At 36.8% G+C, this 218,986-nt stretch overlaps 23 protein-coding genes and 2 long non-coding RNA genes across 46 annotated transcripts; 18 read left to right on the forward strand and 7 right to left on the reverse strand.

Moving 5' to 3' along the window:
• Window positions 1-3,895: 3,895 nt before the first annotated feature.
• Window positions 3,896-93,360, reverse strand: LOC149709698 (voltage-gated inwardly rectifying potassium channel KCNH6-like). Of its 8 annotated transcripts, none has more exons than XM_089857493.1 (19): window positions 92,936-93,360; window positions 71,366-71,596; window positions 65,399-65,554; window positions 64,820-64,906; window positions 63,451-63,783; window positions 62,814-62,915; window positions 61,725-61,951; window positions 16,815-17,243; window positions 12,657-13,050; window positions 12,138-12,337; window positions 11,777-12,029; window positions 11,196-11,389; window positions 11,032-11,104; window positions 10,729-10,971; window positions 10,328-10,591; window positions 9,310-9,373; window positions 8,761-9,096; window positions 8,509-8,698; window positions 3,896-8,394 (listed from the first exon to the last, which is right to left on the reverse strand). In XM_089857493.1, exons 1-19 carry the CDS (start codon window positions 93,009-93,011, stop codon window positions 8,068-8,070), a joined length of 4,179 nt encoding a protein of 1,392 aa, XP_089713619.1. In that variant the 5' UTR covers window positions 93,012-93,360; the 3' UTR covers window positions 3,896-8,067. The 8 variants fall into 8 exon arrangements, with proteins under 8 accessions (XP_089713619.1, XP_089713587.1, XP_089713572.1 ...); XM_089857461.1 differs by lacking the exon at window positions 9,310-9,373 and adding an exon at window positions 9,476-9,977 and having other exon boundaries at window positions 10,729-10,968; window positions 92,936-93,358; XM_089857446.1 differs by lacking the exon at window positions 9,310-9,373 and adding an exon at window positions 9,476-9,977 and having other exon boundaries at window positions 92,936-93,358.
• LOC149709699 (uncharacterized) lies at window positions 25,844-27,534 on the forward strand. The gene is made up of 2 exons (XM_089857540.1): window positions 25,844-26,237; window positions 26,903-27,534. Coding segments are annotated over exons 1-2 (510 nt in total). The 5' UTR covers window positions 25,844-26,235; the 3' UTR covers window positions 27,411-27,534.
• LOC149709700 (uncharacterized) lies at window positions 36,561-38,257 on the reverse strand. The gene is made up of 2 exons (XM_089857533.1): window positions 37,858-38,257; window positions 36,561-37,192 (listed from the first exon to the last, which is right to left on the reverse strand). Coding segments are annotated over exons 1-2 (510 nt in total). The 5' UTR covers window positions 37,860-38,257; the 3' UTR covers window positions 36,561-36,684.
• Window positions 93,361-94,886: 1,526 nt separating the features above from the next.
• Window positions 94,887-99,892, forward strand: Abcd3 (ATP binding cassette subfamily D member Pmp70). The gene is made up of 14 exons (XM_089857552.1): window positions 94,887-95,160; window positions 95,739-95,828; window positions 96,924-96,975; window positions 97,073-97,161; window positions 97,237-97,306; window positions 97,377-97,403; window positions 97,471-97,541; window positions 97,620-97,743; window positions 97,821-98,160; window positions 98,236-98,330; window positions 98,395-98,859; window positions 98,943-99,152; window positions 99,226-99,387; window positions 99,456-99,892. The coding sequence occupies exons 1-14, from the start codon at window positions 95,051-95,053 to the stop codon at window positions 99,531-99,533; spliced, it is 1,983 nt and encodes a 660-aa protein (XP_089713678.1). The 5' UTR covers window positions 94,887-95,050; the 3' UTR covers window positions 99,534-99,892.
• Window positions 99,893-100,371: 479 nt separating this feature from the next.
• On the forward strand, window positions 100,372-104,344 carry Calr (calreticulin). The gene is made up of 8 exons (XM_089857561.1): window positions 100,372-100,552; window positions 101,917-102,021; window positions 102,092-102,295; window positions 102,364-102,458; window positions 102,517-102,726; window positions 102,975-103,325; window positions 103,398-103,520; window positions 103,630-104,344. The coding sequence occupies exons 1-8, from the start codon at window positions 100,453-100,455 to the stop codon at window positions 103,669-103,671; spliced, it is 1,230 nt and encodes a 409-aa protein (XP_089713687.1). The 5' UTR covers window positions 100,372-100,452; the 3' UTR covers window positions 103,672-104,344.
• Window positions 104,345-104,846: 502 nt separating this feature from the next.
• Window positions 104,847-158,029, forward strand: Pgant6 (Polypeptide N-Acetylgalactosaminyltransferase 6). 2 transcript variants are annotated; one of them, XM_089857639.1, is made up of 10 exons: window positions 104,847-105,004; window positions 147,837-148,084; window positions 150,663-150,829; window positions 151,962-152,147; window positions 152,902-153,079; window positions 153,349-153,577; window positions 154,200-154,421; window positions 154,634-154,744; window positions 155,043-155,186; window positions 155,723-158,029. In XM_089857639.1, exons 3-10 carry the CDS (start codon window positions 150,676-150,678, stop codon window positions 155,873-155,875), a joined length of 1,377 nt encoding a protein of 458 aa, XP_089713765.1. In that variant the 5' UTR covers window positions 104,847-105,004; window positions 147,837-148,084; window positions 150,663-150,675; the 3' UTR covers window positions 155,876-158,029. The 2 variants fall into 2 exon arrangements, with proteins under 2 accessions (XP_089713765.1, XP_089713757.1); XM_089857631.1 differs by lacking the exon at window positions 104,847-105,004 and adding an exon at window positions 119,024-119,457.
• On the reverse strand, window positions 105,178-108,361 carry LOC149709704 (U3 small nucleolar RNA-associated protein 14 homolog A). The gene is made up of 12 exons (XM_089857611.1): window positions 108,185-108,361; window positions 108,028-108,098; window positions 107,905-107,966; window positions 107,699-107,841; window positions 107,563-107,640; window positions 107,303-107,503; window positions 107,020-107,238; window positions 106,872-106,949; window positions 105,917-106,800; window positions 105,737-105,853; window positions 105,568-105,670; window positions 105,178-105,490 (listed from the first exon to the last, which is right to left on the reverse strand). The coding sequence occupies exons 1-12, from the start codon at window positions 108,251-108,253 to the stop codon at window positions 105,215-105,217; spliced, it is 2,301 nt and encodes a 766-aa protein (XP_089713737.1). The 5' UTR covers window positions 108,254-108,361; the 3' UTR covers window positions 105,178-105,214.
• Window positions 110,802-113,887, forward strand: LOC149709705 (uncharacterized). Its single transcript, XM_089857571.1, has 2 exons — window positions 110,802-110,893; window positions 113,281-113,887. The coding sequence occupies exons 1-2, from the start codon at window positions 110,858-110,860 to the stop codon at window positions 113,554-113,556; spliced, it is 312 nt and encodes a 103-aa protein (XP_089713697.1). The 5' UTR covers window positions 110,802-110,857; the 3' UTR covers window positions 113,557-113,887.
• Window positions 124,428-129,118, forward strand: LOC149709706 (uncharacterized). Of its 5 annotated transcripts, XR_016376117.1 has the most exons (4): window positions 124,428-125,057; window positions 125,122-126,397; window positions 126,459-127,196; window positions 127,277-129,118. It is a non-coding gene; the product is annotated as an uncharacterized LOC149709706 (long non-coding RNA). The 5 variants fall into 5 exon arrangements; XR_016376116.1 differs by having other exon boundaries at window positions 124,429-125,057; window positions 125,122-127,196; XR_016376118.1 differs by having other exon boundaries at window positions 124,431-125,057; window positions 125,122-126,600.
• A 1,276-nt stretch (window positions 158,030-159,305) lies between the features above and the next one.
• On the forward strand, window positions 159,306-164,255 carry Btk (tyrosine-protein kinase Btk29A). Its single transcript, XM_089857624.1, has 14 exons — window positions 159,306-159,456; window positions 159,549-159,894; window positions 159,955-160,050; window positions 160,127-160,208; window positions 160,276-160,604; window positions 160,675-160,739; window positions 160,811-160,876; window positions 160,960-161,088; window positions 161,164-161,363; window positions 162,011-162,182; window positions 162,352-162,440; window positions 162,903-163,220; window positions 163,337-163,494; window positions 163,631-164,255. Exons 2-14 carry the CDS (start codon window positions 159,742-159,744, stop codon window positions 163,700-163,702), a joined length of 1,929 nt encoding a protein of 642 aa, XP_089713750.1. The 5' UTR covers window positions 159,306-159,456; window positions 159,549-159,741; the 3' UTR covers window positions 163,703-164,255.
• On the reverse strand, window positions 164,236-166,796 carry LOC149709708 (polynucleotide 5'-hydroxyl-kinase NOL9). The gene has a single exon (XM_089857602.1). It carries the CDS (start codon window positions 166,713-166,715, stop codon window positions 164,298-164,300), a length of 2,418 nt encoding a protein of 805 aa, XP_089713728.1. The 5' UTR covers window positions 166,716-166,796; the 3' UTR covers window positions 164,236-164,297.
• Window positions 166,797-166,919: 123 nt separating this feature from the next.
• LOC149709709 (uncharacterized) lies at window positions 166,920-170,413 on the forward strand. The gene has a single exon (XM_089857651.1). The coding sequence runs from the start codon at window positions 167,024-167,026 to the stop codon at window positions 170,315-170,317; it is 3,294 nt and encodes a 1,097-aa protein (XP_089713777.1). The 5' UTR covers window positions 166,920-167,023; the 3' UTR covers window positions 170,318-170,413.
• Window positions 170,414-170,606: 193 nt separating this feature from the next.
• On the forward strand, window positions 170,607-173,177 carry LOC149709710 (WD repeat-containing protein WRAP73-like). The gene is made up of 12 exons (XM_089857683.1): window positions 170,607-170,804; window positions 170,905-171,057; window positions 171,117-171,233; window positions 171,304-171,480; window positions 171,551-171,640; window positions 171,706-171,840; window positions 171,909-171,986; window positions 172,064-172,172; window positions 172,232-172,360; window positions 172,429-172,512; window positions 172,833-172,940; window positions 173,012-173,177. The coding sequence occupies exons 1-12, from the start codon at window positions 170,736-170,738 to the stop codon at window positions 173,101-173,103; spliced, it is 1,341 nt and encodes a 446-aa protein (XP_089713809.1). The 5' UTR covers window positions 170,607-170,735; the 3' UTR covers window positions 173,104-173,177.
• A 141-nt stretch (window positions 173,178-173,318) lies between these two features.
• Window positions 173,319-174,788, forward strand: LOC149709711 (lysozyme-like). The gene is made up of 6 exons (XM_089857693.1): window positions 173,319-173,603; window positions 174,058-174,110; window positions 174,173-174,305; window positions 174,367-174,431; window positions 174,513-174,565; window positions 174,634-174,788. Exons 1-6 carry the CDS (start codon window positions 173,552-173,554, stop codon window positions 174,734-174,736), a joined length of 459 nt encoding a protein of 152 aa, XP_089713819.1. The 5' UTR covers window positions 173,319-173,551; the 3' UTR covers window positions 174,737-174,788.
• A 241-nt stretch (window positions 174,789-175,029) lies between these two features.
• On the forward strand, window positions 175,030-177,692 carry LOC149709712 (uncharacterized). Of its 2 annotated transcripts, XM_089857679.1 has the most exons (9): window positions 175,030-175,367; window positions 175,435-175,886; window positions 175,949-176,465; window positions 176,552-176,625; window positions 176,696-176,779; window positions 176,847-176,979; window positions 177,055-177,174; window positions 177,248-177,378; window positions 177,474-177,692. In XM_089857679.1, the coding sequence occupies exons 1-9, from the start codon at window positions 175,283-175,285 to the stop codon at window positions 177,615-177,617; spliced, it is 1,740 nt and encodes a 579-aa protein (XP_089713805.1). In that variant the 5' UTR covers window positions 175,030-175,282; the 3' UTR covers window positions 177,618-177,692. The 2 variants fall into 2 exon arrangements, with proteins under 2 accessions (XP_089713805.1, XP_089713806.1); XM_089857680.1 differs by lacking the exon at window positions 175,030-175,367 and having other exon boundaries at window positions 175,706-175,886; window positions 175,942-176,465.
• LOC149709713 (uncharacterized) lies at window positions 177,473-178,326 on the reverse strand. Its single transcript, XR_016376143.1, has 2 exons — window positions 178,189-178,326; window positions 177,473-178,125 (listed from the first exon to the last, which is right to left on the reverse strand). It is a non-coding gene; the product is annotated as an uncharacterized LOC149709713 (long non-coding RNA).
• Window positions 178,124-182,944, forward strand: LOC149709714 (pleckstrin homology domain-containing family M member 2-like). Its single transcript, XM_089857664.1, has 10 exons — window positions 178,124-178,394; window positions 178,453-178,750; window positions 178,824-178,931; window positions 179,002-179,885; window positions 179,949-180,266; window positions 180,331-180,460; window positions 180,755-180,918; window positions 180,998-181,229; window positions 181,292-181,582; window positions 181,658-182,944. Exons 1-10 carry the CDS (start codon window positions 178,174-178,176, stop codon window positions 181,775-181,777), a joined length of 2,766 nt encoding a protein of 921 aa, XP_089713790.1. The 5' UTR covers window positions 178,124-178,173; the 3' UTR covers window positions 181,778-182,944.
• Window positions 182,945-183,020: 76 nt separating this feature from the next.
• LOC149709715 (ankyrin repeat domain-containing protein 49-like) lies at window positions 183,021-185,030 on the forward strand. The gene is made up of 4 exons (XM_089857684.1): window positions 183,021-183,220; window positions 183,721-184,117; window positions 184,213-184,373; window positions 184,582-185,030. The coding sequence occupies exons 1-4, from the start codon at window positions 183,140-183,142 to the stop codon at window positions 184,915-184,917; spliced, it is 975 nt and encodes a 324-aa protein (XP_089713810.1). The 5' UTR covers window positions 183,021-183,139; the 3' UTR covers window positions 184,918-185,030.
• A 130-nt stretch (window positions 185,031-185,160) lies between these two features.
• LOC149709716 (pyridoxal phosphate phosphatase PHOSPHO2-like) lies at window positions 185,161-187,842 on the forward strand. Of its 2 annotated transcripts, none has more exons than XM_089857686.1 (2): window positions 185,161-185,441; window positions 185,890-187,842. In XM_089857686.1, the coding sequence occupies exon 2, from the start codon at window positions 185,890-185,892 to the stop codon at window positions 186,610-186,612; it is 723 nt and encodes a 240-aa protein (XP_089713812.1). In that variant the 5' UTR covers window positions 185,161-185,441; the 3' UTR covers window positions 186,613-187,842. The 2 variants fall into 2 exon arrangements, with proteins under 2 accessions (XP_089713812.1, XP_089713811.1); XM_089857685.1 differs by lacking the exon at window positions 185,161-185,441 and adding an exon at window positions 185,448-185,695.
• Window positions 187,647-193,762, reverse strand: LOC149709717 (zinc finger MYND domain-containing protein 11-like). Of its 5 annotated transcripts, none has more exons than XM_089857675.1 (11): window positions 193,481-193,761; window positions 192,357-192,650; window positions 192,145-192,291; window positions 191,983-192,069; window positions 191,603-191,647; window positions 191,132-191,315; window positions 190,920-191,056; window positions 190,085-190,849; window positions 189,833-190,021; window positions 189,568-189,753; window positions 187,647-189,466 (listed from the first exon to the last, which is right to left on the reverse strand). In XM_089857675.1, the coding sequence occupies exons 2-11, from the start codon at window positions 192,633-192,635 to the stop codon at window positions 189,344-189,346; spliced, it is 2,142 nt and encodes a 713-aa protein (XP_089713801.1). In that variant the 5' UTR covers window positions 192,636-192,650; window positions 193,481-193,761; the 3' UTR covers window positions 187,647-189,343. The 5 variants fall into 5 exon arrangements, with proteins under 5 accessions (XP_089713801.1, XP_089713797.1, XP_089713803.1 ...); XM_089857671.1 differs by having other exon boundaries at window positions 192,354-192,650; XM_089857677.1 differs by lacking the exon at window positions 191,603-191,647 and having other exon boundaries at window positions 191,974-192,069; window positions 193,481-193,762.
• A 527-nt stretch (window positions 193,763-194,289) lies between these two features.
• Window positions 194,290-198,322, forward strand: LOC149709718 (formimidoyltransferase-cyclodeaminase-like). The gene is made up of 11 exons (XM_089857682.1): window positions 194,290-194,425; window positions 194,505-194,817; window positions 194,893-194,981; window positions 195,041-195,220; window positions 195,293-195,412; window positions 195,488-195,637; window positions 195,713-195,901; window positions 196,510-196,715; window positions 196,770-196,908; window positions 196,978-197,073; window positions 197,164-198,322. The coding sequence occupies exons 1-11, from the start codon at window positions 194,369-194,371 to the stop codon at window positions 197,248-197,250; spliced, it is 1,626 nt and encodes a 541-aa protein (XP_089713808.1). The 5' UTR covers window positions 194,290-194,368; the 3' UTR covers window positions 197,251-198,322.
• A 404-nt stretch (window positions 198,323-198,726) lies between these two features.
• On the forward strand, window positions 198,727-201,440 carry LOC149709719 (formimidoyltransferase-cyclodeaminase-like). The gene is made up of 9 exons (XM_089857681.1): window positions 198,727-199,009; window positions 199,345-199,537; window positions 199,602-200,260; window positions 200,319-200,504; window positions 200,567-200,728; window positions 200,786-200,829; window positions 200,891-201,029; window positions 201,092-201,187; window positions 201,241-201,440. Exons 1-9 carry the CDS (start codon window positions 198,947-198,949, stop codon window positions 201,325-201,327), a joined length of 1,629 nt encoding a protein of 542 aa, XP_089713807.1. The 5' UTR covers window positions 198,727-198,946; the 3' UTR covers window positions 201,328-201,440.
• On the reverse strand, window positions 201,362-203,393 carry LOC149709720 (transmembrane protein 98-like). The gene is made up of 5 exons (XM_089857688.1): window positions 202,712-203,393; window positions 202,317-202,436; window positions 202,032-202,238; window positions 201,841-201,961; window positions 201,362-201,645 (listed from the first exon to the last, which is right to left on the reverse strand). The coding sequence occupies exons 1-5, from the start codon at window positions 202,855-202,857 to the stop codon at window positions 201,502-201,504; spliced, it is 738 nt and encodes a 245-aa protein (XP_089713814.1). The 5' UTR covers window positions 202,858-203,393; the 3' UTR covers window positions 201,362-201,501.
• A 276-nt stretch (window positions 203,394-203,669) lies between these two features.
• LOC149709721 (uncharacterized) lies at window positions 203,670-210,780 on the forward strand. 4 transcript variants are annotated; one of them, XM_089857691.1, is made up of 6 exons: window positions 203,670-204,106; window positions 204,182-204,264; window positions 204,450-204,539; window positions 205,300-205,356; window positions 205,438-205,570; window positions 205,668-205,881. In XM_089857691.1, the coding sequence occupies exons 1-6, from the start codon at window positions 204,094-204,096 to the stop codon at window positions 205,715-205,717; spliced, it is 426 nt and encodes a 141-aa protein (XP_089713817.1). In that variant the 5' UTR covers window positions 203,670-204,093; the 3' UTR covers window positions 205,718-205,881. The 4 variants fall into 4 exon arrangements, with proteins under 4 accessions (XP_089713817.1, XP_089713816.1, XP_089713815.1 ...); XM_089857690.1 differs by having other exon boundaries at window positions 205,438-205,881; XM_089857692.1 differs by lacking the exons at window positions 203,670-204,106; window positions 204,182-204,264; window positions 205,300-205,356; window positions 205,438-205,570; window positions 205,668-205,881 and adding exons at window positions 209,366-209,525; window positions 209,660-209,749; window positions 210,079-210,780 and having other exon boundaries at window positions 204,335-204,539.
• A 678-nt stretch (window positions 210,781-211,458) lies between these two features.
• LOC149709722 (prostatic acid phosphatase-like) lies at window positions 211,459-213,631 on the forward strand. Its single transcript, XM_089860739.1, has 6 exons — window positions 211,459-211,718; window positions 211,781-211,864; window positions 212,208-212,297; window positions 212,767-212,881; window positions 213,329-213,420; window positions 213,491-213,631. The coding sequence occupies exons 1-6, from the start codon at window positions 211,551-211,553 to the stop codon at window positions 213,629-213,631; spliced, it is 690 nt and encodes a 229-aa protein (XP_089716865.1). The 5' UTR covers window positions 211,459-211,550.
• The last annotated feature ends 5,355 nt before the right edge of the window (window positions 213,632-218,986 follow it).

Genomic DNA, 218,986 nt, shown 5'->3' on the forward strand with positions numbered 1-218,986 from the left:
GCCATTTCAACTAATACATCCAACGATGCAAATAAAAAGTCCCTCAACCAATGTGCTCCAAAAAATTCACGCTTATCAAGAAAAAAGCTACAAACACAGCCTTTACCTCCCATAATTCGTCGGTTTCTTCTGTGTTTCATATCGCGTGAAAAAGTAAATGGCTTGCTCAAAGAAAATGGGAAAGTCAAAGCAATGGAACAGGACGTTGAAACCCAGCCGGAAAATGTCCCCGATCAAGTGGTAGACCTCACTTTGACGCAAGACAGTATACAAAAAATTCGAACCTTCGTAACTGATGACGCTTGGCTATTAGTTAACCAAGTCCTGGAGATGAAGAGGAAATCGTGGCTATGTGATTTGTGCCTCAAAGTTTCATCAAAATTAAATATGGTGCAATGTGACACTTGCCAGAAGTGGATACACTGGAAGTGTGCAAATCTGAACCAGGAACCAGAAAGTGAAGCGTGGCATTGCAAAAAATGCACGAGAAACAACTTAACACTTAAGCCTCTTTGAACGTGTATTTTAAGCTATTTTAATAACAATAGAAACAAGCCAAGTTAATTCGACAATTTCTGAAATTTTAAAAATAAAACCCTTATAAAGTTCTTACTAGGCATAAATCATTTACAATTTTCTTTTCACAGTAAAGGAATAGATAACCTTCTAAATTATAAAAGAGCTTTTCCTTTTCATACCCACATCGTATGATGCACATCTACGATGAGGGTCTTAGTTTGACCTACCCTGTTGTTTTTGGCGTAGTGTAAGACTACCGGCTTTGGCAGTATAAAATTTTTGGTTCGTGCATTTAAGGCGAGAGAGAGGATTATGGCATAGGCTTAATTTAAATGGGAGCTTGCAATCCCGCTCCCCTATTTCAACATTCAAAGAAATCGAGTGGTATTTTAAAAGCAAAATAAGTATATACTGACGTTTTTTTTAGAATGGCCTCAAGGCTGTAATTATTACGATCCCAGAAACTACGTGTATTTCTCAGAAATCAAGAAGAATTTTGAAAGCATAAGAAACTATATACTAGCTTGTGTCCCGGGATATTACAATTAAAACAAAGTTATTGAAGTAAGGATTACGGGTAATAATTTCATCGATTGGCTGTTCACTCAGATTTTCTGTACTGGTAAACATTTTAGCACAGTTAAAGATAGCGCATAGTGGGGCTAATCACTCAGATTTTCTGTACGTTACGGGTAATCGTTTTAGCACAGTTAAAGTCAGCGCATCGTGGGGCTACTCACCCACGTTTTCAGTTTGTGTCGCTCTATTACAATTACAACAGAAGTTAGGATTGCGGGTAATCATATTAGCACAGTTAAAGGTAGTGGATCGAGGGGCTATTCACACAAATGTTTTGTACACCTGTTAAGTACTATGGGTACTGTTATGAGCCCAGCCCTTGGGCTATCTTGTTCTCTCATTATTTGTTGTTTCGTCATGCATCGCCGACATGGAACGACTATGAGCTTACGGAAACCTACTATTGCTATTCATCAATTAGCTGACATCTACATAAACTACAACTTTAGTTCGCGCATTTTAAATACAGTTTCTAACATGAAATCGTTTATTTAGATTTAATTATATGCCAGGTTATTATATCATGGCGCAGAAACTACTTGAAGTCCAACCAAACCTAACCTAGACTAATTTCAGCGAATTGATTTTAATAAATTTTCGTATAATTATCTCTATAAATTTGTTTCCATCTGAAAACAGTATATATGCCAGAGCTATAGATTTGACAAACACCCATCCAAATTGTTAACGAGAACGCTAATTATACTTCATTTTTATACTCGAAAACTAATAATGATGTACTTATATACTCGACAACTAACTATAATTTACTTATATACTCGACAACTAATTATAATTTACTTATATACTCGACAACTAATTATAATTTACTTATATACTCTCAACTAATTATAATTTACTTATATACTCTCAACTAATTATAATTTACTAGCTTATATACTCAACAACTAATTATAATTTACTTATATACTCTCAACTAATTATAATTTACTTATATACTCTCAACTAATTATAATTTACTTATATACTCGACAACTAACTATAATTTACTTATATACTCTCAACTAATTATAATTTACTTCTATACTCAACAACTAATTATAATTTACTTATATACTCTCAACTAATTATAATTTACTTATATACTCGACAACTAATAATTATTTACTTATATACTCGACAACTTGAAAGTTGAGGAACAATTTGAAATTTCCAGGCTGACATTCTTTTTTAACATGTTCGCATTTACGTCTATGGGTAAAATACGCATTTTTCGACGCAAATATTTTGCCGCAATCACAAGGTTTTTCAAATTTTGCCTTTTCTGAATCCATTTTATTAATTAATTACAATATCGTACGTTAAAAGACCAAGAATTGACTGTTCACACACGCAATAACGAAAGTACCTTTCAACCAATTTTCCAAAAAGCGCGGGACAATACGACATAAGCAGACGACTAATATGAGGGAAACAGTAATTGGGCGAGAACGAAAGACCTGACTCGTGACACTTACGGGCCTTCTTATTGGCTAATCAACTTTGGTACTGGTCGGATATTTATCCGCTCGTGTTTCAAGTTGATGTCATTGTTTTCGAACTCATTTTAATTTAAATTTAACCAAAATAATTTTATTAAAACCGACTACATCAAGTGATTTATTTATAATTAACGACGGAAGCGATTAATAAAGAAGAAAAAGCCAGTAGGGTAATTTTAAAAAGAAATTACGAAACATTACGCGTTTAAACCAAGGCTTAAAAAATAATTAAATTATTTTAATGTAAATTTTAGCTAAAAACGCTTAAAGTCTTAGATTCAGAGCTAGCGGGCATCGAATCTACAGCCGTAAGTTAATTAAACTCACCCAATAGTCCTTGATTAACGTCTAATTTTACAGAAAGTCTACCAACAACAAAGGAACAGCTACGTCTGTTTCTTAGAAGATCAAATCAAAATTAGATCGGGAGTAAAGAGTAAGCTACCTCAGTCGCTTTTGTCGAAACGGGGACACTATTTTTAGAATTTAAGGTACAATTCTATAATTACCCGCCTTTTAGAGGAGATAAAGGAATTAGAAAAGGACTTGAAATCTACATAATGTCTTCAACTGTCAGTGGATCAAATAGCAACGCGGCTGCAACCAAGAATAAGGTTGATTTGGGTCTTCTGGAAGAGGATGACGAATTCGAGGAATTTCCGGCCGAAGATTGGACTGGAAAGGCTGAAGACGATCAAGAAGTTAATGTCTGGGAAGATAACTGGGATGATGACAATGTAGAGGATGACTTTAGTCTTCAACTGAGGATGGAACTTGAGAAACAAGGCTTCAAAGTTAATGGCCAACCACCCACTGATAATAAAATGCAATGAATTCATTAAACACGTCATTATTTTGCTTATTTGTATCGTGATTTTTCATTAAAAGAAGTGTTTCAAACAATTGAAATTCGTTTTCACTGAAATTTATGCCTATAACCTAAAATAAAGTCTCTCTATAGAAACTGGGGCAAGGGGTGAAAAATTTAATCTATTAAAGGTCAGGCCCCTGCTTAGCAAATCACAGGCATTCCCTCACTAAAAATCGCCGCCATTTTGGCGGAAAGGGGAGGAAATATTTTAGGCCACACCCCCTCTATAAAGATCAAGGAGGGGGGGGGGGGTTCAAAATCTGACAGAAATATGCATGCGCGCTAACTGTGGAACGGCTCAGGTTGGGTGGGACGCCAAAACTGGGGGAGGAATAGTCGGACGCGGTTGTGACTAGGTAAAACGTCACAGGCTTAAATTTGGCAGTGGGCGGCCATATTTGGCACCGCTTTGGTTCTAGGGGCAAATAGCATGGGGTGACGTCACAGTAAGGCTTCTGGTATAGCATTATTGGTCCGACTATTCCTCCCCCATTTTTTGGCGTCCCACCCAACCTGAGCCATTCCACAGTTAGCCCGCCTATTTATCACGGATTTCCCATCATCCCTGTAAAGATCACTAACCAACCGAGAGAAATTTCAAGAGCAAGAAAATTTTTATTACTTCGGCTACGGAGCTGTTTGTTTGTTTCTTTTTTTTTTGTTTAATCATTTTTTTTTGTTGGTGACGCTACACACTAGGTGCTATACACGGCTCTGTCCCAATATAAACAAGTTATTTCTTTGTAAAATATGTAACAATTCATATATAAAAATGGAGTTTTTTTTTGTCATCAGTGGAAACAACTTATTTACACGTAACTATTGATATAAACTGACCCAAGCCAGCAAAATTTGGTTGTTTTTTTTTTTTTAGAGTAGAGTTGAAAGAGGTTATACAGACAAGCGACTAAAATGCGCTTAAGGTAAGTATTTTTTTTTTGTATTCGTTTTTTTTTTCTTTAATTTAATGAAGTAGTTAAAACCTCACGCAGAATTTTAACGTTAAACTGAAAAATGTTTTCCATATTTTTCAGTCAGATAGTGCAGTGATTATTTCTTTTTTTAATTGTGTTTAATTTTTTTGTTGAAATTATTTCTAAAATTTTTTTTTTTTAATTTTTGAAAAAGGTTTTTATTTTTTTTTCTTACTTCATTTTTTTTTAATTAATGTTTTAAATTATTTTTTGATTTTTAGTTTTCCTGTGCCTTTTTTTAATATTTTTTTTTTTGAAAGGCTAAGCGCCATTTTGTTTCAATTTTAATTTTTCAAAAATTAAAAAAAAGATATTTTTTTTTTAGAATTCTCGGCGTATTTTTTCCTACGTGTTAATTATTGTTAATTACTATGTAAATTTTAATAATTAATTACGGTTCAAGCGTTTAAATGAGCTGAAATACTGAGCTTCTTACGGAGAATATTTTTTTTTAAATGCCCGGTAAACTCATAGAATTATTGTGTTTTTTTTCTTTATGTTTTTGGTTTTATTTAATTTTTTGTTTTTTTAATATCCGAGCCTACTAGGTATATTATGATCAATTAAAATTTGTCTGCTAAACTGTACACTGCGACTGGAAAAAACTGCATAACTTTTTTTTCTCAACATTTTTTTTTTTTTTTGGTCTATTTTTTCATTATTTATATATATTTTTATATAAATAAAAAATAGTAGAAAGCGAAGAAGGCATTGTATTGCTTTTTACATAATTAGATTAATTAATTTTTAATTATTAATTAAAAGAAACGATTTTCATGTAGTAATGAGCTTCATTCAGGATTAAAACAAATTTGTTTATAATATTTAATTTTTTTTTTTAAGTTTGGATTTATTTCGTTTTTTTTAATATATATAATTTATGTAGTGTTAACGTCAAGAAGGCATTGATTTAAAAATAAAGAGAAGACAGGAGCTTCAAAATGAGACAAAGATGACGAAGAAAAAATAACGAAGTTACGAATTTAATTTAATTTAATGAAAATTGAAATTAAATTAAATTAATAATAAATTTCTCTTTTGAAGGTTATTAAATAAATTTCCAATATTAAATTAGTTTTACACCAGTATTATTGGTCTAATTTATCGTCTGAGTGACGTCACGCTGGAATAAATCAGCTTATACCGATGATTATATATCTTAAAAAAGAAGTTTATATCGTTTTTCAATTTCTTTAAAAATTAATTCGTAGCTCCATTATTTTTAGCGAGATTTTGGCGAACTGGGTCTCATTTTGTAGCTCGATCAATATTGGTTGATTAAAATAATATTTACCGAACTTATAAAGTGTTTATAAATGGATTTCTTCTCTCAGCTTTTCAAGTTGAATTCCCTTCTTGGCTCGAGCTTGTCATTAAACAATATTTTTTATTATCTTGCATAAAGCTTTACACACCCGGGAAAAGCCGAAAATATTGTTTCATAACACTACGAACACTGTGCGAACGTTTTTAAATTTTCCGTTTTAATATTTACCGCGATTAAGCCTTTGCAAAAATCTTATCTAATTCGTGTAGAAATTTTAAATATTCTAATGTTCTACTAACTAGATTTTTGTTAATTTTCATATTTTCCCTTTCACTTTTCCGGTTCCAATAATCTTTCGTTCGATTATCCCTATTTATATACATATATTTTTATAAGTTTGATTTGTTTGGTTTATTTCTCGAAAAAGGCTTAACGAATTTCCGTACGTACTCGTTGTCACGTGACGTTAATCGCGCGAGACATTTCGCGCGCGTTTTATCTCGTGGTGGTAGACGGCGCATTTTCCCGCCTCTCTGGAGTGGGAGCTAGGCCTAACTCCCAAACAAAAGCGCGGTCTACTTTCTTAAGCCTAAATTGACCTACTGACGAAAAACATCGCGAGTACAGAAACTTATATCACCTGCTTCTTAAATTTTTAAATCCCCTATTAAATGAAAGGGATTATGGGAAGGGGAGGAAGGGAGGCAAAATGTTTTATTTAATATTAAACGTAACAAGGAGGATAAAAATTAAACTTTTTATAACAATTTGAGCCTAAATTTAGCGCGATTCTAATTAATTATCTTTAAAAATCACCGGTTTTTTTTTTATTAAAAAACATTCGATTCTCGATTCGACAATAACGTGACGTAAGTGGGCGGGGGTTAAAGGTTATATTTATTATAAATTAATTATTATTTTTTTTTCCTCATTCCGCTGAAACTTTTAATTTTTTAATTTTAATTATCATTACTTCTTAAACTAAATTTATCACAGACTTAAAAACGGTGCGTTGTTGAACTTGACGAGTTCATATTATATATGCTTAAAACGTTGTGGGCATTATTTTAGTGTTTGTCATATTTTTTTATAATCGTACAAAGAACTTATCGTATCCCTGAGATTAAAATTAAAGTTAACTACCATAAATAATAAAGGATAACTCAGAGATTAAAATTAAAATTAAAGAAATGTATAAAAAATTATATATATTTCTAAATTAATTAACTATAATAAATAATTATTTAAATAAATCATTATTTCTAACGTGTGACTAGAAAATATTTAAAATACTAAAAAAGTTGAGCTAATTCGTTTTTGAAAAATAATTTGTACCATATATATTTATATATATCTACTCGATTTACTTACTTATTTATTTAAGTTAAATTTAACGGAGATTAAACTTAAATAGGGACAATCTACTTAGGCATCAGAATGATGTGCATTTTTTTTTTAATTTTTTTTCTTAGAAATTTATTATAATTATTATTCATTTTAATTTTATTATAAATTTGAGATTAATAGCACCTTGATAAAAGTTAAAAAGGGGCAATTAAAATTACGCAATATCACGCCTTATACTTTCATTTTAAAAATTAACCGCCTAAATTTAAATATACTCTAAATTAAATTAAATTTAATTTAATCTAACTTCCCTTATAATTTGTTTTTTCCTCAATTACGATGTTTTAATTCAATTTAAAATTAAAACCGTATTTACATTTAATTCCCTTTTAAGCGCGTGTAGAAATTAGCGCGATTAATTATTTTCCGAGAGCGTTTAGTTTTGAAAAATTAAATAATTAATTAAATCAAATTAAACGCTCGTCGAAATTATTATCTTTTATCGAATATTAATTAATTATTTATTTATTTTCTTTTTAACTCCTTAGAAAAAGCTTTATATATATATTTTAATTTCTTACGGTAGAGAAGTTGTAAGCGTATCGCTTTGGTTTTTAATTATTTTTTAAATATTTTCATAGAACTTTATTTATTTTTTTATTTTTTGGTTAATTCTTTTACGTAAAAGCGGAAAAGATTTAAATTTTATTTTACGAAGATTATTTTTATATATTTTTTTTTATGTTTTTCCTTCGAGAAGAAATTATGCAAAAACCCATTCACGCAGCCAGTATAAAAATAAATTGCAGAGCCAGCAAAAACTATTATAGTTTTCATAATATCTTATATTTAAATTGTTTGTTTTTTATATTTATTTTTTTTGTATTTATATTATTTTATATAGAAAGACGGGCAAGTAGGGGGTTGAAGGAGACCGGGGGGGGGGTGTATTATCGCCGCCGCTGAAGTCGTATTTTCATTGAAAATGACCATAGTTTTAAATATTATTTACACGTCCGACGATTTCGAGTCTTTCGAAGTACCTCTGACTGAGGATTCCTCCCTAGTTTTACTACTAATTTCACCGCCGGGTTTAGTCGTTTCCGGTGACGTAGGACTGACCAGCGAGGGTTCAAGGGGCGTCAACGACGAAGAAGAGGACAACGGAAGTTGTTGGGTGGCTTCCGTCGGACTGGCCAAGGCGGCCGCGACCGCCGACAGCACCACTGGGTCGAGAGAGGCGCCACCTCCGCTGGACTCGGAGGTAGCGGAAGGCGCGACACCACCACCTCGTTGTGGGAACTGTTTCGTTCTTCCAGTGGCTCTCAAACGAACCTAAAACGGGGACGCCAACGGGAACAGAGAGAGAAAGAGGAAAGAGGGAAGAATAATGACCAACTAGGAGTGTGGTGGACTGGGGGTCTTTTGGTTTCTGCGCCGGGCACGTACCCTGGCAAGATCAGAAGGCTGAGATACGGATCTCGACTGCGTAGTTTGCTCCACGGGCCACTCGGCCACTGGAGTAGGAGGCACGGTTGTGGCGCGCTGAGGCGGTGGCGGCTGCGACGTCATCGTCAGACTTAAAGGAGTTACCACCTTATCGACGTGTTCCAGTTCCAAATTCTCATCGGGGGAACTGCTAACGTCCCTAATTTGTTAGCGTCATTCGGGACGTAACCTAGACTTAAATCGTCCGCTTACCCAGCTCCGAATAAGCTGTCACTAGTGGCTGTGGTGGTCAAGGCGTTGCTTTGAAGGCTGGTGGCCCGTCGGAAGGCTCGGTTTTTCGTTCGGTCGGGTAAAGGGAGTTGCAAGGAATGAGGTCGGGGTGGAATCGTGGCGGGAGCCCCGAAAAGGGTCCCGGGTGTCGTCGGTGACGCGAGATCGGGTGACGTCCGGCTGGTCAGCGCGTTGTTGTCTCGGCTCAAATAGGACGAAGCCGAAACACCCGTGCCGTTCTGGCTCACCAATTGAGAGAGGATTTGCAGAATGCTTTGAATGTCCGAACCCAGTCGAGTTTCGATGTTCTGGATTTGTCTTAATGAGATCCAATCAAAACAACACGTAAATCACGCGTTAAACCTGTTGGGAATCGCTAAACGGGAAATTGAGGAAAGTGACGACGACGCCTCGACAAATCAGAGAGAATAATTACTATAATTCTCTCCGAATAGACTCGAGGTAAAGGAACTTTATCATTTATCGTTACGATGGTTTAGTAAGGAAACAATGTCTTGAGAAAAAACTTACTCTGATAGAATATCGATACGATAATGAACTTCGCTTAAATCGGTGGACGTTATAGACGCGGACACTATTTACAAACAAACAGCGAAGGGGGAGAAAAAAAGAGAGAGGGGAGGGCGGGGAAGAGAGAGAGAAAAAGAGAAAGAAAGAAAGAAGAGTTAAGAATTACCTGCTGAGTCCGTCTATTCTGGCTTCCACGGTAAGGGAGACGGGTCTACCTCCGAGCGGGACAGCGGAGGAGGGATGGTGACCCGAGGTGGCGGCGATGGCGGTGCCAGCGGGTTGGATAAGATAGGGAGGCTGCGGAGGATCTTTTCGTTTCGCGTGCTGGTGCTGGTGTTGATGATGGTGGCGCGGACTCTCGTCGCCGCTCAGACCGGAACTGCAGGACAGAGGAATGGTCATGCTGGAACTAGACTTGGGGACGCTGCTCGAAGTCCTGGGCGCCGAACTACTGGCCGTCGAAGCCAATCTACCCGGACCCGAACGAGATCTCTGCGAGACCGTCTCGGGGTCCGTGGGAGATACGGCCGGACTGCTGACTCCGCCTCGATGATGGCTACTGGAGACGCGAGTGCCGCTCGTCCTTTCCGGCATCGAGGTACTCAATAATCTCATCTTCTCCGATATCACCGGTGAAGATTCTTCAGTCGCCGTTAATCTCCTCGAAACTTCAAGATGCGGTTCGTTGTTTGTTTGTTGTTGTTTGTTATACAATTGTTAGCGGATTTAGGAAAGAGAAATAGAAGCGAAGACAAAAAAGCGAGCGGGGAGATAATCATGTACTAAGGATAATAAAATGATGATGTTCTACAATAGCACATGGGTTCTAATTTACTTAATTTTGAGGTATGTACGAAGCCAGAATTTTACCGAATTAGTTTAGATACGTTTTAAGCAAATGCTTTTTTTATGATCAGAAAGGATTTAAAGGGACCATCGTAAGTTTCTTGGCCCAAGGGACAGTCCCTTTAATTCCAATAGCCACTTAAATAAGTTACGAGTGAAAACTTTGACTCACTGGGTTCGGCGTCGTCTAAAAGTGGCGTTTTCATGTCCCTCTTATCAGATGGTTGCGATAACGATCTGGGCCTGAGTTCAGGTTTGATGGACTCGATGAGTTCGCGCTCGGCGGGCCCTAATTCTCCACCTATGTTTTGTCTCCGGGCTGACTCGCCGTGGCTAGAACCGTCTTCCATACGACTCACCAGACTGGGCGAACGGGAATGCGTCTTGGAGCCGAAGACCACATTGGTCAGGTTGGTCACGCTAGACAGGGCTCCTCCTGCTCGGCCAGTTGGGGTGAAAAAAGAAAAGAAAAGAGCGATGGTAAAATTTTATTGACCGATGATTTAGTAAGGTGTTATCTTCTAAGGAGCGATGAGTTGGCCAGAAAGGGTCAAAAATAGAAGGTGGAATCACCTGCTAACGAATGGAATGTATTGGAGCGTTGTTTTTGTTCGTTAGTCACTCCGAACTCGTAGTTGGCCGGCGTAATATCCCGGCCAGCTTTGTCCGGGGTAAATTCCAATATTCCCGTCCCACTAAACCTTTGATCATCCTCGTCTTCGCTGAAACTGGCCCGAGGAATTAATTCCCCTTGCGATTTACGACTCTTTCGCCGTCTCGGACGAGGATATTGGTAAGCGGTCATCCGAGGATCTTCTGATCCAATTAGAGACTCGTTAGCCGAATTATATAAAAACAGGAAATCTTCCTCGTCACCTTCTTCGGGAGAACTCAGTTGTCTAGCTGGTTTCCCTCTGAAGAGATCCGGATCAACGCCAGCCTGCTCATCCTGCGACAAAGACGAGGGAAAGAATCAAGATTCTAAAACGCGTGGGAGGTGTCACCGGAAAACACCGTAGGGTCATTAGGCCTAATCTTACGTCTCTCAGGTTAAAGGTAATCTCTAGATTGTTGGAGAAAGGCTCGAAGAACTCCGGGTACATGTCGAGCACGTCCAGGACATCTTCCCTTAGAACCTTGTGAAGATCACAGTACGTCAAGGCACGCACGTTGCAAGCGGACTTCCCCACCGTAGGGTACAGACACGGGTTCTCGCCGAAGATATCGTCCTTGCCTATTAACGGCCGTCCGCGTCAAAGTCGCGAAACAACCAGAACAAAGAAAGAAAGAGAAGAGAAAAAAGAGAAAAACCGACACGGAAATATTCCGCGCCGAGTGATTAAAACTCTTCTTGCGAGTTGTCAAAAAATATCGCGTCATACTGTTTACAGTCACGGACAGACAGACCACCCAACAGGTTCAATAGGACACTAAAGGAGAGCCCGAAATTATTTTGACACCTTTCAATGACGGTGCAGGCGTATCCGTTACTCTCTTTAGATTGAGCATCGGTTTCAATCGATGGTCAAACTAAGAAAGCGACGGATCCCTCTCTCGAGAGACAGTTAAATGACGTTTAGGAGACGATTATACGAATAGAAATAGAAAGGCGATTGCGCACCTAATATGGCCATGACGATATCGTCTTTGAGTATCTCTATAGTTCCTCTGGAAATGAAGTAAAGAGCGGTGACGACGTCGCCACGGTGAACGAGGGTATCACCGGGCGGAGCGTGCGTTGTCTTAAACTTCATGGACAGAGCTCGGAGACAGCCGGGACTGGCACCTTTGAAGGCCGGGCAGTTGTTGAGCAAGTTGCGATTCAAATGCAAACAAATATCAGCTTGTAGGCACTCGGGGAAACCTTTCAGCACCTAAAGGCCCACTCGCAAAATGAATCAATGTCGAACGGACTGATGTCGACGGCCAATTAACGAGCCCGACTTAATTGACCCTTAAATCTTATTACGATTATTATATACCATATTCATGTCGATTCCGTTGGTGTAAGTCCAAGCGTGTTGGAAATACTCTTCCAACCGCTGACGTAGAGGGTTTGGGATCTGATGAAAGCGAATGAACTCTTTCACCCTGAGCAACTGAGTGTGGTATCGCGCCGTCCCCGAATACAACCTTTGAATGATTGCCGATACGTTCCCGAAAATGCTAGCGTACATCAGGGCTGCAATTGCCATTCAACCCCGTCGCGTTAATACCGCACCCTTCTTTCAAAATTAGACACGGACAGCCGACCGAAGGGACCCTCTACCACCGAGGGACACTTTCTAGCTCTCAAACTCTTAAATAGTCGCGTATTCCCTTTGAACCAAGCAATCGCCAAGGTTCGCTATACTTGAAAAGCGTAAATTTAGTACGTCGTTTCAAAGACTAAGTGATGGCCAAGGTACGGATTGCCGGGGGATCCCTCGTAGATATATAGAAGGTCCCTCCTCCAGCGGGGGTGTTTTTGGGGTAATATTACGGAAGGGGGGATGACTCACATCCAATCAGCATGATGAGGATGGAGAATATTTTCTCCATGTTGGTGTTAGGGGAAACGTTTCCAAAGCCGACGCTAGTCAGGCTGGAGAAGGTGAAGTAGAGGGCCGTGACGTATTTGGACTTGATGTTGGGTCCCCCGTGCGAATTGTTGTAAAACTGATGAGTGGCGTTGGCCAAATGGTCCAACCAGCCTATCTTGGGATACAAGGTGGGTCGCTCCGCGTTGCCAATGGCATACCAGATGCAAGCCAACCAGTGCGCGACCAGTGCGAAAGTAGCCATGAGGAGAAGCAGCACGGCAGCTCCATACTCTGAATACCTGTCGATTTTACGAGCCACCCTCACCAATCGCAGCAGGCGCGCGGTTTTCAGTAGACCAATCAGTGTCGTCGTCTAAATGAGAAGTGGACAAACCATTTTGTCGCTGCTGAACCTCAACCCCCGCTTCCCTTCCGTAACCTTTAACCTCCTCAAATATCTTAACATCCCGACAAAAACTAACCAAAAATAATTAAAAAATATAAACAAAACCAATAAAAAGCCGCGATAAAATATCTATCTCTCCAAAAACATAAAAAATACCTTCCCACCCGAGACTAATTAATATACGCTTAATTAATTTAATCGCGCGGTGCGGGGGGGATGAAAAGGGGGTTTAATATCAAGTGACGGACGCTCTACTATGGGACGGACGGCGAGCGTTCAAACGGATCTCAACTAATTTCCACTTCGAGATTAAAGATAAAGATCTCTTTAATAAACGAAATCACGACGTCATTTTTCGTTTCAGTTTCAGTTTCGCGGGAGGCCATTTTTAAAAAATTTTGAAATTAATTTTTGGTCATCAGCGTACGTGTTTCGTAGCGAGTTCTAATCTTTAAGCCAAAGCTAGATACTAATTGAGATGATTTTGAAACGCTGTCGACCACGCCCCCTACCATCAAACATTGTCAAACCTACTCTAAAGGAGTCGGGGCTAGAACTTGCTTGGAAATTTTTATTTTTTTTTTTTTTTTGCAAATTTCTTAATTAAAATTACCAACGAATGTTATTTTTTTAAAAACGACAAAACGAAATAACTAAGGAGGTGTGAAACGGAAAATATGGAATAAAGATTAAGAGAAGAGAGAGATTAGAGAGTGGGGATTAGCGTGTTAAGAAAAATTGAAAATTAAAATTAAACGAAAAGGGGCGGGGTTTGGTTGTCCACGTTAAGTTACGTCAGAATTCATTTTTTTTAATTTCTTTTCGACAACAGTTTGATATATATATATATATGGAAACTTCAAACTATACATCAATTTTTCCCTCCAAATTGGTTTTATTCATTTAGTCAAATAAAATTTATATAGCCTTATATCTCAAAAAATTAAACTATTATAATCTAGACAAAATAATTACATACTCTACCTTAATTTTGATTAAAATGGTTTCAGTTTAAAAAATACAAAGTAATTTAAGTAATGCTAGAGAGCTACCTTACAGGGGCAACTACCTTCATGTTAATCCTACGAGCGCCTGTAGAAATGTTTTACCCGCGGTACACCGATGTTCAGGGAGAAGCTACCATACAGGATGAAAACTTCTAAATACGGTTATTTATATCTTACCAAAAATCAAAATAACTATATATTTCCTTAATTAATTCAGCCTAATTATTTGAATTAAATTAAATTTAATTATTCCTTAAAATAAAATCGATAACGCGAATAAAACCAATTTCGATCAGGAATATCACATCTTAATAAATCAACAATATAGTATAATTACGTTTAATAATAGACCGAGATCGCCATTGGTAAATTTAAATCAGGTGAATTCAATTCAATTCAATATGAACCTATTTATCCAAGAAAAATATTTTTGATCTTCACGCTACTTTCAAAGTTTCCATTCTAAAAAATTTAAAACCGAACCAAGGGTAGTTTCGGTCTATTAAAAAAATCAAAATATAGACACGAACTAACAGCACGATTTTACGTGCGGGGATTTTATGGTATGGTAGAAAAATTAACCAAAATAAACTTAAAAACAAAATAAAATAATAATAAAAAATAATAATAAAATTGAAAAATATATATTGATATAATATATAATAGTTGAATTCCCACTATGATAATAAGTACAGGGAGGCTCATAATCAGCTGGCCGCAGAAATTCTATGACACCCAGAGACTATAGGGAGTTGCTCGCGCTGCTCCTCTCGTGACTGCTCCCCCACCCGTCGCCAGTACAACACTGGCTGACTGCCACCAACAACAAAAAAAACAAAACCATAGCTCATATTAATTATATATTCATTTTGTTTTTGTTTTTTTCCTTTCTTACTTTCTTTCTTTTTTGTTTTTTTAAAAGAAAAACACAATGATAGATATATTTATATGTATATATATATAATATAATAGATATCATAGTACACGAGCATGCCACGTGGCAACAAGGACACAATCATAAAGAGATCAGGAGGATAAGACGGGTCTAAGAGATCAGAAAGACAGTTGATTGGATAAGAGGACAGGGGGTTTGAGAGAGAGAGAGAGAAAGAGAGAGAGAGAAGAGAAGAGAGAGTAGGGCATGCTGATGCCGTTCCCGACGACATCACCTGCTAGAACTATTCGTATTACGACAACAGATTAGTCAAGATATCAGTTTTTTTTGTTATACTAATCATCATACATGCCACACCTCAGGAAATTTGCTAATTATCGCAGCCTTTTTAATTAATACTAGGTACATTTAGTTCATTATAGAAATGATTTTTAATTATAAGATTATAAGGGTTTTTCCTACGTTTTATTTCGAAATATCGTAGTCAAACGTTTACCCTTAATCTACACGGACTTAATGTTAAATTTAATTTAATATATTCCAAGGGATTAATAATTAACGGGCGAGAAAAAAGTAAACGTTTGAATTTGATAAAAACGTAGAAAATGGTATTGATTACGTTTTTAGTTTAAAATTCAAATTTTAAACGAAGAGGGGATATTTTTTTTTGGTTCACGTCATCATACGCATTCGTTTAAATATAGACGTATACTTTAATTATAATATTCGATTAAAAATGCGGTTGGTTTTTATAAAATTAAAATCCATTCATGCGACTCCTTTCAAACGAATTAAATTCAGACGTTTCTTTATTTTTTTTTTTCGTTTTTGTTCAACTCAGATTTTGTTTAAAAGGAAAAAAAGGGTTTCGGGGAAATTTTGATTGTTACGAAAAAAAATTGGAAAAGTTTTTGAATTCGAGAATCGAGGGGAGTTAAAATAATTTGGGGGGAGAAAAAAAGTGTTATCGTAGTTTTGCGATCTCGTGAGAATCAAAATAACCAATCAGGTTAAACCAGGGAGGGATCTTTTAAATTTGAATAATCCATTTTGAGTTGGAATTTTGTTTATTTTGATATTAATATATTATTGTAAGGGCTGTAATTTCGTTGAATTAATTCTTAGGAACTGATTCGAACTGGAATTTTATTATATTAAAAATTTATACGGAAAAAATTTAGGTAATTATAAAATGGAATTAAAAAACAGCCATAAGCTCAAGATTTGATACGATTTCAATTCAAAAGATTCGGCACTTGAGCAATTGTTACGTAAAGTCGACGCCCAAGTGCAGGCCAATCAAATATATGACATGCATATTTATAATATTCATAAACAATACAGCTAGATATCAGGATTGTAATTTTAAAAACGTTTGGAGAGATGCGCGTAGCAAAAAATTATCTTTTGAAAAATTTATTTATTGATCTGCCCGGATAAGCTTTATAAAGTCCATTCGAAATCGGTTCAAATAGATTAATTGAAATTGATATAGGCCTTGGGTATTCGTGATTCTCACGGAGCGCAATACAAGGGTCCGGGTATTGGTTGTACGTGTACCTATCCTTCTCAAGGTCTCTTCAGACGATACAACTTTTGACTCAACTATAGATGGGTCAAAAAGTGAGTCAGCAAAAATTGTTCAGTGATAAATTTATAATTTGGTCATTCAACCTGAACAATTCTGTTGAGACGTCCCAACTAGTTGACTAGTGTAAACGAATCAAAAGGTTGTATCGTATGGATGGGCCTTCCGGAGGTTGCGTTGTTGTTGAACCGTGGGGGGGGGAGAGGGGACGTAATAGAGGGTATGATTGGTTGGATCTTACCTCGTCAGTCTCTGATCCAAAGAGTAATAGGTCGAAAGGAATGGCGGCGACGATGTCAATGATGAACCAGCCTCTCAAGTAGTGGACGGCGATTTTGCAAGGATGGCTGACCACCTCGTCATTGGAGTTGACGTAAGTGGTCCGGAAGTTGATGAGGATGTCGATGATGAACATGACGTCGACGATCAAGTCGATGATGACGATGGGGTCGTCTCCGTATTTCGTTTTGCCCCGCTTCCCCTCGGGTTTCTCTTCGTTAAGCAGGAAAGCGGCTACGTAAGGCGTGAAGATGGCCGTGTATATAACCAGCAACAGTATGATCCAATCCCAAACGGCTTTGAAAGGCGAATAGTGCAGGATCGTCCATTTGTGGATACGCGGCTTTTGCAGCTTATATTCCGGCAAGACGTCGGCCCCGAGAGAGAGCACCTACAAAACATTCCCCAAGACACACCCCCACCATTAATTAATTAAAACTAATCAATCGTTAATAATTCGTAATTAAAGCCAAGAATACGCATTGCGAGCCACTCTTCCAACCCGCGTTTAGCCTTTACGTATTTATTAATATTAAGCCAAAATTAATTTAGTTTCGATAGTTAATCCCGAAACAATTTCAAATTCGTCTTAGTGTAAGACGAGCTTCGTAAGCGGCATCCAATCAGAGAAAGGACTAACTGATTTATGGCTCCAACTAATTATAACTAAAGTTTAGTATAACAATGCCGAGAAACTCTATCCAATTAATTCATTCCCGTCGCTACGAGTAATTAATTCCAATTAACGTGATCTTGTCTTAAAGGGAGAGTGAAACGCCGAAACAAATTAATCTTGAAAACGTGTTCAAAATGAACGAAAAATTTTTTACCATAAATAAAAAATTAAAACTCTATTTAACTTTGTTTAAATTAATTAAATAAAACAAAGACTGATACTAAATTAAATAGAGAGTACTCGAAAAACGGGATACATTCCCATTATTAAATATCTTTCGAGCAAATAACGAACGTCTGCGATTTTAAATATTTACCAAACCAAAATAAGTCGGTTGAAAAATATTGTATATTTGAAGAAGAATTTTTCAATCCCCTTATCGTATTGACTGCTTCTCCATTCGATTCCCCGTTCTGCTTAATTTGGCGCTTAGATGAAGGGGGGGGGACAGAAAGGGGGAAAGGTAATTTATATTCAGAAATCGACTCTGAGATCGAATTCACCCCTTTCACTGTTGGATGGGGAGTGTAAAATCAAGATTAGTTTCGATCCTTAATTGATTTTATCCTACGTTTTTGATGAATTATCGCGGTGGTGGTGCTGCTAATTGTAATTCATTAGTGTAAACATCTTAATTAAGATACGATTAAAGGTAATAAGACCCTTAAAGTGTTGGCTTCATTATCTTTAATCGTATGCTTATTACTTTCCCTTATTTATATTTGCATCTGGTAATAATTTGATATCGCTAGCTTAATTTTTGAATTTTTTAAAGAAAAAGATTAATTTAATTTAAAAATATTTAAAACAACTTTGGGTTTTGAATTTTTGGTATCGAGCCATATTTTTATAGCATATTCGCAAGCTTAAAAGGTGTATATTTAGAGTTGTTTTTCTAATGGGGTTTTCGATCATTCTAAGCTTATGAAATATAAAAAAGGAAGGTACAGGTATATGGGGGAAACTCAAACCTAGGGACCAAAGATATTTCGGAAGGAGAGTTTGCTTCTCTAAGATTGACGACGTAATCGATTGGGTTGGCTTCCATTTTTTTTTCCCAACCTGAATTGAGACTAGAGAGGAAAGGCGGGAATACAGTTTTTCCTTAAGGGATTTGAGTTAGGCTTAAAAAACCTTCTAGTTACGAGAAAATAAAAAAGGGGTAGAATTTTGTCGGAGGCTGCTTGGTATCGTCTCCTGTCACTTTCTAACAAAACCCTTTCATTGATAAAGTTCGGAGGAAGAAGCTGAGGAAGATTTCATATCGAGATTATTTTTCTCTCTTTTTTTCGAAGTTAAAAGTCAAGTATAAAGTGTCAAGAAGGGTTATTTACAAGAAGTTAAGATACCGCGCGGCTTTATATAGACCGGTTCAATTCAGTTCTTTTATATTTGTAATTTAAGAAATAAAATACGCGCGTGTACTTCCTCCTCACGTGCGACTGACAGTATTCACTAATCACGTGATTTCTGCAAGCGCGAGAAAATTAGAAAAAAAAAAATAAAATAAAATTCAAAGACAAAGGCTTAACTAAAATTTACGTGTTTACAAAGGAATTAACAATGTCACATTGCGAATTGTTTAAGCCATAGAAAAGTGATTTTAAGGAATTATTCGAACGTATGACGTTCGCTCTATTAGGGGCAAGTATCTTTGGGGAAAATCCAGTCTTAGCTACTGTATAATACACTGGGTTTATTTAAATACATATCCATAAATTTCGTTGGTAAAATTTCCTTCAAGACAATGTCCTCATTAAAAGCCACCGCGAGTACAGACTTCGGAGAGTTTCCAAGATGGCGTATAGGTGTATGCCGCGGTACATCGACCGAGAGTAAACTATATATAAGGAAGACACTAGAGCAACTTCGTCTTCGCATTATTTTCGGTATAGCGCTTTGCTTTTGAAATCTTTATCCGCGTGAAAAAGTCCGTCAAGCGTAAAATTCGAGCGCCAGATTCCGAGAGAGCTCTAGAAATCTTTTCAGGCTCATTTCTAGGGAGACTGTTTTGCCCATTTAAAATTAAAATTCGTTAAAGAATGCACCGAGCAACCCGTGGCAACCAGAGGAGAGTATTTTAATCGCTGCCCAATGGGGACCCCAGAAAAGGGGCCTTCTTTCCCAGGCATTCCATTATAGGCCTATTTTACAAAAGCCTAATTCTACTCCGGAGTAAAGAGTAAATAAATATCACCCTCTTTTCAGGATTTTTTAAAATACAAAGGCTTACGAAACTCTTTGTAAACACGTATACATATTCTCTTTAAGACGCCTAGTCTTCTTAAAGGTCAAAGTTCAGTACGGAGTATATTACACCAACTTGGAAACAAATTAGGTGCTAGTACACGTTCGTTTCGACGTGATGGAATAAATATCAGAGGGTTTAGAGCTAATTAAAGTATTCGTAGTATCTTTTAAAGTTAGGTTAGGTTAAGTCAAGATAGGTTTCGGTTCAATCAGGGGTCAGGTTGGTTGTCTGTCGTCTCCCAGACGACAAGAACACCAAATGTTTTATCCAAAACTTTTCCGATAACAAGGATATCTAAAGAAAAAAATATCCAATGCTATTGAAGAAAAGTAAAGAAATGTCCCAAAATCTCGCAATGAAACGTCGTGGGTGGGAGTTTGGGCTTCCAAACCTATTTAATTCCCCTTCCGGCAAAAAAGGGTTTACAAGCTTCACATACACACCAGTAACTGGGGGAAAAAACGGAAGATGAAGAAAAAAAAGTTGAATCTGTCGCCAGCCAAGAAATGACAAGAAAAAGAAAGAAAATGTAAAAAAATTCTGTGAAGGTAGAATAGAATTTCTTTACATCGTATCTTGGCGTACATACATCTTAGAGATACAAGTAAGAAGAAAAAACTTTATTCCTTGACAACTCCCGTTTGGTAAAAGGTCCTATATCCTAAATTCGACGCAGTTTTTTTTTTCTTCTTTTAAAAAAGAAAAAGCCAAAAATAAAATTTTCAAAAGGTTTTTGACACTTACTCCTCCTTGTACATGTATATTGATACTTGTAATAAAAAATATAGAGATAAATATGTATACGCGTTTATTAAATTAATGAAGAATATTAGGGGAATATCAAAATTTGCCAAGGCTTATTATTATATATATAGTAAACCTTTACTTCATTCACTATCTTATGGCACATATTTCTTTTTTCAATCGAAGTTGACTCTACGCTCAAAGTTTCTTTACGCGCTTCTACAGCGTTAATAACGGTGCAAAGTGAGGTTGGGTAAAGAGACGCGAAAGCATTTTCTTTGAGGAAGAGTTATTGATTGTTTCTTTACGTCTTGTAGTCGAGATAATAAAATATATAATATGGAAGTGTATATAGGAATGGAAGGGTCAGAGCTCTAACTGAGATAGTAGGTACCGTCCCAGATTTATGTTCCTTTTTAACGCACTCTCTTATGGGTCTGTACAGCAAAAAAAAAAAAAACACTAAAAAAACCTACTACATTACCACCAACAGAATCGTAATCGAAAATAAATCAAATTAATGATAAATCACGTGACGTTATTTGATATAAGATATTATTAGCTTTGAGGGGTCCAAGGTTGCTTAAAAGTAAGTAAAAATTTCCCATTGGTTAATAATTACTCCATTGACGTCCAAAACTGATCATTCTTTAACAATATCTTTTAACTCGAAAGCCTTAAAGATTTTGGGGATACTTAACGGTTTTGGTTAATTAATGGACTAGGGAAGGCCCGGTCCATTCGTCAGCGGGATAAATGGAATAACCTGGTTTGTTGGCGCGATAGGTAACGAGCAAGCTGACCTTAACTGGGGCAAATACAATTAAGAGGGTCAAATAAACCCGCGAAAATCTTGTTGAGTCGCGAGCGCTTCAGGGATGGAATGAACGAAAGAATAGAAAAGGAAACACAGTCCGCTAATAAAAAGATCTAACTCTATCTAGCCTAGCGCCTTGGCGATTTGCGAATATATAAGGTAAGCTTACTAGGGCGTTGAGGGAAAATTGCTTTTTGTTCCAGTTAGCCTAGCTTGATAATACGATCAGTGGAACTACTCGATCTAGGACCATGCAGGAGATGAAGCTTGACCGAACCTATCGCCTCGGGAAAGGGGTCAACAATCAGAATGACCCCCCCCCCTGAATCCTCTTATATCGCACCCGACTTACGACCGCACGAGCGAAAAGGGTTTTTGAAGATTGTTTTTCTGGCCTTCTCGCATTAATAACAGATAACTGGGCCTCGGCTCCCCCTTTGAGAATAGAAAGATAGATATGCGTACATAAAGGTATGCTAAAAGGGGACTCCGCGACTCTGCGCTCTGCTTGCATTAAGGCATATCGATTTGTTACATTACAGTTTCAAATGACCCCACCAGTTTAAAATCGATCTATCTTGGTATAAATCGAGTTACAAAATAAATCCAACCCCCGAAACTCCAACTCTCTTGTAATTCTAGAATACGTACAGGGTGTTTCAGTGGTACGAACGCGAGTTTCACCCGTCTTACGGAAACTATAACTGGAAATAATTCTCACTATTCAGTAGTACCTTCCTCACGGTTAGTTTAGGTTTAGTTAAGGTTTAAGTAAGGTTTGGTAGAGTTAACTGACCTACCAATCCAAGCTTATCCAGCGTTAACTCCTTTATCAAACACCCTGTACGAAATTTCGTATGTTTTAAAACAGCATCTCAACCGATAAAAAAGAGATAAATCAAGAGGATTGCGCGGGCAAGCTTTGGTAAACCCATTCTCATTCTTACGTGCTGCAATAGCCTTACGCGGCTTCCGACAGACAGCGAGCCAGCGTGAGAAATTGCTCTTGCTGGAGCAAATTAGTGGAAAATGGCCGAGCGCAGCTATAGCCAAAAGTGCTCTGGCGGCTCTCTCTTAAATGCTGGTATATAACAACTCACGGTATCGGTGTTAGAAAAATGCGGGTTATTTGAACGAGTACGAGACGTTGAAGACCTTCTGACCTTATCATGCCAATCCTTGATGCGCTGATGAACAGCTCGGAACATTTCCAGGGATGCAATGATGACTGGGCTGCAACTACAGCTCTGTGCTCTGATTAACTTTTACACTTGTAGAGCCCAAAAACTCTGTCCACTACAGGTTACTCTCGAAATTGCTCGGACAGAGGACCTCTAAGTCGCCAATAGCGTATCAGTTCGGCGCCAGTTTACCGAAATGGAGGGCAAATGTTCGCGAGTACAACTTGAAGATACCCGAGAAAGCGCGGGGTGTATATGAACAGTGTTACAATTAGGGTAGAATTCAACCGAATTTAAAATCGTTAAATACGATAGAGTCTACACCAACGCACTTAACAAGGTTGAATTCTACTCTAATTACAAATGTTCACTATAATTAATTAAAATACGAGTTGAAATTTTTATCACACCAATTTTAGTTCTGCGCTGCACTGCGGTTTCTTTTCGAAAATTCAAAGAATCAAGTGTTTAGTAGAAGCTACGCGGCGCGAGCTCAACGGTATATTTCTGTTGACGTTGCAGGCGCGACTGTAAGGTGAAAACTAAAGCGTAAATAAAAACAAAACTGGGTAAAAATAAATAAACCAAAAAAAGAAGAAGTTTAAATTGAAGATAACACGAAAATTCCGTCTGGTTTTAGGGATGGCAACGGAAGGGGGTGGAGTAGAGTCAGATTCATCCCGAATTTCTCCGTCGCACTCTGGCTGGGGAGAAGCTCGTCACAAAACGCGCGCTTGATTTTTAAGGTTCCTGAAGATCCCTCGAAATGGAGACCCAACTAGAACCGAGCGTTCAAGCTAAACCTAGAAGAGCTAGAACTTTGCCAGAAGGTAAAGCTCCGGGACAAGAGCTACTAGCGCGCCTGCGTCGAAACGTTTCTGGCAGGAACGGCTGGCTCGAGAGGTTCCTCAATAACATAGAATATATCTAAGTCACCTAGAGATTACGGCGTTTATGGCGTCGTAGTGTCGTCCCTCTCAGTAACTCGGGGGGATAAAATGCGAGAGAGACGGTTGCCATGACAACGAACCATCAATTCCGCTTCTTTTTCTTTAGGGATGAACATTCGGGATGAGACTCTACTACCGTTGTTAAAACCTTAGGTGGGTATTAGAATTGTTGGGAATTATTTCGCGGTCAATTTATACCAGAGATAAAGGCGTAGACAACGCCTTGATCAAACCACGTTCCCCGCCATTTACTACGGTATAATTTTAACGTTAAATAAAAAACTTTTTCTAACAGTTTGTTTTACGTATTATAGGGGAGACGTTTTCACCCTAAGAAGTTACTGGGTAAGAAGTTGGAAATAACGACTATTCCCTAATCCCTACTTCGTTGACGGTATAAACTAAAGTTGAAAAAAGTCATTCTAATTTAAAGTCCGGACGCGTGGGATAAAGAGAGGAAAGGATGTTAGAAGAATTTCAGGTGGAATTCGCAACAGGTGGAAAGGCGGGCTTCGATTATTTCATTGAAATAAAACGCTTAGGGACTAGTCTTATTCGTATTACGAACTCAGGGTTAAATTAAGGACTTCCGTCTCATTGTTTGCGGCTTTCATACTGGTTTCGTATTTTTGTTGAATAGGTTGATTGTTAATGATGAGCCTTTGTGGTCGGGATTTTTTTAGCTTAATTTGCATTAATGGCTAATTTGGTTTAATTAATTAAACAAGCGGCGATTTAAGCTACATTCCAGACAACATTTTGTTGATGAAAGTAATCAACGCTCTTATAGCTTGGTTTGGGGTTAAGGTTTTTTCTTTCTTTTTCTAACGAGTATCCCATTTATCTCTATGGGATGATTAAGCCTTTGCGGGTGGATTAGCTCGAACAGACTCGGTTTATCTTTGTACTTATTTCCTGCTGCAGGGAGCCGAACTGAAGGGTGTGGTACGTCAAAGGCTTAGCTGATATTTATATTAAAAACTATCCCAACCAAAGTTTAAATATACTTTACTAATGAAATATGATCGAGAACAAGCTTTTAAGTACACTTTAAATTGAGTGATTGTTTAACAGAGTCTCTCTAGATTCGAGGCTTAACTTTGTTAAGTAATAACTGTATTTTAAAAACACTTCCAGTTAAATCCTTTCAGGGTATTATAGCCCCAATTGAGCTCTATTGAATAATAGTAAACACTTAATCCTAACTCAATTAGGGACCGAGATAATCAACTTTTAAATAAAACATATCACTATAAATTTAAATATTCACGTATAAAATATGTTAAATTCACACGAAAGCATTTGTTTATCGCGTTGCTATTACAACGGAGGTTGGCCCAAAAAAGCCTCACGCTCGTTTTTCGTGTAAAGGTACAAATATTACTAACAACATGCATGAAAATGCCCATTAAACACGTACATAGAAAAGTGGAATATGAGGCTTTGAGTACAGCGTATCAAGGCCGAAAGATAATAGAGAGTTTAAGAAACTAGCATAGGAATAGAAGAAAAACGTAAAAACGTCTCGCGCACGTGCCCCATATATCGCAGTTGAGTTTATGTAAATTAATTTTCATTAACGCAAAATTAGACTTTAATTTATTTTTCTTAAACTCTCTATTATCACAAGGTTTCCTAGAATAACTCGGGGGATTAAAGAATATAATGTATTCTCTGAGCAGCTTAGAAATTCGAAAGTAAAGACCCAAAACGATATAGAAAATTGGTTGGTACAATTTCCGTTTTCTCTCGATTGTGGTAGCTGAAGAAAATAAAGATGGGAGGATGAAGAGCAATAGGGATTGGAAGAGGATAGTCGAGGGATTGGATAGCTATCAGTTAAAACGGAATCCCCCAGAGGGTATAAAGAATATTTGTGGTATAAGGCGTATAGGTTATTGTGCCGTCCCTCGGGAAGCAGCTGCGTAAGAGGCTCTTCCATCCTCATCCAGATATGATCCTCTTCCTAATTCTAAAGCATCAGTTTTCTTGTAGGATATTTCTATTCTTAAGAACAAACAGCTGCCAGTTCTCAAACAAGTAGCAGCGGGTCTATACTCCCCCCTAATACGTCAAACCATTATCTAAAGACATACTCTGTTGCTCAAGGAGACTCAAACCTAAGATGTTTAGGGCTTCTCAATACATATTTTTCCATTATTTCATTAAAAAATAAAATTACCAAAGCACGGATCTTATAAAGAGAGCTTTTTTGGTAAGTCTGCTATAAATTAAGTGACATTGTTCTTTGGGAAGTCAATTTTGAGTCTCCATTTTGTTTACCACAAGGGACACTGTTTCCAAGTTAAGATTGCAAAGAGTATTTTACGGATGTCCCCTCAAGAAACTGATTAAGACAATAGTAGATAGAAAGTGTTGCTTTGGGGTCATGGCGTCAGCCAGTGCCAGATGGCACATGATCTGGCACCAATAAATATGGCGTCAATGGACGCCCACGGAATTTTTCTTCTTATAGCGCCAGTGAATCAAACATTTTTCCCCCAATATTGTTGCGGCGTACATGACGTGTCGTCCTATGGCGTCAGCCCATGGCGTCAATGTTAGGCTTAAGCGTCATATTCGACAACGTGGTAAATAACCTTTGTCATACACGTGGTTTAACTATAAGAACGTGATTGGTCTAAAAAGAGCGCCATGTTTACATGGTCAGAAAGTCACGTGACATTAAAGTATAAAAGACGAGGACGGTTTAAAGATAAGGCATTCTACATCCTTCCTTGAAGTACCGATCCAGATCCGAAAAATGTAAGTATAAATTTCTTTAAATATAAGTTTACGATAGTTAATTCCTCCCGCATTTATCGATATGGATTTAAGTATGCAACACCCCTTTACCGGACTAGTGGCTGGAGTCACCGGCTGTGGGAAAAGTGTTTTCGTAGGGGAATTAATTAAGCATAAGGACATATGTATTTCGCCCACCCCCGAAAGAATAATTTGGTGTTATACGGAGTATCAGTCGAATCTATACGGTGCTATACTATCCCATACTCCGAGTGTAGAATTTCACGAGGGTTTATTAGATGTTAGCACCCTAGATGCTAGTGTGAGGAACTTCGTTATATTAGACGACTTACTATGTGAAATAGCGAATAATAAGGACGTGACGAATCTTTTCATTAGGGGCTCGCACCATAGGAATGCCTCAGTTTTAATTTTAATGCAGAATCTTTATTATCCTGGGAAGGAAATTCGTACCTTAAACTTAAATGCCCATTACTTGGTTATATTTAAAACACCACGTGATCAATCTGCCATTATCCATCTTGCGAAACAAATTTCGCCGGGAAATAGTAAATACGTGGTAGACTCCTTTAGACAGGCGACTTTGGAACCTTACGGATATCTATTTGTAGACCTTAAGGCTAACACCCTAGATAACCACCGTCTAAGAACAGGTATACTTCCAGGTCAACAAGCAGCACTGTTCATACCGAAATGACGGCCATCCTTGAAGCGAATTTTTTCCGGATTAAGGGACGATGGGTAATCAAGGAGCTGACGATGTACGTGAAGGAGACCGACGTCCACGAAGTCTGGATCTTCCAATCCCCATGCAAGTTCTCAGAGTTATCCGTCAAGGATAAAAGGCAATGCAGGTGGCTCTCAAGGAACACTTGCGATCTAGCATTCGAGGAGGGAGACTACCCATACGAGACGACGCAGGAGGCCGCCGACTATATTCGAGCTAGAGCATCGTCATACGTGACGAAAGGAGCGGAGAAGGCCGAAACCCTATCAAGATTCTTAGGGTGCGAAGTTATCAACGCCGAAGACTACGGTTGCCCGAGATTATCAAGTATCGAGTGCGATACCCCCAGGGCTTGCACTTTTCATAGGGACAGCAACAACTGTACCTTGGTGAAGGCGTCCAAACTAGCGGAATGGCTCCGTCAAAACGAGTCAACGATAATTTAAATTTTTTAAAATATATTGCAAATTGTAACTCATGTCAAAGAAATGCCGCAATTAAATTTGCCAATAAAGAAGCGATTAAATCTATTGTCGAGTGTTGTATAAATATCCTACGGGGCAATGTCCCTCTTTTCTAATTTTTTTTTTTTTTGGTTGGCCTATCTTAAATCTTATAACACCCATAAAATATTAATTTTATTAATTTTTACTATTAAAAACAAAAAAATTCTCTTATCATATTATATTATTATTTGAACTGATAAGGGAAATAAACTCTATGTCCAAAACTTTGTCTCACATTGCCAACAGTAAAGTGAACTTTCGATCTGATAAGAGAACCAATAATGATTTGAAATGATAAAAGCATATGCCTCGATTTATCCATTCTTTCACATACATGTCGAGGAAATGAACAAATATTTGATCTTCCTAAAAGTATGGATTAACAGTAAATAGAAAAGATGGCAATTGTATCTCCTAAACACAAACAAAATCGAATTCAAACCATAGTAAACAATGATAAAAGGGTAAAACTCATTTCAAAATCATCGGTAAATTTCCTCCGAGCTTGAGCAAGCAAAGGTTAAATTGATAAGTGCAGAAGTGAACTAATTTCAGAAATATGGCGGGTAGACTTTCGAACTACCCACGCTTTAGTCCATGCGTTTAATTCATTTCTAAAGTCAACATGATTAGAGAAAACTTTCATATTAGTGTTCAAACCTTCCCTATTATTGTTCATACTTTCCCTATTAATGTTCCCATCCCGATATGAACACCAGATACTAGTGTTGCCGTCCTTAAAACAATGTTTAGATATTAATAAACCTACTTTCTATTGATTAAAGACATTTATTCCGATAGCACCGTATCATAAATATCTTTATCATGTTTATACAATGAGCAAATATCGGATATCATAATAAAGCGGAATAAAATTAAATCAAATACCCCCTATTTTATTTGGTGAATCTATAGAAAAAATATTTGTAGGATAAAGCAAGATACAGATCTTAGATTCTATCCCTAAGCACTTTGTCAAAAGTGTATCGAAATGGGAGAATATGCGATTTAAAGTGTTGTGAACCTACCAAACTACAATAAAAAGTGGTGGAAAATAATTGAAAAGATAAACAAAATACTATTTAAAGTGATGGAGAATGATAGAAAAGATGACGAGAATAATACTGAAAGCTACACTATTTCTGTTCGGTGTTTCACTATTTTTGTTCGGTGTTTCACTATTTCTGTTCGGTGTTTCACTATTTCTGTTCGGTGTTTCACTATTTCTGTTCGGCGTTTCACTATTTCTGTTCGGCGTTTCACTATTTCTGTTCGGCGTTTCACTATTTCTGTTCAGTGTTTCACTATTTCTGTTCAGTGTTTCACTATTTCTGTTCGGTGTTTCACTATTTCTGTTCGGTGTTTCACTATTTCTGTTCGGTGTTTCACTATTTCTGTTCGGTGTTTCACTATTTCTGTTCGGTGTTTCACTATTTCTGTTCGGCGTTTCAGTATTTCTGTTCGGCGTTTCACTATTTCTGTTCGGCGTTTCACTATTTCTGTTCGGCGTTTCACTATTTCTGTTCAGTGTTTCACTATTTCTGTTCGGTGTTTCACTATTTCTGTTCAGAGTTTCACTATTTCTGTTCGGAGTTTCACTATTTCTGTTCAATGTTTCACTATTTCTGTTCGGTGTTTCACTATTTCTGTTCAGAGTTTCACTATTTCTGTTCGGAGTTTCACTATTTCTGTTCAATGTTTCACTATTTATGTTCAGAGTTTCACTATTTCTGTTCAGTGTTTCACTATTTCTGTTCAGTGTTTCACTATTTCTGTTCGGTGTTTCACTATTTCTGTTCGGTGTTTCACTATTTCTGTTCGGTGTTTCACTATTTCTGTTCGGCGTTTCAGTATTTCTGTTCGGCGTTTCACTATTTCTGTTCGGCGTTTCACTATTTCTGTTCGGAGTTTCACTATTTCTGTTCAATGTTTCACTATTTATGTTCAGAGTTTCACTATTTCTGTTCGGCGTTTCAGTATTTCTGTTCGGCGTTTCACTATTTCTGTTCGGCGTTTCACTATTTCTGTTCGGAGTTTCACTATTTCTGTTCAATGTTTCACTATTTATGTTCAGAGTTTCACTATTTCTGTTCAGTGTTTCACTCTTTCTGTTCAAAGTTTCACTCTTTCTGTTCTATGTTTCACTCTTTCTGTTCTATGTTTCACTCTTTCTGTTCTATGTTTCACTCTTTCTGTTCTAGGTTTCACTCTTTCTGTTCCAGGTTTCACTCTTTCTGTTCTAGGTTTCTCTCTTTCTGTTCTATGTTTCACTCTTTCTGTCCTATGTTTCACTCTTTCTGTCCTATGTTTCACTCTTTCTGTTTTATGTTTCACTCTTTCTGTTCTATGTTTCACTCTTTCTGTTCTATGTTTCACTCTTTCTGTTCTATGTTTCACTCTTTCTGTTCTATGTTTCACTCTTTCTTTTCTATGTTTCACTCTTTCTGTTCTATGTTTTACTCTTTCTGTTCTATGTTTCACTTTCTATGTTCTAGGTTTCACTCTTTCTGTTCTAGGTTTCACTCTTTCTGTTCTATGTTTCACTCTTTCTGTTCTAGGTTTCACTCTTTCTGTTCTAGGTTTCACTCTTTCTGTCCTATGTTTCACTCTTTCTGTTCTATGTTTCACTCTTTCTGTTCTATGTTTCACTCGTTCTGTTCTATGTTTCACTCTTTCTGTTCTATTTTTCACTCTTTCTCTTCAAAGTTTCACTCTTCTTGTTCAAAGTTTCACTCTTCCTGTTCTATGTTTCACTCTTTCTGTTCAAAGTTTCACTCTTTCTGTTCAAAGTTTCACTATTTCTGTTCAAAGTTTCGCTATTTATGTTAAAATTTTCACTCTTTCTGTTCAAAGTTTCACCATTTATGTTCAAAGTTTCACTATTTATGTTCAATTTTTCCCTGTTTCTGTTTAGACATTTCTTATTTCTGCTGAAACGTTTTTTTTATTACTGTTCAAACTTTTCCTATTTGTGCTGATACGTTTTTTATTACTTTTCAAACTTTTGTTGTTCCTGCTGAAACGTTTCAAACTTCTTATTTTGTTGCAAGTTTATTTATCCTTTTTCCTCAAGCTTTTCATGTTTCTGTTCTATTTTTTATTATTTCGGCGATTTAATTCCTTTTTCCGAAATTCTACATCGCTTTACTAATTTCTATGGTTTTGAAATCGAATTTCAATGTTCCATAACCAAAATTCCCATGTGATATAAATGTGATGAACACCTTATTACCTAATAATGTATGAATTCCTAGAATATAAACGTCTTACTCTTAATCGGAATACATTAATTTATGATTTAGATAAATTCCTAATCCAACTGCAAAAGTTTATATGGAAAACGAATTTTCAAGGTGAAAGATACGTAGTGTAAAACGGATGATTTCAAAGTTCAGACTAAATAACAGAAAATCAATGAAACACCATCTCCTCATTAACATTAATTTATGTTTTGATATTATTGCAGTTTGGTTTCTAATATGTTTATAGGTATTAACGTTACAGAAAACGTTTTCAAATGACGGAATTCCGATTAAGTTTTCTTCACAAGGAACTAAAAAAGTGGTTGAAAGTGACATGAAGTGTGTATAATTCATTTTAAAGTATCGGCAAAACACTAAAAATTGGTTAAAGTTTCGATAAATGTTTAGTAAACGTTTCGTTATTCGACTTAAATATATCCGATATTGTTAATATATGACTATTATCAAACAGATAATGAAGTTGAATGACGAAAAAGTGCTCGCAAGTGTTGTTAATCTACTAAAATTCGGATGAAACTGACGTGAAATGAAAGCATTCGATTGAAAGCGAAAATACGACTAAGAAAGTGGATCAAAGTTTTGTTAAACTACTAAAATGTAGTTCAAATCACATTCAAAGGAACTAAAAAGCAGTTGAACGTTCATGAAATGACAAAAGTACAATTGTAAGTAATGTGCTTAATATTTTTATAAATTTTGCAAGGATATAAATACTTCTCGCGGATCTCAACAGTGTGTGAAATTTGATAACACGAATGTTACCAGTAATTGGTCCATTAACGTAACAAATGTGGATGATTACCAAGAAATAAACCCATTTGATATCAATCGTGATTTGATACTATCATAACCAAAACTTCGGTTTATCACGACGTTTCGAGGAGACCTTTAGACACTTAATACTAGTCGAAACCCATTGGTGAGAAATTAACAATTGCTAAATTTGTTTGCTATATAAACCAAGGCTTTGAACGCAGAATTTATCCCAGTTTGTTTATTTTATCAGTATAGATCTTCTCAAGACACACTTTCTTATCAGTTTGATAAATGGAAATTTAATTGGTGATAAATTATAAAGTGCAACGCCTAATAGATCCGCATCTCTTTTATCAGTATCATCGTCTTTTCGATCTTACGTTGAAATTTCAAATATCATTTAACCACTTTGGAACAGAAAAACTCCAATGCAAAAACAGATGGACACGCGTATTTTCAGCAGAGAATGATGTACCACAGACGTTGGATGGAAATGTCAAGGCTGCCAATCTCAAGACCTGGAGGGGGAGGGCCGCCACACGCGCGTATTTTTGCTTTCCCCGGCGCGTGTTCTATTAGGCGGCCCCCCCCCCCTCCAGGTCTTGAGATTGGCAGCCTTGACATTTCCATCCAACGTCTGTGGTACATCATTCTCTGCTGAAAATACGCGTGTCCATCTGTTTTTGCATTGGAGTTTTTCTGTTCCAAAGTGGTTAAATGATATTTGAAATTTCAACGTAAGATCGAAAAGACGATGATACTGATAAAAGAGATGCGGATCTATTAGGCGTTGCACTTTATAATTTATCACCAATTAAATTTCCATTTATCAAACTGATAAGAAAGTGTGTCTTGAGAAGATCTATACTGATAAAATAAACAAACTGGGATAAATTCTGCGTTCAAAGCCTTGGTTTATATAGCAAACAAATTTAGCAATTGTTAATTTCTCACCAATGGGTTTCGACTAGTATTAAGTGTCTAAAGGTCTCCTCGAAACGTCGTGATAAACCGAAGTTTTGGTTATGATAGTATCAAATCACGATTGATATCAAATGGGTTTATTTCTTGGTAATCATCCACATTTGTTACGTTAATGGACCAATTACTGGTAACATTCGTGTTATCAAATTTCACACACTGTTGAGATCCGCGAGAAGTATTTATATCCTTGCAAAATTTATAAAAATATTAAGCACATTACTTACAATTGTACTTTTGTCATTTCATGAACGTTCAACTGCTTTTTAGTTCCTTTGAATGTGATTTGAACTACATTTTAGTAGTTTAACAAAACTTTGATCCACTTTCTTAGTCGTATTTTCGCTTTCAATCGAATGCTTTCATTTCACGTCAGTTTCATCCGAATTTTAGTAGATTAACAACACTTGCGAGCACTTTTTCGTCATTCAACTTCATTATCTGTTTGATAATAGTCATATATTAACAATATCGGATATATTTAAGTCGAATAACGAAACGTTTACTAAACATTTATCGAAACTTTAACCAATTTTTAGTGTTTTGCCGATACTTTAAAATGAATTATACACACTTCATGTCACTTTCAACCACTTTTTTAGTTCCTTGTGAAGAAAACTTAATCGGAATTCCGTCATTTGAAAACGTTTTCTGTAACGTTAATACCTATAAACATATTAGAAACCAAACTGCAATAATATCAAAACATAAATTAATGTTAATGAGGAGATGGTGTTTCATTGATTTTCTGTTATTTAGTCTGAACTTTGAAATCATCCGTTTTACACTACGTATCTTTCACCTTGAAAATTCGTTTTCCATATAAACTTTTGCAGTTGGATTAGGAATTTATCTAAATCATAAATTAATGTATTCCGATTAAGAGTAAGACGTTTATATTCTAGGAATTCATACATTATTAGGTAATAAGGTGTTCATCACATTTATATCACATGGGAATTTTGGTTATGGAACATTGAAATTCGATTTCAAAACCATAGAAATTAGTAAAGCGATGTAGAATTTCGGAAAAAGGAATTAAATCGCCGAAATAATAAAAAATAGAACAGAAACATGAAAAGCTTGAGGAAAAAGGATAAATAAACTTGCAACAAAATAAGAAGTTTGAAACGTTTCAGCAGGAACAACAAAAGTTTGAAAAGTAATAAAAAACGTATCAGCACAAATAGGAAAAGTTTGAACAGTAATAAAAAAAACGTTTCAGCAGAAATAAGAAATGTCTAAACAGAAACAGGGAAAAATTGAACATAAATAGTGAAACTTTGAACATAAATGGTGAAACTTTGAACAGAAAGAGTGAAAATTTTAACATAAATAGCGAAACTTTGAACAGAAATAGTGAAACTTTGAACAGAAAGAGTGAAACTTTGAACAGAAAGAGTGAAACATAGAACAGGAAGAGTGAAACTTTGAACAAGAAGAGTGAAACTTTGAAGAGAAAGAGTGAAAAATAGAACAGAAAGAGTGAAACATAGAACAGAACGAGTGAAACATAGAACAGAAAGAGTGAAACATAGAACAGAAAGAGTGAAACATAGGACAGAAAGAGTGAAACCTAGAACAGAAAGAGTGAAACCTAGAACAGAAAGAGTGAAACATAGAACAGAAAGAGTGAAACCTAGAACAGAAAGAGTGAAACCTAGAACATAGAAAGTGAAACATAGAACAGAAAGAGTAAAACATAGAACAGAAAGAGTGAAACATAGAAAAGAAAGAGTGAAACATAGAACAGAAAGAGTGAAACATAGAACAGAAAGAGTGAAACATAGAACAGAAAGAGTGAAACATAGAACAGAAAGAGTGAAACATAAAACAGAAAGAGTGAAACATAGGACAGAAAGAGTGAAACATAGGACAGAAAGAGTGAAACATAGAACAGAAAGAGAGAAACCTAGAACAGAAAGAGTGAAACCTGGAACAGAAAGAGTGAAACCTAGAACAGAAAGAGTGAAACATAGAACAGAAAGAGTGAAACATAGAACAGAAAGAGTGAAACATAGAACAGAAAGAGTGAAACTTTGAACAGAAAGAGTGAAACACTGAACAGAAATAGTGAAACTCTGAACATAAATAGTGAAACATTGAACAGAAATAGTGAAACTCCGAACAGAAATAGTGAAACGCCGAACAGAAATAGTGAAACGCCGAACAGAAATACTGAAACGCCGAACAGAAATAGTGAAACTCTGAACATAAATAGTGAAACATTGAACAGAAATAGTGAAACTCCGAACAGAAATAGTGAAACGCCGAACAGAAATAGTGAAACGCCGAACAGAAATACTGAAACGCCGAACAGAAATAGTGAAACACCGAACAGAAATAGTGAAACACCGAACAGAAATAGTGAAACACCGAACAGAAATAGTGAAACACTGAACAGAAATAGTGAAACACTGAACAGAAATAGTGAAACTCTGAACATAAATAGTGAAACATTGAACAGAAATAGTGAAACTCCGAACAGAAATAGTGAAACTCTGAACAGAAATAGTGAAACACCGAACAGAAATAGTGAAACATTGAACAGAAATAGTGAAACTCCGAACAGAAATAGTGAAACTCTGAACAGAAATAGTGAAACACCGAACAGAAATAGTGAAACACTGAACAGAAATAGTGAAACGCCGAACAGAAATAGTGAAACGCCGAACAGAAATAGTGAAACGCCGAACAGAAATACTGAAACGCCGAACAGAAATAGTGAAACACCGAACAGAAATAGTGAAACACCGAACAGAAATAGTGAAACACCGAACAGAAATAGTGAAACACCGAACAGAAATAGTGAAACACCGAACAGAAATAGTGAAACACTGAACAGAAATAGTGAAACACTGAACAGAAATAGTGAAACGCCGAACAGAAATAGTGAAACGCCGAACAGAAATAGTGAAACGCCGAACAGAAATAGTGAAACACCGAACAGAAATAGTGAAACACCGAACAGAAATAGTGAAACACCGAACAAAAATAGTGAAACACCGAACAGAAATAGTGTAGCTTTCAGTATTATTCTCGTCATCTTTTCTATCATTCTCCATCACTTTAAATAGTATTTTGTTTATCTTTTCAATTATTTTCCACCACTTTTTATTGTAGTTTGGTAGGTTCACAACACTTTAAATCGCATATTCTCCCATTTCGATACACTTTTGACAAAGTGCTTAGGGATAGAATCTAAGATCTGTATCTTGCTTTATCCTACAAATATTTTTTCTATAGATTCACCAAATAAAATAGGGGGTATTTGATTTAATTTTATTCCGCTTTATTATGATATCCGATATTTGCTCATTGTATAAACATGATAAAGATATTTATGATACGGTGCTATCGGAATAAATGTCTTTAATCAATAGAAAGTAGGTTTATTAATATCTAAACATTGTTTTAAGGACGGCAACACTAGTATCTGGTGTTCATATCGGGATGGGAACATTAATAGGGAAAGTATGAACAATAATAGGGAAGGTTTGAACACTAATATGAAAGTTTTCTCTAATCATGTTGACTTTAGAAATGAATTAAACGCATGGACTAAAGCGTGGGTAGTTCGAAAGTCTACCCGCCATATTTCTGAAATTAGTTCACTTCTGCACTTATCAATTTAACCTTTGCTTGCTCAAGCTCGGAGGAAATTTACCGATGATTTTGAAATGAGTTTTACCCTTTTATCATTGTTTACTATGGTTTGAATTCGATTTTGTTTGTGTTTAGGAGATACAATTGCCATCTTTTCTATTTACTGTTAATCCATACTTTTAGGAAGATCAAATATTTGTTCATTTCCTCGACATGTATGTGAAAGAATGGATAAATCGAGGCATATGCTTTTATCATTTCAAATCATTATTGGTTCTCTTATCAGATCGAAAGTTCACTTTACTGTTGGCAATGTGAGACAAAGTTTTGGACATAGAGTTTATTTCCCTTATCAGTTCAAATAATAATATAATATGATAAGAGAATTTTTTTGTTTTTAATAGTAAAAATTAATAAAATTAATATTTTATGGGTGTTATAAGATTTAAGATAGGCCAACCAAAAAAAAAAAAATTAGAAAAGAGGGACATTGCCCCGTAGGATATTTATACAACACTCGACAATAGATTTAATCGCTTCTTTATTGGCAAATTTAATTGCGGCATTTCTTTGACATGAGTTACAATTTGCAATATATTTTAAAAAATTTAAATTATCGTTGACTCGTTTTGACGGAGCCATTCCGCTAGTTTGGACGCCTTCACCAAGGTACAGTTGTTGCTGTCCCTATGAAAAGTGCAAGCCCTGGGGGTATCGCACTCGATACTTGATAATCTCGGGCAACCGTAGTCTTCGGCGTTGATAACTTCGCACCCTAAGAATCTTGATAGGGTTTCGGCCTTCTCCGCTCCTTTCGTCACGTATGACGATGCTCTAGCTCGAATATAGTCGGCGGCCTCCTGCGTCGTCTCGTATGGGTAGTCTCCCTCCTCGAATGCTAGATCGCAAGTGTTCCTTGAGAGCCACCTGCATTGCCTTTTATCCTTGACGGATAACTCTGAGAACTTGCATGGGGATTGGAAGATCCAGACTTCGTGGACGTCGGTCTCCTTCACGTACATCGTCAGCTCCTTGATTACCCATCGTCCCTTAATCCGGAAAAAATTCGCTTCAAGGATGGCCGTCATTTCGGTATGAACAGTGCTGCTTGTTGACCTGGAAGTATACCTGTTCTTAGACGGTGGTTATCTAGGGTGTTAGCCTTAAGGTCTACAAATAGATATCCGTAAGGTTCCAAAGTCGCCTGTCTAAAGGAGTCTACCACGTATTTACTATTTCCCGGCGAAATTTGTTTCGCAAGATGGATAATGGCAGATTGATCACGTGGTGTTTTAAATATAACCAAGTAATGGGCATTTAAGTTTAAGGTACGAATTTCCTTCCCAGGATAATAAAGATTCTGCATTAAAATTAAAACTGAGGCATTCCTATGGTGCGAGCCCCTAATGAAAAGATTCGTCACGTCCTTATTATTCGCTATTTCACATAGTAAGTCGTCTAATATAACGAAGTTCCTCACACTAGCATCTAGGGTGCTAACATCTAATAAACCCTCGTGAAATTCTACACTCGGAGTATGGGATAGTATAGCACCGTATAGATTCGACTGATACTCCGTATAACACCAAATTATTCTTTCGGGGGTGGGCGAAATACATATGTCCTTATGCTTAATTAATTCCCCTACGAAAACACTTTTCCCACAGCCGGTGACTCCAGCCACTAGTCCGGTAAAGGGGTGTTGCATACTTAAATCCATATCGATAAATGCGGGAGGAATTAACTATCGTAAACTTATATTTAAAGAAATTTATACTTACATTTTTCGGATCTGGATCGGTACTTCAAGGAAGGATGTAGAATGCCTTATCTTTAAACCGTCCTCGTCTTTTATACTTTAATGTCACGTGACTTTCTGACCATGTAAACATGGCGCTCTTTTTAGACCAATCACGTTCTTATAGTTAAACCACGTGTATGACAAAGGTTATTTACCACGTTGTCGAATATGACGCTTAAGCCTAACATTGACGCCATGGGCTGACGCCATAGGACGACACGTCATGTACGCCGCAACAATATTGGGGGAAAAATGTTTGATTCACTGGCGCTATAAGAAGAAAAATTCCGTGGGCGTCCATTGACGCCATATTTATTGGTGCCAGATCATGTGCCATCTGGCACTGGCTGACGCCATGACCCCAAAGCAACACTTTCTATCTACTGACAATGATTTCTAATTTAATTAAGGGGTTATCCCTAAAACACCCAATGAAATTCTAACGCGAAAACAGTGACCCTTGTGGCAAAATGGAGATAGAAATTACATTTTCCACTCAAAACTGACTTCCGTCGAAACACAAAATTATATAACCCCGATGACTTTTGCAGATGGCATGCATGGATGAATCAGTAAAAGGGTTTACTTTATACTCCCTTTAAAAGAAGAAAAAAAGGATTTAAGATTGCATGGCGTGGAATAGGTATTTTTAGTCTGAGCTGTTTTCCACTGAAAAACCGCGTAAACCGATTCTTGCCTCTGCACATTGGTTGAAATATATCGGTTTCTGCGGTTTACTAGAAACTTATTTTTTTTCTTTCTTTTGGTTTTCCCTTCCCAGTCGATGGTAAACACGATAAGTTTTCGGGGATAGCTAGCTAGCTAGCTAGCTAGCTAGCTGGCCGAGGGTTAACAGCGTCGATCAATACTTCCGGCACAAGCTGAGGGAAGAGAGAGAGGGGGGAGGGGAGGGGCTTCCTTCCAAGTTCAAATACGTTCCTGGAAGACTCCAATACTTTCTCTAGAAGGGGTGAGGCGAATTCAACTCCATTCAGAACTATTTACGAGGGGATAATAACTAATTTAATTTATTAGAAATAATCAGCTTAAAGGATTAAAATGGTGTTACGGTGGTGGTTTCTAAGAGTGTAATTAAGCTTGAGCCGCCTCTCGAAGATCGATTTCAAATTCATTAAAAACACTTTCCGATGGGTTGAAAACTTCTCTTCAATCGAATCGCATATTTAATCAACGTAGCAAAAATAATTATGTTTTTCTATAGCGAGTGTCCGTCCCCTCGTCTTATATCGAGTGTTTGCTCTCAATTCCCGATTCGAGAATTTTTAATTTAAAAATTAATAGAACGAATAAAGTCGGTCGGGGTCGAAGTTCAAACAAAAAGATGTCAAATCAGCATAACTTCTAAATTAAAGTCAAACAGTACTGATTCAATAGAACCTCTCAAATCAATTAAAATATCTCTTTGATGAATAACAGCCCGAGTTAATAATTCTGGCCGAGATAAGTTAAAATTAATTTGGTTCAAACAACCGGATCAAAGGAGTCTTCAACTTTTTAAATATTTACATAAATAAAACTTTACCAAAATTTAAAGTTCTTAATCTCAACCTTTTCCCAAAAATAAAACACGGACCACTCATTCAATCTAGCTAGGGCCTACGCCGAAAAGAAATCAATTAAACCCCAAGAAGAAGAATACTTGGTTGGTCCTTGGATCCTAAATGAGGTATAGCTTTCGTTAAAGACGGTAGGTAAATGGTAGGAGATTTGAAAAGAGAAGAGAAGGGGGCGTGTTATTAGAGGTCATGGGTGACAATCGATGGATAACAAAGAAGAAGAAGTAGTAGCAAATAGACTAAAGAAAACGGATGGGAAAGAAAAAAGGAATCTCGAGTCGGTCACAAAGACAAATAAAAGAGCTTCTTTAGCCGCCTCCCTCCCTCCCTTCCTACCTCACATCAAACAAGCCGCGTCAAAGAAATACATTCGTCGGAAGAAAGTTAATAAGACAAAAAGCCACCAATGGAAACCGAAGGTGAAAACGCCAGGTACTAAAGAAACACTCCTAGACCCTAATGGACAGATTTAAATTAGTGTGATATTCGTTTATGAATTAACAATTAACGCGTTAGGTTTTACTAATTTGAAAATTACGTAAATTAATTTAGGCTTAAGTTAATACACATTTCCTTTCACCCAGAATTCCTTTCGACCTTATTATTAAATTCGTCTTATCTTAATCTTCATACGATTTAATCACCCTAAATTTTGGCTTGGCATTTTTCACACACACCCAGAATTCCTTTCGACCCGAGGATCATCTTATATAATTAAAACTTAATTAAGCTAATATAATTAATTTCTAAATGGAAATTCAACGTGTAAATAGATAAATATATTTAAAGAAAGAATGGGGTTACGTTAGCTTTGCGTAGTATTAATTCTTTACACTAGAACGGACAAAGAAAGGTATTGTCCGATAGAAGGGGCTGTAGCACCACATACGTCAAAGTAAAGATACCCAACTCCTGTCGCCCCAAGCTCAAAGAAAAAAGTAAAAAAAGAGTCCAGAGTGAAAGATGACCTTTTCCGATAGATTTCTCTGTAGAGTCTAAGCTCGTACTGATCTGAATTTTTTATTTATTTTTTTTTGACTGCTGGGTCCAGTATATTTCGCTTTTTCTTATACTTCTTTTTCCACCGTACATTTTTATGATTATTCCGCAATATACCTTCCCCGCTGCCCCTAAGGGACTTGACGAGGGAATCGTGCAACCGATTGTCCTGTCCTCTAGGACAGAGAGAGAGAGGGAGTAGGGACAGGGGGACAAACTGAACTGATATGTGTATGAAAAATATGGATGCTTTATTCGATTTTATTTGTATACTCGTACTTTTAGCGTGTCCTGCATTGCATTGCATTTGAGGGGCCTTGGTTTTTTAAACCATCTGGGTATTCAATGGGGGGGGGGACACGAGGATCAAGGCGCTCAAACACTATATTGGCCTATTTTTTATTTATAAACGAGCTCAAGATGCGCCGCACTATGGACTGTTTTTAAAAGAAATATAAAACGAAATATTTGGAACGGGAAGATATTGTACGTCTATTGAAATTGAAGTAATACGGGGAAAGGCGGGGATTATGACAAGAGTGAAACGAACTAAGTAACAATAACAACCATAAGTAAGTAAAGACTGTCCTTCTCACGTAAGTAAAAGATAATAAACTTTGAAATACGTTAATTAAGGGGTGCTACTAATTAATAGGAAATGATTTCAACATTTTCCCAATCACAACTACCTTAGAATAATACGGAGAAAAACCCTATCTTAATTTCTTAAGAAAAGTGTCATATTTATGGTTACTAGGCAACTTTTGTTTTAAGGCAAGTGTCGTACGTGTGTACGAAGGGAGATTGAAAATGGTAAAATATTTCAAAAGCAGCTGTCTTTCTCTTTCTCTCTCTTTTTGGAGATCAGTCTGTCGGGACGACGTCATCAATCAATCACTCTGCACCAACCAATTTCTCCTCTTTCTTTACTTTCATAAGCTGGAATTTGCGTGAGCAAAAATTATACCCTCTTCCCCTCGTTCTTCATTGGCTGAAAACTCATTTTACTACTACTACTACTACTACATAATCGAACCATTTATCCTCCCTGTATTTTACTACTACCAATGGAGAGCTCGCGCCGCGTCGATACAAAAAACGGTTCACGAGATGCACGAGCGAATTATTTACTATTTCAAGGTCATTCGAAATTTCTAAAGGGGCAGAAAACTGGTGGCATTGTCCATAAGTACTACGCGATGCAATAAACCTTGATTGTATCTTTGATGTTCCCTTTAAAAAGGATTTCTCACGCGCCTTGAGCTCTCTCTCGTGAATCTGAAGAATTGAAAAGGGAGGGGGGGGGTATAACACGTACATACGTTTACACAGGGATTTTATACGCAATAGTAAATAAATAAGAGAGACTGGCCGGCGCCATGCACCGAGCGCGAGACTACAAACGATTTAAAGCGTCCGATCTATTCTTCGTTCACCCATCAAGAAACAATACAATCAAAGGTACCCAACGGAGAAACTCCTACGAGCTATCTTTCCTTACCCCCACGCCTTTGGATGTATTGTTTTAAAAACGGTGGATGGAATACAGACTCACTCGAGTCTCGTGATATTAAATTCTCCTTTTAAGTCAAGAACAAACCCTTTTCTTGAAGAGAAAACTATAGAGATATATATGGACGTCCCCTTTAGCATTTAATGTTAGAAATACAGAGGATGGCACGGGGGTTCAAATATATTTTTGTTAAAAGTTTTTTGTTAAATTTTTATTTTATTTTTTTTAAAGAAATAGGCTAAACTTCAGTTTTGAGTTACGAATGATATTCCTCGAGTGTACTTAGAAATCTAGTAAGGTTTGAATTGGATTTTCTTTTTATTAATCCCAATTTTTAAAATTGCTATAATAAAAAAACCTAAAAACCTTTCTCGAAAAATTCCGATAAAAAAAACAATTTTTTTTAAACCTAAAAATACTTTTAATTTTCAAAATGTTTTTCAACTAAAGTATACTCGTATATTTTCCGGATTTTTTAAGCCAATTTGTGAAGCCGAAGAACATTTTTTCACAGAAGAATTACCAATTTTCGACCCATTTTTGGTCTTGTACGTTTTCCAAAAAATTAACAAAAAAAAAAAGAATGGGTCAGTGCTTCTATTAATGGACAAGTCGTGAATGGAGTCCACGGGACAGAGAGAAAATGCGGTCTTATTATTTGTATGTCTTATTAATGGGACACGTCCGTCCCCCTAACCGAGTTTTAATAATTATTGTAGGTCCTGTATCTAACATTATACTTACCGCGTTCGAAGTCAATACGGAATAAAATAATGTTAAAAATTCATAATTTGACACGTTTAGCATTCCGTGTTCAACTTCGGAATAAATAACTAATGTTAAAAATTCATAATTTGACACGTTTAGCATTCCGTGTTCAACTTCGGAATAAATAACTAATGTTAAAAATTCATAAATCTCGCGTGATTTGACGCGTTTAGCATTCCGTGTTCAAGTTAAATTAGGATATAGTACAACTAATATTATATTACTACAACCTCAAACGTTCCTCCCTTTTCGTTAATTTGACAAAATTAAAAAAAAGAAAAGGTATGATTCGTGTTTTGAGTTCATTTCGGATATTAAATGAAATTCCCTCAAAAGATTGGCGGGAAAAACGGGCGGGAATTCTAATTTGATCGCAGAGAGAGTAAGGTTTTTTTCCTTTTAATATATATAGGTACCGTCTAAAGGGGTTCGGGAAACGAAAGAAAATACGATTTAACAAGAAATTAATGATTAAATTTAAAATCGAATTAAAGTGGTTCAATCCATAATAATTTTAGTGGAAGAGGCTCATAAGTTCTTTCTATATTATATCTATCATATATTCATTTGTATAACGGTGCAGGCGTATTTGTTAGTGAAATACTAAAACTAATGTATTTTCAATGGCCCCTGGTGGGTAGCTTCTCCCTGAGCATTGGTGTGTAGCGTGTTAAACATTTCTACAGGGGCGTTGGCGTCGGAGGAAAAGGAGGCATCAGAAATCTCGTGTAAATAAAAGTTTTAAATTATCATTCTTAAACATTCAAAGCGGTCGTAAGCGTGAATTGTGGTCGGAACTATACCCCCAAATGATCCAAACAAACACTGAGGTTTTCGCTGTTGCGGAAACGCACTTACGCGATGATGAAAGTCCAGAATCGTGTCCGGGATTTAGTTGGTTTGGATTAAATAGACCGAGTGGGGCAAAGAAAGGCGGTGGTCTGGGACTCGTGGTGGCGGATACTACCCCGTGTCGCCTTGTCCGTTCTTGCGACGAGCACATGTGGGTAGAAGTACGATGCGGTTCGGTTGAGATACTAGTTGGAGTTGTTTACCTAGCGACGGATAAAGAGGACTCTAGTTGGAATGCCAGTATTTTCCAATGTCTCGCGAGGGATTTAGCCCAATTAAATAGCCTTGGTCGAAAACCGGTTTGTATCATGGGAGATTTTAACGCGCACATTCCGGACTTGGATGGTAGAGACAACCAAACGGGTCGCACATTGGTGTCATGGGTCATCGATCACGACCTCACTATCATAAATACTCTGAACGAGGTATGCGTTGGCAGGATCACTTGGTCGGCGCGGGGGCTGGCCACCACCATCGATTATGCCCTTGGCAATGATCAGTTCCTCCAGACCCTCTCGCGCATGGATATTGATGAGGATGGTTTGTTTAGCCTTGGCAGTGACCATAACGCGTTAACATTGACTTTGAATATATCGGGTCGACGAGGCGCATCTGTCGTTCCGGCGCGTTCCAGACCGCGTTGGCGGACTGGTAACCCTGAAACATTGGAGCAGTACAAAACGACGGTCAACGAAGCCTTGAGGGGTACGCCGTCTTTAACGCTAGACGATTTTCAATCTATCTTGCTATCCGCGGCATCAAACACGCTAGGCCAGACTTCGGGTACTGGTGCGCGGGGCCTTCAAAAGCGTTGGTTTGACCACGAAGTCAAGCTGGCCATCCAAAAACGCAAGGAGGCGAACCGTCTCTACCGCAAAGCAGCGCGTGAACGTCGTCACCCTAACAGTCCTTTTTCACCTGAATATGTTAAGGAGCTTTGGGACTCTTACTGCACTCTTAAACGGGAAGTGACGCGGCTTGTTGCGAGTAAAATAGGTGAAGTAAATAGAGCCATAGAACGTGACATTCTGTCTGATAAACGCTTGGCGGGCAAGAAATTTTGGAGGTTATTTAACCCGCCTCCCCCGCCTCAGACCGTGGCGGCTGTAAAGGCGCAGGATGGATCCACAGTTTTGTCGGGTCCGGCTGCCATACGAACGAGGGTCTCAGAGTTCTACCGGACGGAGGAAGCCGCTTTCTTACAGTGCCATGCTTCTCTTTCCGGGCTGGTTGACCGAGTGGGGCTAACTTATAACGGCTCGCTCAATGAGGACGTTGTCATCCAGGAAATTGATACTGCGTTAGCCGCTCTTCCATCGGGTAAAGCCGCGGGTGAGGACGGTATATCTTATGAACTCCTAAAATCTCTTGACGGGTGCTCACGACGGGTGTTATGTGATTTGTTCAGTGGTGTCATACGGCATTCGGCTACCCCAAAGTCATGGGGGCTCACGGACATAAAACTTTTATTTAAAGGTGGAGGAAAAGACGCTGAAAATCTCGCTTCTTTCCGACCAATTGCCCTATCACAGTGCATATCTAAATTATTTGTAGCGATTTTAAAGACTCGCTTAGAACGTTTTGTTGAAGATAATAATATTTTAGGGGAGTTGCAGAACGGGTTCAGGAGGGATAGGAGAGGTGCAGATAGTATTTTTGTAGTGTCTCAGTTGATGGACATTGCCAGAATTGAGCAACGTCCGGTGTTTTTTGCTTTTCTAGACTTACGTAAGGCTTACGACAGCGTCAGCCGGCCGCGTTTGTGGTCGGTTCTAGTGTCCCTGGGAATTCCAGTTCCTTTCGTAACCCTTCTGGCTACACTTTACGAGCACGTGCAGTATCGCTTTTGGTTTGGGGGCGTAGTCACGGACTTCATGCCTAGCAGAGTAGGGTTGAAACAAGGGTGTCCTCTCTCACCGCTTCTTTTTGCTTTGTACCTAGAACCATTGGATAGGGCCCTGCGAACATCAAATTTTGGGTTCCCTCTTCGATACCCTGGCAGCGCAAATCAGGAACTTAGAATACCGGGGGGTTTCTTTGCGGATGATATTTTTGTGACAGCCGAGTCCCGTTTAGGTTTGCAAGCCATTTTAGATATTTGTGGGTCTTATGCAGCCGAGTATGGGTTGGTTTTTAGCTCTGAAAAATGTGTGGTATTCTCAAATCATTTGTCTATGCAGGGTGGGTCAGGTCCCATTTCTCTTCAGGGCAGCGTTTTGTCAGAAGTGTCTGAGGTGACATACCTTGGGGTCAAGCTGACAAATGTGGGAAAGTTTTTCGAGAGCCACGAGCATTTTTTGACGACGAAGGCAAACCGTATGGCGGGCGCTATCAAACATAAGGGTTACCACTCTTATAATAAATATAGCGTAATGAGGACCCTCTGGAAAGCGGTGGCGGTCCCGGCCCTTACCTACGCTAATGAGGTTTTGTGTCTCAGCACTGCTACGCGTCGCAGACTTGATCAGGCCCAATTTTCCGTGGGAAAGGCTGCGTTGGGTGGAAATTTTATGACCTCTTATGGCGCCGTAAAAGGTGAAATGGCCTGGTCTACTTTCGAAGAAAGAGAGGCAAAAAGTAAACTCCGGTATCTGGGTAGGCTTATGTTTATGGCGGAATCGCGCGTTGCACAGCGGGTGTTTATATACGTCCGGGCGATGATCCGCAAGACACCGTGGTTAAAACGCGTAGAGTATTTACACGAGCAATATGGGGCCGGTTTGTCGCGAGGCGCTGTTGACTCCCTACATCTATGGTACAGCCGAGTTGATCAGGCGGTGGCTGAGTCTTCGCAGACACGATGGCGGTTAGAGCTCGCTCGCCATCCGAGCTTGAACCTATACGCTTTAAAGAGTAGCCCGGGCATAGAACCCTTTTATGACAACTCTCGGGCTAGTGGGTTTTTGTTCCTGGCTCGGTCTGGGGCGCTGCCCACAGCCGAACGGTTGTCCAGTATCTTTGGGCATGCAGAGCGTAGTTGCCCGCTCTGTGGAGCGGATAGGGAGGATGTCGCGCATGTAGTGCTAGATTGTCCAGCTTTAAGTACAGAGAGAGAACCGTACAAGACATTTGGGGCTGTTACGCTGGCTGATAGGCTGTCGCTTGGTGCTAATGTAGATGTAGCTGTAGATATTGAAATTGCTGGTATAACCAAATCTCTCTTCGAAAAATGGGCAAATGCTCGCCTCCAGCGCCCCCCTTAACCTGTTCTGTGATTTGGTGGTATTTTGTCGTCATAAAGAGTTATTTTGTTTAGTATACTTTCATAATTTTGTTGTAGTTTATTTAAATTTTTTCCGGACCTGTGAACCCAAATAAGAGGGTTCCTCCCTGTTACAAAAGGGATTGTAATTTTTTCAAGGGTCAATAAATCATTCATTCATTCATAGAGTTAACGTGGGATTGTTTCAGCCTGTAAATTTGCTTCCCCTCAAAGCACAAAAATAAATTTAAAATTAAGTCTAAGAAAAATAAATAAAATATAATACGATAAAAAAACCAGTTATTTTGTGGAAAACAACTCGATTACGAAAGAACGTAAAGTAGGTACATTACAAAAATATTTCCTAACTGTTGTTTTTCTCTTATTTTTTTGCAAAACTACGTCATAGAGGTTCGAGGGAATTTGTTGGTGGGGGTATTTGAAATAGCACGTGCCCTTTCTCTCACGCGATCTCTCTCTCTCTCTCTCCTCCGAAATGGGCTTAAAAATAACCCCGCCCCCCTCTTCCAAGAACTTTAATGAAGAAATTGCATAATTCATCGATATAGTCGGTAAAGAAAATTACCCCCACGCAATTTTTATGTAGGTACAATATTTTCAACCTGGATAATATAATTTAGGGTCTTGAATTTAATTGAGTCTAACTTTAAATAGTTTGTGAAATAAAAACAATTTATTAGTTTAGTTTTATTAGCTATGCCTAAAAGTATCTTAATTTCTAAGCCTAGATGTTTGTATTTCTAAGCCTAAAGTGTCTGAATTTCTAAGCCTAAAGTGTCTGAATTTCTAAGCCTTAAATACTCTAATTTCAAACCCTAAAATATACCAATTTCTAAGCCTAATTTATGCAAATTTCTAACCCTAAATTTCTCAATTTCCAAGCCAAAAATATCCTTATTTCTAAGCTTAAATTTCTCAATTTCCAAGCCTAAAATACCCTTATTTCTAAGCCTAAAATACCCTAATTTTCAATCCTAAAATATCTCTAATTCCAAGTCCAAAATAAATTAATTCTAAAGCCTACGATAAAAAATCCAATTTCAAAATAATAATTTCAAAGTAATTTCGATCCCTCATGGCTCGAATGCGATTACTTTTTTCTTGTACATATTTATCACTAGAATCACTAGAATCGATGCTGTTGTTTGTAGCTCGTAAAAGATGAGCACGGGACTAGTGGTGGAGACAAGCAGTCAGGCGCCACCTCGGAATAAAGTAGAGCGGGCCAGCATTTTTAATTAATTAAATACAAAATTGGTTCGCGCTTTATTTATTCATTTTTATTCGTCCTAGAGAGCGCTGCGCGCCGTGTGTGTAGACGAAATGAGAAATTTGCTCATTTTATAAGTTGCCCTATAAATCTCTCCAGGATCGGGAAAAAAAGCGTATATGACGTTCGCATTACGAGGGTGGTGGGTTTTTACGCTTCTCAAGGGACTTTTATCGAAATGAAAGTTTTCTAGCTTGAACTACCGAGATGGGGTTTTACTTTATTTTTTATTTTTTTTCCTACTCGGAAATAACTCTCGCTATCTATCTGATGTAAAGCGAACTTCCATATTTTTCCCCCAAAATGGATGATAAGTATTTTAGATAACTGTGCACGGGTTTAAGAGAAATACGTTTTGATGGGTTATCCGTATGACGTAATACAGGATTAAGCCAGGGACATTAAGGAGCTGGGCTCAGCTCAGCCAGGGATTTTATCGTCACTTATCATTAACAACCCTATCCTTTACAGCCACGGTGTATTAGTCAATTATTAGTAACTCGTTAAGGTCCTAATTTTACTTAATAACTCCGGTATACGCGTGGTGTTGCAAACTAATATTGAGTCGAAAAATATTTCGTCACAAGAGACGTCGTGTATAGTGTGTTTTACGGAAGATCCCTTAATTAAATTAGCATCGCACCTTCAGTTTATTGCTTAAATTAAGGGGGTCATCCGTAAAATAAAAAATCCAATGTTCGTAACTTGTAAACGGTAACCCAAAAAAAAACTTCAATTGTAAATACAAGTAACCTGTAATCGCTGTGAGTGATTAGCCCCTCGTTAAATTTTAAAGAATTATTGGCGATGAACAAAGCTTCGCAAAACAGATCGTAAACATCAACATTTAAGGATCAAAAACCATCCCCAAAATATTATAACAAATAAACCCCCCATAAATCGAAACGCATATTCTTAACGAAAACGTTATTATCCCATCACGATAACAAACTGCACGGCGATTAGCATTGTTTACGGCGGTAATTATAGAGGGAAAGGGTTGAATGGACGTTACGTTTATCGGCTCAATTATACTGTATATAGGTAAAGATAGAAATGCCTATAGAAAGGACGGGCGCAAGCTGGCATTGATTACCTGAGGCACTACACTGTTATGTCTCCCACGCGAATAAGCGGTGGATCTATATTCGAAATCCTTTAAACTCCCAATCTCGGACCAATTATCGGGGGTATCCAGTTTTAGCGTCACCACCGATTTGCGCGATTTCGTAGTAGCAGTCGTCGGTTCTTGACCACCACCAACACCACCGACACCGGGACCAGCGTTATTATTATTATTCTTGATAGCAGCGGCGACAATTGGCGAGGAAGGCGCGCGAGGCACGATGGGAGACGATCGTCTATTATTATTGTTAAGATTAGACGCCGGTGAATCCAGTAAGGGAGCCGGTAAGATCAAATCGTGTTTCCCCATCTCGGCCAAATGATTTAAGTGTAACTGAACGCCGACGCCTCCGCCTCTGTCCGTTACGTCAGTGTTTTGTCTCTTAGGAAGCGGCGGGAATAGTGTTGTCCTCTCTTCATTCAACGCCAATGTTTGAGGCCGGTACGCCAAATCGCCGCTCATTCTTAAATATATATATTCTAAGAACTAATTAAATATAATTCTAATTAATTTTTCACATTTAAGGCGAATACGGAATCGTGTCTTATTTAATTAGCTAATTAATCATCTTAATCGAGTCCCTAAATCAACGTCGGCTGTAATTAAACGACGATGTTTGTTAGAAATTGAAAATAATTTCTCTGATGAGATGCGGCCGTAATTTTGCGAAACGATTCTAGAGAAGAACTTCTCTCCCATAATTGTTCTTTTAGTATTAATATAATTTGAAGAAGGCTTTGGCAAAAAGGCACTAAATTCATTACGCGGAAATTTTAAATATATATGAATTAAATTAACTATTAACTGATAACTGGGGTATTTAAGCTCGGGTTAGTTATAATTTGAGAAAGGCACCTTTTTAAGTCTTCAAACACGCGGGATGGTACAAAATATTTTAGAGCGTACGTTCCCGGAAAGTTTCGGAGGTCCGTGTGCCCAAACGCGGCGCGAACTGCGAAGGACCAGCTGCACGAGCTCGGTCCGATTGTGGTCGATTTCCTCTGGCCGGGGAGAGTGCAGCGAGATTTTGGGAGCGATATAGTATACTGGTGATTCGGGGCGTTGGCAGCAGCGTACGGTTCTCGGGGTACAAACATACACGCACTCCGTTCCGTGGGCAGCGGTTGCGGAACTCACCGTGGGGACGCTCCCATCGGTGGAGAGCGCCAGCGACGTTGGCGCATGCGTTTCATATACGGTCGATCTTGTACGTACACCGCTCTATACTCATTTCCCTATTGTATATATATTCCCGTTCTGGCCAAAAAGGGTTTCTGAACGAACGGGGGCCGTCCAACGTAAAGGAAAACAAAATTGTGAAACTTTTGTGAATTCAACCAATGAAATTCCCTGACTTTACAAGAGTCCCGGGTAACTCTAGAGTACACCATTAGATAGAGGAGAATCTGCTCTATTTAACCATATATTCGAATCCTCATTATCTATTTCTAGAGCCACAAAATTTAGCTTCTTCAAAGTTGAACCGCATGCATGCACGATTATAGGGTACACTTAACGAACTTTAGGCGAGACCCCTATTTTCTTTGGGATATAAACTGAAATCTACGCCGTTAGGATAGGTTTATGGCCGAGGCGAGTAAGCACATGCAGCCGTCCGTCAAACGCCACCGCCTTTTGAGCGCCAAAGTCCAGTACCCGCCCCCTTCAACTTCCGTATACCACCAACACTCCTTCCATAGCTTCCCGAGTCGAATATATACGTATACGCGGCGTAAAAGGGTTCAAGTGCCTGCCTGTGTACGTGCCATTTTCATAGTCGTCCTCTTTCATTTATATAAATAATTAAACAAGTTAAAAATTTATTTAAAAGTTTCCTAGCTCCCTTTGAGAACTTTAAGGGGGAACCTCCCTTGACTTTTTGAAGCGACCAAAATGGTACACGCGGTCTAACAAAGAAAACGGAAACAGTAATTAAAAGAACTATTATTGAAAACACTAGGCCTAGTTAGAAATGCTAATATACTAACATTTTATAGGCCAAATTTCAACTAGAAGAATTATAGTAAAAATAACCTTAGAAGAAGTAGAATTATCATTGAAATCCAGAGATAATTTCATCCATACTAAGGATGTACACTAATATACCAATATTTTATGGCTAAATAATTAATAATTTCTGTTAACAACTTAAAGAACTAACCTTAGAACGAGTGGAATTTAAATTGAAAAACCATTATCAAACTTTAGCCATTCTTAGAGTGGATTATACTGTAACATTAAAATTTCAAAAATATACCCTTTTATATTACTGTTTTTCCAAGACATTCATTGCCTATAATCGCCTAACAAACAATATATTTCTGTTGTTTCTACCTATATTATTATTTTATATTGAAAAGAGTGTATCCGCACGCTGCTATAGTATCTCAGCCGCATGTCGGGCGGGTGACCCGGGTCAGCACACGCATGCACGCATAATCGTTCTACTAACCTTCCCCTAGCATCGTAACAATAACCCATTAAATATATGTATGTCACTCGATCAATGTTAAGTAAAAAAAAGACTCTCTCTCTCTGGACATAATGGTTGTTATAAAAATGTACTAAAGGTATATAGGAGTTTTCCTTCCATCCAAGGGTGGAGACCCCGCTCCGCTTTCTATGTAGAGTGCATGACCTTAATCTTGGAGCAGAGAGACCACGTGGTGTCCAACGTGAATCAAGGTATGAGATATAATATTAATTTAGTCTCGGATTTAATTGAACTAAATTGGGTGGAATAAGATATGTTGTCACTGGTAACTTAGAAACTGGAGCTTGTCATGTTGTGAGTGAGGTAGGTCATAGATTCAGGGTAAAGCGAAGACGCCTGGTCAAGTGCTGTCAAAGGCTTAGTATGTACAGACTAAATAGGAGCTAGATGGAAGTCCTGCATGCAAAATTAACCACCACCGAGTGTAGGACTTCAATTCTCGCTTCCGTTGTTCTCCATCGAACCAACTAACCTAATCTAACCTAACGGGGCCACCCAGGTCAGGCTGACGTCATAACCCCACAATCCACCAACAAAAATAAAAGGTATATATGAACCATTACGTAACATAGAGTTAATAAAAAACACGATTTGAATTAATAATTGTCCATGATATTAAATCCAAACACCGCGACGTGGTTTCATCAATGTTTTGCAAAAATACAGAGCGGGAGAATGGGGGGGGGTAGGGGTAGAGAGAGGAGGGGGGCAGCGTAGAGGTTGGAGTATTCCGTGTCTTGTCGTCATTATGAAGCCTGGTCCGGTGGACATTATGACGTGACTTTAGGCTTAAGTATATATCACGCATGCACTCATTCTGAAGAAAACTAGGCCACATTGCCCCGGTCGGTTCCCCGCTGGGATAAGTGATCTCGGTATAGGCCCGGAGAATTACCAGGGGGTAACTACGCACGGTTATAATTACGTAAAAGTAACAATTATTAGAGTGCAAGATAAGTGGATAATTAGTCAGCGATTACGTTATCATATACCACGGACGTCCCAGGTCCTATTAACCCCACGACGGGCTTTTTTTGTCAACTAAAAACTTTGGCCAAGTTTCCGCATACATCCGTTTAATGTTAATGCGTAATGCCTGGCGGACGGATACCGTATTATATATGTATATATAAAAATAAGCTCTAGGGAAAATATAGCTTCAAGGATGGTACGTATTTCCTTCTTCCCGGAAACTTAGGAAATATAGTGACTTATTTTCCCATCAAACTAATTAGTTGTCAAGGTTCTATTAATATAATTTGTTTTTTTTTCTTTTCTCTGCTTTTATTTATAACTAGAATGGACACTTCCCATCCATTCTTTAAGCCTTGGTTTTTGAATTTTATTTATAAAATTGGCGCGCTTTAAAAATTACGTCTCGTGCAGGGATTATCACGCGCATTGTGAATAAATTCAATTGAAAACTTTCTTAAGCCTTGGCCTGTGTTTTTGAATATATCGCAATCGCACGCGCGCGCCTTAATAATATCACGTGATCAGTATTAATATAGTTAGTCGGTCTTCGGTAAGAACGCCCTTTCATACGTATGCACAAATTGAATTTGAATTCCCTCGAGCCTGTAAGTTCTCTTTGCCGCGAACACGGGTGTATTGAGAGTGAAACATTTCTACAGGGGCCATAGGATTAACACGGACTAGATTCATCCTAAAAGGCATCTTTGCCTTACACACACACAAAACTAATTCTTCAATTGCATCGCGAGCCCAATTGGAATGAATTAGACCAGCCCATATATTTTATATTCTATCATCTCATACCTTGAATTGGTGGTAGTGGTGGTACTAAAATATATTGAATGTCCAGTTAGTTACTGCCCCACCCTGAAACTTTGTGGGAAATGGTTCATTTGTGTTTTTTTTTCTTCTTTTCCCTACCTAACTGTCTTGTTCGTCTTCCGCTTCAGAAGGGAGTTCACTGGGTCACTCTGTCAATGTGAATAACGAACGAAAAGAGAACTAGGTATTCTCCTTTGAACTTCTACATCACTCACCTAGTAACCCGGCGGTCTATTCCCCTTCTCCTCTCCGCCCTCCCTTGACCACATCTTACAATCAACCCAGCAACCAACCCTGTGTTTAAAGTATCTGGGACAACAATAATCGATTATTTTGTTAAATAAATTATTCCAGCGCTTGAGGTCAAAAGTTATAAATAGTATATATCTATTATTTTCGGTTCTTTAAAATTTAATGGTTAAAGTTGAGCTCGAGTTTTGGGGTTAAATGTGGTTCAGATAGATCTCATTTTCATTCATGACTATTTTGTTTTTAGGAGAATTTATGACCTACCTCACTCACTTCATGACAAACTCTTAGTAACCAGTGACCTTATGAACTTGTATAACTATGGGAGAACATTACACAACTAATATAAAATTCTATGACTTTCAAAATTACAATTCCCTGGGATCGCAATTTAGGCTAATCACATCCTCAAACAATATTATTATTTTTTTTAACTGGACTTCTTTTTAAGCTAGAGTTATAACGTTGACTTTGGCGGCCAAGGCTTAAACTTTTCAACATTTTTCTCCATGCACGACCTCTAGGTCTATATATGGTGCTTCTTTCCATGGAACGAAATAACTTCCGTGAAATTCGGGGTACATATCCATAGCGTGTCGAATAAGGTCAATTTACATATTACATTTTTGAATATTTTTTTTTTTGGCGAAGGGATTTTCAATAACACATCACGTAACGTTATTTTCAAATAGCATATCTAGTAATGACAGTCTATATTAGAATATACGGGGAAGATAACGCGGTGGTGCCTTTACCACCTTTCTGAGGCTTTGACATCTCTCGTAAAGGACCAAAAAAAAAAAACGAAAAAGCATTTCTATAAATGGAAATTCAAACCACGTTTTTCGCGTGATGGTGGTACTTTCTATTATAGCAATGCTGCCAGTTTTTTTCTTCTTTTAGCCAATAAGAAATAACGCGTAGTTCCCTTTAACAAAAAGAAAAAGGAAGACAAGTTTGGACTTGGAAAAGTAACAAAAAATTCATAATAAAAAGAGAAAAAATAAAAACTTGAGTTGGAAATAATTTCCCTAAAACTATTTCCAGCCATACGCCTTATTTCAACGTAAATTTACACCGTATGGGAGGTCGGGTCACGTCCATTTCAATGTAAAATCTACGCTGAAATTAGTATTAACTTTGGTATATTCTTAGATTGAAATTTTCCAAGTCAAGTCTTATCTTTAGGGAGGGTTTTTTTTACTCGTAATCTACTTTTGTGTGTTTTTTTTCTTTCAGTTTTCTTAGGCGTCATAATAGCCTTACGAAGGGGAAATGGGGATGCGGTTGTAAGACGCCATAGTTATTTAGCTACCAATAAATGCGTTCTTTATTAGTATATTTAGTATGGAATTCTCAGAGTGAAACGGGAATGAATTCGCTTCCATTAAAGTTATTACAAACGCAGAGGAAATTATAGGCGATAAAAATCAACTACATTTACCCTACTCGTAGAATTATTTAGAGTGTAACACGGTATTCCCCCTAGGATACCAGCTGTTGACCCTTCAACTTTGGGACCTCGTAACTCGGGTACGGTGGCGAAATCCCTGGAGGATATGATACCCACGAATGACCTCTAACCTACGATACCCACGAATGACCTCTAACCTACGATGTTAAAAACTTGGTCCTATCCCAATTAGAACTAGAGATAATCCACCTTCAAATTCCTAACGCCTACGCCAAATTTAAAAATTCATTTTTGAAACGCCATAACTCTAGTCTAAAGCAACTTCCTGTCAAATCCTTGAAGGATACCATAGCCCAAATTGTCCTATATGAAAGGATACAAAAAACTAAGTTCCATACCAATTAAAACAAGAGATAATGATCTTGAAATAAACTAATGTCTGACAATTAATTCCCCACTAACACCTTAATATTAAAATTAAAACACCGTTCCGTTTAAAACCTCATGAATTTAAAAGTTAAAAAGTTTAACAATACATATCTCTTTAAAGTATAGGCAATTGGAGTGAACAGCCTGGATTTGAAGCCCGGAACTAAGTACGGGTTCTAAATAACAATAAAATAACTTCGTAAATACTCCTCACAACAACCTAAATCTAATCCAAGTCATTTTGCCCATCTGAAGAGATTAGGCGCCTAGTAGCACTTGGCTTTGTAGTAAGTACATTAGCATCGAGTCAAATCCGATCTTTGTTACATTATGCAAATTTTAGTCAAATTCCCTTTTCGCACGCGAAGTTGCGAACAGCAAAATACGCCAGAATATCGTGTACCTACTCAAGGTCAACTAGCAGCCTGTATTGACAAAATGTGTAAATGCGAACTAAGGTTTGCCACGTGGTGGTGTAAATATCAATTAAAAAATGTGAGTATATAGCGGCAATTAGTGATCATTATGACGTGTATTTCAGCTATAGTGTGTGTCAAGCTATAATGATTTTAAAATCTCTCACTTCGCCACCGTTTTTCGACCAAGTAGGTAAAAGTCCGTACAATCCCGAGGCTATCCATCGCAAACGTTGCAACAATGATTTCTCCTGCATTACAATAATGTTCAAACAATTTTAAAATCAAAATAATTAAATATTATTAATTATAATAACAATTTTGCAGGTTAAAATAAAAACTATTAATGACTTATATAGCAGCACCCATAGGGATCAATTTCGAAATAAAGAAGAAAAAAAATTAGGCTAAGTTTAAACTTCGGTAGAATTATCGAATTTCTATTTTTACTCCAGAAAAGGAGGTGTAGCCCCCGTGTTTTAGCGCCTTATCTATATAGAGGTGAAAGCTCAGAGGGATTACAACGAACCATTATTATTAGCCATAATCATAACCCCCAACCCCCCAGCCCCGGGTAGGAAATCATCACAGCGTAAACTTAATACAAAAATATAGTAACTTTATTATTGAATTTCCCCTCCTGTTAACAATAAAATAAATACATACTCCACACTAAATATTACAATTGATCTTGGAGAAATTCCCACGGGAACTATTTTTCATTCAATTTAGGTCTAATATACATAAATTATTACTTTAATTAAACTTTTTTATAGGTTTTAATACTTAATACATTTTGGCACTCTTAGTCGACCTTAATTGGCGGTGGTGTCTAATATCACGTGACCTTTTTGGTTTTGAGCAAAAATTATTTCCTTGAAAATTAAAAAAAAAGAAAGGAGTGGGAAAAAAGGAGGAGATTGGTTGGTGGTGAGGGGAAACGTGATGTTGGCGACAAAGGGGTTAGCGAACGCCAGAAAAGAATCAAACAAAAAGTCAGTTGCCATGGTGACGCCCCGCTCGAAGGGCGCCACCCGTGACAGTTCCCAACAGGAATAAAATTCTTCTATCTTAACCCTTACCTTCCCACCGTCCCCTCCCCCTCCCTCCCTCTTACTCCCTTTTATCATTTAGAGTCAAAAAGGGTTAGGAAAATACGTCGATGCTTTGAAAATGTTGAAACTAAAGTCTTCGGAAAAGAAGCGACTGTATCTAGAGTTTAAAGGATAAGTCTCAGAGAGAGAAAAACCCCGGTAGAATCCAGTATTGAAACAAGATGAATTTAAAAATGGTTTTCTCATAATCCTTTAAACTAAAAAGATTTTCTTTTTCGTACAACGAGACACGAGACTTGTCCTTTAAAGAGTTCATAAGCCAGTTAAGTCATTCCGGTTGAATTCTGTCTGTCCGTACATAGACAGTCTCGGGGTCGAAAGGCATCAAGAAGAACAAGAAGTAGAAGAGAAAGAAGACATTTAGGAAATTGCTTTCTAATAAAATATGGAATCACATATTTCTTTTTTCCTTCCACTCAAAAAGCTTTGAACAATGTTGTCCGTCCAAGTACGTTTTGCTCTAAGCTAAACTGCCTTAAATTAGGCGCATAATTAAAGCCAGTTAGTGGAAGATTTGCATACGCAATCTGGCGCCAAGAAGGTTTTGAGGCTCGAGGGGATAACCACTCGCCAAAGAAATTATATAAGTTCAGGTAAGATAAATGGAAATGACTCGGCGATCTAATTAAAGTCTTTCAAACATCCGAGTAAAGTCCTAATTTAAAAAGATTTCCGTGTTGTTTATCCCCTCGGCGAAGCCTTACTAAACCTCGTAAACAAGTTAAATAAAGCGAATTCAACTCTGAATTATATTTTCTCCACTCATAGAACTAGGTTTTCGTTTCGCATTTCGACACTGTTTTGACCTCTGACCTACAGAACGGATATTCTTCCCATCCAGTTCAATTCCACGCGATCTTTCCAAGAATTCTAGGCAAAGCTTATTCGATTACACCCGCGCTAATCCTAATCCAGTTTCGAGAGAGAAAGAGAGAAACAATTGGGGAAAAGTGCATTAGCCGCAAACGTTTTGCCTGGATGTTTTATTTCATTCAGAAAAACCGTACGGTACAAAGAATATATAAAATTGGCTGGGGGGGTCAGCCTTCACTTAAATGGCGGTGTTTGGCAGCAATGTACACGTTATTGTTTCCGGTACAGTTCACTTCTCCCCCCTCGTCCACTTTTATTGATTCCTTCTAATGGAAGAAAATATCCTGTTTTTCTAACAATTCAAAGGAGAGAGCGGAGAAACCATTTTTTTTTTCAGCCTGATGGTCTAAAGTTAAAGTTTCAGGATGAGAATGTATTTAAGAATAAGGTTATTCCTCAGGGTTCGCTGCTTTTATCACTAGTACATTATCTACTTGAAATCTTCAAATAGATGAAAAACTTGGTATAGTTTTTAAAGAAGTAAAACCTTAATGTGGGTAATTATTTAAATATCTGAAGCTAGGATTTTATTTCTAAAGATAGATTCGTCCATGACCTCAACGTGACCTTAGCTCAGAGGTGGTACGAGGGGATCGAAACCTAATAATAAAGGTCTTTTCAGACGATACAACCTTTTGACTCATTTAGATGAATCACGTTGAATCACTGAACAAATTAAAAACAGATGACTGACCAATTTTTGTTGACCTTAGTTTTTGACCCATTTAGTTGCATCGTCTGAAAAGGCCTTAAGACCACGTGACTAAATTCATACGCGTTATACGGGTTCATTGCGCAATCATTAAATACAACGCAATAGTGGCTATGGGAACTTTATTTTTACGTCCAGTTTCGAGTCCATTCTCGTAAGTGTTTTTCCTCGTTTTCCTGGACGTACCCCTTTGACCAGCACCCCCACAGTCAACTGCCGCCTTAATCTATAGTCTCGAGGTAATCGATGTTGAAGTTTTGCCTTATTCCACTTGGAATGCCATGTCGTAAAAATTGTTTCTCCCAAAGGGGGTTGGTTGCTTGCTTCGGTGCAAAACAAGGACACTCCTACGAGCGTCCCACTGTCGCGAACAAAACTTAAGTTCAGAGTATAGACTGAGCTCTGTTGTTTAGATGGAATTAAGGGATGCAACGCCAAGGAAGGCGGGGGTTTCAAAGGTAACTCATTTATAATTAATTATTTCTCAATGATAGTACTCTTAAATTAAAGTAAATTTAATTACGAATGTTATTACTTAGATGTTGGTTATTATATTTCTTTTTGCGAAAATAATTGTTCATTATTCCAGTAGGAATTAAATAAATTCCTATAAAAGGAAAATAAATTAGTTAGGCCTAAGCCTTTTTTTGGTAATGTTTACTACAAAGGCTTTCGAAAGGTCAAAGTTCAAAATGAGCAGCGTACTATTCGTTAGGCGTATATAATTAATTATATATTTCGGTCAAGGTGTTGGTCAGGAAAAGAAAAAAACTCGCGAGAGTATTTTTCCCATAAATATTGTTTACAAATATGGAAAAGGTCAAAGTTCAATTTATAACGATCCTATCTTAGGGATATATCAGTATAATAAAGTGTGGTAAAAACGCTATAGGTTGTCGACACAAAAAAAGGAAAATTTTTAGCGTGTCAAGGCCGTTCTAAAAAAATTTTAGAGATAGAAACCTGAAATTCCCCAAAACTCACTTCGTAATTTAGGCTAAAATTTAAATTCCACTGCAGGTATATTCATTTTAGAATAATATTTTACAAAGTTGATGACGCTTTACCTCATAAAAGAGGTAAACTGAAAAAAGGAGGTCTAGGTTAGAGAGAGAGAGATAGAGAGGGAGAATGGGAGGGTATTATAAAAAGGCACTCATTTCTAAATCGAATCATTCGCGTCTTAATTGGGGCAAAAGGAAGCGACCCGTGGAAATTCCCGAATAACAGAAAACGACGTTCATTAATTACTTTCGTAGCCCCCCCTCCCCCCATTCCCCAACTATGTATGTATGTATGCACCTTCGCTAGCTCTGCATACCACCTTTTCTTATTTTGTTTTTTTACTTTTTTCTAACTTGAGTGTATGTATATGCAATAGGAGGACGGGGCTAGCGGATCCCTCTCCTCGCTTGTTGGCTAGTTCCTAATGGTGTGCTAGAACTGAATTAACTAATGAGCTTTTCTATATGCCTCTTAATTGGATATAATAGCGGACTAAAGTATTCAAATTAAACGATAACAAAGACTGCTGCCATATCTATAATATATACTAGATAGCATTTTTAACACCGCGAAGGTATACTTATAAAACTAAATATAAAGCGAATAATTAACGCAAATTTTAATTGACATAAGTTAACGACTGAAATTGATGCTATGACGTAGGTTAAATTGTCGTGATTTTTCAAAATGTCTGTTATTATAAAATATATAGCATCTGACAAGGTTATAGTTGTGATAAATATATTCTTGGGCTTATAATGGTACATTACTCGCGGCGCTATACCCCCTCCCGTCTCAAGATCAAAGTCAATCTTAACACGTGACCTAGCGCCAAAGAATATCTATCAAAACATATCCGGTCCAAGAGATTAGAATTCTCGGGCGCTGTTCTTAATTCCGTTTCTGGTCTGGGCACGTACGAGTTAAAACAATCAAAGACCAAAAAAAAAAAATAAGAACTTACGCCAGGCAAAAAACAAAAAAAAATCCCTAACCGCGAAGGCGAGATGGTGTTAGAAGAAGGGCGAGAAAGCAAAAAGGACGTCCTATTCCAAACACGTAGAAATTCGATAAAAAGCTCCTATCTGAAAAGCCCAAAACCCGCATCTATCGCCCCCCTATTTTTCTTTGGTTTTCTCTTAAATTTATTGAATAGTAAAAGAGAGGCAAAAACATCAGTGATCCGTTGCTCATTCCGATTCGAGAGAGAGAGAAAGGGTTGGATCTTAGACAGGGTCGCTTGACATTGAACTCCTTTCGTGGGGAAGGGAGGCATCTAGCTTCCGTATCGCTGACGAGTTACACGCGCATACGCGATAAAAGTCGCGTGCCTAAAGATTTAATCTCTCGAGCCGAGCTCGTGAGCAACCCAACCTTAACAACCACCCGGATAAAATGAAATGGTTTCCATGGCAACGGAAAAACCCCGCTTTAACCCTATCCCATTGATTTTGGAAAGCAACCCTAGCGCCGTCTTTCATCGTATCAGGATTTAAATTAAGACTGAAGATAATTTACATTAAATTATCGTTTAAATTGTATTCTGAATAATGTAAGGATTTAAAATTTATAGCGTTTCTTCTTCAAATATTCAGTAGTAGGTAGATATTGTAGGTATATTAAATCGATAACAAAATTTGGCGGGAGTTTGAAAACTTTTGCAGGGTACGATTCGCGCCGGTTTTTTTTCAAATTTTTTAAGCGTATTTCTAATAATATTTTTAAGTAATATTTAAATGTAAAAATTTGCGTTCATGAGGTGATAATATTAATTTCAAATGGGCTTCTTTCCAAGAAGTATTTCGAGGTATTTTGGGATGGAAGTGGGTCCCAAAAAAGACATACAGGGTGTTTTTAGTAAGCCTACCATAAATTAAAGGGTTTGCTCCACGAGTCAAACTCATAGTGACGCTTTCCACTCAGTTTGACAACACCCTGTACACCCGCAACAAACTCGCCTGAACTAATTTAAAAAAATAATAAAAAGAGAATCGTGCAAGGTGTTTTGACATTACCTGAGCAACTTTTTCGCCGACATGGTGCTTGGTGTGCGATTGCATTTCTTTAAGTAGAAACTTGGATGTGGTCGACGAATGGCTGTTGTCCTTCTGGCGGCCTTGAGCGCCCTCCGCCGTCACGTTACTTAACGACGGAGATTTGCCGTGCAAGTAAGCTCGGTATCTCGACAAATCCGAATCCGAGCAAGCGTTCGGCAAAGACTTGCTCAAATTGTTGGCATTGGCTAAACAATATTCCCACAACAAACGGTATCCATCCGACCAGATAAAGCGAGCCAGAGAGGAGACACCACCACCACGCCACGCGACAAACGACGATGGAAGACGAGTTGGGAATTGAAAACGAGGCGAAATTTCAAAGAGCGAGCGAGAGAGAGAGAAAAGTACAAAAATTGGATTAGACAAAACCCCTCAACTACTGGTCGAGCCAAAAAAGAACTTTCAAAACACACCCCAAGGATTCTAAAGTATAAAGGAATCAAGGTTATTTATTAATAGTTGCTCGAATTCATATTAATATTCTATAATATTTGTAAATCGTTGTTCATTTAGGAAAACACAAATTTCTTGGTAGACCCTAAATTGTTTTCGCCATAGACCATTCAATTAACTACTCAATTATTGGAATAATAAATGCGAAAGGTTTATAGTCGACTCGTTCTGCCTCTAGCGGCGCTTCATGGCGCGAGGGAAATAACCCAAAAAGGCGACCCTTCTCTTTAGAAATTAATGAATTGGTCCATTATCATAATTCTTAAATTTAGAATCCTTGGATTTAATCTCAAACAAATAAACAATATTCAATGAAAGAGATAAAAAATATGAAACTTTTTAAAAGATTTTAGGGTAATAAACAATTTCGTATTATAAATGATCGACAATCTATACGAATGTACGATCTTGCAACGTGCAAGGGAAATGTTATTGGTAGCTGGTAAAAGGTAGTGCGGCCGATAAAGGTTGATTGTTATCGTGGGCTAAATAACGATTGGACGGGGGAGTAACGTAATTGGGGACAGACAGCGTGGTATGTGTGTGTTTATGTCATTAGCGTGGGTGAGGTGAGTTTTGGTCGAGGTGAATTACCTCCGATGTCATCGGCGGCATAAGTTTGAGGTATTGCCATTGCCATGGCTCTTCGGCGTTGCGGTTCGCTGAGCGGCGCCACTTTCGAAGAAGATTGGCTAGCTAGACAATCGAACGCAAGACCACAGAAAAAAACAATCAAAAGGACAACAACCAACAACAGGCATTCAAAGAAAAACCACCACCGTTATCAATTGACCTTTCAACCCCGTATATCCTCGCCCTTCTCATTAGGAGGGGGAGCATTAACTGGACATAGAGCCAAATAAAGATTTAAATAATCAGTAAACTAATTGGAACTTAAAAACTACTTCTCAAAGACACTAATTGGTCAAAAACTACTTAATTTACGTCATGCTTTCCGAGCTTTCGAGACGCAGGATACATTCTCAATTAAATAAATGTATAAATTAATTAATAAAGATTCAATCAAATCCTTGATGAACGCCTAAGGATACGCGAATTATTATCTTTCCAATTGTGTGGTAAATGTTTTTCAAAACCAGGAGGAATTGAGAGTGGTCAAGTATGTTCAATACAATTTCCAAAATAGCTCAACCTTCTTCAAAATCCGTAGACGTTCAGCAAATTTTTCGTAACATTTCAGTTGACCTCTTAGGCAGGGCGGATGACTTACCCATTGATTGAGACTTGATGACCTCCGGTTTAGTTTGATCCTGATAAGGCGGAGGCCAAGTGCAACCTCCCATTTTCTTCATGAGTCCCTCGGTGTCCCTCAACCAGGCAACGTGGTCCCCGATTTCCAAACTCCTGGTTCTCTCGGCGCCAGCGTGTTGTTGCTGCTGTTGCTGTAGTGTCATGGCCGCCGAATGGTAATCGGGAACCGTGGCCAACTCCGTGGAACTCGGTTGGAAAGTCTCCATGGCCATTGATTCGCCCTCGGGACTGGCAACCGACTGCTCTTCGCTACGTCGACCCGGTAACCTCAAACGTAATGTCTTCGTTTGATCTGCGAAAAGAATTTGGAAAAAACGTCGTCGGACACTTAGATAGCTATCAAAATAGGGAGGACTTCGTTTAATGTATTCATAAATAAATAATTAATCGAAATAAGAATTAAAAATACGATGCACTTGCTGCGTAGCTGAAGGCCAAATTAACTTCATGGCTGAGGCGGATTTTAAAGGGGTATTTAAACGGCTTCGTAAAATACCCTTGGCGTTTAAGTACCCTTTTAAGAAATATTTAAAAAAAATCGATCCGAAATTGGATACTTCAAAGAATATTTTTCAAATTTGAAACGAAGCAGCCATAGAAACTCGAGAACCAAGGCTTATGGATTACGAAATGGGCGGGAGAAGAAAAAAAGAATTACATCTTTCTAATTATAGGCTTAAATATGTGGGTCAATGGGTGACGATATTCGCGCCTTTAGGGGTCACGACTCCATTGCGCCAAGTCTGTTTTTAATAATAGAAAAATCAACTTAATTTCTTTCAATTCTTAAGCCAAATTTACTTAAGTTTCCTTAGTTACTTAGCCTAACATAAAAAAAAATAATTTCGTACGCTAAGCCTTTTTCAGGAGAACATTAGGCTTAAGGGGATCGATTTTTTTAAAAATATTAAAAAGCTTTTTGAAGCTTCTATTTATTTTAAATTGAAAAATAAAAATAATCATCTCTTTTTGAAAATTTAATAAAATTCAAAGCAGAGAAAGTAGATAATAAAATAGAATTTTCTACGCGCATTAATTTAGTAAAAAAAACTCGCGTTCTTTGATGTATAATAAAAATGTTTTTTTTCTTACGTATAATTTTTAAAAATAAAATTATTTCTGAAAAATATTATGCAAATCGTGCGTTTCTTTGACAGAAACTAAATTTCGAAGCAATTATTATGAAAAAAACAGGCCAATTTAAAATAAAAAAAGAGAAGCAAAATGCAATTATTCGATAGTACTAAAAGTTGTTATCAAAAAATTTCCAAAAAAAAAAAAAAATTTATTATTATGTTTTTTTTTAATATAGATTTAAATCGTCGGACCTTCTCCATCGATGTTCTGCTCACTTTGTCCGAGTCCCAGTTTAGAATTGGCTATGTATTTTCCTAAGCGCGGAATTTGTTTTAAAACTGCAAGAACAAAAGTTGCCCGAGAAGGGAAAACACACTTTCAAAAATACCACCTACTAAACAAGGAGGCGATTAATTGAGAAATTCGTCAGCGTCGGTAGCGACAATTAATTAATTAGTTTTGTAGCAAGCTTTATTATTAAAATAATTAATTATTAAAATCAATAATGAAAGAAATAAAGCACGCCACAGTTAAATTATGTCGCCACTGACGTTCACGAGAATCTCACAAGACGTTTTCTTTTTTAAATCGTGAAACTAAATCGATAAATAAATCGATACAATATATTCTTTACTAATCTCCGCTAGTCGGAGCGATACAACTAAGCGTCATGACCTAACCGTTAACAATGCACCAATCAATACTTTTTGTTAAATTGTATAAGCCTATATAATAACCGCTTTGGAGCTCGTTTAAAAGAGTTGAAATGGCCGGAAGTACTTGTATACGTTAAATAGACACAGAGAGATTGGAGTGGTGGTGGTACTTACGGTGCTTGGGTGTGGGTAGCGGAGAGACGCGTACGTCTTGTACTTCTTCTCTAAAAGGCGCATCCGTGATATCTTCGAAATTAAGAATGTACATAACAATTTCTCCTTCTTCGTTGCGAATCGGAGCCATCACTTGACTACACAGGAACTTGGTACCTATACAACCAAATAAACAAAACACGAGAATAATTAATTAATAATCAATTACTAACAACAACCTCTCATTGATGTCTACCTCAAAATTAAAAGGTCAAAGGGCATAAACTATATGATCGTAATTAATATAATATCTCGGATTAGTAATTCTGGGCAAAACCCATACTTTAAATAAGTCTGTCTAATTCGAAACTTCGACACCTTTACTTTAAGATTAATCTCCTTACCTTGAATTCCCCCCCCCCTTTAAGCGTCTTTGTAAAAGATACTGGGGGAAAACATAAGAATAAAAATAAGTATCCTTAGAATCCCTAATTAATCTCTCAAAGTCAATTAAGTCAAGTCTTAGTAAAAACAAATTCGAATCGAAATGAAGTCAAGTTAAAGTTTAAAGTTTTCTCGGATTAGTTACCTTTAAGTAAGTAAGTTTAATTCGGAAACTTTAATTCGCCGTTATCCCTTATCTTAAATTTAATCCTCTTACCGCAAATTCCCCTAAAAATTCCACGAAATTCTTCGAAAAACAGAACTTCGACAAAACATAAAAAAATTTATATTGTTTAATCATTTTTGGTTCAGAAATTGTATAATCCCCCCCTCCCAAAGGTACCTAGATGCTAAATTCTTGCTGACCAAAACATCAAAAGTAAAAAAGGGTTAAAACCGTACCCTACCCTATTACGTAACCCAGCTTATTACAAAATAACAAAAATATGCTACACCGGCTACGTTAAAAGAGGATTAAACCAGTTTAGCGAAAGATCAAAGGGTTCGAAATATTCATTAAAATATGAGGTTGTTATCGTTACGAATTTAGGAGGAGGAGGGGGGAAGAACACAACGTTCGAATAGTTCGTAATGAGCTATCGGGGTCTGCCTTTAAACAAATACTCGTACAACTCCGAGGCCCCGCAGCTTGTACTACTTTCAAACTAAGGCCTTATTTAGGCAATAGAAAAATGCTCAGAGCATGGATCTTATATTAAAATGAGGACAGGAAAACGGGACAGAGTGCGGACTATCAAGAACACGATACTGATATGGCCAGTAGAGCCCAAGCACTTTAATTAAATAAACTGGACATTGGCGAGTTTTTAAACTGGTCAAGCCTTACTTCTCAACCTGGTTTAGAAATAATAATTCCTTCTTCACTAGTCCTATTTTGAACTCAAAGTCCGTGATCGGAGAGAGAAGCCTTGTTTTTAAAGAGGTCAATCCCAAAATCCTTGTTCCGCCACCTTCTTCATATGTAATGTCGACGTCACCGCCTCAGTGTGACCTTTTTCTTCTTTAAGCGGGCCGAGGGGCCGGTCACTCAGTGTAATTAATCGGTGTACACGTCTGTACCTTTGACTGTACTAAATTGATTACACCTAATCTTTAAAATCCCTACCCTTAACAGTTCTAAAATGATTACAAGTAATCCGTAATATCGGTGTACAGAAACTTTGACAGTGATTAGCCCCTCGAAGCCGGCTAATCACATTCAAACCCCACCCATGCACCCCCGATCTTCATTTAGTGGAGGAGCAAAAAAAAGCAAGGACTCTCTAGTGAGGAGGCTGCCTTTGGAGCGTATGATCTTTTTTTCACCCACCATTAACTCCAGCACGCTCTCGAAAAACTGAGCTTTCAAATTAATTAGGGATACGCGGCTAAGCTAAGGCTCGGCTCGGGCGATCGCCTAAACAAGATTACTAAGTGATTACTTTAAAAAGATGTTTTTTGAAAGCTGCTTTTACTAATGCCTTAAATGAAAGCTGCTTCTATAGAAGCCGAGATGAGATGAGCTACTCTCGCATCAACAACAAAATAAACAGAACAGATTAAACAAATGAGTTAAAAATTAATTAAGTGCCTGTACGCGTTTTTAAATTCTTCATGGTTTCGCTTTCATCTTAAGGCTTTTATTTTCTATTATTTTTATAGTGGTTTTGTTTTCCCCCATCATACAAGGATGCCACAGATTTTTCATTTATTTGCAAAATTCCCAGACTATTCCGGGTTCTCCCTAAACAATTTTTATCGCGTGTTTTTATTTGTAGAAAGGCATGTGTTGTGGTATGTAAAAATGATGGACTTATAAATAATACCAAACCAATATAAAATTTTCTGACTTTTAAGGTCAATTTTAAGATCCCCTCACTTTAATATAGCCAATTTTAAAATCCCCTCACTTAATATATATCCAATTTTAAAATCCCCTCACTTTATATATATCCAATTTCAAATCCCCTCACTTTATATATATCCAATTTCAAATCCCCTCACTTTAATATAGCCAATTTTAAAATCCCCTCACTTTAATATAGCCAATTTTAAAATCCCCTCACTTTAATATAGCCAATTTTAAAATCCCCTCACTTTAATATAGCCAATTTTAAAATCCCCTCATTTTAATATAGCCAATTTTAAAATCCCCTCATTTTAATATAGCCAATTTTAAAATCCCCTCATTTTAATATAGCCAATTTTAAAATCCCCTCATTTTAATATAGCCAATTTTAAAATCCCCTCATTTTAATATAGCCAATTTTAAAATCCCCTCACTTAATATATATCCAATTTTAAAATCCCCTCACTTAATATATATCCAATTTTAAAATTCCCTCACTTAATATATATCCAATTTTAAAATCCCCTCACTTAATATATATCCAATTTTAAAATCCCCTCACTTAATATATATCCAATTTTAAAATCCCCCCACTTTATACTTATAGACCAATTTTAAAATTCCCTCGACTTAGAGAAAACCGTATATACGTTTTAAAACGATTCAGGGATATCAAACTAAGCCTAGAAATAAAAAAATAAAATAAAAATGGAAGGAATTTCAGCGAAACAAACTCCTTAGGGATCGTTGATTGGAATGATGCCAAATATAGGGCGCATCCCAGCATCCAGCATCCCCATATCTTCCTTTCATCCTCCATCCTCAACTCTCAACTCTCAATTCCATCCGGAAACTCTAAGAGTTTGTTCGGACATTCACTTTCGGAGTTTCCGTCTCGGACTGCACAGTTAGGCGGAGGAGACGGGCTTAAGAGGGGCGAATACTCATTCGCTTCGTCGCTTTTTCAAGAGCGGGTGCTCGCCGAGTGACGGGAAATCCACCCTCTTCATTTTCTACAGCGATAAACTTCAAAAATTTCCCAGCGCTTTCCTATTAATAACGGCCCGAAGAACAAGACTTCCCCGGCATGTTTAAGCTCGACCAATTGATTAATATAAGGAATACACACCTTTAAACGCTTGAAATACACAATCCCTATCTCTACAAGTTATCACAATTTAAATCTTCTACTGATTTCAAGAATTTCAAAAATTAATTCCCTTCATATGACATTTCAAAATTTTCCCTAGCTGATTGTCTAAAATCATTTTTACCTCCCTCTCTCCACCACGGGAACCAATTTTAATTCTTTTTACTTTTATACCAGAGCTTAGACCTATGATTTGTAATATAAATTATTCCACGATTTCCATCCCAGATACTATGGAAACCATGTACGGATACAGCATGGTCAACAAAACAAAGGTAGCAATTTCCGAAAAAACGAATGACGACTTTCGAGGTCAAGCAAATAGTAAAAGCAAAAAACACGGTTTTTAATTTTACACGTAATTTTAATTACGGTAAAATTTAAGAAACGGCACCAAAACCCCTGTCCCTGTCCCTGTCCCTGTCCCTGTCCCTGTCCCGGACGCGTCCGCGAAACGAACGCTTACGATGAGAGAGAGAGGGAAACCGGTCGCGTCCGCGAAACGTACGCTTACGATGAGAGAGAGAGATCGCTAGCGTACGCGGTGGCGATACGAAGCTCCGCGTAGAGAGAGAACTGCCTGCCTGGTATATTAGTGAGAGGGGGAAGAGGGAGAGGGGGCATCCCGCTCGGAGAGAGAGGAAAGAAAGGTAGTTTAAATCTCGCGGGAAACAAGATGATAATTTTCGTGCACTACTGCACTTTGTGCGCGTGATACATCAGAGATTATGCTGGATGGTTAGGTTAGGTTTCGTAAAATAGAGGGGACGCTTTACGGTCATAGTGATTTCTGGTTTAGGGGATGCAGGATTTTGTTTAAATACATTATTTGATTCGTATGGTTTTTAAAAATTATACTTTAGTGGGGTGCACAATTTAGTTTCATTAATATTATTTGAAATGTGACGTTATTAGAAATTAAAGGGATACACGATTGTGTTTCAGAAATGTTTTTAGTTGTACGATTTATTGGAAATCAACTATACGGGGGGTCACGTGAGCCGTGTATTAGTGAGAGGGGGAAGAGGGAGAGGGGGCATCCCGCTCGGAGAGAGAGGAAAGAAAGGTAGTTTAAATCTCGCGGGCTTTTTTGAGTGAAGGGAAACAAGATGATAATTTTCGTGCACTACTGCACTTTGTGCGCGTGATACATCAGAGATTATGCTGGATGGTTAGGTTAGGTTTCGTAAAATAGAGGGGACGCCTTACGGTCATAGTGATTTCTGGTTTAGGGGATCCAGGATTTTGTTTAAATACATTATTTGATTCGTATGGTTTTTAAAAATTATACTTTAGTGGGGTGCACAATTTAGTTTCATTAATATTATTTGAAATGTGACGTTATTAGAAATTAAAGGGATACACGATTGTGTTTCAGAAATGTTTTTAGTTGTCAACTATACGGGGGGTCACGTGAGCCGTGTAAAATTACTATTAAGGCCCAGCCCTTGGGCCATCTTGTTATCTCGGCTAATGATACGAAGCTTCTTCGCTATCGCTACTTAAGTTCGAGTCAAGATAAAAGAAACTTGGAAACAGTGACTCGCCACACTCTTTCTCTAAAATATCGGAAAATACTTTAAAAGTCACGTATAGACTGAAAATAAATAAAAAAAACTGACCTTAAATTATATAGTGTCAGAAACGAAAACACTCTTACGCTTAATTGCTTTTCGTCTCCCGTACAAAGGGAAGATGAAATATATAAAAACCCCGAATGATGAACAACCATGGATCTGAGAGAAATCTGATGGAAATCGGCACGCTGTGGGACGACTCGGGTCTGGTACGACGCTAGAAAATGGGGGAGGAATACACGGAAAAATGGCGGGCGGTCTTCCCGATTCGTCTGACGTAGACCGCCCGCCATTTTTCCGAGTATTCCTCCCCCATTTTCTAGCGTCCCACCGTGCCCGAGTCGTTCCACAGTTAGCGTCCCTCATCAGATTCAACGCCCAGCCCTAATCGCTTCAACTAGAAGACTGAAATTTTACAGGGATGTTACCCTTAAGGAATAGATACAGCTAAGAAAGATTTTCCGAGTCGAATCCGCGGCCATCTTCGAAAATGGCGGACAGAAATGAAAACCAATCTTCCCTATAAAAGGAATAACCGAATCTTCCAAAGTCGGTTGGTTGACCGGGCCTCTTTGGTGCTATATACTACTTCAATTTGAAATGGACGGGTCCGGATTAAACCCCCAAAAAACCTATCAAAAATATATATATAGCCTATAATCCGACTTGTCAAGAAGTTCGATCCTTTCTAATAAGAGTTAAGGATAATCTTTTTCGTTTATCGAACTATAGGACCCCCGAAAAAGTGAAATGGTTCATCCGTATACACTCAGTCGCGTCGCAAAGTCTACCGTTTCTCTTTGGGATAACTATATAGTCCTGGAGAGTCTTGGTCCCTTGGATTCTACGCAAACTTAAGGTACAAACAGAGTACTCTGCATGGTAGTTTCCAAGACGCTAAAGAACTAATTATCGTGGGTGGTATACAGGGTGCATGGGTTCCTGGGTGTAGGGGAATGTTTTCTTACCGTCTTTCTTGTAATAAAGAATTTCTAGTTGTCTCTCTTGGCAATTGGCCAGAGTTTCTTTGATCTGCGCCACGGCTTGTCCGCTGGTAAGAGGACCGTGAAGAAACTCGCATAGAGCGGGCTTCTGCATGAGTTCCGCTCGGGTGTAGCCGACCAACTCGCAAAATCCATCGTTGCAATAGATGATCGGAAAATTCTCCACCTGCGCGTTGGCCACCAGAAAACGGCGGTCTACATCAAAAAGAAAATTAATGCATTTAAATTAATTACATTAACACCGAGTAATCGATTTAATAATTAAAAATAAAGAAAAGTCAAATTTTGATTAGAACTCTACCCGCGCTTCGAAAGATTAATTTAATTTTAAAATAAAGAAATATGGCGTATTAATTAGCATTATTCGCCGTAATTGGTAATTAGTACGGTATAAATTAGAACACGATGATTACTCAAGGCCTTTACTAAATTACAAGTAAAAAAAAATTATATATATTTTTGAAAGAGTTAAGAATTTTTTTATCACCGAAATTCTTTTGTTGGTGTGTATTTTTATCCCATTTCATCCCGAAATGAAATCGAAAAAAATTACTTTTATGGAATTCATCCTCTATAGTTGGATTCAACGGGATAGTTCTACACCATAACCTATACTTTCTATATATATATTTAGTCAACAAGTAAATTAAACTCGCTACGCGTTTATCGTACATTGCAAGTTTAAGATGAGACAGATTTCGTCAAGAAAAAAAAAAAAAGCCTGAAAAAATTGGTATTTGTCAAAAATAGTTCAAAAAATGTATGGTTTTGAAACGAGATGATTGGTATTATCGTAAGTCTATTACATAACCTTCAAAAATATAAGTGAGGCTTTATACGCATTGCGCAACAATACTGAGAAAGTTTCCAATGGCTGTAATAGGCTTATGGTATGGTTATACAGTAGGGAGTATAAAGTTAAAGTCCATTAAAATGAGAAATCGCTTCTGGGAAAAAGTTAGAAAAACGTTTCGAACTATTCTATTGATTCTCAAATTGAAAAGTCAAAACTTTATATAATACTATATCTAGGCCCATAGTAGAAAGAATTCGTTTTGGAGAAGTATAACGCCAAAAATATCTGATATAAAAATGGTTGAATAGAGTTTGAAACCCAATTTAAAATTAGAAAGAAAGAAAAAAACCACCATGGAAAATTGAATTAACTGATATTACTAAGTTTAGGCCTAGTATAAATGTTTTTATATTATAATAGATGAATTAAAATAAACCAATATGACAGTCTTAATTTGAACAAAGCAAGTTAATAAATTAGGTCAAACAAATAACCCGAAACAAACAATTAGGCGAAAGGACCCGAGATCGATATCTCTTGGACTGCTGCGGATATAAGGTTACTGTAGCTGAGTCACCGATACGAGGTGAGCCTAATTTACGTCAACATTCCTACTAAACTCATAGAAGAATTTCGGGTTAAAATCAATTACGCCGACTGTTCCAAATTAGATCTGTTCCAATTAATATAGCCATAAGTTTATAAGATATGTTTAATTATAAGTTTGTAATCTCTGGCAACTTAGAAACTGGAGCTTGTAATTTTGAAGTGAGTGAAGTAGGTCATAGATTCGGGGTAAAGCGAGGGACACCTGGTGAGGCGCTGTCAAATTTCGGCTTAGTAATGCAGACTGAATAGGAACTAGATGGAAGTCCTGCAAAATTAACCACCGAGTGTAGTTAGGACTTTAACTGACTCGCTTAATTGTCGTTCACCCTTGAACTAGCTCGAGCTGTAAGTCTCTCAGTTGCATTACGAAGTGTAGGAAATGTCATACTTATCATTCAACATATCTTATAAACTTAACCATGGAAAACTTTTTAACCTTTGAACTTAATACAAACATTGCAAATAATAATAACAATAATGATATACATCCGACTCTTAATAATTTTAACAAAATCATGGAGCGAAACCAACGAAATCTTTCATCCATTGTAATGTCAAACGAGTCGACTTCAACGCGCTGCCTTAGGTGCACGTAATAACTCAAGCGGGACTCCAGCCAAATGGCAAAAGAAAATGCTTTTTCCCTTATCGATTGAGATACAGAGCGGGGAAGCGGGGCTAAAGGGGGGTGGGTCCCAGATGCCCAAAGGGGTCCAAAATGAGACACGAGACTCGCTCTGTCGCGCCGTTATACTTTATAAGCAGCCCCGTATGTCCCAAGGGCACCCTCATTTAGTTGACTTAAAATATACGGTGCCATACACCATATTTTTAAGGAATTTGCGAATATAACGAGAGTAGACTCGTTAAGCTTAATGTCTTGAGAGATACCGAAAAACGGGTGTACTTTCAGGCAGAATTCGGGGATTGAAAAAAAAAACCGCACTTAATTTGCATATTTAAACCTAATTACCATTTTAATTAAGTTTTAAAATCAATCTTAGATTACAATGGTATTTTCCATGGATGGCAAAATTATTTTCGCGTAGTTCTCGAACTCTGGGATTTAATGAAGATAATTTGTTATAAGAAACCTAAGGGTTCATACAGATTTCCCTGAGTTTTCCAGGTTTTTATCCCATATATTTCCCTGAGTATTCCAGGCTTTTTACCATATATGGGAGTGGTATTTTAAAATTGAAGCAACCCCTTCAGAGCAAACTTACTCAAACCTAGCAAATTTCCCTAAATTCCCTGAATTTTATTATAAATCCCAGAGTTTTCCAGGTTTGTATGAACCCTGGAGCATGAGGAATGAAAATACTTGACGGCAAATAGGCTTAGCAATTTAATTAAAATTAATAGAATTTAGCTTCTCGCATCAAATAAATAAATAAATAAAGCTTTCGTTGCATTAATAACAATGTATATCTTTTTGCCTTTCAGTATAAAGTGGATAAATGTCTGTATACACAATTTGGCTCTCGGCTAACGGCTTATCGCCTGGTCCGGTCCGGTCCGGTAATGCTACTTTTCCCTTATAGAAGGCGAGAATTAAGAAAAGGAACCCTAAACCAAAGACCCGGGGGAAACAGTCTAGCGATTCCGCAACGGCAACGGCAAGAAGACGAACGAAACGGTGGAAGAAAATGGTCGGAGCTGCAATGCGGAAGCAATCAATGTTCTCGCCTGAAACAATGGACTGACGCACCCCAATATCAAGCGTCTTATAAAAACTATCAGATGATCGTTAAACGATTATCTCTAGTATATCAAGGTCTTCCTAAATTTAATTTCAGAACTTAACCTCTATTTAAATATAAACTCGTATGTGGGTTGTAGTTATAAAAATTGTATCTCTCATTGTGGTATATCAAGGTCACTTATAAGAAATTAATTATTCATTCTCAAAGTAATTACTGTTCAAAGGTAGTCATTTCTTCTATTCTGCTTTGCAGTTAGTCCGACTACCTTATCAAAAGCAGAAACCCGACCCCTTCTAGACCCCCCCCCCCAACCAAAAACGATTATGGTATTCTCGCCGTATGGTCATTTACCTCGTGAACATCTACACTGGCAGACTTTAAGTCTACTATTGCAGCATGCAGCTAGGGAGGGAGTCGACGCCTTTCTCCATTTTAAAACCATTATGGCTGCTCGATCTAGACCCGATGAAAATGCGCTTTGGAAATAGTATATATACCTATTCTTTGTAGAAGCGCGTGAACAACGCCTAACCCTAAATACGTGAGACGCGCCTTAATATTACTTTACCGAGGCAATACGCTCCTGGTCTAAATTTCACACAAGGACATAACGATACTTGAAGATCTCTCGCTCGGGCTGCTGAGGATGGTCGATCTGCAGGTAACTAATAAACAGATATGACGTGATAAAAGTCATTAGGGCATTCATGGTCTCGCTTTTTATTATTTTATTTTTTCTTGACAGGTAAGAGGAGGGGAGCTTATAAGGTCACGACAGGAGCTGCAGCAACACGCGTACTTCTAACTTGTATGGTTCTGATATCCGACAACTATTTCGACTTCATACATAATTAAGACTAAATTTCTTCGAATTATACCCAAGTTTTAATCCAAAATCAGAAGCGGATAATAGAAGAAGAATAACTATTTATCGTGTATGTAACCTAGCTCCAAATGTAAAATAAAACGATGTCGGAAGAAACAGTTTACAATTACCCTGGTACACTTCTATCAAAGAGAAGTATTATATACTTCTGCATGGTCAAAACTTAATTTATTTCCAAGATATTTCCAGGCTTATCGTGTCTTAGCTAGCTAGCTTCCTACGAACCCCCCCCCCCAAAAAAAGGCAGTTTAGAAATTGTCGATATTTGAATTATTTAAAAAAGAAAAAAAAATTATGTTATATAATTTTATCTAAACTATATTCACCTTGTCAGCATCTATTATTATACATTGACAACTTTACAACAAACAATGCTAAACGAGACGGTCGACAAAGAAAATTTCCGAGTCCTTTCATCCTCTATTTTGAAATGCAAATAAGTGGGGGGGGGGGGCCTTTGGGGGTGTTGGGCCCGTCCTCGATTTTTGCTTTTTATTGACATTTTTACCTTTATTTTTCTTCATATATATACATACATATACTTTCTTAAACATTTTTCTTTTTACTCAATCGATAAAAATTTTAACCGTTAAATAAATCATATTTTTTTTCCTTTTTCTCTTCCTTAAATCTAGGTTTTTTTTCTTCTAAGTACTTGAAGGAGTTAAAAAAGAAATATAATATTTAAGCTTATCTCTGATAGAGCTTGTTAATGGGTTTTTTATGGTCAAGTATGGTTATATAGGACGACGAAGAAGGCAAAAAATGATCGATTCAAATCCGATGGATTTTATTACGCCATTAGCTTCCCGTTTTTAAAAACGGATACCACGGTGCACCTTCCTAGGCGGCGGAATCAGGGATCGCCTTACTTATCGACTTTTTAATTGGTTAATAATTAATGGAAAAATGTTTCCAGAGAGAGAGAGAGAGAGAGATAATTATTATCTTCGCGTTGGTATAAACACCAGAAGTACCACACATTTTTCATTTAAAATTTGTTTCTCTCCCTAACTCTTGCAGATATTCTCTAACTAATTTTAATGCAGTGGGGTTAAAAATTACAAAAACCATCAACTTATAAACAATATTAAGTCTTACGATACACTGATATGAAATTCCCTAATTGCAAGGACAATTTTAAGCTCCCTAACTTTTACTAGAGAACGTCGTATCCCTCGAATTTAACAATTCCACGAAAATCCTTTGAATCCTTCGCAACCCTAAAAGTCCTCTACACAACACCGCACTAAAAACTTGGTTATACAGCACCCCAATTTTGAAACGTCATAACAATAACAACCCAAGTCTAAAACGAGTCCGTGAAAATCCCTCATAACCCCTAAATATCCTCTACAAAATGATACTTAAAAATTGGATCTATATACTCCAGTCTTAGATAATCCCAAATCTTAGAACCAGAATAAAAAGATGCACACATACGTAGTTACGAATCAATGAAGCTTAAAGACTCTCGAGATTATTTTGTTCTAATTTAAGAACCGAGTAAAATATAGACGGACGGGAAACGAACTGCACGCGGGCTCTTGTAATAACAATTAGGCTTAGCAGACTTCCAATCTTTCCTCGGGATGACGGCCAAGCTAAAAAAATCATGACGCGGGCCAACAAACGAATAACGCTCGCACGCGCCCCGATATCTCAATAGGACTTAAAAACTTTTAAAAATAACTGCAGCGCGGCAAAAGACACGTGTTATTACGGCGGCGCGTTGCGTGATTGCACGCTCTAAGTTTTTGAAGTGTACATACACTTTTCTACTTATTAAAGGATGGCAGCTGGGAGCATCTGGAAAGGATAAAACTCTACACGCTTCATCCCTCGTTAGCCAACCGCGAACCAATGCTACTACCCATATACAAAATTAAACTAAGAGCAAAAAAATATTAACCAACAACAAAGTTAGCAAGTTAGTCCATAAAACCAATGGATACAACCTAAATTTTACAGGGTTCGGACGAATTTTTTATATTGAAAATTCCTGACTTTTCCAGCTTATCCCTGACCATTTAAAGGTGTTTACCAGAGTCCACTTCATAAAGACACCTGGGCATTGCTCAAAGCAATCATGGTTTGATATGTCAAACGAAATCCCTACCATTTTAGGAAGAAACTTTAAATCCCTGACTTTTTCCCTGACCTTTTCCCAAATCCCTGACTTATTATCCAGGTTCCATTCGAACCCTGTAAAATGTTTTGTAACGACAAAGAAATCACTTTATATTTATAAGATACGAGCTTAAAGCACTCTAGAACCCAAAAATCCTCGTAATTTGTAATAGGACAACCTTCTAGCTACAATCAACCGAGCTAACCTCCGCTGTACCACGTGACGAAGCACTCAAGCCCCATTAAATCTCTAAACGAAAATTCGCGCCATTCAAAAAGGAATTCAACGTAAGGTAAGGTAAGGTGTCTTAAGAGTAAGCGGCAGCATCACTTATATACGTTTGCCGATCGAAGCTCGATTGACCTTCGCTAACAATGGAACCCCGACTCTCTTTTCATTAAAAGAAAGAAGCAAAAAAAACCCCTGAATTTCCCTTAAAATGAAAGGACCAAAAAGACGTTACCAAAAACGAAAAGATAAAGGTAAAGAAAATTGCACCAAAAACGGGGTATTTTTCAATGGAGAGGAGTTGCTAGGCCGTGTACTCCTTAAGAGTCTTAGATTGCCTTCAAATTAACTGCCTTTTTTCAACGCGAATTTTTGGAGAAAAATAATGCCCATCAAGTTTCTAAAATGCTATCTATACAAAGAAATCCTTTCACCATCCAAAGAGGTTTAATATAAGAGGAGTAGTAGCTCCCTTAGACCACCAGATAACTTTCTCTTAGTGTCGGATTAAATTGAGAGAAGAAGCAATGACATATATACTTCTACTCCTATAAAATGTTTATTCTTTATGGTATGGTTAGTTCAATAGCCCTTTAACTCAGGCTTAATATTTTTTTCTTTTTTAATGGGTGCTTTAGAAAGAAAAGGTCTTAAGGTCTTCCTCGTTATTTTCTATCGTCTTTTCGTTTCGATGTCAGCTTGAGTCATCCCCGAAGGTATTGATAACGCAGCCCGTTTTAATTGTTTTTGTAATAATGAAGAGATATCAAGGAAAATCTCAAAGGTCAAATAATTATTATATTTTTTCTTTACGATTTTTTTTTTGATAAGAAAGATGATACTTTCGTATAGCTTTTAATTAAAATGTCGCTCTAATTAAAAAAAAAGCTCACGTGCAAATAAAAATTTACTTTTGAGTTTAATCGTAACTCTTATCTATATCTCTAATATGCCTACGTGTCGTAATACTTGAATTTAATTAATGTGGAAATATCCACAGTATAATTACATCTCATGATTAACATATTCGAACTTAGAATATCTAACTAAGATCAATAGGATTTGCTTCCAGCAAGGTATTTAACTGGATAGAATTAGCAATATGTACCCACGTTTGGTAAACACCGCCAATATCTCTGATTGGCTACACTAGTCTCTGTGGGATTCCTTGGGAAGTAAACAAAATATAGGCAAAATCCTTTCAGATATTCCTGATTATTATAGCTTAATTGAAATCCATATCATACAAGTATATTCGGTATTAAGGGAGCTCAGCGATATTTACGAAGCTATACCTTACTTAGGAAATAGATATATGCCTGGCATATTTACGAAATTGAGTTGTATAAATCGCGATAAGCCTAAAAGAGGTTTTTTGGAAAGCGCAAAGGGCCGGTACGAATGACTTTTTCGTGTAAGATTCAGTGAATTGAGAATAAATATAAAGCTCCTAAGCGAATGGACGGGAAGACCATAAGCCCATTTCTCTAACTCGTAAAGAAAAAGAACCCTTTTTGGCGAGAAACCGAGGGGACAGTCACTCTGATCGTTATTGTACACTTAAAACCTTTAAAAACCCTCATATTTACAGTGCTAAAAATGTTTAAACGGTATAACGCGAAATTTCAGAAATTCAGAGTGATTAGCCCCTCGGAAGGAATCTTTCATTGAAAACGAACGAGTTTTCGATGTTACGAAAAGGGAAATGTAATACGTATAACCGTGAGAAATTCATGGGCAAGGTGCAATTTCAGGCAACTATAACTATAGCAAACCTTAACCCGCGGGTACCCAGAATTCCTCGGGACCCATATTTATTTTTACGATATAGCCCATGGCAGAAAAGTGTGTATCCATTAAAGTTACCGAAAATCCTTCTTACCTATAATATAGCAAACAGCAATTACTAACACGAATAACATAGATAAGGGATCTTAAAACTTCGGGGGGTCTTAATTCACTAGATAAATTGCCAGTTGCGGAATTTGCGGGCGGCACGCTGCAATTGTCCTAATGGGAATTACGAGGATGGGATAAATATATTCCTACATCTAAGACTATATAGTCCGAGCTCTCTCTCTACCAAAGGAATTTAGTTTTTGGTGGTGGTCCCCTCCAAAATGCGACAAAACTTGACCTATGGTGAAACCGCGCCGCGCATAACCTAACTCTCCAAGAATAGATATGTATAAGGTGTACAGAGTGTGTACTGTGTGTCACATTCAGGGCGTGCTTTGACGCCTGACTTAAGCGTACCTGACCCATGGGTAGAGAAAGGTTGTAGTTCTGTCTCGCGCTACTATCATACGTAAATGCAAAATAACTGGGGATTTCGGATCGATCGACTCGGAAGAAAGACGAAACCAGCTGACAAAAGAATAAATAAATATTTGTTGACTGATAAAGTTTTCTGTTGACGTTAGATTTGTTGATGCCTCGAAAATCCCTTAACATTTTCTCATTTTTTCTTTTATTGCAAAATTTATATTTTAGAAATAAAAAATTATTAGTATATTGCAATAATCTTTCAGGTAGCTAAATTTGGGATAACTAAAACAGGTCCCAAAGATTAAATAGTTAACGCCTATATACAATATTGATTAGAGTTTAGTACTTCAAATTTATAATACAAGGAAAACTGCAATGCGTAACTTATTAATCTATATATGCACGAAGAGCGTTAGGGACAAAAAACAGCACTTAAAATAAATTAAAAATGTATACGTAAAGTTTCACAATCGGATTGAGATTGAGAGTACAAAGGTTTTTGAATATTTAATGCTAAATAAAATCCAGGGATTTTGAAGTTTTATATCGTTTTTCTAGATCGTTAAAATAGCGAGTTTTGTGTCCTTAATATGTCCTAACTAACTCGTAACCCTTAAATAAAGCGGGGACAAATTGAAGGCAGGCTATCGAATTATATGAGGTCCTTTGCGCAAATTGTTTAGCCTGTGGGTGGAGTTCCTAAACCGCCGCGGCTTATCTCGCTCGTCAATCTGATGGTATCGACTTAATAAATAAATAAATAAATAAATAAATAAATAAGAGAATGGAAGAAAATATGGGAACGATAAAAAATATATCATATTTTCAAATATTCGCGTTTTAAATGCATAAAAAAAAATACGCAAAAATTTCAAGACTACCATAGCAAAATTCAAATACACCTTAATATGCAAAAATTATATTTCCTCATAAAAACCCCAAAAATTTCAAGATTAATATAGCAAAACTCCAAGATACCTTAATTTAAATATTGCAAAAAAAAATTAAAATATATTTTCTTTAAAAAAACAAAATCGTTGCAAGTTCTTACCAATTTTCCTCTTAGGCTTGAGCAGCATATCCTTAAACTTAAAGCGCGCCACAACTAGACGGTATCAGGGTCCCGGAGATCCGACAAAAACGGACCCCGAAACGCGAACGATATAAAAAACAAAAATCCCTAATCAACAAACACCTTAAACAAACCAAATCCTTCCGGATTAAAACCGCGGTCGACACGGAATTCCTAGCCTTTTAACAATAACAATAATTATATAATACTAAAATCTCCACCGAAAAATATTACAAAAAGAGATAGTGGTTGGGGTAGGGGGTGGTTTTGAGAGAAAACTCACCCCCAAACAGTCTCAAATATGTTTCTTAAAAATATATATTACTATATTCGTTACCATCCGAGATAAATGCATTCCCAAAAAAATTTATGGGATGTAGAAATATATCGTTATATTAAATAGAAATATAAATATATAATAATAAAGTTCTAATCGGGGCAAGCCCTTGTAATGCCCGCCGCGCGAGTTGCCATGGCAACCGTAGCTCTTTCTCAATTCTTCCTTCTCCGCGAGCTGAGAGTTAGAGTTAGAAAGAGAGTAGGGTACTCTTTTTAAGCCTTGGCCCGCATCCCCGCGTATAAGGCGAGGCTTAAGTTTCCGATATAAGCGAGCGAGGCACTCTCTGGCCTGACTGTTTCGTTTAGCGCGTGCTCCACGAATGGGGAGCCGAGCCGGCCGCGGCTTTAAGCCTGGAAAACTGGAGTAGGCTCTAGTAGGTCCGCATGAGGGAGGGGATACGCTAGCGATCTCCGCATCCCAAGAATCTCTCGCGGGACAAAACTCCTTAAGAACCCTTCCGAGCTCTCAAACAAAGATGGAAAACACAAATATTTTGGCTCAATGCCCGAGACTATAGCTACACTCGTTAATTACGAAGTTCGGTTTACCCAACCGAGGATAAATACGTAATGTTATACACAAAATTCCTTTATAATTTTGATAAATTAAAGTTTAAGAATGCGCCTGATAAATTAGCTAATCCATAACGAATGATTTTCAAAGATCTCACGCGCATATGACGTTTTAATCCACTCGAATGCCAAAGAAATTATCAAATATATTCAAATTAAATGATTTTTGTAAACCAGAAGTATATAATACTTCTCTTCTATTATCCCCTTCTGGTAAAATTCAGAATTCCATCATTCCAAGCGTTGAATGGTGGCATACTCTAACCCAGCACCCACTCAAAGGCGAAAGATCTTATCCAAAAACTAAGGTTGTAAAATGGTAAAATGCAGAGTTACAATGTTGTGGCTCGGATAAAGGAGAGCCTATTTTACATACATCCCCCTTTTGCAAAAGCCTAAATCGCCTTCCGTTTGAGTTAACCCTCGTATTCTCCGTGTGCAACTAGACGGAAAGCGAGTTACCCCCGTCACTCCATCCATGCTCCTTTCTAAAGGGTTCTTCTATATGTCCTTTGCAATATAATAATTAGAGTCAGAAAGTCGAGACGTCGAGATCAAGCCGCGCGACGACGCGTATATTCGGTACTCGGCAAATAGCCGTGGTCTCGGGTGAATGTTTGCCTAATCTCGAGTATAGTTTGGTATGCACGGTTGTTACTATGTCTCTGAAAGGTGCGTGGATTACTAATCAACAACAACAACGCTTATCGAATCAGTATATTAACTTCGCAACAAAATTTACTATGGTGCATGGTAATAATTTAGAATGCTCGTCAGACAAAAACATTTGCTGAATACCAAGTAGAGGGGATTGTTTACTGTCTTTGAAAGCATACCCGCCGAATTTAAGTCATTTAAAATTACGCTGGACAACGAATATTTGCCAGATTCCAAGTTTAGGTGGGACCGGTTCGCCGAATTAAAATAATTTAATACCGACATTATGTTGCCTAAATAATTTCGCACGCTCGTTACATCACGAAGGCCAATCAATAATCGGGTACTCGTAAAAGAGCGAATATACGAGCAACATGCACCGCGCCTTTATAAAGACTGAAAAATAAATAAAAGCTTGATGTATCGCCTTAAGGAATTTGACACTTTTCTTGAAATTATACAAAGAAGGAAAAATGGACCAACACAAGAATTCTTCAATTAGTCAACTCTGATATTCGCCCCCGTAGACTCGATAGCTGGGATGAAAAATTAAAGAAGGCGAATTATATCCGTGAATAATTTGTCCCGGAGAAGTAATTTTGAGGTTTAAAATAAGCAATTAATCAAACGGGAAATTATTATTTCAATTTTGATAAATTTGAATAAAAATGAAATAAATTTTAACGAGTAATATTTGTTTAGCTAATTAATATTTCCGGAACTTTCATATTTATTTATTTATTTATTTCGATTTCAAAGGGTAATATTTGAAATTAAATTTTATTATATTTAGTTTAATTTAATTAAAAAAGAAATAAATAGTTAATAAAATAAATTTTAAAATACCGACGGATAAGCTCTTATATCGAAGAATAGGGTCATAGTTGAAAAGGTCAAACTATACGCCCGAAATTAATTATTTAAATTAAATATTTAAAACGAAAAATCCCCGGGATGACTTATTCCTCGTATATAGTCTCTTAGCGTCTTGTCAGGATATAAAATAGAAAGAATCAAAAACGAAATAGCCCCATAAGTTTTTATATAAATTTGAGGGGATACACGTCACATTCCCACACATAGAAAGAAGAAAATTTATTATTAAATTTGGGGTCGATAAGTCACTGAAGGAGTATATAATCCTAATCAAATCTTAAGAAGGAAGACGTGAAGCTCATAAAAATGCCATCGAAAGCTCCTTACATGGCATTATAACAAAAGGCCCCACATTGAAAGGAAAAAGGGGGGCCCGGGCAATTTTGACCATGATTGGCGGGCGACTCGGCGTCTCCTAAACGTAGCGGTATAGGCCTACATTATACAGTTCCGTTCTCTTTCCGCCTCTACAAGTACAAATTAAAAGTCACGTGGTTTAGCTTATAGGCCGCGCCGCGCCGCGTCTATAGGAAATGGGCTACATCAATAATTTCAAACGCACTTGCCAATTTCTTTAAACAAAGGTTGGAAGCCCTACTAAGAAAGAAAGAAATACACATCTACAACAGCACGTGCATATTACGTTCTTAAAGGGCAAGTATATCCCAGACCCGACTCCTGTTTCTTATTAAAGAACAAGTCCCATTTATACTGAACTTCTGTCGAATCGAGTCGTCTCTGAAATTATCACAACCTGCAGCTAGGGTTCATACAACTTTTGGAAAACTAATTTCCCTGAGTTTTCCTGGTTTATTCCCATATATTTCCCTAAGTTTTCCAGGTTTTTTCCCATATATGAAGTAATAAAAACTGGAGTAGTTTTTACAAAGTTGATGCAACCCCTTCAACTCAAACCTCAAAAATGTCCCTGATTTCCCTGAATTTTACTAAAAATTCTAAAATTCCCCGAGGTTTTATTTTTTGTCAACTATTTATTTCCCTGAGTTTTCCAGGTTTGTATAAACTCTGACAACGTGAGACTAGCCCTTTAAAGCGAATAGGCGAAACAGTCTTTCTGATTGAGAAATGGAAAACGGTGCTAATTCTATTATACCGAGAGACTACAAAAAAAGAGAGACTCTTTCTGGACTTTTTATAATTAACTTTGGTACCTTACTTGGTACAAATTGAGAGCCAGGAATACCGGCTAGAAGCGAACCGAGAAACGGGAGCGATAATGTAAGCGACGTGGATCTACATTCTAATCGAAACTGATCTTTACGAGAAGCAGACTAATTACAAAGAGGACCCTTTTTTTGTAATTTTAATCTTACTGGACTAATTTTCTTGCAGCATAATAAAGAAAAATATATATTAAGGATTTTATTTTCCAATGGAGAACCATTGTACAAACCAAGAAAGCTCAAAGTGTAGTACTAAAATATTATACAACGAAAATCATAAGACCCCCAAAATTTCAGGGACATAACGTAACCCGTTTGCAAAAGAGGAAATGAGAGATTTTTTTTCGTGTGTGCCATGAATGGTTTCGTAAGGACTATACGATGCTCTCGCTTTGGGCGCCAAAAGACGTACGGTATACGGTCACGATTTTCTCGTCAATATCTTCTTGGAGAAAAACGCAAAAAGAAGGGGAAGGGGAGAAAAAATAGAGGGCGTGGATTGACATAGAGCGCCCCCATTCGTGGCCCGAGGAGAAACATTCTAATAACGATTTTTGGGGGCAGCTGCACGAGTGACGAAAAGCTAAAATGCGTGAGAACAAAACTATTGATCGTATCCGAGCGCCAAAGAGGATATAACACACACCCAGTTTAAAGGAAAAGTGAATGTTAATCTGAATTGCATTAACTTTAAATATTATTTATAATATTTCCATTTATTTTTTTATTTTTTACAAACTAAAAGCGTAAGTGGGTGAAGCATACATCCAGGCTGAAACGATCCCGGGTTAACTCTATGGCCCCTGTAGAAATGTTTAACCCGCATTGCGCGGCTGTCCAGGGAGAAGCTACCCAATAGGGGCGAAGTCAAAAAATGCAGTATTTAAATTTGGAATATATAATATTTTTATCATAAACAAAATTAATTAAATTTAAATATATAGTCTCTTAACAACTTGAAGGACGCATATTATTATTATTATTATTTTATTTTTGTATCTAAAAGCGTAAATTGATTAGTTTACGAAACTGTGGATAATAGAATCAATAAAGACAAAGACAAAAACTAAAAAGAAACGGTTTTTGTCGTCGAGTTTCTGACGGGAGTAAAATAGATTATCTATCACTAGTTTGGGGTTTTTGGAAGAGGAGCAGCGTCTTTATTAAATTGGAACGTGATACCGGAGGATGAAAATTCTACTAACTCGGAAAGATAAAAGATGAGAAGATCGTAAGAGATAGAAACTTGTTATATATTTACGTAAGAGACAAGATAATAATAAAAGAAGAATTATACATTCATAAGGAATATATCTTGTAAACACGACGAATTTCATTATAATTTACGTGAAGAAAAGAATACGGATAAAGACATATAAAGGTAAGGTAAGAGGGTAAAAGTAACTATAAACACTACTAAACCTATTATACCATAACTTTATAAATTAATTAAATAAATAAAAATCTTTTAACACATAATATTTGGATTAAATTTAAAAGGAAATGAAACTAAAAATGAACTCTGACCTCCATTCTTTCTTCCCGAACAAAAGCACGATAAACAACCACGTGACTTTTGTACGAATTCGATACTTTCCTCCGAATCTTCGAAATACATCCCAATTAATTAATTAATTTAATAATTAAATACTCTTAATTAAAATATGTCTCGAGATCTCAATTCGCGACCACTCAGTCAGTCATTGATTGAACCTCACGCTGGAAATTAACGTAAAGTCTTACAACTCGGAGTATATTATAGTTAAAAAACTACGAGTGACCCCCCAACAACTAATTAGATTACGGTCGTAATCGGACAATGGAAGGGGTAGAGGGGAGGGGGAATGAAGGAAAAAGTAGGGTATGGGAATGTGTTACTACAACTAGGTGACAATACGGAAACGATAGATTTGTAAGAAGCTGATGCACCAAGAAAGGGATTACGGACGGAGCAGGCGCGCTAGCTACCTAACCTTTTTACGTTACTATGTAACAGCATGGACTCTGTAACGCTAAAGAGGACCAGCAGAGTCCCATTTCCTATCCCCTTAATTCTTTATAAGATCCATTGTAAATAAAACGGAATAAAATAGTAATCTCTAAAAAAAATCACAAAATAATAGGCTATATCTTGGTTTATATACATTTAAGTATCGCTTTATGGCGGGAAAAAATGGTTGCCATAGCAACCCCCATTCTCCCGCACGAGTTTCCTCTCTGAATCCCTCGTGTTTCTCTCCGGGGCGCGCTAGAGTGAGAGCGCGTTAATTTGGCGCGCGCCCGTTCTACGTCTATAGCTTAGATATCTGATTCGAGAATTTACTAGGAAGAGAAACGTGATTTTAGATACCAGGGAGTTAAGGCCCAACCGTTCTCTCTCTCTCTCTCTCTCTCTCTCTCTCGCTCTCTCTCTCCCGCATACACTCTTGGACGGACACCACACCAATCATTTAGTATATATACAGGCAAAGAGATAAAACCGATAGGCCTAAAATGAATGGAATATAAATGGAAATTCAAAGAGAGCGGAAAATTCGGAAGATCAAATTGATCGTATTTTGATTGGCAATCGGATAATCACGTCTGCATTTTTACGCAATTAACTAATTGAGATTGCGATGCGTAAATACCGGAGCAAGGAGTAATAAAGGAGGACGTGAAGCTTCGTAGGTTTCCTAAATTAGTTTAAAACCGAGTCCACCAAGTTCAACGTACCCCTATTAGTTTCTGGGTATTTTTTATTTCTTAGCTTAACAATTGATCCAATTTCTAGGATATGTTAAAAGAGATTAAAATCAAAATTTGAAATAATATTGTTAAAGGAATAAACGTTTATAATTATAGTTATTACGATAATTAATCTCTAAAATATTAAAGATAATTTAAAGGAAAATATAGTTAGTTATCTAATAAGGAGACAACCACGTGGTGGCGCGGTTTCCCTACACACTCTGAAAATCGTTATCGATTTCAACAATCTTTCCAAGAAATAAAAGAAACCAAGATCTCGTCTCTTTGGTTTGGGTTTTGGTGCGGTAAGCGCCTACGTAACGTTTGACACCCAACATCTTATAAAGATTCTTGGAAATCCTCCGATTAGTTCGGAGGTTTGTTTCAATCGTAACCAACACGTGGGAAACAAAACCAAGGTGATATCATGAAGCGAGATTTTGCAAATATTAGGTGCATTTGACAATATACTCATAATCAAAAATTTATCTAGGTTTAGAATACAATAAGTTCATAAGACATGTTGGCCATAAGTTTGTTAATCTCTGGTTACAAACTGGAGCTTGTCATGAAGTGAGTGAGCTAGGTCATAGATTCGAGGTAAAGCGACGCCTGGTGAGGCGCTGTCAAATGGGGCTTAGTAATGCAGACTGAATAGGAAGATTGAAGTCCTTCAAAATTAACCACAGAGTGTAGTCTGCAATTCTCGCTTCCGTCGTTCTCCCTCGAACTAGCTCGAGCTGTCATACTTATCATGTAACATATCTAATAAACTTATGATTAAACGTATAAAGAGCTCGCTCCGTTATTCCGAAATTAAATATTCGTGGAAATGTTTCGAAACTAACATAACATAGCTTTGGCAACTCGTAAACACATCATCATCAAAGGTGACAATTAGCGTAAGCAGCGCGCCTTTACCTGCAGGTATTTCTCAATAATATTCAGGAGTTCTGGCGCCGCATACACAATAGAATACTCATAAATTGTTTTCAACTATAACGCGAACACGACCTCTTTTTTTTGGTAGAAATTCCGTGTCAAACGGGTTAGAATATTAGGATATTAAACGAATAAAATATGCCAAAAGAAAACCGTATGTTAAAAAAAGATCAAATAGCCCTTTCTAAAAGATTGGATTTTTTTTTCTGGAGGGAGGAGGGTGTAGGGAAGGGACCCGAGAACCCAAGGTTTATTTTTAGGAATCCCAACCACGTATTGACAATAAAATTAACCCATCAAGTCCCACTTCCCAAAATGTTCTTTGGTCCCTAAAAACCTAAACCGTTTTAAGTACCTCACGTACATACCAGCTTAGTACAATTTTTCACTATAAAAGAAGAGCGTGGGCTAAAGGGGCGTAAACGAACGGTTAACTTCGTTATAGAGTGGTACTAAAAGGGGAGGAGCTACGGGGACGTGACATCAATATGTACGGCCTGAGCTGACGACTTCCAATATGGTCGCCAAAACCGAGGTAAGAGATAGGAGGGTATGACGTCACGAGAAAGTTCGTAGTGGGTATATACCTTCGTATTTGGTACAATCTCGAGTAGGGAAAAACGCGTAGATATAACCTCATTTTTACACGAGCTTTTAATGGTGCAGGGTTTTAACTTGAACAAACACGGTGGACGTCATTCGTGTAACGTATTAGCGCGGACAATCTTAATTCACTTCCGGTGGATCCCGTTACGTCGCGACTGACCGACGCCAAATGGACCGAGCCATATCGTTTAGGACCAAAGACCTATAATCTTCTTTCTTTCTTTTATCCGAAAACATCGTTTCCTCATCTTTTATCTATCTTTGGGTACATATGGATCTATCTTAAATAAAGAGGGATTACGTACGCTAATTACTAGCGGTAATCAACCTCTTAATCTACTAAATTGCCCACGCATCTTTCACGCTTAATTTTATTAATTAAACAGAGAGTTTATTTGATCATATAGATTTTTAATTTAAAAAGTGTATTATCAGTGGCAGTTCGAAGTTATTTTCTCTGTCATACTTATGGACGGAACATATCTTATGATATTACAATTTTAAAATTCCCTTTACTTTTCCACGCGTGCAGGGCCTAGCTGTATTAAATTTAATCAAAAATAAATGTTGTTCAAAATTAAATTGATAAACTTGCGGGGGGAAACGATCCCGGACCATTATAGCTAGCTCGAATCTAATTTTCCTGTTGCTATGTAAGCCATTATTTTAAAGGTTATCCGTCTAATCTATTCTTTGGTGATGGGCAATTCGACGAAGACCAGCAGAGAGAGAGAGAGAGTAAAAAAAAAGGGTCAGTATAGTATACTTAGAGGGACGACTATATTACTCGAGTAAACGTGCGGAGTTTGCTAAAAAATACACGACGATGGATTCCATCCGTTCATATACACTCGGGACCCGTCATTGTCATTGGATAGGGGAGCTTAAATAAAGGCAAGTGTCTGTCTAACGGAAGAGGGGATGTATGAGGTCGTGGTCCAGTCTGATCGGCGCCTCAACGTCTTAAATAAATATCATAGACTTAAGCTCATGGTATCGTAGAACCTAACTAACTTTGCAATGTCGTAACTCGAGCTTAAAAACACTAAACAGAGAGAGATATCCCTCGAATTAAGACGTGATACCCTCCAATTGTCCTCTAATATTTATCTAATTTAACCAAAAGTGAATAGAAATTAATAGAAAGTAATAAGGCAACTGGGAGGTTAATGAGCCCAGTATGATGTTTACAACGTACTGCAACCGAGTCATAATTTGGTTCTCTATAGTTCCTTAGCAAAGTCAACCAATCAGAGCTCTACTTTTAATATTACGTATTAATTCTCTACCAAAAAACAGTCAATTCGGTTTTAGGGGCATTGGTGTGGGAGTTTGAATATTTTTGGTTCTCGTAGATTACAATAGTACAAATCTAGTGTTTGTAAATGTAACATTTTCGGTTTGCCCTCCTAGCCTACATACTCCCAAATGTTCCTCCTATAAAGCATACCTCCGATAGGAGAGCCAAGTCAAAGCTTCAAGTACAACGTCAGCAGTTCTCACATTCTGAACATAATTCTATACCCTTTTGACGATACTAAATACAATGACCTACTAGGCCTACTATCCATCATAAATGTCACCATATACTTTTGATTACGAAAGCATATGGGGTATATACTTTTTAATCTCATCACAGTATACTACACTACACTACGCAATTAAGCCGTCGAAGAAGTAACACGCCCCTAAAAAGAATACCGTATCTCTTCTAACCATTAAAAACGCCTTTACAACATCGCGCGTGTACAACTACCAGCAGCAGAGACTTCATTTAACATTCACGCAGTCTCTTAACATCAAAGAGCAAAACGCAAACTTTCTTTTCTTTCATCAAAGAAAATAACAAAATATTACTATACATACGCGCAACTAAAACTATGGCGTTGTAAGAAATTTTTGCGTCAAAAAAACACCACCCAAATGCATGGTCGCCCGGCTGGGCCCCGAGCCAGCTGCGGGCCAAGAAAAACGACGAATTTCTTAAATTTTTGCTACAACTAGAAACACGAGTATATATATTTGAGAGGGAAACATTTTCTTTTCCAGAAGTCTATTATATAGTCTTTGAGAGACCTTAGTTTTCCTTCAAAATATAGCGCGTTTTATAATGAAAGATTTGTGGTAAAACAAGGCACTCAAAACCTATCAAAAACAGCTTATTATAAGAAAGAAGTTCAGTCACTCGCAAAATAAACACGTTAAATGTATAGCACCATAAGTTTATAAGATATGTTCCCCATAAGTTTGTCACTGGTAACTTATAAACTGGAGCTTGTAATTTTGAAGTGAATGAGGTAGGTCATAGATTCAGGGTAAAGCGACATACGCCTGGTGAGGCGCTGCTGTCAAATTTGGGCTTATAGTAATGCAGACTAAACTACCGAGTGTAGTCTGCAATTCTTGAACTATAGCTCGAGCTGTAAGTCTCTAGCATTACGAAGTATAGGTAGCGTCATACTTATGGAAGTAAATATACCTTATAAACTTATGATAGCACTGCCAAAATTTACCAGGAGTAAAGTTGCGATCGAAAGTTCATTATTAAATTTTGGCAGTCTCGTAAAAAGCATCACTGTTATTCGTATTCCACACTAGGTGGTCGGAAAACATTTTTAAACGTAATTTATGAAATATCCCTAAAAACAGATAACTTTTACATCGATTTAGGAACTTCGGAAGTGGACAAATTCTCCAAAAAGAATTCTCTTTCCTTATTTTTTTTTCGCAACCCTCGAATTCGAATTCGAATTGAATTTATGCCGATTGAAAAAAATATAAAAATTTGCCTGAGGCACTATATAGATATAGGAAGAAAATGACAGCGTGATAGTTTGTGAAAAACGGCATAGAAAATGTTTTCAAGATAGTGGTAGTAGTATAAACAATAACCGTCCGTAACTCCCCACCAAAAATAATCGGGTCTACACGGGAACCCTAGATTGAACTGCCCGAAGTCAACGAAGCCAATTTTTAAAATAATAGGAGTTAGGTCTCTGATACAAGAACGATGGATTGCGGTAGCCGTCAGTAGGTCAATGAAAAATAGACCATATTACGTCGTTCCTGGCTTGAATAAATTTATACGAAGTTTGGTTGGTAGCGAGTGGTAAGACTAAGAAGGCGGGGGCAGTTAGGTTGGGGATAATGGTTATTCATAATTAATGAAAAGACAGAGCGGGTGAGAGAGAGGGGGGGAGTATACTGTAGTGGGGCAGCGGTTAACGCCCCAATGGGGGATTGTATTAATAATTTGTTCTCTCCGATGGGTTTTAGTAATTAGTAAGAGATCAAACGTCATTATTTAAGACGGCCTCACGCGGAAGGAACTTTATAACACGCCCCCGCGCTCCCCCAAAAACACGATTCTAGCAGCCTCCACGTTTACAGCCTTGACCTAAAATTTTTACACCTAAATAGAGGAGTTAAGTCTAAATTTTATATTAATTAATTTCTTAATTAAATCTACCCCGAATATATGGACATCTTAAGCCTAAGCATTTCCACCGTAACATTTGACCCCGATATATTGAAAATACGTTTAAATTTAAACCAAAAATAACGTAAATTGCCATTTTCGGTAGTTAACCCTAAATTTCAGGTCAATTTTGAATGCATCGTTTACTAAGCCTATTTTACAGCTTAACGATACGGGACACGCCCACCCGCAATAACCTTTGCCCTTGAACATAATCCATCATCTAAGGAAAAGCCCGCGAAAGATGGATGACCTATGACCCAGACTTAATCATCAAAAAAATCTCAATTTAACCTCGATCTAATCTAAAATTGACAAGCCTAATTTGTAAACCTATTTTAACTACAACGTTTTCCTAAGCCTAATGAAAGTCACTCTTAAAAACCCGCGGGCAAAATAATAAATAAGAACAATGGAGGTTAAACGCGAATTAAAATTAAATATTTAACTTACTGAGACCCTCGAACTTTCTTATGATGGTATCGATGAAAGTATTTTGCGGCGCGACGTGTCCTCGTCGAACTGGCATTTTAATTTAATGTCGATTAATTCATCCGTTGTTGTTGAAAGGGATATACTCCAAGGATGGACACGAACGGAAATATCTTCAATGTCTTCTTTTAGCGCGCATTTTTACTTCTTGTTTCAATTTTTTATTTTTTTTTAAACCGTTCTTCCGATTTTTAATTTCGGATGTTTAGGCCCCATCACGGTGGCGGCGGGCGAGATCTTAAACCTCCCTAGCTGGGCGACTACCAAAGGAGCACTAAGCTTTGCGCGGGAACTCCATCGAGTCCATCCTTTTTCCGCCGGCAAAGGAAAAGAGGGGATGCTCGCTTCCTCTCGACGTTCCCGCGCTTTTCTCTCCAAAAGCCGGAGATCCAGCCGCGACTCGACGATCGATATAGTAGCCTCGCTCGTCCGGCGATAGAAACGACGTTACGCGATCACATTTTATCCTAAAAGTCGTAAAGTCCCGTTTTGCACTTGATATCTTTAAGATTTTCACGCGAAAAAATAATTCCTGGCGATTATCAAACGCAACGACGCGTAGGAGAACGCGACGGACTAACCGCACTGTACGGTAAACCGTCTAACGGCTTAGTGACGTCACGAACGCGGAACGAGAGGGGTGTTTCGTCACGTGACCCCTTCCTTACGAAAATCAAAATATTTTGACAGTTGCCTTTTAAAATTTTATCACCGATTACATTTTGTACTAGACACAAAATGGATTGTTTGACTGTTTTAACCATAAATATTACATGAGTTTCACCTTCACTGTTATTTGTTTATTTGCACGTGAATTTTTGGGGATATCCCATCACAGCTGATTATTAAAGGTCACGTCCGTTAGACGTCTCTGGCCCGGAACGAGCTTCTAGACGTCCCTTGAACGAGCGTATACTAAAATTACTAATATCTCTTAAAGTCAATAAATAAAATAATGAAATAAAAAGCGTTTTGCTTTCGATATCTGTCAAAAATTATCCAAAACCCAAATTTACAGTAATGGCAGTCAGTGTTATCTTTCTATAAAGTCTTAAGACGGAAAAACTGTAGTATGTGTCATTTCTCTGTGTTTAAAGACCAGTCAAACAGCTGTTTATTAAAGGCCAATACCGCTAGGGGTCCGCCAACCGTAATACCTACTTCCGGGATAAACCTCCCCCTCCCCCCTCCCCAAAAAAATTATGGACTAACAAATTTCGCGTTGGATTATACCACAGTCCACTCGATCACGCGCTCAAAACAAAATACCGATATACACCCGGTACCTTTAAACCATCTAATTATCATGGTAAATTACCGTGGTAATTAATATACAAAACTGTATTTATTGAAAATATTACATATATTAAAAACAAAGAAGTGTAGAAAAATCATGGGGGAAAGCATCATAAAACAGCGAGGTCCAAGAAGTAAAATAATTTCCTCCCAGCGGTCCTCTGCTAGTTCGATGACATTCTGAAGCTTTTTGTGCAATAAAACACGTCAAAACACATATCTCATTAAAATTTCATATCATTTGGATCAATAGGACAGAAAATATGGCCAAAAAACCCACCATCTCCCATAGAACTTAATGTTAATTTTGGGTTCCTTCGAATTTCCCGACGATAGAGTAATGGCACCTACTTGCCTTTGACTGTATTAGCTCTATGGGCATTTAACACGGAGTGCCATTACTCTATAATAAAAAAAATGGCACTTTTTGTCCGATTGAACCTACTTCTATAGCTCGAGCAGCTGGAGCGTGGATCGAGTGGGCTATGCTTACGTAATATTACAAACACTTTAATATCATCGTTAGTCTTTGGGGCAAAGAAAAGGCGCGGGAGGGAAAAAATCATTTTGCTGTTACGTCGTGCATGCGGGCTACGATCTCAGCAGCGGCGAGGCGAGAGAGACAGACTGAGAAGACTCAAAGAGAGAGAGAGACCCGACGCGAGTTTAGGAGGAAGAAGTCGCGCCTTTTATTTTCGTTCTAAAAGAATGTGATGTTAGAATTGATTTAAAAATTATTCATTCATTCGTTATAAATATTTAAGTTTAATTAATTATATAATGGCGCCAATTTTAAGTAAATTAGCGTTACGTCATTCCGGCGTAGTCGCCGCATCGGTTGCTGTTGTTTATTACGTATCTACTATGAAACTAAAGAAGGATTTTAGAAGGTATTTAAATTTTATTTAAGCCTAACTATTAAAAAAATTTAATTGGGTTAAACTATGAATTAAAACGTTTTTGGGTCTTAACCAAATCAAGGTTCTTGGATTTTTTTCTTTAAATTATAGATAATAATTTTGATTAGATTACAGTACACTGTTAGAGGGATAGTTTTGAACACTTTTTAGTACGTGTATTTTAATTGTACTTTCGGTTAAAACTATGCCCTATAATTATTGAAAGTACAATTAAAACGCGCCTACTGTATCATCCACGGTGTCAACTCGTGAAAGAAAGAAAAAGCGTGTACATGACGTGACATGGTTTTTTTTTTCATTCTTGATAAATTTTGTTGGCGTTTAGCCAAAATTACGCAATATTTTGTTCATCTTATGATCATTTGAACTTTAAAAAAAAATACGTCTACTTTAACACGTGTACTGAAGATTATAATTAAGTTTAAAAGTTTATTACAATTTTTTAACCATGTGTCTTAAAATGGGTATAGACGATATTGCTATTATAATAAATGCGTTAGTAATTAATAAATTGTTTGAGTAATCAATCAAAATTTAACGTTTTATAGACAAAAGGTAATAGACGAAGTTGCTTGCGCTTATGATCAGCACAAAGATTCCAAAGAAGAACGTGTTCGGGTGGATAAAAATTTCTACAGGTAAATAACTTTTATAGAATTATTTTTTTTTATATTATCAGGAAATAATTTTGTACCTGTACCTTTTTCCTATTTGTTCAATTCAATTTAGTTAGTTTAAAAAAAATCCTCGAATTTTTAAATTTTCCTTATTGCAAAGAGGTTTCGTGTATTTTTGTGGGAAAAATATTTTGTAACCAGGAAATTTAAAATAATTTTCACGCATTTAAAAATTTCGAAAATGGCATTAAATCAAATTAAAATTTAATTAATTTTAATTTAAATAAAATTAAGACACGGCGGCTTGCCTTATATTTTGAAATATTTCAAGGATTTCCAAACAAAATGACACTTGAAAATTTATAGTGAAAAAAATAAAGTGCCCTATCATTAAAGGGACAGTGTCATGCATGACTCATGCGAGCAGTGAGAGCTAGAAGACGGCAAACATAACCCCTCCCCCCCCCTTTGAGCGTGAAAAGCTAATCTAAGCCTAACACACCATGAATACAGACTCTATAGGGGAGGGGGGAGGCATTTTCCAACTTATCGCTCATTACGTAATCGTAATGGATATTTTAAAGGGATAGTATCATGATACAATGAATTTAAAATAAATTTTTCATGAACACTTTCGTATCTAATCTAAATTTATTTAAAAATTACAATTATAGCATTTTTACTATAACGCGATATCTCGGGGAAAAAACCACTAACTTATTAATAGATCTTTGGTCTACAAAATAAAACTAACTTCAAATATTCAAAGTCCAAAAACAAATACTAGGTACAACTCGCCGATGTTATTTAATTTTTTTCTTTCCGGGAATTTAAACTTAATTTAAACATTATCATCTTACTTAAACTTTCCTGTTATCCTACAACCCTACTGGTACATTTTCACAATTCACGCTTGTATTATTAAACCTTATCATTTAAATTTTCGTTATGTCTGAGGTCAATTTATTCAACTTCCCTTATTTTTACGTTGTATTTTATAAAAGTAACGGCACCCCCTTGCCTTTGATCGCGTTAAACTCTACGAGTAGTTAACGTGGAGTGTCAATACTCTATAAATATAATGCCAATTTTCATTTTTGTTGTTTTTTCTTTCAGACAACTACGTCGTATAATAAGGATAATAATACCAGGAATATTTTCAGCTGAAGTAGATTAACAAATTATATAGACCCCTTAAATTACCCCCCCCCCCCTCATCCCCCCCTAAGATATCTAAATTGCGGTTTATTTCCTTATATTATTAGGTGTTTTATCTGGCGTTAGTCGCTGCTACCCTTATAGGAAGAACGAGATGCGATTTATGGATGATTAACAATGGAACTGTTATTGAGAGGTAACAACAAACGTAGTTACTTACCCCCTTCCCCCCCTTTTGACCCCGTTAACACCCATAATTACACCATAATAGAGCTATTATTACGAAGAATACAAAGTTGTTTGGGTCCTCTCTGGAAGCGTTTATCGTTAGAATGCCATTGGTCAGTTATAACATATTTAAAATTGTATTTAAAGTTATCGTCAAAAATGAATTAAATTTACTTATTTTAGGTTTCGTTTATCAACAATCTCTTGAAAGTAATTATAAATTTCCGTTAATTTTGTCGTAATTATTAATTATGTTAATTAATGTAATTAATTTCAGTTTGGTTTAAATGAACTTAAACTTCGTTTTCGAACAAACTTATCGCGATATTTATACGACAAATACATGGGGTACTTATATAATATAATTATAATGAATAATTCCAAATTTTCATGAAAAATCTAAATAAATTCATCTAAAACGTTTAGCGGTATTACATTCTACAAAATGAGCAACTTGGATTCTCGCATTTCAAACCCAGATCAATTACTAACTCAAGACGTCGAGAAATTTTGCAATTCTCTGACGGAACTCTACTCAAATTTAAGCAAAGTAATTATTAACTATTAGAATTTCCTTAATTATCTCCGCATCTTATTTATTGAAGCATTATTCTTAATTTTTTGTAGCCACTTTTAGATATAATTATTTACGTCCAAACATTATCTTCGTCTATTGGTCCTCAAGCTCCATCCATGATGATATTGTATTTATTAATCGCGGGGTCATTTTTAACTCGAATCAGGCGACCAGTTGGACGAATGACCGTTAACGAACAAAAATTAGAAGGCGAATATCGTTACGTTAATTCCAGATTAATTACGAATAGCGAAGAAATCGCCTTTTATCAAGGAGGTCAACGTGAACGATCCACTGTTGAACTTTCGTTCAATCGACTCGTTCAACATTTAAGAAATTCCTTCCAGTTTCAGTTTGGAATGGGATACGTTGATAACATCATTGCCAAGTGTAAGTGTAGTCAAGTGGACAGTGGTCAAGCGTGGAAAGGGGGAGATTAAATAACCTAATCTATTTAATTTTAAGACTGGGCGACTGTCGTTGGTTACACGTTAATTAGTAGACCATTCTTTAGTGATAATCATAAGCGATTGGGTGATCCTAGTAGCGACCGACTCGAAGTAATTAGTAATTAAACTAATTAGTAACTATTTATAACCGATTAATTAATGATTTTTCCCTCAGAATTATTATAGATCAGGTCGTATGTTAGTCAAACTAGCTGAAGCCATTGGACGATTGGTCCTAGCAGGAAGGGAACTGACCAGATTAGCCGGTTTTACGTCCAGAGTTTCGCAATTAGTTAACGTCTTAGATGATTTAAATAAAGGAAATTACACCAGGTCAACGGTGACCACTAAGGATAACGGTAGCTACAATAACTTAGGAAGGAAATTGGTCCCTGGGACCGGACGTATCATAACGCGGGATAATATCATCAGCTTTAATAAAGTTCCTTTGGTTACGCCCAACGGCGATGTCCTATTGGATGAAATGACCTTTGAAGTTCAATCGGGGGTCAATGTACTTGTTTGTGGTCCAAATGGATGCGGGAAAAGTTCGTTGTTTAGAATTTTGGGTGAACTTTGGCCCACGTTTGGAGGAACTCTTATCAAACCAGCCAAGGAGAAATTATTTTATATTCCACAAGTAATTATTATAGACTTAATTAATTAATTTTGGTCTATTTTTACAATTTTAATTAAAAATTATGTCTGTTCGTTTGTTCTTAGCGGCCTTATATGACTTTAGGGACATTAAGGGATCAAATAATTTACCCGGATAGTAAAGAGACAATGATTAAAAGAGGTTTCAACGATTCCAGTTTGGCCTATTTCTTGGAACAAGTTCAACTGTCGTATTTATTAGAAAGAGAAGGAGCTTGGGACGCCGTTCAAGATTGGATGGATGTTTTAAGCGGCGGAGAGAAGCAGAGAGTCGCTGTAAGTCTAATTGTTAATTTTCTGTTTCTATTTCTAATATTTCAGGGAATTAAACAACGAATTTTAATTGCAGATGGCGAGATTATTTTATCGCAAACCGCAATTCGCAATTTTAGACGAATGTACGAGCGCGGTTAGCGTAGATGTAGAAGGTTCCATGTATCAGTATTGTAAAGAAGCTGGAATTACGTTGTTTACCGTATCGCATCGAAAATCTCTATGGAAATATCACGAAGTATGGTTTAAAATTTGGGGTGGGCCTAATTTTGGGAAGTTTTCTATTTCTAATAATTATCGTTCCAGTATTATTTACAAATGGATGGAAGAGGAACGTTCGAGTTCAAAAGAATTGATCAAGATACGGAGGAATTCGGTTCTTGAAAATTATCTATGCAACAATAGTGATGATGTTAAGCCTTGGTCGCGTTTTTAAAGAACTCAGAACTGTTTTGGCTTATTTGTAATTTTTGATTCCAATTTGTTTTTGTTTGTTTTTTTAAATATACTTCATGAATCCCAAATTTAGAGATTTAGAATCAAATTTGGATGATGTTTAATAGGATGGTTATTATTACAAGTGTTTTTTTAGACTAATTTTTAGACCTAAACTTCAAAAAAAAAAATAAGTAAAGAAGCTACCTTTGTTTCTAATTTCTAAAATTTTAAAATTTGTTGAAGAAATGATATGAATTGTATTGGATGGCGATATTTTTCTAAATAAATGAGGTTTTTTGAAACGATTCGAATATTTTTTTGCATTACATTGTATAGTCCTATAATTTACAATATAAATATAAACTTAAGAGACGTTACTGACCAGTTAAGCCTTGGTTAGGTTGATTTCATTAGTAGAAAATCCATAGACGTTAAGCCACGCGTATTGTTTTCATCCCAGCCTTTAAAAATGTTGGTTTTTTTTTTCATATAAGTACGTCATTAGGCTTATAAAATGGCGTATTGTCTTCCTTCTCGCGAATATTGTCCTTTCAATAACGAAATTTAGGGTTAACAAACGTAAAAATAGGCTTAGCGATACCGACAATGTCATAAATTTAAATTTGACGCCAAATTCGGAATGGTTGTAGAATCAGCGTAGTTTTATTGGCGGTTGGAAACCGTCGTGGTGGCCCGCTATTGGTCGGTTTGTTGTTCAACTCGATCCAATGAGAGGGCTCCAGCTGTCATCTCACGTGGAAAGGCTTCTTGGGAGATAGGCGAGGGATTCGTACTCGTAGTGAAAGAACTGCCGACGGAGCCGCACTCTCTTCTTCATTTATCGGCTTTCATTCAATTTTTCCAAATGTTCGCGATGAAAGTATTTATTCTAATAACGTCTTTAATTTCGTTGGCTTTAACGGAAGAACCGAAAACCTATTTTAGGGAAGATTTCAGCGACGGAGGTACGTTATTTTAATTGTTTTACGGGCTAGCTTTTATTGATTAGATATTGACGAGTCGGTAAGCCTCGGCCCCGACCATCATCGTCAATGAATGATTCCGGGCATACGTCAGCGTTATGCCGTTCTGTTCTTCTGGGTGTAAAAGGGGGAGTGTATTATATCATAGAAAGCTACGTGATAAAAACCAAAGAGAAAGACCATGGCTGAAAAACCTGATAGGCCTACGTGTACTTAAAAAAAACCGGCCGGCTTTCTCGTCAATTACCAGCAAAATAAGGGGTTTGGGGTGTGCTTTTAGAATCAGAAAAATAGGCCTAAATGTTAGTATGATTTGTTTAATTATGAGACAAATTGTAAATCATTCTTGACAAGAATTACTTGAGGTAGATTGAGAACTACGCCTTCTTCTATAAGACAAAGGTTCCACGTTTTATTTAATCATCTTCATTGATATCAGTATGATAATTGTCAGTGATTTCTGATATCATATCTGTAACTTCTTTAAGTGTTTGCTATGCTGAATGCTGAATCATCATTCAGTATTTAGAAAGGGTCCAAAGCTAATTAAATTAACCCATTATCACTATCCATGAGGCCTTTTTTTTTTTAGAATATGCTTCCTTTAGCCTAGATATTACTTCCTTGTTGTACTTTGTTCCTTGCCTAACCTTAATTAGGTCTAATTAACTTACCCCATTAATTTAAATAAATTAATAACGCCAATAAATTGAGTATATAAATCATCCTACATTGCTATATAAATTATTACATTTAGCAACAACTTTTATTCTTCAATCATTTTGCCATTGTTAGACAATTGATTTATAAGGAACAGGTGCACCCTATCAAGGCCTAAACAGTAATGGCATCCCACCTTATCTCCCTATACAGCCTTATACACTTAAAACCATTCAACTGCCATTTATATATCAAAATACTTCAGCCCCTTATCAAGGGTTATAAATACTTAATACAAATGGCAGCCCATTTATTAGTTCCCTTATACTTTAAATGGTTAAAGGCTGGAGTGTGCCATTACTCTAAAAGACTTGGAATTTATCTGAAATATTAAAATTAAATATCATAAAAATATTTCGAAAAGCTTAAAGGGAATATAAACTGATTTATTATTTTTTTTGTTGTTGAATATATTTAGAGGTTATTCCCTTTAAAAATATATTAGGAAATGTTTTATGAATAGCAAACCAACCAAGCATATTTGGTTGAACTGGTATTATAGTAATTAATTTGTCCTTGAAGATTATTTCTGTTTCAAGTTTTATTATTTTCTTTTAAATATATGCCAAGGTACTCTATTCTTTTTTCTAATTTAACAAGTGTCTTTGTAATTTTGTTCTATATAGCCAAATGGGAAAATAGATGGGTACAATCACAACATCCCGGTAAAGAATGGGGGAAGTTGCAGCTAACAGCTGGCAAATTTTACGGTGATCCCGAGAAAGACAAGGGTATATATTAATCACATCATTGTACAACTTAGTTCACCTCTAAATCTTGGGGGAATTAAATTGAATATAGGTATCCAAACATCGGAAGATGCCAGATTTTATGGCGTTTCAGCCAAATTTGAGCCTTTTTCCAATGAGAATAAGCCTCTAGTGATACAATTTACTGTAAAACACGAACAGAATATAGACTGCGGTGGCGGTTACGTTAAACTGTTTGATTGTAGTTTAGATCAGTCTGATATGCACGGAGATTCACCTTATAATATTATGTTTGGTAAGATTTTAACCCCATACGTGTAAAAATATAGGCCATTTTTAGACCTAAGCAATTTTTCCTCTTAGGTCCTGATATATGTGGACCTGGCACAAAGAAAGTCCATGTTATTTTTAATTATAAAGGAAAAAATTTGCTCATTAATAAAGAAATTCGTTGCAAGGTATTTAACCTTGTTTTAACTACAATTAAGGGGTACTAATTGGTTTTTTTAATTTCAGGATGACGTTTATACTCATTTGTACACGTTAATAGTTAAGCCAGATAATACTTACGTTGTGAAAATCGACAATGAAAAAGTAGAAAGCGGCGAATTGGAAAAAGACTGGAGCTTCCTCCCACCCAAAACTATTAAGGATCCCGAAGCCAAAAAGCCTGATGATTGGGATGACAAACCTAAAATTGATGACCCAGAGGATAAGAAACCAGATGTAAGTATTATTAAGACCCCCCTTTCCCTTGAAAAAAATGACCACAATCTTTAAAGGAACCTAAATGACCCCTTTAGTCCAAGGTCAAACCTTTAATTGAAGACAAGGAATAGACATTTTTAACCCTCTATCCCTTGACCACAGACCTAAAATAGGTCTATTCCAAGATTGTACTTGAGCAAACCTATAATTGTAGTCCAGAAATAGACATTTTGTAACATTTCCTCAAATTTGTTACAAATTTGTAGGATTGGGACCAGCCAGAGTACATTCCCGACCCAGATGCGGCCAAACCAGAAGATTGGGATGATGAAATGGACGGAGAATGGGAACCACCGCAAATTAACAATCCAGCTTATAAGGGAGAATGGAAACCCAGACAAATAGATAACCCTAATTATAAAGGACCCTGGGTTCATCCTGAAATTCCCAATCCCGAATATACACCTGATGAAAACTTGTACCTCTATAAAGAAAATTGCGCCTTGGGTTTTGATTTATGGCAAGTTAAATCAGGGACAATATTCGATAACATCCTCTTAACTGACAGTGAAGAATACGCTGCTAAAGTTGGAGAAGAAACATGGGGTGCCAGTAAAGTAAGTAACGAAGACCGAGAGACGGGGAACCGTGATTTAATGACCAAAGATTTAATTAATCTGCTTCTTTAGGAGGCGGAAAGGAAGATGAAAGAGCAACAAGATGAAGATGAGAAGAAGAAAGATTCCGATAAAAAAGAAGCTAAAGAAGATGAAGAGGAGGAAGATGATGAAGATATTGTTGGCGGAACTGATGTAAGTTAGCTTTAGATTTTAACATTTGTACTCTTTAGGTTTTAAACCTCTAAGGAATGTACATCATCTTTGTCATCAAATTAATAAATGGGTTTAATTTATTTTGTAGGACGCTGATGATGATAAACACGATGAACACGAAGAGTTGTAGAGTCATTTTCACGGGAGTTTAGGCAGAAAAGTATTTGCTACCAGTTTGTATATTTTATGAAACAAACTTTTTCTTCATCTTTGTATGAATGGGTTGTATGGGTGCTTTTAAAATGGCGCCGATTCAATGTGGTTTTCGTCTAAAAAAAAAAAAAAAACAACAAACTAAACATAAAAAAGAAAAGAAAGAATTGTGTAGTTTTTTTTTTCTCTCAATCATTTGGAATAAAACTCTTTCACCTTTCATCCTTTATTAGCGCACTGATCTCTAAGATATGATCAAAATGAAACGGGAAATATCATTAATTTGAACTATTTAAGGTGACGGGGATTTTAAACTACTTTTTTGGAGGCCACACTGACCCACGGGGGGGACGGGGGGGGGAGCCTGAACTTAACGGGGAAAATTCCAATTAGAAAGTAATAATTTATCAAATATTGGTTTGGTTGTACATATATATTGCTATATAAGATTTTTCGACGTATTTTGTGCGTGAATAACTTCTTTTTTTCGAATTTAAATTTATTGGCCTGAAACTAACTATACAGATTGAATCTTAAAAACTATTAAGTGAATAAATAAAAACATGGAAAAAAATAGGCCTAGAATAAAAATGGGCTTGACATTTTGTAACTAAGTTAATAAAAAATTTGTTTAGAAAATTTAAAACTTATTTATTCGCTTATATTTTAATTTTTTAAATTAATAGTAGGAATTGGCTTAAATAAATTTAAATTTTATGTTGGTTTAGTAACTATGGACGCCTAGAACCATTGAGTTAAAAACCCAATTAACTATTTCACGCGCTTGTGTCGCCATCCTGGTGCAACTAAGGGAACTAAAAGAAAAGGCGGGAAATTTGACGTGATATAAGACCCAATTAACTATATACATTAAAGTCGGTATGAGGTCTTATCTAAGAGAGCTATCGCTCTCCTAGAATATCACGCGCTTGTGGCGCCATCCTGGTGCAACCAAGGGAACTAAAAGAAAAGGCGGGAAATTTAATACATGTATTTATACATTTCTTATCTAGGCTTCGAGATGGCGACACCATCGCGTGATAAACTTGGTAGCTGTCCAGTCCAGTCCTCCCGTCCCAATGTTTTCAAAAGTGTCCCCCTCAACTCAATGGCTAGAACTGAACTGATTAACTGAAACTATTGCTGCTGTCTTGTTTAAAATGGTTTATGAAGCATCGTTGCAGTTAGGTTCTCGCGATGCGTGATTAAAGTTAATTGAGATTTAATGTGGGTTAATTAACCGCGAATTTGTGATAAAATGGAACTATTGAAGTCATTTCTACCAGATTCAACACCGAAGCAGGAAATTTGTGAGTTTATTTAAGTTTTATTATGGGTTTGAAAGTACGCGAGGTTAAGCCTTGGTCATAACAAACCGGTTTGGGTCACTGCCAAGGTCACTGAATGCAAATTTAAACAAGGCCTAATTGAAAAATTCAACTCTAAATGACTTAAAAACTAAAAATAACCACTACACGTTAAGAACTGAGACAAAATAATCTTTATTATATACCAAATCATCATTTCTTGCGTTTTACATTTCTCGGTTTTGAATTAGACTTTCTTTTAACAAAAGTAATTTTATCTTCATCATTATTGTCATCAACCTTGGGGGTTTTCTTGACCATAAGCGCGTCACTATCAATTGGGTCGATAATTTTTCCCTTTTTAATCTCTACTTTGGGTTGAATGAAGTTATGGTAGGATGTTTCTGGGTTCCATGTTTTACCAATGGGCTGAGCCAAACTCCTTTCAAATTGCTCTACATTTGTGAAAGGATAAGGAAGCTCGGATATCTGGGGGATAGAAAATAAATAAGCCTTGGTTAGCTTGATATCAAGTCTGAAAGTACTTGGGTTCAATAAATAATTACCCTATGAATGGCAGCTTTTTGGGAATCAACACCTTCCTTGATAATTACATTTCCCAATGTTCCATCTTTCCTTGGCAAGGCTTTAGGAGGTTTTACTCTGAACCTGAAACAAACAAATTGAGGATGTTAATAAGGAAGGAATCATTGTTATGTAGGAAAACAGTTGTACCTCCGTTTCTTTTGCTTTGATACTTTAATCCCTATTCCACCCCATGCTCCCCAACCCGGGAGAAAGTTACTGATAGCCTTTGGTTTTCCATCATCGATGGCTTTAAGTTTCTCAGCTCTGAAGGATTAATTTAAAATTTAAAAAAATCTTAAAACTAAAAGAAAATTAATTTAAATTTACTTGAATTCTTCAAGGACATCATCATCAGCAAAGGCTTCTGAGATTGTCATTCTTCTTTTCTCTTCTTCATCTTCCTCATCCCCACTTTCATCTTGATCTTCCTCATCTTCATTCAGATCCTCAATTTGTTTTGGCATTTTCGATTTCAAATTTTTAGCTTTGACCATAACAAAGTTGGTAGGATCAACTTGAACTTTCTTTGGGTTTGTTGGAGTTTTCTCTTCATTATCAGCCTCTTTTAAGTCAGATGTCTTTGACACTGACTCCACAGGTTCATAATCTTCAAAGTCTTCCATCTTATCTTTTTTCTCTAAAGTTTCAGTGATCAATTCCTCATCCTGAACTTCATCTTCTTGTACATTTTGAGATGTAGTTTGAGTTTGTTCAACAACATTGACATCACTGGCTTTTCTTTTCCTATTTCTTATCCTTTTCCGAGTTTTTTTAGGCGTTTTTTCATCAACATGAAATATTTCTTCAATATCCAAGTCTTTAGTTTCAATAACTTTCTCATTTTTCTTCATCATATTCATAATCTCTTTAGATTTTTTATTTTCAACCAAAACTGAAACTGAAACTGGTTCAGGTTCATCATCGGAAGCTTCCTTCAGTTCAGATGATGATTTAGGTTTCTCCTTTTCCTTGGTAACTTTAGTAGCCTCAATTTTACTGATCTCAGTAGAGAATGGATCTTTGAACCATGGATTGTAAGAAGAGGGTATTAAAGTTTCTTCACCACCAGATTTGGCAGAATTGGTATCTGGCATTTCTTCAATTATGGTTTCCAAATGTTCATCTTCACTATCATCCGAATCTTCTATTATCAATCGTTTTTCCGTTAGTTTTTTACTTATTTCCAGTTGTTCTGATAATGCATCCCGACTCTAAAGGCAAAAATAATTGATATTAATTAGTTTAATTGCAATTAATTCACCGTAAACTGAAATATAAGTACATCTTTATTATATTTAGCTCTGAGAGCGTGCTGTTTGGCCCATTTTCCAGTGCTTTTATGCTTCAAACTCATTCTTTCCTGCAAAAGAGAATAATTATACTAATTAGTTTTAACACTATTTAAATTAGAATGTAAATATAAGTATCACCTCAATTCTAAGTCTGTCAATTTCAGCTAATTTCTCAGCTGCTTTTTCTGGTTCAGTTTTTTTAAGTTCTTCAAATTCTTTCATCTCTTTACGAATCCGTTCCTTCTTTAAAATTCTATGATAGCGTTTACTCTTTATTTTTTTCTGACGTCTGGCCTTGGCTTCTTGATAGGATAAAAGAGCTCTCATTTTACGTAGTTCATTCAGCCTTTCTTTGGCCTAAAATGAACAAAAATAGGTCAAATTTGATTAACAAAGATAATTTTTAGTTTTTACGCTTTACTTCTTCATAACTCATAGCTTTCAAGCATTTCTCCTCAGCTTCCGTCAATGGTTTATCTTCAGTTAACATATTCTCACTGTTGTTTAAAAGTTTGGCTACTTCTAACTCTAATGGAGTTTTAGGCTTAAATTTTGAAACTATGGATTTTGTGGGTTGGATTCTTAACTCAGCTTGTTTCAAGGGAAATTCCAGGTGATCCGCCTGAAATATTTACAAAAATTAGTCCATGACTTCATTTTTAAACTTGTGTATTCACTTACAAGTCGATTTGAAAGCACAATATTATCCCATTTGGAAACTTTTTCACCAACTTCTTGATAAGCAACACTCCTTTTAATCTAAAATTTACAAAGTTTGGATTATTTCAAAAAGTTTCAAACTTTTTGAATGACTTACTCTTTCAGCAGCAACTCTATGTAGAGGTGTAGGCAAAACTTTAGATTTTCTAGCTACTGAGCGGACTTGTTTCTTCAAATCTGTTGTGTTGGGTTGCTTCAATGTTGCCAAAAGTTCATGAACTTTGATTTTCTCGCCATTTCCTGCCATGATAAAAATTACTCTTAATTTAATAAGGTAGTTTTAATTAATTTTCAATTACAAACCTTCAATGGTATTGAACTCTGATATGGTCAAACTAGCTTCTGATCTGACTGTTTTGGCAGTTCTAAAATACACATAAACATTAATTTCACTTTAATAATGGATTAAATAACATTTAATCGCACCTCTTTTTTCCATCCATGGAAGAAATTGATGCCAGCAATTTTCCATGAATTCTTTCGTCAATTTCATCGTCCTTAATTAACAAAATACTTTAAATCAGAAACTACACAGACACTAAGCCTTGGCCGAAAGTTAAATACAGATCGTTTCCACACTTACATCACTGTTTTCTCCTCCGGATAAATTTGTTTCTTCTAAAAAATCACTATCTGACATCGTTTCAACCATAATTTAATATAAATTTACATTAAATTAATTATAACTAAATTGGATTATGATACGGAGAATGCGGTACACGTGTTGTATGAGGCGAATAAGCAGACGACGGGATATTTAAGTACCGGCGATGATGTTTAGCTCAATTTATCGTATCTCCGACTGTTCAAAAGACCAACCCTTCCCGTCTTCGACATAAAAATTTAGGGGCCTATGATAGAGCTGTATATTCATAGTTATATAGATTCATGGTAGGTGTAAAATGTTGCGTGGTGTTGAATTCTCATTATAATACACTGTAACGGCGGGGAAAACCACGTGGGCTTATATTTAATTTTGTCGCCTACCACTTTTATTCATGGACGCGTAAGATTTAGACTGACGTTGCTATAAACCTTTGTACTAAATTTACAATAAGTTTGCTAATTTTATTTGTAAACTCCGAGTCCCAAAATCCCTTCCGAAATAATTTCTCACTCGGTTGTTCTCCCCATGGGGCATACGTGGGAACATTAGTATTCCGCATTTCGCCAGTTTTCCGGAGAAATTTCGACTGTTTTCGGAGCTTTTCGTGGCTTTGGGGATTAACGAGGCCCCAAATTACCAAACCCGACCAGCTTAGTGTAGGAGGGGGGGGGGGTCCTACGTAACGTTTTGAATGTATCGCTACACCATCGTTGGTACGCTGGCTATCGCTAGAGAGAACAGTTTCGTCCCAATCTTAATCTTTTCGCAATGTAATAAAGACATTTCAAACAAGTCGTCCCTTTGAAACTTAATTTATTCCCGCCTGAATCTGTAGAAACGCGCTTTTAACTATGACCACCATCAATACCGACTCAATAAAACCACCTCTGTTTTACCTTACAGGCGATAAAAAAGTCCCGTTCTAATATAAAATCGTAAATGATAATTGGGGGGGGGGGGATATATTCTTTTATCGGATTGAAGGTATCCAATCGGAAATTTGGTCCCATCCCAAAATAAATTGTTGAGGGTCCGAAGAAATGTTTGAAGATCTGAAATCTTTATTATTTTTTTTTATTGGCGCCTCAAAACAAGGCTTAGATTAAATCTCTTCCAGACTATTCCGCGTTTCGGGTTTTACGCTTGGTTTTTTTTCCTTCTAATTCTTCTCTCTGAGTCAGGAAAAGTTTTCCACGAAACCAATTCCAATTAGTGATCTTGGAAAAAGAGATCCCTCGCTCCCCTCCCGCTTTTCGGATTAAGGCGCTAATCGATGAGACAGCTTGCTTCAAAGTTTTTCCTTCCATAATAAAGGAGAAAACAAGTGAAAAAAATAAACAAAGAATTACCGCTCCTTGGGAAGTTTGGGGTTGGACCTACTAACTCTATATTCACTTTTAATTTCAAAAGTTTTACTTATAAAACCCTGTACTTTTTGTACTTATTGCTCGTGAAATCTTATTTTTCCGGAGACTCGTCGGAGAACTTTCCCTTCATTTTGAGTTAATATTAATGTCGCAAAATACGAGGTTGTCTAATTGCAAGCTCTAATTACGAGGTTGTTGTACCTTTCGTCAGTGTACGTGTCTTTGTCACCCACCTGCACCTGGTCGTTATATTCGCTTATTTTTTGCAAAATATCGACGTGAAATCGCGTTTATTTGTCGAGAGTCAAAGCAACTGAAAACATGTTGAAGATCACCTTTCTATCGCTACTAGTATTCTTAAGTTACGTATCCTCGGGAAAGAGCGAGAAGGTCAACTTGACCGTAGTAGACGAGGATAATAATAGTAAGAAACAGCAATTTGAAAACGTCGATCTCAATACTCGAGTAGAAGAGCTAAAGGTTATGATTGAAAAGAAAACGGGTGTTCCTAAAGATGATCAGTTTCTGTTTTATGGTTTTGACGAACTAAATGATAATTTCAAACTGTCCCGTTATGGTGTTAGAAACGGCGACGAGTTAACATTGAACGTCATTAATTAGAAAGTTTGACAACTGTATTGAAATAAAGAAAGATTGTCAAGTTTGTCATTTTTGTCAAAGATTTTAACACGTTTCTTACGAAGCCTACGAGGAAGGCGAAACTGCGCTCTCTGTCGATACAATAAAGGTCGATATGCCGCGCGCACCTGTAAGAGCACTTTCCCTTCATTTTGGGGGTACAAGTATGAGGTTGTCTAATTATTACGGTGATTTTCAATCCACAAAAAGGGCCCGCAAATTATAGTTACGACTATTTTAAGAAAAAGCGTTCCAAAATAGGGCTACTGGCCCCTAGAACTGGTTCATCATTTCAAGTTAGTTTTAATTATAAATAGTGAATTTATTAATGTAATATCATCGTAAATAGATTAGGCAAAATATGAGAATGTCTAATTGCAACCTCTAATTACGAGGTTGTACCTTATCGGAATTCCACCATGGTCCCAAGATAGGACAGTTGTTTGTTTCTAAGGGCTAACCATAGGTCGGGTTGTTGTGGGAGAACTTAAACCTCGGCTCTTTGTCACACGATGAAGTGTTGTTTTTATTCATTTTGTACTTTGTAATCCTTATCTTGTAAATCAAAGTCCTGACTGACTAACTCTAAAGGCCAACGTGAAAACGCGTCATTCATTTGTCGAGAGTCAAAGCTACTGGAAACATGTTGAAGATCACTTCGCTGTCGCTACTGGTATTCTTAAAGGAAAAGTTCAGGGTACCTAACATTAGGCCTCAAATTAACGGCCACGTTTAGAATATATCGAAATGATTGATAAAAAAATTATAATTTCCCTAATTACGATTAAAATCCAATTAATTAACCCAAAAATTGAAGAGAGCAGCCGCGCCATTTTTTAAAGTCACGTGATAAACTCGCACACACGCCGTTATTGGCCAAATGGCTAGCGAATAGGAAAGTTAGATTTCTCTACTGCAGACGACCATATTTATTGATATATTCAAGGTTGACTTTCAGCATAGCCCACTAGATCACGCGCATCACGACGCAAGCTGCTCGCGCTATAGAAGCCCGTTCAATCGGCCAAAAAGTGCAACTTTTTGGATTCTTGGCGAGAAATTCGAAGTCAGCGAAAATTAACATTAAGTTCAATGGGATGAGGTAGGTTTTTTGGCCAGATCCTCTGTCCTATTAATCGAAATGACCTGAAATTTCAATGAGACGTGTGTTTTGACGTATTTTATTAATCTTAGAAGGATTCAAGCTTCTAGAGTGGATAGTTTTTTTAAAAAAAAATATTTTCATAGCCGATATGATGGGTTCAGTGCTAAGACTGAATATATCTTCAGATCTACTGGTCCAAATGTCCTGAAATCTTAATGAGAGGTGTGTTACAATCGTTTCTATTATATTTAAAAGGATTCAAGCTTTTAGAGTGGATAATTATTTCAATAGAAATTAATTTCTTATGTCATAATTGTAAATTAAGAACTTAATGCACTATATCTTTGGATCTACTGGCCCAAATGTCCTGAAAATTTAATGAGAGGTGTGTTAAAATAATTTAACTTTCACTCCCTTTCTAAGATTAAACGTATTGCTTAAACATTACGCTAAAAATCTTAGAATTAAACAAAATTAAAACACACCTAGTTCAGAAGAACCCCTGTTATTCTGCCAAAAGCACTTTATTATGTAAACGCAATTTTAGTTCAAAAATGTATTTATGGCAAATATCACATATTTTACAAAAACCAAAAATTAAGCATAGAAAAATCATGATTAAGAAACTAACTGAAAAGGGTTGGTGAAAAGTATCATAATACCAGTTGTAGTTGGTAAAAAACAAAGATTTAGTGGAGAGATAGTTTTAAATTATAATTAATTGTCAAAGAGGTCCAAGAAGAAAAAGCTTTCTCGCAGCGATCCTATGCTTGTTCAAAGACATTCTGAAGCTTCTTGAGTGGTGCTTGATCTTAGTTTTGAAGCTTTGTTTTAGCATTTGTCAACTTTTCTTATTTTGACGATATACTTTATATTTTAATCGATTAATCTTTTAAATGCCCCGCCCAACAAGTAAGGATAACAATTAAAAATCGCCAAGGGTTTTCGAGACATCTGCCCCTCTGCATGTTTACAAATCATAGGAAATTGGTTCAAGAGGTCTATGATTTATAATCTATTAATCCCCAAAAGGCAAGTTTTGGACAAGTAGAATGGGGCTGGTTTTTTTTTATCGCGGAAAAAGGTTGTAAGTACTTAATTTACAATTGTGACATGGGATATTAATTTTTTTTAAATATAATCGATTGTAACATACCTCTAATTAAATTTTCGGGACATTTGGGCCATTAGATCCAAAGATATAGTGCAATAAGTACTTAGTTTAAAATTATGACATTGGAACTAAATTTTTATTAAAATAATTATCCACTATTAAAGCTTGAATCCTTTTTAATATAATATAATAGATTGTAACACACCTCTCATTAAAATTTCAGGACATTTGGACCAGTAGATCTGAAGATATATTTAGTCTTAGCACTGAACCCATCATTTTGGCTATGAAGATAATTTTTTTAAAAAACCTATCCACTCTAGAAGCTTGAATCCCTTTTAGAATAATAAAACACGTCAAAAGACACGTCTAATTAAAATTTCAGGTAATTTCAATCAATAGGACAGAGGATCTGGCCAAAAAACCTACCTCCTCCCATAGAACTTAATGTTAGTTTTCGCTGACTTCGAATTTCCCGCCAAGAACCCAAAAGTTGCACTTTTTGGCCGATTGAACGGGCTTCTATAGCGCGAGCAGCTTACGTCGTGATGCGCGTGATCGAGTGCTCTATGCTGAAAGTCAACCTTGAATATATCAATAAATATCGTCGTCTGCAGTAGAGAAATCTAACTTTCCTATTCGCTAGCCATTTGGCCAATAACGGCGTGTGTGCGAGTTTATCACGTGACTTTAAAAAATGGCGCGGCTGCTCTATTCAATTTTTGGGTCAATTAATTGGATTTTAATCGTAATTTGGGAAATTATAATTTTTTTATCAATCATTTCGATATCTTCTAAACGAGGCCGTTAATTTAAGGTCTAATGTTAGGTACCCTGAACTTTTCCTTTAAGCTACGTTTCCTCGGGAAAGTGCGAGAAGGTAAACTTTACCGTAACATACTTCGATGATTATGGTGATTCTGATCGGGAACTGCGATTTGAAAACGTCGATCTCGATACTAAAGTAAAAGAGCTCAAGGTTAGGATTGCTGAGAAAACGGATTTTGCTGAAAATACTATAATACTGTTCTATGAAGGTAACGAGCTAAGCGATCAATACACGCTTTCCGATTATGAAGTTGTAAATGGCGCCGAGATTACTCTTAGTACCGAAGAACAATAAAATATGACAATATCCCAAGATAGGACTGCTGTTTGTTTCTACTGGCTGACCATAGGTCGGGTTGTTACGGGAGAACTTAAACCTCGGCTCTTTGTCACACGATGAAGTATTTTTTTTTTAATTTAATTAAAATTTTCCTTCGTGACATAAATCAGAATATCAAAACGTATGTACGCCTGTATTCATTTTGTAATTTGTAATCCTTATATTGTATCTCAAAGTCCTGACTGACTAACTGATAATCAACTCGCAGCCGCGCGTTTCAACATATTTCTTTAATATTTAGTATACAGTTAAAACTGTTGCGAAATATTCAAGTATAAATTAAAAACAGAGCGGGTGGTTCTTTTGTCACGCGATTATCTTTCTGTTAAATTAAAAATTTCTTATGTTGTAACCGTAAAGTTGGCTTCTTTGTTACAATGTAAACGTATATTTTAACAAAACTGTACTCGTTTTAAAATTTTCAAGCTTTATCAAGTATATATGTAAAACAGAGAAAGTGGGGATCTTATATAAGAGGGGATGGGAAAAGCAGGGGATGCGCGAGCGAGGAAATTAAGATTATAATCATCTCAAGTTCATTCAATAAAATTAATCCGAGAACTCAAGAAACGAATTCCTTTCAAAGTATATAGTCTATGTTTAAAGGTAGGGTGCGAGTAAATGAGATCTATTTCATCGAACTCGACTTCTTTGCCACGCTCTTTTGTTTCTGATTCCATCTCACGCTTCTGCACCATCGTTTTTAACATTATATACTCTTGTTGTTACTCTTTCAATCTTGCGCGTACCCTTTGTGAATTTACGGGACGTTGCAACTTGGCGCCCACGCCTGGTAGTTACATTCGCTGTTTTTCAAAAAGGCCAACGTGAAAAGGCGACATTCATTTGTCGAGAGTCAAAGTTACTGGAAACATGTTGAAGATCACGGTGCTATCGCTACTAGTATTCTTAAGCTACGTTTCCTCGGGAATGTGTGAGAAGGTAAACTTTACCGTATCATACTTCGATGATTATGGTGATTCTGATCGGGAACTGCGATTTGAAAACGTCGATCTCGATACTAAAGTAAAAGAGCTAAAGATTATGATTGCTGAGAAAACGGGTTTTGCTGAAAATACTCTAACACTGCACTATAACAGTGATCCTCTAAGAGATCAATACACGCTGAACGATTTTAACATTGAAAACGGCGCCGAGATTACTCTTAGTACCGAAGAAGAATAAAATATGACAATTGTATAATACCTAATGAAATAAATAAAGATTGTCAAGGAACTATTTTCAAGTTTGTCATTTTTTCCACAAGATTTTGACAAATTTCTTATATAAAGCCTATGAGGATGGCGAATCTCGATACACTAATTTTTTTGTGTACAATTATGAGGTTGTCTAATTAAGGCAAATTTCAATCTACAAAACGAGCCCTCAAACTAATCATTTTAAGCACCCAAAAACAATAGTTTTAAGAAAAAGCGTTCCATATTAGAGCGGTTCCGAGATAGGCAACTGGCCCCTAGAACGTGTTAATTATTTCAAGTTAGTTTTAATTATATATAAAGAATTGATTTATATAATATAAATAGATAATTTAACTAAGAATAACCGAAAGAATTAGGTAATTAAAACGAAATTACAAAAAGGATAGGCCTAAACTAGTTCCGATTTCCGAACTTCCGATGTGGAAATTGCAATAAAAACGATGGAGAAAGCGGTACTACATCGGGAAATGTCGGGATTTCCCGTGGGCTAATACGAGGATGAGGATCAGCGAGAGGGGGAATCCCCCACGAACTTCGAAATGAATGGCAATAACCCCCCTCCCCATCCTTTTTTCGTTTTATAACGCCGTGTCAAACAGACATTCGAGATTAAGAAAACCTTCAATATCAAAACTCTCTAGGGAAATTCTCCTAAACGCTTCCGCCTCCAGGCAAGATAACTTCTACAACGCTAAATCATCTTTTAAAGTCAATAGGTTCCAAGCTACGCGCCATTCCCTTAACTCTATCTTCGAAATGGTCTTAGAACAAGGGGACCCTATCTTTAAACAACGCTGACATTTCAAGTTGAAGGCAGCAGCGAGATACGAACGTTTCTCTGGAGCTTCCCATCCTCGACTCCATCTCTAGCTGGAAATAGTTGAGTCTATGTCCTGGATGGATGGTCAGCTATATTTGACCTTCTTCTTCTCGTGGTGGTGGTTTCCTTAGTGGTGGCTTTGCTTATACTTGGTCAGAGGGGGGCTGGGTGGGGGCGCGTGTCAAATTCGTAGATTGCAACGGAAGATACTGGAAAATGGTATAGACCAATAAAATGGCGCTAGGACGAACCATCATAAGTTTATATAAGATATGTCCCCATAAGTATGACACTACCTATACTTCTTAATGCTAGAGACCATTAATAGAGTCAGTTGAAGGATAGAAGTTATAAGATTCGCTAGGACTATAGGGTGGTCCTCGCGTAGTGCTAATAATATTAATCTGACAGATGTATCATTCGAATCGTGGGAAAAATGAGTTCAAAATACACGCCGAAGCTGATAATGTTTTTTTTTAATAAAAAAGTTAAAATTCCATAAATTTAGTTGACCCTTCCAAATAAAAAATTGGATAATTTTCAAATTGAAGGTGGACGGTCCACCCTGAATGAAATATTACTCGGAATTTAAGCAAAGGGAAAGGACACGCTGAACTCGCGACCAATGAGCGACTAAACCAACTGACTTAGAAATGAGGACATTTTTTAAGGGGGGGGGGAGTCGAAGTAAAAACGTTATCTCTCACTTTTTCTCTGTCGCCTTTGGGTGGATGTCAGCGTAATCTTTCATTTTTATTATCAACGTAAAAGTTAAGGGAATAAACTCGGTTCCACCGTGCTATAATCTTGATTTTTATTCCGCTTTTTTCCTGACAAGCGGTACCGTTACAGTACTATATATATGGACGCCCCCTCTCCCCCTTTTTAGTTCCTAAACGTCATCTTTTGCAACTTGAAACATTTTTCAACTTTTTGTCAGCAAAAATACTTTCCAAATGTAGGCATTGGTCTGTTAGGTTCAATCATAAGTAATACCATAAGATATCTTCAATAAGTTTGTAAGTTTTACTTCAAAGTTCGAAGGAAATTAAAAGATCCTTATTTAATTGCACCGAGCTTAAGCTTCTTACCGGAAGACCACCGGAAGTAAAAAAAAAAAAAAAAAACATAGTCCAGGCTGTAAAGGTTTGATGCCCACCCAGTGTGAGGGGTCTTGCGTTTTGCGAGCCAGCGCCTATAGGGTATTTAGTCTTCAACCCCCATTTTAATTAAAGTCTGTAATAACTTTTCCCGTACGCGACCGCTCTCACTGTACTTCTTTTAATTAACGATGGGAACATTTGCAACTGAGACACGTACCATAGAAACCAACCGACTAATTCCTAAAATGAAGTTGAGACAACCAACCCCCGTACCGACCGAGAACTTAAGTATTTAGATGGAAATTTAATTACTTAAGCCTTTTATTCCTTTGTTGTTGTTGTTATTTCTGAAAGTTTTTATTTTTAAGCTGTACGAAATCGCGGAGGATTTTTTAAAAAAAATATTACTTCACTCCATCGGAGAAATCGTGCAGCAACTTGGATACTTTAGAATTTTAAGAACAAAATATTTCTTTTGTTTCAGTTTCTTTGGGGGGGGGGGGCTCATGACGTAATAACCAAAATTATCATATAACCGGATATCTTATCTCTTCTTTAAACCGCCTTTTCGTCTTTCTTTCTTTGTATACCAATCTCTATTGTCTGAAACAATAAATAGGTGAAGGACAATAAGTCAAAGATGTTTATTTCCAAATTTTCGTCAAGGTATTATTTAAATTTAAATAATTAAATAGCTCTTAATGTGTTAAATTTTTAAAACAGGATTAAATTAATTTAGAATAAAACTTCCGAGTACTTCACCGTTGCATTTTATTTCTTTTTAATCTCTTTTAATCCGATTTTAATCTAATTAAGGTCTTTCTAAAATTACTCTTCTTTTTTGAACCCCCCCCCCCTGAATTTATTCATTTGTTTCATTAATTTTAAAATCTTTCATCATATCGTATGAATTATGAATAAACCACATTCATCTTCTAACCCTTTACAAAATACTAAATAGATTTTCGTACGTATTTCATTCAATATTCATGGAGAAATTGTCAGCTGTTAATTGTCAAGCGGGGTAAGGACCAAAACACAAGGGTGAGAGGTTTATTACAATCATCATGAAACGTAGCATTGTTAAATAGCCATTTTGTCGGTTCTGTCACGTTTATTCTTAAATAACAATCTAAAAAAATGTATAAGAGGCGACTTCTAAACGAGCTTCGTCATTTCCGAACCCGGTTCACATTTACTTCCGTTAAAGCGTGCGTTACTTCCTAAGGGATCTGCTACGCATGAATTATTTATTTTACTGTTGCTATTGGCTGATAGTTTTTATTCAACCGTGGAGTAATATTTAAGTAAACAAAGGCATAGAAACATTGATAAACGGCATAAGCAGACGCTGAAATTAGGCCCATTAAACGTAATACTTAAATATTTTAATCATCAATCCCATAAACTTTTAAAAATCAAGTTTATAACCCCGTAATTATACTGAAACTTTATGGCAAACCCCCGTACTTTATTTTCAGATATAGAGCTATTTCAGAGGGGGTAATGGCTACGTCACCAATGCTATTTGCCCATAGAGAAACCCTCACAAAATGGCCGCCCTCTACACTCAAAGGCAGGCCCAATTTTCGTAGCAGACGAAATTTTTCCCCCACTGAAATAGCTCTATAGGCCTATCGTCTTGAGTATCGACCAGGGCTGTACATAAGGATATTTTTATTAGTAGTCAAGCTGGAAAGTGAGTCTCCATATCTCAATTGTTTAATGGGAGTAGCAATATTTATTATTTATGCAAAATATATTCAAGTTGACTAGGGAGCCCCAGTATTTTGATTTAGTTTCAGTAATCAAATACCTTCACTATATTTTCTTTTTTTTTTTTTTTTCCCTATGGAGCTGTATGACCTTCTGATAGGGTTCTAGCTCGTCAAATAAATGGAGCAAAAAAAAAAAAACTAGTGCTTTATGTACAGCCCTGGTATCGACCTTTCCATCCCGCGAAGTGGCGCCTCCAAGCGGAGAAACGCAACATTTTTCCCACCATCCTCCTCCCCTCTCTGTCGCGCGCGCTTTCAGAGAGAATTTAGAAAGGGAGTGGAAGGCCCCCCCTTTGACTCTATTAAACGTGATGACGCCCAAACAAGATGTCGCGTTGAGCTTTTTGGGGTAGGCGAGTTTCCGGTCACGTGTTCTAAAATCTATCTATTACAAACGCATCATACCGGAAATCGACCTGCCTAGATAACGTTTAGCAGACGACGTTGCGCTACATTCCAAACCACCCCTTCCACTCCCCTTCTAAATTCTCTCTGGCGCTTTCCCGCGTTTTCGTCGGACTGTGTTGGTTCTCGCTCGTTAGTAGTCGAAGGAGATTCCATCCCAGACGAGGCGATGTTGTCCAACGTGCGTGACCTTTAAAATTTAAAACAACACCGGTTCCTTTTTTTAAAAAAATAGGAGGGAAAACCTTCACCGGCGCATCGCTGGCGAAGTTATCGGTTAGGGCCTCCGTCAGTTTCCGTGGCGATTCACGATGGTTTTACGGCGAAATACCAAGAAACTCGTCAAGTTAGTCGCGACCGTTTTCGGGTTACTTCTAACGGGAACTCTAGTGATAAAATTCGTCGATTTCAACGGGGATCTCGACTACGAAAACGCCGACGTAAGAAACAAATTCGGCCCCGGAAATCACCAACACAATTCCGCCAAATTCGGACTTCCCAGAGCGCCCGAAATATTACGAAGAATTAAAGTGAGTTTTCTTTTCGTTTTTTAAGCGTGACAGTCGGTGCTCGGTGGTTTTTATGATAATTAGGGTTAATTAGAAGGTGTGTTATGTTTTTACGAGGCATTATGGCATTGTTTATGAGATGTAAATGGGAATTGGTAGCGTGGAAAATGTTGGAGAGCCGAACTTTAAATGTAGGCCTAGCTTTACGTTTAGGGCATTTTTTCAGACTATTTGTGTTCTCTGTGAACTCGCAAATGATCTGGTGGTAACAATACCCGATTATTTAAATCCATATTCACGAGAACATAAGAAATTTTTTAGCTATAATTCACAGCTGTTTGTTGATTGTTATACAATACTCATATGTCGCATAGTATTTGCATAATTTTTTTTATTGTTTTATTATCGTCGATGTGGCAAACACAGGTAGGTATGTGATACGAAAACACGTTCGGAATTTTCCTATATGGCTTTGTATAACGATTAGATAACCAGATAACTCTACCCTGCAGGCTGTTTTAGGGGATAACTTGTAAACGGGTTCGAAAAGTGAACTTTAATAGCTATTTAGTCTAGTTCTTGGCAAAGCCTCCTACAGTTATATTTATCTTTTTAAAATCGAAATCATAATACTGGTTTTTCGTTTTAAATTTCAATCCGTTATGGTGTTCTACAACTCGTTATTGGGTAATTATCAATTTAATTGTCCTAATACTCGCGCCCTTTGACGTAACACGAGTAATTTATTCTGGATTCGGCAAGCAAATATAGGCTCCAAATGTGGGAATTATTTTTCTGGCTCTTAAGTTTTGAGAAGTGTCAGTTTTTTTATCTTAAAAATGGCCTTGAACCGGGCGTATGGGTTCAATCTACAAGAGTCTGCTTTAGGGAGGGGTTATGAACCCTTAAGTGGGTGCAGTGGGTGTTGTATTTTTTGAAGGCATTCTTTACACGTCATACAACGAAACTATGTATACATACACCTATCCTCAGCAGCGTATTGACACAGCAGTCTCCCTTAGCCCCATTTTCAATCCGTAATGGGTGTGTTTAGTTTTTATACCATCAACGCGGATACAAGTTTTTTAAATAGACTATAAATCCTTCCAAGGTTTTTTTATTTCTATATATATTGTCCTATTATTATAATTTAAATTGGAAATATTCATTCAGGCCTTGAAAGATTTAATTTTTTTTTTGTGATACTTGTCAATATTGGCGTGAATAATTTTTTACACACCTTTTTAAAATAAGCTTGAGTAAATAATACAAAGCCATTCAAGCCCAAATATTTTATTTTTTATTGGTGGAACAATTTTAAGTTCATATTCAAAACTCTGGTTCTATAAGAGATACGGTGATGTCCTTTGAGTATGTCATAGCCCTATTAATACCCTTTCCAGAGATACTAAACACTATAGGAACAGTACCTAACTTGAAATGAATAAAGTCAATCCCAATTTGAACATAAGTATACATGATGCATCCTTAGAAAATTTGACCAATAATTCCTGGTGCCCAATTATTCTAGTATTTAATGAGTATCATTTTGGGCTAAGTCAGAACCAAGCATATCCCAAGTGACCCGGGACCAGCTGTAGCAGTGCCGGGATGTTCACGCTTCGACAAAAATTATAATTCAGCAAGAAGTGAAAAAGGCAACAACGTTGACAGTACAAGTTAGCTCGGCTATCGAAACCTTAATATTCCCTCGACCCACATCAACGATTATTCTTTCTCATACTCCAATTTATAACTTTTTTTTTTATTTCAAATTTATCTCTCTCTTATTTTTTTTGTCATCGCTCAATACCGTAGCGATTTAAATAGCCCTTAGCTTTTAAAAACGTCGTCGTGACTAGTGGCCCGAAAATTTCCCAAAGTGTTATTATAAGCGCCGAGGGAATTTCAGAGTTTTGTAACAATTTTCAAACAAGAAAGAAATTATTCAAAACAGGTTCTTTTTTTTTTCTTAATGAGAGTTTTTTTGTTAGGTTTCGAAAGTGATAGCCTAAGTTTCTTTTTTCAAAGTTTTTGACTAATTAGGCGATCAACTTCGTCACGGTTCCTGGTTATTAACTATATTTGTTTAATTGTTTGATTTTGTAAGCGTATAAAGATCTATATTTTTTAATTTATATGCTAGGGTCGATCGCTAATCGACACGGTCATAAAATCTTAAGAATTTTAATGTCGAATTCGGAATTTATTTTTAATTTATTTACTTTTGTATCACTTTGACCTTTGAACCCTATTAGATATTTAGAGTCAAATAATTAGGGCTATATTTCCACTTATATTTTTTTAAATAAATAAGTAAAATCAGAGTTAGTAGGTTTCAAAGTTGGGGTCAATGGGTCATAATTGATTCAAAGTTGATTATCTCGACCCGTTTTTGAATTGGAGCCCAAGTATTTAGTATCATTAGATAGACAACAATTAGGGCTATCAGTATTTCAAAGAAATTCCACTGTATCTCTTTAAACACCAGAGTTACGAACGACTTCAAATCAGTTCAGTTCTCCATAGGCAATTCGAAAGTTACTAAGACGTAACCTTTATTATAAGTCAACCTTTCACTTCATAAATAAAGGGGAATATGGTTAAAAGGGGTCGAATGCCCTTGCCCCTTCTTGGGGACGCCCCACTCCCCGGAATATCGTGCAAGTGGCCCTCTTTTTCTTCGTTATATACTCCTTTATGTAACGCTAGTTGGTAAGTTCGGCTATAATAGCTATACAGAGAAGGGAAGCAAGCTGGCGTGCTCGAATAAATTTGTTCCCTATATAGTTTTATGTAGCGATTATGGGCTGTTCAACCCGCCTTTTTAAATGACCCATAATTTTCGACGACAGAGCCCTCCATACTTACGCAACCCGCTTTTATCGCGCGCTAAAAAAATTTTAGTACCTTGCATGCTTAGACTATAAGTTTGAAAGTCGTAATTTTTTTGCACATACACGCAATTTTTAGTTGTTAAAATATTTTTTATGAAATTTGATACAAAATATGTTGTAACAACGGAACGGTACGTGCTGCCAGTATCAGCAAGCAACGGGGATCGGTTAGCGTTCTATAGTATATCGAGGTCTTTCGGGAATCATTGTTTAAAGCTAGACGAGCGAGAACCCGGTATCTGCAGCATTATATCTATTCTGGTATGGTATATCAAGGTCACTTTCAAGAAATTAATTATTTTCAAAGTGATCATTGTTTAAATTAAGAAGCTTATAGGGGGGGCGGAGTACAGCCTTATTTTGAACAAATTACCATCTGATTTAAGTATGGTTCCTTTTTGTTATTGGTTCAACTGAGCTAAAAACAAAAATCCAACCTCGAAACGACCCTGGAAATGGAGATTGTCTAGACTAGACTTTTAAATTGCTTATATACCGATTTAAATCGTCCTGACTAATTCCAGAATATAAATATAAAACCCCATGCCATAAATAACGGTGCATGCACGGTAACCAACAACCGGAAGTTAAACAAAAACCTAAAGTTTATATATACGTTATTATACCAATTTTATTGTTCGAATATCCGGAACCACGTATTTACTTCCGAATCTCGTATAATAATTGTAATTGCCATATATAAGGAATGTTTATTTTATTCACCGGGCCGGGTTGTATTCTTAGACCGAGGGGGACCTCACTCACACACTTTGAATTTATTTTGGAGTTCCGACTTCCGAGGCCGTTATGGACCTCCGAATTTCTTTACGTATTTTATGATCGTTTTAGAGCGAGAGAGAATACCTATATGCGATAGGTAGCTGATGGCGCCGTTATTTCTAGGCTTTTACATTGAACACTTGCTTTTATTAGGGACCTATTATGGTATACACGTTACTCTCTATTGGTTATATTGGTTTGGGGGCTTTTTACTCGCTGTGTTTTGTTTTTAACTTTTAAAGAAATATACTAGAGCCATAGGCCTCTTCATCGTGTCCGAGCCGAGTTTGCAACGATACGGGATGTTTTCATTATTGGTGTATTAATCCGCCGCGGTATAACCTTTATTGCAAATTGAAACTGCACCCCCTCGCGCGCGCTCGATCTCGTGCTTCTTCAGAGCGATATCTTAATTGTTCGAGCGTAATTTGCAACGATAAGTGGTGTTTTCATTATTGGTGTATTAATCCGCGGCGGTATCACCTTTATTGCAAACTTTAACTGCATGCACGCGCAGGCTCTAGCGCTCTTGAAAATGTTAAATATGATTAATAATTCTTATATTATTATTTTATTTATATTATAACAAAGTGAGTTAGGACAATTTGACTCTGAAAGCCAATTGCTTATTGCTTCCGTAAAAAATATCCCACTCTTTCTTTAGATAAAGTCCCGGAGTATTAGCCCTTCTGATCCTCCGGAAATTTAGTCCCAAGGACCAGCCTGTATACACTATACACTTTTCCATCCATCCAATCGTTGTTTACTATCAACCTCGGGAAAGATTTTAGGCTTAGCACTTTGTTTTATTAGCTTTCTTTTTTTCTTGGCCCGGCCTCTACGTTCTGTAGTATATAGGCTCCTTGTAAATTGGAATGAACGTAGTTTCCTATTTTTCTGACGGACTATTTTGATAGGAAATACGATCGAGCGTGGATGTATATATCCGCTCTTGTAATTTGGCGCGTGAGATTTATTTTTTATTACGCTCTATAAAGGCGGGAGGGGGAATATCTCTCGAGATTCGATCAAAATGGCCTGTTTAAGAATTCCGCGATTTCTCCAGATTTTTACTTTTGCGCTCTTTAGAGCAGCGAAAGTATTGTTCTGACCTCTGTTGGCTGGACGGCTGGCTGGATTTGGTGTAACCGCATAATAAGATTCGTCATAAATAAACTTTTGAATTTCAAATTTCCCGCGAATTTTCGACTCGAAATTCACCCGTAGTTCACCTCACACCTCATAGGTGGCGTAACGTATTTAATTTCAATTGAAATTATTTTTCTGTCGGCGCCGGGCCTCGAACCTGCAATGTCCTGATCCATACGAGACGCCAGTGAAGTCGCCCGACCGCGCGCTCTACCACGAAGCCACGCTTGGTTGTAATATAGAGCGAGTTAAATTATACTGAAGAGAAGAAAGAGAGAGTTAGGATATGGACCCCCCCCCCCACCTCCCCGACGCCCGCACTTACTGCGTGGGTTTAGCGGGAGACGAGAGAGAGAGAACTGTGCAACTGTCTGGCTTTAGATATGGACCCCCCACCTCCCCGACGCCCGCCACTGGATGCTGTCGAATATATATTGTATCGCGCTAGAGGAGGAGAGACAGTTGCTTGCAATTTTTTTTTTTGCAATTTATAATTATTATATATCTTTTTAATCCTAGGCAAGATTAGATTTCTACTTGGGAACTTAAACATTACAATTAATATTATCATATTAATCAAAAAAGAAATTAAGGTTCTCCCCGACAGAAGGCGCGCTAAGCAGAGAGAGTTTTCTAATTTCACCAATGATATCGTTTTTTAAGACTCGTCTGCTTAAAAGTTAGGCAGGTTGATTTACTAATAAAATTAAATGTATTAACAAAATGAAACTCGAGTCAGCGTTTTAAAACTATAACTAGTTTGGGACGGAGGTACCATTGCTCACTATTTGTTTGGCAAGTTTAAAATTAAATGATCACTTAACGGAACTGACATAAAATAATAGGTAGATTTTTGCAGAATTAAATTGCAGATTCTTTGCAAAATTAACTAATCATTTTGGCAGTTTCCGCTCTCGCTGGGTTCATCTACTAATAACAGTTACGTAAGTGATAATTATAAAAATAAAATCAACAATCTCATAAAATCAACAACTCAAAATATAAAATGAAATTTATGATCAAAATGAATCTAATTTCAATCAACGACAAACGGAATCAACGTGTTCATCTCTCCATCCACGGAAATATGAAATTTCTACATGAAACATGAAAGTGCTATCAACCTAACAATTTTTAGAAATGTAATTTTAATCAGTGAAACATACTCATTTAAAGTTAACTAATTATAAGTCGCTAATTTGATTATTATATTTAAAAAAAATTATATTATTTAAGTAATAAATTTAACGATGGTGTTGATAGTACCAATAGAGTATTCAAGGATTGATTACGTTAATATCAACATATCAAACAAAAAGTATTTAATTATAATTTGGAATTTCAATTTAAATTTATACAGTTTTTTAAATGCCCATTGAGATTCAGAGTCTGTCACTGAATTTTGAAGATCTCCAGTCTCTGCCAAGTGATTTAAATTTTCAGACCCTCTCTGTGGGAAAGGGGGAATTAAATTAACGAGACTTACAAACTGACATCATCCTTAAATTAAATAAGGATTATAAATTAAAATTTAAATCAAGGTATTGAAGGTTTAATTAACGTTACTTTGAAAGTATCAAATTAAAAATTTACAACTTAAGCTCATCAATAAAAAGAACATTAAGATAATTATTAATAGGCATAAACAATCATCAATAAAAAGAACATTAAGATAAATATTAATAGGCATAAACAATCATCAATAAAAAGAACATTAAGATAATTATTAAAAGGCATGGACAATTTACAACTTAAGCTCATTAATAAAAAGAACATTAAGATAATTATTAATAGGCCTTTCCTATTATGGGGGTAGTAAAACTGTACCAGTCCTGAAAGAACATACAATTTTGTTTAAGAATGGACTAGCAAAATTTCACTATTTTGTCTTCCTTAAACTTTGTATTCTGGCAGCTCTGTTGCCAAGAGTTTTTTGTTAGTTTGATAACCTAGGCCATCGTCATCAAAGCAATGTTTTTTCCTAACCTCAGGCTCATACGCCGAAGTGTGTAGTGTGTACCTTATTCGAATGTTAGGAAAGGATTTTAAAATATCCATGCGGTGGCATAACTAGTTAAATATCAGCAACAGTTGAAAAACCTTCGCCTAACTAACAAGGTCTGCTACAGTATAAGGTACAATTCGTTCAGTAATATAAATCGGTTACATAATAATAAAAATATAAATTTAAATAAGATTTGCAAACGCATCAGAAACTCCCGTTACTCGGACCCCGAGTCCCCGACTCCCCGTCTCCCCGATACACTAAAGACCGAGGCTTAAACCTCGTAGCTCGCGGCCATCTTTATTGTTTACATCATGGGCTCGTCACTACAGGGTAGGAAATAAGACAGGTTTACAAGTCCCAAACCAGTTTATTAATTGCTCGGACCAGTTTATTTATTCCAAAAGTTGGGGTCAGTGGTATCAGGGAGCACTTTATTAATTAGGGTTTTTGGAAAAAATAGACGGTGGGACCAGTTTATAAATTCGGGGTTCCTTTTTAGAATTTTTCTAGCTCAACACATTTTCTACCAATTCTACTCCTAGGTAGTTAGTACTCCTTGGCTACAACTTCCCTACAAAGGTTTTGTATTCTATTGACTATTGATCTTGTCTAGCGTCTATACTCTAGAATGAGTCTCTTGTAGTCGACAGTCTAGACCATAGCCAGTACTAGTTGTCAGTAGTCGTATTTCTCAGTAGTGCATGGTCACATTACAAGATTTTGATCTGGCTTACTGATAGCGAGAGAAGATATTGCCGCTGAATTTATGGAAAATGCAATAAGGAATAAGGCTAGTTCAGAAAAGGATTAAGAACTTCAAATATCATTAGACATGTTGATTGATATTTAGTGGCAACTAGTTGAAAAATTGTGATAATAAATAAAAGTTAACTGTTATGGATTGTTATATGCTACTTTTTCCTACAGTAAAAAATTCAAATTCAATTACAATTTTCAGCTTCTTTACTTTTGTGTCTTTACGTGCTTTTTATTCTCACCATTTTAGAAATTTAATTTATAGTGGGACCGGTAAAATAATAATTAATGCGAGGGTCACTGGTCCCAAGGACCACCACCACATCCGCGACACCAATTCGCCGCAACCCACTCCGAAACAGACGAGCGCCTGAAAGGCTCAACCTATGAGACAGCAGCTAAACCAAGTTTTCACCATAATAACAATAACCTCATGAAGGACAGTATAAATAATGAGTTTAAACAAACTTTTCACCATAATAACAATAACCTCATAAAGGACAGTATAAATAATGACTTTAAACAAACTTTTCACCACAATAACAATAACCTCATAAAGGACAGTATAAAATAGTGAGTTAAACGAAGTTAAATCTTATAGCGATTTCCACTGACTGCTCCAAAGAGTGCTCTCAGTGTCAGGATGACGTAACTGCCCTCAGCGAGTTTTGGAGAGAATAGTTTCGTCAGTGGAACACGATCGAGAGGTCAGAGCGCGCTCTGAATAATCAAAATTGGCGCCGGAGACGAAATTGCAATAAAGTGTGTATATCTTGACGCAAATGGGCCGAAACCAATTAATAGAATTAACATTTCAATTAATTTTCAAAAAATCTATTTTGAATAATGATCGACAACGTCTCTGATATAATTATTGGTTTTAGGAAGAGGCGTAATATCTTTAAAGTGATGATAAAACCTCGTATTCTTCATCTTCAGAACTTTAAGAAGATGATTCCAGAAATAAATAAGCATAAGCGAGAGCCTGTCTTCTATGAGATACCCCATGGTCCACCATTTTAATTTTATTACGTCATACTCGAGCACCGTCGCTCCGTCGAATTTTTGAGAGCACGAAAGAGCAATTCTCGGGCAGTTTTTGGGGTCAGTGGAAAACGCGATTCTGGGCGAGTGTTGCACTCGTGTTCCCAGTGGCGGACGAAAACGCGCCGAGAGTGCACTTAGAGTGCTCTAGTGCAGTCAGTGGAAATCGCTATGAATTACAATCTACCTCATTAAGCTCAATCAAACTGTTACAAATGCATAGCGCAATATTACAAGTTGCCAATGATCTTCGAATTTTATTGTTAAACCCTCACATTATCTTAAGACTCATACAGTCACTGGGTTTTAATCTCACGGGAGAGTATTGCTATATTCGTAATTCCCGCCTATTCCAAACACAACCTAGATGGCGCCCCATCCTCAGATATCGATTGATTGTAACCCCCATTTTCTAAGCATGAGATATACGTCGTTTACCAGGCAAATTCAAGGGGGGCTGCCATTGCGTCTTAGTAGTTTTTGATACCGCCATCTAGCGTCGAAGTAAAGCGTAAAATTCGGTATTTTTGTCTCTTTAAACGTCGGTGTTTAAAGCCATCTAGCGTTCAAAAGCAGGAAGTTCAAAACCATCGTCTGAAATCCTTTGGCTCGGTGAATCCGATGATTTGAACATATTTTTTAATTCTTATTGGTAATTAGTAAGTTTTGAAAAATAAAAATGGCAAGCTGGGGTAGAACATGTTCCGTTCTTGGCTGTAAAAGTAGTGATAGGGATTTAAGGGAGTGGAGATCGTGGGTTTGCAAACTTCATTCGGGACCTGACAAAGGGTTAACTCTGTGTCATAAAGATTGTTGTTGTCCGCGGCCATTTTTAAAATACGGAATAAAATCAAAGTACAGAATTCGCTCACTAGATGGCGATTACCAAAAACTACTCACATTTTAAAAATGGGAGGTAACCTCGTACATCGCGTACAGGAGAGAACACTCCTCACTTCTTTATCCGCACTCAAGCGGCATCCTTGCCACCCAATGTAACGAATGACCATAATCATATGGTAGAATAAATCTTGGATATTGATTAGTATATCTAGCCTAATTAATCCACCAAGACTTGAACACTACAGTTAATTACTTATTTAATTAAACTGTAAACCAAATTCTTACTAGATTGGTTTTATTCATAATCGGAATGCTATTTTATAAACAATGGAAAAAAACCTGAAAATTATAAATTTGTCGGGGTCAATGAATATAGTAATACTAATTCTAGTCACTAGAGGGCGCGCAAAAGTGTAATCTGGCCGGGGCCATCTTGTTTTTTATTAGTAAGTATTATTAGAAACAAACCTTACGGGAAATCTTTATGGTTCCTTGGCTGATTTTCTCTATGATTTCTATAGGATAAAAATTATTCAGTTCGCAGCATTGCGCATGCGTAGATTGAAATTAGTTTTATTTAGAAAAAATAATAATAAAAACAGAAAATAATTTGATTTTTTTTTTTATCTAAAATTTTAATCTTTTTTTTTTGTAAATTTATTTTATTCGCATATTTAAATGATCAGGTCACGTGACATTTGTCTTAAGAAAACAGTACTCCCTTCTAGCATTGACGACAAACTACGCGTAATTTTATAATTCAAAAGGTTTAATTAAACATAGGTGTATTAATCCGCCGTAGCGGCCCTTAATGTGTCCAAACTACCCTTTGGGCCCTTTCCAAAAGATAATACCAACAACGTATAATATATCTCCTCCACCCGCGGAGGATCTTCTAAATATATAATTAAAGTCTTGTTTTAATTAACTTGCTAATTTTAAGTAAGTTTGACTTGTAAATTAGATCCCGGAAGAATGCAAGGAGGCTTGATTAAGCTTGGGGCGCTCTTCTAGAAGTCCATAATGTGACGACGTCTATTCCTTTTTGAACCCTCCCCCAGGCCCCAGTCTCTATTTAAGCGGGGGCCAACCCCCCAAATTCCCAAAACTGCATGGGTAAGATGACCTTTTATGGCTTTCTTATTATGGGCCCCCTTAAAGGCCGTAATCATTTTATGGGTCAACTAGGATACTGGAATAATAAAGAAATAAAAAATGCCCCCCCCCCGTTTTCTTAAGGCTCATTTTTCAGTTTTATTAACAAAAGGAGCCCAAATATGTAAATTCCATCGAAAAAGATACCCCTTAGTGATAATGTTGAAATTAATTAAAGTGGCTATAGTATTAGGTTTAGATTTAGTCACATTAAATTACCGACTTCATTTAAATACAAATTAACTTGAAAACGGTGGTGGCTTGGACTGCAAAATGTCATCGAACATTTTCGACTCAAAATCATCTTTAGTAGTTTGGTTATAGCAACATAATTTGAAACTCGCCGGGTCACTTCGATAAAATATAACATTATCACACGTAGTCCGAGATGGGCGAGCATCAAACACAATGAAAACAAAACCAAAAAAAATTATTCCCATCCTTAAAAGTTCAAAAAGGATGTTTTTTATTTTTTTTTTTATTATTTTATTTTGCTAAGTACCTAGCCTATACCTACCTCCTCACCTCTGTCTGCCTCTCTAGCGGCTACGGGCTCCTTTGACCTTTGAACCTCTTTTTAAAAACGGGGTGGGGGCGGGTGAAGGAGGAGATGAATTTAAAAAGAAAGAATGAAAATGAGAGGATGGGGTTGTTGTTGTATCTCTCCTGAAAGAATTTATTCAAACTCATCGAGTTGGGATTAATTTTAGGCCGAACTTGTTTCGCCGCTCTCTTCTTCCTCCTCTCCCGGGACTAATTGTTGAGAGAAAACGGGCCGAGGCTTAACTGGTATTGAAACCTCGTTATGCTAATTACTAGAATAGGATCGTGGCTCAAGTAGTCTAGCAGGCTGGCCGCGTTTAAAATATCTTCTCTGAACTTTTAAGCGTACGCGGTTTGTTGCTAGCGTCTAGACGCTAGACTCGAAAAGAGATAAAAGTTAACTGGCTGCTGCGGCCCTATGTATCACTGTTTTAATTTGACCGAGTGGCCATTTTAATAGTGAGTTAATTAAGGTTAAATGATAACGCCCGCTCAATTAAACCATCCAGATTTTAATTTGTCTGTTTGTTTCTTTGAAGAATAGGACTAAGAAATTTTACAATATTGAATTTTAACTAAATGAATTAGGCTTAATTTTAATTTAAATAAGGTTGAATTAGGTTTGTATATTCTTAGTTATTTCTTGGAAAAGGGCTTGGGAATTATATTACCGATATAGAATATTTAATTTATTGAATTACACTTATGGATTTTGATCGAAATACATTTATTTATTCTCAACTTAAAATTTTAATATTGTTATTTGAATATTTAATAGCTGGAAATTTTAACAATTTATATTCGTACGTATTATTTTCAAAAATATGAAACTGGAAAGATTTGAAATATTTATAAAGTTGAAGTCGTTGGAAGAAAGGTTGGGGGCAAAAGGTCAAATTATCATAAAGTTATAAAACATCGCTGCAGGTCCTAGAAATATATTTATAAAAGAACGTTAGGTAATATAATCCTTATCCCCACCCCCTCTTTTTTACGGTTCATTGGGGATATATTTTATTTCAACTGTATATGTAATCTTGGAGCAATCGGAACAATTCTTGCAAGGCTGTACTGTACCTTCTTCAACAGAGGGATTCAGGGACCGAGGCTTAGAAAACGTATATAAAAAAGGTCATGAATGGGAATAACCTTTCACATTAAAGTTTTATACGCATTCATTAGAGTTCATCCTAACTTGAAAATACAGCGAGAAAATAAACTGTAAAGGAATTATACCTAGGGAATGATTATATGGTGGAGTAGTGGCATCCCGTGTTATCTTTCCCTTGGATAGTATTAAGGGTAAAGGCCAGGGACTGCCAGTAGTAGATAGAATTTGGAATAAAGAGATACTGTCCAACATCTCTGATAGTTTTTCTGTTAATATTTCTACGGAAAAATATATGAAAAACACACTCGGATATAAATAGCTCGTTTATATTCTTAAAAAGTTTTAAAATATATTTTATTTTATTTTTAATATTGTATTTGAGGTTCTTGGAATGTTTCAAAGATTTCCATGTCGTTTATTTTTTATTTTTGTAGCTTTCTAAGTTACTAAAAGAGTGTACGCAGTACTTTCATTTATTCTTTTCTTATTCTAAATGCATGGTTTCAAGTTGGAAAGGAAAGAAAAATCTACATATAGGAAATGGAATAGAGTAATGGCATCTCTCCTTACTGCCTACGTGACGCTATAAGGGGTAGTTAACGCGGAGTGCTACTACTCTGTAAAAGGAGTTGGTTTGGTTTTGCCGCGGATTTAGAAGACGCGTGACTGTATATACGGAAGGACTATTTATTCGAGGGCGTTTTCATTCCCGAATTCCTCATAAATAATACAAACTGTAAAACCGAGTAAAGAGAATGTAATGGGATGGAACCGAGGCTTAGAACCGCGCGGGGTTTTCAGATCACGCGCCAGGCGAGACGCGTATAGAGCAGACAGCGACAGAAGTAAGAAATTCAAAGTTTCGCGCGTCGCGCCACGAGCCAACGCTCCTTAACTCCAATAGTTCATTTACTCCTAAATTTCTATGATTCAGGCAGCTTTGGTAATTGACAAGTTAACTATACAACTAATTAATCAGTCGAACCCGGGTGGTGTTAGGTTTCGTCTGCTAGCCTATATAGGAATTAATAAAGCTTGGTTATCCTCGGGTTACTCTATTATATAATGATAACATTACCGTGTTTCCTTTTAAAATAAAATTGAAACTATTTCCATGTACAAAAACAGCAAAAACGCGAATGTCTTATAAAATGGGGGGTATAACTCGGAAGCTTGGGAACCAAAAACATGCACACGGAGATTCAAAATTACAAAATTTTTGTTTTTGGCTGCGTGAGCTCGCATCGCATCGAAACTAAAGCGGAATCTCTTTCACGTTGTCGTTTTGAGATTGGTTGGGGTAATGGTACACCATGGCACGAGGAACGAACAGTGTTCCGCATGGGCATAGTGGTATCTGGGCGGTGTTTCCATCATAGGCTGGGATGTACGAGAGAGTATATGTATATGAAATATATTCCCGTCCGTGATCCTTCGTTTACTGTTCTCCTTTTGCTTCAGTCTCCGGTTTTCCCGCCAGAAGGGGACCATCACGAGGGTTTGGGGAGGGGGGTACGATGGAGAAGGGGATCTATCCACGCTCGGGATGGTAATCCAAGCATTTCCTGCGAGTAATCCGAAGAGAGACGATGCCTTGTCGCCAGGCAACCCCCTAGCTGCGTGGCAAACCTCTCTGTCTCTCTCGGTTTTCCTCTTTTCTCCTCTTTTCTCCTCTTTCTCTCTTCTCTCTTCGAGAGGATGGGAGAAGCAATCATAAATAACCCCGCTCTTTATATTTTGTCGCTCTTCGGCAGACTCGTGCTTGGTTTCGATAGATAAAATCATGGAAAAACCAGCTCACTAGTAGTTCCTGGAAATCCAGGAAAAACCCTTAAAATGTATATAGGGAATTTTGGAAGTGAATGTTATAGCGAATTTCATATTTGTTTGGCAAATTTTCTATTGTAGACTTGAAAGTATAGTTTAAAGACGCCATTCTCACTTTTCTACAAAACGGGAGATGGGATGTCAATATATTTGAGTGTCAGGTTTACTATTAAATCATTTGATTTGACATTGAAGGAATAAATAAACAAAACACGTCACTTAAATCTGACGAGCCCTGTCAAATATCTTCAAGCGCAGTTCGTTTCAATACGGTTCTCACTTATCTATGAACCAGTTACATTACGTATCATTCCGTGGTTGTATTTCCTATTATTGAATTTCCCAAATGAGACCGACTGACGTTTTTTTCTCTCGTCAAATCATTCAAATTTCCGCTTGTAATTTAAGACCTATTTTTTCCCCTTATCCTTTCTCCATCAGGATACACCCTGATTGTAGTTTTTTGCTGTATTTCGCTCGTCTTTGTAAGGGCATGAATTTGTCTATTACTAGTTGAAGTTGCATTACGATCTGTGTAGGTATGTTTTTAAAATTGCATAATTCATTTTTCCATCGTTGTTTCTTCTCATTTCCGAGAAACCAATTTCATTTTCCCGCCTATTTTTTAGCCCCCGGCCGGGGGGGGGGAATAGTGGGGGGAGAGCGAAAAACCTTTTCAAATAAAGAGAGAAAAAAATAAAAATAGCTCAGAACTCTTTCTTGTTATCGTCCGCCTTCATAAAGTTTGAAACTGGATGCGTTTGGCTTCTTATTACCCATAATCCTTTTTTTTCTTGTCATAAACAGCAGAGTATATGCTATTTTTAAGGAGTGCACGTGAATTTTTACCATATCCTATTTTATTTAAAGGCTGTAAATTGAAGTAAGTCTAAAATTAAGTACTCCTATACCTTTGAACCTAACCTAAGCTAACCTAAGCCTAAGACACTATGAATAAATTAACTTCTACTATACCTTTGAACCTAACCTAAGCCTAAGACACTATGAATAAATTAACTTCTACTATACCTTTGAACCTAACCTAAGCCTAAGACACTATGAATAAATTAACTTCTACTATACCTTTGAACCTAACCTAAGCTAACCTAAGCCTAAGACACTATGAATAAATTAACTTCTACTATAGCTTTGAAGCTAAGCTAAAATAAGCTAACCTAACCTAAGCTAACTTAACCTAACCTAACCTAAGCTAAGCTAAGCTAAGCTAACCTAACCTAAGCCTAAGAGAATATGAATACTATTTGGACTCAAGTTGCTGTCTAATCCCAAGCTTCGCAAGTTTTCTCGCTTAGTTTCTTATTTAAAACTCTCTCTTTAAAGATGTCAGAGGGGCTTTAAATTTCCTATCGCACCAATATCAAATTCTTTGATCTTGCCGCGGCCGAAGCTGGTTGGGTCTTTTTAAAAATTGACAGTCCGTAAGAAATTCGAGGTGACGCCTTCATCTATATATTCTCTCGCTGTGTGCGACGAAGATTCTAATCTGTTTTGAAAAGAACCCGAGTCTATAAGATCCCCGGGAATTAAGTGTATACGCATTTTTGAGACCCGTCAATTATATATATATACGCGAGTTCCATCTTTAAGAAAGCTCCCCCCCCCCCCACTTTCACATTTGGTCCGCAATCTTGGACTCGATGGTCATCTCGATCTTTAATCGAGATTGACTTGATTCAACCGCCCCAATCGCGAGGACTCTCTATTTTTCCAAGAAAGTCTTAAATCTCGGATCGAATATCGTACAGTTTGTATATACTTTATAAAGGTCAAGAGTGGAATGAAGTTCAAAATATATCTGTCCTTCTGGCATTTAATATTTCACGCTTAAATATATATATTTGTTCAATCCTACATAAATATCGGTACAAATTAATGACCATATAGTGTATATAAATTACCCCGCGGTAACGTATTTGTACAGGACGAGCGATGATACCGCGTGTCCCTGATGGAGCTAGTGAAAGAAGATTGCATTTTTATCATCTTTACCTCGTTTTCGTGTTCACTATCATGGGAATAACGATGTATATAGCCAAGTAAATTTATTGGTACTGTAAATTCGACCGGAAATTAATGTATTGACGCTTCCCTTATTTCCTAAATTCCCCTTTGGAGGGCGCTCTATATGATGTCTTCTTTCCTTCGCGCTATTTTCCTAACCTCCATCATCCCCACGTGACTTGCAATGGCCCAATCGTAGGTACACTAACCACTATACCATCATCCTTAATTCTTTGCACTCCTTTATGTTAAGTAAGTTTGCAACAGTTTCAAAGCCGCAAACCTTTAAGGGATACGAAAGACGGACATTATCAAAGATTACGTAAGACGGTAATGCTTAATTTCCCTTTTAAAAATTATTAATGAGTTATTTTTATACATTTTAATGAAAATGCCGTACAAAATAGTTTTAGCGGGAAAAATAAATAAAGCGTGGTCCAAATTCCCCGCCTTTTTTTATACTGGCCCCTGGTGGGTTGCTTCTCCCTGAGCACCGCAGTGCTGCTAGTGAAAACATTTCTACAGGCGCTCGTAGAGTTAACCCGGGATTGTTTCACCCTGTTAGTTGTCTTCCCGTAAATGCTTGAAAACAGTCTTTTTTTGACAAATTGAAATTATTAATATTTAAATTCGGTTTTCAATTTAAAAAAGAAAAAGTTTTAACCCCTCTCTAAATATTTTAAACGAAATGCTTTTACCATATTTTATTTATTTTTACCGAATTCAAAATATTTGGTGTCAGTTCATCCCATCAGGAAAATGCAACGGCCGTAGCTCTAATATTTCTTATTCTTTATATACTAAGTCGTTGAATATTTAGATTGAAACCGCTCCCCGCTTTTCTGCATATAGATTTTTTGGAAGAGGTAATATAAACGAAATGAATGGACTTTCATTCAAACCCCTCCCTTCCAAAATCAAGGGGTCTGCTACTAAATACTATAATGTTCCCGTAATACTTTTGCAGAATTTCCGCCTAAAATTGTAAAGTTTCCAATCCCTCTGAATAGGAGGAGAGAGAACCCCCTTGCAGGGAAACTGAATATATCCTCCATTTCACTAAGCCTTGGTTAGCATCTTTGCATCGGAGCACGAATGCCATCCCTCTTATCCCAGTTTTTAATCTATAAGATTGAAAACTCTCCCTCCCCTCGCTCCCCTCTTGGCGCGTGCGAGGAAGAATTTCAATATTTTTATAGCGCGCGCGCGCTTTTCTATTTTGGCGGGAATCTAAATGATATAGGGAATTCCGACGGTCTCATTGATTTGCCATCCGTGTCTGTAAACATTCTTACCCCCAAAGAGCGCCCAATCTCAAAATCCTTAACGTATTTGCGTATTTTAAATTGAAGACAAATCTTAAAGGATTTTTTTAAATATATCTCGGATAATTCAAGATTAAATATTGAATTATCCATGAATTTAACTGGCTTCATAAATTTTCACTCTTTTCGTTGAGTTTTATTTGAACCGCTATTGTTTTCGACATGTGAGTGGTTGACAATAGAGTCGGTATTGAAACGTAATTGATTGGAAGGTTTGGCGAATTGATACACTCGTGTTAAACCCCGTTGACAAGGAAAAATAGTTTGTACATTTTTAAAGTAAGACGAGTCCCGTTCCCGTATATACACCTTTTCATTTTGAGTTGACTGACGCTCTAAGCTCTTTCTTGTCCTTTTTCCAATCTGTGTTCAATTCTCTTTGCGTAGACCATTTTTCTCGGAGGTGCGTGGTCTTTCTTTACGTCACCCTGTTGGTGGCGCTCGGAGGGAGAAGGTGGAGGGGAGAGGTCACGGGGGGGGGTTTAGTTTTGGCCAATGGTCAGACCATCTCGCGGAAAGGATTAAAATAAATCGCCTTTTCCGCGCCGTGAATCCATTCTTTCCATTCTTTCTATTCTTGCTGCCGCGTGCCAATGCCGTCTCGCGCTTGCTTTCATCCGAGAAACGAGGGGAAGGAAACTTTTATTATTCAAGAAAATATATGGATAAAAGATTCTTTAAAATTATAATACAAACTTGCTCGTTTAATTTTGCGTTAATTTCTTTCCACTTAGTTTCGCGTGAATAAAATTATTTAATTTAATTTATTTAATGATTTTCTTGTATAGAATTTTGACAATATAAATATTTCGTGATTAAGCCTAGTTATTAAAAGTATCCAACCCCTCGCTTTCATCCGCGCGCGCGCTCACTGACAGAAAATATCTCAGGCGCGCGAAAATCCGTTTTCTTTTTCTTTTTCCCGCCTTTTGCAGCACGTGGTTTTTGCTCTCGAAACTTTTCCACCTCGATCCTTTTTCTCCGGAGACGTTCTGAGAAAATTCCCTGGCACTTTCCAACTCCGTTTCGTCTTAAGAATGCAACGCCTATAAGCGTGACCACACTTAGATTTTTATCATAGCTAACGAGGACTTTCTCCGGTTGGCGCCGGCCCCTTTTTCCTTTTAAATGGCGGGCCGGGCCAGTTACTTTTTTCCCGAGCTTTTCTATACCTAATTGCTTATATGGTGCAGCGAATTCGAGACGGGGTTTCGCATATATAAATGTATATGCTCTTTTTACTTCTGTTACTGAGTACCACTTGAAGGCGGGAGGGGGGGGGGTCAAAAGGGGGTGCTGCTTCTCACTGTATATACCTCATTAAGCTTCTAAGATTTCTTCGCGCTTTCCATCCATGAGTTTCTTTGATTATCCAGTTTCCAGAATCGACTCTCTCTAGTTCCGGGTTCTTATTTAGAAAGTTTCCCGGAATATATTTAGTTAGAGAACGCCCGTTGCTATAGTTGTTATAAGTATGTGATTAAATATTCGGGTTAAGTCCGCGTCATTTCATATTCGTATACAGTCAAAGAAAAAAATCATTATTCTATTTTTTTCTTTGGTTTAATCTTGTCTAGACTTCATATATTTCTTTTTATATAATCTATTTATTCTTTCTTTCACTTATTTATGGTTTTTTCTACAGTGGACATAAGGAACACGCCCTACCCTATCGCATCTACATTTGTTAACCTTAAGTTGATAATAATCCAGAGATTTATTTATTTCCTCCTCGAGTTATTTTAAGAATTCGCTATCTTTCAGTTTAATGGTATTTTTGTCGAGAGAGAGAAAAAAAAACGTAATATCATTTATTCTTTTTATTTTATTAAATTAAAATCCCAAGGTTGTATAAAATTAATTTCCCTGTAGAATTATTAATTATACACCTTTTACCAGGAAATAATTTCATCTCGTATTCGTATTCATTTCGGCAGGTAATTTAATATTATTACGATTTTATTTATAATATCAAAATTGCTTATAAGAAGAAATTTAAACGGGTTTGGGCGTGGCTCTCCTTTTCCTATACACACACCGCGGTGGTGGCCAAAAAATCGTCCCTTGGTCAATTTATACCCGCAGTCATTGATTATACGTAAATACATACGCCTCAGAAATAAATCAAACCGAAATTATAAATAAATATAAATTAATTATATGGGAAAAGAAAATATCCCGTTAATAATAATTTTAATTAATAACTTCGCGTTAATTTACTTCAGTAGGCGCGTGTATGGGATGAACCGGACGTCGGTATATCATTAAATTTCTCTAGAATTAATTATTTATTATATTTATATATATTGCCGTTGAAATATAACGAAAGGGGATGAAGCGGCAGCCTTAATACTGAGATAGACCAATTCATTCAAAGCACGCGATAACCTTTCAACCGTACTTCATTCTCCGCGTGCACCAAAATTTAAAAATAACCTTGGCAAAGGTGAGAGCACCAGCGCGTGATTTCCATAATAATCAGGCGTGTCTCGCGCGGTCACTTTTACTTGACTATAACCGCGTTTTAAACTCTGGTTGAACCTGGCCTTTGATTACGGTGTCGAGTCTTATTGACTTAAGGGTAATCACGTACTAAGGATTGGGGGGGGGGGGGGGTTGCTGGCTCGTGCTCTCTTCACGAAGGCGTGGTTATTCATCATTGCTAATGACTTTAAACCTCGTTAATTATAAGGTTCGTTTGCGTGACTGCTTTTTGGCCGACTCATTTATTAGCGATTTCATAAGTCCCCCCTCCCAACCACCAATACATATTATTTTCTTTTCCTATGAAATTTAGTTAGTGTTTCTCGTTTCCAGGCTATTCAAGAGAAATTTGACCCTTGAACTCCGATACATCATAGTCCGGTACAGCTGCTATTGGTTTACGTCCATTTTAACGTCTATATATAAATTGTTTTTGAAATTTTTGAAGAAGTATATATGCAGGGTGTGTTGGATGGACTCGGTTTCCAAGTTTTGAACATTGGAGTGTTTTAGGGATGGGTGTCAAAGGTCACTGGACATTAAATAGGTAAAAGATGGTCAATTTTGATTATGGAAATTTTGAAAAATTGCTGCTGATACATTTTTTTCACGAAATATCTCTTTTCGAACAAAGTTTACTTAACATCCATTTCATTTTATCCGAAGTGCCATAGAAACAGTTTACTTTAGTCCCGATGGCATTGATAAAGAGTCCACTTCTCGAAAGAAATCCTCTTAAACTTAAGAGAAAAGTATAGAAATCGTTTCGCACCCTTCTAAGAAAAATGGAATATCCTTGGTACCTTCAAGTTGAAATAGAAATAAGCGTTATGATTTGAACGACCATGATTAAAACGAAAAGGGCTTTGCTGCATGGGCTTCCAAAAAGCGAACGCAATCAATTTATGGATAAGGGTGGGGGGGGGGTACTCTATAGATTCTTAAATTATTGTTATTACAAAGAACCCTTTCCTCTCTCTCTCTCTCGACGTTTCGCTCTTTTATCATCGACTTTTGAACAAAATTTGGTAGAAGGAAACTTGCTTCTTCAAATGATTGTAATTTTCTCAGATCGTGAAAAATGGTGTGGTTCTGATGAGCCATAATTTAACACTCCTTCCTGCCTCTTCTTGACAGACAGACACCACTTATATTCGAAACTGGGGCTTTTTACCGCGATCTAATTTATTAGTTAGAAGTTTCAGTTTTAACTATTTTATACTGAATTTAAGAGTTAGGGTTCCTTTATTGCTGATTATAAAACGTCTTGTAACTATATAAGCTCAGAGAATGTCAAAGTCTATAATGATGTAGGATTTGACTTGGTGTATTACAAGTGTCCAGTTGGTGGTGCATGGTCCTACGAAACTCCTTATTTGTCCTTGGACTATATCTTCAGTTCCTCACCTTTTTGACGTAACCAAAAGGCGCAGGCAACCTTCAGTATCGGGGGGACATACAAGGGGGTTGGTTAATACATTGCTATCCTTCTCTGTGCACTCTCGTGATACAAAAAGACTACTGCGCAGGCGCCAAAAAGCCAGATGGTCTATTACTCTTATACCGTTTCACACGTGTAAACATCTAGGAGCAACAATAACTATTTTTTTCTTATTCGTTACTGGGAGATAAGACTGGGAAGGTCGAATATGAATGCGGGTATTTACTTAAATGGTTTTAGACCAATTGCGCGCGCGCCAAGTATTTCGCGCCTAAATCTAGTTTCTTAAGTACGCGAGAATAATGGAAATTGAGGAGGAAAATTGCAGCGCGCGAGAATGTCTCGAGTTCTCCAGCGCAATCTTGGCGCGAACTGGATAGCGGGCGCGAGCGCGCTCGGATTGCAATTTCTGAAAGCACTTGGGAAACTTGGAATCAGCGGCGCTTATCTGATAACGAGCTTATACTCGCGAGAACAATTCGGGTCAAGCCTTTTCAGAGCCCCTCATTCCTATTACGCCGGGGCAGCCTGTCTTAGATTAGGCCTTAATACCTCCTTAGCTTGCTTAAGGTAATAATAAAAAAATAACTAAACATGGTAGGTAGGTATATAATCATCTAGGTGAAAAATCGAGCTCCTTCAACTAATGAAGGCGCGCAGACCTTCTTAACGCGGTGGTGTTCCAGTATTAATTTAATTCACCTTTTGATTCAGTTCAGTTCAGTTAATCCCCAAGCTGATGGTGGTGGGTTTAGTATAACTTATGATTAGACTTAACGTCAAGAAGTTTTACTGTTTTAACGAAATTAAACCCACTCTTTCTTAATCACTTAATGCGACTCTTCTAAAATTCTCTAATTAATACTTAGCGTTCTAAATACATCTTTGTGGCGTTCATTTATAAATCCGCCCTCTTCATTCGTCGATGAAAACTATCTATTTGCCTGCAGCGCTAAATATAACTCAATTTACGTATACGCGAGTTTTAGCAACAATGCGTTGTTTATCCTAGAAAGGAACACACACAGTAAAGGGGGGAAATTGTCGCGACAAAGGCAGCATGCATGCTCCTAAGTAATCATTCCCTTCCTCTCCCTATATAATTTCCACGCAGTTAGTTTCATTCCGCACCTCCTTTTAAAGCTTTAATCACCTAATAATATTTACTGGAAAATGGCGCGTAAGGTGAGGGGAAGTATAGGAAACTATTGAGGAATGTTTTGTTAAGCCTTGGCCAATCGGGAAGAGAGAGTAAAGTGACGAGAGTTGAAACCGGAACGTACGACTTGGAAATTAAACGATCTTAAATCTATAAATATTTCCCTTGTTTTACCTTGACGCGTCCGGCCGGGGTGTTAATGCTCAACGCCTCTAATGATCCTCCGCGTTACCTTCGTGTCTATGTGAACTACTTTCCTTATGTCTTGGTATAATTAGAATGGACTTTTGGGCGGGGACCGCTTCTATACATATATATTGCTCAATAAGGCTTACACGACAGAATTATACGCGAATCGCGTTAACAACTCGGGACGGCGCATGGTTTTGCGTTAAGTCTTTCCTTGTTTAGTCAGCGACGCTCTCGAAACTCGTGTATAATTTGACAGGCTCGAGATCATGCTAATATTTCGGGGAAGTGCAGCGTGATTGCGCCTGTGAAAATTACATAAGCCTGGTCCGCGTTTTAACAGACCTCGCAATGGTTTAAATAGTAAATAATGGTTAGGGTTTACTTAGTGAATAATGGTCAGGGTTTACTTAGTGAATAATGGTCAGGGTTTAGCTATTAGGCTTAGTGACGTAAAATACCTTTAATTATTAGTTAAATAATCGAAAATTAAGATACCGAGGAGCTATTCACTTTTAGGATCCATGTGCAACGATTACAGGTTATACATTTTTGTACAGGAGTGACTGTCCCCTCGTAAAATACATTTTCCCAGAAAAGGATATTACGGTTTCCAGGACACAAGCGAGCGCTTAATATATATATATTTTTTTTCTTGCTCGTTGGGGTTGACCGAAAAAATAAAAGTAGATCGGTTGATATATAAATATCTCTCTGTTGAATTTCCCTCGAGTCGAATATGAGGAATATATATTGGTCTGCCTCTGACAGATATAGTTCCTTCCCCCCCCCAATCCTTTGCCTTTGAAAAATGAAGTAGCTACTAGGATCGCCCTCCCCAAAGAATGGTCGAGTCATATCTTATCTGTTTGACAAAGTAGTCCAATGAATCGTTTCGCAGTTATACTTATCGATATCACTTTCAAATATAGAAATAAATAAATGTATATATACTTGATGGTGGTCAGAATGCATAGTCCGAAGAAAGATACTTCCGTTATAGACCTATATATAAAAAAGAAACCGTTATTTTGGGTCCCGAGCCAATTTCCACTCCCTTGGGCACATTTCTTTTACGATTTAGCTTCGTCTTTCAACAACAATGGGATATTTCTGCGAAGGTTATGTATTTGTAGAGATTGTACGGCCTAGGCTAGTTTTGAAATCGAGAATGACTCTGTCCCACGTGCATTTTTAATCGTGCGCGAGGAAACTTTGTGAAGATGCACGTGGGAATGCGTCAATCTTTCCCTAATCACGTGACGTAACTCTTGTTAATTTAAGCGCGTGGAATTTCCATATTCATTATTCAAAAACAAAGGCTTAACGAATAAGGAATTTTCTTTTTTTTTTCTTTTAATTTTAAAATTCCGCGCGCTTTATCAATTGATACGGTAATCACGTGATTATCTCTTAAGGACGCGAGCGAGTCATTATTAAGGCAGAGGACCGTCTTGTTTTTGTTTCTAGGCAATACAAAGAATGTGTTTGGCCAACCAAAGCGCAACCAACAGGCTAGTTCGGGCGCCATTCCGTCTATATGTCTCGAATAAGTATGATTTACAGATCCGCGCGTCCAGGCTTCTACCACCACCACCACCACCATAATGTAGCCTAGCTCCGTTAGGAATGGCGTCAGATCTATTTGCCCCCCTTCCCGCCATAAAAAAAACTGACGTACTTCTTCTCATCCTCCTTGTCTTCCTCTCCCACTCCCCCATCTTCATCTTTTCTTCTTATACTTCTTCCATCTTTTCTGAAACACGAGTACAGAATCGTGGAAGGAGAGTCAAGAAGAAGATCTATGTTGGCAGTGTCTTTCGGTTTGTTTGTACGTTCTATCCCGCTTCTTCTAGCATGGATCTTACAAATATTCCCTGTAGGAGATGCGAAAACTCCATGGGCTAGCGGTTACAATACAAAATTATGCAATGGTGTCAACCAATATTAGCAACGGAAATGACCATCAGGGTTATTTCTAGGATATCAAGGTTAATTATAAATTTAATTCCAGAACTTAAAGCTATGCGTGCAGGGGGATATATAAAACTTAGGATCTGTAATATTTCTCTTGTGGTATATCAAGGTCACTGTTTAAAGGTGGGCGCGTCATGGAGGAAGTAAGTGATTTCCTCTAACCTGATTGTATCTACTAATTTTGTAGCCAAAATAATTTACTTCTTTACTGGCCCTTTATGAAGAAAGTTTGTTACAATGTCCGTAGGATAAAAGACTACATCCGAAATTTATTTTTAGTCTACGCTGTTCCCTTTTTATGTACCTTGAAAGGTTTCTAGAGATGGTCTGTGAGTTATATCCATTGTATCCTTATCATTTTTCAACTAAACTTAAAAATAAAATAGAGGACCGGAAACAACGAGCAACGTGTATTCGGAAAGAGAAAAAACCGTCCGTATTTCTTATTTACGATGCGGAGAATAAAATGTATCGTAGTTTTTTTCTGGACGTAAATGCGTGGTTTGGGTTATCTGTACTTACCTAACCATACGCGAAAGAACTCTCGTGTATCCCGTCTAAATCCGTGATCATATCTTGCAACTGGAAAATCCTTCTCCAAGGCTTAAGAGATTAGAAACTATTTATATTTCAAAACTTTATTTAATAAAAAAATAACGTTAATGCATTCCAGGCAACGTTTCCCCATAAGGGTCAGTCATAGAGAATTATTAAAATAGGAGAAACAATGGATGCTCGTAAGGCCAAGCAGTGGGATGGTTTATTCTATTTACCTCTTTCATTGAGTTTCCACTCCTGACGATTTAAATCTCTTTGGATTGGTTAAACTTTTCATCCTATAAAATAAAAAAGTACAGGAAATTTTATTCCCAACCAAAACACATTGTTGTCATCTTAAGCTTATCTCGCCGCTTGTTTTGAAAGAAAAACACAGCGCGAGGATATTTTCCCCGTCTCTTCCATCTCTCTCTCACTCTTTCTTTTTGCTCCTGAGCTTCTTTTTTATCCGAAGGATGTTACACTTACACCTTTGTACTCCTTGGGGGGAAAACGCCCCTTAGGGAGTGAGCTATAGGTTACCGGTTCGTGACCAGAATTTTTGAGCTCCTTTTTGGGCCTCTTTAAACAAAAGAACGAGTGGGCCGGTGTTTTTCAGTCGAGAAATCCTTACAAAAGGACAGGTTTATGATGTTTTAGTCGTTTTCTGTCATCCTTTGCTTGGACATCCTTTGCATTGTTTATGAGAACTTAATGAATTTAGACTGAGATATTTATAGATATAATATTAAAAAAAGAACAAGGCACTTTAAGACTGAATATCTACCTTCTATTAAAATTACTTTGAAAATAATTAATAAACAAAGGATAATTTGGAAAACCAAATACAGAGAGGTGAAAATGATTTTTTTAGTTTAGTTTAGTTATTGGATAATCGTGCTTTTGCTTCATTATGAAAAGGAAAACGTTATTGGTCGAAGCAATCCCGGACTCTTTTTATTACATCCGTTTCCGGTAATTTTGTGTATGCGTATATACTAAATTAAACCATCTAGGTCTAGTTAATGGTTATTGGGTGGTGATGGTGGGGGGGGGGGGAATAAATAGTGATCGTTCGATAGGAGGGGACCTCTTGTTGAATATTATATTTCATGATTCCTTTCACGAGCGCTGAGAACACGCGCAGTTTGGCCTGGACCCTAGCTTAACGGGAACGGCGGAAGTTTCCGATTATATATTGCGTATCAAAAAGCCGAAGGGCGCGAGCGTTGCATGCTGGGAATTTATCCCGGCTATATGTTGTGTTGTGTGGGTGTGTATGTGGATCCATAGACAAAAAATATTATGCCCTTGGTAACGAGAGTAAGGGGATCTTTCATAAAGAAAATGTTACCTCGGGGTGTCCCGCGTATTATAATTTGTCTGCTGGAAGAAAAGGCCTATCCTAGTTTGTGCCTAATCAATGGCGACTCTCTTTATAGTGTATTCCCTGGTTTGGAAGCTTATTATATCCTCTCCCATATCAATCGCGGCCCATTCTTCTTCTCCTGGATCCAGGAGCCTTTCTCGCCGAGGCCTTTCATTCTTACTTTTTTTAAGACCGTATAAAGAAGGACTTCCTTTGTCGGTGTCTGACATAGACCGAGGGCTTAGGAGATCGACTCCCTTTTTAGTTCCTCTTGGTTGGTACCGGGGAATCGCAAATCCCCCGCCCGCCATATATACCTCCGGGCACCCTCTCCCTGTCCCTGAATTCGCTATACTACCCTTAAGGTCCTCCCTAGCGCGCCCTGATCCTGATGCCCTGAGAAAAAAGATGTATATATATATTTGAAGCGCCAGTTTTTGGTTACCACTGAATAAAGAGATAGCTGTGAATAACCTATTAATGTTAAGTAACGTTTAATTGTGGACGGTGTTGCCAAAAATAATTTGATGAGGGTACAATCATCATGATGGCGTCACCAGTTCAGTCATATCCTAAAGCTATAAGACCATTCGTAGCGCTGACTTAGTTTGCTTCAAATGGTAATGTTATAGGTCTACTTATGGTTTTTAAGGTTACTTATAATGGTATACCGAGACCGAACTCTAGTGCGCCCTCTCAAACTGGCGATTGAAGCCAGTTTTCCTTCTTCATCATCTTTACTTGTCAAAAACGACCGTTCCGTTAGTAACTTCGCTATAGTTTGTCCCACGTCATGCCACGTCAACCTCGATGACTTGGTCACAGTTCGATTGAAACGAATGCCACTTGAAACCGTTAAGTTTTTCGGACCGAATTTGAAACATCTGAAGAAGTTTACGATGTATGAAACGCAACGTAGTGTTAAGCGTTTTGAACGTGGTATAAATTTAAGTCTTAAAATTTTCGAGTTTTATTTAAAAGTTGAAATCTAATTATTTTATAAATCAAGTTCAACTTTTGCTTTAATATTTAGACATCTGATGAATATTTTTAATATGGTATAGAGAGAGGAGTCAAATAGATAAAAATAAAAAATTCTAAAACAAGTTTTGACGCAAAGTATCTTATGATATGCAAATTTTTTAAAAGGGATAAAAGATACGTCGGGGATCGCCAAATATTTAAATTCATTTTTTCAACGACTTGTTTTTTTTTCTCGCTCTTCTTTCTTAACCGCATTAAATTTTAAAGAGTGTTTTCCTTTCGTTCATTCCGCCACGTTTTGCATATTTTAAATATTTTGAAAAGAGAGAGAGACAGAGAGTTCGTAGTAAAACTGGATTAAAGTATTTTCATACTAAGGCAATGACCTCGCATTCGCCGTATATTCGGCAAGCAATTACTCGCCTAATCCCGAGCAATGCTAGTAGTAGTTTGCGTTGAAATTGCGTGTCAAAGCGAGCTTATTCTTGTGTTTGAGGGGGCCCTAGCTGATATTGAGTAATAGACGTTTTCAATGTAACAAAAAGGGGTAAGCAACCCTCAGTACTGGGACATACTATCGTGATACAAGACTACTACAGCGCAGGCGCCAAAAAGTGTGATGGAAGGCAAAGTTATACCCTCGTCTCTTTCCCTCTTATAGTTACATCGAAATGGTCTATTTTTGGGTCATACTTGTTGTTGTTATTGTTGATTTTTGTTTTTGTAAACAGCTTTGTCGGGGCGTGGTTTCAAATGACGACGACGAATCTAATGTTGGGTTTATGTTTATAATCTGACAGAAACAAGAGTCGGAAGTGGAAGAGAATGAAGTGGAGAACGAAAATGCGGGGAAGAAAGATTGGCATATTGCCGAACAAATTGAAGAGGAGTCCCAACGAAAGGGACCCGGCGAACAGGGTACAGCCTATTACGTCCCCACTACGTTGCAAAAGAAAAAGGATGAACTCTATAAGGTCAACGGCTTCAACGCGCTGGCCAGTGATTTCATCGCTCTCAATAGGTCACTACCGGATATAAGAAATTCCGGGTGAGAATTTCCCCTCTTATTACTTCCTAACTTTCCCCCGACTTTTATTTGCCTTTGATAGACGTTAAATATTTGTTAAACTGTTTTCAAACCTAAGAGCGAAAAAATACAAGATTTTTTATTTATTTTTCGGAAGTTTTTCAACGTATAAACAGGGTGTGTTCCAATAAAGGTGTGGTTTAGGACCAAATTAACTACAGTGGACAATCGATTTTGAGTCGAAAAGGACACAATCTAAACAAGTTATGAACAGTAGAATGTTTTACGGATGGCCCCTTAATTCGATTAGTATTTTCTTTCAATTTATTACTTAAATTTAAGGGTTTTATTTACTGTGAATAATGTCATCGGACGCTCCCTCCCTTTTTGGAGCATACCCTGTTTATATTTCCTCGCATGGTTCGAATCGGTCTTTGCAATTCCCTGGTGTTACACTGTAAAAGGCTTAAAGGTATTTTAGAGAGACCGAGTTGTCCAAGCCAAATCTTAAGTCTTAAAGAACACCTTCATCCATTTTCACATCCTTTTAGAGTCTTAGAAGAATCTGTCCAAGAAAAAAAAACCCGGTTTAGGGGGAAAAGCTTTTTTCTTTTTTCTTGGCGCCCTGAGAAATTGTCCATTAAAAACCACGAGCTCTTGTACCACTCGCGAGTAAATACATAGCATCTTCTCAAGGATAGGGTGAAAGTAATAAATTGGTACCTTACGTAGTGCCACGCACCAAGGCTTACCGGTAATGTTCAGAAATAGTTTTATATGGGGGCTTGGCTATCTTGGTTAGGTTCTATCTGATTTTCATTTTAAAAAACCGTATACCGTTGTTTGCCCAAAAATCATATTGACTCTCAAAAACGGATAAAAACTTGGGGGAACTTTCGAGGCCAATTTTATATTTTCTCCCTCTCTCCCCCCCTCTCTCTCTCATCGTTTCCCCATCTTCTTTTCTTTGGATTTATTTTAAAAATAAACTTTTTTCGTGGGTTTTAAATGTCAATATTGTATAAGCTTTCCTCTTTCCCTAAAGTATTTCCAACTTAAAAGCTATTTACTTATTTATTGGAATATTTTTAGAAGGGAATTACAATTGACACTTTTTCTAAAACGCTTGAAACAAGTTTGACGAGGGTAACTTTAAATTCTAAGCCTAACGAGCTAAACTAAGAAGTAACCAACAACGTTTTCAGTGGTGGAACGTTAAACTTGGAGATTTCTTTAATCAAAGGTCAAGAGGTGGCGGAATAACCTTTGACCTGGTGGTTCAAAGTTATTATCGACTTTTGATCGTGAAAGAAATCTCTAATATATATTTTTCCGATATCTGACTTTTAAGTTGTCACTCTAATACGTGTATTTCTTTTAACAATGAAGGGGGGGGATGAAAAAGAGTGGGATCCCTTTCTGGAGAAACGCGAGCTACGTACTCTTTTAATTAATGGTTATTTTTATCGTCGATATGTTTTTAACGAGTGTCGTCGAGCTGCTAAAAGTGACGGCGATTGACATTTTGAGAGGCTAGACTGGAAAAATCCCATTCTTCGCAACGCAAACCCACCAGAGACCCCCCAAAGCTCTCTCTCTCTCTCTCCCTCTCTCTCTCTCTCATCCTCAGTTGACTGCTTTATCTGTCTTCCCTTTCGCTCCATTGAATAGATCCCTTTTTATTTTCTACTTCCGGTTTTCCTCTATCGGATCTTTTTATCTGACCAAAGAGAGAGCGAGAGATACCACTCAAATGATGTATACCTATAGAAATGACAAGTAAAAATAACTTGTCAAGGTATTATTTCAAGACCTTTGTTGTACCGTTTATTAATTTCTCATCGTCGTTTATTGACATTTGGCAAACCCACAGAGGGAAGTGCATGGTGACTTTAATCTTATGTCACCACAACTAAACCTAACCTCATAGTAAAACTGCAAGGGGTAGCTCTTTCTCGATACATACAAAGATAATATTCAGTATACCCGGAAGTGAAGATGAAGGTTCCCAACCAAGGTCATTCTAAATTTAATATCAGAACTCATTGTTTGAACCAAGGCCCTCGGGATAAGCGGGTTCCCTTCCTTCGATATATCTGTTTGGCAAAATTTAACGAGGACGTCAAACCATCCAGGACAGAATCTCGTACGCAAAACCACTCGGAGGAAACTCGGGTTCTTACTCTCCCATCCCTTCATGATCACCGCTCGTGCAAAACTTGAAACTAACTTAGGGAAGCGAAGCCCTCGTTGTACAGAATGGCTTTGAAACTTTGTCAACAAATGATGGGGGAGATTTTAGACAATAGACCATCCAACTCAGCTCTTGTCTTATTTGGCAGATTAGAATCGTCTAAAACTAGAAGGCGAACGCCTAATACTACTCCTCTATCTCTTGCCAACGTCATACCAAACAAGATACACTCTTGTAAAATATTGGTGCAGCTTGAGCAGAGAGAGAGAGATGGTTAGTTAACTTAATTTGGGTAGCAGATTCGTGCGACATCCATTTTGGCAATCCAAGGATTCGCTTTACGAGATCGTCACGTTCCGGAAGGAGTTTGATTATAATAATCTTTTTTTTTTTTCGTTTCTAAAGATGCAAGTCCAAGATGTACTTGAGCGAATTACCAGTGGCCAGCGTAGTGGTTCCATTCCATAACGAACATTGGACTACTTTACTTCGAACGGTCATTAGCGTCATGAACCGGGCGCCGCAACAATTGCTCAAAGAGATTATACTCGTTGATGATTTTAGTACCAAAGGTAAGTAAAACGCTGCTAATTATCTCCCTTAAGTTAATTTTGCCGAAACCGCTGCCTGAAAAGGGGGCTGTTTTTTTTTGGTGCGAAAAAGGAAAACACTAATCATTCTTTAAACACGATTAAGGCCTTTTTTTTCTCGTGCACGCACTCGAGAATGTATTGCATTATCACGTGAATATGGAAAGATCTTATTCCTAAATAAAATTCGATATTAGAATTGGTTTAGTAGCCTCAGCGAAGGCTTTTGTTCGGCAATAATTTCTGTGGGAAATGCATGGAATACATTCATGTTTGCGCTGTTCAGTGGCTTCTAAATGTTAGAACAAAAACTTCTTTGTAAGCCCTGCCTCCCTCCTCGATCGCGTTCAACAATAAAAACCCACACGTTTCAAGAAAGAGCCAGTGAGTTTAGAAAGAATAGAGAAGGGGAGAGGGAAGTTACTATCAAAGATAGATTAGATTTACTAGTTGGTTTCCAAAGTTTTTGGGGCTGAACATTATAATATAGCATCTACTCTACTATAGTACCAACGTATATTGTAGTTTCAGGAAACTTTTTTCATTCTCCACATCTAACTTCCTCTCCCTCAGGGATGGATGGATGGAGAAACGCCGAGCTCCTTTTTACTTCTCGATCGTTTTTGGAATTCTTAAATAATCCTTTAGGGTACCCCCAGTAACTATTGAAGTGGCCATGCAACGTCATCATGGGTACCAATTCCGAAAACTGTTTTAACGCGATTCTCCAATAACAGAACTAAATTAAAATTAAATCGTTTCCTGTTACTTTCAGAGCCTCTAAATTTGTTTAGATTTCTAAAAACACAGAGTTTCTATTCCTCTTCTTGTAGTTATCATTATTATATAATTCTCTTTGGTCACGCTTATTTATTGGCCTATGTTTTGATTCTGTTAATAATTAGTTAATATTTTAAATAAGGAAATTATGCCTAGGCTTCGGGATTTTAATTGCCGTTAGACTTTCGCCTTCTCTTTTAAGTCGACCCTAAAGAGGATAATTTAAGGGTGGGCCAAAGATATAAAAAAGATGTTTTGCAAAAAAAGTAAAAGTTAATCCTTTTTTTTTCCTGCTTCTTCTTTGGGTGGACCTTTTCTTTGGGCGATGGTCCAGATTTTTTGAAGAAACCTTTGGAAGATTACGTTCGTAAACTGAAGATAGTGAAGATCGTACGTGCCAACAAGAGAGAGGGTCTAATTAGGGCCCGTCTTCTAGGGGCCAAGAAAGCCACCGGTGACGTCATCATTTTCTTAGATTCTCACACGGAAGCCAACGTTAATTGGCTACCTCCTTTACTTGGTAAGTTCTTCAACTTTTTTTACTTTACTTTGCCCTGGACGATTATAAAACTTGGGATTATTTTTGTTAAGCCTCGGTTTATGAGTGTATAAGAATTATATAGCTCATCAGAGAATTCACCCTTATTTTGGGATTATTTTAAACCCTTACATGTTGTTTTTTTTTATTATTTTTTTAATTAGTCTTAGGGGGAGGTTTCTTACGTTTAATTTGAGATTAAAATTTAATTCAAACATTTAAATTAACGTCACCAATCTTCCAATTTAACGCATTTTTGATTGGGAAAATTTTATATCTAAGTATATATATATAGGTATATACTCGATTCCGAGTGCATGGCGTGAAATTTTTCGCAATTAAATTTCGCTCATTAAAGATTGCGATGGAAACTTTTATATATGAAAATTTGGCAATAATATTTTGATGTCGGTGGCGGAAATCCAAAGTTAGCGAACCTAATAAAGCTTTTAAAGACTTAGGAGGTGAATTTCTCTAGAAAGACGATGGTAGAGTACGAGTATATAGAGTTACCCATTAAATTTCGCTTCGTTAGAGTCATTAAGGGGAAGTTCCCCCTTATTTGCCCCCGGGTGGTGGTGGTGGTGCACGCCTCGTTTTGTCCTTGGAAATATTCGGCGAACCGTTGATTCCTTTTAAGTTCAATTTTATCAGCTATTCAAGCGTTATTACCTTCGGAAGTTTTGTTAAGCAATTTTCTTTCAAAAGGAAACTTAACCACCGTTTGTTTTGTCAGAGCCGATCGCTTTGGATCGCAAAACGGTGGTTTGCCCTTTCATTGACGTCATCGATTACGAAACATTCGCGTACCGGGCCCAAGACGAGGGGGCCAGAGGGGCCTTTGATTGGGAACTTTATTATAAGCGGCTTCCTTTATTGCCCGAAGACTTGAAGCAACCCACGGAACCCTTTAAGTAAGTTTTAATACCAATTACCGTCTAAGGGGATACTCCCATCAGTTAGGTCCTTTTATGGATGAATGGTTTGCTTAGGTTAATTGACAAGTGCTTAAGTGAGTTCGACAAGTAAGCCACGGGTTTCCTTTGAACAAAAAGAAAACTGTATTTACATCATACTGGGGTTAATCTAGAACTCCGGTCTTCCTTGACAATTAAACATCTAGCGTGACCCAATGCGAGCTTACCTTTTGGGTTCTCTTCGTCTCGTTGTTGTTGTTGTTTAGGAGTCCGGTGATGGCTGGTGGTCTCTTCGCCATTGATTTAAAGTTCTTCTGGGAACTCGGTGGTTACGACGAGGGCTTGGACGTTTGGGGCGGCGAACAGTACGAACTCTCCTTCAAGATTTGGCAATGCGGAGGACAAATGGTCGACGCCCCTTGTTCCAGAATCGGACACATTTATCGTAAATACGCTCCTTTCCCCAATCCTGGCATCGGAGATTTCGTCGGAAGGGTAATAAAACATTTTCAACACAAACCCCCCCCCACCCCATTTCAACAACCTCAAAGTTCTACTAGCCTTATACGTAGTATCCCCCTGAACTGACTCTGTTGTAGCTTATAATGACCATTGTCCATCGTACCTGTAAAGGGGGGGGGGGATAAACCAATAGCTTGTATAATAGAATAATACCGAACACTCCGCGTGGGATGAATTAAAATCCGATTCTTTGCTTTTTCCCTAATGGTTTGTTTATTTAAGCTACTTTTCTGTCATTGTGTTAGGCTTAACAATCAATTTGAAAACGGGTAAGGCAATTCAGTTGAAAGATACGGATCCTAACCTTATTTATTACTTAATAAAATTAATATTGTTTGCCCCCGAACCGATATAAAAGCAAAAAAACAAAATACATTAACAGGAAATAAATAAATAAATAAAAATTGCCCCTGGTGGGTAGCTTCTCCTTGAACACTGAAGTGCCGCGGGATAAACAGTTCTACAGGCGCCCATAGAGTTAACCCAGAGAGGTTTGCCCCTGAATGATAGCTTCTCCCTAATGCAAAGAATTTATAAAAAAATAGTTTTTAATAATTATTAAATATGTTTCTAATTATTTTTACGGGGAATATAGAATTATAAACGAGTGGCCGAAGTATGGATGGACGAATACAAAGAGTACTTGTACTTGCGACGACCCCATTACCGAACCCTTGACGCGGGCGATTTAAGTAAGCAAAAAGCTCTACGCGAAACGTTAAAGTGCAAACCTTTCAAATGGTTCATGGAGGTCGTGGCCTTTGACCTGACTAAGCGATATCCGCCCGTTGAACCACCGGATTACGCCAGCGGAGAGGTCAGTCACCCCCTTTTTTTAACCCTATGACCACCTATTATCTGTAGAAGAAAATTAACTGAAAGTTAAATATCTCGTGTAGTAGTTACCGCGGTAGGTTGGGATTACTTTGGGTTTATGTACTTTTAAAATAGTGGCGTGTCCAGCAATCCCTGTGTAAATACAGGCTTTTAACCCTGACCCCTCGCCGTCCGTCCCTCCGTTCTTTTCAGATTCGCAACGTTGGCAGCAACCTCTGTATCGATACTCGATTCAGGAATCAGAACGAACGATTCGGATTGGAGAAATGCATTAAAGATAATAGAAATCAAGGAGGAGAACAAGTAAAGTTGATTTCAACCTTCTTTCGATATCTCCCCAACTCTACACCCTCAACCCTTCCTACCTATGGGGGCACCTTTTAACACTAATTGATTTTCTCTTCTGCAAGGAAAACTGTGTTTAAAGGGCCAGTGACACGCTGAAACTCCGTTTTCTTTGGGTTTCCAATGGAGTCCGAGAATTCTGCAGTGTCATTTGCCCTTTAATTTTATTTCGCGTAATAATTTTGCTTCTCTAAGCTCTCCCTTTCTCTCTCTCTTCTTGCCGCTTTCTCAATTGGGGGTAAATTGTCTTTCGCAGCAATTCGTTCTCTCGTGGCACAAAGATATTCGTCCCAATAAACGCAGCGTTTGCTTTGATGTTTCAAGTTCCGAGAAGCAAGCTCCCGTTGTCCTCTGGTCTTGCCACGGAATGCAGGGAAATCAACTCTGGAAGTATGACATGGTCAGTATACTAGAACCTACTACTCTTTTATATTTAACCTCTTCTTCCTTAAGAAGAATAAGGCTTTAAGTTATCAAAATGGGAATGGGAATTGGGGGATGGAAATAGGTAGGTTATTATATTACAGAGTCAAAGAATTTTAAAATGCTCCTTAAAGGTCTGGGAATTTTATATTAGTTCAGTGTAATTTTCCGATAGTAGTACTAAGCCTACGTTCTTCTTTCAAACGCAAAACATACTGAATTTTATATATATACAAATTAAAGTTAAAATTAAAATTGGTTAGGGAATATTAATGATTTTAAACAGCCAGGTAAAACCTGACTGGAAAAGTTAGGGAATCAATTTTGAATTTAAAAACGTGTTGTTACCCTGATTGAGATGGGCTAACAATTTGACCTATTCGAAGGATTTAAATGACCCCTTAATCATTATTATTCTATTAAGAGTATTCCGTCATTCCAAATTTGAATAGGCCTATATAGATTTTAAGAGAGTAAAGCTAATTTGCCTCAATTAAATTGATTAATTGTAAGGCGGCGCAGCATTTACTGCATCCGATAACGGGTAATTGCTTGGACTGCGATTTCGAACGTCGCGAAATCTTTATGAGTCCGTGTGACTCAACCTCCAATAGTCAAAAATGGAATTTCGAAAAAGTAAACGTTTCTGCCTTGGAAAATTGGTGATCGACACACACCAATAAACAAACAAACAATCTCTTCCTTAAACAACAAATAAAACAACAAACACGACCAAATAAACTATAGAAACAAACAAAACAACGTACCAAGAAATACTTTTACATTCCTATATTTATTATAAACAACAAACTATCGAGTTTTAAGTCGAGTCAACAAATACAAGAACCAACTATATTTGACACGCAAGAACTTAAAAGACTTAACACTTTTATACAAAACGAGACGTTGCCATTCCAGCGCCATAGAACTTTTATAGACTGACTGTATGGATGCTCAAGAAAATAAGACTTTTCGACTCTCAAAGTGCGTTCTATTATTTTATTAATGAAAATATAGGCAATTCACTAACCATTTAAAAAGGTGCGCGAAATTAGATCAAAGTGCTTGGTCTATAGCTTTTTATTTAGTAATAATTTAAAAATACGATGATATTTATATAATGGTTAAAAGTTCGGTGGTGATACGTCATTTGAGTTCACCAAAAAAAATCTCCCAGGCCGATGAATTTCTGTATCGTTTAGAGAAATCAATTCAATTCCGATTCAATTTAATCTTCATTTTATTCCGATTTTTTTTTCTATGCCGACTAACTTCTCCTCTTTCCCGGAGTTCTTATCATTATTTCAGACTCCCCCCCCCCTTCCCTTTTTTTACCCGGTTTTCGCTCCTGTAACTCTAGATTTTCAATTCCATTCTCACACAGAGTATGCCTTGAGTTTCATTTCGTGGAAGTAAGTTTTTTAATGTAAAATAAATTTTAGGCGGGAATAAAAGCGCGTGGAAAAAGGCGGGAATAAAAGCGCGTGGAAAAAGGCGGGAATAAATGCACGTGGAAAAAAGCGGGGAAAATTAAGACGCGCGCGATTTGATCATGATGGCTCAGGTTTGGCGGGAAGTAACGCTCGTGAGCTTTTATGGCGGGAAATAAAGCGCGTGCTTTTAAGAAAGTTTTGGCGGGGAACAAAGTAAGTGGTTCTTTTTATAATTGCTGGAGAACATAAATTTTACGGGTTTTTGACTCTTTTGAGGGAGAAATAGGTTTTATTTCAACTTTATAATATAAACTTCGGATAGTTTTAGGTTCAGGGGGAATAATAGTAAAAAAAGGAGTCGGACTATTAAGTCAGATAAGAAGTGGGTGGAGAGGAGAAATTGATAGCTCTCTAATCGATTTACTTTTAGCTGCCGCGATTTTTTTCCCATCGATTAATTTTTATTTTATTACTAAATTTATTTCATTTTTTCCTTTAATGCTACAATGATTTTAATAGTACTACGCTACGCTTGACCTTTATTTCTTAGAATCAACGGTCACGTTTTAATTTAAATTATAAAAACTTAAACGGAAAAAAACTTCCTTATTTAAAACTGATATACTTTTAGTAATATAAGAAACAACTCGAAATAATTTAAACCTAAAGTATATAATATACTTTTAAAGAAAGTGGTGCCAAAAAAATTAAATAAATAAATTCAAGACGTTTTTATATAAATACACACAAAAAAAGAACAATTTGTAAATTTTGCCTTATAAAAACAAAACGAATAGGTGTTGAAGTTTTTATATAAAATTAAAGGGTTAGTAAATGTAAAAGGCAATTTAAAATTAACATTAAGGTAAATGCGCTCGCTATAAATTGGTGAAAACACACACATACAAACACTCGGACTGAAAAAATAACCTAAAACTAAAATATTTATATATTTTAAAAATTACAACTTTTCTTTAAACTTTTTAACGTGAATTAATTAATTATTTGAAAGTACACGGACGGACACTCCGCGTTAATTACAAAACGGTGAATATAGACGTAAACTAATTTTACAATGACGTAACGTCACGTGACATTCCAACGTATATTATTCCAAAAAAAAAAACAAAAACCACACTAAGAGATATATTTGAAAAAAAAGCGCTCTTTCGACAAGGTGCCATGTTTTTATACAACACAAAAAAAGTAACAAGTGTATTAGTGAATAATACTACCAGAGATGTTCGACAAACAAAAAACAACAAATCAACTTTGGTATTTATTTTTTAAAAATAAGAAAAATATAGTGTGCTTTCTGGTCAACAAAAAACTACTAGAAAAAAAAAACATTAATAATAAATGGAACATTTTTCCTTTTTTTCATTTATTATAGAACAAAAATTTTTCATCACAAGAGTCAAAATTTATGAGTTTTATTTTTTTTCCTCACCCTCGCTCTCTCTTTTTTATCAGTTTGTTAGGCTTAGTCGGAATTTGGGGAAAGATGATGGCGTCCAGTGATAAAATACCTTATCTCAAAAATTTATGCCATAGCCTTTGAGCCGCTTGGAAAAAGGCTTTTTATCAGTCTCAGAGATACTAGATGTTTTTTATTTGTGACGTCAAAGCCACTCAGACCGTACGTATTAGGTTCGTCCTTTCCTTTCAAAACGGTATAAATTTTCAGCCTCGGGAGTTACTACGTTTTATCTCCGAGTTATCCGTGTCTCCTAATACGCGTAAGAAATATTTTTTAATGGAATAATGTAATCAAGACGTGAAAATTCCTCGCTCAATCTTTTTCTTGGAAGAAAAAATGAGATATTAAGAAGAGGAGGATGAAATATTGAAGGAGAAAATTTAGATAATAGGGGCAGCTAGGACGTCGGACTCCCACCTCTGTTGGCTTTCACCTCGCGCTTCGTTGCAGCAGCGGCTACCCGTCTTAAGTCATTAAGATTTTTTCGATCCATGGACGAAAATCCATTACCATTATTTGTAAGTATGCAAATGCCTAAGCCTATCACCCCCCCCCCCCCAAAAAAAGAGAGAAAACTTGATAAGGATCCCGGCTATTATTGAATAATTTTCTCCCCAAAAAGGTTTAGGATAGCCAGCTGCGAAAATGAAAAGGATACAATAATTTATTCCATTCTTTCTTGAATACTTGTGGTTTTGATAAATAGATCTTTTGTTAAACCCGAGTAAAGTATTCATCGGTTAATTGAATTTATTCACACCGCTATGATGGGATGAGAAATATCATAAGAATTTCCCCCATATCATACGGTATTTTTTCGCGCCTTTATTTCCAAATGATGGACGATCCATTTTGTACAGCGAGAATGACCAAGGCCTAATAGCAAATAACTGAAAACTAATATGATAGAATGCGATATTATTTATGCTTCAATAACTGTCAGTATTTTTCATTACTAAATTTCTTATGATAGATTTATCTAAGTATAAGTTAATTAGCGTTTAATTAGTGTAATTATACGTTTTTAACGCAATTTTCGTATTTAAACTTCCCGCAAAATAGCGCGATTGGTTGCGCGGAAACCATCTTCACGTTTTACGCGCATGTTTTTATCTCACTACGAAAGATCAGTGAATTAGGTCGATTTTTTTATGGCCCGAGGAAATAACAACGTGTCGGTTCTATTGTTCATTGATGGTGAGACCAATCCGGATATGCCCCTTTCGCCTATTTTTTTTTCTTTATGATTTTCACTTTCGAAGGTAAACAGCTTGAAGGAATGCAGTTTTCACTACTTTTTATCCTGCCCTGAATAGGCCAACTTTACCTTTCAGGTAAAAAAAAGTCTTAAAGCGAATCTATTAGAATTTAGCACCCCCACCCTTTTCGAAAATCGAGTTCTTTACAATTATTTAAATTATTTTAGCCACGGGCGAGGATTTATTTATGATTTTGTCTGAAACTTAAGCCTCGGCTTCTCTGACAAGTATTTGTTGTTGGCCTTCTTTCCTTCAAGAATCAGTAGTCAGTTTAGGACTACTGATTCGCCAAAAATACTTTAAATTCCTTCAATTTCTGACCAATTTTAATCTAAATTAACCTAACTCGAGTCTGGAATCATGGCTAGTCGAATAAACGAGAATGATATTATCAAAGAAGCCTTAATGGTCAAAAGGTCTCAAAATAAGAAAATAATTGGGCCAATCAACTATAAAACTAGATGGTTCATTTTAACGCCAAATACTTTAACTTACTATAACGGGAATCAAGAGGTAAGTCTTCTAATATTTAAATGTCTTAGCGTGAACTCAAATAAACAACCTAATTTGTAGAAAAGGGGCAAAGAAAAGGGTAGAGTTGAACTTTCCACCGTTAAATTGATAGAGTGTATAAAAGAGGATGCTTTAGATAGAAAATTCGCCTTTCAAGTATGTTATTTACTTAGTTTTAGCCATGATTTAGTAATCTTAAGTGTTATAAAATTTTAATTATTTATCTTTAAAGATTGGTTATAATGAAAACCTCTTGTATGTAATTGCAAATTCAGCTGAGCAAAGAGATGATTGGATTAACACATTAAGAAAGAGTAAATTTAATAAATTATTTCAATGCGTATTTCAGTCTGTCCTAAGTTATTAAAATTGTCCTTTTAGTTTGTGCTGATAATCCTGGACTGGTTGACAAATACCATCCTAGAATTTGGCAAAGTGGTAAATGGACTTGTTGCGGAGCTAATTCCAAATCCGCATCAGGTTGTTCCGTCACTTCATCTTGCGAAGGAACATTTAATATCATGCCCAAAACAATAGGAAAAATCGTCAACCAATTAAACAATTCCTTGAACAGCAAATCCGTTCTGAATCCTCAGAATGCAAAAATTGCCGCTGTAGTCAACAGTATTCCAACAATTGAAAATGGGAAAATTGTCGTAGCTCTTTATCCTTTTAAAGCCGTAGAAGAGGGAGATTTAACTCTAACCAGGGTAACTAATTCCATGCTTTTAATTAATAAAGGTAGTATAAATTAAACTAATTATATTAATTAACATTAAGGGTCAAGAATATCACGTGATAGACGATTCTCAAGAACACTGGTGGAAAGTTAAAAATTCCCAAGGGTAAAAACAAAATTAAATAAAATATTTATTTTAATTAAAATTAAAATTTTAATTATTTATTTAACTTTTAGAGAAACTGGTTTCATTCCTAGTAATTATGTTGAAGATAAAGCTCATATTGGTCTCAAACAATTTGAGTAATTAAATTATAATTTTTTCATACTAATTATAGTAATTAACTAAATTAATTTCTAATTAATTTTAAATTTTAATTTATTAGTTGGCACGCGGGTGATATGACGAGGCAGCGGTGTGAAATGGTCCTAAGACAAGAGAACAAAGAAGGAACCTTCTTAGTTAGAAATTCCTCGACTAAAGGAATGGTCACTTTATCCCTTTTTACAACTAAGTAATTATCTTCTAAGTATTTCTACTTTTTCAATTTAGTTCTGTTTTATTTATTTAAAAATTATAATTTTAATAGCAATGGTCCCCAAGTCAAGCATTATCACATTAAAACAAATTCCAAAGGACAGTTCTACTTAACTGAAAAACATCCATTCCCAACAATAGACGAGCTAATTTTTTATCATAAGCATAATTCCGCTGGTTTGGCCACCAGACTTAAAAATCCCCCCAGCAGTCAAACTGAAGCCATTCCCACAACCGCCGGATTTTCCAAAGGTAATTTATCCATTTGTTATTTTGTACAAAATTAATTACTATGAAACATAAAATATAATAAAACACAATAAAAGAGCATAAAACAGCGTAAAAACACAATAAAAGAGCGTAAAACAGCGTAAAAACACAATAAAACAGCATAAAACGCAATAAAACAGCATAAAAACGGCATAAAACGCAATAATACGGCGTAAAAGTGCAATAATATGGCGTGAAAACGCAATAAAACGGCGTTAAAACGCATTAAATTAGCATAAAAACGGCATAAAACGCAATAATACGGCATAAAACGCAATAATACGGCGTAAAAGTGCAATAATATGGCGTGAAAATGCAATAATATGGCGTGAAAACGCAATAATACGGCGTGAAAACGCAATAAAATAGCGTAAAAACGGCATAAAACGCAATAATACGTCGTAAAAACTCAATAATACGTCGTAAAAACTCAATAATACGTCGTAAAAACGCAATAATACGTCGTAAAAACGCAATAATACGTCGTAAAAACGCAATAATACGTCGTAAAAACTCAATAATACGTCGTAAAAACTCAATAAAACGGCGTAAAAACGCAATAAAACGGCCTAATGTTATGTTCCCTGAACTTTTCCTTTGATTAAATTAAATTTCATAATTTAAAACAGATAAATGGGAAATTGATCCTTCCGAGTTGACATTATTGAAAGAATTGGGAAGTGGTCAATTTGGAGTTGTTAGAAAAGGAAAATGGAGAGGATGCACCGATGTCGCCATTAAAATGATGAAGGAAGGTACAATGTCTGAAGATAATTTCATTGATGAAGCTAAAGTCATGACGTAAGTTAATTCATTTAAATTTAATTTAACTTAACTTAGACTAATTTATAACCTGCAAGTATGGAATAGTTAATATTTAGATACCAAAGGCATGAATTGCGCCTAATTGCTTGATTATTTTTCATTCTTTTGCCTCCTTTTTTGTTGCCGTACTTAATTAATCACTTAGTAAATTGCAACATCCCCATTTGGTTCAACTTTACGGCGTTTGCAGTAAAAATAGACCCATATTTATTGTCACTGAGTACATGAAACACGGTATGATCCCCTTTTATTTTGCACACACAATCCTTCATGACATTATACCTCAAAAGAACAGCCCTTTTTCTAAATACAAAAGGAAATTATCTCTTATTACAAAATAATTAGCATTTAAAAATAATTAGTCATAAAAACTAGGATTACTGCGCCAACCATTGCTTTGGTGGCGTCTGCTTAATGAAACCCCTTAGGCGCGTGATCGAGTGGGCTATGAGAATTCAACCAATCCCTATAAAGGTGGCTCTCAGACGTCACTACAGCAATGGCGGCGCGGTAGTCCTCGTTTTTAAAACTAATTAAATACTAATTATTTAGTAATGAGAGATTATTTATTTATTCTTTTTAGAAAAAGGCCATTCTTTTAAGGTATAATGTTATGTTCCATAACTTTATCTTTAACTCGATAATCCCCGAGTTCTTGATAACCTAATCTTGTTAAATGTTAAACTATTGAAACAGGATCATTGCTAAATTACTTGCGTCAAAACGAAACTCGTTTATCCCAAAAGCCGGCTGTCCTTCTTGATATTTGTCTTCAAGTTTGTAGCGGAATGGCTTATTTGGAACAGCATAATTACATTCATAGAGATCTGGCAGCCAGAAATTGTTTAGTGGGCGAAAATAGCGTGGTTAAAGTGGCTGATTTTGGATTGGCCAGGTACGTCATTGATGACGAGTACACGAGTTCGGGAGGAGCAAAGTTTCCAATTAAATGGGCGCCACCTGAAGTTCTTGGATATACACGATTTAGTAGTAAATCGGATGTTTGGGCTTACGGTAAGAAATATTCTTTTTTAGTTGTTAAACTTGTTTTTAATGGTTTTGAATGTTTTTATTTAATTGTTTTAAGACTTTTAATGGTTTTGAATGGTTTTATTTAATTTTAATTACAGGTGTTCTGATGTGGGAAGTATTTACTTGTGGTAAAATGCCTTATGGAAGATGCACTAATGCCGAAGTTGTTGATAAAGTTCAGAGAGGACAAAGATTAGCCAGACCAAGCGTTTGTCCAAGAGATGTTTATAGTTTGATGAAAACTTGTTGGGATCAAGTACGTATTTTTAGTTTAATTTAATTATTTAATGTACATTAAAGGACAATAATTTTACATTTTTTAAGTGATTTTTTGACAGTTTTCAAAGAGTTTTTCAGATTTAAATAGCCCATATCATTTTCTTTGTATTTAGAAACCGGAAATTAGGCCAAAGTTCCGTACATTAAAGCATCAATTGGAAGCTGTAGCCAACGAAAAGGATTGAGGCTTGAAACAAAACAACCTACCACGTTTATTGTTTTATTATTAGACTATAGAGATCTGTTTCACTTATTAATTAAGCCTAATCAATTTATTTATCAATCAATCAAGCATTTTTATTTAACCAAATGAGTTAAATAATTAATTACCTGCAGTCTAAGTAATTAGTAAAACGAGGTCAGGGAACAAAAAAAAAAACCAACACGCCATAATTAATTAGTACTTAATTTACAATTATTCCATAAGTGTATATTATATTATATTTTTTAATACAAAATCTAGGCCTAACACGCAGTTTTAACCCTTTTTCTTTGAGTGGATTCGAAAACGGAGACACTCGAGGAGTAATACCATATCAGAAGTATTTTTTTAGTATGTGTAAAGTTTAATTAATTAGTTCGCCAAACCACAAAGTTAATTAGTACTAGATTTCCAAACTTTTTTTTTTTTTTTTACGTTAGTTATGACTTATTAATTAGCTTTTAAAATCATTAATTCAATTGCATTGTTGCGCAATAATATTGAAACCATTGTAAATAAAGTGACTATTACTTTTATTTAGAGATTGTTACAAATATCGAAATACATAAAGAAAAGAATTATTGGGAAATTGGTATCATGTTGGGAGATACCCATTCTTGAGTCTTGACTGCCGATTTGGCCCTTTTACGTTTAATTTTCTTAGACAGCGCCGAATTCTTCTGATTATTTCTTTTAGATACGTAAGGAATGTATCCTTGTACTTTGGCGGATGTTAGAAATTTTGTCGGGATTCCATCCAAACCCAAAACAAGTGCATTAACGCTTTGCAATCTCGATAATGGTTCCGGTGTTATGACTAAAATGGTTTCTTCTTTGTGATTAATACCCCTGATAATTCCGTAACCAAGTTGAACGTTGCCTTCGATGCTATGAACTCTTTTAGGGTAATGAGGAAATTCGGGATCTCGGGACATTTGTTCAATGTCAATCAGACATAACGCCACCAAACTGACATTCAAGGCGTCTAGTGTAAACTCCATGGGTGGCGTTTCATTGCAGAAATAAACTCCGATGGATTTGAATGGGATCTTGTATGGTTTGAAACTGTTAATGGGGTCGTAGTTATCGACGGAAACTTTGCCTTGTAGTCTCCCAAAATACGCGTACAATGCCAACTCTCTAAAGAGTTTATTGCTGTCGCCTGTGTTGTGTCTTATATGGGGAAATTGGTCGGCCGTTAACGTCAAGACGCGGTGTTCGTATCCCAAGTTGAACTCTCCCGGATTGGTCTTCCAACCAGATTCTTGGTTGACGAAACTGGCGCTAAGATTTGGTAGATTTTGACTGGCAGCGTTGTCCAGATTTATTTGGATGACAAAAGTCGGTTCCACAAAACGCATTACATCCATTAAAAGATTGACTCCGGTTAATGAAGTCCAACCCATGGTGTTGATGAATAGTGGTGCGTTATTGAAGACGCTTTGATAATGGACCATCAAGTCGGATATGCCGGTGCTGTAAGTGTCTGGTGTGTTGCTGACGTCCTTTCCTCCAACATAGACAGTTGCCTCGGGTGTCTTTTGATGAGTAAAAGGTTGTCCCAATAAAGGAGATTCAACAGCTGTTAAGGAAATGCTTCCAGATGAAGTGAATTCACTCTGTCCAGGATCCGCGTCCAAATACACGACTTTATCGCAACTTGGTAGGATGTGGTTGATCAAGTAACGAATTATCGTGGATTTTCCAGCGTTTTTAGGTCCGCATAACAACACTCTCGGTGGAGGAGTACCGTGAGTGATGGAGTAGCTCAGATTATCATCAATATCCTGAAGAATGCTGTCAATGTTATCCAGTTTGAGGGTGTGTACCTGGTGAGCCGGTACCAATGAGTAATTAGGGCTGACCAGTTTGTTATAAGCCAAGTTATTTATCTTGACACTCTTTCCCCAAAGACCATAATCAGAGGAGTTTAGGTTTAAGCGGCTCAAATGGAAGGCGAATTTGACAGAGACTTTAGAAGAAACTGGTTTCAGTAAAACCACGGTTGAATTCTTGTCAGTTGTCTCTGTAATGTACTTGATGACTCTGCCAGATACAAGTTCATTCTCCAGTTTTTGTATTAGGTTTTCGTTCATTTGTTTTTTAGTTATATTTGACGTGGGTAAAGCTCTAATTGTCAAGTGAGACTGGTATCTTAGAGAGTAAACTGGGATGAAACTTTTGGCACTTGGGTTCAAGGTGTAGCCAAGGATTTGCGCCTGCCCAGATAAAACTTTAATCATAGCTGCTCCAACTAGAGCTACTTCCGCTTTTCTGCCCAAAATTAGGACATGAAAATTTCGATCTTGGACAATTTGGAATTCATTTTCATTTGAGGGTTGTTCTTCTTCTTCTTCATTGTCACTCATTCTTTCGGGACTTTGTGAATTTCTCTGAAACTGTTGGTTAGGTGACATTTCTTCGTCAGAAAATACATCCTCACTCCCCACATCCTGATCAGATTGAAGGGTAAAAACATTGCTTAACCCTTCCAGACTATCTCCATATTGAGCTTGTACACTTTGCTCCAACATCTTTTTATCCATATTTGATGTCCTGTAGAAACCCTGAAACTCGGAATTAGTTTCATCTTCCGCTTCCGAATCATCTGAGGATTCCGTTTCTTCTCTAGGTCTAACAGCTCGGTTACGAGGTGGGGGTTGGTAAAAGGTACTGGATGAGGTAGCTTGGCTTTGATGGCAAGATCTTTCAGTTTGCCATAAGTTTGGATTTATTTCTTGGTTATCAGGAACAGCGACTAACCGACTGGATTTTAAGGTTGACACCTGACTTTCTTCGCTCGAAGGCTGTGAATTTGACGACGCTTTTCTTATAGAGTAACCTTGAGCAACTGGCATCGTTTTAAAGGTAGGTGTTCTTGTTTTACATTTTTTCGAGCTGTAAGACGGTTTTACCTTGTTTTTACCCCTTTTCTTGATTTTGGACATTCTAAAAAGATGTTTGGAGTGAAATTTTCCACTTTGGGACGAATCCATAATCGAATACGGAAAAAAATCGCTTCAAAATAATACAAATGTTGAAACGTCAATACACCGTACAGGCAACCACGCTTCCCGCGAACGCAAAGGCCAAAGATCATATATTTAGTCACGTGATTTACCACGCGTGCGCAGACACGCTAAGCCTAGGTGTTTTATTTTTTGGCGGGATTATCGCTGCGTAAACAACGTGTGTTTGTACATTCAAAGTGCGGTGCATTATTCACCAACGTGTCTTCGATTCGAATGGATTAAAATCATCTTTAATGCTTCCAACAAATTGGTAATTGCTTAAAATTATTAAAATGTCTTTTAAAGATTCCCTAGAATATAACGACAGTGATATATTTGTCGAAGTTAAAGAGGCATTGCAAAATATTATTGATTGTGTTGGTCAAACAAATGATGTAAACGAAGTTTCTATAACTTTGGGTGATTTTAATGTTACTGAATGTGTTGAGAACAATTGTTCGGTATCAAAACCCAAACGAAGACGTATATCTTTGGACGATATCCAAGACGAATTAAACAAAGAATTAACTGATTCTGAAGATGAAGAATTTTTAGCGAAGAAATCAACAAAAAGCTTTTCAAAGGCTCTCTTAACTGATTCTGAAGATGAGGAGGATGCCCCTAAAAATAAATCCAGTCAATTTCTCAACGATGATTTATACGATCAGGAGCTTTCTGATTCTGAAAACGAAAAAGAAGATTTTCCAAAGAAAAAGTCAAGCCGTACGCGTCTCTTTCATGACCATGATGATAACTCGGAATCTGAAAACGATACTGGCAAAAATAATGAAAGCGACTCTTCACTACCAACCGAAAGCACTCCATTTAACAAGAAAACTAAAGCTAAACCCAAGAGAAGAACGTTAAAAGACACCAAAGCTTTGGAAGAAAATTTAACCTCAATCTACAGTGAGAGTCAGAGAATTCTGCGAGAAAAGAGGATCAGTTTGCCTTATCATAACCCACCGAAAATCAAGAGCCTTCAAGAATTCCTGAAAAGAAAATGCGTGGAAAAGGATGATGTAGAAAATCTTCCTCCTGCTCTGAAGAAAAACATGAAAAAAGAGCCTGAACCGAAGAAATTAGCATTCACAGATCATACTGACCATAATGGAGATACGGAACAAACACCCCAGACTGAGATGGAACTAGAAGATTTGCCGAGTTTCGAGGATTTATGCGCTCCCAAACCATTAGATGATGTTCCAACTCAACCAAAAAAGAACAGACTATCTTTACTCAAAGATAAACTGAGTCAAATTAAGGATTTCTCTCCTAAAATTCAAGGAACACCCAATTCCTTTATTGATCTCGATTCGGACGTTTCTCGCCATAAAGTGGAAGAGTTCCTGGATAGATTCGCCAAACATTCGAGCTTAGCCAAACGCGACGTTGAACAAGAAGTTGTACTTCACGTCGTCACTAAAGATAATGAGAATTCTGACAAAGCGACCTTGAAAGAAAATGAAATTAAGGTCAAAGTCCGACCCTTGTGCTCCAACGAGATACTAATACCTCAGGATAAAATCGAGAAAATATCTTCTTTGAAAGAAAAACTCTGGAACAAAATTAGTGAAAAGAAACGTTTGACGAGAGAAGAGAAACAGGAGGCCTTTGATATTGACAATGAAGAAGGGTTCGAAGATGAGGAAGAGGAATTTGATTCCGCTGTCAACTCGGAAGATGAACTTGAAGAAGAAAATAATGAACTTGAAGAACCAAAGGAACCAGAGCTTCCCGATGTTGACAATGTTGAGCCACAAAAAACGGGGGTATTGAACAATTCTGTTCAATCCAACGTTACTTTGGGAAAGGAACCAAACATGGACTCCAGTTCAGAAATGGATGGCACCTTAATTCCGGGACATCAGCCGGGAGGAGGACACAAATACGGATTAAACGAGAAAGGAGACGGAGATAAAATATCACCACCACAAGTTGATACCAAAAATCGACCTTCATGGCTCAGTCAATCGCGAGTCATACCTAACCAGACTCAACCGTCTTACGAAGATTTGAAACATCTACGACTCGAAACATCGGCAATTAGCGAAGAATTAGAATCAGAGACAAATGAAGAAGGAAAGTCTGCGAAAAATAATCTTTACACGCAAAATAAAAATGGCTCGGGTGAAATTAACGAGTTGTTGGATTTATGTTCCGGGAAATTTGAAACGCAGGCTAAAACGAATAAAGGACACCTTCCTCTTGTCACTCAAAATGACGCGAACACCCAGGAATTACTCGGCCTTTGTACGGGAAAATTTGACGATGCCATGGATGCCAGCGTCGGATTTTGCAAGAGCAATCCCAAAACATACTCGTCCAAAGATGAACCTCCAAAAATCGGCAATCTTTTCACTCAAAACGAATCTGGAACTCAAGAATTGTTGGGACTATGTACTGGAAAATTTGAGGACACCCAGAACGACAGTGAAGATGAACTAGAAATCGATTCCAAAACGAAGAAGAAAGTTGTCGCCATCGTTGAAAGTGACACTGAAGATGATGGACAAGTTATGGAAGATGTAGATAGTGACGATGACAATTCGGACGCGGCTTCAATTTGGTCGAATGACTTTACTAAAACGTCAAGAGCTGAGAGGAGAAACGCCATGTTTATTGATGATGAAGCTGGTAGTGATGGAGATGATAATGAGGAAGAAGAAGATCAAGATGATGAGGAGGAGGAAGAAGAAGTTCAAGGTGACGATGAGGAAGAAGTTCAAGATGAAGGTTACGAAGATCAAGATGAAGAAACACTACCAGTAAAACGAATCGCGACCGAGAAAGTTGCGATGAACGATTTTTTTGACGAAGAAGCTGAGCTCTCTGGAAGTGACATTGGAAGCGGAGATGAAGATGAAAATGAAGAAGGCGAAGAATGCAAAGATTTATTGAATGACCAATTATCCGACGACGAAGAGGAACTTCGAAAGAAAATCGAAAAGGAACATTTAAAATGGATGATTGACGATGACAAGAGAGAAGTTCGTTTCTTCAAAAACGCCTTCCTCGAAGATGGAGATCTACACACGGATGGTGAAGGACGAACCAGGAAATTTCGTTGGCGAAATCTATCCTTGGAAGACGACGAAGATGGTCAGAGACAAAGCGGTGACGAAGCCGATGGTGGAATGAACGAAGTAGACGACGAAAACTGGAGAAAAGAGAGACACGAACGAGAGAAATGGAAATCCGAACAACAAGCCTTGAACGAATCGCCAATTGGTCCGAAAATGAAAAAGAAATTCAGGATTTCCAATGGCATCAACCGATCTTTTATCAAGATGGACGAACTTCAAGACACGCCAACGGATAAGAAAGAGTCTTCGTTCCTCTTTAAGAATGTCCAATATTTAAATAGTTTATCCGATAAGTTTACTAAGCAAGACAAAGACACTGTCGGTAGAAGAGCCACCAAAAACTTTGTTTTTCTTTCAACCGCGACTGATCCAGCTCCTAAACGACCAGCGGAAGAAGAAGTACAAAAAACTGTTAAGAAAAAACCCAAGTTTAATATTAGACAAAACGCCACTTCAGGCGCGAAAATTAAGATTAAGAAAAGTGTTTTCGATTTATTGTAACTTAAATTGCGTCAGTTTTATTTTCAAAATATTCTGTACAAGTGTAATATATGTTTGAAATAAAAATAAACTTTTGTTGTCGATTTTTCAACAATAATTTATGATCTATAGTGTTATTCTCCTGGTAGCCAATTAAAATAATTTCTGACTCGTGCCTCGTTGTTTGAATCCATGCGGTGTTTTCCATTTTGAATTCCGTAGTTCGTTACGTTCGTCCAATCCCACGAAAGAACTGCTGCGCAGAAGTCGAGCGGAGCCAATCAGTAGCGAGTACTTTTGTTATTATCGTCTGCTACTGTCATATTTGAAATTGTGGCGAGTTCGCGACCGTTGTTGTGCGTGGTGTTTTCTCATGTTTATGATCATTAAAATCGCGTAATTAGTTAATAAACGGTGTATAATTTTGAAATTAATTGCAATGAAGTTTTCGGGAATATCAAAACAAACTAATTCTATCAGCAAGTTTTCGCCTAATGGTCAATTTTTGGTAAGTTTCACTAAGCTTTGGCTTCCAACTTCCGATTTGAATTTTTGAAATGGAAGGTTTTCAAAGCAATTAATTTAATTTTGAATTGTCTATTCAACAGGCGAACACAATTACAAATCGTGTAATTATAAGAAACGTTGAAACCCTTCAAATTGAGGAAACATTCGTCTGTTTGGACGTAATTGAAGCCATTCAATGGTCCTCTGACTCCAAGTATATATTATGTGCCATGTATAAACGCAGATTTGTTCAGGTATGTTACGGGGTATCTTGACCTTTAATATACGATGACTTAAGACGACAATTGGGCAGGCGTTTTCCCTGGAAGACGTAGAATGGACGTGTAAAATTGACGAAGGGTCATTGGGAATAATTAATGCTCAATGGAGTCCAGATGGCAGGCATATTTTGACAACCACAAAGTTTCGTGTAGGGAATAGTTAAGATTATACCACTCTAAAGACGGGAATGAACTTAAATGAGTAATTTTCAAATGTAGTTGAGGGTGACTATATGGTCATTGTTAAGCCGTTCAGTATCATACATGAAATACGCAAAGGCTGCCAATCCAGGATTAACATTTAGTCCAGATGGGAAATACTTAGCTTTAGCGGAAAGAAGGGATTGTAAAGATCACGTCAGCATCTTTGTTTGCTCAACTTGGCAATTAGTTAAAGTAGGAACTCGCTTAATATCCCAACTTAATTGGGACTTTGATCAAAATTAGGCTTTAAAATTAAATCTAGCACTTTGAACCCGAAACCAAAGACATGGGAGGAATATTATGGTCACCTTCTAACGACGTTCTATGTATTTGGGACCCCATTCCCGAAAATGTATGTTTATTAATAATTTTTAAAGAGGAGGTTGAATACAATTAACAAAATAATTGGTATCGTAGTATAATGCGTGTTTATACTCACTTGATGGTAACTGTTTGGCTTCTTATTGCGCTTATCAATGGGCACTCGGTATTAAAACCATTAGTTGGTCACCAACGTCACAGTTTTTGGCTATTGGTAGTTACGATGAAAAGGTATTATAGTGAAAGTTTAGAAACGGGAAATTTCAGGATATGAAAATGCAAATGGTAATTAATTTTAGGTTCGTTTATTGAATCATATTACATGGAAACCTATCGCGGAATATGGTCATCCTTCTGAAATAATCTCGGAAGATGTGGTTAGTTAATTTTAATTAAACAACTTCCCGAGACAAGCTTAAAAAAATACCCCCCCCCCCTCCCCTTTTTTAATTAGACCGTGTATAAAGAAGTTGAAATTAATTCATTTGGTTCAAACAATGATGGTAGTTTTGATTTTAATAATTTTGCTTCTGAAGACAGTATTTTAAAATCAAACGTGACTTGTAAGTTTCGTAATAGCTGTAGAAATTTAAATATGCTAATTAGTTAGCTTGTCTTTCAGATGAAATTTTTAATAACAGACCCGTTATATTAAACACATTAACAATTGATAGTAATAAAGCTAACCCTAAAATGGGTGTGGGAACGTTGCTTTTTAGTTCAAACGCAAGATACATCGCGACTGTCAATGGTATATAGTAATCAGATTGTGTCTAGACATGATTTACGATGAAATTTATATATTTAAATTATTAATAGATAATATGCCAAATGTAATTTGGATTTGGGATATAGACAAATTAGAAACTACGAATATTTTGATACAGAGACATCCTATTAAAAGTACAGTAATTATTTTACCATAAGTTAATAAGATATGTTGGCCATAAGTTTGTCACGAAGTGAGTGAGGAAGGTCATAGAATAGATTCAGGGTAAAGCGACATACGCCTGGTTTTGGCGCTGTCAAAGGCTTAGTACAGACTAAATAGGAAGATGGACTGTAGTCTATTCTCGTGCCAATCTTGAACTAGCTCTCTGTAAGTCTCTAGCATTACGAAGTATTGGTAGTGTCATACTTATGGAAGGAATATATCTTATAAACTTATGTTTTACTTAATGCAAAACCGAGTAAAAAATAAATTAGACTTCATTTTTAATTAGGTTTAGCTTGGTCTCCTAGCGAATCAGTTTTAGCTCTTTGCACGGGAAATTCTCAAATTTATTTATGGTCAATTGATAAATGTATTACGCAAGAAATTCCAACTGAATGTAAGAATTATATATTTTTGCGAAAGTCATCCTTTCAATTCTATCTCTGAATAAATAATATTTTATTGAAGGCCCCTTTCAAGTCAACAAACTTCTTTGGCATCCCAGAGGCCAAAGTTTGCTCTTAATGAGCAAAGACAGCATGTGCTTAGCCATATGCTAATTCTATAATTATGTTCTGTATCCAAAGATTTTTAACTAATGAATAAAAAAATGAACTTTATTTTACAAACGAAACTTGACATTCAAAATTTAAATATAATACAAATTAAGATAATTATGGGGAAATAATTTGTGGACAATTAATGGATGGCAGATAACAACTTTGGACTGTATATTGTGTAGATACATTAGAAGCCACTACTGCTAAGAGAATTTCTTTGAGAACCTTGGTTATGAAAATTCATAAGAGAAAAAATAACTAAAAACCTGTTCTACTAGTTTTGGGGCGTCTAATCCCCGAAGCAGGATTCTTCCCAGAGTCTTTCTACTGTATCTAATTATAACGGTTAAACACATCTCCAAACATTCATTCATTGGTCATAAGTCCAGGATAAAACAGACGAGAATTATCCTCCTCGAACTATAGTTTATTATAAATTTATACAGTTATGTATTCTACCATTATTTGCGCCGTTATTTTGGCTACCAGTTTTACATTAGGTGAGTAATTATTATTAATAGTTTAATTAAACGTTTTTTTATCCTTTATGTTACGAAATGTTTAAATGTGTAAATGTAGATAAATACAAAATAATGAATCACAAAATGTTTATATTATGTGTTAAATGTAATATTGTACGAGCATGAATGAGTAGACATGAGTTTGTTTGTTTTAAAGACTTTAAACCAATCAGATGCTTGCAAAAAAAATCGCGGGAAATTCATTTTTGCAATTTATTGAAACATCGGAAGTTTAAACCAATCAGGATCTAACATAAATTGCGGGAAATTCAATTCGCGCTTTCGTGTAACGATGTCGAAACTCGAAAGTGTATGACGTTGATTTCTTTGTAATTTGTTAACTGTCAAAAAGAAAGGGTTTTCTACTTTTCTTCGAAATCAATTATACAAGGATTCCTTGACCTAAATTTATATCTCACGTTTCCACGAATAGGGCAAAGATTGGTACCTCAAATTGATCAAGAATGTTTGGATTGTATCTGTTACGTAGGTATTCTCCGTAATTTGAAACTTAAACCCAATTAACTAAGGTCATTTATATAAAATAGGCCAGTTCGGACTGCAATGTTTTTAGATGTCATAACGCCGGAGCTGGCGCTTATTTTTGCGGCCCTTATCAAGTTTCTTACAGTTATTGGGCTGACGGTGGCAAACCGGGCGCTAATCCCAACGATAAATCTGGTTAATTAAATTAATCTACGTTAAATTTAAGGAAAATATTAAACTTGAACCATTATTTTAGACTTTGAAAAGTGTCTAAACGATAAAGCGTGCGCTGAAAAAGCCGTAATTGGTTACATGCAAAAAGTAGGCCAAATTATACCGCCGCCATTTTTTATTTATTTGAAAATTAGGCCTAATGTTTATTTTAATTTATACGTAAATTAGTGGGGAAACGACTGCAATAATGATGGGTTAGTCGATTGCGATGATTTTGCCAGGTAAATTAAATTATATATTTAAATTAATTAAAGTAAATAAGCCTAATTAAACCCTTGTAAAAAAAAAGAATTCATAAGGCTGGTCCTTATGGATGCAATGGAACTTGGACTCAAACTACAAAATACTGGGAAAAATTTGACGCCTGTTACTACGAGCAAAGACAGCGTTAAAATTTCTGTCATTTTAATACTCGAATTAAAAAAATATTTTTTAATAAAAAAACCTGTCCATATTTTTTGTTAAAATTTTTATAGGTAGGGATAATTTAAAAAAAACCCCGAAGCACATGTTTAAAAGGTGAGTTTCTAGGCTACTAGTACTATCTAGTTAATTTGACGCGAATGTAGTTTAAATAGTACATGATTGGTCATTTTAAGTATACACAGCCATTAATGGTTGGTGGGCGTGGTCTAATTGCGTTGAACCAATCACCAACTTCGATTTCAATTTTCGCTCTCGGCAGCATCCACATGTGGTGGTGGTTGCGGTTTTCTGTTTTTTATCAATATGATACCGTGGTTCGATAAAAAATGGATCAGATTTCGAATATTTTTTAAAGATTAGCGGATTATAAATGGGCGGATAATTTATAAGGAAGCCGTCACGTGTTTCTTTGTATTGAAAGAAATTTTGACACCTCATGTTACCTTTTTCAAGTTACCTGCTGAGGAATTTTGAAGATACATGTCTTAGGTAGCGAGACTCAATCTTTACAAATGTTTTCAATGAGCGTCCTTGTAAAAAGACGCGTAACTTACGTAACAATCGCATTGTTTTACTTCTTTTGCGGGGTGGAGTATGGTAAGTTCCTTAATAATTGCTTAATTTGAGCGTGAACTTAATTATAATTATAGCAATGTAACTTTAGCGGTGATATTTCCATCGCTATGGGGCTACATCAGTACCCGTTTCAACTCCCCTTCATCAATGATGGGTGTAATTATCGCGGCTTTCAGTGTTTCGGGATTGTTTTCCAACCCTTTAGTTGGAAAATGGGCTGATTCTTATCCCAACACAAAGATAATCTTGATGGTCACAAATTTGGGGGAGATTGTCGGAAGTTTCATGTATTTTATGGGGTATTCCCCATGGTTTCTTGTGGCGAGTAGACTCGTTTGCGGCATAGGGATTGGTGGAGGTGCGGCGATGTTAGCTGACATTACAAGGTCAACAGCTGATGAAGATAGGACGGGGATATTGTCTATCATCATGTCTTTACGACAGATTGGACTTCTAGTTGGACCAGCATTAAATTTCTTATTCTTGTCCCTTGATTATGAAATTGGACCATTTCATTTGGACAAATACACGGCTCCTGGGGTGTGTTACCATTACCAGCAATTAGCAATTGCATTTTTTGTTAACAGTTTTAAAGTTTGCAGCTATTCATGACTGGTGTGTGGATTTTCCTCGAGTTTCTCTTGGCTTTTGCTTATTTCAACTTAACCTCTTTAAGAGGAATCGAACACATTGAGGAGCAATTAAATTACGGTTACAACGCCCCCAGAACGGAACCTACAACCCCTAATGAACCAAATACACCGGGACCTTCTAGAAGAAGCAATTTTCTCTTTGATGACACTCCAACCTTCCAAAGAGATTTAGTCGATGGTGCATCTCCATCAACTTCTTCTAAAGTTACCAGTGTTCCTCCAACTCCGAAAGAAATCTTTAATGAAGATGGAGGAGAAACTAATCTCATGATTGAAAGCGCCGAGCAATATATAATTAAATCGGCGGAACAAGGAAGAAATCCAGCTGCTGCTGTTGATGGAAATGGGGATCCCGTTAACGATAGCTGGAAATTGAATAGCACCAAAAAAAGAAGGATTAGTCGCAGTTCTAGTCAAAATAATTTGTTAGCTACAATTTCGGGATATTTTAGCACTTTTAAAGAAGGTACAAAGTATATAATTTTTAATTTTAATTAATTTAAATTAAACTAAACTAATTAATTATAATTAAGATTCCATTTTGTTTTACAGAATATTTAAGGGATGAAATTGTAGTTTTGTTAGCAATTGTTTTTACTACTTTAACAGCTCAAACGTCCTTTGAAGTTAGTTAATTAAATTAAATTTATATTTAATTTTATTAATTAAATTTAATTATTAATTAAATACTTTTAGACAATTATAACGCCATTAACTAAAGAATTTTTTAATTATGAAGAAACGGAAAATAGTATTTTTTTTCTGATAGCTGGAGGATTTGTAAGTTAATTAAGTTTGATTATTTTATTAATTTAATTTAATTTAAATTAATCAACTTTAATTATAGACAATTATAGTATTTTGGTTGATTCACGTGGCCAGCAAAAAAATTCCTGATCGGATATTTTTAATAATAGGCCAAATATTTTTAATTTTGGCTTCAACTTGGTTTTTAATTTTTATTCCTAATTGTAAAGTTGGTGCGTTTTCCCTAAACTAATTTATTAATTATTTTATATAATAATTAATATTATTTAATTAATTAATATTTAAAGGTGATAAAGGCAATCTAATTTATATGATTATTGGAACTATATTTGATTTATTTGGAATTCCAATTTTGGCAGTTTGTACCGCCAGTTTGTTATCAAAAATAACACCATATGAGAAACAAGGTACTTTTATAATAATTATTTATTTTAATTAATTAATGTATTTAACCATTATTATTTATTTAATTTAATTTAGCATTCACTCATGGTCTCAGACGAAGTTCAATGTCCATTGGTTGTATTATAGGTCCATTATGGGGCGGAGCCTTTTTACAATACCGCTACATATTATTTGCAGTGCCATTAGCGATATCAGTTTTATTTCTGGTAATTAATTTAATTTAATTTAATTGCGTTTAATTTGTTTGTACTAATTTTTAAAAGTATTTAAGCCTAGGGTTGTTTGTTTAATTTCTTTCTAGGTACTTTACATGATGTCATTCAAAGATTTAAAACCCAGGGAGAAAGAAATAAGTCTTTCAGAGGCTCCAACGAGACCTGTGTCTGAAATAATAGATGATCCTACTATTTGTGTTGATGACACGGGAAATTTAATTAAAACTTAGTTTTAAGAATTATCTCATTTTAATTTATAATAATGTACATTAAATAACATTAACATAAATTTAAAAAACGTTAAATTTTGTAATTATTGTGCGTTAAAAGTTATTTTATAGGGGGTTGGCAGTCTATGTTATTTCCCCGTGGAGCGTAATACAGTCAAAGGTAAGGCGCTGCCATTTCGCTGTTAAAAGCGAGGAGTAATGATAAATGGTGTGTCATACTATCATAAGGTAAATTTTACTGTTTTTGAGTTTCCTCTCCGGTTTAATGTCTCCACGCTTTTCACCCCTTTCGGATGACGCATCGGGTTATGATGGAAAGCCCAATTTCAAAATGGCGGCTGTTTTCCTTGAACTTCGTCTTACCATTGACAAAATGTAAACAATGGAACTTCTTGACACGAAAGGAATTGATAACAATTATCTTTCGAGGATGCGATCAATTTTTTCCAAAATTATTAGTTTTAGTTTTGAAATTGGAGCAATTAAGGCGCTTAATTCCTATAAATAACTTAAAATAAGCGAGAATTATTCATCAAAGCCAAGGCTTAGCGCTAAAATGGTCTCAACTTACATCCCCGTTTTTGAACCACCGCAACCGAACATTAGATCGTTAAATAATAACGAATTAGCTAAAGAAAAACTGACAACGTCCATAAAAGAAGCCGTGACAAAGGTGCAAAATGTTGCCACTGCCCGTAACGATGGCGAGACGCTATTAGGCAATTTACCGGAGGTATTAATGCTTTGCGAGAGTTTGGACCGAGCATTCACTCACGGGTAAGTGACGTAGACTTTAATTAACGTTCGTACAATAGAACGAACCCATTATTTTCAGTTTGAAACAATCGCCATATGGTTATTGGCCATGCGTTAAAGAGTTTACGCATCACAATTGCCGAGTTTACTTAGAAAGCTTGCAAAATGTCACGACAAACATTGGCAGGGGAAGATCTTGGATTTGTCAAGCCCTGAATGATAATACGCTCGAAAGCTACATCTCCTCTTTCGTTGAAAATCGTAAAATACTTGAGAAACATTACTTGAAAGCCGCCTTATTACGAGATAATAATCGTATGCAAGTAGTCTTAACTTTGATGGCCGGATTGGAATTTGTTGAATTTGACCTGACTGTTGTTAGTTTTGGTTTTATTGATCTGTCAATCAAAACTTGATAGAGAATTAATTATACTGTTAATTATTAATTAGGATTCAATTAATTGGGATTCTGTGGGATTTGAAAATTCCATAATTAAGATTGATTTAGATTTAGAAGCTGATAATCTCTCGGCATGTAGCAGTGGTTTGGAATCAAAAGCAAGTTTCTTGTTTTCACTTTCCGTCTTTCGTGTCTTAGGGGGGTTCTTAATTTTAACCAAATCCTTAGAGCACAACACACACGAGCGCGACTCCCGTCTCTATGATGAGTTTGGGAGAAGATGAACAGGATCCCTTGACCATTGAAAGCGCAGTTGAAGTTACTGATGAGACGCTACTAAATGGGGATTGCCTCCCCGATTGCTCTTGCCCTTCCTGTTCCTTTAAGGAAGAGTTAATGAAGCAAAGACACAGAATATCTCATTTAATTAACTTAGATCCTGATAAAATTACCCCCAATCCTGATGATTCGGAGGATTCAAACTTGGAAATCGTCCACGCTAGAGTCTTACCAGTTGTGAAAATTAAACGAAAGAAAACCAGTTCTATTAGCAGCCAGGAATCAAATACCATAAATAACAATGAAACTGTGACGGTAACTGATAATGAAAGCCGTAAAAATTCGCGTTGTGAAAGTATAGACAAAGATTGTGATATTACACCGACCCCTCAACGTAAAATCTTGGAATTGCCTTTAATTATTGATATTCCTAATGATGTTAGTAACGAAAAATTAGTCGAAACGCCTCCAAATTTATGTTGGTTGGGCGAAAGAGAAGCCCCCGAAGGTCAAGAAGATCCTGATAAAACTTTAACCGACTTTAATGGGAGGAGCGAATCAGTTGCTGAAGTAGATGACGCAATTTCCCTTAAAACTGACCCCATTTTGGACCATGATGAAGAGTTTTCTATTTATGACGGACTTAAAACTCCCGTGACGGAAGTGAATGAAGATACCGCGGTATTTCAGCTTGATAAAGACGTCAGTCATCGCTGGAATAGCCAACTTTCAATTACTTCTTCAAATTCAAATGCCAGTTACGATGATTTTCAAAAAATTGAGGAAATTAATAAATTAAAAGAAGCCAATCGCTTCAATGATCGCAGTTTAGAGTCAGTCCTTTTAACAACGAGAAATAAATAATGTTAATTAACTTTTAATTTCATTTTGTTTAGGATAAAGAACAACATTAATTTGTATTTAGTGTTAGAAGTCTTCCAAGAAGATGACGAGAAACTTTACAAAATGTTTATGGTTTCAACCAATCACAGTCAAGGGGGTTACGAATTGGCCTTTGTTTTACTTAGCAATTTAACCTTCTACCTCCTTCTCCCCGGCAATTGCAATACCGGCAAATTTAAAATTAAAACCATAATTCCGTATGAAAAGATTAACACCATTACGGTCAGCCTAAACTATCAAAGTTTCGTTATTCAATGTCATGGTGGGATACAAAAATGTTCCATTTTTACTGGCAGTGATTTCTTAACCAGGTTAATTTAATTGGAGCTTTTATTCCGTAATTAACAAGGGTTTAACGGGAATTTAATTAATTAGGAGTATTTTATCCAATCTCGAACTCACTATGAGGAGAAAAGGAATGAAAGAGTTGCCTTCAATGATAACAAAACCAAATACACATATTGAGACTTTACAACGAGAGTTGTCAAAGGAACTCCAAATTGAGGTGCCCTACCCTAACAAGTTATTTAACTTTAATTGGGGGCTAATTAGCCTTATTCCTGATCAGCGCCACCTACCCATAGCGGCGACTTTGAGAACTACTGTAAGCGGCAAGCCAATCAGATGTCGCTAAAATCTGGTGACGTCATTTTTGGTAAGACCCGAGAGTGCCAGTCAGTGACGTCACCAGATTTTAGCGACATCTGATTGGCTTGCCGCTTACAGTAGTTCTCAAAGTCGCCGCTATGGGTAGGTGGCGCTGATCAGGAATAAGACCGCTAATTAGTAATCTTTTTAGCCTGACAATGTTGACTTATCTTTGTACACATTGGTTGAATGGGAGAATTACATGGGAATAAGTCCGGTCTCGACACCGGCTGGTCCCATTCAAGAGGGGTTCCTGATGTATATTCACTTAACCAGTGGAGTTAAATCGTGGATACCCGCGTATTTTCAACTCAAGTAAAGAATGGAGTGAATTAAAACTAAAAGCTTCGGAAGATAAATAATAATTATAATATTTAATGGTTTATTTAATTAGAGCTGGCGTTTTATATTGCTACAAAGATTCGGAATCTCAAAATCCCTCCTTTTATTTTCAATTACAATATCCTCACTTTCAAGGTTGTCGCAGGGTTCAAGACGCCGATAGACCTTACGCCTTTGAACTTCAATTAAGAGCCAAAGAAAAGCTACTTTTAGCGGCTGCTAATGATTTAGAAGCTTCTAATTGGCTTCAGGGAATTTTACAGTCTGTAGCTTTGTTCGGAAAGGTTTGTTTTACTTTTGAAACTAATTCATCTATTTTAAATAATTTAATCTTATTTAATTGCAGTTAACGGACACGGAGTTGAAAACTATTCATTCCAGCGCTATTATTTTAGCCAATCAAGTATTTTTGTTATTGGGTGATAAAGAAAATCCGTACGCGGTCTTGGGAAAGGCCAATCTTTCAGATTTGATCGCGGTCAGAGTCGATATTGACTCGCCAACTATTTGCATCTTGGAGTTTGAGAGTGGAGAGGCGAATACTTGCGGCGGAGATTGGATTCTTTTATTCGCTGATATCGATGAGAAAGAGAAGTTACTTTCCGTCGTCAGTTTGCAGTGGGAGACATTGTTTCAAGTACAACTGAATTATAATTGCGTCAATTTTAACCATGAAGAAAAGTAAGTATAATATCTTGTCTTATTGTTGCAGGTTCCGTTAAACGTAACTCCATTAAAGGATTTGAGTTTATGGAGTCGTTGCAGGGAACATTTTCAAAGACAAAAGAAGTCAATTGATGAAATGTTGGCCCTTCTTGATATTAACAGTTGATAAGTATATTTTATTGCCCTTTTTGTGTTTGTTTGTTTAAGAAAGAAACGTAGGGAAACTCTCAAATGTGTCTTTGATAAGATTTAAAGAGTTAATTAATTTAAATTTTGAGGTAAAAAGAAATTCCAGTCAACTAAATTTTGGTCAAATATTGCTAGTCAAATGTACAGTTTGAAATATTATTTTTTATAAGTTAAATTTAGTTTTGGGGGGTTTTTTTTAGACTAAAGACTAGCCTTTTGTAGAGTGTACGCTAAACATAATTGGAAATTAATATCTTTTACTCGAAAGAAATAATGATTCTAACGATGACAGTAGACGTAGGCCTAGTTGTAGTGTTTAATATGCAAAACTATATAAGTAAGAAAATAATCGTGCAAATGTGCAAAAGTCTGTTCAAATGTGAGTTTCAAAGTAACCGTTAATTAATTTATAAAGATAGAAATGCCAAAGATTTTTTACACGCTGAAATAAGAATAGATATTTTGCTCGCAAAGGCTTAAAGTTTGCATTTCGAAGGTATGACAGATGGATGGCAGCCATATTGAAATAGACGAAATTAGGCTTAGCGTTTTTACTGCTGAGGGAATATTAGGCCTAATTGGTTTTTTTAGATAATAATTTTACAAAAATGGGATTGTAAAAGACAAAACTTTATGTTTCCGGTATTAGAATTTCATAATATTTTTATGTTGCGTACTTATCATCAATAAGTAGGTCTAAATAATTATAGTTCCTCATTTTTTTTTTTATTTCATCAACTTGACAAGGCTTAAGTAGGCTATAAAAGTGCATACGTATATTTTACTTTGTTTTAAAAGGAAAATATATGCACATTACTATTGTTAAAAATATTTAATTTTTGCTTGAGAAACGAAGGAAGAACAAAAATTACTAAATTAGTCATTTTTAATTTATAAATACGGTGCTTAAGAGAAATTACGATTTGGTGTAAAAATGGTTATTATAATAAGAGAAAAATGACTTGAAATATAAATTATGTTAATTTTTTATATAATTGTTAAAAGAAAAACATCCAAAAGTCAATATCACTTGTCAATGTTATTGCTTTTGCACTGAAGAACGTTTAAATTTAGTTTTTCAAAGGTGATAAAGTTCTTTTATTGTAATCTTCAAGACTGATAATTAAAATACATCAGAAATAAATTCTCTCTCGTAAATTTTGAATTTCGCGCCTTTTTTTTTTTTTCCTCAAAATTTTCCGGCAGTACTGCCGACTTCGATCGGGGGTCAAATAGGGTCACGTCGGCATTTTAACGGTTTTCGAAGAATCTCGGGTAGTGCGTGATTTTCTTCGGTCTGATTAAAAACGGAAATAATTTGCATAATTTGAGATTAATTATGGATACTAATGAAAATAATGCGGTGGAAGAGTCGGATAAAGTGACTGAATCATCAACGAATGCGGAAATAAAGGAAAATGTAAGTTACTAAGTTTAATATTTTATACGGGAATGAACGGCCGAGGCCTAACGAAGTTCTTTGTCAACTTCTTTGTTCTTTGAAAATAAAATGGTCGCTTTTTCGGGCCTTGGTCATTGTAAATTTCATTATTATTATGTAAGATGATAAAGACTCACGGTTTATTAATTTTTGTTGCGTTACTACGTATATTTTTAAACACAAATTCACAATTTGCACTAATGTTAAGCACTTAACAACAAATAACTTACATTACGCGATGGTTTGCTTTTTCGTTAACCATGTTCAGCTGTAAACTAATACTTGGCAATGCATTAGCTTGGTAGTAACTCGCAAGCACGTTTCGGAATCCTAAGTAGATATTAGACAGTAGATGTTGCTGGACACGTGTATAATAAAATCCGCAGCATGTTTTGATCGCGAGTTTTATTCTTTGCAATATTGACCCCAAGCTATTATAAGCTATTTCACATACCTGAGAGAACCAATTAAACTCGTAGATTGGTGGTAGTAATGATAATGTTGGCGAAGATAAGGAGAGTGAAAGTACGGCTGAAGATGAAATTAAAGAAACTGACGATAGTCCAATTATAAACGAAGCTCAGATTGAGCCTGAGGAAGGAGGGTCAGTCGCTACTGATGAGCTTAATGTTTCTAAAGAGGGTACTGCCAACTATGAAAGAGAATCCTCTAAGGAAAAGGACTCTGATAGTTGCGAAACAACTTGCAATGAAGAGAGTGAGGAGACAAAACTAGTCGAAGAAATAATCAGTGATGATAATGTTGAAACTCCCAAAGTTGAGGAAGTTGATATTTATTCCATGAGGAAGGAATCACTTAAAAATGTACCTTGGGTGGATAGCGAGGATGATTCTGATATTCCTGATCCTGACCTAGGTATAAAATTATCTTCAGAGACCCATGAGGATACTTTTATTCTGGAAGGGGAAATGTACTATTTACTGATTGTGGGTCGTGAAATTATTTACAAGATATTCCTCAAAACAAAATACTCTGGGCTGCTGAGAAAAACGAGATTGAAGCTTTACGTCAGCTCTTAGAAGAAGATCCCACATTAGTTAATTCTCGAGACGAAGATGGTTACACGCCACTTCATAGAGCCTCTTATAACAACCACGTTGAAGTCATGAAGGTGAAATACTTTATTTCAACTTTCCCACCCCAAAGATGATCCTTCTCCCAAACTGGCCTCTATCTGTAATCCCCTTAGATAGCCACCGTGATATCACATTTGTAATAGGAGTAGGGGTTTATTGAGTCATCAGTTCCGCTTGACAGTAACCGCCCCCCCCCCTCCTGACCTTAATACCCAAAAAATCTGACAAGAGCGACCTTTTTAGCTCTTATTAACATACAACGCGGATATGGGAGCCAAAACGGAGGACCAATGGGAGCCTCTGCATTGCGCTTGCAAATGGGACAGTGTGGAGACGGCCTCTCTCCTGATTCAGAACGGGGCGAACGTCAATGCCACAACGAAAGGGGGATTGACCCCTCTACACTTGGCCGCCTCTAATAGCGGGGGTCGGCGGACCCTAGAACTATTACTATGGCATCCATACGTTGACCCCACCATCAAGAGTGAAAGAGGAGACACCGCCTATGACACTGCCTGTCAAAACAGTCCCCATTATAAACTCTTCGAAATGATTGACATTTCCATTAATTGCTATTAATTAATTAATATATATCAATTAATAATTAAATACATTCCGATGGTGATTAATTTTGTTAATAATTTTATTGTCGCGTTATAAATGAAATAAAAACGAATTCCTAAGCCCCTAAATGTTGGTTTTCGTCTAATACGTAGGGGAATGCGGTTGGAACACTTCTACAGGGGTTTGATCTATTTTTGGCCTATTATTCTTATCGGAATTTTTCTCTTTCAAATTTTCCTCTGGCGCTTGCTCATTACCATAATCTATCGGTAAATATGCGAAGCACTTCGCGTCATGCCATGATTTTAGTTTAGGAAGTTAGACGAGTAGGTGTCTTTATAGACATTTCTTCTTAGTTAAAAAAAAATAGCTAGAATTACACGGAAAAGGGGTCAAATTTGACTCCCTATATCTATCGACTTGACGCGAAGAGGTTTAGGGCCTACCTCTAGCTGCCGTAACTGGAAGCTCTGGTTGGTGCTGGAGATTGGAGAAATCTTGACCGAGACCGGCGGGAGGAGGATTATCGGTTTTTTTAGGTGAGTTGCCATGGTAACTCTCTGTGGATTCTTTTCCTACTATAGTGACGCAGTGTCCGACGCGTTTTATGCCATTTTATTTACCATCGCGGAGCTAATAGGGACGGTGGTTTGACCGTTTGAATGACTCAACCCTTAAACTCTAGTTGTAAAAGCCTTCTCGTCATCTTGACCCTCAAAATTTTAATATTATCATGGGAAATTGTATAGAATGCGTTACGATGCAATTAAGACGGGCCGCTTCTTGGAAACCGGTTTGTAAATCTTATTAATAGTTTAATTTAAAAAAATCAAATGATTAGGCCCGTTTCAGGCCCTAACCTTGAAAAGGGGTAGATAATTTGAACAGTCCCTTAAAGTCCCGTTATAAAAGTGACCACTTATACGCGTCACGAGATTCTCATCGTAAGATATTTAATCGTGTCGTGTCTTGTTTTATAAATTTTAGATGGCAACGTCGGTCAATAAGGAGTTGATAGTCTTTGATTTTGATCATACTATCATTGACACGAATGCGGATACGTTCATAAACAGGCTAGCCCCCGAGGGGAAAATCCCCGATCACGTTAAAGCGACTTATAACAATCGAGACTGGACGCCTTACATGAGAGAAGTCTTTAAGTATCTCCACGAAAGTGGCGTGACCACCGAAGATTACATTCGTTGCATGGAAGAAATCCCGTTCGTTCCCGGATTCCAAGAACTGCTGAGGAAATTGAAAGAGAACAATGATAAATTCGACGTCATCATCATCTCGGACGCCAATACCTTCTTCATAGATCGTGTCCTGAAATTTGCCGGGTTACGAGACGTCGTGCTGCAAATTTTCACTAATCCGGCGTTTTTTGACGAGCGAGGTTGCTTACAACTGAACGAGTATCATTTTCAAGACTGGTGCACCCTAAGCTCTCGCAATCTTTGTAAAGGATATATTTTAGATAGCTTCGTGGCTAACCGTAAACGAGACGGTGTGGAATACACCCGAGTTTCTTACGTCGGAGACGGGAGCAACGATTATTGCCCCACCTTAAGGCTCTCAAAGAGAGATTACGTCTTTCCTAGGAAAGCTTTTAGATTGTTGGAGAAAATTAAGAGTAACAAAGAGGAAGTTGAAGCCGCCGTTTGTCCTTTCGAAACAGGATGGGATATTATAAATAAATTGGAACTTTAGAACCAGCCATCTTGACCGCTAAATCGCTTCCTTTACCCATTTTCATGTATATTTTCTGACCTATTTTTATTTAATCAAATGTTTTTAAATGAATTAAAAGGAAAAAAAACCGCTTTTTATTCTTATTGTCACGGCAACGCTAATGCTGTTTTTTAAAAGCATTACGTTAAAGACGAGGGCTGTATTTACTATTTTTAAACAAACGAAAAAGTATTTGTTCCAGTGTCCAAAAGAAAAACAAACAAAAAATATTAAAGAAATGTAACGTGTATAAAAGATATATTAACGAACAAGAAAATGTATTATAGAAAAGAAGATATAACGACCTGTTTTTGAGGCCAAGAAGTGATATATAATAAAACTATACTAAATTAATTTAGAATGCCTACTACTACTACTAAAAAGTAATCCTAATGGATTCCAAATTCTCAGTCAAATATGAGAATTTTTAAAGAAAAAAAAACCGACGTAGAACGAAAAAAAAAAAACGATATTTTTCTCATACGAGTCCTTTAGTGTAACTAAATAAAAAATACTACAATCACGACGACGCAACAACCACCACCACCACCACTCGCTTTAAGTTTAAAGGAAAAGTGCCACGAAATTGTTCCTTGAAAAATTATCGTAATATTTGTGATACTTTACCTTTAAAATGCATCTAACGCTAAAAATTCAATTTTCAAGCACTAAATGCAGCAATAAGCTATTAACGCTTATAATAATCGAGATTTGTACGTGTTTATAGAAAAAATAAGATCCCGTATTACGTTATTAATATCCCAATTAGTTAAATTATTTAACTAATTACGACACTTAGGTTAGTTAGTTAGTTAGGGTAGTTAGATAGTTAAAACAAAAACTTATACTAATAACAACTAATACTATAGTTTAAACGCTTCCAAAGATACTGATTGAAAACTGAATGTAATTAATATAATTTAGGGTTACTTAATTTTGTTAAGTTTTAATCTAAGTTAAATTAAATTAAATTAAGAGATAAGAAAGAAGAAAGAAAAGAAAAAACACACACATTGTTTTTTGTTGAGTGATTTATTTCACATAAATTCTACAGTTTTTAAGAAAGTTTTGGGCCTAAAAGTTTGCTAGGCCAATTTACATGGAACTTTTGTTTGTTTGTTTGTTTTTGTAAAACATTGACTTGAATGAATGAATGAAAAATGATTTGGTTTATAACTAGAGGTAGGAACTAACAATTATTTATTTATTTATTAGGAAAAAATGAACACAAATATTATTATTATTATGGATCTTAAAAAATAACCCCCGTTTTTTTTTTTTTTTTGGTTTTAAAATCACAAATTATAAGCTTTTTTTTCACACAACGTAATTTGTTGCGTTCACAAAATACAAGGGGGGAGGGAGGGGGAATACCCCGTGTCATGTTTTCAAAATATTTTTAGAATAAAAAAAACAGAAATGTTAAAACACTTTATTTCAGGTCTTGGTGTGACCTATTGAAGTTTTCGACCAAGATCTTTAAAAATACCGTGCCAGGATTTTTACTGTCCTTCGTGACAGGCAACGAGAGCAATAAATCTTTATGACTCGTACGTACGAATTCCAACGCGCTAGTGGCCCACTTTGAACTTTAATAATAACAACGCCGATACATTCGTTGGAATTAAAAACATCGAAAAAGGATATTATTAGTTTTTTATAAAAATCATGGCACGTTCGTTTATTAATACAATGTTTGAGAGAGAAAAAAATGAGAAGAAAAAAAAACATCTTTATATTTTCCATATTTTAAAACAATATCAGACAATAATATGGAATGTTTCATCGTTAAACGTAAAATGAAGAATACAAAATGATAGGAAATAAAAAAAATGAAAAATAACAACGAAAAAACTTAGTTTTGTGTATGTATGTATGTACATACACTTAACGGAGACAAAATGGTTTTTACTTTATCCTCATATACTTAGCTTAGTACGGATGAGTTGAATGAAAAATCGTGTATTTCACATGAATTGAGTGTGAAAACCATGTGTTTTCACTTAAACTGTGTGAAAGACCACGTGTTTCACATGAATTTATGAACACTAGGAAAATATTACTCTAGTCTACTAACTTACGGTACAAATATTATTTTTTTTTTTTGCATCAACTACGCGTTTTATAAACTTCTACAAACATCAATAGCGAACGTAAATGAATTTGTTGGCAGTAACAAAGGAATTGACGTCACGAAATTACTTTCCGCGTAAGTCGCTATTAAACACGTTAATTACTGTGTTAATTACGTAAAGCACCAGTCAGAAAGTAATGTCGCTTCGTAGCGGCTAAGTACGAAACTTAAATACTTATCCACGCGCTTAACTTACTTACGTTAAACGCGTAATTGTTGCCATTGCTATAGTAACACTTTTAGACGCGTCTACTTAAAAAAAAAAGTTCGTTTGACCTAGTGTGAAATCTTACTATTGACAGTATAAGGACTAGCAAATGAATATACTTGGTTAAATTGTTACTAATTATTTAGTAATTATTAAATGGTAGTGGATGTATGATACTGTAACGCTCGCTGGCTGCTTGTTGTTGGAAAAAGTTAAAAGTGTGGGTTTTGGTTTTGGTTTTCAATGTTAAGAGAAATATTTTTGAACTTGGTTGTTTTTTTACAGTCAGTTTGATGAAGAGGTTAAAGGTTTAGACTTAAGAGAGGTAGGAATGGATTCGGAGCCTGTTTTTATTTTATTGCGGGTGTTTAGCGTTTTCTGCGGCACGTTCGTTTATGTTCTCTGTGCCAATGAGTTTGCTGGCATTCGACGCTGCAATACGAAGTATTCCAACAACAATGATAAATCGCTTCTTGTTCGCAATTGTAACACTGCGAAATTGCGTAAGATAACGAAAAAAATTTATATTCGTTGTTCCGATTTGTCCGGAATTTGGATGGTTTAACGACAATCGTGACAATGTTGTACTTACCCATTGTTTTTTCTTTGTTTCCGAGATTTCTTGCGTCAAACGTTCTTGCACTTCATTCAGATCTTGTTGGTTTAGAAGCCTCAATTGATCTTCTTCCTTTCGTTGACGTTGTTCAAATTCAGTCTGCATTTTTTCCAGCTTCAAAGTGATTTCTTTGTTCTTTTCAACTTCGAATTCACTCAGCAACTGTTCAGCCAACGATACTTACCTTTAGTTACCGATACAATAACACCAACGCGGGTTGTCGAAGAATATTTGTACTTACCCTTTCCCTAAGTTCTTGTCGCATTCTTTCATTCTCCTTCTTGTGTTCCAATTCCAACTTTTCTTCTTGCTCCTGCATGAGTTTCGCGTACTTGGCTTCGCAATTGCAGGTGGGTTCCGGTTCAGCGACGGCGGCGGCGTTTGAATTCGTTTTCAACGCGACTTCTTTCGCGATGAGCGCGGTCAGCAGCTGTAATGAGACGCAATGTTTAGTCGTTGATCCCTCCCCCCTCCTAAACCAGATTGAAACAACCTTTTTATGAGTTTGCGTAGCGACAGAAATCCTGGCGTACGGTGATTCCTGACTCGATGACGTTACCACGTTATTATCTTCTTGGGAATTGACGACGGCTTTGCGAGATTTCTTTTGAGATGACGACGAAGGCGCTGCGTCTCGGGATGTCTCTTCTTCGTCTTCCCCGTTGACTGTCTCTCCTTCGCTATCGGAGTTTTCTTCTTTAATTACAACCCCATCGATGATACTGAGTGGAGATGGAATATGTGGTAGGATGGCTTGAGGCGAAGGTGGTGCTTGGCTAACCGTCGCTTTCGAAGCTTTGGCGCTATTCTTTGGAGGACGACCTGGTCTACCTCTCGGGACAGTAGCTGGCTTCGTTACGGTTCTCTTTTTCGCAACAGGAACGTCATTATCGCTCTCGTTTGCGTCTTCGTCCGTCGATTCCTGATAAGCCTTAGCAGCGGCTTTTTTGGGAATACGCGCGGCTGGACTGGCTTTACGCTTATTGTTTGAGGTCTTGGGCGCCGTTTTACACTCTTCCAACATTTCCTGATGACGTTTTAGCTCCTCTAGGGCTTTATTGAAACCCGACGAGCGTTTAATCCCCAAGGCTTGAAGACTGGTCTCTATGGGCCGTATTTGATCCTTTTCAATATTAGCTCTTTGATGGTGACCACCAAAAAAGCGGACGTCGTAAACTCCCATGTTTTTACGAATAACTTTAGCTGGCCAATACGGGAAACCTTTTTGTTTAGCGTAAACTAATTCGTGAGGTGGGTCCTGCAATATTGTAGGCCTAAATGTAGATTATAACTGCCGAAATGAAAACGGGAAAAGATTTCGATCTTACGCATGGTTCGCAAAACCAGAATCGATCTCCCTTTTCATTTGACATTCGATAACACTCGCGGCATTGTCGAATTTCACCCAAATCGTAGATGCAATCGCGCAACATTTGTCGAGCCATATCAGCCATCGAAGAATGAACTGTTTACGATAGTTTTGTTAAACATTACTAACTGCCAAAAAAGTTCTAAAATAACATATTCTACGATGACGTACCCCCGTAATAAATGACAACGTTATGAACGATAGTTTGCGCATCAGCTTGGAACTCTTCCAATCTGCGATATTCGTTCGCTCGCGCTTTTTCTTCCATAGTTAACAAATCCATTTTATGGTAAATCAAAAAATTGGAACGCCACACTTCCTCTTCGGTACCTGGCATTCTATGCAAGTCCCTGGTCTGTATATTGTTTAAATATGGGAAAAAGAACACTCAGTATCTTTTTCAATGTTTCAAAGAGTCGCAATGCGATGCAATGCTCATAAATGGTTAAAATCTTCGTAAAAACCAGGGATTGTGCTATTATTTTATAAACCAATTACGTTTACAATACTCGGACAACGTGCAATAGGTATGGTAAAGTAAAGCAATTTAGGGAATTGCTGGTATTTTTTTGCAGTTTAGAAAGAAGAAAGCTATCGACAATCTTGCAATGAAAATAGAAAATGGATTTCTTCGGTACAAACCAAATTAGGGTCTTCAGGAGTACGATGTTCCTTTTTACCAATAACCTCCATAAACCCAAAAATTATTTTGCGACAAACGAAAAAACAAGAATACACGGTTATATATTATTACATTTACATTTTTTTTTGTTTTGACTAATTATATATCGATGATCCTGTACTTTATAACATTTGAATGATTTTTATATGAAATGATCTAGATATATGGAGAGGAAGTTGGAATACGTGCAGAATTTTTTCTTCTTAATAAATTTTAATGTTTTATTTTACTGGATATAGCGCGAGCTAAAATTGCATTATTTTATATATGTTGCACTTTTTTCCCCTCCCCCCTCTTTCTCTAAATATAAGTAAAATTGACAACACCGTACCCCACATACCTTGTCCTTGAGACGCAAGCAAGTGTAACTAAGGAGGCTATTCATTTCATCTGGACTCATCTTGAAAATGGTTTTGCTCGTTAACAGCTGAAATAATGTAAATAATTACGAGAACTCGCGTTTTAGGAAGCGTGCGTGTTTGAAAACAAACATTGAACATACCTTGCAAACGGAACATATAAATGTTGAAGAGGTTGTCAAGTCTTCTTTGACGCAAAAACTGTGATAAACTCTGTAACATTTTGCGCATAGAATGGCGTCTCCTCCACGGTGACATTCAAAACAATACCAATCGTGACCGTCCAATTCCTTCATAGGGAAAAACATTGTAACAACCGATCTAGGAAATGAGGCGAAAATTGGTCCTTAACTACTTGGTTTTCAGTTGGTAATCGATAAGCTTCTTGTTCGACTCCCGCTTTGGAACCTTTACAACCAACGGCGGTTTTCTTCAGAATTAACCCATCTTTAACGGCGAAACTTAATTGGCGATCCGAATCTTCGGGGCTCAAATTATGTATTCGTTGCATAAATTTGGCAACGCGGTCACTCGTGGTGATTTGCTTTTGGTGTCTAATTGTTTCTAACGCGTCCCACATTTTCAGGACCGTTTGGGGACAAGCCAGTCGACGTTTTACAGGTTGCAACGACATCTTCTTGGCGACTATCTGGATTGAAGTGTAATACGGATTGACTTATAGTATAGGAAGACGGATGGACAACTGGACAGTCAAGGGGGAGAATTCCGAGTGCGTTAAAGAGTGGTTCGTCGTGGCGATTGTGTAAGTGATAATATAAACTTTTTATAATGTTTTTTAAGATTAGTGGGTTAGTGCGACGAATGTTGCGCAATTGTTGAGAATTTGTGAGATATATTGTCGGGGGGGGGGGGGTACTGAAATTTTGGCGCAATTATACCGCCATTTCAAGGAACCTTTTGGCTCATTTATATGCCAATTTCATTAAACAGTTATGACAATACTGTCAATATTATCAAAATATTCTCTCGGCCATTTAATGGGACAGGCAACCTTCAACAACAGTAGGAGTCACTTGGGACTTCCCCAGGGAAACTATATAGAGCTATCTCAGAAGCCTAAGTATGACGTCATCCATGCTATTTTCCCATAGAACCAAAGCGGTACCAAAAATGGCCGCCCACTTCCAAAGTTAATCTCGTGACGTTTTACCGAAACACTGACGTCATAACTGAGATTGCTCTATTCTAGGTTGCGGGTCCCTTTAAATGTGTCTTTGCCCAAATCATCAATGTTTATAATTATTATAATTTGACAATTTAAATAATTCTCGCTATAATTTACGCCACGCGTTTTATACTTCTATAAACCAAAAACATGCAATCAATTATCAAAAAAAAATAATAATAGTGCAAATTATTTTCCCAAATTCATGCAAAATACAATTTATTTTTTAAATATTTGCGCGCCATAAACAACATGCCATGCAATAAATCATAAAAACAATAGCACATATATACTTCTGTTATTAATCGGCTTCTGTTGTGCAGATGTATTAGTATATTACTCTTCTAATGCTGCTCCTCGTTGCATCTAATAGTTTTTTATCCAGTATGTATTTTATCAACAAAGGATCGCGGAGATAACGAAATAAAATAACACAAATTTCAGTTCGCGCTTCACGCGCCGAAACTCATTTATGATCGCGAACTTGAAATGATAAAGATGTTTTTATTTGTTAATTAAAATAAACAAACTGCATAATGTTATGACTCTAGCGTTATCACGCCTCGCAGTCCATGGGCCAACCTCCAGAAATGGCGCGATTTACCGCTACTAACTAAGGGGAGATGTCGCTAGTGTCTTGTCCAATGAAATTTTCGACCTTGGAGGAATATTCTCCGTAGCCTGTAAGTTTAAAGTTCCTTGGTGGGATTATAAACTCCTTGTTTCGACCAATCATAGCCACACCCCTACGTTGTCTGCAGTCTGGCGACCTTGGGATTGGCGCTAGCGGCTTGTCTTCTTCCCCCGTTGGCTTTCCCTTCCCGCCAACTGTCAGATTTCGGGCGCGCTTTAATCCCGCGCGTAATGCACATGGCAACAAAATCGTCAGTGCGTCAAATTTTAAGGACGAAATTTCAATTTGCGTACTCTTTGACCTAAACGTCTCGTTCTTTCTTAATTTTTTCGTTAAAGTATCGTTTTTCACGATAATTTTTATCATGTTTACGTAAAATTAATAAGAGTGGCAACTTTAACTTTCGAGTTTCGTTATGAGGATTATCAGATTAGCCTTATCTCGATTAAATTAAGGGGTCTCAATTTCGAGACCTTATTCTCTTAGGATACTGGGGCTCACAGAAAATATCATCGTGGAGCCGTTAAGAACTCTAAATATTTCGAATATGAAGGAAAAGATTGTAGAATGCGTGCCAAATTTCTCAGAAGGCCAAAGCAAAGAGGTATGTAGCGTAGCCGTCTATTTCGTACATTTTATTTCATTTTTCACCGTGTAAAAAATTAATTATAAATTACGGATAGATTATAGAGTCAATATCAGAGGCTATATCATCAACGGAAGGCTGTTCCTTGCTTGATGTGGCTCCTGGAATCTCAACAAATCGCACAGTTTATACTTTTGTAGGATCTCCCGATGCTGTCATCGAGGGGGCTTTAAACGCAGCTAGGAAAGCCTTCAGGCTTATTGATATGACAAAACATAAAGGGGAACATCCCAGACTAGGTGCTCTGGATGTATGCCCCTTTATTCCTGTTCAGGGAGTTGAAATGGAGGAATGTATATATTGTGCTAGGAAGTTCGGAGAGAAGTTAGCGGCTGAATTAGGGGTTCCAGGTTGAAATTTTTGACGTTTTTCATTGGAAGCATTCGTAAATATAAATACTATTTACTCTCTAAATATTTCTATAGTATATCTATACGGTTACGCTTGTCACCAAGAATACAGAAAAACTGTATCACAAATAAGAGCGGGGGAATATGAGGGTTTATATGACAAGGTTTGAAATATTTTTGTCGAAATCAAAGGATTTTGATTTTGACTGAGAAATTATTGTAGATCAGTCGACCCGAATGGAGACCAGATTATGGTCCAGCGGAATTTATTCCTTCTTGGGGCGCAACAATGTCAGGGGCTAGGAAATTTTTAATAGCGTACAATATCAACATGTTAAGTACTAAAGAGCAAGCCCAAAGAATTGCGTTGAATATTAGGGAACAGGGACGAGGGAAAGATCAAGTTTGTAATAAATGTAAATTTAAAAGAAGCCATTGATCCGTTTTAAAATAAAATTTACCAATTTCTGCATAGCCTGGTAGGTTAAAGGCTTGTCAGGCCATTGGGTGGTGGCTTGAGGAGCATAAATTGGCCCAAGTATCCATGAATGTTAATGATATAGATATAACGCCTTTACATTTAGCTTACGAAGAGGTTAGTATCGCCATCGCGTTAATCCCGCGCCTTTCTTTCTTTCTACAATGAAACTTAAATTATTTTACCGTAAAGGTTAGTAAAGATGCTAAGGAGTTAAAATTAGCCGTAACTGGATCAGAAATAGTTGGCCTTATTCCTTTACGAGCTATTCTACAAGTAGCCGAGTTTTATATAGCGAAAGAAAACTTATTTGTATTAGAAGATGATCAAAAAATACATCTGGTAAAGAAAGAACCGGAAAAAAAAAAAGTTTCGTTTTAAAGTGATTGTTGATGACGTTCTTCCGACGTGTTATAGGCAATTAATAGACTAGGATTGAACTCTTTGAGTCAGTTCAACCCTAAGGAACGTATCATTGAATATATGCTTCCCGAAAGGCAAATGGGCCCATTAGTCAAATTATCACTTTACGAGTTTGTACATACCGTATCAGCCAGAACCGCGGTACCAGGGGGAGGTTCGGTCGCAGCCGCTGTAGCCGCTATGGTAATGAAATTAGCTTTAATTTGAGCCCAAGAACGTCAAAATCGACCCTGAAATAAGGAAGTTATGAAACTTCAAAGTTAAGCCTACTTTATAGACCAAATTAGGCTTAGCGTACTTCAATCAAAACCACGTGACTTCTGTAATTATGGACCAAGTTTGACTCTTGTGATCTCATTTTATTTAGTTACAAGTAATTTGGTAATGAAAGTAGTTTAACATGGGCCCAAGAATGTCAAATTTGAACTTGAAATAAGGAAGTTACCAAACCCGATAGTTAAGCCTACTTTTAGACCAAAGTAGTCTTCTCCGAAAGTTAAGCCTACTTTTAGACCAAAGTAGTCTTCTCCGAAAGTTAAGCCTACTTTTAGACCAAAGTAGTCTTCTCCGAAAGTTAAGCCTAGTTTTAGACCAAAGTAGGCTTATCCCAAGTTAGGCCTACTTTTAGACCAAAGTAGGCTTAGCGCTAAGAATAATTCATTCAAAACCGTGTAACATCCGGAATTATGGACCGATTTTGATGTTTTTGGTCTCATTTTAAAGCTTGTAATTAGCCCTAATTAATTAGGCACGAATATCTTTCGGTAAATTTATATTAAAACCCTTAAAAGGGTGCCGCTTTGGGAGCCATGGTGGGTCAAATGACATACGGTAAAAGGCAATGGGAAAAATACGACGATCAAATGAGGGGACTCATTCCCGTCTTACATCACACAATGAAAGAAATCATTACCTACGTTGATGCCGATACTGGTGCCTTTAACGATTACTTAGCCGCTTTAAGGCTACCAAAAAATACTCCTGATGAGGAAGCCTTGTGAGTTCATTTCACCATACCCGTTTAATTTAATTATTAATTAAAATAATTTAGTCGCAAAGCGGCGTTAGAGGATGGTTTAAAGAAAGCCATCACTGTTCCTATGAATATGGCGCGAGCTGTCAGTAAAACGTGGGATACTTTGAAAGAAATGGCCGCCATTATTAATATCGGAGCCAAATCTGACTTACAGGTCAATATTTATTTATTCATTCGTTTGTTTGTTTAAATATACCACGACATATTTATCTACTTTGATTAGGTGGGCTTAAGATGTTTAGAATTGGGTGTAAATGGTGCCTATTCCAACATTGTCTTAAACGTTGAAGGCATCAAAGATGAAAAATATAAAAGAATGGTAACCTTAATTAATAATTACCATCTTTAATGGGACTATTAAATTAATATTGCGGCGGTGAAATTTATTATTATTATTATTATTATTAAGGTGATGGAGGAGATCGAACAACATAAACTTTTAGCTGAAGAAGGACATCGTGAAGCCCTGAAAGTCCTTATGGAACGTAAAGAATAGTTAGCTGATTAAATTCCATCCTAAAACATTCCATATAACCAAACCCTACTTACATTTATTTTTATTTTTATTTCTTTTTCTAATTAATTAATTAATTAATCTTTATTCATTATTTTGTTATATTTTCTATTCTTATCATTTTTCGTGCCATTCCTATAGCCAAGAACAAAACCTAATAACTATAGCTAGATTAGATTTAAACTAAATTAGATCGTTAATAAACAATTTAAAAGTAATTATAATTTTTTCAAGCAGATCCCGGTGGTGTTGATAGAAGTTTAGTTACCGTTCCTTTGTTTGTTAGTTTATTTTTGTTTATTTGAAAGCCTGCCAATGGCTGCCATATTTTCAGCACAGAATAATTCTTATTAATTCAAAATGGTTTAATTATAATTAACTTAATTGATTCTAATTTGCAATAAGCCAAGTAAGATGGATCGTTTAATTAATTTTATTATTAAGGAAAATTTGTTCAAATTTGGGCTTGTATTAAGAAGAGGAAAAAAAAACATCTACCGAACAAATTAATTTAAATAAGAAATTTCATTATTTGATTTTAATTTCTGCACTAATTACTTTCTTATTTGCGGAAAGTGCCAATTCTAAATAAATGGAACGTAGCCTAGGTATGTGACAAAAATCATGTGATTTTGTGAAAGAAAAATGGCAGCAAATGAATTGAAAGCGTTTTTTAATTTTAATATTTTTCTACTGCTTAAAATCAGATCAGGCCAAGGCCCGATTTATTTAAATGGCTTCGCATCCCTTAATTTAATTTAATTCCGAGTGAATGATATTTGATTTGATAATCGCACCCCCCCACACACAGACACACAGCCCTCCAAAAACAAATGCTGATTTATACAAATTTATTGATTGATATAAATATATAATTTATAATTTACATTTGTTGAATTATAAAAATATAATTTTTTTATTATTTTACTACTATATATCGATCATCATATACACAGTATATATATTACGTTGCATTATATTATAAACCGATGATGAAATCATGTATATTACTATATATTGTTTTATATAAAATTTTCATCCTTTTTCGTAACTATTTGGGAGAAATTTGAAACTTTCTCGAAACATAATTATTTTAAGTTAGGGAAATTTCATCAGGGAACATTTTCATAAGTCTGGGAAGGGTCTGACTGCCGAGCCTGAGCTTTTATAGAGCTATCTCAGTCGTGACGTCAGTGACTGCCAAGGTAAAACGTTTAGCTTTGTGGGCGGCCATCTTTGGTAGGCTTTGGTTGGTTCTATGGGAAAATAGCGCGAGTGACGTCACACTAAGGCTTCTGAGATAGCGCTATTTCATTGGATAGTTTACCGGCTTGCCTTACGCGTACACGTACACGTAGGAGTTTAAAACTAGATATTCCTGATATCTACCTTAGAAGTTTGTATTTTCGACCTAAAAAAAAAAAAACATTTTCATCTGTAGGCCGATGTTCAATGGATATTATACATTTGAAAAAGAATTTGAAATATTTTCTTTCGTGTTTTTTTTTTCTTCTTGAAGGGAAATTTATGATATGTTTCAAGAGACACACGTCACGAAATTAGAAGGGGTGTTTGACGTCAATCCGTATCCTCCCCTTGTAAAGAAGAATTTTAGTTACGTTATCTCTTATAGAGAGAGAGACTATTATAGCTTCGATAAAATCAATTAAAGTTGAAAATGACGGATTCCAAAGCTGTTGTCGCTTGCGTTGCCACCGTCGCCGATTGCGGCCAAAATAGGGTAAATTTAATTTATAATTATAATGACGCCTCCTTAGCCACCAATTTTGCGGACCTGTATACTCAGAATTTCGTGTATAGTTATTTAATGGGCCAAGGTCGTTACGGACTTTTGATATATTTTGTTCGATAATAAAAATTCAGCGCAATAATCTTCAGATATTTCATTTTAAAAATTGCTCATTTGACAAATAAATTTTATAGTAATTACTTAGCCGAAGAGTATTATGCCATCGTTTCATGGCCTTGAACCTTTTCTTCAAGGTCATGGTAATCGTGGTGACCTTCGATACGAAAGTTTCAGATAAGGGATTTTTCTTTCTCAAATTTCAACAGGAGGACCTTATAGATAAATTTAAGAACGAAATTCAGGGGGAAGTCTATGACGGTATCTTCTTGGACATTAGCTACTGTCCGTTGTCCAATCGCTCAATTTACACTTTCGCTGGTACGCCAAATCTCGTGACGGAAGCCGCGTATAGTTTGGCAGATGTTGTGAAAAGCAACGTTGATTTTTCTAATTACAATGGTCCGTAATTTAACCAATCGTAAATAGCTTCGTATTGAGTGAATTCTAAGTATCGTAACTTTAGGGGCATTTCCTTGTTTCGGATCTTTGGATGACTGGGCTTTTATCCCAGTTCGTGGAATAAGTCTCGAACAATGCCACGTTCTGGCCAAAGACTTAGCTAATAAACTTGAGCTTGGAATATTGTTGAGCACTATCCCCAAAATGGGCAATAATTATTTACATACAATCGTAGTTTACCGATACGATAACCTAGATGACGAGAATCTACGCGATTTACTGAGATTTAAGGCTGGATCCGATAAAGTACCCTGTATACCCTCTTTGGGATATTCTTTAATTCGGGCCACTAATGGCTACATCAACTTCAACATTCATTTGTTCTCAACGTTGGAACAAGCGAACAGAATCGCCTACGACATACGAGACATCGGTAGAGGACCCGATAAACCGGGTACCCTTAAAGGTTGTCAGGCCATCGGTGTATGGGATAGCGCTTCTAAAGTCGCCTCAGTAACTGGGACACTTCAGGATCACGTTTCGTCTACGTCTTTGCATTCCACTTATGAAGAGGTCCTAAAAATCGCAACCCAGTTGAATTTACCCTTAATGGGGTCGCAGGTTGTTGGGGTGATACCTTTAAAGGTCCTTCTTGACGCCGCGGACTTTTACATTCAAAGAGATGGTCTTTTAATCTTAGAGGAGGATGTCAAGGTTAAATTGGTACGTTAGATCTACTCCGAGACTCGGAGATTTCTCAAAGTATATTTTAAAATCAAAGGCAATAAGCAAGTTGGGTTTAAATGCCAAGGAACCGTTCGATCCGCGAAAGAAAGTGTTTGAATACATTTTTCCAAGTGACTCTGACTTACTAGTCAACAAATCCTTGAAAGAATTTATAGGAACGGTAGGAGCGAGGGTGCCTGTTCCCGCTGGTGGATCAGTTGCTGCAACAGTCGCGGCGTTGGTATGATTATAAGTACATAAGGTTGCGTCCAAATCTAACGTCCTCGCGTACTTGTAATAAAGGGCGCTGCCTTGGGATGTATGGTTGGACAAATGACATACGGCCGTAAGAAATGGGAACAGTTTGACTCACAAATGAGACGCTCGATACCCATAATGCATCGCGTTATGCAAAAAGTAATCAGTTACGTAGATGAAGATACTGACGCTTTCAAAGAAGTCATTGTAAGTAATTGAAGGTATTTGTTAAAGGGCTTTAGCATTTAGTACTTTCGAACGCAGGCTGCACGAAAACTCCCAAATGAGACTAACGAAGAAAAATTAGAGTAATTGTTACGTACTTTAGATTTCACTTGAATTGTAGTTAATTCTTATTTGTTTTTCTAGACGGGAAACCGCGTTGCAAACTGCGATAATCAAAACAATAGAAGTTCCTTTAGGCTTAGCTAGAAGTGTTTCAGAAACGTGGTCAGCCGCTGAGGAACTGGCCCCAATTATAACTGAGGGTGCAATCTCTGACTTAAGGGTATAATTAAACATTGCCGAAGTTATAGATGACCCATTTGACCTTGTTTGTGAATTAAATAGGTAGGTGCGTGGTGTTTGCAACTAGCCGTGAAGGCTGCGCATTCCAGTATCCTTGAGAACGTCAAGGGTTTAAAAGATGACGCGTACCGTAACGAGGTAATCAGTATAGGATATGCTTTGCCTATGAAAACTGACAATAATACATCTAGGTTCTGAAACAAATGGAACGCCATTTGCAATTGGCCAAAGATGGTAAGAAGAATGTCTTGGCTCTCCTTGCAAAAAGACATTGTTAAAGCCGACAGATACGCGTTATGTAATAACTAATAATCCATTTAAAAATATTTATTCTTGGTTCAAAAAAAACTCCAAATTCTTGTTCAGTACATAAAATTATAACCATTTTCAATATGTCTTGGTAAAAAATGAAATAGACCAAAGAAGGCTTGGGGGGGGATTAAAGAAAGGTTTTAATTGGCCGCGACAGTCGCGTTAGTCGTTGTACAACCCGATGACGTTCTAATCATTGACAAATGAGGAGTGCCGTGTTGGCTTTGAGGTCGCGATACACTTTGACCCATCAGTTCCAGCGCTTTACCAGCTTCTCTCAACACCTAAGTTTAAAAAAGAAGAATAGGCCATTATTATTTTGATGATAATCGCCTCGCGAATGATGTGTTTATTGAGTTTGCGCTGATCTAATCAGTTTTTAGACAAGACCTCGTGGTCTTTTGAAAGCAAACGTGCCCTCGCATTATTATAACAAGTTCGGGGCGAAACGTTTCGCAACTCGTTTATTCGTCATTTACCTCGACGTGTTCATCCATATCTTCCAAGGCTTCTTCGATCCATTGAGGCGCTGTTGTGATACTGCAAACGGATCTCGTCACCAAAGCCAGGTGAGATACTGATAGTATTAGCGACGTTACTCTAAGGTTAATTATGAAATAAGCTTAATTAGCCTTGTCAATATAAAGTTAGGCTTAAAGTTTAGGCCTACCGAGCTTCGAGTAGACGCGGGTCAAGGGGCGGATACATTGACCTAACAACGTCATCGACACGCGGACTGATTCTTCTGGCTACTTCGATCATTTCGGACAACTGATTTTCACGGTGTCTTACGGTACTGCTCATGGTTAAGGCTACCAGGCGTTCCGTTAGATGATGGCACTTTTTGAGGATGGCCAGACAATGAGGAATTAGGCCTCTGTTAATTGTTAAGTGGAATTAAAAGTTGTATGGTATTAATACTTTGGGATACGGGGTAACTTTAAGACATTCTTACGTCGCGTCATCGACCCATTGGTCATCCGCTAAGATTTTTTCGATATCCGGGTGAAGTCGGACATCGTCCAACTCCATGTCCCGCGTTTCTTCGTGATTGCTTATTAGAGAGACATCTGGTCTATGTTTTAAATAGCCATAAAATTAACATATCACGTGTACATGCGTAGCAAAAGTACTTAAATACTTCTAGACTAACGCTGATGACTATAATTACAATAGCGTCATCATTCTACGTCGTCTTACTTAATCCGGTGGCCATGTGCTTTAAGAAGAACATGGTCACTGGATAAGTATAGAGTCGGACGTACGCCTTTCTATAAGCCAACTTATTAAGAAGAACCAAAACCCAGACGGTAAAAATAAAGCTAGCCAAGAAACAAAATGGACCACAACCTGTGCTCTCTGAACTGTGGTGATAGAAAATCGATCTTCCTACAATATTTATGTTTACAAACGAGGATCAGGGCCACCAAAGAACTCAGAAAGACGATCGTCAGTACTCCGATGGCCACGGCCACTACCGCGTCCATGGTTAACATATTCGCGTCGCGAATGAAGGAATTCGACACTTTATCGATTGATTCTCAAAGTTAGAAAAAAAGCACAAACACACTCTCGACTCTTGGCACAAAAAAGAATAGGAAACCCCTACATAATTAACGCGCACAAATTAAGGTGATGAAGAGAAACGACATACGCTCCTAATTATCCAATTATCCACGCCATGAATGTTCCTTTTTCGTTGTAGTTATTCCCCGTTGAAAAGGGGGTGGTGTTTTCATTTATATATCACATATACAGACGTAGAAGAATGTTAATACTCCACGGTGTTAATTTTCTACCGTATCAAATGAACATCGGAACTTCAACTCGCGTCCATTTGGTTATTTTGTTTACGATTTTCCGCTAAGCCTAATTTTATTTAGTTGTAACTTTAAAGATTAACGCGACGAAACAAACATCGCTGGCTGAGACAACTTTCGATTATGAAAGAATTCAAAATACTTAATGGGTTGTCTAACTTCTTTGATGGTTAACAACAACACTACAGGTTTCTATTTCCCTCGGCTACTATCTCGAGCCTGTTCAACCAGTCGACTCTTCTCTTACTTCCCCTTTCTCTATAGGGGTCTGTATTTCTTCAGGTAAAAAGGGGTTCCAGGTGAACCAAGTAGAATCGTCTTCAAATCCCCCTCCCCTGGTTCTCAACCTTTAAAAAAGGTAATATTTTTCCCTGACTTGAGTAGAAAAGTTGTCCCCCCGATTTTTCCAGTCCCCCTTTTGAATACTTTGCCAGCTTTTGAAACTCGGTTTCCTTTAAGTTTAAAGAGAGACAGAGATAAGAGGCCACTTTCTAAGATATTTCAAGGTCATTGCCATTTTTTCCTGGGACCGAAAAACATGTTTATATTATTGTAATACTCCTATACTTTTAAATTTCTTCCGATATGGCAGTTACCTACATTTAACTCCATTGTTCTCTTTGTATTCATAACATGGAGTGTCACTACAGAGTGCCGTCTCATTTCGACCTTCCGAGGGATAAATCACTCGAGGTCTTTGAAATTAAACCAGCGGGTTATATAATGGGTGTTTAAAAATAAGTTTAGGGAGTGATTTACCCCTCGGAAATGCACGTGCTTCAATCAAACCTCGCGCGTAAATTTGCAATCCTCGCGCGACTTCGCGGTTAAAATATTTTAAGCCTAAATTAACTTTCAAAATTTTTTTTAAACAAAACCAAAATTTTTACTACTACTGTTATAATAATAATAATGGCCCCCAAAAGTAAGTTTTTATATAAAATGCGTAGAGCTCTCGGAAAGGTTTTATTATAACGTAACTACGCTATAAATTTTGCAGAAACTACTTGGTCGAAAGTTCGCAAAGTACTTAAGAAAATGGCTGGTGGTACTCCGAAAAGAAAGAAGAGGAGCGTTACTCGGGTAGGGAAAAGACAAAAGAGTTGCAAATTTGTCATTCTCAAGGAATCCCCCCCCCCCTTTTCTTGAGAAGTTGAGAGAGAGAACTGACTTTTTGTTGGAAACGCTACATTAACTTTTGTCTTCTCTGGGGGGGGGGGGTTATAAGATCTCTTTCTTTTGATTCATTAACTTCCGTCCGTCCGTAGGCGAGTACCTCTAAAAGCGTCCCCGAATTGGATTATTTCGGATTTGAATTCAATGACGCTGACGAATATGAACGAACCATGGGACACCAAGTAAGCCTTTTTAAAATCCTATCTCACTCCTCCCAGAAATATTTTTTATTTGCTACTCATAGTAAGGGTACTAGAGGCCACAGCCGTAAACTTTTTCTTCCTCCTTCCCGTACCAATATCTTACGTAACTCCTTTTTCCGCAGGACCATTCCCTTATGGAATGCTCTCCCTGATTACCTAGTTTCCATTACTTCAGTGAACCAATTTAAGAGTCATTTAAAATTATTCCTAAATATATAAATTTCGCCCCAATTTAAGAGTCATTTAAAATTATTTTTAAATATATAAATTTAAATTTCGCCCCAATTTAAGAGTCATTTAAAATTATTCCTAAATATATAAATTTAAACTTCGCCCCAATTTCCTGTTATTATATTTCATATTGTTTAATTTGTTTAATTTAATTTTAATTAATGTTACTTTTGTATGATATTCCCTATGGCTTGTATTGTATGTATTGTATTTTCAAAACGTTTCGGAGCTGTAAGACCTTTTCTTTGGTCCTAGCTCGACAATAAAAACATATTTTCAAGATAGGACGGCAAAGTGACCCACATATTAGGTTTCTTGTGTTGAAAGTTTAGGAAATGATTTGGTTAGGTTTGACCTAGGTTTAGATGCATTGAGGACTAGCTAGGTTCAGGTCAAGGCTGGTTAGGGTTATTTTTAAGGGGTCCGGTCCGTTTGCTGTCTTCTATCCCATATTTTCTCCGATGAAATGTCCCTTTGTTAATCTTTGACCTTATTATTGCCCCTCAAGGTTCCCTCCAGCAATCATCCTTTTCCGATTAAAAGAAGTAGGAGCCAATCGCAATCGGTAATTTAACTTGGGGGATGGGGTGGAGTGAAATCGGTAGCCTCGTTATTTGATTCGTTAACCGCGTTCCACGCGTCACAGGGTTCAAGTAAGCGCCGACGGCCAAGATCTCGTTCGAGTTCCAATAAGAAAGGGATCAAAGGTCACGCGTTAAGAAAAAGCCCAGTTTCAGCGTCCCCCACCGCCCCCGCCGCCGGGGCTACTGCCAAAAAAGGTCACATGTCAATACTGGGAGAGTTTTGCACAATTACTAGTCTACGACCTAGCAAAGGATTCAAAATACCTTCATATTTATTTGACTTTACATCCAGGAAAAGGAAACGCCAAGAAAAACAACGCCAGGAAAGATGTTACAAAATAATAAGGAATTTAATCAAATTAAATAAGACTCCCGTTTCAAAATAACAACATTCAAAACTATTTCAAGACGACCTGCAAAATTTTTGTAGAAAAAAATTTCATTAATATATTAATGGTGTATTTTTAACATACTCAAATTATTAAATATGATATTTTATATAACATAACCCGTATATTATTGCCTATTAATTTAGTTTTAAGTGTAATTAGTAATTACGTGAATTAATTGCGTCATCCCATTCTCAAGTAGAAACCACTTATTCGGTAATCAATTGTCGATTCGCGAGTAGTCCGAATAGGTTACGAGACGACTTTAAGCAACCACGCAATCTTCGTTACTCGCCGAGTAAAATTGAACGCGATACACATTATAATTTAAAGCACGGTTAAAGTGTTAGTGACATAATTTTCGTCATCCTCAAACTTAAAATGCGAAAAAAATCCTTGAAAAATCTAGTTTATTATGATATGTTTACTTTTGAATTTGGTTTCGTAGCAATTTATTAAATTGCAATCAAAGTTATGTGTTTGGAAAAGGCCTAGTTGAGATTTTCTTTCGTTTGATGACGTAGTAAGGAGAAATTTTTACTCTAGATGTCGCTCACGTGACGCGCCTCTTAATGTCGCCGCGCCGCGTTAAGCCTAATTTATTCAGATTCGCGCGCGCGACTCGGGAGTCTCGCGCTTGGCTTTTCCGCGAGATGCCGTGAGTGACGTATCGAGGAGAAAAACCCGCCAAAAATCTTCTCCGCAAATTTGCCTTTGTCCCCCAAATTTCAAGTTTTCAAAGTGTTTTTCCCGTGTTTTCCCTCATATTTAAATATTAATCAAGCATGTTTTTGGAATCAGAAGAGTTTAAACTCTCAAAAAAGTAAGGTTTTCTTTAGATTTGAGATAATTTTTAAATCACGTCGCTATTCCTTTAAGTTCGTATTCGCCTATTTTTGCGTCTACTCGTCATTCGGCGAAGATGACCTATAAGGTAAATAGATAACTCCCATACGTACCGGTACGCGTTTCTTCGGGTCAGCTTAAACTCTCTAATAACTACCTAACTTTCCAGACAACAAATAAATACATAAATAAAATTCGGCTAGACGTTTTAAAAATAGAAACCAAAAAAAAAAACAAAAACCGAAAAGTTTAAGTGTCATTTAAATCCCGATATAACTAACCTACGTTAAAAATCAAAGATAACAACGACGTAACCTTATCTTAAGTTGAACTTAACGTAAAATGAATGGCGCTACCCCTGACAAGCCCCTCGAGATATGATGCGGGTTACAGCGTCATCTGAATGAATATATAGAACAACACTTAGGTTACTTACACCTTAGGAAACTTTAACTCTTTCTTACGTTGTTTCTTTCCAAGATGCCCTAATGACGTCAGAGACCCAATAAATTTTAATTTATTACGCTCAAAACGTAACTATAAATAAAAGTTTACCTTGCTCTTCAAATTATAAGAGAATGATATGCAATATCAAAAAAAAAGTAAAATTAGAATTCTTTGAATTAATTATTCATTCTATTTTATTTGGTATTTGTTTTGTCGCGTTTGTAATTGGATTAATTTCGAATGCATCGATGTAGTTGGACTTAATTAGGAATTCCGGTTAAAGTGAACGTGCAAGCTATAAAATACGGAAACAATGCTCTTGTTGTTGTTTTTATTATATTAAAGGTTGTGGTAATATGGGAATTTTGATACCTGGTAATTGACCAGGGGATTCCACGGTATCTAGATTCTAGAAAGACCTGGAAAAATCAGGCAAATGAAATTGGTTTTAGGGAATTTCAAAATAAAAGTCATGCTGGTTCGATATTAGTGCTAGAATGAAGGGTACTAGTACAGGGTCTTGCAGCCCAAAAAGGTCCTATGATATTTTACTACAAAGGACACGGTTTCAAAATTTGAAATTTAAAATCTGTGAAATTTTTAAGTTCTTAATTTTTTTTTTAATTTAGTTAATAAGAATGGTCCTGGAGTAACATTTTAATATATATTGCGTGTCAGCTTTAATTTGATTCTCTTTAATTAATTAAGAAGTGAGTACTTAAATGTAATTACGTATGCCATTTATTTATTTTTTCTCCCCATAATCTAAGCGAGTTTATAATTAGAAAAATGTGGGAGGTCTTTGTTTAATTGATAACTCAATCGCGATTATATAAAAGGGTCACGCCCGAAAAGCTTTCATATTCTGAAACTCGAAGAGAGATTAATACGATCCAGTTAACTTAGTGGATTAAGTTAAATAATCTTAAACAGTAGTTAAAATGAAATCGGTCGTACTTGTATTCATTTTCTTCGGATTGCTCTTAAACCTTGCGAAATCGGACCCGAAATTTGAGTAAGTTTTAATTATGAAATGTAGTTATTGGCTAGCTTCCCAAAATCGTGGTTTTGAACTTAAATTTTCACATTATTAAAGTTTATTAGACCTTTTAATTTTATACATTTATTTTTATTATTTTTTTTTTAATTTTAAAATTCGTTGGTAAAATTTCTAAGTTAACTTCATTTAAGCTCGTGGTAATTAATTACTAGATTACTTAATTGAGTTCTTAGAGCAAGCGTGCGAATTTAAACATCCCAATTAGTTCAGGATCTTTAAGTTGTTGTTTCGGTAAGACAATGGCTGAAATTCTTTCAGTTTCGAAGGAAACGAAGGTTCTAAAGTGGGTCAGTTGTCCAATGAACAGTACCATCAACTTCTGGATAATCTGGAAGGTCTAATCGCGCCAAAAACCAAGCCCTGGATAGACGAACGTACAGTTTCTAATGGACGATATGGTCAAGTTAAATACGTGGAAGAACCGGATGTCCCCACCAATGACGCGTTCCGCGACATCAAGTCTTTAATCTCTGGTACGGAATTGGTTGGTCAATCCGGGAAGGCGTTTGAAGATATGGCCAGGAAACGTCGCACGCAAGTTCGTTTGAATTACGTCGACCGACTGGAGACTTGCACCGAACCTGGTCCTTGCGTCAACGTGGCTCTCAACTTAACGGCTTGCGCCCAGTCCAGTCCGGGTTCCGATTGGACGCAATGTCCCTTGGCCTTTGGCGAGAGCAACTTTTACATTCACACCACCACCCTGGAGCAATGGAACAATTCTCTCATTTGTGGCGTCAAGTATCACTTTCAAAAACTCAATGGTAAATTGTACTTATGGGTCAAGACGAAGGGCGGTGAACCGAATTACCCAGGATGCTCTTGCCATCGAGTGGTAATTGCCGAAATGTCTGATTATATGCCTTTCGTTTATTGCGAACCTTTAATCAATGGACAAACGACCAGCACACCTGTCATTGTCAACACCAAAAATGCAACGATTTAGTCCATCACCCTTCGTAATTGCATGGTCAATCCAAATATTTATTTATTTATTGAAGAAAAAATGTATTTTAAAAGTACTTAAATAAAATCAAAGACAATAGAAATGTTAAGAGGACACGTGTAATGAAATTATTTGACCACTGTCCAGCACAGCACCCGTGACGTTTCATCATGGGTGAATTTAGTATGCTTATATTATCTAATTACAATAGAAATAATTAAAATTTGACCGTTAAATTTAAACAAGAATTTCATATTAGATTAAACAAATTACTAAATAGTAGTTTTTAATTATAATTACAGTTAAATGTCCGGATTTAAAAAGATATTTGGAACTTCACCTACCTGGACTCACCACCACCACCACTTTACGTTTCATAATAATAATAATAATAATAATCATGAGCATCTTACCATAAAAAGCGTAATTAGCAAAGATGATGTCCCACGTTGCGTCACACCCGTAATTATCATATTTCTTTGCATAAGTAACCTTATAACAATAAGTGTCACACTTGATTAATTTCCTTCAGAATTTTTCATACTTAATAATCTTACTTAGTTAATGTTTATCGGCTAAGTTTTAAAATAATGCAGGAGAGAGCAGACAGTCTCGATGGGGAATTGGATTACTTTAGCTTTGAATTCAACGACGGACTGGAGTACGAACGCCTCACGGGACAGAAGGTAAACGCCTCCAGAAACCTTTAAGTGACATTAAAGATTTCGGAATCCCAAGTTCCTAAATTACAAATTGCGTTTTTACATCCACATTTACTTCAAAAGACTTTTCTGATTACGGCTGGTTTTAATAATCCAGATTTTCATAATTTAGTAGCCTTAACTTGGCGAATTCAAAATCATTTTTAACTTCTTCGATGAATTCGTAATTTTCATTTGCAATTTAACAGGTTTAACTAAATGTATAGGCCTATATATATATAATTTTATCGAACTGTATTTGTTTCAGTTGACTGTTATCGCGTAACTCAATTTAAATATGTTTAATTCAAAAGGTTCCATCGGCTAACAAATCCCTGAAGATTAAAGAGTGCACTTTCGAGTCCAAGTTGTCTGTAACTAATTCTAGCTCGAAAGACACGGATGGATTACGAGGAAACCCATTAAAACCTTCCGATCATTCAATATTTACACCCTAATTTTAGATTATTTGTTTATTTAATTTTCATATATAGTACTTTCCTATTTTTAGATTTAGATAAGAATAAATTTAGTTGCAATATTGTTGGTTTTTAATTTGTACGGTAGCGTTAGTGTCCTAGGATGTCCTTACGTTCGTGTTGGGAAAAGTGTTTTTGTTAACAATGGATAAGTGAAAGAACGCGTTGTGTTTTGGGGCGCTCATCATGCATTTTGACAGCGACTGCGTGCCTCGTGTTTATGACAATAATACTTTTACTGCTCGGCTCGGATTATTTATTATATAGTTTACGTATTGTGTAGGGATACACCTGTAAATATATGCCGCGGCCTTTTAATTCTCATTGCGTGGCACTTAAATACGCGCGAAAGCTCTGAAATTATGTTCGCTTTAATATTAAATACCTTATTTTATTGCGTTTATTGCGCTGATAATTATTTGCTGGATTCTTACGATGTGAAGGGAAATTTGAACACCCTGAAGTCGCTTCAAGTTGTAAGTTTTGATTTTTATTAGTTTCTTCAAAATTCACGAGACGTTTTTAAACATTTTACAAAATTCACGAGACGTTTTAAAACTATTAACAAAATTCACGAGATGTTTTTAAACTTCTTACTAAATTCACGAGACATTTTTAAACATTTCACAAAATTCACAAGACGTTTTAAAACTTTTAACAAAATTCACGAGACGTTTTTAAACTTTTTACAAAATTCATGTTAAAATCGGATCCAATTACGAATACTTAGGAGTTAATTAAACATTAATATTTGATGATTAATTAGATTTCGAGACACGGAAAAAGGACACCTTACGCTAACTCGTACCCATCAGATCCTAACAAAGAATTTCTCGCCTTAGGATTAGGTCAACTAACCCAGGTTAAATTCTGCCAACAAAAAAGGGGAAATAATAGGTTTAATTAAGATAAGCATTAATTAGGATGGTGTAATTCAAATGAAAAACTATGGATACGCCATCAAAGAAAGATACAATGGATATCTAGTTCGTGATTATAGAAAGGTAAGATTATTTTTGTATACTTCTTTCAACCAACCAAAAGTTGAAATACAAAGTAATATTCTACGACCGACTAAATCTCTGTGAAGTGTATAGGTTTCAGTTCTAAAATTATACGCTGAGCGGTTTATATTAAGTTTACAGGTGGTACATAAACCTCTACTAAGTAATGTGTCACATAGTGTTGTATGAGTCTATGGGGGTGTGAATTTAGTGCGCCTGTTGAATATGAGTGTGATAAACCCGTCATTGTTTAAACGTTCTACTTCGGGGGCGTGAAAACTGTACACCTATTTTTATTAATAAATGCAGGTACTGTCTCGAAGTTCCTACATTCCACGGTGCGTTCAGAGTGGTTACTCCATGTTATCCGCGATTTACCCTGATTCCGCGTGCAAAATACTTAATAACAACCCTGATGGAGCTTGTACTCAACCCGTAGTCACCTTTTCATTATCGCCCGAATCTGATGGGGTTAGAAAATTATGTTAAAAATTATTATGTGAAAGTGCAATTTTTAATTAATTTTTTTTCAGGCTTTATACAACAGTTACGTTGATGACCTACATCCTCTCTATGGCGAAACGCCCACATTGGGTTTTGATGACCAATTCTTGTCGGTTAGTTAGTTAGTATTGATTTCAAGATAGAACTTAAAATATATCGTAACTTAATTCATCTCAAAATCAACTTAGTATAGGCAACTTGACCTCTCATTGAACCTAATCTAGTCCTAACTTAAGCCTAAGCCTAACCTATGACACTATAAATACTATAGAAAGGTCAGGGTACCGTTTTATCTCCTTTAAGTAAGATAAATAATTAAGTTTTAAATAGAGTTAATCTTAATGGAACGAAAATTACTTTCAATTCATTTAAATATTAACAAGATGATTTTAAGTTAAATTGCTCTTAACTTTCTTTGTAAATTGATTGTTTTTTTCTGTTCTTTTCCCCGCCAAGAATCTCTTGGAGGACTGCAGGAAGGGTAGCGGCTTACAATTGGAGAGTGTATACGATGCCCTAGATCTATACGATACTTTACTTTGCGAGGTAATTAAAATTAATTACATACGCACGAGTTGGAGACAAAAAAAAACCCCCTTTTAAATAGGTATAGAACTTAGTTAATTTTAAAACGGATGTATTTTGCCAAAGAGAGGCTGAACCTAGGAACTCAAAATGCAATGCATTCTATTTTTAGTAGAATAGATCCTTTACAGGAGTCGTGGTAGAGTCTAGTGTTTGAGCGTCTTGTTTTCTTTAAGCCTTTTCGATAAAACTAAGGGGGAAGAGACAGGGGGTAAGACTTTGCCTTCCATCTCTCTTTTCGGCGCCTGCGCTGTAGTCTTTTTGGGTCCAACGCCAGCAGTCCTTTTTGAAAAAGGTCTATCTATACTAGTAGGCTCGTAAAATCTTTTTAAATGAAGCTTTTCCTTTTTCACTAATTATATTTTTTTTCTTTAAAATGTATTCCTGAGCGATTCTCGCTCGGACTAATCACTTCTCATTATGTTTTCAGAAAGTTCATGGCAAAATAATTCCCCCTTGGGTCGGCACGGTTTACCCTCGATTGGAGAAGTTAAACGAAGCATTCTTCGCTCAAATGTACCGCGATTTTTCTCAACCCATCGGCGGTGAGTCCCTTCGCTTAATTTGCTCTTGCTGCCTTGCTGCAAACCCGGGCAAAGATCTCCAAGGATTCGAATCTCTCTTGGCTATGCCCCTTCTCCATCCCATTAAAATTGCCGCTTTTTTAATTCTGTCATAAAAACTTTTTAAATTAGTTTTCAGAGCTTGTATTTTTGCTGATTAAGTGCATTTTTTTCCCTCGTGAAGTTCTTTAGCGACTTGTAAAAACAAAATTAAGGCTGTCTTTCGAAAGAAACGTTTCTTGTCTGTATGAAGAAGCGAAATTTCTATTAGCTCTTTGCTGTCATAGATTTTAGGAGAGTTTTTATTCCTTTCAAGGCGCTAAACGACTACGTCTTTGAATTCTTTGATTTAAATTTGTTAATTTAGCAGTTTCAGTTCATTTTTGTTTGCTTATTTATTTATTTTTTCTCTGATTCCATCATTTCCAGGGTCTCTGTTGAAATTGCTACTGAATGATTTAGAAAATCCATCCAAATTTCAAGGGACGAATATTACCATCGATTCCTTTTACTATTTTACCGTAAGTTTTTAGCCTATCTTCAGAGTTTTTCAAATTATTATTAACTTTTTAGGTGATTTCTATTTTGCAGCATGATTACCAGATCATAAGCATTTTGGGACTTTTAAAAATCCCGCGGAATTCCTACGCGCCATCTTTTGGCGCAACTATTCTTATTGAAAAACACGTGTATCAAGACAATAGTACATTTATTAAAATCAGAAGAAAATAGGGGAAGTACGTATTCGTACCTTTAGCTAGTGCAAGTCGTCCTTCTCTCCCAGAAACAAGCTATCGCTTTAAATTGGCCAATCAGAGATAGGCAGAGAACCGATAGAAATTTTTGAAGGTGCGCCACCATACCGTGAGAAATTGAACTACAGAGTATAGACGACGATTTCCGTCCTTCTTTCGACCGGGTAGATTGACATTGAAAGTTATCGTTCAATTAAGAGTTAAAAATGGATAGTTCTGTCCAGTGTAATTTAGTATATCGTGAAACTAGTGACAAGAAAAGCCAGACAAGTTTTAAAGGCAAAACTAAAGGTATTCAAGTCGATTTTTCGCCAAATTCGAGTGACTCGTTAAGCCTCGGCCATAGTAAACTCAAGAAATCAGGTACCATAACAAAATCAGCATTCAGCTGGATAGCAGACGAACCTTCGAAGAAAATAGTTTCTTGTATTCATCCGCGGTTTCCCGCCAAAAAAAGCGGATATTCAGTGGCGCGAAAAAACCGATAAAGTGACGTCTCGCGAAATAGCTAAGAATACGTACTTCCCCTATTTTCTTCTGTTAAAATTTATTATTTGGATTCCCCTAACTCCAAACTCCAACTGCTACAAGTGGAAGGCTGTTCAAAAATCGGATGTGAATTTTCGCAATTTAAAACCATAATTATTAAAGCTCTATCATAATTTAATTGCCCTGTTGTAATTTACGTTTAAAAATAACCGATTTTCCTATTTGAATTATCAGGGGTGGGGAACGGACCAATTAGGATGAATCTTCATTACGTGATCATCTTCTTTTCCGGTAGGTTGGTAGCCATCCCGCCAATTCCCCATTAGTACCGAAAAAAGCGCATGAATTAACCATTGGGCTACCTTAATCTCGCTCCGTAATTTAGCCATAAATCGCTCATTTTCGACGATAAGCAACCCGAAATGTGAGTAAAATAAAGATTAATATGCCTTCTTTTAAAGTACCGTCTTAAAAATTGTCAGAATGGTTTATTAAAATTAGTCTGAAAGGTTTTAAATTGATGTGTACATTAGTGATAATAATTATAACGAGTTAATAGCTTATCGTGTTATACCATAACCAATAGACATTATTCGTCAGCTACAATTTTGGCGCGATTAACCTTAGTTATGTTTCTAATTAAATCGGATAAATTTGTGTGTTTTCGCTTAATTATTCGGTCAAACCAGGGAGAAAAGAAGTCAGACACAATGACAATGACTCTGGTTAAAATTTTCCCGCCCAATCGTGTCTTCCTCCATTTTGGTTTTCGCTGCGACCGGCGGCATTTTTGTGTTCAGTTCAATTCGGATCCAAACCAAGATGAAGCGCGCCAAAAAAAAAGAAAAAAAAAAAAGATTCCCGCCTAGTTCGCTCATCTGTCATCATCATCTGATCATTCCGACGTTGATTTGCTAAGCCTTGTCATCAGTAATTGAAAAACCAACTAGAACTTCAATCTGATGAAATGTAAGTGCAATTTTAATTTAATAAGTAATGCGCAACCATAGATAAATGCAGATTCATTCCTCATGTCATATTTTATTCTTGATTTTGAGTTAGAAACTTAGGTTTATATTTCAATATAGTTCTTAAATCATAAACCCAACAATCCTTTGGGATAAAATTGATGTCGTCCTAGATTCCAGAAGGGAGAGGGAAAAAAATGCTTTTTAGCCTAGGCGCAAGTTATAATTTACTGAATATGATATCACGGTCCAGGGGTTAAAGTTCAACGAATAGGAAGTTAGGAACTTGACTAGGCTCTGCATAATGTTTTTTTGGGGGGCAAGGGATATTTTAGTAGCATTTTTTGGATATAAGTTATGTACGCGTATAAATTTGTCCTGGACATATTCGGAGCGCATAAATTTATTTTAACAGAGTACATTACAGTCGACCTCTTTTACTTCAGTAATTTCTTTCTTTCGTACATTTTTTCAAAGGGTTACTAACGTGATATTAAAATATTCCCATTCCCAGTCTACCCGGGCCTTGGTTAGGGTTAGTGGGGCAGTGGAATATTTTCTTTCACAATCACTTTAGAAAGCGTAACTTCCCAAAAACTTTTCTTGCTTGGTTGAGAATCTGGACTTAGTTTTAGTAAAGCGGGACAATTGATGAATCCAAGAGGTTAAACCCCATGGAATCTTTTGATTCCCCGTGAAGATTTATCGAGATCCGTTCCTCCATAGGCAATGTAGCGATTCTATAATCTATATTATGCCCCTTTTATCACTTTTTCCCTTGAAAGGACCATGAGCTGAGCTCCGTCGTCCATCCGGATTCGGAAATTCCCTCTTTTTCCCTTTGAGTTCTAGCGTCCAATTGCTGGGCGCCGCGTTTACTTTAGTCCAACTAATGAAGGGAAAAGGCGGGCGCTGTTAAGGGACACGGGGTGCGTGGGTGGGTGGTAGGTGACTTTTACGGGACAACCTTTAGCCTTCGGACCATATTGCTTGGGTTATCTATATGGTTAGCGACCCCAATGTCTTTAATAGGGGGGAAAAGCCGGAATGGCGGCGACTTCGGCGGTTTCCTCAATGGTGACCTAAATGATGGCTCGTGTCCGTTCAAAGTCTTACGGTCCTTCCTTTCCTTAGAACTTTCCCTTTCGTCTCTTTTCCCAAGTTCAATATGCGTCTACGTTGACTTCTCTCGAGGTCATGTTAAATTTTGGTTAGCTGATTATCCAGATGCCCGGGTTGAGTTTGGCAAAAGTGTTTTGTATCATTGGATAGAGGACATTTAGGGCTAAGGATGTCCCCGGAACTGTAGTTAATGTAGAGTTATGACATTTCAAAGTCGCCGGGTAATTGAGCTTGCTATATCTTAGGGAAATTATTATTGAACTCTGCATTTGAGATGATCTATTCTAAAGGAAAAAGATCATCACCGTACGGTGCGTGGAATATTTCTCTTTATCTTGCCGAGTTACGTGGTTTGGGTCTATGTCCGTCCGAGGGGTAAGCCACTCTCGTTGGTCAAGTCCACTTTGTGACGCTTAGATTACCTAAATGTACGTTAGTGTTTCCCCCCTCGGAAGTATAACCGCCAATAGTGTAGTTCCCGCCTTTTTTAACGCTGACCAGTCCAGTCCGGTCTTTGAATGGCGGCGGCGTTGAGGGAAGGAAGCCGGGATAAATCGGTTGAAAGGTTAATAGCGAAAAGGGATCGAGTGACATTGGGTAACCGACTTGAAAGACCGTTATTGTTCGATCACATCTTCGATTTAGGCAGCTTGACCACGTCCTTTTCCCGTTCTTTATCATTCCCAAGGTCTCTTTCAAAGACTTAATTTTTCTTTTGGTTACAACTCTTACAACTGGCTTGTCGTCGTCCGAACTTTTATTATAAGTCTCTATAGTTCGGCGCCAAGTAGTGTTGATACGGGTACCACGCTGTGCCCCGGAAAAGTCTGAGAATTGAAAGAAAAGCGTTCTTAGATCTTGTAGGAGTTCTTGATTTTGTACTTAGAAGTTCCATAAACCAATCCCGGAATTCGTTGGTTCGAATGATTGCCTAAAATATTTCTTTTAAATAAAATTTAAGAGAAATTTCTATAAATTGAAAATAAAATAAAAGACAGAAATTCAGATGCGGGTCAAATAGGTCCTGGGAAATTCCTTAGCGTCCGAGCACAGTTATTATACTATTTGAGGGACTTTAATTGAAATGACCAAAGATGATTATTATTAAAAATCTCCCGTACTATGTAATTAATTTAATTTTTAACAAGTTTTGAATTAAGGCGTATTATGGTTTAATTTAAATTATATGATGGTTTAAATACGAAGTAATTTCTCAGTGCCTAAGAGCAGACTTTAGGGAAGTAAGCAGTGAGGCAGGCAAGCGAGAAATATTCTTTCTTTTTGCGTCATCGGTCACGTATACTGACTGTGGCAGACGAAATCCCATTTCTTTTCAAAGCCCCATATTGATAGGATTAAAATCGGAGGGAACCCATTCTTATTTCTTTCTCCTTCCGTACCACTTTCTCTTCCGTTTTCTTCCTTGTCCCTTCTATAGAAACCATGCCACGAATGGACCAACGGTCGCTACTGCTACTGCGGCTTACAACTTTCTTATTTTTTACTTAAACTCCAAGTCTGGAGCATCGGAGTTCCGTAAGGTTTCACCAGATAGAAGGGTAATTCCTATTTCAAAGCTTTTAAGCTTGGTTTATGACGCATTTTGCGAGTGAGACGGGAATCCCGGGGTACGCGCCTCACGAAGATGAACTTTTACCTTTTATCCGGGCCTAGAATCCAGAAAGAATTATAATAAGAGGAGTTGAAATGGTTGGAGGGATATAAAGTAGAAGAACACAGAGAGAATTAATAACAAAGGAGTTGAAATAGTACAAAAAATTAATGGTAGCTTAAAATACGTACTTTTCGGACTAGGAGGATTCAAACCATTTCTTGTTTTTGTACAAAATTACTAGGCAAATTAGTTCAGTGGATAATTCTGATTAAATCTTTCCAAACTCTCTTGTAAGGGACATACAGTAATTTATTAATGAAAGAACATTTGCTGCATCCAATATTAAAAACTCCCAAATAATAAAATAATAAGTATTAAATCCAGACGTTTCAAATTCATTTGTGAGAATGGGACAGAGAGAGAAAGAGAAAAAATTTATGAATTCTTTATTATTTGAAACAAAGAAAGAGGTAGCCTAAATATACAATACGTTTTTTTATCGGTTAAATTCCCAAAAACGGAATATTTTAAAGAAAAGAATGGAAAAATTGACACGAAACTTTCGAAAACAAAAGATGTATTTTTATTGTTGTCTGAACAAACGGTTTCGATCAAAAATGAAGTCGAATTTATTTTTATGCCCAATAGTTTTTTTGTTGGGGGGGGGGGGGGTTTGAAATGCAACGACATCTTGCACGTTTTTGAAGTTGGGGTATTTGTAGGGGCTATCGTAGATGGTTTCCCTATTTCACGCTCAACTAATTTCAACTCGAAAACATTAATCAAGAATGCGAAGATAAAAAGACAAAAAAGAGTAAAAACCCCTGTCTTTATTTCTGGGCGATATTTTTACTTTTACTCCCAAAAACTTAGGGAAGGGGATGTTACCGTAGAAAGAGAAGCTGTAAATTCAGATAAGAGTCGATTGAACAGAATGGGGGCGGAGCGGGGGGGGTAAATTTTGCCCGATAAAATACGACTTAACTAAGCCTTTTTTCCGCTGCTGTACTGTACTGTAAGAAAAAAAAATACGGTTTTCCCAGGCACATTTTTTATTCCGTAAAGATAGCTAAATACCTTATCTTGAAACCCTTTTTTTTCTTTGAAGGCTTTTTTTGGGAAATTTGCGACTATCCAT

This window comes from Phalangium opilio, unplaced genomic scaffold, assembly GCF_054372755.1.
Source record: "Phalangium opilio isolate 3A_F unplaced genomic scaffold, DU_Popi_V2 ptg000011l_1, whole genome shotgun sequence".
In the NCBI taxonomy this organism is placed as follows: domain Eukaryota; kingdom Metazoa; phylum Arthropoda; class Arachnida; order Opiliones; family Phalangiidae; genus Phalangium; species Phalangium opilio.

Bases quoted from the DNA above. Each gene is read 5' to 3' on its own strand.
- LOC149709698 (XM_089857446.1), bottom strand. From the start codon at position 93,011: ATGCCAGTTCGACGAGGACACGTCGCGCCGCAAAATACTTTCATCGAT. The intron at 61,952-62,813 runs GTAATTCACCTC...AATATTGTTTAG, and splicing joins TGCCGCCGATGACATCGGAG to CCAATGCCAACAATTTGAGC. The intron at 8,395-8,508 runs GTACGTGCCCGG...TCCCCGTTTTAG, and splicing joins AGCCTTCTGATCTTGCCAGG to GTTCGTTTGAGAGCCACTGG.
- Abcd3 (XM_089857552.1), top strand. From the start codon at position 95,051: ATGGCGCCAATTTTAAGTAAATTAGCGTTACGTCATTCCGGCGTAGTC. The intron at 97,542-97,619 runs GTACTTATATAA...TAAAACGTTTAG, and splicing joins TTATACGACAAATACATGGG to CGGTATTACATTCTACAAAA. The intron at 98,161-98,235 runs GTAAGTGTAGTC...TTTAATTTTAAG, and splicing joins TGATAACATCATTGCCAAGT to ACTGGGCGACTGTCGTTGGT.
- Calr (XM_089857561.1), top strand. From the start codon at position 100,453: ATGTTCGCGATGAAAGTATTTATTCTAATAACGTCTTTAATTTCGTTG. The intron at 100,553-101,916 runs GTACGTTATTTT...TGTTCTATATAG, and splicing joins GGAAGATTTCAGCGACGGAG to CCAAATGGGAAAATAGATGG. The intron at 102,022-102,091 runs GTATATATTAAT...AATTGAATATAG, and splicing joins TGATCCCGAGAAAGACAAGG to GTATCCAAACATCGGAAGAT.
- LOC149709704 (XM_089857611.1), bottom strand. From the start codon at position 108,253: ATGGTTGAAACGATGTCAGATAGTGATTTTTTAGAAGAAACAAATTTA. The intron at 108,099-108,184 runs GTAAGTGTGGAA...TTGTTAATTAAG, and splicing joins CCGGAGGAGAAAACAGTGAT to GACGATGAAATTGACGAAAG. The intron at 107,641-107,698 runs GTAAGTCATTCA...TGTAAATTTTAG, and splicing joins ATAGAGTTGCTGCTGAAAGA to ATTAAAAGGAGTGTTGCTTA.
- LOC149709705 (XM_089857571.1), top strand. From the start codon at position 110,858: ATGTTGAAGATCACTTCGCTGTCGCTACTGGTATTC. The intron at 110,894-113,280 runs TTAAAGGAAAAG...TGAACTTTTCCT, and splicing joins CGCTGTCGCTACTGGTATTC to TTAAGCTACGTTTCCTCGGG.
- Pgant6 (XM_089857631.1), top strand. From the start codon at position 119,239: ATGGTTTTACGGCGAAATACCAAGAAACTCGTCAAGTTAGTCGCGACC. The intron at 119,458-147,836 runs GTGAGTTTTCTT...ATAATCTGACAG, and splicing joins AAATATTACGAAGAATTAAA to AAACAAGAGTCGGAAGTGGA. The intron at 150,830-151,961 runs GTAAGTAAAACG...GCGATGGTCCAG, and splicing joins TGATGATTTTAGTACCAAAG to ATTTTTTGAAGAAACCTTTG.
- Btk (XM_089857624.1), top strand. From the start codon at position 159,742: ATGGCTAGTCGAATAAACGAGAATGATATTATCAAAGAAGCCTTAATG. The intron at 159,895-159,954 runs GTAAGTCTTCTA...CCTAATTTGTAG, and splicing joins ACTATAACGGGAATCAAGAG to AAAAGGGGCAAAGAAAAGGG. The intron at 160,877-160,959 runs GTAATTAAATTA...TTAATTTATTAG, and splicing joins ATTGGTCTCAAACAATTTGA to TTGGCACGCGGGTGATATGA.
- LOC149709708 (XM_089857602.1), bottom strand. From the start codon at position 166,715: ATGGATTCGTCCCAAAGTGGAAAATTTCACTCCAAACATCTTTTTAGA.
- LOC149709709 (XM_089857651.1), top strand. From the start codon at position 167,024: ATGTCTTTTAAAGATTCCCTAGAATATAACGACAGTGATATATTTGTC.
- LOC149709710 (XM_089857683.1), top strand. From the start codon at position 170,736: ATGAAGTTTTCGGGAATATCAAAACAAACTAATTCTATCAGCAAGTTT. The intron at 171,058-171,116 runs GTATGTTACGGG...ACAATTGGGCAG, and splicing joins ATAAACGCAGATTTGTTCAG to GCGTTTTCCCTGGAAGACGT. The intron at 171,841-171,908 runs GTATTATAGTGA...AATTAATTTTAG, and splicing joins TTGGTAGTTACGATGAAAAG to GTTCGTTTATTGAATCATAT.
- LOC149709711 (XM_089857693.1), top strand. From the start codon at position 173,552: ATGTATTCTACCATTATTTGCGCCGTTATTTTGGCTACCAGTTTTACA. The intron at 173,604-174,057 runs GTGAGTAATTAT...TTCCACGAATAG, and splicing joins GGCTACCAGTTTTACATTAG to GGCAAAGATTGGTACCTCAA. The intron at 174,566-174,633 runs GTAAATTAAATT...GTAAAAAAAAAG, and splicing joins GATTGCGATGATTTTGCCAG to AATTCATAAGGCTGGTCCTT.
- LOC149709712 (XM_089857679.1), top strand. From the start codon at position 175,283: ATGTTTTCAATGAGCGTCCTTGTAAAAAGACGCGTAACTTACGTAACA. The intron at 175,368-175,434 runs GTAAGTTCCTTA...ATGTAACTTTAG, and splicing joins CTTTTGCGGGGTGGAGTATG to CGGTGATATTTCCATCGCTA. The intron at 176,466-176,551 runs GTACAAAGTATA...TTTGTTTTACAG, and splicing joins TTTTAGCACTTTTAAAGAAG to AATATTTAAGGGATGAAATT.
- LOC149709714 (XM_089857664.1), top strand. From the start codon at position 178,174: ATGGTCTCAACTTACATCCCCGTTTTTGAACCACCGCAACCGAACATT. The intron at 180,461-180,754 runs GTGCCCTACCCT...TAATCTTTTTAG, and splicing joins CAAAGGAACTCCAAATTGAG to CCTGACAATGTTGACTTATC. The intron at 181,230-181,291 runs GTTTGTTTTACT...ATTTAATTGCAG, and splicing joins CTGTAGCTTTGTTCGGAAAG to TTAACGGACACGGAGTTGAA.
- LOC149709715 (XM_089857684.1), top strand. From the start codon at position 183,140: ATGGATACTAATGAAAATAATGCGGTGGAAGAGTCGGATAAAGTGACT. The intron at 183,221-183,720 runs GTAAGTTACTAA...TTAAACTCGTAG, and splicing joins ATGCGGAAATAAAGGAAAAT to ATTGGTGGTAGTAATGATAA. The intron at 184,118-184,212 runs GTATAAAATTAT...ATTATTTACAAG, and splicing joins TATTCCTGATCCTGACCTAG to ATATTCCTCAAAACAAAATA.
- LOC149709716 (XM_089857685.1), top strand. From the start codon at position 185,636: ATGGGAAATTGTATAGAATGCGTTACGATGCAATTAAGACGGGCCGCT. The intron at 185,696-185,889 runs GTTTGTAAATCT...TATAAATTTTAG, and splicing joins GGGCCGCTTCTTGGAAACCG to ATGGCAACGTCGGTCAATAA.
- LOC149709717 (XM_089857671.1), bottom strand. From the start codon at position 192,635: ATGTCGTTGCAACCTGTAAAACGTCGACTGGCTTGTCCCCAAACGGTC. The intron at 191,648-191,982 runs GTATGTGGGGTA...GGGTTTATGGAG, and splicing joins GCTTGCGTCTCAAGGACAAG to GTTATTGGTAAAAAGGAACA. The intron at 189,754-189,832 runs GTAAGTACAAAT...TTGGCTGAACAG, and splicing joins GACAAGAACTTAGGGAAAGG to TTGCTGAGTGAATTCGAAGT.
- LOC149709718 (XM_089857682.1), top strand. From the start codon at position 194,369: ATGAAGGAAAAGATTGTAGAATGCGTGCCAAATTTCTCAGAAGGCCAA. The intron at 195,221-195,292 runs GTTTGTAATAAA...ATTTCTGCATAG, and splicing joins AGGGACGAGGGAAAGATCAA to CCTGGTAGGTTAAAGGCTTG. The intron at 196,909-196,977 runs GTCAATATTTAT...TACTTTGATTAG, and splicing joins GAGCCAAATCTGACTTACAG to GTGGGCTTAAGATGTTTAGA.
- LOC149709719 (XM_089857681.1), top strand. From the start codon at position 198,947: ATGACGGATTCCAAAGCTGTTGTCGCTTGCGTTGCCACCGTCGCCGAT. The intron at 199,538-199,601 runs GTCCGTAATTTA...TCGTAACTTTAG, and splicing joins TGATTTTTCTAATTACAATG to GGGCATTTCCTTGTTTCGGA. The intron at 200,505-200,566 runs GTATGATTATAA...CTTGTAATAAAG, and splicing joins CTGCAACAGTCGCGGCGTTG to GGCGCTGCCTTGGGATGTAT.
- LOC149709720 (XM_089857688.1), bottom strand. From the start codon at position 202,857: ATGTTAACCATGGACGCGGTAGTGGCCGTGGCCATCGGAGTACTGACG. The intron at 202,239-202,316 runs GTAAGAATGTCT...AACAATTAACAG, and splicing joins CAATGGGTCGATGACGCGAC to AGGCCTAATTCCTCATTGTC. The intron at 201,962-202,031 runs GTAGGCCTAAAC...AATTAACCTTAG, and splicing joins CCGCGTCTACTCGAAGCTCG to AGTAACGTCGCTAATACTAT.
- LOC149709721 (XM_089857689.1), top strand. From the start codon at position 204,502: ATGACGCTGACGAATATGAACGAACCATGGGACACCAA. The intron at 204,540-208,375 runs GTAAGCCTTTTT...AAATTCTTTCAG, and splicing joins AACGAACCATGGGACACCAA to TTTCGAAGGAAACGAAGGTT.
- LOC149709722 (XM_089860739.1), top strand. From the start codon at position 211,551: ATGCAGGTACTGTCTCGAAGTTCCTACATTCCACGGTGCGTTCAGAGT. The intron at 212,882-213,328 runs GTGAGTCCCTTC...CATCATTTCCAG, and splicing joins TTTTTCTCAACCCATCGGCG to GGTCTCTGTTGAAATTGCTA. The intron at 213,421-213,490 runs GTAAGTTTTTAG...TCTATTTTGCAG, and splicing joins ATTCCTTTTACTATTTTACC to CATGATTACCAGATCATAAG.